General features: G+C 36.1%; 2 protein-coding genes across 6 annotated transcripts; both read left to right on the forward strand.

Moving 5' to 3' along the window:
• Positions 1-784: 784 nt before the first annotated feature.
• Dgkh (diacylglycerol kinase eta) lies at positions 785-184,707 on the forward strand. Its single transcript, XM_076872669.1, has 32 exons — positions 785-1,041; positions 9,035-9,238; positions 79,871-79,981; positions 82,038-82,118; positions 105,755-105,859; positions 106,107-106,239; positions 111,934-112,040; positions 112,681-112,806; positions 116,024-116,126; positions 117,248-117,407; positions 119,786-119,894; positions 120,026-120,165; positions 123,657-123,741; positions 128,124-128,209; positions 134,993-135,092; positions 136,115-136,388; positions 137,232-137,342; positions 140,548-140,679; positions 146,610-146,727; positions 147,897-148,007; positions 148,130-148,226; positions 155,724-155,831; positions 157,261-157,374; positions 157,628-157,762; positions 158,674-158,837; positions 160,827-160,932; positions 162,181-162,273; positions 165,171-165,290; positions 165,630-165,738; positions 167,160-167,290; positions 172,415-172,597; positions 176,630-184,707. Exons 1-31 carry the CDS (start codon positions 982-984, stop codon positions 172,502-172,504), a joined length of 3,723 nt encoding a protein of 1,240 aa, XP_076728784.1. The 5' UTR covers positions 785-981; the 3' UTR covers positions 172,505-172,597; positions 176,630-184,707.
• Positions 184,708-208,744: 24,037 nt separating this feature from the next.
• Akap11 (A-kinase anchoring protein 11) lies at positions 208,745-256,901 on the forward strand. Of its 5 annotated transcripts, XM_076872297.1 has the most exons (13): positions 209,049-209,136; positions 210,333-210,418; positions 222,164-222,273; positions 226,886-227,002; positions 228,083-228,130; positions 229,453-229,587; positions 230,731-230,995; positions 231,564-236,055; positions 239,713-239,868; positions 246,081-246,164; positions 246,944-246,990; positions 249,858-250,018; positions 252,963-256,901. In XM_076872297.1, exons 3-13 carry the CDS (start codon positions 222,214-222,216, stop codon positions 253,101-253,103), a joined length of 5,706 nt encoding a protein of 1,901 aa, XP_076728412.1. In that variant the 5' UTR covers positions 209,049-209,136; positions 210,333-210,418; positions 222,164-222,213; the 3' UTR covers positions 253,104-256,901. The 5 variants fall into 5 exon arrangements, with proteins under 5 accessions (XP_076728411.1, XP_076728414.1, XP_076728416.1 ...); XM_076872296.1 differs by lacking the exons at positions 209,049-209,136; positions 210,333-210,418 and adding an exon at positions 208,745-208,815; XM_076872298.1 differs by lacking the exon at positions 210,333-210,418 and having other exon boundaries at positions 209,051-209,136.
• The last annotated feature ends 31,457 nt before the right edge of the window (positions 256,902-288,358 follow it).

Below are 288,358 nucleotides of genomic sequence, written 5' to 3' on the forward strand. Positions count from 1 at the left end.
GTCTCAGCCCATCACGACTTTCTTTCCACGAAACCGGTAATCATTAAAAGAGAATAAAAGCAGCACTTCTCAAGCTTAACCTCTCTTGCAGATGGTAACCCATCTGTAGCTTTCTTAACATCACAAAGCAGAAACCATCCCCGGCTCCGTGTGTTCTGGAGCGGTTCGGGAGTGCGAAGGTCTCCCTCGCTCTGTTGAAGCCGGCTACTGTCCAATGTGATTTCCTTCAAGCCTCGGCACCCAGAGGCGGGGAGGCGCCTACAGCTCGGGCAGCCAGCTTTTGGACAGAGGCGGGCGCGAGCTGCAGACTCCCGGTAGACAGCGAGAGAGGGAGAGGGGCGCTGACAGGCGTCTCCTGTACTCGGGGCCACCGCTGCTATGATCGCCAACACGGCGGCCGCCGGGCCCGTGCTTTCCCGGCTGCTCCCTGAGCGCCCGCCCGCAGCTCCGCGCCGGGCCCCCGGGGAGGCCGCTCCTTTCAGCGCGGTCGCCCGGTGCCCGTGACCACCCGGCGGCCGCTTTCGGTTCCGTGCCTTATAAGGCCCGACAGGGGGTCACGTGCGTCCCGGGCCGCCCGCCGGGAGGAGGGGGCTGCGGGGGGAGGGGCGGGAAGCGGGGAGGAAAAGGGGAGGGAGCCGGGGGCGGAGGAAGGAGCGAGGGGTGGATTCTGCGGCCGTGGGAGGCGGCGGCGGCAGCAGCAGCCGGGAGCGGACCGCTCGGAGCCGCGCAAGGGAGCGGGACCCAAGAGGAGAAGGAGGAGGCGGCGGCGGCGGAGGAAGGGACCGGCGCGGGGGCGGGAGAGAGCGGCGCGGCGGAAGCCAGAGACGGCGGGAGGGCCGGTGGCTGCCCCCGGGCGGGAGCCGGGGCGGCGGCGGCGGCGGCGGCCGAGAGGGACCGCGACGAGGGAATCGCATCCAGCGGCCCCGGCGGCGGTGGGGGCCGGGGTCCGCGCGCCTGGGTGGCCAGCCGCGGGCCAGCGCGATGGAGCCGCAGCACGTGCGCCCCGCGAGTGGCGCCCGCAGCCCGACCTGGGAGGAACCGGTGGGTACCGCGCCCGCGCCCACCCCCCTCCCGCTTCTACTCTGTCCCCCCCGCCCGGGCCGGGTTCCGTTCAGGAAATGGCCAGGGATGAGGTCCCCAGCTGCTTCCCAGCCGGGGCAGCGCTTCCTCCGCCGCCCGCGCGCCGCCCGGATCGCCTTTGTCCGGCCGGCTGAGGCTTTCCCGGAGGGGCCATTGGCGACCCACTGGTGACGGTCCTTAGAGGACCGCTTCCGTGCTTCATCGACTTTCCAACTTTTCACTTGATTTTCGAGCGTGGAGTGTAGGCAGAGGGACCGGAGAAAGCCAGGCTGTGCGGTCAGCGTGTGGGGCTGGGACGAGGTGGGTCTTCCCTCCTGAGACTGCTCCCTCGCAATCACCTGGGCGCACAGGTTTTTAAGGACCGCCGCCTGGGGAGGCCGATCGCTGCTGGAAGCCCAGAACCACGCCTCCGACTCTTGTCGGCCGCTGCAGCCACAGGCTTTTCCAGGGGTCAAGGGGTTTTGCCGGGATGAAGCCAGAAGCTAACTTCGCTTTCGCCTGGGATTTCGCTGCACACGCAACACGGAGGTTGAGTAATTTTAGGCGCCGAGAGTAGTGTGTGCATGTGTCTTTTGTGTGCGAGGATAAGGAAGAGAAGACCAAGGGTCTTTGGATTTATTTCCCCAGACCCCTTCGACTTATTTTTTACAACTTAAAACAGAACCATCTCGCATCCCTCCGGGGATTCTACCTAGGAATCCCGGTGCCACTCAGACCTCAGTAATCCAGTGTGGGCTGCTTTTTTCCTTGGCATCCAATTTTGACTCTCCACGCCCTGCCTGGATGTTTGGTACTCCGTCTCGGTTGAAATTCTGAACTGGTCAGAAAAGCTTCTGTTCTCACCCGCGTTGCGGACTATAAGTTCGAATGCTATTTTCCCAGGGACTCCGCGAGTTTGGTCGGGCCGGCCTCAGCCTGTTGAGAGCTTCTAGGTCAGGTGCCAGGGTTGGTTCTCCTTTTTCTTTTCTAATATGTACACTCCAGCTCCCTTGCTCAGGGTACGTTTCTCTGCCTCCTGTTTCCTGACCTTTCAAAAGTGTCCTTGGACTCTGATCCATCTGCATCTGCAGCTGTTTTTGCTTTTGTGAATTTGAACATGTTGTTAGGTCGCCCATCTGCTCATATTTCTTCTATTGTGGTTATCACTGGGGAGTAAGTTGTACTTGAAATTAAAAATACAATTTAATTTTGACGTTTAAACTAAAGATCATTGAGAATTAAATCCCAGTGACCTGATTTACTCCTATACTTTTGTATTTGAAGTCTTTTCAGAACCTGGATACTTTAAGCCCATGCCACTCACAATGGGAAACACCTGGTCATATGTAGTGTTTCTTTAGGGTAGTGATGTCAACTACTTTGCGCCCACCAAATTAGAGAACCCCGATTCTTTTCCTCTTTTGAGGTGTTGGGGAGTGAACCCAGGAGTGCTCTACCACTGAGCAATATCCTTAACCCTTTTTATTTTGTATTCTGAGAGTGGGACTGGCTATATTGCTCAGCCTAGTCTTGAATTTAGGATCCTCCTGCCTCAGCTTCCCAAATTGCAGGGATTTACAGACATTTGCCACCTTGCCCAGCCTCTTTACTTCTCAGAAGTGACAAGAACAAAACCACTCATTTATTTTCTACAGAAAATATTCAGTACCAGTTTCACCACCAGAATCTTTAAAACTAGAGCCCTAACAAAAATGTGTGCGTGAACTGTGACACTATCCAGAATGTAGAACTTGGTTTAAAAAATTAGGTTCATTTTCTTTAAACATGAAAGGCCTTTGTATTTGCTCAGCAAATGTTTTGGTCCAGCACCTATCATGTTCTGGAACTGTTGGATAGCGTTTAACAACCCAGACACAAATCATTGTCCTCAGAAAGCTTGCATTCTTAATTCAACAGAATGTTTGGTTCCATGTATGTTAATGATTTCCATTCAGAGAGTCCAAAAAACATGTTCAGGAGAGCTTAGATATGTGATATAAATGTTATTTCTGATGAGTTTGAAATTTTGTGGTCATACATGTTATGACCACAAAGGTCTATTTTAGGACTAATAAAGGAAATTCTTATTTAAATTCTTAAAAAAAAAAACAAACCCTCAAGTTATCCAAATTACTTAAAAGGGGCATGTACATGGGGATGGAGTTGTAGCTCAGCGGTAGAGGGTTTGCTTAGCACATATGAGACCCTGAGTTCGATCCTCAGCACCACATAAAGATAAACAAATAAAATAAAGGTATCTTTCTACAATTACAAAAAAATTTGAAAAGGTGGGGAGGCATATACAATAAAAAGGAGGAATTTATTAGAAAAAAAAGTGTTTAAATGTTAAATATTTCAGGCTTGTGGAGCAAAAGAGGAAGAATCAGCTTAATCTAAATGTATTGAAGGAACACAAATCCATCAAAATTGGATTCTTGACCTTTGGGTCAGTGATCTCTTTAAGAATCTGATTAAAGCAATGGACTTTCTTCTTCAGAAATGCACCTAAATAATACACTGTCATGGTCTTTTGCAGTCATTTGCTTAACAATAGAACAAATTTTGAGAAATGCATTTGTCATTGTGCAAACATTGTTTAGTGTACTTATGCAAATTAAGATGGCTATAACATCACTAGTGGATATAATCTTATGGAACCACCCTCTTACATACATTTTAACACAATTTCAAGGGAATCAGATTTTATGAAAACCAACTTGTGGACCCTCAAAGAGCTCAATTAAGAACACCTATTTTCACTTGGACTCCATTTTTAAGTTATTTAAAAATCTACTTTTTAAATTTAAATATTGGCAGCTTTGCTTTACCATGAAAGTATGCTCATTTACATTTAAAAAAGGACTATCCAGTAGCAAATAAATGATATTAATATCACACTTATCCTGTTGCATTATCCCTTATGGCATATAACAAGCAATATTCCCATTCTTTTTTTGGGGGGAGGGGTGTACTGGGGATTCAACTCGGGCACTTGAATACTGAGCTACATCCCCAGCCCTATTTTGTATTTTATTTAGAGACAGGGTCTCACCGAGTTGCTTAGTGCCTTGCTTTTGCTGAGGTTGGCTTTGAACTTGTGATCCTCCTGCCTCAGCCTCCTGAATCATGAGGATTACAGGTGTGTGCCATGGCACCTGGCCTTATTCTTTTTTTTTTTTTGGTTATTATTATTTTTAGTTGTTGATAGGCCTTTATTCTATTTATTTATATGTGGTGCTGAGAATCGAACCCAGTGCCTCACACATGTCAGGCAAGTGCACTACCACTGAGCCATAGTCCTAGCCCTCATTCTTTTTTGATGTGATCTAAAATGTGATAATGAGTCTACTCTTCAGGCAGAAGAGTGAATGAACTATCAGGAATGGATGCTAGCTAACTGTAAAGGAAACATAATTTCTTTTCTTTTTTCTTGTTTTTTTTTTTTTTTTTTTTTTGTGTTGGGGATCAAAACTAGGCCTCGAACTTGCTTGACAAGGGCTCTACCACTGAGCTATATCCCAGCCTAGAGAATATACTTCTTGTCAAAAATTCACTCATGTCTGCAGCTGACAAGCAGTTGCTGGGACTTTATGACATTCTTTGTTATTTAAATGGGAACATTTAAATTAGCTAGTAGTCCCTCTACTCTGGCTGGGACATTGGGCCTAAAGATGATAGTGTTAGCATTTAAGTTTCTGTGTATTTTCATTAATGCTAGCTTTGGAATATAATCAAGTCTCAGTGGAAATATAGGTATTACCTAAATTTATAATCAATTAAAAGTATTTTGGTTGTGGGTATGGATTGTCAGGAAGATGTTTAGCCAAGCAATCCTTACTCAGTAATATCTTGGAGGAGGGGGTAAGTAGAATTCAAGCCAAAATTTACAAAATGTAGGACTATTTACAAAGTAATTAATTCATTCTTTCTTTTTTTTTCTTTCTTTCTTTCTTTTTTTTTTTTTGGTACTGGGGAGTGAATCCAGGGGCACTTAACCACTGAGCTAAATCCCCAGCCAGTTTTTGTATTTTATTTAGAGACAGGGTCTCACTGAGTTACTTAGAACCTCGCTAAGTTGCTGAGGCTGACTTTGAACTCCTGATCCTCCTGCCTTAGCCTGTGGAGCCACTGGGATTACAGGCATGTAGAAAGTAGTTCTTACTGGAAGGGTATTGGAGTACATTTCACCTACTACATTTTGTTTATATTTCCAAATGATATAATACCAGTTAGTGTCTGTAAAACAATCCAAATTTATAAAAAAAATTAGGAAGGAAAGAGTTTCAAAGGAATAGGATCAGACTAGAAATGAGAGATAACTAATGTAGTACTGCATTATATTTAGATAATGAAAGATTTTTGCCTTAGTTACAAGGGTGACCACATGTATGTGCAATTGATAATCACAATTGATCTCAAATCTTTTTCATTCAGATAATAACTAAGGAAATTTTAATAAGATAAAGTCTTGAATATTAAATTATGAATGTGTAAGAAAAGCGTGCCATGGAAATTGTTCTAAAGTTTTAGTGAAAACAGTCTTCTAGGCATGTACTTGGTCAACTGGCAAAGTTCCTTGAACATGTGTTCCTTACTGATCAGGAATAGGAGTCCTAGAATATGAATTTTTAAATGTGCACACTTGTCTTCAGGATATAAAATGTAGCATTCAGCCAGTTTATGCTATCATATTTAATATTAAACCACAGAATGTATGGGATTTAAAAGTTGTTAATGGTATTCTGTTTTGTTATGAGTAGTGATTGATAAGAATATAATTCAGATTACATCTATAGATAGTTGTATGTTAATATTCATAAAATTGGTATGAGCATGATATTTGGCTATGATTTATGCATCTTCATATATGTGTGTGTGTGTGTGTGTATATATATATATATATATATATATATATATATTTAAATGATGCAGGAAACCTCAGAGATCTCAAAGTAACAATAATAAAGGTATCTTAAATTAGGGATTCCGCAAAAGTCTCTCAGAAGAGATGGTTGAAAAGAATTTTGATGAGCTTCCTTTCTTGGGAAGTGAGGTGGCATTTATTTATTTGCCTACACCATATTTTCTGAGTTAAGATTTTTGGTTTTTTTTTTTTTTTTTTGGTACCAGGGATTGAATCCAGGGGTGCTTAACCACTGAGTCACATTCCCAGCCTTTTTAGAGATAGGGTCTCTCTGCAGTTGCTCAGGGCCTTGCTAAGTTGCTGAGGCTGGCTTTGAAATTGTGATCCTCCTGCCTCAGTCTGAGATTATAGGTGTGGACCACCACACTGGGCTCACCCTGAATTTTCTACAGGGTAGAGAAATTATAGAGCTGACTGTGAGGTTAAATCTTTAGAAGTAAGAAATACATTTACTTTGAGGTATTAATTTCCCAGTTCCTGGATGTAAAAGTGCTTTAAAGTATCTTTAAGCAATCAGTGTTTGAAACAAAGAATAAAAATGTAATCCAAGCAGGGTGTGGTGGTGCATGCCTGTAATCCCCGTGGTTTGGGAGACTGAGGCAGGAGGATCAAGAGTTCAAAGCCAGCCTCAGCAATTTAGCAAGGCCCTAAGCAACATGGTGAGACCCTGTCTTTAAATTAAACACAAACAAAGGCTGGGATGTCACTCTGTGGTTAAGTGCCCCTGAGTCCAATCCTTGGTCACTCCCCCCCAAATGTAATCCATACTATTCCTTTTGGATCACACAGTAGGCGTAGGCATTAAAAAAGACTTTCCATTTAACCACCCCTTCCCTGAATTCTGGAAAATATTGCTATATAAAACTTGAAAGCATAATGTGTGAATAGAAGTAAATGATAGAGGACAAATTTATTTTTGTTATTTAATATGATAAAGTGAATAGAACATTTGAATAGTAATCACAATTTTGATTTTGGTCCCAGTTTGTGCTTTTATACCTCAGTTTCTTTACATTAAAAGAGGGCAGAATTAAACTTATTCTTTCAAAAGACCCTTTACTGGGTATCTTTTACTACGTTGCTAAGTCATAGACTTGTCAGTGACTAAATGTCAGATGAGGATAAAGACCATTATTTTGCTTATTTTTCTCTTAAAGAATTTCCAGTGATATATGTGTTTCTAGATATAAAATTATGTGTTTATAGGGCCAGAAGAACTCTTCAAGTTCATTTTGCTGGCTCCTTCTTTTCCTAAACAGTAGCTGAAGCTAGAGAAGTCATCTCTGTAAGCATTACGTGGCAGCAGTCTCCTTGTCTTGGAGGATAGAAACTAGTCAGTGCATTTTACATTTTCATGAATTTAATCTACAGTGTTAGGATTTGCATACTCTTTCTTAAAACTTGTTAGAACTGTCAGCCCCTAACACATAAATCAGATTATTGTTGGAAGTTGTATTGCAACTAGGAGGGGAAAACCCAGAATCTTAGTTATAATTAAAAAGTTGCATGTGTTGTTTTTAATATTAAAAAAATGCATATATAAGTTACATATATACATATATGTTGTTATATGGAGGAATGTTAAAGATCAAGTCAACCAATAAATAAATAAATAAAATTAAAAAGGAATGTGTATAGAATGGTAAGGACATGTTACAGAGACTAAATGCTTTATCCAGGTGAAGAGACCCTATGGTCTGTCAAGGACTTTGTACCCTATTTAAAAATATAGCTAACAATAGTTTGAAGTTCTCTTTGGATGACAAGAAGAATCTGTCATTTTAGTATTTTCTCTTCAAGCTGTTCCAGACCTACAAGGGACCTTTGAATATTGAGTGTGCATGACCTGCAGCAAGGCTGCTGTTCTCAAGCACCCACACAACTAGCTTGCAAGGGGCGAGTTTTGAGCGGTGACTACAGCCTGTTGATCCCATTTCCTCCCGCTCCAGTCCTGGCTAGGGAGTGGCTCTCCCAGGACTTCCCAGTGTGTGTACGTGTGGGTTTTTTTCCCCCCTCTCCTTTTTAACACCCCGCCCCAACCGCCCTGTGTTCGGGTACTGGTGTTCACGTAGCTTGAATGCCTTGTTTTTTTTTCAGGCAGTCTCGGTTAGCGCTTCAATTAAGACATTTATTTCACACTCTGTCGTCTTGGGCTGCGTGTCCTCTCTGGTTTCTGCGCTCTCTCTACGCCCTTTCCAGTTTCCTGTTAGCCAAAGGGGATCCCTCTTTCTGAACGAAAAGTTCTCAGAGCAGAGCTAAACCTCCCGGAAAATGCCCTTCACTTCCTCGTGCGCCTGATGGGGGTGGGGGTGGGGGTGGGGGTGGACCAAAACCTAAACCCCACCACAGTGGAGACAGCTCTAAGGGCCGGCACTTCCAGGCGGAGGAGGGAGAGGTATGGTCCCCAGAGTGGGGCTGAGGGTCGTGAGACAAACACGGGGCAGAGGGGACTTTTATTCTGCTGGAACCATGCAACGAGGCCCAAGTGTCTGCAGAGATTCGGGGTCCAGTAGGTGGTGGGATGCCCTCTAGGGAGTCGGGAGGTAGATCCAAGTACCTTTCCTGAGAGGGGCCATTCTTACCCTTGCTGCCCATAACCAAGGGAGAGAGCACCGCCCCTGCCTGACCTGTGGCGGGATTGACTACTACCCAGGATTTCTGCCGTCCTGCCTTCTAGTCCATCCTGAGGACCCCAGACCCTAGAAGAAGTAGGAGGGTGTTTGGCCTATCCCTTTGTCATCCCGTCCTCTCAACCTGCGCTGGTCTTATTCTGAGGTTGGGTACACAGGGGTCTTAGTCGGGAAAGGGTTCTGTGTCTACAGTGCTTCATTACACAGAAATTCGGGCGGGAATGGAGCAGAAAAGCCTGTCCAGTCCCTGACTGCCGGGCATCTGGTCCCCAATGATCCTTTCCCCGTGGGGGTGGCTAGGGTAAGGGTAACCGAAGATGGCGGCATCAGCTGGGCGCGGGGTTCCGGGGCATTGCCAGGGTAGAGCCCACCCTCTGATCTCTGCCACCGCCCCGCGCCGGGCGGTGCTCTGTCCCTGCAGGAGTCGGAGAGGATGGCGGGGGCCAGTGGCCAGCACCACCCTCTGGGTGCCGCGGGAGGAGCTGCTGCCGGGACTGGCACTGTGGTCACCCCCTCCGCTGCTTCAGCGGGGCCCGGAGAGGATTCATCTGACAGCGAAGTAGAGCAAGAGGGACCCCAGAAACTGATCCGAAAAGTGTCCACCTCAGGGCAGATCCGGACCAAGGTGAGGCGGGTAGGAGGGCTGCGGGAGCCTGGAGATTGGGAGGCGGAGGAGTTGGGAGGTGGAGAGGGCGCCTGGGGCGCAGCAAACGCGCTGGGTGATTCCAGGAACTCGAGGGAAAAGGGTCGGGGGCGGGGCCTGGAGTGTGGGGCGGGGTCTGGGGGAGGGGAGGGGCCAAAGGTGCGGACTGACCACCCCGCAGCCTGGGATTCCAGGCCTGGGAGTTCCAAGGCTTTCCTGGTGGGATCCTGAGATTCTGTCAGGCCAGGCTGGAGGAACTGGGAACTAGCCGCTTGGCAGGAGCGTGAGAAAAGCTGAAAAGCCTTTTCGAGTGCCCAGTTAGGGAACTTAAAAGAAGTGTCTTAGTTTTTCCTCCTTGTGGTGGCATGGTTCGGTAGCATGTGCGCTGTGTGTGTAGGCCAACCAGCCAGACCAAGGTGCGCCCGCCACTTTCCTTCCAGTGGGCAGAAGGCTGCTCCTCTCTTGGCTCAATCTGGGAGGGTTGGTGGGAGGTGACACCTGGCATCCTGTCCTCCTCCTGTGGCTGTCTGGTAAGCAGAAGCTATGAGCCTACGCCAGTGGTAAATGGACGGTGCTCCTTGTTCGAGCACTCACCGTGTGTCCAACAGAAAGCTGGCCAGGTTTTCGTTTTGCGAGTTCCTGCAAAGTTAGAGTTGAGACCCTACATCCACGGGTTGTTTTTGATAATTAAAAAGTTGCATATATGTTGCATATATACATATATGTTATATGGAGGTTATGTTACTCGTTTATGGAGCTTCTGCTCTCCCAGCCTGTGAGGTTCAAAAGTTGTCTTAATTTGATCATAAACACAAAGCAAATGATTATGGATATTAAAAGATTATTCGTGTATTTTAATGTTCATCTTTAAAAATCCACAGTGAGAGTTTGTTGTCAATGGACAACTTTCATGAGGAATTCGAAAAGGGAACCAGTAAAATTATTGGGTTTGGCTGTCCTCTTAAAAAATAAATTTGCTACTAGGGGCAGTGGCACATGCCTGTAATCCCAGAGATTTGGGGGTGAGCAGGAGGATCACATGTTCAAGTTTAGCTTCAGCAACTTTGTGAGACCCTAAGCAACTTAGTGAACCTCTTTTCGAAATAAAAAATAAAAAGGGCTGGGAATGTAGCTCAGTGGCAAATGCCCTTGGGTTCAATCCCCAATACAAAAAGTGAACATTTAAAAAAAACTTGCAAAAGTCATTCTACAACTATTTTCATGAGAATTGGTTTCCTAAGGTCAGTGAACTTGTGGTAATAGCTAAGATTATACTCTTTAATTTTATTGTTATCTATGGTTTGGGGTAAAGCAAGTTTATGGAGACTAAAGTGAAAAAGCATATTTATTTTTGGTTTCTGTTTGACTTTCTAATAAAGATATTGAGCATATTTTGCTATGAATATAGATAATTATTATCATTGAATAGAATGTTTGAATTTCAAAAAATGTATTGAATATGAAAAATTCTTCATTTTACACTTGCTCATATATGTTAGGGTTCACATGAATTCATCAGCTATTCATAAGTGAACACCTTAGATCAGGACTTTAGATTGCTGAGACCAGTGAGCCTCAATCTCACATTCCACATCTCACAATCCGGAATGTTTATATATTCTACAAGCTTCATGAATTACAGTCCTTCTTTCCCTGCTTTGTGGGTGTATGTGTGTGTGTTACTGGGAATTGAACCTAGGAACACTGTACAAGGAACTGTATCTTTAGCCCTTTGTATTTTTTATTTTGAGGTAGGGTCTTGCTAAACTGTGGAGCCTGGCCTTGTGCAATCTTCCTGCTTTAATCTGACTTGCCTTAGTCTCCCAAGTCATTGAGATTACAGGCCTGTACCTCTGTGCCCAACCCAAGTATCTCTCGTCATAAATGTTGATTGTCAGGGAAGAAGATGAGGGTGGTGAGGGAATGTATAGATTGAGAATTGCTAAATTTAACTGTTGATTCTCAGACTTCAGTTATAATTCAGGTAAGAATTAAGGGAAGAATCTTTAGAAAAAGGTAGTCTCTTGATCCTTTCTGCTGGTGTGTAAGATGAAAAAGCTTGGTGGACATGAGGCTCCAGGACTAGCTCAAAGCCCAGTCACATGTAAGATAACACTAGTAGTTCCTGCTTATACATTTGGAAGATGCACCAAAAGACCACTTGGTCTGGCAGATTGGGTTTACTAGTGGTGGCTTCAATCCTGGGAACACATATGTAAACTATATACATACATATGCACATGCTTGTGTATATGTGCTTTCTTTATCAAGCATTTATCTGTAGATGAGCCCAGGGCTTAAAGAAGAGTATATTGTACATAGAGGGCAAAAATATTTCTTGAAGGACTATATATTACATACTTACATATAATGCTTCTGATATATGAATATTATTAACACAGGTGTAGTAATTTTAATTCCCTCTAAGATTAGGGTTGTAAAGCTATTTAGAATGGAGTTTAGATTTAGGGTGAAAAAAGGCTGCTAACTGAAGAAATTACCTTATTTAAAGTGTTCTTTGTAACATTTTAAATGATTTGGATATTAGTGAAGGTCATTAAATTACTGGTGACATTTGAAAAAAATGTTCAGACTTTTTCTTAACAGAAAAAGTAATACATGCATATGTTAAAATGTTCAGACAGTAGTAGAGGTAGATGTTACATGTTAATAGAAAGGTATTGAATAAAAAGTAATTTCCCTCTTACTCCAGACCTCTGGTCTCCTTTTCATAGGCAGACACTTTTCTTTTTCTTTTTCTTTTTTTTGGGTGGTGCTAAGAATTGAACCTGGGACCTTTGGAATGCTAGGCAAGTTCCTTGTCATTCACTATACGCTCTACCCCCAGCCCTAGTGGTGACATTTTCTTGGTGTGCTTCCAGAAAATTTCTATGTACATACGTGTGTGCGTGCGTGTGTGTGTGTGTGTGTGTGTGTGTGTGTACACATATATATCTTGAAAAATATATATTATACATACATATACATTTTTATACATATAAATATATATATTTTAGAAATACATACTGTATAAATGGACATCGTTATCTTAAAAATACCGATAGGAATGTTTTATAAACATGTTTTCTTTGAGATATAATATGGAGATTATTTTTGTAGTGGCTTTTATACATACCTCATATGTATATAACTGTTCTTAATGATGGAAATACATTCCATGATGGAGACATATTCCAATATATTAGATTGAGCTATGTGAAATTGTCTTATTAGCAGGTCAAAATTGGTGAAAAATATGGAATTTCATATGGTTCAACCTAACAAGACACATTATTTAATGAATCAGTTCTATATGGAAGGAAATAAGGGTTATTCTAGGACAACACATTAATCTCAGCTTTTGGGTGGTGAACATGTTGACTTTTTAAAGTAAAGAATAGGACTGATATGCTTTCAAAATCAGTGTGGCAGGGCTGGGGTTGTAGCTCAGTGGTTGAGCACTTGCCTTGCATATGTGAGGAACTGGGTTTGATCCTCAGCACCACATAAAATAAATAAATAAATAAAATAAAGATATTGTGTCCATCTACAACTAAAAACAATTCTAAAAAAAATCAGTGTGGCTTAATAAAATCCTCATGTAGGTCTTACTGCCCTCCTCCCATGCCTACCTACATTGTAGATTTTTGTTCCCCTTTTCATTTTCCATTCCCTCCTTGGTTTCTTTGTAGGTCTTACTGCCTCTTTACTATTTTTTCCCCCTTTTTCTCTTTTTATTGTTTTTCTTTTCTGTATCGGCTGAGTGGAATTTCACATGTTAAAAACTAGGTAATTTTAGGGCTGCCTTTATTTCCCCAAGGCAAAAAGTCATACAAAAATGAAAATGGTTCTGATATGGAAAGCCCAGTGGGAGCAGAATACTGATCTTTTTACTTCCTTTTCTTTGCCTTTCCCTAATATTCCTGAATTTGTGGATTTTGTGTTCTCTGCAACCTAGAGAATAACACAGGTATATACTGAGAATGAGATTTTGAAAGAACAGTAACACAAACTCCTACCAGTTGGGTTTTGAACAGGAGTGTGAAGGAGGCTTTACATGCTTTCTGTTGGCTCATGAATACTGTAATCTTTAATTTTTGCAGGAATGGCCAGAGGAATCTCAGACAGCTTGCAGGCTAGATTGTTCAACTGTCATAAACAAATGGGAACTATCTCAATGACTTTTTCGGCCATTGAGTCATCTTGGCTAAGGTCATGAAACTTGTGTGTCAAAAATACCTCCTGATTAGGTTCATTGTGTCCTCATTACTTTTGATATTTATATGTAGTTTTATGGTTAATTTTTTTTGAGGTGGTCACTGGGGATTGAACCCAAGAGCACTTTACCACTGAGCTACATCCCCAGGCCTTTTGAAAACTTTTTGTTTTGAGACAGGGTCTTGCTAAATTGCTGAGGCTGGCCTTGAACTTGTGGTCCTCCTGCCTTATCCTCCTGAGATGCTGGGATTATAGGCATGGGCCACCATGCCCAGCATTTTATGGTTAATTTTGGATGGCCATAATTGAGTCTTTAAATTTAGAGAAGACATAACTAAATACTGTAAAGATATTCAGAACTTTGGGACAGTGTTATGTGTGGATTAAGAAATCTCTTTACACCGAGTAGGAAAAGAATAATGGTCACATTCTTCAATTAGTATGTTGGCTTTAATTTAACATGAAAGATGTATAAATAAACTTCTGTGCTTTGATGATAAAGCAAAATATAAAAATGCTGTTTATAATTTTCTGTGCTTTATGAAATGTAATTTACGCAGGTAAGACATCATTTTTTTACCATTCACCCTGGGTAGAGTAGACTAGGGAAGACTTGCTCAGTGTTTTCCATAGTGTAGGTGGCAGCGTGTTAGTAGGTGACGATGGTTTACGTGCGGTGTTTAAAACCCAAACAGAATAAATTGGAAAATATTATTTAAAACTATTAGCTGCAGTTCTGGATGGAAACATTTTAATTAGGCAATGATCCAAATAGGATGAGAAACAGAAACATGGCCAGAAAGTGTTAAGAAATGAGAATAAGGGCTGAGGGTGTGGCTCAGTGGTAGAGCACTCACCTAGCATGTGTAAGGCACTGGGTTTGATCCTCAGCACCACATACAAATAAATAAACAAATTAAAGGTCTTGTGGCCATCTACAACGAAGAAACAACAAACAAACAAACAAAAAGAGAAAAGAGAATAATGTGATACTGACAGGTTTATTGTTCAGAAACTGAATATAAAATGAATGGCAAGTAGGAATTTCTACATGTTGATCAGTGATGAGCAGTAAGAGATCTCAAACAATAATCAATGTTCATCTATGGCAGAAGTTGGCCAGCTTTCTATAAGGGACCACGTAGTAAATATTTTAAATTTTGTAGGCCATGAAATCTCTGTCAAAATTACTCATTTCTGAGAATGATGGTTACCAGGCAGGGGCCCGAAGGAGGGGTGCAATGACGTTGGTCAAAAGGTATATTATTAGATAGACAGGACAAATGGGTTCTGGACCTTATTCTGGACAATAGGCTGAGTTCTGTTGTAACTACAGAGTGCTTACCATCCTTAATAATGTATTAAAAAAATGTATTGAAAATTGCCAAGAGAGATCTCAAATGTTCTCACCATAGAAAAGTATGAGAGGTGATAAATATACTAATTAGTCTGTTTTAAGTATTTTGTAATGTATACATGTATCAAAATATGATGTCACACACTAGAAATATAGACAACTATTATTTGTCAATTCTACCTTAATTAAAAAAGAAAGGAAGAAAGAAAAAAATATTTACCTAACTGCCATTGTAGTGTAAAGCAACTATGGACAATACTTACGTGTGACTGTGTTCCAATTAAACTTTATTTAAGGACAGTGGCATTCAAATTTTACATAATTTTCTCCTATTTAAATGAATCTGTTTAAACATAAAAATCACTTGTTGACTATATAAAAGCAGGTGATCAGCAGGTGTGGCCCATGAATAGGGTCTGAGGGCTGTAGTTGACTGACCTGTTCTAGAAGGTGGAAAATGGTATAGTTGGCTTTGCAAAGCACTGCAGAGTTAAGGTGCTGCTAAATACAACCGGCACTTAAGGAACCAAATAAAGCTAGATTTCAATCCATTTTAAAAATTCATCTTTGTAGAACATTTTATTTTTAGCTTGGTTTGCGTCTTTGCTTCCATTTTAATGTGAACTAAATATAGACTGGAAACTCTGACTCTCGGTTCAGTAATATATGGTATAACAGCTTTCTTTCCATTTTGATTACAAGTTAAACATGATATCCCATTATTAAAGATAAGAGACATGATAAATAATTTACCAAACCTTTACATATGACTTAAGATGCATTATTTGAGGCTATCTAAATTTAGAAAGCTGTCACGAAGTTTAAGGTTGCGTGTTTACTGCCTGGTGGGAATGGTGAAAGGTTATAGGAAACCACTGTTATAAAGGACCTGGGGTTTCTTTCTGTTTCCAGGGTGCAGGGTTGCACTTATTGGATTTGTTAGGCTTTACTTACTCAGGAAATGTGTTTATAAGCAAAGGTTTTAATTAAAGAGAGTTTGTTTTACATCTAAGAATAGACCTTTGGAAAAGACTGTAGCATGTTAGTACATTGCAGTTTCCCTGGGCAAATTTGTTTGGTTTTGTTGGGTATTGAGAATTAGACTCTGTGACTATTTAGTCACTTTAAATACATTCATATTTTTGATTTGGTCAAGTGGCTTAATGTGGTCAAAGGCTATTATTGATAACAGCTTTAATTTAGAATTCAGTGTGTTTCCATTTTTATATAGTTGCTTCCCCCTCCCCCCCCACCAATGAAAATGGATAGTAATAACTCCCTCCTTTCTGCTTTTCCTTATGCGGGTATTTGGAGAACTGTAAGGCTCTTGTTTTACATCAAGGAAATATGATTAATTTTATCATGTGTGGAACTGGAATCTCTAACCTTCTCAGGAGCCATTTGAGTACCAGGAATTTTTCAAACCACCAGAACGTAATTTGGTATCGTGAATTCTTTAAATGTTAGTTTGATGTGTTTATTTCAGATTTCCTGTTTCTTTTTTTTTTAAATTAAAAAAAATATTTTTTTAAAGAGGCGGGGTCTTGTTCTGTGGACCAGGTTGGCCGCACACTTCTGAGATCAAGCAGTCCTCCTACCTCAGCATCACCAGTAGCTGGGACCATTCGTACACCACTGTGGTCCACAGCATGCAGACACGTGTGCAGGCAGCCTCTCTTGCTTCTCCTGGCCTCTACTTCTCCTTCCTTTTCCTCTCTCTTCTCCCTGAAATTCCTCTCCTCTCCCTTCTGCTTCCTCTTTCTTCTTGCCCCTGTTTCTTAATTTGCTTAATCTGTGAGCATCTCTCTTATCCATGTTTTAGGTTTCAAAAATGCCTTTTGGCTCTTGAATTCTGTGTTTTGAGTGACAAGCCTAAGAGTAAACATTTGAAATGAGAGTTTTGGAATTAAAAGTTTTAGCTGAAATGTACATTAATTTTAACTAAAATGAACAAAAATATTGTTTTTAAAGACATCTTCAAAAGAACTAATATAGAAGAAAATGTTTCTTGGTACCTAACTCTTCAGATGGGTTTTCAGAAAAAACAGTTTCACTTTTATAAGGTAACATAGTATTTTTAAAAGGTCATGATCTACCTTTTAAAAAGGGGAAAGATTTATATGATCTGAAGGGAAACTAGAATATGATGATATAGCTTTAAAAGTAATTTTTTATTTGATTTATTGAGAGAGAGTTGAGGAACAAATGTGAGTAAATTTATTTTTAACTGGCGAAGAAATGAAAATGACAATTTCTTTTTTCTTTTTTGGTCCAGTTTTCTATATCTATCTATTTTTTTTTTTGGGGGGGGGAGGTCTTGAGGATTGAACCCAGGGAAGCTTTACCACTGAGCCATACCCCAACCCTTTTTATTTTATTTTTTTATTTTGAGACAGGGTCTCCCTAAGTTGTCCAGACTGACCTTGAAGTTGGCCACCTTCTTCCTTTAGCTTCACCAGTAGCTGGAATTATAAGCATGTGTCACCACACCCAGCTAGCCATCTATTTTATGTAGAAAAGAAAATGGCAGGAATGTATATGTGAGCAGATATACCATTTTGATTTGGATTATTCACCCAAGCTCTTGTATTACTTTGAAATTGTGTAATATCATAGTATTTGATACATACCTAAGTATGTAGGCTATCTCTGCAGTTTGTGAAGCACAGTGGGAAATGGACACCAAGGCATCCAGCTTCAGAGTGAGAACACTTTCAATAGTATACATCTATCTGTGTGGGCTTTCCTTTATTTTACTCCTTTGCCCCTCAATTCACACATTCGAAAAATATTTATAGTGTTTCCAGCACTGCTATGGGTGCCAGAGATAGAACAGTAAGCAAAATAAACAAAACCTCTGCTCTCCTGAAGCTCACATTTTAATGCAGGGAAAATTTATGAACTCATAAATATGTAAATTGTGTGGCATATGAGAAGGTGAGAAGTGCTATAAAAAGTGAGAAGTGCTATCCCAGAAAACAAAGCTTGGATGTCAGTGGGGGTGGAGTGGGAAGGGGTTGCAGAGGAGAAGCTGTCCCTGAGAAGGTGATATTTGAGCCACAATCTCAAGGGAATGAGCTAGGTGGCCCTCTGTGGGAAGAGCAGTCTAAGATGAAACAGCACTTGCAAAGATAAGAGACCAGAGCCACAAGGAGGAGAGCAGTGGAGCTGAAAGGACTATGAAGAAAGCAGGTAGAATGCTGGGATGCGTCAAAAGTAAGAGATTATAGAAAAGAGTTCTTAGTCGGAGTCCCATGCATCAGTAGTTAGTTTGGTTTTTTGTCTATGTGCCTGTATCTCAGGAGGCTAAAACTATTGATTTGTAAAAGGAAATTGTAGGGCAGAAAATAAAAGATAGAAAGCATACATTTATACACCTACAATACTAGTCTATGGTACTATTGATCGAACCCTTGGAATATAAACCATCTGTTGTCATTGTCATTTGGAGAAATGCTAAAATCGGGGATTTAGTGAAATCAAATGAGCAGCTACACAGAATATCAAGGTTCTTCAGGACAATTAGAAAGTGCTGTGTTCGCTCCTTAGCTCTGTCATGTATTGTTAGGTGACTTGAACATGCTACTGTGGCAAAGAATGCTGTGCCCCTCCATATCTGTGTTTCTCTTATTCTTTGAGACCCACCATTTGACTTTGTTTCTCACTTGCAGACTGGTGGATTATGTGACTGTGTTTCTGGCCAGTACAATACTTGTGAGAATGACGTCTCACTTGGCCTCTAAAGCTCTTTGGGGGATAATCTGCACTGTCTCTTCCTTCATCTGCCAGATAGATACAGATTATCTAGTGGAAGGTTCCTGAATTCCTGAATGACTTAATGGAGCAGAGGCCTGTGTATTACTACTCATTCCACTTCCACTAGCCACAGTAGATTGGGACAAAAGGGAGAAATATACCTTTATTGTGTTAAAGCTCTGAGATTTGGACTTTGTTTGCTCTAGCAGCTAGCATACTCTGACCTGGACTCTTCATTTCTCTGGATTGTGAATTTCTAATTTGTGATTTATATTATTTAGGGTAGTAATTATGACTAAAGAAACACAGGGCTTTTGTACCCATAATTATAATTGTTTTTAAAAATTGGTATAAAATCTAAATAACTCAATGACTCCTGATATATGTGTCTTTGAAGTAATTTGATCAATAAAATATATTGACTGCTGTATTTTTGACTATTTAAAGGGCTTGATGCACCTATCATATTTTTTACAGGTCATTATTTAATAATTATAAAATATTTTCTATGGTAAAAGACCCATGGGATATAAAAACAATCCGTACTGCAGGAGCAGTGAAGATAGCCTTGCTCCACTTGATGAGTTTAACTAGGGTCAACCTTGTTTCTGGAGTAATGTATATCACAAGAATCTTATGAAAAAATTCTTTTTGATTTTTTTTTTTTTTTAGGTTGAATTGGAATCCAGGCTTCATGCATGCTAGACAAGCACTCTCCACTGAGCTACATCCCCAACCCCTTTTATTTTATTTTGAGACACTAAGTTGCCTAGGATGGTCTCTAATTTGCCATCCTTCCTCAGCCCCCCAACCCCCATAGTAGCTGAGCTACTATGCCTGGTGAATGTTTAATAGGAGCAACCACCTGGATGTGATAGTGGAAGTTAGTGGCCTGGTCAGATTTTGGTGGTACCATGGCCCGATCCACTGTATCTTTATTGATCTTTGAATCTTGTCTCCCTTCTTCAACTCCTATTTACCCCTCAGCCCACTGCCATCTAGCATTGGACCACCAACTACTTCATGAAACTTCTTTTGCAAAGCCCCCTTAATTGAATTGCTCAAATCTAATGGTCTTGCCTTAGTTTTCACTCAGTTGTATTTGTTTCCAAATTTGGATGCCGTTGACCATTCTCTTCTCACATCTTCTCCTTTCATAATTTCAAGTTCTCTTCTCTATCTTATTACCATTTTTACTGCTTCTCAGTCTCTCTCTGTGATACCTTTTCCTAATGCTAAGTTTTTTCATTTCCTAGGGGAGCTATTTTAGCTCTATTTGCATCTTCCTTAGTTGACCTGTTCAACTAAGTTAGGATTTGACTTCAACTCCATTGTTCTTCCTCTAGCATATACTTCTTTTGACATCTGGTTCCTTTTTTCTTTTACCTAGTAGACATCCCCTGTAGTGGATCCCACCACCGGGTTCTCCTCAAGATTGTCCAACTGAGCAGATTTGGACACAGTCTCCCCACCTCTGATCAAATTTATCTTCACTACTTGTTTTATCCTATAGAAGAGATTTCCCTGTGGTTAACTTCTTTTCTGGTTAATCATCTTCATTAATTCCTTTGCTTTCAACAAATATGCATTCAGTGCCAGCTATGATTCAGCAGAGTATAGGTGTCAGTGATATAACAGTGTCTGAAACATAGTTCCTGACATCATAGAACTTACCACCTGTCACTGGTCACCGGATTTAATCTGTTCTCTATTTTAATGCATTATCTCATTTAATCTTCATGATAAAACTATGAGGGCGGTAAGTATAATTATTCTTCCCACTTTAGAAATGGGGAAACCAAGGATTAGAAAGTAACTTGCCCAAGGTTACACAGCTGTCAGGTGATCTGTTTGATTCCTGCTTTCATTATTATGATATAGTATCTCCTTCTTCACTGTATGTGTCTCTCGTGAATTCATTTTTCTTTTCTGCCTTCATTTAACTTTTACAATCCATCCCTTTTTTTCTTTGTGCATGGATTTCCTTTCTGGTGTATTTTCTACTCCACTGCCAGAGTTATCTTTATAAAAGAGAAGTATGATGCATAATACATTTGTAGAAGCTCTTAGACATTGCCTGTTATTAGTGGGATAAAGTCTTAAATTCCTTAGCGTGGTTTAATAGGTTTTTTCAATTTGATGCTAAACTACCTTACTATTCATTCAATTAATATTCTTTGGCTACTATTTATTCTAGGTGCTGGGCTGGTAAAATAACATAAAAAGTTCTGTTGTTGCAGAACTGGTATTCTATTGAGGGAGAAGTTAATAACCATAGGAGCAGACAAATTTATATAACACGTAGGGTAGGTGTTCATAAGCATAATGAAAGAAAATAAAACAAGGTAAAGAGAGAACAATGGAGTGGTGTGTATGTATGTGTGCACGGAGGGTATTTTGGTTGAATTCATCTAGGGTGGATTTTCTTAATAAGGTGATACTTGAACAGAAGTCCTAATGAAGTATCATGAACTGTACAGACCCTGGGCTCACAGCACCCCAGGCAGAATCAATGCCCTGACATTCCAGTTGTGTTTTCTGCCACTGTTACCCTCTGGCCAGTCATGCCAAGATCTCCTCTGCTCCCAATGTAAGGCAAGCATTTTCTCCATCTGTTTGCATATGTTATTTTGTCCACTTGAAATGTCCCTCTTTCCTGATTTCTCTCTGATTTGTCTTTATATACCATTACTTTCTCACATTCTATACTGTGTAGCAAGCTTTGGTAAAATGTGAATAGAGAGGACTAAGAGAGTAAGAAGAAGGTTAGTAGGTTAATACATAGAGCAGGAGTCATGTTCGGTTTAAAGATGAATTACAAATTTGGTCTCAAGCTTCCTGGCAGCTGAAGTAATAATAACACTTTCAGAAATTTCCTGTCAGTGGCAAAAATGCCCTCTAGATTTTAATGGGAAAGAGAACTTTCCAGCTCTTCTTGGCAGGACAAGAAATGTGTTCTATTGGACTTTCACTGATGGTGCGGAGGGACAAAGTAGCTGTTCCCATCACCTACATCAAAACACAAACTCAGAAGGCAACCTTCTGAGTTATACCATCCTCTCTCATAAGGTCCAGATGTCATCCAAACTTCAGTTTTGTGACAGCAATTCTTTGGGGGCATTTAAGTAAGGCATTTTTAGTTATGGCTAACTCCAGGCATAAAGTCCAAATTATTTTTGAAGATTGAATAAACGTCATGAACTTGAAACAGTCCTTCCATTAAAGTGGATGTTGGCTGGAATATTTTTAAAGTGTTGTAGATCTCAGGTTATCTGCGTTTTTTGTTTATTTTTTTCAAGTACAACTGTAAAGAGAGGTTGAGTGTCATGTTCTCAGCTAGTATGAAAAGGAAAATCTGGTGTTTCTTGATGATGCTCAAACAAAAAATGATGAAATTATTCTACAGCCACATTTTAGAAAATATGTTTGTAGAGTTTCACGAGCACATTGCAGATTATTAAGAGGGGTATACATTTTAGGATTGTTTTGAAAATAGTGTTGACTCCATGGACCCCACATAAATTCTTAGGGACACTTAGAGAACTGTGTTAGTGGAGTGTATTTGGACTTAACTGATTTGAAGAGAGTTCCATGAGTGTATCTGGATGAAGAGGTAGAGCAAGCAAAAAGAACAGCAAATGGAAAGGCCCTGAGGTAGACACACTTGACATATTCCCAGAATATTGGAGCATAGTGAGTGAAGGGAGACTGACTAGGAGGGAAAAAAATCAGAGAGGTCAGGGGGTGGGGCCGAGTGGTGCTGTAACAATTGCCTGACAATTTTGCATATTGGTGAGTACATAATTAGCACATAGATGCTATTTATCATATCAATATCGAAGGAGTATGGTTGCTGGCCCAGAGTAGATTTAATCTTAAAAATAAAACTAGTATCTAAAACAAAATTTTTTTTTAAAAGATGGATTGAAATGAAGCTGTAGCTGGAGAGGGATCCAGAGGTCCAGCGAGAGCTTTTAAAAAGTGAAATAATATTTTAAGAGGAAAGAATATGTTTTTGGCCTAAGAAAAGTCATACAGTTGAAAGGGAAGATTAGATACAGAAAAGAGAAAAAAAATTGCAAGAGCCATGTCCTTGTATGTGAGAGGTAGGATGGGGTAATATGAGAAGCCTGTCTTCCCTTGGAGCAGCTCAGTTCATCCACAGAATGTGATAGATGCATGGGTAGAAACTTCTGGAAGTTCTTTTCTGACTGTTTTGATTTTTGCAATGTACTAGGAAGCTAGGTCATCAGGTGAGAATTAAGATGAAGGAGAAAGTATTAGAGATCTGAGGAGAGAAGAAGAGTAAAAAACATTCTTGAGCAGGGGAATGAGAAAATGGGCCAGAGAAATGAGGTATAAATACCAAGTTGCATTTAAGGCACCGCTGAGGACAGTGACCATGAAATTAAAGTAAGTACTGTCAGCCTAGTTGTGGGACCGTGTTGATGGTGGAGTAATTGGAGAACTGGGTTCAACCATGGATGCAGTTTGTCTTAAGTATGGCCAGGCAAGAGGAGACAAGGAGATGGGAGGTGGATACAAAGGGGAGGTGACAGTGACAAGCTTTGGAATTTATGTTGGGCTTGAGTCAGAGTCTAGGGAATAACCGTGGGATCACGAAGCTAAGATGGATGGAGCAGAAGATGGTTAACAAAGATCAGCTCCAAGAAGGAAACTTTATTCAAATTTTAAAATGAAGGAAAAGAAAGGCTATGAAAACAAACTATATATTTTTAATTATTTTTAAATGTGCTTTAGAGAGGCATTAATAATGGGTTTTGCTGGGAAAATCTCTAGATCATATATGCACAGCTGCTCACCCCCCTTTAGTAAAATACAAATATTTTACTTAGAACATGAAAAGGAAGTTCCCCAAATGGATAAATAAATCTATTTTGGAATTTAAAAAGCACATATACAGAAAGCCCTGAAATGTGTTAACTAACACAAGTCCCAATTACAATTCTTATTGGGTAAGTTACAAAACCTCTGAAAGCCTCAGTTTCTTCTTAGGTAAACCCCGGAAAGCTGTTGTGAGGATTAAGAAGATAAAGACCATCTTGAGGTGAATGGCACTCTTTCCAATAGGGTAGCCTGTTCTTGAAAGGATGCAAGCCAGGAAGGTGCTAATGAAATCTTGCAGTCATAGGGAAAGAATTCCCATGTCTGTCTTGCCTCTGGCAAGCCAGAAACCAGAGCTTTTTGATTGTAAACTTTTTGTAGATTGGGTCTCATCTGAGAAGTAGACAGCAATTTTATCATAGATCTAGTTAAGATTCTGCAGTAGAATGGGAAGAATGTTGAAGGAGATCCAACTTTCTGTAATAAACACTTCTACCTTATCATCATCCATTTATGTGACAACAATTCTAAATTATTACCATAAGAGTATTCATGTTCTTGCTCCTCCTCCTCTTAAAGAAGAAGCACTCTGCTTGGTGGATCAACTCTTTCCTTCTCCTTTGTTATGGATAGGCAAAAGGATATAATGAAAGGAGGGGGAAGAAAACCATCCCGTGGCATTATTACCTTAAGGTCCCTGTGGGTATGGAGCAATTGAGAGGCTGGAATAACCAGGCAACTCAAGTTCTTGACTTTCCTGTACAATAAGAAGGCAGGCAAATCTGAGCATTATGTGAGCCATTCCCTGGGAAATATTTGGGCGAGGGAGGAGGACTGGGGTTCCATACTTAATAGGTCAGAGAAATAGCCAGTAAAGTATGGATTATGGTCACGATTATGACCCCATGTTTACATATAGGCTGATGAAGCCTGAGGAGCTTGGTGTACTTTTTCATTAACCATCTATATGGTACAACGTGAGCACATGATCTGCAAAACATTATGAAGCAGTTGTAAGTCATGCTCACAGCAGCATTATTTACAAGGGCCAAACAATGGAAGCAATTCAAGCACTCTTTGATGGATGAATACATAAGCAAGATGTGGTGGATACATATAATGAGAAATTATTCAGACTCATATAGGAAGAAAATTTTGACACATGTTACAATGTAGATGAATCTTGAGAACATTATGCTAAGTGAAATAATCCAACATCAAAGGACAACTACTCTATTACTTAACATGTGTGAGGTATCTAGAGTAGTCAAATTCATAGAGACAAAGAATGGTAGTTGCCACTAGTTGGGAGAAGGTAGAATGGGGAGTAATGTTGAATGGATTTGGAGTTTTCAGACTTAAGGAGTTCTGTGAGCTCACAACATGAAAATCAATGTACCACCACAATGCATTAGACATGCATGGATACTTACTGATTTTGCAAAGCTAAAGAAGCTCTTGGTCTCTCCAGTTAGTTGGATGAATCTGCAAATGAAAGGTTCCTAAAACAAGCTTTTGTTAATGAAAGTCAGCATCTCTTGTTATACATGGAAAAATCGCAATTGTTTGGTGCAGAACTGGCAAAAGCTTAAAAACAAGTTTAATTCAGACTTGGAAAAATGAAGGGAAATGGGAGTGGGCCACCAGGTTGACTATTTTAACGAGCTGCTGTTGGATCAAAGAGAAGTGGTAATTATTTAGTCACTTTGGAGAACTGACCATGTAGCAAAGAGGGATTTAAGCCAGCATTTAATAAAATAATGAGTTGCTGGGAATAAGAAAGTTCTCTGGATGAATCGTGGTGGTAGTAGCACAATAGTGTGGATGTACATAAAACCACTGAAATGGACATTTAAGAATGGTTAGGATGGTAAATTTTATGTGTACTTTATCACTTTTAAGACACTATAAAACAGACTTTCAAAAATAAACTCTAAGAACTCAAATAATATTACAAGAATTTCTTTGAGTATATAAGGTAAAAGTGAAAAACTTAGGAAGTGTGCAAAATATCACAAAAACTATGAAATTTTGCTAAGGGACAAAAAGAATTTGGTTGCTGTATATATATTGTGCAGTTCATCTGTAATTTTAATATAATTACAACTGTGATTGGAAATGATGTGAAAGATTAGAAAAAAATAGTTATATATTGAAAAAGAAGAATAATGAAGAAGTCCTTAGCCAGTCAGATGTAGTGAAATTTAGCTACAAAACTACAAAACCCCCCAAAAATTAATTTGGCCCAAATATGGAAATAAACAGAAAGATCAATACAACAGAATAAAATTTAGAACTGTGTCTACAAATATATGCAAGAATGCAATAAAGACATTATTTCAAACCTGAGGGGAAAAAGATGGATTACTCAATAATTCCTCTTGAGGCAAATGGCTTACCATTTAGTTAAAAATTTTGAAGCTCAATCCCTATCTCTCCATAAGTACTGCATAATTTCCAGGTGAGTTAAAGATCAAAATTATAAATAAATCATAAAAGTACTTGCCTAAATATAGATAAATATTTTTATTATAACAAAGGCTTAAATATTTGTGATAAAATCAATAGACTTTCAAAGATATTGTTAAAAATTTGCCCGATAGATATTTATAAATCATCTGACTTGTAAACTGAACTTACTTTAGATTGACCTAGGTTTTTAAATGTCTTTAATAATTCAATATGAACTCTTAAGATTGATAATAGACAGCTATGGCTATTGGTCACACTTAAAAAAACTGAACAAAAATGCTTTGCAAATGATAATGTATTGACAGAATATTAATAGTAACTCATTTGATAAAATGTACTTTTTGGTAAAAAATTCTTTTTTTCAGCAGAGTGTAAATGTAGAAAGAATGATTTACATACACAAACCAGAGAAATTTTTTGACTTTACAAAATACATGACCCAGATCAATATATTAGGGAAAGGGTGCCTTTTCATAACTGATTATTTTTAAACATTTAAAATTTGAAGATGGAACACAGAATTACTCATTGTCTCCACATAAAAAACATATTTTGTTTTGAGGTAATCTGTTCATGTTGTAGAAAAATGGCTGCTATCTCAGATAATAAAGGCTTGAAATGACAAGTATATATCATTGTGTGTGCTAACTAACTAACACTTTACATTATTTCTTAGCCATTGAGTTTAATTATTGCTACAAAATTGACCTTATGGTCAATAATACATTTCTAGCTTCTATGTTGGTTTAATTTTAAAGGAATGACTATAAGACTAGAGATATTCTTAGAGACAGAAGGATGTGGTTTACTTTTGTTTTTATTGGTACATTTTATTTTCTTTTTCCTATCTTAATGCCCCTCCTGGCATCACTACTTGTGGTGCTTATATAATAGATTCCTAAGATGATCTTTAAAAATAGGGGCTGTATTTTGCTTCTGTCAGTTCAGATTGCTTAATGTTTGTACTATAAGAAAAACTTTTGTTAAAACTTATGAGTTCTCCTTCTACATAAAGTTTGTATTTCAATGGTTAATAAGTGGGTATATTAAAATGCTGTATGACATTGCTGCTCTTAACCTTTGAGGCAATAGAAGGTTATGGTTCAATGGATGAGCTCTGCTATTTGAGAAAGGCCTGATCTTAAATCCCAGCAGTCTTACTTTCCATCTAACTGACTTTGGAAAAGTGTTTTAATCTCTCTAAGCCGGGCTTATCTCTAAAATTGGGATCATAACTGTACCTGCCTTGTAAGAGTTTTTGTGAGAATTTAAGTGAGATAGCATGCCTATTTAGAATAGTGTCTGGAACATACTTTGGTACTTAAAACAGGTCTGTTATTATGTTGCTATTAGAATATAGAAGATAAACTATAGTAAATTTGATGTTTAAAATTTACTTGGCATCTAAAGCAAACTTTAATTGTGACTATCAAGAAAACAAATGGTTACCTTGCAAAGAATATAGATCTGAGCAGGGTGTGGTGGCGCATCCCTGTAATCCCATTCACTCAGGGGCTAAAGCAGGAGGATCACAAGTTCAAAGCCAGCCTCAGCAATTTACCGAGGTCTTATACAACTTAGTGAGACCCTGTCTCAAAATAAAATGGAAAAAGTGCTGGGGGTGTGGCTCAGTGGTAAAGCACCCCTTAAATCCCCAATATATAAAAGACAAAAACACTCATAGAAAAAAAGAAAAAAGAAATATAGATCTGCCTATTGTCAACAGACAATAGATTCCATTAGTTCTGTTTTAGATAGTTTCTAAATTTATTAGTTTGTGAAATCTCATTATGAAGGCAGGCAGAGAAATGCAAGTGGAGTTTTGTTTATAATTAATGTCTTGTAGAACATGTTTTTACCCATGAGTTTTTAAACAAAGGAAAAATTATGTTCATCTAATAAAACTCCTTCCCTTGCCTCAGGAGAGACCTACCCAGGCAGTACAACCACAGTTTCAGCCCCAACCTGCAACTTGGTATGCTCCACCTTCTCTTCCTGCTTTACTTTTCCCCATAGCATTTGTCACCATTGTTATACTAGGTAGTGTATTTATTTTCTCTCATGTCCATCTTCCAATACTAGATAGAAACTCCATGGGGACAGGGTTCTCGTTCTCTTTTGTTCCCTGCCCTATCTCCAATGCTTACAACACTACCTGCCACTTAGTAGTTGCTTAAAAAAAAGTTAAATGAATGGAAAATAGTTCTAGTTTTGAGAAGTTCTTCTTATTTGTTTTAGCATTTGTGGTAACGTTCAACTTTCTCTTTGGTAATGTATGTGGAAAGAGTAACTAAATGTTAGTGTCTTGCTTGGTACATGTTCCATATATTATAACAGAGTATGCAGCATATTAAAAACTTTTTGTCTGGCATTTATTAAAGGTTTGTTCTATGCTGGAAATATATAAAATCATAATGCAGTCCCTTCTTGTAGTAGCTAAGGTATGTATACAAATATATATGGTAACGGATGCATGCTGTAACGGAGGCAGAAAAGGTCATACTGGACTGAGTCTTAAAGGATAACAGAAGTGAAGGCATCTAGTAAGACTAAACTGCACAATGGCTTTTTTTTTTTTTTCTGGTATTGTGCTGTGAGCACTTTGTTATCCTTACCTGCACACACTTAATTTAGTATCCACTGAATTCATGAACCCTTTTTTGAGAAGTTCTTATAGAAATTACCATGGTGATTTTGTGAGACTGTCTACAACAGGAAAGATGAACTAGAAAATTAACTGAGTTCTGTTTACATTCTTATTATGATTGAATATGTGTTTTGAATTAAATATTTTTTTTCATTGTAGTCCTCATGATCTTAAGATACATAGTAGAAAACTCAGTAACAGTTGAACGAAAGGGATTTTTGGCATTTTGGTGTTTTGGATGCATAGATTATTATCGGGTAATTTTGTGTGCATGTATGTGTGTGTGTGTGTATGTGTATGTGTGTGTGTTTGTAAAAAGTGACTTAGTATAGGTCTATTAAGTCATGCTTCAGAATATGTTTTTTTTTTTTTGCAACTTTAAACATGATTATTATTATAGTTTCATGTATCCTGTCAGGTTTCCACATCACTTATCAAAATCTCTATCCTGAGGTTGATGAAAGTTCAGGTCTTTCCCTCAAAATCAGATATGAAAAGCACCCAGAGTTCATCTTTCTATTTTCTTTTGAATAAATTAGGGAAATATCTGCAAAGTTTTTGTTTATCAGTGCCATACTAAAATAATCAAGTTATCACTTGAAACAATCCACATTATAAAAATGGAGTCCTTGCTCTATCTTGGCACATGGGCCAAAACACATCTATATATTTACTAATGCAGATGATGTTTCAGCACAGGCCACTGTCAGGTTTCTCTACCCTCCCCCACCCCATTCAGTCACTCACATCTTGAACATGTGTTTCACTTATGTGCTAAAATCACAAAGATTAATAAAACACATCTACATTTTAGTTGCTTACTCTCTGATATGGTATAAAAACAGGAGATGTGCTTCTAATAAATGTATAGTTTTATTTAACAAAACAATTTTTTAGAAGAATCAAATATTTGAAAGTATTACCCCTCTGGATAGAGTATTAGCTGGTGCTTTGCCTCACATTCGGCAGGAGAGCAGCAATCAGTGGTAACAGATAGTGTTTGAGTGTTTAAGGCAAATAGGCCTTTCTGCCTCTTGTACTTAGTAATTTATGGTAGGAGGTGAGTTATTTAACATCCTCAAGCTTCAGTTTCCTAATTTTAAAGTCAAGATGATTAGATTCATCTCGTTGGATAGTTTTTCAGATTAAAGAAGATAAGTACAAGGGAGCTTCAATCTTACTGTCTCTTTTCATACTTTTTCCTGCTTTAGGTTATGTTTCTGCAATTTGTTAAGTTCATGTGTAAATCGACTAGTGGTGTTGGAAGGTGTACTAATCCCTCCAACTTGACAGTATGTTTAGAATATTAATTTTGGGCAGGCAGATTTGTGGTGGTCATGCTGCTGCATAGTTTCTCACTGATCTAAAGTGAAAGAACTTTATAACTAAAATATTTACTTCATCGTCAAAGTGTGTCTTTTGGGACCAAGGACATGAACGGATATGAGAACTGAGTGTAAAAGTGTAATACATCTTTGGCTCAACTTCCACCATCATTATTTTTGCACCATTGTTAATCTGTAAAGGAAATACTGTCTTTCTCTTCCCCTAATTTGCAAATCTTTCAAAAGTCTCTCCAAAATTTAGCCCTTAACAGATTGGTGGAGTAGTCTCTGTTACTTGTTTAGTCTACTTAAATGTAATTTATTAGTGTTTATGGGTTGCTGGACCCACTAATTAAAATCTGAAGGTTCCGGTAGGGACTCTCCCGCCTCATGCTATGATGTTCGTCTGGTTATCCTGGTTACCATGGCAAGCGCTGGCTGCTACCTGTTTCAGCAGCTTCCTCCTACTCCTTCCTATTTTCAGACTGCTGTCTACATTTCACAAACTCAGCATCACCTCCATTCCACCAGTGTTCTCTAATACCATTCTTGATTTCTGTGCTCTTAGTTGATACTTCTTATTTTTATTTTGAAGGAACTATGTCTTAGGAACAATCTTAAACAACACTTTAAAATCTCACGCAGTCAACAGCCTTTTCCTCTTAATAAGAGCTCAGGCTCAGTGTGTTTTCAACTTCCATTCTGAATCATGGCATGCAAGCCTCTTAGAGCCTTTTTCTGATAATTTCCAATGGTGTTTGCAAATATAGCATAAGTGGCTCTTATAAATAAAATTTTCAAAACTTAATGTATGATTTTGAAAGAACTAAGTCTCTAGGCATCAAGAGTTAAAATAAGTTTTAAAAAATTACTTGACCAGTAGAATAGCAGGTATAACTGACTCCTGTGTTAGAAAACAGTTCAATTTCTTACTGGCCTAATTTATATATGTAAAAAATTTCATATGTGGTATATTTTAATGTGTGATCAACTTAAGGGAACCCACTGTGCTGGCCTTGAGGACAAAGACGAGTTGGAGAGAGAAAAGAAAGTCAACTTCCAACATAAAGCTGGAAAAGAATATATTTATATCAGTAAAGTGTCTTCTGAGAAAACATTATTAACCACCCCCTGCCGACACTTTTACTGTCCATTTTGCAGAAATCCTACAGCTATTCCAGTCTAGGTTAACCATTTTTTTCTTTATAGTTGTCTGTATTTTGTTTCTGTTTTCTGTGACCATAAAGTTTTCACATATAATATTGAGAACTTAAATTATTTTTTTCACAGGTAATTTGTGACTTTTTCAAGAATATGTTAGCAAGACAATATTGATTTTTTTTGAAAAAAAAAAAAACAAGCTGTTTAGATTTTTTTCCCTGCAGATTTGATCACACAGTTTATCCAAGGGAAGCTGCTAATTAAAGTGATTTGATATACTCCAATTTCTAAAATATTGAAAAAACAAGTTATAGGTTATTAATTTTTTAAATTTTAAGTTGTAGATGGACACCATACCTTTATTTTTTAAATTTTATTTTTTTGTGGTACTGAGGATTGAACCCCAGTGCCTCACATGTTCTAGGCAAGAACTTTACCACTGAGCTACAATCCCAGCCCCTTAAATATTTTTTAATGTGTTTTAAAATATGCCTTCCCTCTGTGTATATATTTTTCTTTTTGTAGCTTGTAACTAAGACTTCTATTCTTTTCAAACAAGAGTCCTCAAAGTTTTGCTTTATTAACTTTTATAGAACATAAAACCACACATTGCTTTTTCTTCATGTTTATTCATTCTCTTTTGGTTTAGACATTCTTTTTGGTGCCTTTGACTCGCTCATATTTGTAATAATCCCTCCACTCGATCATTTAATAAATTCTGTAGCATAGCCCCTGAGTGATGGATAGTATGTAGAAAGGCTAAAAGATGCTTTATTATTCTGTCCATTTTATGAATTTAACCACATTTCTGAAAATATCAGTCTTCCTTTTTTTTTTCTGATGTGGTTTAGATCTCCATCTTATTAATACTTTAAAGGATGATGTTGCAAACTTCAGAGCAGAAATATATCATTAGTGAAAGCCTGCTGTAAGAGTATTGGAAAGCTTCATGAGGCTTTGCTGGTGGCACTTGGCTTAGCTGCAAACCAAGAAATAAAGTCATTTACCCAAGAAATGTAAAAAAGGATTAATCATATGTTCATGCAAGGAATGACAAGTACAGTGTTCTGAATATCTTTCCTGTGAAACCAGAAAGTAGCTTTTACTGTCCTTGTCCCTGGCCTTGACCTTTTATCTGTTTAATGGAAACGTTAGGGTGATTTAAGTCAGCCTATTTAGAGATGTCTTAGACTAGTTTGGCTTTTGGTTCAAGGCACTCCTCTTCTTCTCCATCTAAAGTAGAGAGAAGGTAGTGCTGACCATATGGATTTAAATGTTGTCCACTTCCATTTCAGCCAAATAGAATTAGGATAAAAATATCCAGCTAAAACGTGGACTGCAAGGGGAGTTTGGGATTATAACATCAGCATTCTGAGTGTTTTTCCTGATTCCAGCCATGCTTCTTTCCAGTCCTGTCTCCACAGCTAAAGCGATCTTCTTATTTCTTTAGAAGAGAAATATTTTTGGAAAAAAGTGTAGGAAAGTAAAAAGAAGATAATAGCCTTTCATTTCCCCACCATCCAGAATTAAACACCACGAACATCTTGTCATATTTGCTTCCATTCTTTTTTTTTTATTTTCTTAAACAGAAATTACTGTTTTTGCAAATGTAAATATGACACATGCAATTGTGAAGAAGCGAAATAAATGCAGTAAAGTACTGTATCGGTGAGGCTTTCATTTCGGGAACCAAAATATTTTAGGTATTTTAAGCAGAAAGGGATTTAACTCAGGCAATTGGGTCCATACAAAATTCTGAGGGGTGGTGATGAGTACAGATCAGAGGTCACCATTGGGTCAGGTGCCATGCAGAGATCAGGAAGCTGCTGCTGTTGCTAGGGCACCACCTGCCACTGCCAAAGCTGTCTCATTTCATTTCTGTGGGGCTAGTGTTTAGACTGGAGACTGTGAATTCTTCTCACTGCAGATACATACTTCTGGACTGTGCTTATTGGCTGTCCCAACAGCTAAAAGGTGGTTTTGTTTTATATTCATCTTCCAAATCTAGTACATCAAACTGGCAGAACCTAAATCACCTGAACATAAAGGAGTCTGGGGATGTAGTTTTTAGCTTTCCAGCTCCTGTGCCCTGAGGAGTCAGGAGGACGCAGGGTGTGCACATGGATGCCATCTGCCAACAGAAAACACCTGACTCACACATAAAAACGGATATTCAAAAAAAATCTTGAAATCCACTCTATAGAAATAACCATAATTAACATTATGTACCTCACTCCAGACGTATGTTCTCTTCATATATAAACATGGACAAAAACAGTTTAATAAATGGTGTTACACAAGAGGTGGTATTTTAAATTAAGTGATTCATTTCACTTGAATTAACATTCTGGCAGAATGTTTGAACTTCACATTTTTTTTTTCCCTAAAAGAGGTACATTCTTAAAGAACCCTCTAAATTTACAAAAAAAAAAAAAAAAAAAAAGTAAGAAAAGCATTTCAGTTGCTTCGGTCAGTGATGTTGTCTCACCATTCCCTTGTAGGAATAGGTGTTTCTTTGACCTCCAGCTGTGAAAGGTGGACTCTTTGCTCTGTCCCAGTTCACCCTGTCCCCCCACCAACTGCATTAACTTCTACACTTGCATGTTGATCGTGTCCACCTTTTGTGTTGCAACCATAATGCATGCTTGCTTTTTAAAATTACTTGTTTGAATTCATTCAGTGTTCCCAAGTCATTTTTCCCACTGTTTGTACACTTCTCAGTTATTTTGACTCAGTTCTTAATTACTTGTCAAGTAGTACTTTTAAGAAGGGTTCATGGGTATTTTTAAAGCTCTTTGGGGTTTCAAAATGTCTGCCTAATGTCTTTATACATGAATAATAACTTGGCTGAATATAATCTTCTTGGGTCCTGTTTTTCTTCCTTTTGAATTTTGTTCCATTATCCGTTGACTTTTTTATTGTGGAAAAACCTGAGGTCAGCCTGATTTTCTCACATTGCTTTTTCTCTCTGGATACATGAATTCTTTCTTTTATCTTTGAAGTTCAGTAATTTAATGCCTTACTTTTTATTATACTCAAATAGGAAAATTAAATCCCTGTTTAACACCATGATTTAAATTTCTCCATCCTCATATATTGCTGCCTTTTTGCTTTATTATTTCTGTTATGGCATATAATAACTCATGGTTTTTAGACCAAATGTAAAAGCATCACAGAAGGCATGTAAGTTTTCAGTTCTAGGTTGTTCTCCCTATGTCTGCACCTTACAAAGTGCTAATTTCCTACCATATCAGTCAGTGAGTGCTTGTCTTTATGAGATGGGTTTTTGCCCTCTGGGATGGAGGGTTGAAATAGGAACCTCTTAGTTCCCCCAAAGCTCTGATCTCCAGAATGAGCATACTGTGACTTCCATTATAAGCCCACATTTAGGCAATATTCTAATGAAATCCTTTGAGTGACAATTACATGTGATGTAATGATATGGATGAACAGTTTCCACTTCATGATAATGATCTCTTGAAACTCATCTCTCAGAAGTCTTCCTCTAAGAGTTTTAGATTCTGTGAAGGTTTCTAAATTTGACTATTTGTAAATCAAGAAAAAGCAGCTCTACAATATTAAGTTATAACAATCTTTTACGACCATTTCTTTTCCCATCCTACTTTCTTCTTTTTTTTCCTTGAAATTCATAAGCTCCAGTTTTAATAATTTCTAGTAAGTATACCCATTTTAGTTAAAATTTTTTCCTCAGAAAATTTTATCCCAGGTTGTTTATCTGACTTTTAAATAGTGTAGCTTCGTGTAAGATTTTATTTGTTTAAATAAAAAGCTTTATTTTGTTCTCTTTTATTGCTAAGTAAAATTCCATTGTGTACATATATGCCACAATTTTTTTTATCCATGCACCAATGAAAGGCATCTAGATTGGCTCCACAGTTTAGCTATTGTGAATTGTGCTGCTATAAACATTGATGTGGCTGAGTCCTTGTAGTATGCTGTTTTTAAGTCTTTTGGGTATAGACCAAGGAGAGGGATAGCTGGGCGAAAAGGCATTGGAGAAGATAATGCTAAGTGAAGTAGCCAATCCTCAAAAAACAAATGCCGAAAGTTTTCTCAATATAGGAGGCTATCTCATATTGGGGTAGGGAGGGGGAGCATGGAAGGAATAGATGAATTCTAGATAAGGCAGAGGGGTGAGAGGGAAGAGAAGGGGCAGGGGATTAGCAAGGATGGTGGAATGTGATAGACATCATTATCCAAAGTATATATATGAAGACACGAATTGGTGTCAACATACTTTATATGCAACCAGAGATATGAAAAATTGTGCTGTATATGGGTAATAAGAATTGTAATGCATTCTGCTCGTTTATTTTTTTAAAAAAATCAATTTAAAAAAAGATTTAAAAAAAGCTTTATTGGATGTAACACATTGGAATCAAGAATCTAAGTTCATGTCAGTTTTTTTAGGTGAGAAAACTGAGAAGTAAGTGATCTGACCCAGCCCTGAGAGTAGGTCAGAGAGCTACTCTGATTCCTAATTTTTATGCTTTTTTTTTTTTTTTTTTTAACCACACAGTGCTAGGAAACAAAAGCTTGGAACATTTTACATTCAGAATTTACCATCTTATATAATATTTTCGAGGGGGGATTTTTATTTTTTTATAGTTTTTTTATTTGTGCATCGTAATTATACATGATAATGAGATCCACTGTGACATAGTCATACACATACATAACAATTAGGTCAATTTCATTCCTCAGTACCTTTCCACATTGGAATTTCACTATTTTGTAATCATAAATGAATAAATGGCTCTAGGCAGTGAATGACAGTGGACATTATCATCACAAATAGAGCAACAATCAAATATCATGAGGAATTTTTTGTGTGTGTGATGCCGGGGATTGAACCCAGGACCTCAAGTATGCTAGAGAATCACTCTACCACTGAGCTACCCCTCAGTCCTATAAAGAGTAAATACTATAGATAAATCTAACTTTGAAATAATTACTATCATGGGTGCCAAATGAATTTTCTAGTTTCATTATTCTATATTTTTGTTTATTTAGTTACTATCCTACTAAGGAAAGCTTTCTCTTCTATTTTAAAATTTATTTTTGTGCAGAGCATCATGGACTTATGGATTCCTGTTTTTATTCAGTGAGTTATAAGCCATTAATATAATTATTTCTTTGGATACCTGAATTGTCTCAGGCCATCAGTAGGAGACCTCTCAGACTAGTTTTTCATATCTTCTGATACATCCCTATCATTCTTAAATACCCGACTCTGGTAAAATGAGACATTCCCAAGTTCATTTTCTTTTTTCCTTCACTCTAGCTTTGTAATAAGCTCCTTTATCCAAGAAGCCCTGCTTCCTTTTCATGGGTAATAGTATTTAGAAACTAGAATATAAGCATTAGGTGTGCTCATTGCTATTGAGGTATCCCAGTTTCTGGGCTCTTTCTGGGCCCTCTCAGTAAACAGAGTTGTACAGATATTTACTTCTGTAGCATATCTATTTCTTCATCAATTCTTATTAAAAAACCAGGAGTCCACCCTGGGATCTTTGATTCCAACCCAGCTCCACAAGGTTCATTCACGTTTTCTCTTTTAGGACAGTGAGAAATATGGCTTCCTTTATCCTCCCTATATTTACTTACAGATCAATTACCCTCATGAGAAACCAGCCCCGCAGTTGCTATCCTTGCCCCACTCAGCTTCCACATTTCATGGTGGGCTTTACAATACCCTCCTCATTCCTCTCAGCTCTGGCATTCACACTGGGCCATATGGAAATCTTCATTACCTCTCTAGGCCTCTTATACCCCACACTTGCCTACATCGCTCAGCCCCATCTAATGGCTTTTGGACTAAGTGATTAAAGAATGAAAGAAAAATACATTGCATTTTTATTGGTAATAAAGCTACTTTTTGAAACATTTTTCTGGACATCCCAATTTATTTTTTTGACATTTTTTATGTTCTTAGGACTTCACATTCCTTAGTATTTATTCACATATCATTTGCTTTATTATTTCAAATTATGTTTAGCCATTGTTCCTGTTTTCATTGTACTTTTTTCCCCAGTGTTAATACATTTCTGAGGCAGAGGCCCAATTTTTAAACTTTATGGTTTAGTGACATTGTTTGAGGTCATGCATTATTGAATCTCATTGTCCTGTGGCAGAATTATTGTTTATAAAATGATGCTAGTTTGTAACAAGCAGTCATTAATATTTTCAAATAATGGTTTTTACCTGGTTCTAGAAAGCTTTCTGTTTAATTTATTGAGAGATGAGCACACTCCACGTTTAAGACTCTTAGGGTTAGATGCCCCTCCTTATGGACATCAATACCTAACTCTGTATTCTCCTTTTCTTTACATTTACAAACTGTATAGTCAATTTATATTTGTTTCTCCTCTAAAGCCTTCAAGCCTTGCTTGCTGGGTTTCAATATCCTTGTGGCCTAGCACAAGGCTTCTTAAATTTTTTTTGAAATAAAGTGCATAGACAGAGTAGCAAGTTCTAGATCTTTGGGACAATATAGAGCCAAGAGTGTTTATGCTAGAGGCTCTTACACAAAGAAATTCTCTCTCTTTTTTGGTACCAGTGATTGAACTCAGGGGCACTTGACCACTGAGCCATATCCCCAGCCCTTTTTGTATTTTATTTAGAGACAGTGTCTCACTGAGTTGCTTAGTGCCTCACTTTTGCTGAGGCTGGCTTTGAACTCAAGATCCTCCCACCTCAGCCTCCCAAGCTGCTGGGATTACAAGCATGCACCACTGTGCCTGGCTAAGATTCTCTATTTTTCATCTCTAGGAAAAGAGCTTAGGAAATTCTATGTTAGCTAGAGTTACACTTATCATTAACTTAATATGTAGTACTTCTGGACTCTGTAAAAACAAGAACTGTTAAGATCATATGGATTTTAGAGATTAATAAAATGTAAATAATAACATTATATTTTAATGATGGCACTATTAGTAAGTATCCTGATAGTTGTCAGCATTTAAAAATGTTTGAGAGGCAAAGAAACAAAACAAAACATCCCCCCAAGCCCCAAACCAAAATATTAACAGCAAAAACAACAACCAACCAATAAGGGAGAGATTTTCTTCTTACCCTAAAGAACCTGCAACTTACATGAAGTAGCTGAAAGACATGGAGAGGTCACTAACCTTTTTTTCCTTTAGTAAAATGCTAACATGCCATCCTTCTTTTCTGTTTTTTATTCAAATGTGATAATCAAACGGAGAAAACACAAAATGCTGTGCAAATGCAGTTTGAGTTACTTGACTGTTATAATTACAGGGAGATAAGGGTACACCCTGAATTCACAGTGACACCTCACTGGTGCTGCTGGCAGGGGGCGCGTTGGGCGGGGCGGGGGGGGGGGGAGGGGGGGGGAGAACTGGGAGCATGGCGCAGCCAGACCATGGGGCGCGGGTGGTTTAACTGGGAACTGTTTGACTGGCTCACTAACCCACCCCTCTTATTTCCTGACCCCATTTCCTTTCCTCATTAAATCCTTTTCCTCCTGTCGTTGCCTTGGGCTCTGTTTTCCAGGGAGTCTAAACTACTAAAGACATCTCTCTTTAAAAGATTAGAAGATATACTGAAAAAACGCCAGTCCTCCCTGCTCCCCAAGAAAAAGAAAGTACCCCAGAAACCAAGCGTGTGTGTGTGTGTGTGTGTGTGTGTGTGTGTGTGTGTGTATATATATATATATATATTTTTTTAAAGAATTATACGAAGTTACAAATGTAAGTGGAGTTGGTGATAAACCCAGTATTAAAAAGCTGGAGAGAGAAAAGGAGGGACCCCCTGGGCTTTCCAGATGGCGAGAGTAATCAAATATGATAACAGATTAAGGTGAAGCCATAAATAGAAACTGAACTTTATTTTAAATATTTTTAGATGTAGATGGACACAGTATTTTATTTTATTTATTTTTTTATGTGGTCCTGAGGATTGAATCCAGTGCCTCACACATGTGAGGCAAGCGCTCAACCACTGAGCTACAACCCCAGCCCAACTAAACTTTATTTACAATCTAGATGTAATTAAAAAGAGCTCCTAGTCATCCATATTCACATAAATATTAAATATACAGTATGAAGGACAATATAGATGTGTATACATATGTGTACCTTACATGTTTACTGATGTTTGCCCCATAAAGTGATTAAAAAAAAAATCCTTGCCATGTTTACTCACAGGTATCTCTTGGAAGTTCCTTGCTGTTCATGTTATGGCTGTCCAAACAGAAATAGTACAATCTGTTCTTTTTTTTTTCTTTGATACTACATCATAGGAAATGATCCCATCTGCTATTCAGTGTTGTGTATAAGTGTGCTTGTGTGTTTTTAGTTTAGGTGTAAATATTTAAAACTACCAGATTTTTTCAGGAAGTTATTCACAATAGCCTCATTCATCTTAAAGAGTTTTACAATTAAAATTGACACTAAGGTTAACTTTACATAAACATAAGAAGCAGTTACCTAAAAATGTATTTTAATGTATTTAAGCTTTAACATGACAGAGCATTGATTTTTTTCAGTCTCAACACATATTAAAATAGCCTCAGTGATTATATTTTACCCAGCCATTTTATTTTTAGAATATGATTTTATAGTTAACTATATCCTGTGTAGGTTGTAGGGGTTAGCTGAGAATTAGGATTTCTTTTCCCCAGACTAGTAGTGTAAACGTGCTAGATTTCTGTTTCCTGTAATATAACTATAATAGTTTGGGTTGGCAGTGTTCTGGCACAGTGACAAGGGCTTTGTAGTTGCCTAGGTTCTGAGTGTAACTGAGATATATAACAAATTTGGAAAACAGATGTTAGTGGTTAAATTAATCTTGCTTTATTAACTCAGTGAAAAATTTCATAATGATTATTTCTAGTTAAAAAGAATCCTTAATCCAATAAATGAATATTGTGTGTGCACCTCTAGATTACTGTTTACTGTTTTTGCTTATGGTAATTTATATTTCTATTTTTCTACTTTTTTTTTTTTTTTTTGCAGTGTGGTGGATTGAACCCAGGGCCTTGTGCATACTAGGCAAGTGCTTTACCACCAAGCACATCCCCATTCTTTTTAATTTTTTTTTAAAATATATTTTTTAGTTGTAGATGGACACAATATCTTTGTTTTATTTACTTATGTGGTGCTGAGGATCAAACCCAGGGCTTCATGCATGCCAGGCAAGCGCTCTACCACTGACGCTCAACCCCAGCCCCTAATTTTTTTTTTTTAATATTTTTTTAGTTGTAGATGGACACAATACCTTTATTTTGTTTATTTTTATGTGGTGCCAGGATCAAACCCAGTGCCCCACGCAAGTACTCTACTACTGAGCCACAACCCCAGCCCCCCTAAAATTTTTTTAATATTTATTTTTGGTTGTAACTGGACACAATATCTTCATTTTATTTATTTATTTTTATGTCGAGCTGAGGATCGAACCCAGGACCTCGCACATAGGTCTCTACCACTGAGCCACAATCCCAGGCCCTCACATCCCCATTCTTTATCCCCAATCTTAAACATCAAGCAATCATCTTTTTTTTTTTTTTTAAAGGACAATGAGTGTTTTTTTTTTTTTTTTTTTAAAGGACAATAAGTCTTTTACAAATATGGAATGGATTGTTCTGGGGGAAAGTGTGAAATAGAACCAAAATTTTCAAAGAGAACAAAACAAGGCCCAAGTGTGAATCTCAGCTTTTTGCTTGAGTCTAGTGTAGTTGGAATTTTAAAATTTAAATAATGGCTCTTCAAAAAATTATTTCAGCTCTTGGATAATCCAGGTCTATTTAAAGTTCATAGGCTGAGTGATCTCTTTCCTCTGTGAATTTGTCACACTTAAGAAATACCTTTCTAATGATATTTACTACCTGCTGATATGTATCTGTCATGTCTATATTTTTATATCACCTATTAGACTTTAAATTTCTTGTGAGAACAATATGAACAGATCTTTCATGCATCTTTAAAACAAAGTCAATCTTGGTGCCTAAAGCTTGCCTGAGATATAAAAAGTTTTTCAATAAGTGTTTATTAATGAATGAAGTAGTCAAGTCTCCCTTGCCATCTCTTACTTCACAGTCTCCACAATTTTTGGTATAACGACAGGCCTGAAAACTATAATACTTTTATTGTTCGACACAGTCATCCTGGAGATTGTTTACTTTCTTTTCTATCATTTTTTCCCCTGTGGCAAAAATTATTCTAACATACATACTTCCAACTACATTTTTTCCCTTCAACAGACAATAAGCATTTGTTACAGTGGGTTTTCCTTAAACTGATATAAAATAGATTTTTAGAGAAATGAAACAAATTTTAATTTATAATAAAAAAAAATTTACCACTGGCCATCATGGAGTAACAGTGACTTTCTGTTAAATAATGTTTTTTAGACAACAGGCAGAACATGATAGTAATTCTTTACAGAAAGAGAGAAAACCAACCAAAACAACCAACCAAATGTGAACCCTCTTACTACCCTAACTTAGTACCTGGAGAATTTCCTGACCACAATGCTGGATGAGAAACCCAATAAATGCCCTGTGGTCTTGCTGAGTTGAAGAAACAAAATTCAGATTTTGAGGAGGTGAGAGTTTGTGGGGGAGAATTCCAAACAGATGTTAGATGCCCACAGGGAAAGCTCTAGTGTGACCTGCTGTGTCCCTTCAGTCTTTGGCCAAGAACTGTTCTGCATATGCTTGGGTGTGTGGGGGAAAATTATCAGAGGAAAGAAGTATGGGGGACGGGGAAATGAAGCTACAGAAAGGAGTAGGCAAAACAATCCTCAGAGGTAGGAATAGTTTGTGTTACCACCAGACAGTGGAAAAACCCCATAATACACAGAGATCAGGTAGAATCCTGCTAAGGGCATTGCCTCAGTAATGGAGACAAATTACCCCTAGCCTAAAAGCTGTCTTGGTATGTCATAACATAGCCTAAAAGTAATCTTTAAACCAATTATGTGTATTAACAAGCTTCCCATTGCTACTATAAAGTACCTGAGATAATTAACTTGTAAAGAGAAGAGTTTAATTTTGACTTATAGTTTTGGAGATTCTAGTCAAATATTTGTTGACCACATTGTTCTGTCCCTATGATGAGGCAGCACATCATGGCAGGAGTATGTGGTGAAGAAAAAAAATAATCAATAGAAACCACTAAAAATTAAGGAGATAATAGAACTTGATGAAAACTGATTATAAATCTCATTTATTTGCTCAAAAAGAAGAAATCACGAATATGACAAGACTCAAAAAAGGACTCCCATTCAACTCTGGAGATAAAAGTACAATATCTGATATGAAAAAATACTCTGAATGGATATATAACAAAGTAGATTCTGTAGAAGGAAAGATAAGAATTTGAGGACATTTACTTTTAAAATATCCAATATAAAACAGAGTAAAAAGTTGATACTATGTTAATTTTCTTCAGAAAGTTGTGGTATAATATTAAGCTTCTTACATGTTTATATAATAGAGGACAAAGAAGAGGAAGAGATAGAAAAAGTATTTGAAGAACTAATGGCCACAAATTTTCCAAATTTAATGACAACTGTAAATGCAGCAACAACCCTAACTTGCTGAAAACCAATAGTAAGGAAAAATTCTAAATGAAGCTGGAGAAATGAAGATATATTCCGTATAAAACAAAGATAAGAATAACAGCAGACTTTGGGAAAGAAAGTATGCTTGACAGGAGACGATGAAGTGACCATTTAAAAATGCCATTAGCCTAGAAATATATGGTCAGCAAAAAATATCTTCCAAGAGTGAAGTAAAATGAGAACTTTCAGTTAAACAAAACCTGAGAGAATTCATCATCAGCAGATGTTCTCTGAAATAAATATTAAGGGAAATTCTTTAGGTTAAAAAAAAAAAATCATAGCCAGGCACTCTGGTGTGTGCCTGTAATCCCAGTGGCTTGGGAGGCTGAGGGAGGAGGATCGCAAGTTCAAAGCCAGCCTTAGCAAAAGTGAGGTGCTAAGCAATTCAGTGAGACCCTGTCTCTAGATAAAATACAAAATAGAGCTGGGGATGTGGCTCAGTAGCCAAGTGCCCCTGGGTTTAATCCCTGGTACCCGGTCTCCTCCCCCTCCCCACAAAAATCATAGTACCAGATGGAAATTTGGAAGTACAGAGAGGAATGCAGAGCATCAAAAATAATCAGAATGTAGTTACACAAGAGACTTTCTCTGATTATTTTCAAAATTAAAGGATAATAAACTTTTTATAGCAAAACTAATAATGTAGGGCTTATAAACAAGTAGAAATAAAATGAAGATAGCAGTAGAACAAAGGATGGGGGGAGTTGGAGAAATGGATGTTTATCATTGTAAGATTCTTACACAGTTTGTGATGAGAGAGTGTTTATTGTGTATACAATACAGTGGGGAAAACTAAAGATGGGTTTGGTTAACCATTGGGGAACCACTTTAAAATACAGAAACCAGTTAACCAGAAACATAACCAATAAGCCAGTAATGGAGAATAAAATTGAATTCCCCAACATATTGAGTTAGCTGGGAGAAGTGGTGCATGCCTGTAATACCAACAACATGGGAGGCTAAGGCAGGAGGATTGCAAATTTGACGACAGCATGGGCCACATAGTTAGACCCTATCTCAAAATGAAAATAAAAAAGAATTGGGGATGTAGCTCAGTGATAGAGCAGCCTTATTTTCAATTCTCAGTACTTCAAAAACAAACTAACAAAAAACCACAACCCTGAGTTGATTCAAAAGAAAGTAAGAAAAAAAAAAAAAAAAGGAACAAAGTACAGGTGAGAACAATATAAAACAAATAGCAAAATGGTAGATTTAAAGCTAATTATATTGATAGTCACATTAATTGTGTGTGGTCAGAATACTCCCTTTTGAATGAATTGTTAGGCTGGGGGAGTGAGTACACCTAATTATTTGCTGTATGTGGAAAACCAATTTTAAACAGAAAGATAAAGATGTGTTAAATGTAAAATGATAGGAAAAGATATACTATGCAAATATTAATCAAAAGAAAGCTAAGGTTGTTATGTTATTATCAGACAGAATAGAACAAGGACTGCTATCAGAGAAAATGAGGGATATTACACATGACAGAGGGCGCATTCATCAAGAAGACCCAAGAATCCTAAGTGTGCATGCCCCTTATAACACCTTTAAAATTCATGAAGAAAAACTGATAGATCTGAAAGGAGAAACAGACAAATTTCCAGTCATATTTTGAAATTTCAACAGCTTCTTTCCAATAATTTGATCAAGTTAGAAAATCAGTAAGGATAATAAGACTTGTATATCATTATTCACCAACTTGACCTAATTGATATTTGCATAGTACTCCACCCATTAATAGCAGAATCAACATTCACTTTAAGTGTATTACCCAATAGAGACTATATCCTGTGTAGTAAATGTCTCAATAAATTTAATGTCTTCGGGTTTTTTGTTTTTTTTTTTATGACTGTGGCAATGGATCACCACAAAGTTACTGACTTAACACAAATTTATTTATCTTACAGTTTTAGAGGTCTGAAGCCTAGAGTGGGTCTCATTGGGCTAAATTAAGGTATCAGCAAAACACTTCTTTCTGGAGGCTTAATGGAGGGAATCTGTGTCCTTGCCTTTTCCAGGGGGCCACTCACATTCCTGATTGGGAGTCCCACTCATCCATCTTCAATAGCAGCAATGTGTGGCTGAGCTTTTCTTACATAGCAGTTGGTTTTGTTTTCTCTCACCAGTCCCACTGGGGTAATCCAAGATACTTTCTCCCTCTCAGTTCTTTCTGGAATCCTGATTTCCCTTTTCCCTATAAGGAAACATACTCCTAGGTTATAAAAATTAAGACACGGACCCTTTGTGGGCCCATTATCCTGCTGTCTTGATTTAAAATGATTGAAATCACATGTGTATTCTCTGACCACAAAAAGATAATAAGAAAAAATCAGAATAGTATTTGGAAAACCCCAAATCAAACATACTTCTAAGGTCAAGGAGGAAATTATGAGCCTAATTTCAAGATACTTGGAATAGTGAGGTAGAATCCCAGAGGAACTGATTGGAAAAAAAAAGGCTTACAGTTTTGGCATCAGAGAACATGCAGGGTGAGGGCAATTAATTTTATTTCCCCTACTGCAACCTGGAAAAACAATCACCTTATCTACCTCTCAAGTAGCAGCTAACTACTGTTGGTTGGTCATTTCCATCTCCATGCTATGAAGTCTAGAGAAGGTCATGTGGACATGAAGAGTCCAGAGCTATTCTGTGCCTAATGCTGATAACAGGCGCTCCTACATTTAAACCTCATGGTCTAGCATAACTTTTTTTTAATCTAATAACAATTCATTTGCTTTTCCTGTAGCTCCAGGAGTCTGAGGTATTCCTCTGCCTATGAGGCTTAAGTGAGCCAATGCCACTGTGATACAAATCAAGTTGAACAGTAAATCTTAAACTGGAGTTTGTTGAGCTCCTTTATGTTTTGTGTTTATCTGTAGGGGACAGCGGACCATGTAATGTTTCTCCTTTGGGTACAGAGGTTGCTTTTAGACTCATCTATTGTCTTCTGTAATTGTTGATATTACAAAAATACAGATCATTTTGAATTCCATATATATAGGTTGTAATGGGTAGTAGACTGCCCTGTCCTGAGACTACATCCTGGTGTCCTAAATAAAACCTGCTTCTCATCCCTTCCCCCAAGACTTACCTACATTTGACTCAGTCTTGGAACCTGGAAGGTATAGTTCTGATTGATAGAGCAGTTGGCCTCATCCTGCTGCTTGGAGTCCCATTGATAGTAGCTTTCATTAAATGAGGCAAATTAAACAGATTTTGTACCAGCCTCTGTCCATCAGATTAATTAGAATGGCCAGCCAAGTGGCATGCTCATGTGAACATTTGCCAAAAATCAAGATGGTTAAAGGAAAAAAAAAGAAGGTAAATTGTTGAGAGAGACAGTCCATGTGTCTCCTGTGATCTTTTATATCCTGTTGGAATGCCAGGAATGCAGTACCCTGAACACTTCTTCTCTGGGCCATTTCTCAGTGCTTTTGCAGGGAACCACCATGAGGGATAAGATAATGTCTCTCTCTGGGATAGAACAGGCTTCTTTACTGTTTGCTATAAAGCAGTGGATTCTCAAAGCGCCTTGTTCTGTTGTAATGCAATCTTCTGCATGCACAGGCATCTATCTGTGCCAATCTGTGTCACCTGGGAGAGTTAGGGGCAAAAGAAACAGATGCAGTCATGCTTATTTTGCTGGCTGTGTCAAGAGTAATAAAGTTCTTTTTCTCTGACTCTGGAGTCTTATGTCTTCTGTCAGCATCTGTGCAATATTTAACAGGCTAACTTATTGGTGAGAGCCTAAATGATGAATCGCTGAGACAGAATTAAGACAAGGATGTCTATTCTTATTATTTTTATTCAACATCATACTGGAGGTTGTAGCCAGTGCAGTGTAAAGGAAATAAAAGGCATGCAGTATGCAAAGTAAGAAATAAAGCTACCTTTATTCAGAGACAATTATCTATATGGAAAATGTGAAAGATCTGCAAAATTGTTTACCAGAAGTAGTTAGTACATTGAATAAGGTCATAGAGTTCAACGTCAAGTATATGAAAATCCAAAGTATTCCTATTTGTCAGTGAGAAACAAGTGGAAGTTAAAACTAAAATATTACATAAAAATAGCACCAGAATTATGAAATACCTAGTGATACACTTAAAAACTATATGGAAAAACTGTGTACTGAATATTATAGAACACAAACAAATGGAAGGATATCTTGTGTTCATAGGTCGGGAAAGTTAATATTGTTGAGATGTTAATACTAAACTAAGTGATCTACACATTCAGTACAATCCCTGTCCAAAATTCCAGTGGCATCTTTAGTAGACATGGAACAATCTCTTCTAGAGGGGGGGAATACACACACACACACACACACACACACACACATACATATACACACATATATAAATGACTTGGAAGAGATAATAATCTTGAAAAAGAAGAACAAAGCTGCTAGAGATCTCATGTGTTCAGATATTAAAACTTATTATAAAGCCACAGTAATCAAAGCAGTGTAATACTGGCATAAAAGCAGGTATATAGACCTCAGGCATAGAATATAGAGAGCCCAGAAATGAACCTCTACATAGTCAAGTGATGATTACCAAGGTTGCCAGGGTCATTCAATAGCCAAGACCATCTCAACAAAACGTGCTGAGAAAGCTAAGATATGTACATACCGAAGCATGAAGTTGTAGCCTTGCCTTACACAGTATTTAAAAATTAACTAAAAATCTAAAGGACCTAAATGTAAGAGCTAAAACTATAAAACTCTTGGAAGAAAACAGGTAAAAAGCCCCGTGACATTGAATTTGGCATTTATTTCATGAATATAACACTAAAAGCACAGAAAATAAAAGTAAAAAGAGATAAACTACATCAAAATTAAAAACTTTGTCAAAAGATACAACCATCAGAGTGAAAAAACAACCATAGAATGGGAGAGACTATTTGTAAGTCATAGATTTGATGAGGGGTTAGCTCACAGAATATATAAGAAATTCATATGACTCAACAACAAAAATACAAACTGATTAAAAATTGGGCAAAGGACTTGAACAGAAAGATTTTTCTAAAGGAGATGTGCAAATTATCATCAAGCGTATGGAAAGATGCTCAACATCATTGATCATTAGGGAAATGCAAATTAAAACCACAGTAAGATATCCCCTCACAACCATTAGGATAGTTGTCTTCTGTAATTGTTGATATTACAAAAATACAGATCATTTTGAATTCCATATATATAGGTTGTAATGGGTAGTAGACTGCCCTGTCCTGAGACTACATCCTGGTGTCCTAAATAAAACCTGCTTCATAAGTGTTGATGAGGGTATGGGAAGATTCTAACCCTGGTGTACTGAAGGTGAGAATATAAAATAGTGCAGATACTATGGAAAATAGTGTGGTGGTTCCTCAAAAAAATTAAAAATAGAATTACCATATGATCCAGCATTCTACTTCTAGGTGTATGACCCAAAGAATTGAATTCAGGGTCTCAAAAGTAATATCTGTACATCCACATCACAGCATTATTATTCACAGTAGGCAGTGAGTGGAAAACAATGCAAAATGTTGTGAACAAATGGCTGAAGATATTAAAAAAAATATGGAGTGTAATAATATAGTGAAATATTATTGAGAAGCCTGAAGTAGGAAGTAGGTTCTGACATGTGCTACCACATGGAATCTTGAGGACATCGTGATAAGTGAAATAAGCCAGCACCAAAAGGATAGATAGTTAGACAGATAGATAGATAAATAAATAAATAAATCCATTTATATGAGCTACCTAGAATGATTAAATTCATAGAGACATAAAGTAGAACATGGTTGCCAAGAACTCAGGGAAGAGTTGTTCAACAGGTATAGAGTTCTGCAAGATGAAGAATTCTGGAGATTGTTGTCCAACATTGTAAATGGACTTAACAGTACTGAACTCTAAAATTGGTTAAGATGGCAAACTTTATGTTTCATGTATTTTACCATTAAAAAAAACTTGCAGAAACTCTACAAAGGTGATGTTAAAATAGTCCTTGGCAACTATTGATCAGATCTGTTTATACTTCTAGATTTTTAAACAACTTTAAAAAGCACACTTTGACTCAGAATTATTAGCATTATTTTCATCTTTAAATATACATTTTCCAATCATAAATTAGAATTGGGTTTGGGGGAAATATTAGAATTTAGCGTGGGTCTGTTAAAAAACATCTGAAAGTTCAAAGAGATTGGTCTTGTTATCTGTGCAGTCATGCTTTGTTTGATTTTTCATGCTTCACATGAATAATCCTATTTTTTAGCTTCCTATTTCTCACATAGATATGCATAATGAACTGAGCATTATCAGTTGGATAGAGTTAAGAGCAAAATGTACAACACTACACAATTTACAAATTTTATTTGAAAAGATGATTCAAATTTTTATATAGTCAAATTTTCTGCCAAGAGAGAGATTCAGAATTAGTTTTTGTTTATGCAAAGCCCATATGTTGTTTTGTACAGTCTCAGAAAGACATGCAAATTGACAGATTCCTACATCTGTATCTCACAGGGTACATATGTATCATAGTTACCACTCACTCATTTCTTGCAAGGGTTTTAATAATTGTGTTTTAAAAGAAAATACGTAGAAAGGGAGGAGAAAACAAATGGAGAATTTGATGCATATTATCTGGTTCCCTGACTACAGAAACCCTTGAAATAAGATAGAAAATCTGGTAACATGGGGAAGGGAATAGAGGATTGGGAACTAGACCGGAAGGGACCCTGGAAGGACAAATGGACTCTCCTGAGACACTTTATCTGCTTTACAACGTCTTCCTATTATACTTACGAAAGATATTGCTAAAATGCTATCTTAAGTATAGCAGCTACTCAATAAATGTTTGACCACTTTCAATGAGCATTTATTACCTCTTGGAAGAAGAAATTAAATTTTGGAGTTAGGAATTGTGTTCTTAGCATTGTTCATTAACTTCTAACTTGAAGATGACATGATCATTAGTAATGTTTTTGTTCCTCTCAATTTTCTTCTCGTATTCTTCCCTTCAGAGAAAAGATAAAGAAACCTATTGTGTTTTTAAAGTGATTAGAAATTTACCATCTCTATTTAAATATATGAATGTATATGGATATAAATATATATATATATACACACACACACACACATATTTACATTTATAAATCCCTCTTCTATAATACAGCATGTGATTTGGTATCTGTGGATAAATATTAACCTAATATTGCCATTGTTAACACAGTTTAATTAAGGCTATAACTTGACATTTCACTAACTGACTGGTTAGTGAGTGAACTGTGCATCTTTGGTATTCTGGTTTTAAAACATCATGTTTGATAGAAACAAATCTCTATCTAAATTTAGAGAAAAGACATACTTGCAAATGACTGTTTATTTTGAATTCATATGGTTTCTATGGTATTGCTTGTTGTTTCCTTGATAGAGTATTTTGACTTTTGTGATTATGTTTTTATTTTTGTCAATTATATTGAGTAGTTTGGGGTCACAAGTGATTTTTGAGGGGCTCTAAATTCAGTTCAGATCCTATTTGTGTGGCAGACTTGTCACAGTCACTCTAGACTTCCTGTTCCTTTCATTAATGAATTTCAGTAACTTTTACTCATGCACTGCACATTTCTGCAAGGCTGAGTGGGATGTGAAAACATGAATAAAACTGCTGCCCTATTTGGAGAGAATTTTCCTGTTACCTGGCTGAGGATTATTTTAAGGTGGAGGTGTCATCTGAGATTCCCTCAGCTTCCCCTCATATGCCACTTCCACCCTATGTGAGAAAGGAAAATGTGCAAAGATGACTTAGGGACCAATGATTTTTGTCATGGAGGAAGAGCGTGTCCTACATATATGGGCTTCAATGTCTGAAGATAATTCTATTTTTCTCTCTGATTGATTCTGATTGATGTCAATTGGGTTTAGAATTTTTTTCTTTTCTTTCTTTTTTTTTTTTTTTTTTTTTGCATACCGGGGATTAAACTCTGGGGCACTAAACCACTGAGCCACATCTCCAGCCCTATTTTGTATTTTATCTAGAGACAGTCTCAATGAATTCCTTAGTGCCTTGCTTTTGCTGAGGCTGATTTTGAATTTGCTATCCTCCTGCCTCAGCCTCCTCAGCTGCTGGGATTACAGGTGCGCCACTGCACCCGGTTTAGAATGTTTTTCTTTAAATAACATTTTCTTATTGGCTCTTATACTTGTGTATGACAGCAGAATCCATTTTGATATAATTATATAAGCATGGAATATCTCTAGTTAGAGTCTCATTCTTATGGATAGGCATGGTGGTGGGATTCACTGTGTTGTTTTCATATATGTACATGGGAAAACTATGTCAGATTCATTGCCCTGTCTTTCCTTTGCTTATTCCCCCTCCCTTCCCTCCATTCCCCATTGTCTAATCTACTGCACTTCTATGCTTCTATTTTTCCCTGGGTTTAGAATTTGAGGTAGACAACAATTTTCCTTCAGAACACTGAAGACGTTACTCCACTGTTTTCCTGCTTCCAGAACTGAGTATTTCTTTACAATCTGGATCTTTGATCCTTTGTATAATACGTTTCCCGCCCCCTTCTCTCTGGAAGCTTTCAGTATCTTCTCTTTTCCTCTGGGATATGAAACTTCACAGTGAAATGTGTGTGGGTTTATTTTCATCCATTGTGTGGGCTTTAAAGATTCCCATTCAGTCTTCAGTGCTGGGAAATTGTCTTGAATTATCTTTTCCTTCTGTTTTTCCATTCTTTCTTTTTAGCATCATTTGTATTTGGATGTTGGTCCTCTTCTAATTGCCTAATCTCAACTTCCCTTTTTCCATCTTTGCATTCAGGGTTCTGAGAGACTTCTCAAGTTTATTTTCTACCTCTTCTATTTAATTTTTCATTTTTTTATGCATAGATAATTACGTATATACTTGTGTATGTGTATGTGTGTGTATTTATGTATACAGTTGTCTTTCAGTATCACTGGGGGTTTGGTTCTGGCACTCCTTGAGGATACCAAAATCTGCAGAAGCTCAAGTCCTTTATATAGTGTATATATGTTTGCATGTAACAGATATACAGAATTCTGTGTACTTTTAAGCATTTCTATATTACTTATAATGTCTAATACAATGTAAATGCTGTGCAAATAGTCATTATACTGTGTTGTTTAGAGAAAAGGACAAAAAAAAAAAGTCTGTTTATGATCAGTGCAGATGCAATTTTTTTCCAGGTACTTTCTGTCCAAGGTTGGTTGAAACATACACACACACACACACACACACACACACACACACACGATAACAACAGCCCCCTGAAGCTGAGTGGAAGCTCTGTGTCTGTTTAGGACTTGTCAACCGTGTGCATTGCCCTAACCCAGCTAGCCATTTTGTTGCTATCAGTACTTTTAAGACTTCTCTTTGTTGGATCCCTAGGGAAGACCCTTCCACTATAAAGCTGTAGCCCTGGCTATCAGCAGCTGAGAGGCCCACTGGGCAGGAAATCTAGAAAGTTGTCAGTATTTGGCTTGTAAACTTTTGTGCAGCACTTCTCTTTTCAGTAATTCAGTTGTTCCTTGGTTTTCTATTCTAGACAATCTCTACTTGACCTTCTCCCAGCCTCATTCCAGGGCTGGGAGGGCAGTTGGAAGCCATCCAGGTTGAGCAAACTGAGAGTGGGGATGGTGGGAGTGGGTGGAGGGAAAGGGAGCTTAGTGATTTTAAAACAGATTTGCAACCAATTCTTTTTTGCTTCATCTTTACACTGGTATCCAGAGGAGCCTGGTATTGCCAGTTCTTGAGCCACTTGAGGACTGTTTGTTCAAGTGGCTTGATATGCAGCTACTCCCCACAACTGCCTTGTGGTTGCGCTAAGTCAGTCTTAATTCGTCCGTCTGCTTCATAGCATACAGAGTTTTGCAATGTTTGTCTTCTTCCATTATGTCTCCCCTCATCGTTTTTTGCCTTTTTAGAAATCTCCTTACTGTAATTTTGAAATAATGGGAATAAATAAGCTAAAAAGCATGTGTTCAGTCAGCTGTTTTTAATTGGGAATTTAGGAAATTAAAACTTTACCCATGATAAAAATTAATAGCATGATTTAAAAATTGATAGTTAAAAGCCTGTTAATGTATAGTGGCCCTTTATCTTAAGAGCTGATCCTTTTGATGACACTCCCAAAAAATATCACAAGACTCTGAAGTGTGATTCTTGCAGTTTTCATTTTCTTTACATTTTCAGTGTGATGCTGTTCTCTCTGTGATATAAATGTTGCAGTGAAGACTTCAACAGTGTAATTTATTCCTAATCCTTTTTAGTAGTTCCTAAAGTGAATTATGTAAAAAATCTGTTTATTTAACAAGTATTTGAGTGCATATATGTGCTGGTGCTTTAGATCATTGTAATCTTAAGGTAGAGAGTCAGAGCTGCTTACTGTTCCTTGAAAAATAATTTTTAACGTGAAAGGACACATCCCAGAAGTGTACTAAAGTGCATAGAGTTACACAAGAGGTTTTTGTTGTTGTTGAAAGAATTACAAACTTACAGGGAACGACTACATGGTAAATTTTATGTTAGTCTTAAGTGTTACTGATGCTGACTGTAGATAAAGATCATTGTGAGCTGGGATAGCTTTTTTTCTGCCGGGGTAGTCTTTAGTCACAAATGTATATTTAAAATTGAGCTCCTCTCCAAGCATGATGGTGCACACCTGTAATCCCAGCAACTCAGGAGGCTGAGGCAGGAAGATCAGAAGTTCAAAGCCAGCCTCAGCAACTTAGTGAGATCCTAAGCAACTTAGCAAGACCTTGTCTCAAAATAAAAAAATAAAAAGGTCTGGGGATGTGGCTCAGTGGTTCAGCTCCTCTGGGTTCAGTACTTGTTACCCAAACAAACAAATAACAACACACAAACAGAAACACCCCCCCGCGAAAAAAAGCAAATCAAAAATAAAATTGAGCTCCTTATCTTCAGTTCACAGAGTCACAAGCTTGCAAGTAACCATAAAGGTTTTTTCTTCTGGCTGATTTCATCCCATCCTGCCTATGTTTCTTTATGAGTCAAGAATTAGGGCTCATTGATTCTTCCTTTGTAATTTGTTTCCAATTTGTCCATTCAATTCTAGAATCTCAACATTTTATTCAAGTGCCTTCTATGTGCCAGGTATCACACAGAGTGTTGGGGCAAGTAAGGCCCCTGAAGGAGTTGACATTTCTTCATGGGCACATTAGACATGAACAAGGATAATTTCAGGGAGAAATGGGATATGTTAGGAAGGTGTTTGCAAAGGATCTTATGGCAGCTTAGAAAATTAGTGCTGAACCCACCAGGGAGAAGACCTGAAATAGCAGAGGGGATTGGCCATGGCTTAGTGTTGCTGACATGTTAAGTGGCAGGGCTGAAGGCAATTTCACTGCTTGTGAGGCAGTACTGGTTGGAAGGGTGGAGACTCAAGATACTTTATTCATTCAACAAATAAATACTTATTGAGTGCCAACTACATGCCAGGCAGGTGTTTAATAACTGAAGGCAGCAATGAACAAAACATGAAAATCCCTGCCTTTGTGGGCAGAGACCACAGTATGATAAATAAGTTGATTGTGTAGTATAATCAAAGATGGTCAGTGCTCAGGAAAATGATAAAGCAGGGTGATGGAATTGGGAATCTTGTATCCTAATCTGGGATTGAACGATTTTTACCCTACATTCTGCAGAACTCTGGGGGCTGCAGGTCTGCTGTAGGGGACCTATAAGCATTTGTTTTGAATCTTATGTTGTAGTATGCTTTAAAATAGTTCTAAAAAAGTAATGAAACACAGCATGGGCAAACATATACATCACATATAAAAACTCACAACACTGGGTACCACCAACGCAGAGAATTTGCTCATTCCCCAGCGGTAGCTCATGTTTGGGAAAAGGCCAAAATGCAACTTTGTTTGTATTGATTGACTTTAAAATACATAATTTTATCCCACTTAACTCTAAAGATGAATTTACTTTAATAAAACATCTCACATGTTTTATAGATTGAGAATCCACTGCTAAATGTACTTGAAAATCACTTTGTAGGAATTCAACCCACCCTGACTCTTGAATCACCATCATTGCTTTCAGCATCTTTTAACTTTCACCTTTCCAAACTCTCTTGCATAACATTGCCAGAGTTCTTTTCTTAAACCACCGAAGTCTGCCTAAATCCTTAAAGGCCTAACCCTATTATAGGGGAAAGTAGAACTGGATATTAGATATAGCTTTGCCACAAAGTTATCTGTGATATTAAACAAGCCTTTGTTTCTTCAGCTCTAAGTACCTTCTTTACTCTAAATTTCTATAACTATAAAAATTTCTATAACTATAAATTTCGGTAACTATAAATTGATTTAACTCCTATAATTCTCTTCCTATCTCTTGTGATCTGTCTCTAGCTTGTTCACCCAGTTTTCTTCTTCACTAATCCCTGCCCTTATCCTCTGCTCTGGTCTGATCATGGTCTTCACTTCCATCTCCTTTTCCATAAAACACAGCATTTGTGGGTTAATTTTGTGTTACATAGCCCATGTTGTTTTCTCAGCCCAGACTGGCCTCTTTACTCATTGATTTAATATTGCACATTCTTTAAATCTAGTCTTCTGAAACTGGCGGGTCAACAAAATTTCTTGGAGGAACAATAGCAGTAGCAAGTGATAGAGCATTAGGGTAGGCTGAGAACGGGGAACAAGCCATTTGATTTGTGGAGACCTTTGTTGTTAGAACAGTAGCCACTGGCCATGTGTGGCTATTTAAACGAAAATCAATTAAAATTACATACAAGGAAAATTCAGACTCTCAGTCACACTATTCACACGTAGCCGGTGGCTGCTTGGTCAGACAGTGCAGATATAGAACATTTCCATCACTGATCTGTTGGAAAGTGTTTATCACAGGTGAGTTGAGAGTTCTGTTTCAGGGATTCTGGAAGAGAAATATATGGGTAGATGGTTCAGAAGGAATTTCTGATGAAGAAACAGGTGATGACTGGAGACAATTGATTCTAGAGGTCTGACAGTGGCAAGAAGAAGAGACATGGAGAAAAAGATAATACCCAAGTGAAAAGAGCTGGGATGGGGATGGGTGGGGCAGAACCATTCAGAAAGAGAATGGAAAAAGAGCATTCTTGAAAGCAAAGAGAAAAGCTGTGGTGATGGAAAGACTGAAGCCATCCTAGCTATTGGAGGAGGGTATGTAGGAGGACGTAGACATAGTGGATGTTGGGAAAAACAAGTAAAACAGGATGTTGAAATAGGTTTCATTCTGTCTCAGTTTTGGCCAAGGTCCCAACACACTGCAAACACAACAATAAGTGGCAAAGACACCCACATTCCTTTGTGAAGGTTTGCAACACTTAGCTGGACATCTTGAAGGTATGATCAAGCCTGAAGAGGCCAAGACAGGACCCAAGAAGGCAGCAAGGAAAGAGATGATCCCATCTCACCTCAAACTGAGTGAAGGGGTTGGAATAAGGCCCCTTGGCTGTCTTGACTCGTCAGTTTATGTACTCTGGAGTCTTTGGAGACACTGAACTTGGACTTTAAACATTTTGAGGTCAAACACTTGTTGAAGCTATACCTGCCTGGCTGGCTTCAGAACAAGGAGAGGCAGCTGCACAGGGATCCCAGAGCTGTGCTTTCATTCATAAAAGGCAACTGGGTCTGACTTCCATGGACCAGGAGAGGACCAGATGGTCTTACAATTTGACTGTGCCCATGAGTCCTTCCTGCTAGGGATAGTGAGCCCTTCACAGCAGAGGCACAAGATATGTTACCAGAGGCAGATGTCCCAGGTAGGCAGTATTCTGATCATTGGGAGAGGAGATTGCCTGAGCTCTAATAACTGCAGAAGACTGTTTCCAGTAACACAATCTCTGAAGAACTGATGAAGAGTTCTCATTTGAGGAAACACTGGCTTATGAATGGAAGGATGCAGCTGGCAGATCCAAGAGAAACCGGCTGTGCTTGGAGAAGCCTGGAGGTGGGGGTTGGGGAGAATAAAGTTTGGAGTTTGGGGCTGGATGTTTTTGCTGAAATGAAAATTGTTTTTATGACTAAAGGTGACCAAAGGACTTCTGATTTTTTTTTTTTTTAATGAATGATGGGAAAGCCTTGGAACAGAAGATTTCCTGCAGGACTAGAAATGAATGGGCTTCTGAATGAGTTTAAAGCCTCTTAGAGAAAGAATAAAGGTTGTTGCCACTTGTTCTCTGTGGAGTCCTATGTTTTGGTGAAGTGGCTGTACAATATGATGAGAGTATGGAATGTCTAGAAAAGCTCTAAGTACTAAGTACTAAGAAGTCAAAGAATAACAACCCACGGCGTGGCCAGTTGCAGAGAAGCAGCAGAAGTGAAGTGGACCAAGTAAATGGGACTTTGGCCTCCTCTCCAGGAATAAACTTCAGCCTGACATAAGAAGTAGATTGTTACATATTTCTCTTGATTTTATAGTTTTGGAAATCTGAAGCCTCCTAGTCCTGTGGATTGCCATTATAAAGTAAGAATAAAGTAAATGGAGAATGTTATTTTCACATACCTGGGTTTCTTCAGTGTAGTGGTTCCAATGACCTTGGATATCATTAGGATGATAGTACTTACAGACGTTTCTTCCATTTTTTTAATGATTAATATGGGAGTAGTATATTCTGATTGAGATGGGGTAGTATATTATTTTCATTTCTAGAAACAGCTTATTTATTTATTTATTTAGTACCAGGAATTGAACTCAGGGGCACTCCACCACTGAACCATATCCCCAGCCCTGTTTTGTATTTTATTTAGAGACAGGCTCACTGAGTTGCTTAGCACCTTGCTTTTGTTGAGGCTGGCTTTGAACTCACAATCCTCCTGCTTTAGTATCCTGAACCGCTGGGATTACAGGTGTACCTGCCCTAGAATTGGCTTATTTGTTATGTACATTGTATGAGGCCTCTTATCATACTCCATTAGTTAGGGTGCTATCTGCTATGGGTGACCAAAACCCTAAATTGTATTGATGGGAACACTTGGAGTAGGGATGGACTCTTACTCATCTCTCCCTGTGAGTCTCAAGGCCTTGCTCTCCTCTCTGGCTTAACTATAGCCTCTATAAAGTACCTGAATCAATTCCAGGTGCCATGAAAGAGCCAGAAAATAGGCTCTTTCTGCTGGCATACCCGAAACAGTCTCTCTTGGAGCCCTCCATCTATATCTTCTTGACTGGAATTGGATAACATCTCACCTCTGAACTAATTGCTGATGGCAAGGGGAAAGAATCCTCCTGAGCAATTTATTAAATTAGTTAATGTGTAAGTGCTAGAGCTAGGAATAGAGTCAGCATGTCCCAAGCACCTGATTTATGGAGAAAGAGTAGATACCTATACTGTTTTTGGGTTCTGTTAGGAATGAGGAAAGAAGACATGGTTGTTGTGTGGTCTTGCACCTATTCCTAGAATTATATATAATGACTAATGTATTAAAAAATGACTAACTATAGATTAGATAGTAAGAACATAGTATATGTAGATTAACATGCTGTGACAAAACCCAAAGTATAGTGATTTAAATAATATAAGGGCTGCTTTCTTACCAGTGATAGATAGTTCAGAGGCAGGTGGTCTGGGGTGAGTGGGGGTGGCTTAAACATAGCTTGAATATTAGAGTTGCCAAATTCAAGATCAAGAGGCCAGCATCTGGGAGGAGGGCCTGTAGCAACATCATTCCAGGACAGAAGGCAGACAGAAGGAGGAAGGGAGACGGGAAGAAGACTAGGAAGGAGGGAGGTAGAGAGACAGATACAAGAGGGGGCCCGAAATGGTCTGTTTGTAGGAAACTCTCCCTTTAAACTCACACATCTTAACACTGCTACATTGGGGATTAAGTTTCTAGCACATGAACTTTGGGGGACACCTTCAAACCACAGTAATGACCTAAGGTTTGACTAAAAATCAACAACAGGGCTTGGGATATAGTTCAGTTGGTAGAGTGCTTGCCTTGTATGCACAAGGCCCTGGGTTCAAGCCCCAGCACCACACACACACACACACACACACACACACACACACAAAGACATCAACCAGAAACAAAAAACAGACATGTTTTTGGTAGTGAGTGATAATTTTCTTCTCAAAGCTTGTTTGGATTTTGATTCTGCTACTCTGATGTAGCTCCTTGTTTTCTCATCTGGAAAACCATTCTTGGAGTAGTCCTACAAAGTCCCAAACTACATGCCACTTTCAGATTTTTTATTTTTAAATTTTTTCTTAGTCATACCTACAAACTAGTAAGACCTGTACGTAGATGACATGTACTTTTATATGTAGGCAAAATGAAATCAGATGTTAAATCCTTTCGAGAATCTTAACTGTGGCCTCTGCTATATCATTAGCTCAATGTGGGAGACAGGCATTTGTATCTGTTTGCTTTACTGCTGTAGATCCAGTGCTCACTGCAGTTTCTGGCTTGTAGTAGATATCAATAAATGTGTATTTAATGAATGAGTAGAGCTGTAAAACACAATAATGTGAATAATCAAATCTGATTTTTTTTAACCTCAGCACTTATGGATCTATATATATATATTTTTAGGCATCTGTTGAAGTAATCTTTATTTGCCTCACCTTTCAGAGGAAAAGTGCAGCATTTCCCTTGATGTGTATAACCTCAGTAGACTCTATATAATCCCAGCGGATAAGTACTGTGTATGCAGAAAACTGCACAGACGGCAACCATGTGTGATATGGACAGCGCAGGCATCCAGGATGCAGGGATTTGTGAACTGGAGAGACAGAAAGGAAATATTTCATTCCTTCCCAAGAACAACAAAAACACCCACTTATTTCCAGGCAGCTGTTTTCAAGTGGAGTGGAGTCTGGGTAGGATGAGGAAGAAATAAAATAATCTGGATCCTGGGGGATTAGGGGAAAAAGGCTGGACCAGTTTCTAAAGACTGGGTGTGTAACACGACCTGTTTGTGATTTATATTCTCTTTATACCATAATATAGATATGGATTTCAGAATTCATGTACCACAGAAAATATTGGAGAGAAAAGGGGAGGACTTTTTAGAGTAAACATAATCTTAGCACATCACTGACCTGTGGGAATCTGTTACTTTTTACAAATTGGGCTCTGTGAGGACCAGGAGCATGGCATTGCAAATGAGCGAGCTCTGCTTGAGTGACATTTGGAAAAGTGGGCAGTTAAGGGCAAGTCAATGGGATGGAAGGTCTTGGGGAAGAGTATTCTGGATGTATGGAAAGACACTTCAAGTGCCCAAGATAGGAGTATGTATGTCTCACTTGGCCAGTGGCAGTTAGAGAGAAAGGTCAGGAGCATACACTGCAGGGAGAGTAGGGGTGGAAGCTCCCGCTGGAGGGACTCCAGGGAGGTAGAGACAAGGACCTTCAATGCAGAATGAAGGGGTTTGGGTTTATTGTGTGGCTTGTGTACAACCAACAAAGATTCTGAACATGGGAGTGACCAGATGAGATCTTTTTTTTTTTTTTTTTTTTTTAAATATTTTTTGTTGGAGATAGACCCAATACCTTTTTTTAAAAATTTGTTATGTGGTGCTGAGGATCAAATCCAGTGCCTCACATGTGCGAGGCAAGCTCTCTTGCCACTGAGCCACAACCCCAGCCCCAAGACCTGTGTCTTTAGGAAACAATTCTCGGGGGAGGGAATATGGAGGACTGACGGGGGCTAATGGGCTAGTGTGAAGAATTAAGGTTTCTTTCATGTTATGCCCACAGGCATAGTGGCTTTTGTGGGGTCCTGCTACTCCAGTGAGGCCTGCCTGAGTAAGGCAGCGTCCCCAGGGTAGAAGCAGGAATTGCTAGGACAAGTGTAAATGGCTTAGCATGGGGGTTCAGCTTCTTGGGTGTGCTGTGAAGACCTTGAGGGTGGTGTGCTCCTTAGCTGTAGGGAACGTGGTGCGACGTGGGGCTGAGAAAGGAAGGTCCTGGGGTCCTTCTTCGTGCTCACAGGTGCTGACAAGAGGGATTTTTTTTTTCTGTTGTCTAAAATGGTGCTCTCTGGTGACCTTCCTTTAGCTATGGCCCTCGAGTAAAATCTTGTTTTTATTCTGTCTTGTCTTTCCTTATGTACACAGTGGGAAACTAGTAAGCCACAAAAAGTATGAAATCCTGGCATTTTTAACAACATGGATGGAACTGCAGATCATTCCGTTACGTGAAATAAGCCAGGCACAGAAAGACTAGTACCTTGCTCTCACTCGTTGCGGAATTTTAAAAAGTTGATCTTGCAGAAGGTGACAGGAGGACAGTGTTGGCCAGAGGCTGAGGAGAGCAGGGGGAGGGAATAATGGGGAAAGATTGATCAGTGGATTCTAATTTGCAGTGGGAGAGGAGCAAGAAGCTCTTGGGTGCTATTGCACAGTGAGGGGACTCTAGATAATGACAGTGGGTGAATATTTCAGAAAGCTAGAAGAAAGGATTTTGAATGTTTTCACAATAATAAATGTGTGAGGGGATAGATATGTTTAACCTGATTTAAGCATTAGTATGTATATATGTATTGAAACATCACATGGTACCCCATAAATATATAAAATTTTTAATGTTATGTATCAGTTTAAAAACGCACTTAAAAAAAAAAGTAAAAGTTTTAGGTCAAAGTTTAAGGAGAAGCAGTATCCTCCCCATGAAAGGTTAGTGCTGATGGTGGGATGGGTAGTGGTTGTTCTCTGCTCCCCATAAGGAAGTTCTTCTTTGAGTGCTGGTTCTGGAAGCATCTCTGCAACGAGGCCATGGCCAGAGTCTAAGTAAGAAACAAGAAATCTACAAGAGTTGGTGCACTGGCAATAGAAGCAACATTTTGATAGCAGAGTAAGTAAAGTGACAAGCAAAGATAAAAGGTAGTTTGGAAGTTTTGGTATTGTGTGCTTTGGAAAATGCTACCACTGCTAACAGAAGAGTCACAGGAAGAGGAGTGGGAAAGTGCTGAAATTCATTTTAAGTTCCATTCAGGGTAAGAGAAAGCAAGTGACTTTTTCCTGGAGTCACTTACTAGAAGTTTACAGTTAGAATCTGTTTCCTGAAGCCAGGCCAGTGTTTTTTTTTTACTGCTGCACTGAGGGCATATTATATGAAATAAAGTGTCCTTGTTGAGTTTCAGGTGAACAATTAAGATATTTTGACAGCATCTCCAGGTAGAGATGTCAAGGACATAGTACTAAGTGGAGCTGGAATGAAAAATTGAGAATAAATGTAGAAATTTATTTTAGGATATATATATATATATATATATATATATATATATATATATATATATATATAGTGAAATATTGGAACTATGGAAAGGAGTTCACTCAGAGATTTGCATGCAGGCTATAACTAGAAATAGCTAAGGGGCAGTTTTCTTTAAAAGGAAAGAGGGAAAACTGTCTTGCAGCAGTAAGGCAGAAGCCAAGGAAGGAGGCAGCAGGAGTATGGTACGTTTTAAAAGAAGTTTGGAATCATGGGGAGGAAAGCATAGCTTGTAGCCTGGGATGTAGTCAAGAAGTGAAAAAAGTTTTTACCTCTCTTCATGCCAAGGCTGGGAGAATAGATGGAGAGAGAACAATTAGGTAAGATAGGAAAGTTCTGTTTAGTTTGACAAATAAGTTTTAAGTGCCACTGAGGTGCTAGGCATAGTGCTAGGACCGGGGATGCAAAAATGAAGGAAGCATGTGATTTAAGCATTAGTATGTTTACATGTATTGAAACATCACATGGTTTCAACATCCGGATCCTCACTCTGGAAGTTGCTTGTCCAGTAAAGGAGAGGAGCAAGAATAACACAGGAGCAACTAATAATCACAGAGCACTGTGTGTCCAGAACTGTTGCAAATACTTCATGTGCATTGACCCATTTAGCCCTCACAATACCCCAGTGAGCTAGTTGTTAGTTGTTGTTATCCATAAAGAAGAAGAAACTGAGGCACAGGAAGATGAAACAATTTGCTCAAGGTTTTCAACAGTTAACCAGCCACATGGCTAAGATTAGAACCCAGGCCATAGCTCTGTACCCATGTGCATTATGTAGACAAATTATTGCGCTGTGATACAGACACAGAAGTAAGGACAATGTGCAGGAGTAGCATGAGGGAGTGAGGGGTTACATTTTTCTGGCCAGGGATGGAGTTATATAGGGAAGATCTCAGAGAAGGAATAAATGGAAGACTAGAGATGGATCCAGATGAAGCAACACACTGTCAGGACCCGAGGCTAGAGCCCATGTTGGTGTGTGTGTGTGTGTGTGTGTGTGTGTGTGTGTGTGTGTGTGTTTTGCTGCTATCTAACCATTTGCACAGACTTTATCTCTGACTGCATTTCATCTGCTTCATCGTAATCACAGAAGACCATCAAATTTTATTCTGTTTTTTTTGGTGAACAATTAAGATATTTTTAAAACCTGGATTATCTTTTTAAGGGTATCAGCTTATCAAAACCATCACTGGAGTAGAATTTATGATTTTAAATAATAATGTATATGTGTGCCTCTTTGTAAGTCTGCTTATCAGGTGCCCAGCTGATTTCTAAGTGAGAATTGCCTATGTAATCAGGACCCAGGTGGTATCTGGGGGAAGAACTATAAAACTTGAAAGCAAAATATTGAAAATTTGATTAAAATTACAGAAAATAAGCTGATTCTTTTAATGGCCCTTTCTGAGATAAAATATACAAGGTAATGATGACTCTTGGATTTATGTGATTATGCTGTCAGTTCCCTGCCCATCCTTGACCACACAATTACCTCCTCTAATTCCTCCCTTATCCCTGGCCTGCATCCTGAAATTGAGAGCCCTGGGTGTGTGGTAGCATCATGAGTCTCAGGAATGGTGTGAGCTTATCTGTTTTGCACTTTAGTTACTGGATAAAAAAATAATAAATTTAATGGTTAATAGTTATTTTGGGCCACATCAAGATGCCCCTACATCAAAATAGTTGTATCATTCTGGCCATGTGGGAAAGTGGTTCCATCAAAATGTCATGTGTGGGCAAAGAGATTATTCTTGGGAGTTGGGGCGTTTGATAAAGGAAGAAGTTAATTCAGAATTGGAAGGATAGTTTTTTAAATTTTTTTTAAACCTCTTTACAACATAGTTACTTATATGCCACTCATGAATTACGGGCAAGGATTTATGTAACTCTAGGGAAAAAAAAAAAAAAAAAGGCCCAACTGTTCACAGCACTACAAGAAAATCCTGAGCATTAGTATAACGCCACTGCCACCTTGTGGAAAGATTGTAGTTTGTTGTACTTATAAAAAAAAGGCTGATATTACATTTATACACTGCTAATATTTTAAACCTTCTTAGTATAATAGCACTTTACGAAACCATGTATTTTTATCTCTCTAATATTAATTAGAAAATTATACTCAGAAACCTCTGTAAAGAAGGTACATATTAAGAATGGAGAGGGAGTTTATTTTTAGGAATTAAAAATATTCACAAAATGACTAGAGTCTCAAAAGGTAATTTTATCTTAATAGCTTTTCTCAAGAAAAACTATAAACCTCTACAATGGACAAAGCACTCTCCAATGAGAGAGTTTATTGGTATAAAGGATAACCAGAATATGTTGGATAATCTCCATTGTTTTGCTTTAGAATGCATTAATTTATACTTAAACATAAGTATCCTAGATATTGGATTTTATGGTATTTTAAACAAAATTATGAAGATATTGTGAATATATCCAGAGGTCTTTAGACTAGTTCTGTATGCATGGGGAAACCATTGCTTCCTCATTACATTTCATGTGTTTCCTCCGGTTTCTCAAGGGGTAGACCTAACCAGGGCTATGGAGCATGCAGCTTCACTGGCTTTTGTTTGGAAAATTGAATTTTTTTCTTCTTAAATAGGGAATTGTGGTATTGAGGCTTTTCTGCTATTGGGTTATGTATGAAAAATTGGATGAAAAACTGCAGAGCCACAGACCTATTCAGAGTTTCATAGCCTGACTTAACAGCCACTGGCATTTGCAGTGTGAGAGGGGACAAGCTGCCAGGGAACGGTGGGTGGTCAGAAGACAGCGTTCTGTCACCACATATATCTCAGACAATACGGCCAGAAAGTGTCCATCTGGGAGTGTGTGCTTTATGTGTAAAAGTGAGCAATTACTTCTAGGAAAACTATAAAATAAATAGTGGTTGCTTATTTTTCTGAGAAAGAGAACAAATGAAACTATTATACAAACTTCCAGAATATCACATATCTGCAATATTAAATGTCTCGTGGTTTTTGAACTAGATTTCACAGAGCTGTAAAATTCCCCCATTACCCCCTAGTAGGGAGGCTGAGTTGGTTAGGTTCTGGATTTTCCTCTGCAAAGTGCCTGCTGGAATATATTTGAGAAAACCTCCTCAGATTATTCCGAAACACAAAAGTGCTTGAGAACATGGCTCCAATGGCAGCTTTTATAAAGGGAACTGTTTGTGATGTTGTAAGTCACAAAGCACCATTATTGCATTTTCAATAAATATTGGTTCTAGAAACTTCTCCTATCTCCATTCTTCTATAAATAGGGATTCACTCACTTAAATTTGTCCTCATTTTTCCCCTGGACAGTTCCACTCCAGCCTTTGCTTTCCTGGCTGGGATAGACTGGTGCCAGTGCTGACTTTGGGTGGCAGTATGGATCTAGAGACATATTTGGAAAGGGGGATAAGGGACCAGAGCCACACCTCTCCACTCCCTGCTGGCAGGTCCCAGCACCTGATGGTGGCCAGCTAGCTCCCACTACAGCTCTTATTTCCTCAGTCACAGATCTTATTCTAGTCTTCATCTGCTATGAAATCTGGTTTAAATCTAAATTATAGTCTGTTGTAAGTTGGTTTCTTGTGAGCAGCTGACTCTCAAGAGGGAAGAGCTTGAATGAGCATGCTCAGTTATTAAACTCAAGTCATCTCCACACTCTGGGTGGGGGGCATAGGAATGGAGCTCCCACAAAAGGAAAGAAACATTTTTTGAGTGGAGAGATGCAATATTTTACTATATGTGTCTTTTAGGAAGTTTCTGACATCAAATTTTTTTTTTTTAAATTCTGAGAGTCCAGTAAGAGTAAATGGCTATATTGAATGATGTTAATTAAAGATGAATGAAAAGAAGGACTCAAAGTGCTACTGAAAGCAGAAATATCAGTAGAACCAGAGGGAAGGGAACACCGGGAGAGTGCCGGGCGAATGCTCTACCTCTGAGCCACAATCCCAGCCCGAGCAGGGTACGAGTTGGGAGAGGAAAGAGTGATAGAGAGAAGGCACAAAGGGTCTGGATTCAGAAGGAATGGGTGGGAAGTTTTGGAGGCTGAGAGAAAAGCCAGGCTTGAAGCAGTTTCACATGTGGCTGATGAAAGAGTTCGACAGCCTGAATCGGAATCAACGGCTCACCTTCCAGAGCATGAGCAGCATTGCCCATCCAGAATCGAGCTCTGGCATGTTGCAGGGGGAGATAGTTCTTATTTTATATTCATACAAAAAAAAAAAATCCATAAGGACTCAGAAAAGAAAAAGAGCCACATTATGACACAAGACATAGTACATTAAAGTGGGGCTTTGTGGTTTGCATTTGACTGCCTGCCAACCAAAATTATGTAAGTGTTAACTGTTGGATAAATACAGAAGGACAGAAAAATCTACTATCCCTTTAATTTCACTATCTACTGATATAAATACTTCATAAATGGGATCTCTTCTGTATTCCACCTGAACGAAGACAATATTAATGCTGACAAGATAGATGACCTCCCTTGATAATGACGGAATGACAGCGAATAAAAAGAAAATGACTTTTAATTTTGGGGTTAAAAAAAAAACAATCCCAGAATAGTCAACAGTCAAATGCTTATATTTGTCATAGGGGCATTTGCAGATAAGTAAGATGGCTGGCCACAAGGGCATCTCTGGATCTCGTTCTCAGAATGCTGCTGGGTTTCCTGCCTAGGCTGTCCCTTCAAGAGCTCTTAGAGTTGGTCTGCTGTTCCAGATTCCACCGAATGACTATTTCAGTGGCTTTGTCTGCATGCCAGTGTTCACTGATTCACTTGTTCAATGAATAACGATTGAGAGGTATTATCAGGGCCAAGAACCGGTGAAGAGTGCTGGTTCTACAGTGGTAAACAAGGTAGGCACGGTCCCTGCTCTTGCTGAGCTCCCAGGCAGGGCAAGGGACAGATATGTCAGTTTGGGGCTGCTTGACTTTTGAAGAACCAGCGGTGTGCAGTGGAGCAGTAGCAGCACTAGTCATTTCCTAATTCTTACTAAAAAAATTAAGATCAGTGCTCTAAGAAGTAAAAGAGTAATGTAGCATGTTGTAAACTCTTCTCCATTACTATGTCAAATACAATTTCATGATTGATTTCCATTTTCATACTTAAACCAGGAAGCCTTATACATTTGAGGATTGGATCCTTGGTGTGATTAAACACAGGTTTTGTGTGACACTTTCTCTGAATAGAAGCAATAGGCCCTGTTCAGAACGGTTATCTCTTTATTTAAAACACTCTTTCCCAGGGGCTGGGGATGTGGCTCAAGCAATAGCGTGCTCGCCTGGCATGCGTGTGTCCTGGGTTCGATCCTTAGCACCACATATAAACAAAGATGTTGTGTCTGCCGAAAACTAAAAAAAAAAATATTAAAATTCTCAAAAAACAAAAAACAAAAACAAAATAAACAAAAAAAACACCCTTTCCCAAAAGTATGGCATGCTAAAATAGTACCTCACTTAAGATACTTTGTATTTACATAGCATTTGAGAGTTTATGAGGCATTTGTATGTCATTTTGTTTGATCCTAAAACCTCTGAGGAATACAGAGCAGGTGATATGTATCCCCACTTTCCAGAAGGGGAGACTTAGGTTCAAAGTTGCTATTACTTATTTGAGGTCACAGAGCTAGGGCTATTTTCAGCAGTCAGATCTATTTCTTTTTTACTTTTTGCCAGTATGTTGACTTGGATGGAAAGAAAAATTTTAATATATTCCCCCATTTGGTTCCTTCAGTTCCTGTCAGTCAAAATAAAATCTGTGAATTACTTTTTTTCCTGAGTATTCGATGAATCAATTAACATGTAGTAATTATTTCCCAAATATCAGATAATTGCTGTATGTGGGATGGAAAAATAAATGAGATAAAGTTTCTGTCCTTTAAAAATCTCAGTCTTATAGGAGAGAAATACACATTTGAAAAGCTCCTGTGCAGCATGATTTATGCAGTAAATAGTACTCTGGGTGCACCAAGGACCTGATGGTAGCCTGAGCCAAGGAGAGATGATAGATGAGGTGGGGGTTTAGAAGAGAAGCAGAAGACAATGTGGAGTAGAAAGAAGAACTCATAAACATGCTTGGACATTGGGAAGTGTGGCTTATTGTTCACCTTCTATTAGGTGAACTTAGAGGGGGATTGCTGATGATGAGGCTGTTAAATAAGGTGAGTTATTGTGGAAATAAATCTTGTATACCCAGCTTAGAAATCTGGAATTATAGAGATGTTGAGAATATATTTTTGCTGAATGAAGAGGCCATTTTGAAAAGAAGAAGAAGAAGAAGAAGAAGAAGCCGCCGCCGCCGCCGCCGCCGCCGCCGCCTTGTATTATTCTGTGGGTGTTGGAAAACCATTGAACATACTAAACCAGAGTTTGGTGGAATCACATCTTTATTTGAGTAATTCTGTCTACAGTGGGAAAAATGGACTCATGGCGGGAAAAATCGACAGCATGGAGAACATTTAGGGGAGTGCTGAGTTCAAGGGCGTTAGAGGAGCTTTGTCTAGGGCAGTGGCAGGAAGAGTGGAAAAGGATGGATTTAAGAAATGAAAGCTTTTCAGTGATGCACACCTGTAATCACAGCAGCTGGGAGGCTGAGGCAGGAAGTTTGCAAGTTCAAGGCCAGCCTCATCAATTTATGAGGCCCTAAGCAACTTAGAGCCTATCTCAAAATTAAAAATAAAAAGGGCTGGGAATATGGATCAGTGGTTAGGTGCCCCTGGATTCAATCCCTGGTACCAAACAAACAAACAAACATGCTGTTCCACAAAGCAATGCTTATGGTGAGAACCAATGTGGATGATGATTTTGTAACATACTACCTTTTAAAAGAATTATCTCTTTTTTCTTATCCATTGCCTCACACATCATCATAACATGTAGTGATATGCAGTTATCAAGATACCATTCCCATTTCAGAGATTAAGAGGTTCACCATTAAAGATGGACAAACAGACCCATGATGTCAATAGGTTCTGTACAGCTTCCCAGGAAGGCATAACAGCCTCCCTGGAGCTTATATGATAAATGAATAAGGAAACATAGAGGGCAAAGAAAAATTCTCTGGGAGGATAGAATAGGCCATAGTCAGAAAAGATAGGGAGAAAGTGAGATATGTGTAAAATGTAGAGTATTGAAAATCCCCTGACCATTGCTCTCATCACACCAAATTCCATTCCCTAAAAAAGAAGTGAAAGGTCCTGCTGGGGCAAGACCAGTGGGAGCTAGAGATTTTTCTGGAATTTTTGAAGGCATCTGTAAAAATTATGAATCATACTGACCTTTGCACTTTACCACACCTATTTAATGTTCTCATCCAAAGCCAATAAATTGAAATTTACACTAATTAGATAAATCAGACAGTAACTGATTTTTCAAAGATTTTTAGCTACACAAAAGGCTTCAAATGACTCTTTTTAAAGTTCATTCTCCTCGGGTCTTCAGAGTAGTAGTAGTATTCCATTTAGGCAACTTCAACCTGTGACACGTAAGCATTTCTGAAAATTTAGATGAAGTCCCTGAGTGCTCACGTATGTGTGACTTAAAAGAGAAATTACTTTTATTTGCTCTAAACAAGGACCATAAAGTGAACAATTTCACAGCTTTAAGACATTGAACTACAGATGGTCTCAGAAAAGTAGCTGATGAGTTCTTTCAACTCTTAAAGCCATTTAAGTTTATTATTTAAACTAAGCACTTAAAGCTTAATTTTTGAGGGCAAAAAAAAAAAAGCCAAATTTATTTACTTTTTTGTTTTTAGCGTTTGGAAACTGAGTTATTGGATTGCAGTTAGTATCTCTATGGCTTTATTGATTTTTTTGAAAGGATCAGATAGTACTAAGCCAATATCTTCCAGGTTATATGACTAATTGTCCATTACATGTAAATGTTTCTAAGCCCATTTGTGGGGGGAGAGGTGAATTTATCCATCATCCTGGAAATTGTGAGGGAAGCAATATTAAAATATAAGACTTATTTTTTTTAACAGATTCTAAATAATAACTTCCTGATCATAACTATAATTTGTTAATAGCTCTAAGTTGTTATTCTAGTTGACCACTAATGTTGAATATAATGTTGTGATTTGAAACAATAATTCATTGTTTCTTCATTTGGTGTACTTATTTTGAAATTTGTGGAACCCCATTTTCCCCCATGTTTTTTACTTAACCACACTTTAATTACATGATTGCATGTGCTAGAGCTGTGACAAATTAATAATTTTTGTTATGCTTCTTTTATAAAAAGTATTTGTTTAGAGCTGGGGTTGTAGCTCAGTGGTAGAGCGCTTCCTAGCACGCGTGAGGCCCTGGGTTCAATCCTCAGCATCATAAATGAATAAAATAAAAGGCATGTGTCTATCTACAACTAAGAATATTTTTAAAAAACTATATTTTTTTAAAAAACTATTTGTTTAGCCATTTATAAACAGTAGTTTTATTTTAAGGATTAACTTTCATGTGAATCTTTTACATCACATTCCTTAGAGGAAAGCAAGAACATTCTTTCTCTTTTTCTTTTCTTTTTTTCAACATTTAAGATTAATGGTTCGTATGTTATAACACAGAGAAGTTTGTAAATCCACAAAGACAAGGACTCTGTCTTGCACATCTTCATATTCCCCATGCAATCTTCACACATTGCAGAAGATTGATCCATGCTTATACAAGATGAAAAAGGAACCTAAGAGTTGTGTAGAAAAAACAAATTATTTGCCCTGAAAGTGACGACTTAAGGGACATCTCTGAATGAGCCATGCTCTTAAAATCAGTGCAGACAGACATATTCTGTCCCTTTGTCTGTCTTTCCCTAGCTTTTCCCCCAGGACACACCCCTCAGGAGCACATGCAAAATTGTATACTGCTTCAGCTGCTGTTTTACACCTGGAAAGAAACAAGCTCCCTGCTCGAAACTGCTGAACCTAGAAACCTTAATATCACCTCTAGTCACCATTTCTTGTTTACTCACCGATAAAACTTCCCCTCAATCGGGTGCCCATGCTTTCTTGTTTTCTGATTTTTTTCCTTTTTTAAAAAATCAGTTTCTTTTTTTTTCTTTTTTACGAACACAGTGCCTTTATTATTTTTTTTTTAATGTGGTGCTGAGGATGGAACCCAGCGCCTTTCACAAGGCGAGCACTCTACCACTGGGCTATAATCACAGCCCCAAATTCAGTTTTTTTTTTTAAATTTTTTTAAATATATTTTTTTTAGTTGTCAATGGAGCTTTATTTATTTATTTTTATGTGGTGCTGATAATGGAACCCAGTGCCTCACACAGGCTAGGCAAGTGCTCTACCACTGAGCCACAACCCCAGCCCCCCAAAATTCAATTTCTTTACAGATCATCTTACACTATCACTCAAAGTTGTTAAGTTCAACTCCACAGCTTTATTCTGGGAGCCCCTGTGATGTGTCTCCTAATGTGTTAGATGGTGTTGGTTTAAAAATGGGTTGGACACAGTCCTTATGAAGGCCACAGCCTCCTGCAGTCATAAACATGTAAAAGGATGTAATTTGGTGTCTTAGGTGCTATTCCACAGATACAGAAGGGAGTGCTTTAGAGGGGTGAAGGTGGGAGGGGCTGCTTCTTCCTGGAGCTCAGCTGGGACCCTTTACAGGTCCTGGAAAAGAGTTGAGATGACTAGGAGATTTCAAGACAGAGAAACTGAGGAGAGAGAAAGGGGCAGAGAAAGCAGCATGGAGAGAGGCAGGCAGTGGAAAGCATCCTGTTCCTTCTTCTGTGATACCAGTGGGACTTGAGGCTGAAGGCAAAAGAGAACCAATGGCTTTGAGCAGTGCACAATATAATCAAGCTTTTATTTTAGAAAATTACCTTAATAACCACATGGAGAATGAAGTGGGTTATTTGTGCTTTCTCCTAACAATGCTTGTGATAACATACATAGACCAAACATTAACTTTTCTACTTCATTGCCTCAGACAGAACTTTACAAAAATTTCAATACACACACTTCTATCAGTTGAGTTTCCAAATGATTTATTCTTTGGGTAAGTAGGTTTTCACAACATTTCAACACTCTGCCTTTAAGGATCCTAGGTTCTCTACTCTGGGTAACCTCAGATGCTCTAGCACTTTGGCAATGTCACTCACTCACTGTGTGACTCTTCCAAGGCCGCCCTGGCAGTTACAAGAGGATTTTCCTGTATCTCTCCTCCAAGAGTCTTGAAGTGAAACTGTATTGAGCAGGCATGTCTGTTTGGATATCTTAAACATTATCAGGGGGAAAATAAAGAATTCACGTGTGAATGAATCTGAGCAAATATTTGACAGAAGTGAAACTGATTTATAGGAATAAAAGCTTAGTACTGTGTAACATGACGAAGTTCAAAGTTGCTCCTTGAGTCAAGGCCAAGGTGAGCCTTCATATGACCTTGGTGATCACCTACAGTTGGGTCCAAAAAGCAGCCCTGCTGTAGGTGCCAGGTGGAAGTTCACTTCTCAACCTAGCAAGACAATTCCTCTGGGATATTCAGTGTTGTTTTCTTTTCTCTCTTGTTACTAACTTCTCCAGATTAAATGATACTGATACTGCTCCCTTTTAAAAGAGTTTTTAGCCTCTATTCCAAGGACCTTCTGGACTATTTAGCTGTGTCTTAGAATCTTTTTATTGTGGTTTAAAACATAACATTCACCATCCTAAGCATTTATAAAGGAACATTTCAGTAGTGTAAACTATAGTTACCTTGCTGTTTGATGTGATCAATCTATCTGTCTAGGTACTAGGGATTTAACCCAGGGGCATTTAACCTCTGAACCACATTCCTAGCCCTTTTTATTTTTTATTGTGAGACAGTGTCTCACTAAGTTGCTTAGAGCCTCGATAAACTGCTGAGGCTGACCTTGAACTTATGATCCTTCTGTCTCAGCCTCATGAGCCTCTAGTAATTCAGAGGATGCCAAGGCATCCAGCTAATCTTTTTATTTTTAAATTAACATTTCATATTACTTTCTGATCAGGTGAATAATTATTTTTATTTAATGTATCAAGTCTCAATTTTCACCCTCTTATTTTCTTTCAACATTCTCTTTTTAATCATAAAAGTTTTTTTTAATCAAGATTTTTTCTTTTAAAAAAGAACAACACTCTGAAAGCACTCATTGGTACTTTAATAATACAATCTTTGATACTTCCTACTGCAGTTTCTTTGTATTTCTTCCCATGTTCTCTTTTAACCTCTCTATGTACTGCCCTTTTATGAGTCACAAGAGTACACTTTAGGAAGCAACAAACCATGAAACTAGATAGGACACGGAGACACTAAACTGCCATTTGGTTATTTGAGGGAGTCGAGGTGTAGGTGATAAGAGCTTCCTCAGTTACAGAGTGAAAATAACATGTCGCCCTGAGGTTTGCACATCTGTAGTCATGGAAGATAAACTAGGACAAAACAAAGTCACAGGATGAAAATATTATATTTTCAAATGTGTTGAAGGAATTAGTATTTTAATTCAAATTAATTTTTCTTGGGGCAAGGTTTTCATTGTCATAAAACAACATTTTTCTTTAATGCTACTGCAAAGAATAACAACTACATATGACTAGGTAGTATGTCTTTAAATATCACATTTCCAAAATGTACAAATAAGCATATTTAAATGTTCAAGTCAGGTAATACCTGTGTATTTTAGAATATGTTTGATTATGAGAAGTAATAATTAACTACTTCTAAGATCCCAACAGAAAATTGGAACCCAAAACATTTTAGTTGTTGCTCCCTAACGTCTTAAATAATATTAAATCATGCTGTTTCAAATGCTATTAAAAACTATTAAGCTAACTGGAGAGAAAGTTAAAGAAATTAGTGTTTTCTACTCATACCTATATTAAGGCCTGATTTATTAAAAAGAAAAAAACAAAAACAACTAATAATTCAGCCTGATGTGTGAAGGTCATCATTTTTAGTTATGGTGAATTCAGGAAATTCATGAAACCTTTAAAATTGTATGTAATTTGTAGTGTGTAAGTGTGTGAATTCTGGAGAGGTAATTTTCATAACTTTCATTAGATCCTGAGAAGACTTCTTGATCCAACTAAAGTTACAAGCCATTGTTTCAGAGGTTACTTTGCCTGTTTGCATGCAGACCCCAGCTCACAACTAGCTTTTGTTCCAGAAATAGTTTGTTTATGACCTGGTTATTTGGAACTTAGACCACATTTTTTTCCATGAAAGAAATATAGAAAGTACCTTGGGTTCAAATAGTGTCTCTAAATATTATAGAACCTTCATGATGGAAATGCAAATGAGGCAGATCCAGACTGCAAGTGGTTTACAATCCAGTCTGGGGTGAAGGCAATATATAACTGATCCTCAATTGAGATTAAATTCCTAATTTTCCCATTACCTTCTCATTCAATTTTTTTGTACCTATATTAGGATTAATTCCCTTTTGCCATTACAGCTTCAGTTTACAAGTAGGGGAGAAGGGAGCCCTTTGCTGTCAGAGTTTCAGTAAGAAAGAGGACAAGAGTGTATTCTCTCAGTAGGAAGGCATGACCAGGACATCCATGGAAAGGCTGGTATTCTTAGAATTTGAACAAATATTGATCATGTGGTTCCTTTCTTTCTTTTCTAGTTTTGGTATTGTGGATTGAATTCAGGGGTGCTGTACCAATGAACTACATCCCCAGACCTTTTTACTTTTTTTTTTTTTTTTTGAGACCTAATTTTACTGAGATGCTGAGGCCAGCCATGAACCTGCTTGTATCTTGCATCACCCTCTGGAGTTGTTGGGATTACAGGCATGTGCCACCATGCCTGGCATATGATGTGGTTTCCATGTAAAAATGTATTCCTAATTCTTTTTTTTTTTTTTTTTTTTTACTGGAGATTGAACCCAAGGGTGGTTAACCACTGAGCAACACCCCCAGTATTTTATTTAGAGGCAGGGTCTTGCTGAGTTGTGTAGGCCCTTGCTAAGTTGCTGAAGCTGTCTTTGAACTTACAGTTCTCCTGCCTTAGCCTTCTTACTTGGTACCCAGGTTCCTGGGACTCAGAACTTCAGTCCTTAGAGCTTCATTAATGGCCTCTGTGACTGGCAATGAATGGAGATTCCACAGCAGGGACACTACCTCTGAGAAGTCCTTTTCCTAAGTAGCCAGAATAGCCAGAATAAGGACCTTTCTATGGTGACAACCATGTGTGTTTGAAGTGTTTATGTATCAGACTTTTCTTTCTGAGGTATAGCATGAAAATTAGGTTCTTGATGAGAGCCATGATAATTCTTTCTGGCTAGGCTGTATGATTTCTAGCAGAAATTTCATGTCGTTTTGTTGACTGAAGGGAGAAGCTAAGTGGTGGAAGCAGAATGAGGAGGGTGAGTGCTGCAAGATGTCATCCTGTGAGATTCGGCATCTTATCATGCTACTTCAAAAATAACTGTCTTTTCCATAATTCTTTTTTTTTTTAAAGAGAGAGAGAGAGAGAAATTTTTAATATTTTTTTTTTTTTTTAGTTTTCAGTGGACACAACATCTTTATTTTATTTTTATGTGGTGCTGGGGATTGAACCCAGTGCCCCGAGCATGCCAGGCAAGCGCGCTACCGCTTGAGCCACATCCCCAGCCCTTTCCATAATTCTTAACATGTTATCCAGCTCCGGGGAGAGCTTTGGAGATTAGCCTACTAGCGTACACTGTAGCATACACTGTTATGTACAGTGTGGGAACATGGCTTAAGAATGCATCCACTTTTGTGCTTTTTTTTTTTAGGGGGGGGGGTATGTTGGACTCAGGGGCACTCAACCACTGAGCCACATCCCCACCCCTATTTTGTATTTTATTTAGAAACAAGGTCTCAGTTACTTAGTGCCTTGCTATTTGCTGAGGCTGGCTTTGAACTCGCAATCCTCCTGCTTCAGCCTCCTGAGCTGTTGGGATTGTAGGCATATGCCACTATGCCTGGCTGCATCCACTTTTATAAGGATAAATAGGGGTTACTTTGAATTCAGAGAATATAACAAAGACTAAGTATATTTTGGGAATAAATTTGAATTTACAGTAAGAATTATAATTACTTTAGCCAAGTAATTTTTAAAGATATCTTTTTTATAGCATCTTTATTTATTTTTGGGAAGATATCTTTTGATTGACTCAAATGTGTCTGACTCAAGACCATATAAAATAGCATAGTATTTGCATATAATGGATGTATATTCTCCCACATACTTTAAATCATTTCTAGATCATTTACACAATATAATGCAGTGCAAATGTTATGTAAATAGTTGTATTTTTAAGGAAATAATGGCAAAAGTTTATACATGTTCAGTATATGTGCAATTTTTTCCAAATGCTTTTCATCTGTGGTTGGTTGAATCCAAAGATAGGTAAGCCATAAATACAGGATTCCAACTGTAATTGATTGAGATGATGTGCAGTTAAACTCTACACTAGCTGTGGTTCTCCATAATGGCTAACATGAGAATTACCTGAAGCATTCCAAAATTCCTGATACCTGGTTTGCACCTCAGACTAATCAAATCAGAATCTCTGGGAGTGGCACCCAGCAATCAGTACTTTTAAAACTTCTGATAATTTGGATTTATATTCAAGGTGAGAATAAATTTGGGAATAAATTTGAATTTACAGTAAGTAAAATGTTCCCTGCCCCAGACTATTCTTACTCCTTGTGCCTTGATCTCTTTTATGGGTACAATGTGAAGATCCACGACGAGGTTCCTTTCCCCTGGGGAATTTCCTATTGTCTTTCCTTAAACTTTTCAAGAACCTAAGTCCCATTGTGTAATTTAACTCTAGACATCCCCACCGTCTTAAAAAGTATTCCTGAACTTTCTAGTCAAACATAGGGCAGGAAGGAGGGACATGCACAGCAACCTTTGACTTATGCCTCTCTTAAAACATTTTGCACTATGATTAGTTATTTGGAAACAAATAGCTCTGATGTGGCAGCATCTGAGATATGACTGCACAATTTCATCATAAAATGAAATTAGGAGCACTTGTGTGTTTCTCCCTGGGTTTTTAGAGGTGGAGTTTTGGGGGCCTAGATCTTCAGCCCCCCTCCCTGGTACACCACTGGGAAGATATTAACATGTGGCCTGGTAGCAGTTGAGTAGGTTAGTGCATGGTTCCCACTTGCCTGGGATTTCAGAATGAGGGCTTCTGTGATTGGGTTAAAAGTGTTCCCAGGAGGCTGTCACTGCAAATGGACTCATTTTTTCACCAGCTTGCTCTAGTTTATGTCAGTCTTCCTCTTCATTGTACTATTTAAAGAGCATGAATCTTGAACCAGGATTTTTATTGCTCAAACTGTTTACCTTCCCTAACAGTCCCTTTCTCAACCCAGTCTTTTGCATCTGGTTGTTCCAGCCAAGTGCATATGGATGTTTTTCTCTGTTTTTTTTTCCTCCTCTCTTTTGTCCTTCATGTATATTGGCATGCCAAGTGGATGCTGCCTCTATTTCTCTCCATCTCAATCCAACCCCACTACCACCCAACCCCAATGTGTGTCTGTTGTCTCTCCCCTGCCCTTCTATAGCAAACTCCTAATTGTTCTTCTACTTCTTTTCACACCCATTTCCCCATTGTTGCTCCTGCTTCAAATGTTTCACTAGCGTTTTGCACTTAGGATAAAAAGCAGATGCCTGTCGTGGCTAGCATACCCTGGCTCTTGTCTCCTATAACATCATCTCTTGATACTCTCCATCTACTGTAACTGTTATTTGCCTTGACAATGGCCTGTGAACACTTATTTACTTCTTCCAAGAAGCTCTTATAATTTGATGCCTGGGAAATACTCCCTGAACTTAATAGCCTAATGATATCACAATAATAACACTCTCTGCCACTTATTGAATGTTTTCTGTAACCCAGACAGTGTGCTAAGTGCTCCACAGACATTATCTTATCATGAAATTAGATGCAACAAGCTTGTGAAGTTGGTATCTGTCTTCCCAATTTTTGCAGAGGAAACTGGGGCAGAGAATTGGAGTGACTTGCCTAGGTTCATACTGTTAGCATGTGGGGGAGCCTGACTGGAAGCCTGACTATCTGATTCTAAATTAGCTTGTTGGTTCTAAAGTGTCAGAAGTATTTTATTACCATTAAACTTGCAATGATTTCACGATTCTTGGAGGACAGTCTTAGAGCAAACTCTAGAAGAAATCTCTCATTGAATTTGGGAGGAAACCTTAAAATATAAGTTAATTACTTTATTGGAGACAACAAACTTCTCAATATTTTATGTCTTACTGACAATAAGAGACAGGAGGGTGTGAAAGTTGCAAATAAACTCTGTAATCAAACAGATGGCATTTAATCTCAGCATCTGCCATTCATTCATCTAGATCTTGTCATATGTGCTAGCTAGACAATGTTCTTGGCACTTGAGGTACATCAGTGCTCGATCCATTGGGATGATTTGAAACTTTGTTTCTATCAGCTGTTTTGGTCTTGGAGGCTCACTATAGCATTATTATTCTTTTATTGAATTCACTATAAATCTGAGCCATCTTGGACCCCGACCAAATGGGGAATGTTTGAGCTAGTCTTGTGACACATCCCTTAAGGACACTCTTACAGGAAGGCTCTAGTGTAGTTTGCTTTCTTCCTTCTTCCCTTTCCCCTTTTCTTCCAATTAAAATGAAACATTAAATTTAACTTTATTAGATGTAATAAACTCAGGGACTTTATATTCTAATAGGGATAGTACAATAAACATAATAAATGAGTAAATTACATTATACTTCAGAAGATGGAAAGTACTTTGTGGGGGTGGATAATAAGATCAGGATGGGGAGATATAGAGCACAAGAGCAATTGCAGCATTAAACCGGCGGTCAGTGAGATGGGTCTCAATGAGAAGGTCCAGACTGGAAGGAGGTGAAGGAATTAGCCAGGTAGATATTGGAGGGAAGAGCAGAACAGGAGGAGAGAGGGCCTAGTGCCCAGGCCTAAGGAAGAGCATGCATGCCCATTTCAAAGTGGCCATTTTGGATGGAGAGGATTGAGAAAGTGTGGGACTAGATGAGGTCAGGGAAGTTCCAGGTATTTCATTGGTGACAATGAAGAGAACTGACATTTTAAAAAACACTTAGCAGGATCCTGCCTAGTCACAGAGCCCTGCCTACCTCTTTGAGCAGTATGTCCTGCTGTTCCCCCCTGTAGACAGTTGGCTGCATTTCTAATAGGGAGTTCCTTAAAGAATCGCCAATGTCCAGGCTGTTTTAAGCTTTTTACTTTTGCACACACCTAGAATGCCCTTCCCTTTCCCATTTTTATTGTGACACACTCTTTCAAGATGCAAGGTGGAGCCTTTCTCTGGGAGGATCTCTTTGACTCCTTCTGAGGTTAGCTGATGCTCCCCTCTCTGGGCCACCATGCCTAGTATTTGTATGCACATTTGTTGTGATAACTAATAGTTAATGAACACTTTCGATATGTCATGGACTAAGTCATTACATGTTAGTTAATTATTTCCTGCGCCAACCTTGTAAGGTATGTCCTGCTGACATCCCTATTTTATCGATGAGTAAATATAAACATGGAAAAGTTTAGTAAGTTGCCTAACAAGATCCAGCTACCTGTGATGATAGGAATTAAACACAAGTTTTCTGGCTCCAGAGCCCATGTACTTTCCTAATCATTATATATACTACACCTCTACCATACTTACTATATACTAGACAGCATGTGTATCACACTATATTACAAATGTTGGTTTGTGTGCCTGTGTCTTTTCATTACCATTTGTGAATTCTTTGAGGGAAGAGAACCATGTTGAATTCATTATTGCTCTTTGGGGCTTTGCTCATATGCTCCCTTGATTCAACTGTGATGAAAGAAACATTCTCCTGTAATTTGTAAGACATGAAAAATATTATTCAAAACATGAAAAATATTATTCAAAATGTTAATGATTTTGCATTATTGATTCAGAATTGCATTTGGTTTTAGTTTTCATTTTAATTGTGCCATTGTGCTTCTCTTTCCACCCAGACCAGTATCAAAGAAGGACAGCTATTGAAGCAAACCAGTTCTTTCCAAAGATGGAAAAAGCGTTACTTCAAACTTCGAGGCCGGACACTTTATTATGCAAAGGACTCAAAGGTAATTCAACTGAATACTAGTTTTAAGGAATTGAGATTGTGGATGGATTTAAAAATTTGATTGTATAAGCTGTTTTTGTCTTGTAGCCTCATGGTAGCATGAGCTTACTTTTGTATGGTGTTGGTAAAAATGTGATCCATCTTGAACCTCATCCCTAAGAGGTCAATTTCAGTCAGCCCTATACATATCCCTGAGAATCATCTTATAGGAAAGTTGTAGTATAGTTAATCTGTCCTTGCCCTTCCATTCCTTCCTTCCAATTAAAGTAAAATATTAAATATAATTTATTAGCTATAATAAACTCAAATTGTTGATTTATCTCCTTTTCTTTTACTTTTTACTTTTAAATCTTTTTCTGCCCATGAAGAGAGTTGTTAACAGTTGCTTCTCATTGTTGAGAACAGGCTTCATGGTGATAATGCAAATCAAGTGCATATATGATACTTGGCACAAAATAATTACTCTAGTATAGTAGCAAGAAGAATGAAAATCATATTGAAATAAAATCAAGACAACATAAATTTTATGTGATAGTTGAGTTAAATAATAATGCATTCTTGGAAGAAAAATTTGTAGTAAAATGTCCCCATTAAAACTGAAATTTTAGTATTATTTAAAAAATAAACATTAAGATTTTTTGCTACTGTGCCAGTTGGATAATCCCATTTAAAAAAACAAAAACAAAAACAAAAAAAAAACATGTTCCTGATAAAGTTATATACCAGGAGATAAAAACACACAAACCCAATACTTAGCTTATGCAACTATAATAGAATAAACAAATACTTATGTAGGACTAACCAAATAAAATAATCTTATTTTTAAAGTCAGGATATTCAAGGTCGTCCCTGACCTGGCTCTATCCTGACTTCCTGTTTGTCTCTAGAGGCACTCCTTGACAGCCTTCAACCTTTGGGCCTATGTTTTCTATCTACAGAATGATTCTCCCCTTTCTCCCCTTGATGAAACCCTCTGTTTTCTTTATTGTCTCCCTCAAATAGGCCTTATCCCATTATTCATTCAATTTTTTTTTCCCCTGGAGAACCCAATTTTATTGTATCTTTTCTCTTCCACTTTTAACAATATCTCTTACATTATAATTGGTTTTGTCTGTTTCGTCTCCTGTGCTAGATTGTAAATGTCTGCCAGTCAGTGAGCATTTTAGAGTTAGAATGATTGAATGGGAGCAGAGTAGTATAACCCTGTGGAAATTGGGGATGGGGAGTGGAAGCTATCAGAGAAGAGCGACCCTTAGGGCTGCATGTATGTGTAGCTCAGTGGTAGAGGGCTTTGCCTAGATGCATGAGGCCCTGGGTTTAGTCCCCAATACCACAAAAAGGATTGGGGGTTACTTTTTTCCCCCAATGAATAGATGTGCACTGTTATGCCATCCTTGCATCCTTCTTCATTCTGAAAAACAGAATGAGTTTGAACAGTGACTAACTCATTTTGAATCGGTTCATTGCTCTTTTCTATGGAGCTTTTGCCACTTAAAACTGGTTAAAATGGTGTTTAAGAGTGTAAAAGAAACACATCTTCTTGCAGAGCACATTCCCTATCTTATTTGGACACACATTATAAATGAGGAAAATAAGATTCAGAATGTTCAGTTAATCATCATGACCTCAAGCCAAGATTAGTTCTCAGTTCTCACTTAGCAGACCTGGGAGCAATGATTTGGCCTTTGCCTGCCTGGCAGTGTTGTTACAAGCTTGTGAATGTATGTCTTTATGTGAGTACACAGCAAACTCCATAGGTTCCCTATAAGTGGTAGCTATTGTGCTTTCAGGGAGTCCGGAGAATTTGCACTGGAAGATTGTCCTGGGGGTTCTCTAAAGTTCTTTCCAGTTTAGGATTTATGGCTCAGTTATACTTTATGGTTTCACTCATCCATCCTTAGAAGAAATTGCAAGATATCACTCACTTAATTTTTTCTTCATTTTCTGGTCCTAATTCTTGACGTAGCTTTCATAGTCATGACCTGATAGTAAAAATGTATGGAAGAGCACGGGGCTAAGTTTTACTTAATATGTTTGTCTTCTTTTTTCATTAACAGTCTCTGATATTTGACGAAGTTGACCTCTCAGATGCCAGTGTAGCTGAAGCAAGCACAAAAAATGCTAACAACAGCTTCACGGTATGGACATATTCTATTAACTCCCTATGCGAAGGGTGTAAAATGGTCTTTCCTGAGTTTATACAGATGCCCAGTTCAGTTATCAACAGTGTGTCAACTTATGTGTGTTGGGGTTCTTATTAAAACAAGAAAATCTGATAAGTACATTGTACATTCTAATACTAAGTTTCATTGTACATTCTAATACTCAGTATTATTCATGATCAATTAGCCCAATAAACTTGGGTTTAAATGTTTTTTTGTTGTTGTTTCAATTTGTACTTCTTAATTTTAGCGCTTTAAATTAATACTTTGTCATTTGAATATGTAAAAACTTTGTTACTCATCAACAATCTTAAAAATAATATTTTCTCCTTCTCTCCCATTTTTACTCCTGTTGCTGTTGTTCAGGAAATTGCCACAGTTCAGGCCTTCATTTCTTCTCACTTAGTTAATTCATTCAAGAGCTGTTTAAGAGGTGTCTTCTGTTCCCGTTTCTTCTTTTCCAATCACAAATGACTTCTTTTTAAAAAAACCTAACTTGCTCCCCATTGCATATATAGTACAACCCCAACTCAGAGGTAAAGCCCTGTAATATCCTGCCTCAGCCTCACAGAGTTCCTGACATTATTGGTCCTTATGCATCCCACCCCTGGGGCACTTCTGCCTGAGCTTTTCCTATTCCCCTGAGTTGAATGATTCCTCTTCCATCTGCAGCTGTTGAAATCCTATCAGTTCTTCAGACTTATTCCAGGTATCCCATTCTTCTTTTACTTCTTTAATTCACAAAATATAAACTGAGTGGCTACTGTGTGCCAGGCACTAATGCTAAACACAAGAAATTCGGAGATGTATGTATATGCATCTGTCTATAATTTCCCTTCAGATCTTCACAGTTCAGCAAAGCTCATGTGGGGTCCCATTTATAACTGCACATTCCTTAGCTCCCCTAAGATGCTTTACTTCTGTCACACTCCCAATCCCCGCTCTGAGAAGCCACTACCACTGCTGACACTAGTGGACTGTGTCCATCCTCTGGGCATACCAAGTCAGGGGGGGACAGCTAGATAAACAAATACAGGGAGTTCTGTAGAGGGAGAGGTGAGGAATGGAGGTGAGCGCTGGTAGAGGGAAGGGTGAGGGAGGAAGCAAACAAATTCAGATTTAGTCTTATTGATTTATGGGCATGAGGGATAATTCGTAGTGTAAATATTCCTCTCCCTCTCCCCCTTCCCCAGGGAGAGTTTAGTTTAAGAAGAGGAAAGCCCAGAATAGAATCCTGGGAAAATGTTAAAATGTAAGATCTGAGCAGTGGAGACTGAGAGCTTTCTTAAGTAAAGGAGAGCTGGGAAGGAGTGATGTTGTAAAAACCCAAAGCGGGGACCGTTTCAAGATGGAAGTTGTAGAGGGTCAAGTCAAAGAACTGAAAAGTGGTGGTTGAATTTGCGTTGTTGGTGAACTCATTTGCCTTGTTGACGTGAGTTGCTTTGGTGGAGGGGTAGCACCTACTTGGCTACTCTAGGAATGCAAAGTAAAAAGGCAGACAGAGCTAGCTTTTTTCTAAAGCTTGGCTGTTAAAAGGATGACAGGTACAGCTAGAAGAATGTCTAGGGTAGAAGAGAGTTGTGGTTTTGTTGTTCTTTTGCTTTGTTTTTAAAGTGGGTTTTGAAGAGAGGAAAAAACTGGTGGAACCAAGTGTCAAAGACTCAGGACAGAGAGAGACTAATTAATTGATAGAGCAAAGTCACCAAGTAAGGTGAAGGGTGCAGGCCTCAGAGCACAGGTTAAGAGCTAGCACTGAACAGGGCAGGAAGGCTTGTGGAGGCCGGAGGCTCTTGTACGTCAATCCCAAATACTACCCTGTTCTCAGTGAAATTGAAGACTAAGGGTATCTGCTGTGAGAGTTCAGGAAGGTCTGGAATGGCTTCTACAGAGCATTGAAAATGAACAGAGATTACTAAGTAGTCAATAGAGTCCTGCAAAGATTAAAGAACCCTTTTTGTAATGTTCCTAATCCCTATGCTTATTAAATATTCTTTAAATGACATTAGAGAACAATGGAATTGATCCAAGTTGGTGGTTTATAGGTCATTTTGGATAGAAAGAGAAAGGGATTGCTGGGTGTTTGGGGGAATGAATAATTCATTCATCTTTCCCCCCTCTGCATTCTCAGCTTTGGAGAATAAAATACAAGGTAGTCAGATACTACTTTGTTGTTTCTAGTTCCTATTGAATTCAGGGCTTCTCAAAAATTGTTGGAGGCCTAAGGTGGAAATGTGGCTCATTCCTCCTTCCTCCCCGGTGAAGGAATGGGAGGGTGGAGGAAAGAACCTCGAAGCCCTACCGTCTAGATCAGCCACTTGTTTCCCCTGGGGAGGAAACAGTAGTTCTGTCCTCTATAGAGACTTGTGGAGGTGGGGACAGGGTTCCCCCTAACAGGGAACCAGAGTTAATCTGAAAGAGGGTTTCAAATTTGAAGAATGGGATAATTTTAGGTGAAGACAAGGTCTAGGGCTTGGATTGAAGGCAAAGGGAACTGAAGAAGCTGGGTTTGGGGAGGTTTTCATATTTTTTCTACATACAGCTCTTTCTTGTCCTCTAACTATGTGTGGTCTCTCCTGTTATATGTTTCTTATAGAATCTACATATTATGCTTTATGCTTAGCTAAGCATAAAGCATAATATGTATATGCATCTGTCTATATTACAAGCTCTGCTAGACCTTATTCATAAACATTGTTGATTTTAATTAATAAGTTGAGAGTTCTTTTTTTAGGCTTGGGAAGACTTGTTTTGTTGAAATATTTTCAAGAAGTTTCTTCATTCAGCCAAATGTTATTTCTGAAGTTTGCCCTCCTAGAAATGTAGGAAATAATACTTTTTGCAGATTGCTTAGGGTTTTTACAGCAAATGGATCTGATAAAACATTCAGGGGTGTAAAATGGAGAAAAAGGCATGTTCTCAGCTGATAATTGGCTATATTCCCTGTCTTTAAATATTTAAATATCCTGCCTTTCTAGATTATGGTGCTGTTATTTTAGCTATTGTAGGTCAGAGGTTAATGTTGAGGCGTGATAGTGTCATGTCTGAAGAATCTAGGGATGGCCAAATCCTGCTTCTTTATAGCTGTCCCTCTTCTGCTCGAAGTCCCTCAGGATGAGATACTGATGAGGATAGTAGGATGTGGAAAATCTATAAATAGTAAGTAGAAAATAGACAACTTATGTTTTGCCTGAAAACCCATTGCTGAACTCTATAAAATGGGTTCCAGGGAGCAGGGTAGCAACTGGCCTAACCCGGTAGCTGCTTAGAATTATCTACTGCTTTTGATTGGTATGAGCAAATCACTGAGGCTGGTCCCACTGCGAGTGGAAGGGACTTAGACAACAAGACAGTAGTGTCACAGGATTTGTAGGCATGATTTAAAATGTATATACAGCATGACTTATTTTCCTTTCTTCCATAGTCTCCCTCTCCCAACTCGAGTTAATAATTGTCTTGTTTTTCAGTTGTCTAAATCATCTTGAGTATTGTATTAGTTTTCTATGACTATAATAAACTACTACAAACATAGTGGCTTATAACAAAGCTCATTTATTTCAAAATTTCTGTAGGTTACACAGCATAGTCAGGTTTCTCTTCTCCAGATCTTACAATATTGAAATAATTGCATATAATAAATTCAAACATATACACACACAAATACAAACCAGTTTTTAACTGTCTTCAATTAGGCTACTTTTGATCACAGTTTAATTTTGTGGTTTTGAGGATCTTCTGCAGTAGGTAACAACAAACTTGCTAACATTTAAGGCATTTGTGACATTAGCTGGCATTGATGGGAGTAGGGAATAGAAAGGGACAATCCCTACTCTCCTTATGGTCATTTTACGAGTATTTAGGTTTATGTTCATTAATTTACTTGTAGTTTAAGTTCTACCATGACATTTTCTATGATTGTGAGGGTCTTTATATATTATTCTTTTTTGTTACGCATTACAAATTATTTTCCTTTTAGTTGAATGATATCTATATGGTGTTTTGGAGTTTTCGTTTTCATTATAACATTTTCTCATTAACACCCCTATGCTGTATGTGAATGTTTTCTTTTATAATCACCTGGAAAGAATTGAGTTCCCCTTGGTGACACTGGTGCCACCTGGGAAAGGACTCCAGACTTCCCGATGGCCAATGTAGGGCCCTTACCTATCACGCAGCATTCCTTCCACCTTATACTATGATTTTTACATCTGCTTTTCTTTTTTCTCTCTTTTCTCCCTCTCTCTCTCTCTTTTTAATTTATTGGCTTTTATTTATTTTTATTTGTTCTTTTTAGATACAATTATAGTAGAATATATTTTAACATAGTATACATATATGGAGTATAACTTATTCTATTTAGGATCCCATCGTGTGGTTGTACATGATGTGGAGATTCACTGGTGGTGTATTCATATATGAACCAGGAAAGTTATGTCCAGTTCATTCCACTATCTTTCCTATTCTGTTCCCCATCTCTTCCTTTCATTACCCTTTATTTAAACCACTGAACTTCTTTCCTTCCACACCCTGAGCTCTCTTTGTCTTTTTCTTGCTAATCAGGAGTGTATATGCCCATTTTTTAAAATTTATTAAATTGCAGAGGATAGGAACTCAGATTATGAAGTCAAATAGCCTCGATTTGGATCTTGGCTCAGCCAGTTTTGTGGCCTTGTACATATTTATTAGCACTTTAAATTCAAGTTTCTCACTTGTATTGAGGATAACAATAGTATCTGCTCCTTAGGGTTATGAGGATCAAATCAGTTGTGAGAACACACTAAACTACTTAGTGTGGTGATCAGCACATGCAGTTTAACAAATGCTCGTGGCTATTACTATCCTGATTGTGTCATCCTATTTCCTTCACAAGTGGCACCATGTTACCAAATTCTAAAAGTTTGGGAATTTTGAAGGAATGTGTGGATGAACTTTCTTTTTCAAAAATTCTTTTATTCTAATTTGTTATATATGACAGCGAAATGCATTACAATTCATATTACACATATAGAGCACAATTTTTCATATCTCTGTTTATATACAAAGTATCTTCACACCATTCCTGTCTTCATACATGTACTTTGGATAATGATGTCCATCTCATTCCACCATCATTTCTAACCCATCCCGCCTCTCTTCCCCTCCCACCCCTCTGCCCTATCTAGAGTTTGTCTATTCCTCCCATGCTCCCCCTCCCTACCCCACTATGAGTGAGCCTCCTTATATCAGAGAAAATATTCAGCATTTGTTTTTTTGGGATTGGCTAACTTCACTTAGCATTATCTTCTCCAACTCTATCCATTTACCTGCAAATGCCCTGATTCTATTCTCTTTTATTGCTGAGTAATATTCCATTGTGTGTGTGTGTGTGTGTGTGTGTGTGTGTGTGTGTGTATATACACACACATATACATACATACCACATTTTTAAAAATCCATTCATCTCCTTGGTCTATACCCAAAGGACTTAAAAACAGCAGGGACACAGGCAATCAATGTTTATAGCAGCACGATTCACAATAGCTAAATTGTGGAACCAACCTAGGCAACCTGGATGAAGTTCCTTTTGAGAAAACATTTCATCTTGCCTGTCTTTCAGAGTCACAGTTAAGATCTATTTTCGTGTTCATCTCTTATTTAAAAAGTATTATTGGGAACAACAATCTTTCAGTAATGAGTGAAATAATTGTACCTTATTAGGTAAATGTTTTTTGTTAAAGAAGAGCTTTTCAGTGATTTGAATGGCACCACAGGCTATGTGTTCAACTTCGAAACCTGCTGTTCAAATAGCTGTTTTCCTTAATTTTTTTTCCCTTAACTTTTAGTGGAGATTAAACTAAACTTTAAACAAAAGAGTCATTTTAAAGGAAGTATTGTATTGGCATTGTTAAAACTTCTCATGGAAGTTTGCAGAGAAAGTAGCATGTGTATTTTGTGTGTTTGTTTAACTAAGAAAGAATCATAGGTCATTTATTTAACCATCCTTAGTACTTTCAGTGTGCAGGCTGCAGGGGTATATATGTGAAATTTCAGTTACTGCACATCTGCACTCTGAGGGATGTGCAGTAACATGCAGGCACTATGTGGGAGTTCTTATTTTTAAATCTAAATGAGCACTGGAACCAAGAGCCATTTCAGTTCAGGGGTCACCTGCCCCAACAGATATAATGAAAATTGATTAGCATTTGATTATGATTCTTCCTCAGAGGTTTTAAAAGAACTTAAAAGGAAGCCAATAAGCAAAGAGAACATACTCTTCCCACACATAACATGCCAGAAATTATGCATTCATAGTATCATTTAAGTGAAAAGGCTGGGTATTAATGGGACTGAAGAAAATGTTCTTAAGAATTTGTTTCTTTAATGGTTACTTCTGTTTATTCTATTTTTCCTTTTAGTTTCCTCTCAGTTGACATAGTTCAGTTCATCTCTCTGAAGAGGGACATCGAATCCTTTGAACCCAAGAAAGTGTCAGTTTGCTTTTATCCATTAATAGCTCAATATTTAGTTTCAAAGGAAGTAACTAAAAGTTATTTTCTTTTCATATTATTTGTCACTGCACATCACTCAAAAGGTATTTGTCACCCAAATAAATGATTACTTAGAATAACAAGTTGCCTATCTTATTTAGTAATATTTGTTGGAACTACCATGTTCCTGTTCTAACTGCTTTATACCTGATAATTAATCTAATGCTTTATTATCAGTCCTATAAAGTAAGAACTACTATAATTTCCATTTGATAGATGTTTTTGCTGCTGTGACCAAGAGACCTGACAAGAACAATTTTAGAGGAGGAAAGTTTCTTTGGGGGCTTGCAGTTTCAGGGGTCTCAATCAATAGACAGCTGTCTCCATTTGGGGCTCAAGGTCAGACAGAACATCATGGTGGAAGAGTGTGGCAGATGGTACCAGCTCAAGACATCACACCAGGAAGCATAGATTCCACTCAGATACAAAAAATATACCCCAAAGCCACGCCTCCAGTGCCCACCTGCTCCAGCCACACTCTACCTGCCTTCAGTTACTGCTCAGTTAATCCCATTAGGGGATTAGTTCACTGATTGGGTGAAGGCTTTTATAACCCAATCATTTCACCTCTGAATGTTCTTGCATTATCTCACACATGAGTTTTTGAGGGACACCTAATACCTAAACCATAACAATAGAAACAGAGAGGCTAACAGCTAATATGTGGAATAACTGAAATCTGACCCATCTAGGTCATGTGCCCTCAATCCTTACTCTTGACCACTCTGCTACCCTGCCTCTTTATTCTGAAGTTTGAAATAAATGTGGTTCTGATAATATTGCATTAATTGTTTTTTTCCTGGTTTCTTTGTCTTTTCTGCTTCAAAACAATGATAATCTTAGACTGCATTATCAGATTTATCAAAAGCACTTGCTGGTCTGACCACAAATCTATAATATTATATTATATTCTTGGCACTGTATCTTATAGAAAAATATTGGCTAAAGAGCTCACAGAGGAAGGTAACCAATATTATAAAAAGGTCTGGGAATTATGGAATCCATTGGCATTATAGGACACTTTTTATTTTAAAGGTTTGGGAAAATGTGACAAGTATCTTTTTAATATTCGGGGAATTGCCTTGTATGAGAAGCAGTAGATTGGTTTTGTGTTACTGCCACATGCAGTACAAAGACCTGAGGTTGAATCCACGAGAGGGACAATTTCAGCTCAACGTAAAGAACTTTCTAACTTACACCATCTGATAGAACAGGCCCCTTGTGAGGTAATGACCCTGCCTATTATTAGAAATCTCTGGTCATCTTCTTCTCTGTCAGCTGAAAGGGACTTCATGGGAGAGCTCTGAGAGCAGGCTCAAGTTCAAAAGTGCTGAGATGAATTCCTCAAGGTTGGATGGCTAATAGCTGTGCACAATTAATACCAAATTGAAGGCTCTTGGTGTTTGTTGGGGTAGGCAAGGAGGAGTAGGTTTAGAGATTGCTGGGCAGTATTCCAGACCCTTTACACAGGCTGCCCCACTAAACTACTTAGCAAGAGATAAATAACCATTCTTCCTGATCTGTCAGAGACATCTTGATATGGGGTTTGTATGAGGGAATGGTGAGAAGAGTTGGTGGAGACTGAAATTTCCTTGTAGATCCAAAGACTGTACCTTCACCGGATCCCCAAGGCTAACACACAGTGTTTAGAATACAGAAGAAAGCCAATTGTTATTTGATGAATAAATGAAAGAAGTTCTTGTTGAATGAATGAGTGATATTTGTAAACTCTAGTTTTTCTTTGGACCAAACAGTATCATTTCATGTTTTAGTCCAGAGCACAGTTTTCTAATCTTTTCCCTTGATATTGGTTTTACATAATATACTCCTGAAGTTTTTTTATAATGTCACAGACTATTTTTATGCCAACAAGACTTTAAAAAGCACAATTCTTGCCTCTAATTAATCATTGCTGTGGTATCACCTTTACTTATATATTTATTAGATGCCTGGTAGCAGTAAACCTCATATTTTTATCTCTATGTTGCTTATAATATTTTATAACACCCTAAAATGATACCATATGATGCATTTTAAGTGCTTGTTGTTTTGCCTTTCAAAATTGATTTATATACAATGCAGGTGGCTTTCTACTATGAAAGCTGATAATTTATGAGTTTAACTTGAAATTTGTATTCCTATTTCTGTATCTTAGACATTAGGGACTTTTAAAAATGACATGTCTTGTCATTTTCTTTGTAGGCTTCTCATATGTGTCTTTTCATTTAGTCCCAGGGCATTAAGAAATCATCGGTCCTTTTTTAGCTAGACTGAAGTTTTGGGGTGAAGATAAGTTGTAGGTGGAAGAACAGTGCCCTTGTCTCCATCTTCACTAGAAACCATCCATAAATCTTTGCAGTAATTTCCTGAATTCTCCACCTCTCTAGTCGTCTAACATAAATCTTCCAAATGGGCTTTCTGTAAAGTAAGGCAAGACCCAGTGAGCATGCCTTGAGAATTCTGCCAGCTTTGGGGCTCTTGGAATCTTGGGCTTGTTTGCAAAAGTCAGATCATGGAAATGAATCTCAGAATATAGATCAGCGTCATCAAAGGATCTGACAGATCTGAATATACACTATGAAAAGGTTGGCAGAGGGGGCTAAAGAGCTGTGTCACTGGAGGTCCGGGCAGGGTATCACTGCAAGTTGCTTTGCTTGGCATTATTTTTCCCCTGTGCTGTGCCTGGTCTTGCTAAAGGTCTATGACTAAGGAAGAACATGGTGCTCCTGATCAGGAACCTTCAACTTGCTGCCTCCAGCTCTTTTCCTATCTTCACAGGCTGGTGCATTTCCCACCCCATCCTCCACTACTTCCAGGACTTTTTAGAACTCGTTTGTTTAGAAAAGATGTAATGGGAATTTACTGTATATCTCAGACATTGTGTTAGATTCTGAATATTCAGTGGTGATTAAAAAGAACTAGCAATTGAGCAGCAAGTTCTAAAAAAAGATTTAACTTGAATGAAAATAAATCTAGAAGGAGATGGTGCCTGCCTTTGGGAACATGGCCCTGTCCATAAAGTATCCTCGGATACAAAAGCCAAGGAGTCACCTCCCAACTGGTACTGGAAACTGACATTACAGGGGCTCATGCCATAGGAAAGAGAGGCAATTATATAGTCTCCTAAACCTGAGGCCCAGCCTACTCAGGACTCCATCGTCAGACTCCTTGGGACCTCTTTGTCTGTTCTTCACAAACATGCTCCTTGCCAGTATTTCCGAGACCAAAATATGGCAACCAGACAAAACTTCTTATCCCTGGCCTGGATGAGATGAGTTGATTCCCTGTGAGACTTTTAGCCTTAAGCCCCTTGTGCACGGCCAATAGAGAACTGCTGTCCAGATGAAAAGTTGATCCAGTGTTAGCCTTGTATCTTGGAGGATTGACTTTTCTAGTGCGTCTGCATATTACAGCTCCCACATAAACAGCCACATGCCACACAGCCTACTGGTCTTGGAACAAGTTATAAATTGTATTTCCTGCATAGATTCAATGTATAAGGCTTTTCACAAGTGCCAAATGGACATTTCTGAGCTGGTGCTGTCACTGTCAACATGATCCTGCAGTACTTATAGCTATGTGGCATTGAACTTCCATTTTGTCCCTGAGAGATTCTATGTGAAAAACTGGCCAATATGTCTTAAATTTTGAACCAAGCAGCCCCAGTCCCACCAACCATCCTGCCAAGCACAGGCTTCTAAGTTGTGCAGAGTACAATGAAATTTTATTCACTTATTGCCAGACTGATTCATCCACTGATGCACCATGCACTGCTTGAAGAAGTCCTACTGGATTTACTTGAACTTCATTGTGGTCTTTATATGGTTGAAGTTTTAGTGAAGGCTTTTTAGTCCCACATTCATTTAGAGTGACCCTGATTTCTGATAACCATTTGTGGTATAGACTGAAGCTTCAGACTCTATAAAAGATAAAATCTTGTCTTACGTAAGTACCTGGAATAGGGACTTAATATGGGAAAGTGAACTACTGGCAATAATAAAAAAATTTTAAAATAAAACACTATATGAATATTAGCTAAAGAGTATCTGATCCCAACGACCATCTGAACAAGCTCAGAATGGGTTTATTATCTTGGAATTCTGCATTTAGCTATGATGGTGTTGTTTCGTAAGAATTTTGAAGTTTCAAATCTTCTAAGAAGCCAGAATCTTTGGTGCTCTGTTAAGAAATTAGAAATATTAGAAAACGACAGTGCTTAAATTCTCCAGAAAAATCCCAAAGATGTTTGCAACCTTCTGTTTTGTGAGCAATCTGAGCCTGGTAGAGTCTTAAATGACCTGATGAGGCCTAAGTTATGTGTTCCCAGGAAAGGGCCTCTGTGTCCCTCATACCGTGTTCTCATTGGTGACTCTCACATGGGCCTTGCCTCCCATATGAGATACTCTAAAAATGAGAATGCATTGTTATACCTCTCAGATTTTGGCTTTATTGGGCAATGTAAAAGCATCAACATCTTAAAAAAAGACATTAAAATAATTTTAGGTTAGCTTTGAGTATTAATAAATATTAAAATAGTACCAAGGAAAGCCTACTATTCTATAAGGTTTTTAAGAATTAAGATGTACTTGAAATTTAGATGAAAAAAAAATGAGTCTTCATTTGTTCCTAAATCCTTTGTTATAGCCTATAATGAGGAGTAATGAGTACATTTTATATCTTATTTCATTATCTTAATAAACCAATGAAGTATCTTTCCTTTCATTCAACAGATGAAGGAGGTGATGTTCAGAGAGCTTAATTTGTGTAAACTTATGTAAAGGAGCATAGTTAATATTTTAAGCTCTGTGCTCTTTCCATGAGAATGAGTGGCATATTAGAATTTTCAGGCTCCTGTGATTAAGAATATAATCACAGTAAACAGATAAGGGAGGGCCTACCATTTTTAATAGGTTGGGTTGTAGTCTGGCCAATCCTGGTGAATCCTCATTACCTACAAGCAAGAGGAAAGTTTTTGTTGAACAGTGTGACAGCTAGCAAGGATTAGGCTCCTCGCTTATTGTAGAGTATTGATTTTCATGGTCATTAGGCTAATCATCTTTATGGAGCAAGAAAGATGTAACAATTTTAGTTTTCCTCAGTGGTCTTCCTTGATGTCAGGTAAGAATTTAATTTCCTGATGAGAAAGTTATTAAGTTAATTGTTGGCAAAAAGAGGCTTTTATTTCAGTAGTTTCTGTCTTACACATTTTTATAGTCTCTGAACCCAGTTTAAACTTGGCCTAGACCAAATCTCAGTATATGAAGATAAATTTAGGTTTGTACTTATGGAGAACAAATTGTTGTGTAGTCTACAGCAAACTGGTGAAGTCAGAAGCATGATCTTTTTATTGACAGCAGGTAAGTTGAGTGTTATCCAGTTGGATATTTTTATTTGTATATATTTTCTTTTTAGTCTTGCTGTTTACACAGGTTGAGACCTGCTGGCAGCAGATCTGAAGGATTTTGGACAGTTATGGACCTCAGGTTATGTTAGCTCAGGGTTGGAGAGGAGGTCAACCAGCTATCTTTCTCAGAAGCATCTGGAAAGCTGCCCATACTGGTGTGGAACTCAATGCAGAGTTAAAGAGAGTAGCGAGTAGAAGTTATGGCACTGACCCTTGCCATCAGGACTTGATGACCCCTTCCAGCAAGACTGAGTGATGGCCTGCATTGCTCCAGACCCTAGGCACTGCCCAGTGACATAGTCTGGGTGGTAGGGATTCTTGCCTTTGCTGATGGGACCCTTTTACACATTCTATTGATGCTCTATGATAATCTAGCATAGTACTATTTGGTACAAAGGTCTGACGGTAGGTACTACTGGATGAGTAACCAAAAGTCACATAGGCCTGCCACTAATATTTAGCAGGAAGAGTCAAAGCACTCTATGTATTGTAGATCTCATGTTTATAGGAATAATGGGCTGAGGTTTTGGCCTCTGTGGTCTGGTTTCTGCACAAATGTTAGGCCTTTTTTATTCCCTTTTTTTTTTCTGGAATCTTACCAATAAATAAAAATTAATAATTTTTTTTTCCCAGTTGTTCAACAAAACTACTAGATCTTCTCTGTTTATTGGGCCTACGGTGTGAGAAAAGCTGTCAGGTCAAAGCAGCTTCTTCCTTTGGAGCCCTTGAAAGAATTGTGGTTTGGTTTTGTTTGTCCAGATGAAGTGTTCATATAAACAAATACGTTTTTTGAGAATAAGTGGCTTATGGGGATGGGTAGAAGCATCCCCATCAGCAAGGACTGATGTTACTATCTTCAAAACCATTATAGAAAAAAAATCTCTTAACACAATGTAAACAAATTACCCACTTCACAGAATAAGTTTTTAAAGAGAGATTTTCAAGTCTTCAGCAGAGCCTTCACTACACTCATGATCCGGAGTTGGGGTTGGGCGTATTGAAATGTCCTGTTTATATGTGCAAAGACATATGTAAAAGGGTATTGTGTATACATTACAATATCAAATGATTCAAAACAACCCAAATGTGAAAATTGCAGCTGAATTGGACTGAATTATGAAATATATCACTCAATGTAATACTATGCAAGCATGATAAAGGATGATTCAGTTCTAAGTGTGACAATATATACTTGACTTCAAGTTTTATTTAGTGGGAAACTCGTACGTGGAACAGTTGAATTTATAAAATGTTACTCTGTATGCACACACATTTCTGTGTCTTTAAACCTCAAGAATGCACATAGTTATTATACATAAGTAGACTATCTCTGGAGAGATAAAACAAAGAAGCTGATAATTTGCCTTCAGGAAGGGAAGTTGGTACCTGGGGCAGGTTTAAGAGGGAGACATACATTTAACTCTAAATACAATTTGAATTTCATAACACAAATATGTATTACCTATTCAGAGATTTTTGAAATGCTCCATGGGAACCCTTTCTGGCACCTTCCTATTAGATGCATTTGACAAGAGTGACAGATTTGGCTTGAAGACCATTTTGGATAGTGCCACAGTGTCCTAGGAAACCATAATAAGGAAGGAGTGAGATTGTGTGCAATGAGAGGGAAGGAAGGAATGGATATGGGGTTTTCTGCAGAAAGACCAGGGAACTGTGGCCAAAGGGAGGGGAGAAAGAGCAGAGGAAGCTAATGTAATGGGTTTGGGAGGGGGGTTATACAAACAGTGCCTTTAATTCAGGGTAGAAAATGGGAATAAAACATACTGCAGGGCAAGACTTCATTTCTGGACCTTGGGAATGCAAAGTGATGGTAAAATCTGAGGATAGCTAGCAGGCAATTGGGAGGGGTGCTTTCACTATTAAAAAATGGCTTAAAGTACTTTTGTGGTGTTTTCTTGGCTCTAAGTTTTTGGCATATTCAAGTATTTTCTCTGCTCCTGATGTTTGACTATGGAATAGTGGAAAATTTAGGTTTTGGCAATATTTTAGTTTTGTAGAGACCAATATAAAACAAGATATTTTATTTTGAAGTTTCTCATTACATATGTGTTCTGTACAAAGGCATTTGCGGTCATAAACCAACACACTTGTGCCAAGGGAATGAGACTAATGCATTGTTGCAATCTCGGATACAGCCTGGAAATATTAAATGAATGGTAGAACTTTTAATGTGCCCATTAACTAATACCTCTAATTTACAGTGGGAGTGTATGTGACAGCCTACATAAATAATTTCTGAACTCATTGTGATTTTTGCTATTATAATTAATTTTAAAAACTTCTCCATTTCTTGTATACAATGTAAAACTTCCAAATCTGATGCAATGTATGGTTATACAGCTTATAAATATTTTGTTCATTGAAGGTGCCTGATTTGCTGAGACCTATGCATGTTAGTAAATGAAATTATTGTTAGTATTATTATTTTTATTATTTATTAGTACCATTGCAGCCCCTCTCTCTCTTACCTTTAAAGAATACACAAGTTGGTATGGAATCGAGATATAACTGTGCAGTGGACCCAATTATTATTTTTAAGGAAAATTAAGTGAGCAGCACATGCAGTCTTTTCTGCCTGCCCTTCCAGGATGATATCAGAAATTCTTTGACATTATTTTCTATAGTTGATGGCTGGGAAGGCAGGAAAAATTTAATCTCAAATCCTACTGTGCTTTGTGACCTTGGACAAGTCACAAACATTTCTGAGCTTTAAGGTCCTCTGAGGAAAAATAAGATTACTACTTTTTAAAGTTGTATGGGTAAACTGAGATTATATACCCGGTCTGCTAATAATCCGTAAATGGTAGCTCATAGAATTTGAACTTCTAACATGACTATAATTCCAAAGGTGCATGCTGGTGTTATCTAAATTCCTCACAACCAGTTCCCATGAATCTGCCTCCTAAGAAGCTATTAATTCCTTTTCATCTCTGTCTTCTGCTCAGATCCTCATGGACTGAGTGCCCCCATGCACAGTGGCCTCTCCACACCTCATTTCATGTCCTTTCATGCATTCCCGTAGTTTAGTAAGAGTTTCCTACCAGGTCTTCCCTCAGGCTGTCTACACTGATGCTCTGCCAGATATCTGGTTCTTAACTCTTTCTCAAAGAGTCGTGTCAATCCATACCCCTTGGCATAGTTAAAAGGTTTTTCATGATTTCCCCTATAGCTTTATTTTCCATTTTCAGTCTGTGGTTGTCACATTGCACTTTCTGTGATACCCAGCTCTTGCCTCTAAATCTCTCTTTCATGCAATTGTGTGTCTCTCAGTTTGCAGTAACTATGATTCCTTCTCCTTCCCCTCAGTTTTGGTTTGAAATCATACTTGCCCTTTGTCCTTCCTTGAATCTCATCTTCCCCCACAAAGCACCCCCTGACCCTTTAGTCTGAGGTTAGTCGCACGTTCATTGTGTTCTCTGGGCACCCAGAGTACTGAGCGTATAGACAAAGTTCACATCTTGAAGGATGTCACAAACTGTAAGCTGTACCAAGTGGTTCAGAAGGTGATAGGAACTTACTGCCCAGAAATGAGGTTTACGTACCTATATTTCCTCTTGTACTCTGAGTTCCGTCAGTGAAAGGACTGGGTATTTCACCTCTCTGTACCATGGGCTGCAACACTGCTTAGCAGAAAGTAAGTATGTTTTTATATTCTAATGGATGAGAGGATAGATCCAAGTGGAGAGAGTAAGTTTTAATCTATCATAAATGGTCACCTTCAGTATGTTCTTTAGAATCTCGTATCTAACCCACCATCTTTGCCCATCACTGGAAACATTAATATACTTTTATTCCAGAACTGTGTTTGGCTTTTAGAATGGACTCATGAAACAGACACAAAGTGGACAGAGTCAGACAATAATCAGATGTTAATATGTAATTGGAGAAAAATGCTATAAAGTGAAGAATAATATTTTGTGATAGAGAATAAATGGACTCTCCTCTTCTTAGGTAAGGTTATTAGGGAAACCAGTAAATTCTGTTTTTCTACCACCTGGGTGTTTAACTCAAAGAAAGCTTGTAAGTTTGCAAACACTAAGCAAACTACATACAATTCATAGTTGATTTGTGTATCAGTTTGAATTCTTTTATTTTATTTTGATAGTTGTAGAATATGCTTACTATATATTAGCAATCTAAATATTAATTGATTTTACCTGTTCTAGAAGGTTAAGTAATTTTTAGTATCTTTTTTTTTTTTTACCAATTTTGGTGAACCAGGTATATTTTTTAAAATAAGACATATTTATGACTATTTTTTATATAGATATATTATAGCTTAAGTGTTCTGAAAATTTTCACAGGGAAAATAATGTTGTTATTGCAATTGGAAACTTTTTAATCTGTTCATTTCTACTGAAATGATTGTTTTGATAACATTCAATTTCTTACATATATCTACATATATCAGATTATAGCAAAATGTACTGTAGGCAGTGTTCTGTGGTCTATATGAAGGAACTTCAGGCATAGACCCTACTTGTGATGAAGCTATGATTCCTTCGTACAGAAGCAGATTTTATGAGTATGGAATTAAACTGACCTCATCTTAAGCTTGAGGCTCAAGAATGATGGAAGTAAGACCTGATAGCTCTTGAGCTCAGCCCATCCCACCCCATCTCAATCAGAAATCCATTAACTTCTGTGGATATTATGGGCCACTGGAGCGAGGAAATTGCATTATTTATCTAATTTGAGTTGGATGTGGGGGAGGGAGGTGGGAGGTCAGAGACTTGGGTCCTGGTGGATGTGTTCAACCACCTGAGTTCAGTGCCAAGAGCTGAACCCTTCACTGGTCCTTGTGCAGAAGGAAACTAGGACACCTAGGCCTCTCACCTGCTTGGTCCCTTAAAGAGCTTTGGGTAGGGTTCTCAAATGTGCAGGTCAAAGGTTGGGAATGTGGCTCAGTGGTAGAGTGTTTTCTGGCATGCATGAGGCCTTGGGTTTGATTCCCATCACCCCAGAAAGTTAAAAAGAAAAAAAAAATATGGGGTCAAATGTGTAGGTCCTTTTTTAAAAAATTAGGACAAATTTAAAACATATACAAACTCAGGATAATTCTGTAATGGACCCCACAGTTCCATTGCCCAAATCTCGGTATTATCTAAATTTTGTCACTCTTGCTTTACCTGTTGTCTCTTTTCCCTATTTTATCTGCAGTGTTTGATAGTAAATCTTTCACATCACTGCACTTCACCCCTTATTCTTTAGTAGACATTCCTAAAAAAATACAGTGGCTAGGCTTTGACTCATTCTCTTTTCACCTTTCTTCTCAAATACTGCTTAGGTACATGTGAGCTGGGAAAGAGAAAGGTTGACTGACTTGAGTGCAGTTTTGCAGCTCAGTGTACTACAGGGAAGGGATGATTTTTTTTTCTTTCCTGTAACAATGTTATTATGTTTTTGTTAACTTATCATATAAGAAATGTATTAACAAACTGTGGACAGGTCACTTAGTGTTTATGTTTTTTTTTTTTTTCTCATCAATATGTTGTAATGAAATTAACTCATTCTTAATTTATAGAGATAATGGAAGGATCAATGAGCGTTGCCTTTTTGCCCTAAGTTAGTGGTCAGGTATTCCTGCAGAAAAGGAGAAAGACATTCTCTTGGCAGAGATGTTCTCCTATTGTCCAGAGGTCCTTTTCCTTCTCTGTCATTCACTGATTTCACTGATTGGGATATGTACTTCCACAAATTTTCCATCAGAAAATATTTTTTAATATTTGCACTCTTTTTGTAGAACCTGTCACAAATGAGCGAGGAGTTCATATTCTCAATGATTTATGCCAACTTATATAGTAACACTTGATTTGTAATTTGATTTTTGAAGTAAATATTATGTTCAGCAAATACATAGCTTATCCTAGACAGATAGGCAAGAACATTGGTGCACTGTCCTTATATTCCTGACAACTGCCTCCCTCATTAGTTTGAGTCCATAGACAGGCATTTTGAAGTTTGAATCCTCCTAGTTGACATGCACAGTTGCCCGCTGAGGTCAATAAGTTGTCATTCAGCCAAAGTTGCTGAACAGTGAAAAGGATGGGCAGCCCAAAACCAAAGCATTGGGTGACTTTTAACAATCATCGTTGACTCTCGGTGGAGGGTGGGTATGTGTGTTTATGTACAAATCTAAACATTCTATGTAGACATTTCAGAAGATTTTTAGATCTTGTGAAAGGAATGGGAAAAATATTAGTCCAGCTACCAGACCATGCCATGTAGGATCCTGTTTGCCTGGCATTCTGTCTGCATAGTAGAATTTCTTTGTAAGTTTCAGCTCAGGTTAATAATGAAGTCCTTGCATGTATGTGAATTACTGGATGACTTCAGTTTTATCATTAGTCTATTACATGAGTTATTTTGTCTCATCTTGGTCATTGCAAAATTTGCATTCCAGGGCTTCATGGAACTATCACTTTCTTTCTTCTTGAGCACTCAGTGCAGATTCCACAGAGTTTGCATCTATAAAATGAACATGTATGGTATTACAACAGCATGATAAAGTCTCTTCTTAGTAAAAAAAAAAAATTGTTTTTCTATTCATTTAAATTATACTATTTGTTGAAAGTATCTGTGGTGCTTTCTTTGGTCATGGTGCCAGAAATGCATTGGTTGTGACATTATACTTCCGTTATATATACAATGTAGTTAAATACTTACATTATCCTTTATGGTTTGATAAACAGGAGTGTGCATCATAATCCCCTTAGGAACTTTGCCAAAATACATCCAACATTATCCTCACCTCCCCCAAAACCAAGATTTGGGTTTTGCAAGTCCAGTTTGGAGCTTCGTTGGGTGTGTTTTGGTTTGGGTGTGCTTGTGCAGTTGCAGATCTGTGCTCTTGGGTGGGAGAGGTTCCCGGCTAACTCTTTGAAGTATGGGAGTATCTCAGCTCCCCAAATAGTCACTTAAGATGCATGATTACATTGCAGCTTGGCACATTTAAGTTGTCAAAGTGAATTATTTCACTCCATAAAAAAAAAGAATGAGAAAAAAGCAACATACATAATTAAAGAGTTGGCTATAGATTTTATAAGAAAAGATGGGAGAGGTAGATTAAGACTGAGCAGTTGGCAACTTCAGGAATAGCAAAGTTAGTATGAAAAAGGCTCATACTTATACTTTTTATAATAAAAGTCAAATTAGAGCCCTAAATTTTAATAAACATAGGTAATACAAATTGCTAGAGCACAATTATATTTCCTGTGTATCCTACTTTTCCATAAGGGCTTCTTACTACATATGAATTTTTATTTCAGTGAGGGCAGTTCAGGACTTTTTACTAAAGACGCAGGGAGTCCTGCAGTAGGGCAGAAGTGATTGGTTTGTTAGAAAGAACTTTAGGTTAGAAATAAGAATCTCTTGATAGAGAGATTGTTTGGCATTTAAAATAACCAGAGAAAGTTATAGAATTTCCTTCATTGCGCAACCAAAAAAATCTGAGTTAAAACAAACAGCCACCTATCTTGAAGAGTTTAGGCACCGTGCTTACTAGAAATGGCACACTGAATTCTTTCATGAGCTGTATAGGGACTCTGAAACTTTCCAGTTAGGGAGAGTCATTTGTTTTTCCTAATTTGTTGGTTGATATTTTTTAATATCTTTTAAGAAGGAGGTCAGGAGGTCATTATCATTATCCCTCTGTTCACAGTTTACTGGTCAGTAACTGTTTTGTTGGCAGATTGTCTCCATTTTTTACTTCAGCTCATTATGCTTTCATCTTGGATCACAAATTACACAAGAAGTATATATATATGAAAGAAGAAATGTGTAAATGAATATGCAGTTTCTGTCACGGCTAAGAAAAATTGTGATGCTAATACTGGCTAAGCTTTGACCCAGCTTTCATACTGTGCTAACTGCTTTACCTGGCTTATAAATTAACACTCTTCACAGTGCTGTGAATTATTGCTCTGTCCCCCCTTAGCAGAGGAGAGACTGAGGCTCAGAGAGCCTAAGAAAGGTGTCCACAGTCGCGTAGGTACCCAAGGATGAGGGTGGGATTTGGTCTAGGTCAGTTTGACTCTAGAGTTAGGCACTGAATCACTCTGCTTTTGTTATTAGACTAATAATTCTCTCAAATTGACTTCTCTTTAGAAACATTTTATTTTTTGAATTCTAACATTGCTGTGAGTAGCAATAAATTATCATTTGACACTGGGTCTTGAACTTGGCTACACTTTGGAATCATCTGTAGTTTTTTTTTTAAAAAAAAAAAAAACAGTATTTGTGGCTGAGTTCTCAGATGTTCTGAGTCCATGGTATGTGGAGCCTGGACATTAGAATTAGGAAACTGAGTTGGATGTCCCTTCTTTGTACCTTAGTCTTATACGGCAGTTTTCCAGACAAGTAAATTCTTGGTCTGCTTCTTGTCTCCCTTATAGATTCTTTTTTTTTTTTTTAGAGAGAGAGAGAGAATTTTTTAAAATATTTATTTCTTAGTTTTCGGCGGACACAACATCTTTGTTTGTATGTGGTGCTGAGGATCGAACCCGGGCCGCACGCATGCCAGGCGAGTGCATTACTGCTTGAGCCATATCCCCAGCCCCCTTATAGATTCTTAAGGCAAAGCCAGTATGGTTTTCTTGTAGCTCTGGCATTCAGCAGATGCTTAGTAAATGCTGGGATGCATGAATAGATTTCAGGTGCAATTAATGAAGATCCAAAGCTGAATGGTTGGTGACCCTTATTTGTCTGAATAATGCTTATGCCAGGAAATGAGGGGTGTGTGTGTGCATGCACATGCACACACATAGTTTGAAAAAAAAATTAACTACTGAAGTAAGTTCAGAGGTGCCTGAAAAAAATTATTTGTTGGCATGATAGAAAAAGAAGGTAAGAGGAGGGTTTAGATATGGATAGGGACTAGGGAGTTTACCATAGGTAAGCTTCAGATCCTTCAAGAAAGGTAACAAATCCTCTGGTTTCAGAAACTTCCTGGACTTGGCCTCCAAAAGGTTCCATTTTCCCTGGGGAATCAGCCTCCCTTCCCCCAATATTGGTGTAGAAACTCATCTGAGCTTTTCATCTCTCCACCCCACTCATGTCATAATAAAGAGGCAGATTTTTTCGGATATATTTTCGGATATATTCTCAGAGTAAGGACCAAGGAATCTTCAGAATTTGCTCTTCCCCAAATTGTTTCCTAATAAGAATTTGAATGAGAGACTGCTGCAGTGTAATGGAGTTCAGTTGTTTATGGCCAGAGTTCAGTTGAGTATGGTCTGTCAGTCAGCAACTGTGAATGTCAGATTCTTTCCTACAAAGGTCATGAGGAGGGGACTCAGCACCAAAGTCCTACTCAGGGATGGCTTAGGAGGGAAAAGGCCAATTTGGGAAATACATAAGTTTCTCTAGATGAGCTAGACTTGTGTTCAGATAGCCAGAGTTGTTTTGGACACTGTACTTACAAAGCCAGGCATCTTTGCATTGACTTATGAAGGATTTTTTTCTTACAGACTTAACAATCAGTAAAATTTTAATCGTGACTAATCACAAGGTTCAAACATCAAAATGACTTCCATTTCTTTTAGCCTCTGATAAATTTAACTTTTGATTAAAAATATGCTAGTGATCTTTACTTTCTCACTATTGTTAATTTTAAAACAAGTTTTTATTAGGAGAAATTGCTAATGTATGCATTTAACTTCATTAGTGGATAAGGTACATGTGTAACTATGTTATATTGTTTTTCTGTAATTTAGAATTGAGGCATTTGTATGATTCCGAAAACCCCAAGAAATATTAGATGCTATTCTCTATCCTTCATTCTCCCATTTTTGTTGCATTCATGATGACTTTTAAGCACTTTTAATGTAAAGGCATTAAAGATAGATAAAATCGACCACCATCAGTCTCTTTACTGAGAATTCAACAAAGAACAAAATCAAAGTATGAAATAGCAAGCTTATTTTTATTTGTATGAATAATACTTGTCTCGGTAAAATCATAATGAAAGAGGAATCTTTATAGATAAATCAAATAGAAAAGAATAAATAAATGCTCAACATAATATTTATTTGGGTAACATCAGCAAGTCAGTGAAACTGAGATTTCTGGAATGTGCTGGCCTTTGGAGCCAAGAGTATATTATGATTTAATGGTACCTCTCTGCTGCATTTGATGAGCTGTCCTAGAAAAACATTTTGAAGCAATAACACATCCATTTGGCTCCTAAGTAATGAGGGAGGCATTGCTCTTTGCATTAACTATTTATTCAGGAAGAGAAGTGACCAACTGCTAATAAGTTTTATCCAAAGAGGGTCATTTAGAACAGAAGAAAATGCAAAAGTGAGGCTCTCTTCGATTTCATATGCAATTAACAAAAACCCAGAGCTGAGTGGTTGATGCCCTTGTGCCATGTGACTTGGATGGCTGTATTTAAATATGAGTGCCTGTCAGATCTAGTAAAGACTCTGTGGCTTATGGAAGCAGAGTGTAGCTTAAGCCAGTGACACAGGAGAAGGCAGTGACTGGTGAGTGGCTAAGATTGAGTTGATCTCTCTATTGTTTGGAATCACAGGCTTGTTTTCTAAAATCAGTAATAATGATTTAGGTTCACTAGTGTCCTCCTTGTGGGAAGTATTCCTCTTTTTTTTTCTCTTTTCAGATAATTTTTTTTTTATTACTTGTGGAGTCTGCTCTATAATACAGTATTGCTTTTAGATTTAATGCTCAATCAAAAGATTTACACCTGGAGAATTTTATATTTGTTATGCAAATAAATCTGTAATATTTTATTCAGAAATAGTTTCCAGTGTTTTGCTTCTTCTGCAAGTACATAAATGGTCCCTTCTTTGCAATAAATGCTTAGGATTTAGTAGCTTTAAGATTGTAACCATAATATTGCATTCATGTGCAAATAGGGTTTTCCCCCAATCATTTCAGAATCTTCCTTTGAAGCATTTTGATGGTGTAACAGCTTGAAGTTTTCATTCTACTTGAATCAGGTTCTCAGCCAATTAATATTGCCTTTTATTTTTAGTGACATAAAAGATGATGAAAGTCACACTTATTTTTTTTCCCTCAAGACAACTAACAGATTTTTATACCAATTCTTCCTTTCTGCTCTGACAAAAAAGTAATACAGTGGATTTCTACACAATGGGCAGGAAAAATACTTCATATAAATTATATCCAAACAGGCTGTAGAAATGATATATAAACTCTGTTAAATGTTAACAAAAATTTTTTGGATACCATAGTGAATCAATGATGAAATCATTTAATATTACGTTTTTTCAATTTTCAATTTAAAAAATATTTTCCATATTGAAAACCATCTATCTATTAGTTCTACACGTACTCTGAATTACTTTGGAGTATATTTAAAGTCAGTTTTTAAGATATAATCTGTGAAATAAGAAATAAGAATGCATTGTTTATTTTATAGCCTTTAGAAAAGTGCTAAAAAAGCCTGATAAGTATGTAACAGCAGGATCAAAGACAAGAAAAGACTGCTGAGAATTGTCCTGTCCTGGGGCACGTTGTATCATACCCAGGGAACAAAACTCATCTGTGTTACAGGGATTTATTTTCTTTATCATGGAAATAAAGACTGAGTTTAGAAATGGAATTGCCTCTTAAGATTTGGGTTTTGCAATAATCCCTCTTGTTGATTATTATCAATCATTAGATTGAATTATTCCTTTCAGATAATTACTCCATTCAGAAGGCTAATGCTATGTGCCGAGAACAGAAAAGAGATGGAGGATTGGATCAGTTCACTGAAGTCTGTACAAACCAGAGAGTCTTATGAGGTAAAATAGCGCATATCCCTGATATTTTGTGTTCTTAGAGCATGGATGTTAACTAAAGAGCTAAAGCTATGCTCTGCAACTTGTTTAAGCCAGATTTTTTTTTTTAACTTAAAGCAATGTGCTTTAGTGTTAAAAGTGACAGATTTGAAATTTTGATCAGAACTACAGTATGTACATTTCCAAGTAGTCCAGTGTCTGCGGTCTTGTTCTCTTATTTGGCAAATCTGTTCAAATGTCTCATTTCTAGGTGGCCCAGTTTAACGTGGAACATTTCTCAGGGATGCATAACTGGTACGCCTGCTCCCATGCCCGCCCCACCTTCTGTAACGTATGCAGAGAAAGTCTTTCTGGAGTTACCTCCCATGGCCTGTCCTGTGAAGGTACTGTAGCATTGAGCCCAGTCCTCTCCCAATTTTAAAGGTACAATAGACACACCACATTGGGAAAGCTGTAGCTGGGGAGATCTAAGCTGGAATACAGTGTTTAAGGTTGGTTGGAGTTTAATCTTGAGTGTTGTACACATAGTACTAATTTGGGAAATATTCTTACTCTGGAAAAGATAACATAATATTGTCTGAAAGGAAACATAAATCAAAATATAGCATTTCACTCTTAAGGACCTAGGAACTAGAATCTAAAAATTTAGCTTTGTATAACATTCTAGTGTTCTCAATTCTGATTATGAAACACAAAATGTTTTATCAGGACAATATATATTCTTTGACAGAATTCCTAATTGTTAGTAGTATTGCCTTACTTGAAACTTTTTAAAAAATTGTAGTAATAGGGATTGAAACCAGGGTTTCATGCATTGTTAAGCAAGTGCTGTACCATGAAACATTTTTAAAGTAATTTATTAGGAATTAATTTTTTATTAGTTAATTAATTTTTCAGTTAACTGATGATTAATGTTTGCAGTGCTGGGGATTGAACCCAGGGCCACATGCATGCTAGGTGAGCATTCTACCTCTGAGTTAAAGCCTCAGCCCTGATGTCATCTTTTTTTTTTTTTTAATTTAATTGATTTTATTTTTTAAATACACGACAGTGGAATGCATTACAAGTCTTATTACACATATAAAGCACAATTTTTCATATCTTTGTATGTAAAGTGTGTTCATGCCAATACATGTCTTTATACATGTAGTTTGTGTCATCTTTTTAAACTTCTTTAAAGTTTTCTAAAAATAAGGACTATGCTGCTGTTTTCATTACAGGATTAGTGAGGTTCTCTTTTTGGTATTGTTGTTTGCAGAGCCAGGGGATTGAACCAGGGCTTCGAACATGCTAGGCAAGTGCATTATGTGAAGTATTTTTTAATTTAAGTACAGCGATTACCAGAAACAAGTATTTTAGTGATTACCAAGAGAGAACTGATAAGATCTTTAGATTGATTTAATTTCATAATTCAGTGATGAGGTATGAAAAGTGTTATACTGCTTTTTGAAATATATCTAATGCCAATACCAGTGTTTTTCTCTGATAAGACACTATCACAGATAATTTTGAATATAGCTAATTATGATTAAATAATAAAATAATGACAGAGCCACAGTTTTAATTGATGTTAAATTTATGATTAACAATAAATAAATAAGATCAATAACTCTTGGGCTGGGTGATGGATCAGTGGTAGAGTGCTTGTCTAGCACGTGCGAGGTCCTGGGTTTGAGCCTCAGCCCCACATATAAAATAATTAAAATAAGATATTGTGTCCAACTACAACTAAAATAAATAAATATCTAAAAATATCAATAACTCTTGTTTCAGCTATTTACTACGATGCATAGCAATACATGCACAATGGTAAGGAATAGAGCTCAGCCATTAAACCCCTTCTCATAGCCACCATTACAAACTGTTACCGGAAGTAGTTTAACACAATTAGATTGTTCTCATCTGTCAAATGGGGATAATAGTCATTTATACCTCAGCACTATGAAGATTAAATGAGGGAATGCATGCAAACTGCTTTTCTTATTAAATACATCATAGGAAATTGTCACTGTGCTCTGTAAGGAATTGATCCAGTAAGTAGTTCCAAATTGGATCAGAGGCCTGACACATTCAAGTTCATGAAGGTGAAAATTTGGAGAAGCAATTAAACTTTATTCTTTAGATTTAAAGAATTTCAGACAAAGATATAATTGGCCTTTCTGTCTTTACTAATACAGAAGGGTTTATGTGGGTCTGAATAACTCATTCTAGATCTGTAACATTATGTGGTGCTGTTCTGAAGATCCTTTAACTGTTACCTGATAGATTCTATTTCCAAAATGGCTTAAAAATGATAACCAGGTTTAAGATACTCTGTGAAACCCCTGTGACTTGAAATTTATCTGCTAAGTATATTTGATTATTTAGTAATTGAGTCAATAGTGGAATGATTGAACATTTTTCTAAGCATTTTAAAAGAAAATGAAAATCACTTCAGTTGGTGAGACTAAGAAACTTAAAAGTCTTTAAATACATTCGTTATATCCTTCTATAAAAGACATACTCTTTCTACCCTTTTAAAAAAAGTCTTCCATGCTTATATAATTATGTCAAAATGGATTCTACTGTCATGTATAACTAAAGAGAACCAGAAAAAAAGTCTCAATTATTGGATTAAAAATTTCTTCAAAAGATTATGCATTAATATTTCTTTTCTCTGCTGGTAAAAATTTAAATCTGCAGTATTTTGTCTATTCATATTTTTAAAATGGTAGGAGAAGCTTTCAAAATCCCAAATGTTTTATTCTATGAGAATATGGCCATCCTGGATATCTTATCAACTCAAAATTAAACTTTTGAGACCCCCCCCTCCCATTAAATGTGAATATACTACTTACATATTAAACCTAAAAACATAGGGATAAACAGGCTTTACAAGTTATAATGGAGATGCAAATATAATAAAAATTCGTTTAATAGTGAAGATTAACAACTTTATATTAGAGTGAAATTCAGCTTTTGGTGTATAAGGCCATCAATAAATTCACTTGACCTTTAGGTTCTCGTTTTTCACCATAAAATGAGACTGTACTGATTTGTCTTCTAGACTTGTATTAAATTATAAGTAAACTTATTATTTTAAAGTATTGCACATGTAAAATACTATATGAATGAAAAATGGAAGACAGCAAATAATTTTCATTAAAAAATCTTAAGTTATTTGAGAGTGTAAATTATCATAATTAGAATATAATTGTCCTTCATAGTTACTTCAATAGTAACTTGGCCAAAAATGTTAAACAGTCATTTTCTTTTCAATCAACAGTATCAAATATGTCAACATGGCTATCTATGAAATTTCGTCTTAACTATTGTTTACCACAAAGATTCAGTCTGATAAAGATGAAATATTACAGTAAAAATAATTTTGCCACCTGACAGTATATTTATTAAGTTCTGTGGTTTTAAAGAATGGCTTTATAGGTCAGGGGAAAGTGCTTTATTCTAGAATAATTTGGAGAAATATAATTGTCACCTAACAAAGTTAAGGTGTCCATTTTTATTTCCATTTCTTAGTGACCATAACAACAGTCTGGCTTGTTTATTACTATTGTTTTATGTTATATTAAGCAGCTTTGTCATTCTCAAGGCTCAGTGTATGAAGCACTTAGTTATTATAAAAAGTGTGATTTTTATTGTTTTTAATTTTTTTAGTTGTAGATGGACACAGTTTAATTTTTATGTGGTGCTGAGGATTGAACCCAGTGCCTCACATGTGTAAGGCAGGCGTTGATTTTTATTTTTAATAAACTGCTTGATTTTTCATGGCAAAAATTTTAAAAAGCCATGAAATTGTACCATTGCTCTCTTTTATGTTCTTCTTTTCCCTGCTTGAAAAGCAAGCATTGAGGGCTAGGGATGTGGCTCAAGTGGTAATGCGCTCGCCTGGCATGCGCGGGGTGCTGGGTTCGATCCTCAGCACCACATAAAAATAAAATAAAAAATGTTGTGTCCACCGAAAACTGAAAAATAAATATTAAAAAAATTCCCTCTCTCTCTCTCTCTCTCTCTCTCTCTCTCTCTCTCTTCTCTCTCTTTAAAAGAAGAAAAGCAAGCACTGATTGTTTATATCAAGTGCTTTTTTTTGCTTATAAAGCACCCTGGGGACTCTGGTATAGACCATTTTAGGACCTCACTTTATTTTGTTTTGGTTTTTAATTTTATTTTTTTTAAATTTTGAGACAGGGTCTTACTAAGTTGCGTAGGCTGACCTAAAACTTCTGATCCTCTTGCAGCAGGCTCCCAAATAGCAGGGATTGATGACAGGAGGGTACTGCTGCATTTGGCTAGAACCCCATTTTGGGGAAATAGTTTTACAGAGGAAAAGACCTGGAGGTACTAAACAATTGTAGTTCAAAGTAGTTACTGCCTATGGTTCTGTGTCTTCACATTTACTATCAGCAACAAAATTTAATTGAAAGATTATTGCATTCTACATGAAGTCGCTTATAACAGTAATAGTATTATTGCTAAAAAGAATTTTTCAAGGTATACAAAAGAAAGGTAAGTGAAACATCTCCAATATGTGTAGACCAGTGTTTTTCAAGAACAGATCACTAAGTAGCCATTTATATATTGGCTTGTTGACACCTAAAGCACGTTGAACATTTTTTAAAAATATTTATTGTTTAGTTGTAGTTGAACACAATATGTTTATTTTATTTATTTATTTTTTAAATGTGGTGCTGAGGATTAAACCCAGGGCCTTGCCCGTGCTAGGTGAGCGCTCTACCGCTGAGCCACAACCCCAGCCCCATGTTGAACATCTGATAACAGACATCTTGGGTATTTTATCCAGACCTTTCATTTCAATGTACATCAAATTAGGACAGTTCAAAGATAATAAGTAGTATGTAACACATTTACAAATGTTTAACAATTGATAGTGAAAAAAATCATATGAGAAAAAGCCAACTTACATTTAAATTTAGCAGCAGCCACCTTATTAATTTCCACTGAAATGATCTCTACTTTTAACTAGTTATCTGAAAACTTAGGAACTGTTATACCTTTGGCATCCACACGTGCTTGGATAATTTGTATTACTGGGAGGATAAATGTATTTAGTAGTAGTCAAGTTCCAATTTTCATAAACGCGTTTAATTTTTCAAATAACCTGTGGTTTACTTGTTTTCCCAAATATGTGCTGCTTCTTTCCTAGTTGTTTTATCTTATTTTTCTTTTATAAACTTCTTTATGATAGTATAGCTGGGAAGAAATAATGAAGAGTAGTGGTGACATTATTTTATCATTCCTTTCTTCTACATTTATAATATAAGTCATCCCAACATAATATTTTTAAAAGATGGTACCATCTTATGACCCTCTCAGCCTATTTCCCATGATGACTTATTATTTTATCAGATAATTTTTGTGTGTGTGTGTGCTTAGGATTGAACTTAGGGATGTTTTACTACTGAGCCACATCCCCCTAGTTCTTTTTTTGTTTCTTTTTTAAATTTCAAGACAGGGTCTCACTGTGTTGTGGAGGCTGGCCTTGAACTTGGGGTCCTCCTGCTTCAGCCTCCTGAGTTGCTGGGATTCCAGGCATGTGCCACCACACCTGTCTTGTACTTGCATTTTAAAACTCCTTTGAATTTTCTTGATCTTATTGATGTTTTCAAACCTATTAATATAAGTAAATATATTAGGTACAGAGAACAATGCAAATATCAGAAATGTGTGCATCTCAATGAATTTTCTTAAATTCATTCATATAATTAGCACTTAGATTAAGAAATAGGATGTAATCAGTATCCTTGTTACTGAATTTTATTTGCTTGTGCATCTGTGTGTGTCAGTCTCCCTTCTCAAGAACGAATTATTTTCTATTTATTTCATTTTTGTTTATCCATGTAGTAATTGATCTGTAACTCTATATGTGATTCATAAATGCCAGTCTGTATTAGTTTTTTAGAATACAATTAGTATCACTGGAGATTAGTTTAAATTTTTAAAAATCTTTGTTTTCTTTTTCTCTCCTTTCTACCCCTTTTAAAAATTTCATGCTATGATGACTTTTAGTGCTGGTGCAAAAGTACTTTAAAATGGTTAACTTATTTTATTTTCCTTTTTAGTGTGTAAATTCAAGGCTCACAAAAGATGTGCAGTGAGGGCAACTAATAACTGTAAATGGACAACCCTGGCCTCCATTGGAAAGGACATCATAGAGGACGAAGACGGAGTAAGCGGCTGTCTGCCCTTGGTCTCTTCCTGGTGCCTCCTCTCTTATTTTCTGCTCTTAGGGGGAATACTAATAGTTTAAGTGGGAGTGTTTATCATCAGGATGAAATAGGTTTTAGTTGATTGTGATTTTTTATTTTTAATTCATTACTTTATAGCTTTCCCTCGCTCTTGGATTTTGAGGGAACTCTGTTAAGATTAGGGCTTAGGAATGACTGCTGGACCTGGCTGGTGTAACAGAAGGTCACACTCTGTGATCTGTAAGGTTTAGAGGAGGTTTATTCTGCAGACTCTGGGGTTTCCTCTCTGCAATACCCCTCCCTTAAAAAACGTCTCCTGCATTGCACCGCATAGGTGAATCTCTGACAGCCTTTAGTGGGCCATGTATCATGACCCTTTGTCTTTTCTCCTCAGCTAGACTTGCACCTGAATCCCAAAGTGGCAGGCCTTTCGTCTTATTTACTTTGTCTCCCTACAGGTTTAGGCATAATAGATGCTCAATAAATCTGGGATACATGAGTGCCATGCAGGATGCCTGTTATTAACTCCATAGAGTAAGAAATCATTCAGTACCTTCCCAAGGGTAAGAACAGTGTTCTCCACAGTCTTCACTTTGGCTGCCCTTTCTTCCTGCCCCACAGCTCGCTATGCCTCACCAATGGCTTGAGGGCAACTTGCCTGTGAGTGCCAAGTGTGCTGTCTGTGACAAAACGTGTGGCAGTGTTCTCCGTCTACAGGATTGGAAATGTCTTTGGTGTAAAACAATGGTGAGGATTTGCAAACATTTCATACCTTTTCACTATCTTATTTGCTTACCGTGGACATCTGTGTGGTTCAGAAGCAAAGCAAAGACCTTCATGGCAGAGCCTGACAGCATAGCCCATTGTGGCATTCATGGCTAGTTAAATGGTGTTTTCATTCCAGTTCCACATTTTCCACCCCCTAACCCCATTCCTGGTCATTTTTCAAATGCCCCGTTTGTAATATTTTCCCTTATTCATATATTTCCTGTGTCTCAGAATCTCTTTCCTACAGATCTATTGTTTTCCATTTTGCTTCCACTGCACAGTGATCTGCTGTTTTCTGTGTTTTAACCTTGTGCACATAGAAAGTCCTTTTCTGTGCTGCCAGATTTGGGTAACATACAAAGTGTGATTTTGCTGCAGTACCATGTGTGTCTTCTGACAGACAGAATGCCAAGTTCAATGGGCTATGCACTGATGTAATTTAAATGATATAAATTTAGGTCATATAATAAATAGCTTTAAACTTCTCTGCATGTGCAGGAAAGAAGTAAAAAGTTCACCCAGCATCATGTGAATCATCAGCAAAGAACAGTCTCATTTATGCCAGATTTCATACAGTCAGGGCTCCTGGACTGCATGAGGACATTCATAGAGAAGGGAAGTCATGCCGACAGTGGCATAGGGCTCAAAGACCACAGGCCCATGAAGCCACAGCCGGGCATGCTTCTCTCACCTCTGGGTGCTGCTGTCCCAGGATGATAGTCCCTTGTGTTGGGGCTGACTCATTTGTTGGTGATTTGCATCTTATGGTCTTTTAAAAAACTTGCTATCCAAATTTAGAAGTTGGACCCAAATTTTATAGCGTAGAAAATCCATTGCTTTTGGGAAGTCTGGTGTAGATCAGCATAAGATGTGATAATATGTGCTGGTTTCTTATGAGATTGACTCCATAGGCCCCAGAAGAAAAAAAGCCCTATGACTTTTTAGTCAGGCCCATAGGTAATCTGTGATTCCTGTTAATTTTTAAACCTACTAAGATTTCCTTTTTCATTTTTCATCAGTTGCCTCTTTAATTTGCCACAGGCTTGTGTGTGTGTGTATGTGTGTGTGTGTGTGTGTGTGTGTGTGTGTGTCTGTGTGTTTTGCTGAGGACCGAACCCAGGGTCTTGTACATGCAAGGCAAGCACTCTACCAACTGAGCTATATCCCCAGCCCAGAGGCTTATTTTTGTTTTTTTACTTCTCTTATTTCACTGTCATATAACGTACAGACTGTGATGGGTGCCTTTCTGTGGACTCCTGGTACAGCCCTGACCTCCTAAAGCCCTCTTATGCCATCCTTATTTTAAATGAGTGCTACCCATAAAAAAGATTTTAAATCGTCATTCCACATAAGATTTCTTTTGGAGGGAATGATCACTGATAGTATTTCCTGCCAACACATCTCATGTGTGATGGATCATTTTAGAAGGATTTTGTGTAAATTGTCTTTACCTGCAGAATATATGTCTTTACTTTTATTTGGTCCGTATTTTTTAAACACTAATAATCTTCAAGGTAGGAGTTAATTAGGTTTCATTCTTGTTCCTTTTACTCATCCCCAACTTTAAAAAGTTTCACAAATAGAAGAGCAACATTATCTTGGGAAAACAACTGAAATTTAATAGCGATTTTAAATGGGGTGCATGGGGACCATTCTGAAATGGAACCATTCTAGAGTGTCTTTTTTCTCTTTTTTCTTGCCCCACCCTGGGTAAGTTACACCTGTTGATTTCTGGCACCATCACCTCTGTAATGCCTCTCTTAGCCTCGAATTTCTTGTGCACTATTATTTATCTGTTTATATATTACTTTACCTGTAAAATGTGAATTTCTTTCTTTTTTAAAAAACTATTTTTTAGTTATAGATAGACACAATACCTTTATTTATTTTTATGTGATGCTGAGGATGGAACCCAGTGCCTCACATTTGCTAGGCAAGTGCTCTACCGCTGAGCTACAACCCAGCCCCTAGAATGTGAATTTCTAACAGCAGGCTATCTACGGCTGAAAACATAGTCATCTAGGGAAAACAAATGAACAAAACAAAGCAAAAAAAACCCTGCCAAATCCCAAAGCCCATAGTTCCATAACCCTGAAGGTTTAAGTCATAATTTTAAAATCAATGAATATATAATTTTATCTTCTGCTTTTCTCACTTAGATTATTATAAATATCTTCCCGTTTTGCTCCATGATTCTCATGTATTTTTATATTCCTTTTACAACTATCCATGTATAATGGTTTTTATAAAATGCATTTTGGTTGTTAATTATTATAAATCCTAATCAACTGCCCCAAAACAGTTGCTATTAAATTTGCTAAAAACTGCTATTAAATCTCACTTACTTCTGAAGAGTGTTGATAGAGGTTTAGTCAGTGTGCCAGTTTTCTTAAAGCACTAATGATATAAAGCCCTATTAAATAAATGGTTTATGAAGCATCTGCTTTTACTAGCCAAAACATTTTAAAGGGTCTCTAGGTAAATACACAAAGTATTCTAAGTGGCCTGGCTCCTACTTTTTAGGTTAGCCTGCTTTGTTCTCAGTAGTATCTTCACTGACCTTGAAACTATGTTTCTTCAGTGAGCATTTACCACAGGCTTGTGATGTGAATCCCTCTCCCTTTTCCTTACAGATCTAGCTAGCAGTCTAGCTGAGAAAGTAGGCATGGATGTGCTGATAGTGATGATAATTTTAACACATGATAAAAGAAATGCGAATAGAAAGTTATAGGAGCACGGCAGGAAGAGCAGGCACATGGCAGGTTTCATTTTCATTAAGTCTGTAAGAATTTTTATATGGTAGATGTCATCAATTTGTTTTATGGGCATAATATTGACATACTGGAACTCTTCCCTCCTTTCTCCCTCTCTTCCCTTTTTCTTTTTCTCCTTCCCTTTCTCCCTCTGCATTCCCTCCCTTTTCTTACTCTTTCCTTGCCTTCAGCATTCATTGACCATATCCCTTGTTTGAGACCATCACAGAAATAGGCCACGTGGACCAAAATTATATCCTCGTCACTAAAATGCTTGGTCTATTCCTTAGAAATATAGATACTGTGCCATTAAAGTAACTTGAGAATTACTGAATATTTTGTGATGATGTTGATCTTAAATGATCATTTCTGTAGATGTAATTTATGACATAGAAAAATGATTTGTTTTTATGATTTACAAAGCTTTATTTGTTTATCATTAGGTACATACTGCCTGCAAAGATTATTATTTTCCTGTATGTCCACTTGGCCAGTGCAAAGTATCTATCATACCTCCAATTGCACTAAATAGCACTGATTCTGATGGTATGTAATAGTAGTGTGAGTATGTGTATTTCTGGTATATTTAATATTGATATGTACATTTCTTTTCCTAAAATAAATAGAACTTAAATTGGTTATTTTGGTAAATTTTTATATAATAATTCCATTTAAATTTCTGAATGGCATATTTAATTTGTAAAAGAATCTTTTAAAATGAAAGTTGTAATATAGCTATTAGCTTATTGGTAAAATTACCATGTATGAGACTTTTAGATTTTACATTTAAGTAAATAAAATAAGATCATTATCCTGTACTGAAGCATAATCTGAACAGGCTAATTTTTATAAGTGTTTTTTTCCACCATAATTGAAATTGCTCATTAGCATGGCTGTTATTAAAATTTGTTTTCTTATAATTTCATTGCAGAAATTTATATCCTATAAATGCATTCACTTTTTCCAGAATCTTACAACTTAATTGTAAGTGCTGAGGAAACTTTTCACAACACTGGTTTCAGGATAGCATACTAATAACTTCCTTCTAAGCAAGTTGTATTACAAAAGGCTTTTACTATGTACTGTTGTTAATGTCTGGCATTTATAATGTGCTTTATGCCTTCTGAAATTTTAAGTAAATTAAGCCAGTAAATATTTTAGATATAAAGATATAAAGCTTAAATAATATGATTTTTAAAACTTGTGCTATTGATTGCCTCCCTATCTCTGACGTATCTAGGTTTTTTTATTTATTATAAATTTTAATATTTTCTCAGGCCTTATCAAAGAACAGTTAAATCATTTTAAAATAGTAAAAATGATCATATGAATTCTTTACAAATGTGAATCTATGGACTTTGCTTAGTTTTTCTTATAATTATATTGTTAAGACAGATGGTATATCTCAAATTATCTGTGGTTAATACTTTTCTTGTCTTTATTATCATTTTTTATTATAGAACATATTTTTAAATGAGAAGTCCTATGTTCTTAGTATTTAATAGTAAACCTCCACTTGTGAGTCTACATTATACCTGAATGTTCTAGTAATAAGCAAGATTTTTTATTTTTATGAATTTATCTTCCTTTCTGTGAATGTTCAGTATAATTTAAAAAGGAAAATAATACCTATTGATCTTATGCTGTATGTGTATTTTTTTTTACAGGTTTCTGTAGAGCAACATTTTCATTCTGTGTTAGTCCTTTATTGGTTTTTGTCAATTCTAAGAGTGGAGATAATCAGGGAGTCAAGTTTCTTCGTCGTTTTAAACAATTGCTAAATCCGGCTCAGGTGTTTGATTTAATGAACGGAGGTCCTCATTTGGGGTAATTCGTTATTGATAAATATTATTTGAATGAAATATAGTACTAGGCATGAAATGTGTCTGGCTTTTCATCTCATGAAAATTGATTCCACTTGATCTCCTATGTTGGTCTTCCCTCCTTCTCCCTTATTTAAAGCTTTCATTATTTAAAGTTTTAATATAAGCTTTTTGACAGTTATATAAATCTGTTGTATAAATTCCCTATTTTTACCAAAATTTCCAAATTTCAAATTTATTAAGAAAAATTTATATATATATATATATATATATATATATATATATATATATATATATATATAATATCAAACACTACTATCAATTTGTTTAGCTCCAAGAAGGATCAATTTCCATAAATATAAAATAAAAGCTAATATTAGAAAAATTATTTTCAAGGAAGGCTAGTATTAACTTATATATAATGTACATAATCAGTGATTTCACCAAGTTACAGATGTTATCATGGATCTCAAGGACAGTTCCTCAAGAATTTGACTTAGGGGCTAGGGTTGTGGCTCAGTGGTAGAGTGCTTGCCTAGCATGAATGAGATACTGGGTTCAATCCCTAGCATCACATAAAAAAACTAAATCAACAAAAATAAATATATTGTGTTCATCTACAACTAAAAATATTTAAAAAAAAAGAATTTGATTTTCACATAAATGACAACAAAATACTTTGGCTGACTCCCCCCCCCCCCACCTCCCAGTTTTCTAGTATGTTATGTAACTTAAAATCTGAAAAAAATTAAATAGTATTTTTACTGAGGGGCGATATGCCTTGAGACACATTTACAGTGTTTGCATATGATTTTTCTTAAAGAGGATGCTGTATCTTCTGATGGAGGGCTCTTTAATCTCTGTGTGATTTGCAAAGGTTACTTAGCTTTTCCTGAGGATTTCCCTATGACCTTCAAGTATGAACACAGAAGTAGCAATGGGAATTTTATTTTATTTTACTGCAGTCCTGGGTATTGAACCCAAGGCCTTGTACATACTAGGCAAGTACTCTACTATAAAGCTAGATCCCAAGGCCAGAAATTGGGATTTTTGATACCAGTGCCTGAGAAGCACTCATTTACAAACTGGCACTTTCCTCTGTCTTCTCTGTTTCTCTCCTGTTTCTCTTTGTGTCTCTTGTCACTTTTGTCCCTTCAAGGTCTTCTGTCCTTTTTGCACTGCCTTTCTCTTTCTGAGTCTCGGGTCCTCTGTTCTACACGGACACTAGTTGTCTTCATTTATACCCTACCCCTTCCCTAACTGTACGTCTCTCTCTTGCCCCTGATTGGATCCCAGCATTTTCTCAGATGTCCTCTCACCTTCTTTGTGTCTTCTGTTCTTTGATAATTTCATTCTCTTTTCTGACATGTCTATTTTTTATAACTCTCCATACTTCTGTTAATTAATTAATTTAGGAATTTGTATAGGTGTATATTTATTTTTGGTGCTAGGGATTGAGCCCAGGGCCTCATACATTTGAAGCATGTCCACTACCACCAAACTACTGCTTCATCTGCTCTCTTATACTCGTGATATTTATTTTTCCCATTTATTAAGCCCCCAAGGATCTATCTTTGTGAAGTTTCCTGGGGTTGTTCTTATGATATATTTTCCAGATTTCCCACTATACTTGAGTTTTACAAAGGTACATTTAGGAGGTAAAATGTGTGGAAAGTTGATATAAAGGCTGGGGTTGTGGCTCAGTGGCAGAGCGCTTGCCTAGCATGTGTGAGGCACTGGGTTTGATCCTCAGCACCACGTATAAATAAACAAATAAAATAAAGGTATTCTGTCCATCTACAGACAGACAGACACACACGCACGCACACACACACAAATTAAAAAAAAAGAAAAAAGGAAAAAAAAGTTGAGATGAAGGGAGATAGAAGTGAAAGAATTGGCCTGAGACTAAGAGGAGAGGAGAAAAGGTGGGCCGACTGTACTTACGGCCGCATGTTGGCAAGGTTTGGTAAGTGTCTTTTAAGAATTGCTTCGGTGCCACTTACTGGCATCCCATCCTCGATTCCCCCTGGTTTATAATTCTTAAGGATATAATATATCCTTCTTGTTAAAATAGAAAAGCCACCACTTTCACAATTTCATGTTTACCTGTAGTTCTTTCCTGGTTCTGCTTCGATTTTGTTTCCTTATTTCTTGCTCCCTTTTCCTCCATTTCTGCTTGTAGTTCCCTTTCATCCTTTTGATTCAGAGATTTTTTTGAATTAAAAATTGCAATCAATAATTTTTATAGTATAATTAGTAGATAAATGAGAGCTTTTATATTTTATCTGAACTTAATACCAATGCATGCAAGAATGACAAAGAATTAGAAAAAGTGATTTTTATTTATTTTTACTAAAATGAAATAATTTTTACTTTTAGTTTAAGATTATTTCAGAAGTTTGACAATTTCCGGATTCTTGTTTGTGGAGGAGATGGAAGTGTAGGTTGGGTTTTGTCAGAAATCGATAAGCTCAACTTGAATAAACAGGCAAGTGCTAATTCTTTTCCTTGCTAGTTGACGTGAATGTATACTAACATTATTTTCCAGAGAGGTGCAGAAATGTAATGGTCCTTATTTCTCAACTTTTCTGAAAGCCTCACTCTTGCACTCTCTCGTAGTGTCAACTGGGAGTATTACCTTTGGGAACAGGCAATGACCTGGCTCGAGTTCTTGGCTGGGGAGGTTCATATGACGATGACACGCAACTTCCTCAGATACTAGAGAAGCTGGAACGAGCCAGTACCAAAATGTTAGACAGGTAAGAGAAAATTCTCTACTAATCTTAGACTGAAAATGGCATACAGAAATCATTTTTTGATAAGTTAAATTTTACTGACTATACACCCATGAAGGCAGAGATTTCCTGGACTTGTCGACCATTTGCTCCCTGAGATTGAGAACCAGGCCTTGAACAGAGTTGATACTCAATTAAGATATTTTCTGAATGAATGAATTTTTTGTAAAACTGAGGGGAAACACATCGTATTCCAATGAATCCATTGTTCTAAAGTGTAGATTGATACATAGGATATAACTACTTTTAATCACTGTTCAAGTAGGATAAATAAAATAGTTAATTTGGTGTGTAGTGGGGGGTTGGTGAGTATGAAAAGTAGGACCCCCATCATCATGTGGCTTCAGAAAAGCAAAGACAAACTTTTTGTTTGTTAGAATATCTCTCCTTAATTATACACATTACAAACAAATTGTTCCAACAAGGAACTGAATTTTTAAAAAAGATAAAGCATCCTGTCCCCAGAACAGGGAAGTGTTAGGAAGACAGCTTTGAATGAAGGGCTTATCACTATATTTATGCTGTCCCTGCTCACATCCCATACCCACTTTCCCTCTGAGTAGCCCACATGTAAAACAGAAATCACAGTATATAGCTAAGTGGTGTGCAGGAGGTGTTTAGAATTTGGGTATAGGGAATAACAGGATTTAGTAAGCAGCAATTACCCCACCCCCATGAGTAGAAGACAAATGTCAAAATATCATTATAGACGTGAGGTAGCATGACTCAAAACAACGTTGATAGGATTAGCCATCTGTGGAAGTCGTCCCGAAAACAACAAATCTCATCAGGGAGCCACCAATCTAAAATGTAATTACTCTAAGATGAGCTGTAACCAAATTAATTGTAACCTTGTCTGTCATAAGGTAATACTGTAATGCATGATTTTTTTGCTGACAGACTATTTGAAAAGAGAGCTGCACAATAGAATATTTGTCTATATTTATCCAAAATTGTATGAGAAACACTCCTATAGTTTGACTGCATAGTCTAGGGTGAAGCTGGATTCAGTTTCTAATTCTTAAAAAAGCTTAGAGGTTTTCTTTAAAAAAAAAATAATAATAGGAACCATGTGAAGAGATGGAAAAGTTAATTGGCTTGATGTATAAATCAAAATATCAAATTATACACCTTAAATATATATACACATAGTTTTTATTTGTTGGTTATACCTGGGGGGAATTGGAAATAAATAAATAAATAAAATCACCATTATTTATAAAAGAGCTTGGAGGTGATTTACTGAACAACTGTCCGATTCTGTGCTTTCCAAATAACATGAAATATTTTAAATACTTTCTTCATTAAAGATTTGAAGAGCACTGCTTCCTGTTGCATCCTAGGAAGTGTTATTGGATGTTTCCTCTACCCTGGATATGTGTTTTTCCATGGTATTCTAGAAATTCACTTTTTAATTAGCTGAGAAATAGCATCTTTATAGTGAAACTCCTGCTTCATACCAACAAGCCTGGGGAAAACACAAGGAAAAAATAAAAATCAAAAGAGACTCAAAAACCTAGGAAATAAGAAAAATGGAATCCAATGTTATTGCTAGAAACAAAAGAATATTTTGTTCCCTTTTTCCCCTAATTTACTATTTGCAAAGATGTAAAGAAAAAAATCACTGTATTCCAAATCATATGTATCTATTCGCTCCAATTATAAATTTATAGGATGGATTAGGGAAGCATTATGATGACTATTTTATTAAAACATAAAATTGAAGCTTCTGCAGACAATGGGAATAAAAATAACTAGTATTTTCTGTCTGCCTGGCACTGCCAATCATTTTACTCCTCAATCATCAGTGCTCCTAAAGAGAACCAATATTGTCATCTCCATTTTCCTGGTAAAACGAAGGTTTTTACATGATCAAAATTGCGTAGCTAGAAAGTACTAGAACTTGCAGTTTAGAGTTCCATCAGTAGTTCCTAGGGTCTTTCTTCAACATTTCACTCTCCTGTCCTTAAACATATAGTCAGCAGAGAAGTTCTAGCTTTCTGGCCTCTGACTCTGCTAGCTGTTACTTCTGCCTTACTCTTTCCTCTCTTGCTGCCACTTTCTCCTGCTTCTTCAGCTCCAACCATTTTCTATGTAGGAGGGAGGTACGGCAAGGAAGGTATAGACATTGGATGGGTTTCTTTCCCTTTTTTTAAATCACTCTTTTGACCAGAGAAGTATTTCCAGCTATACAGAACTTGACTTTTATGTTTCCAATTGTGATTTTCTCTGTTAGATACTTGCAAATTTAATTGTTTTGTTTACTTATACTATCCCTGTTTTCTGAGGTAGAATATACATTAGGAAAGCATTCTTCACTCTTGTGTTTTTAGACTCTGTTACTTTGAGATGTTCAATATATATCTGTTGCACAAATGGATGGGTGGATGGTTATATGAATGAATGAATGGCTTTCAGCACTCAAATATATATTTCTTCATAATATTTTCATGTTAAGAGTAGAATAGTAGCTTCAAATAACTATTCAGTTTATATAACCTAACACATAATGTATGTTTATTGGAGGAATTCCTGGGAATTTGGGTTTTTATGCAAAGATTTATTCTCATTAGTCTGATACACCAAGCTCAGTTTAAATAACGACCTTGGGATTTGCCTCTAGGTTGTATCATTGGATTCCATTTTTCTTAAAAGTCATGTATTATACTACTATTTTTATAATGCTTTGTTTCTGTGTAAAATCTTCATCTTACATTTTGTAGTCTACAATAATGCCATGACCCAATATTTCTTTTCAGTTTTGGAAATTATTATTTTAGTTAGAAGGCTTGAATTATCCTAAGTTGATTGCTTTTCTCTAATACCAATGATTCAATGTTTGCTTTGAAATTAATATTAATAGTTAATTGAAATAAATTTGTTTGAATTAAGTATCATTTCTATTAACATTTCTCCCTCAATCCTATGCTTAAATTTATTCTTTCTTAAATTAGGAGTTCACCTATTTTGTTTCACGTATGTATGTGTAAGTTGCTTTGGCAAGAATGGTCGGTACATGGGAATATTGTGTTTTTCATAGGCGGTATACATTTATTTAATCTAGGACACTGTTTTGGAATTCTTGGTTGTGATGCATCAATAACTTGTAATATACTTAATAATTTACAGTAATCATAATTTTAAAAGAATTGAATAAAAAAGTCACAATGCATTACACCTAATGAAGAATGAGAAGTCTTGTTACATTTGAACATTTCTTACTATGGGCACGCTCTTAAAACGTTTAGAAGTCGTCACTTCGTGGAGAAATGGTAAAATGTTGAAATCATAAATATGAATCCAATATTTTATGAGATTACCAAAATTGTATCTCTTTCTCATTTTTTGATTAAGATACAATAGAGCCATAGTTCACAAATACAGATATATGATGAAATAAGAACAGTTTGTTAAATTTTAAAGGCGTTTTAGACCAAAGGATTTTCTCCCTTCAGGTGGAGTATAATGACATATGAACTCAAATTGCCACCAAAGGCTTCTCTACTTCCGGGACCTCCAGAAGCACCTGAAGAATTTTATGTAAGACTTTACCTTTTTCGTATTTATCATTTAAAAAGGGGGTTGACATCTTGGGGAAAAAAGAGAAAACGTACTCTAATGGTAGCTGTAGCATGCTTACTTCATCTTATGTTAATTTGGGGGACTATTGCCTCCTTGACTACTTCTAATTCTCTCCCCAGATTAAAGAATCCTAAAGATCCAGCTTACACTCCTTCCATGACCACCCCCACAGGGAGTGTGGCCTTACCCTAGTCACTTGCCCCTGTGGGCCTTATTAACATTATCTGTGACATGAGCCTGCAGTGTTGTGAGGATTCAGTGATGTGCAGCAGGAATATAAGGTCCTTTCTCAGCTCTCAGTAGTTCTCCTTGGTTATTCTACCTCCTGCTTCCTTTTTACCAGCAGAGCTCAAGGGGCCAGCTTCCAGCTTGCTTCCACTCATCTTCTCCCTTGTTCATGAGCACCCGTTGATTATCGGGTATTAGCCCAGCTCCCTTAAACAATCTCCAAACAGACCAGTACTTGTAGCCAGAATATTGTATACTGATCCTAAGCTTTGCCTGTTCTTTGAAGGGAGCAAAAGACAGGGTTAAGCCTGTTGATCTAGAGAAAACCAAGGAATTAAGATAGGTCACTTCATTCCAGAAAGACCGCAACTGCCTGAAGTTTTTAGACAACATTTTAAAAGACTCAGCATTCTGATTAAATCTTCAAGCAGTAGAGATTTAAAACAGAACCTGACTTTCAGAGGATTATTCTCTGACTCATTAAGACCATTTGATCTATGAGAGCTTATTTTTCCCTTTAGGAAAATTTATCTGTTTATTTTACAAATGGAACCTTTGTTTTGTCATTAAGAAAATTATGATCTTGTCAAAACTAGGGCAAGGGATGATAACTGGAAAATAGGGCTATTCCTTAGAGAAGCTAATTGTAATTTTAAAATATTTTCTGATATAAAAGTAGAAAACATTATATCTAAAAAAATTTTAAAATAGAAAATTATATGAAAAAGAATCTAAAAGTCACTCATTGTCCTACCACATTTCCAGGAACATTTTTAGTTATATTATTCCATCTGCTATAACCATCAAACACATTTTTTGTGGAAACTGTTCTTTTCTCAATAGTATTTTTGTAAATGTTATTAATTTTCTTTCCAAAAAAAGAAAAGGGGAAATTCTTTTGTTCTACCTACTTCAGAAATGTCTGTTTTCTAGTATATAAAATAAAGATAGATAATTGCCTTCTATCATTTTTATGTAATCATATCTTAAATATGAGGTGTTAAGTACATAAAGGAAATCTCTTACTTTTTTTTTTTTTTTTGGTGCAGGTGGGCTTGAATGAAACTTCATCTTTTTAAAAATTTTTTGCAGTACTAGGGTTTGAACTGAGGATACTCTACCCTTGAGCTACATCCTCAGCCCCTGTGGATTTTTTTTTTTTTTAAGCCCTTGTGATTTTTTATTTTGAGATAGGACCTCATTAAATTGCCCAGACTGACCTCTAGCTTGCGATCTTCCTGCTCTGGCCTCCCAAGTCACTCTATAGCCCTGTGCCACGAAGCTCAGCTAATTTTTTTTTTTAACTGATTTTCTTAACAAACAGATTGCAGCCTTTAATATTACAGATTAAGTGGACATTCTGTCTGGCTTGGACCAAGGCCTGAACACCCTCCAGCTAACATCAAGAAAACACTTTATTATCTGTGATTTTATTTTTTACCTTGAAAACTATAATAGAAGTAAGCTAAATACTTTGTTTTTGAATTCCTGAGTAATTCATTGACTATGGGTATTAGGCTGGTTACTCAGCTTACCTTTTTCTCAAGTTCCTTGACTGTAAAACAGAATAGTTAAAGGGCTAAAAGTATACAAAGTACTTAACATTAATGCCTGCTACACACACACACACACACATACACACACACACACAAAATGTTAACAGTTAATGCTAAGTGATTAATGAGTGACACATATAATTTTATCCTTGGACATAAAGCTTATTTTATTTTACTCTGAAAGGGTTGGCATTATTTTCTTTGAATATCTCTAATGGATAACAACTTGGATTTTTTAAAGATGTAAATTGCAAATGTCATTTGTCAAATGACAATAAATTAATCAACTGATATTAATTCATTAGTCAATGGCATTAATGGTCATTTAAAATATTTTTCACCCATTAGGGAAGAGAAAACTAATCTCTAAAAGGCACTTCCTTATTTTGTAGTTTTAAAAGATGTACTTCTGTTTTTCTGATCTCTAAAAATGCAGTTTCTGGCATTTAAATCAGGAGATTGGTAAAATGGATTTGTGGGTCCGTCAATACAATATGGGTGTAAATTTAAAGTTCCTGCCCTTCCTCCTTTTCATTGATGTAAAATAACTTTTCTCTATTTGGTCTGCTTTTGAAGTAGGTTAAGATAGAAATTTAAAAGAGTAACCAGTGCACTTGACTGTAAATTAGAACTGACATTGCTTTGGGAAGAGGCTAGTCAGAAAGTTTTTTTTCGGGGGAGCATTAACTTAATCTTCAGTTAAGTCTGAATAAACTGATGCTGGTTGGGGAAAAGCAATGAAAAGATATCTGAGTATGGCAGCATCAGGCCTGCTTGAATAGAACCTGTCGTTTATATTGAAAAAATTTGAGCTATGGAATATATTAAAGCAAACATTTAAAAGGAGGCTGTGAATGTGAGATTGTTTAAATACTATGCATATTTTTATGTATCAGGAAGATGATCTCTTTCAACATGATGTCAAAGTTTGAGTCAAATAGAAAAGGGGATATAGGGCACTTGGCATTTTGATTTTTTTGTGTGGGTGTTGTTATTTGAGAGAAAGCTTTGTTTACATGATTGATCACATACATGACTATACGACTGTATGATCGCATTTTTAAAAACTTTTTGTTGAATCATAACATGCATGTAGAAAAGTATGCATATCATAGATAAAGAGCTTGGTACATTTTTACAAACTAAACCAATTTATATAATCAGCACCCAGATCACAGGACAACATTCAAGTACCCCACAAATTCCCCTCACGGCTCTTTCAGTCACCATCCCACACCTCCCCCCTGTAACTACTCTCCCAGCTTCTAATAACATAGATTCATTTCATCTTTTTTTTGTATATTATAAAATAGAACCATGTTGCATATTCCCTTTTGTATCTGGATCCTTTCACTCAACATTATGTTTGTCAGATTCAGCCACATTGTGGGGTAATTGAGCATCATCCCCTCTCATTGTTCCACAGTGTCCCATTCCACAGATATGCTACAGTTTGTTATCCACTCTACTGTTGAGTGAATGCTGCATGAACATTCTAGTACATGTCTTTTGCTAAACACACACCTGTGTTTTTTGGCTGTTAGAAGTTGAATCTCTGATTCCTGTGGTATCATGCATTCATGCATACATTCAGCCATTCAGCACTCAGGAGCGCTCAACCACTGAGCCACATCCCCAGCCCTATTTTGTATTTTATTTAGAGACAGGGTCTCACTGAGTTGCTTAGTGCCTTAATTTTGCTGAGGCTGGCTTTGAACTCATGATCCTCCTGCCTCAGCCTCCTGAGCCACTGGGTTTGTAGGCATGCACCACTGTGCCCAGTGTACATTCAGCTTTCATGGATATTACCAAATAGTTTTCTGGAGTGTTGGTGTCAATGTGCACTCTCCTCAGAAGGCTATGAGAGTTCTGTAGCTCCACTGTCCTTCCAACATCTGGCAGTTTTCACTTGTTGCTGTCTTCATCTCCTTTCTAGTAGACATGTGGTGGTAGTGTGTTGTGGTCTTAGTCTACACTTGGTGAATGGCTGATGAGGTTGAACATCTTTCCATCTGTTTATGGATCATCAGTAGCTCTCCTATTTAAATTACTTTTGCCCATTTGAATTAGGTTATCTGGCTTTTAAGAATTCTTCTCATATTCAAAAAAATATTATTTTTAAATTTAAGGGCTTTTTGTGGGTTTTTCCCCTACCTGCTCCCCAGTAATGGGGATTGAACCCCAGGGGCACTTTACCCCTGAGTTACATCCCCAACCCTTTTTATTTTTTATTTCAAAACAGGGTCTCACTCAGTTTTTGCGACTGCATTGAACTTCTGATCCTCCTGCCTCAGCCTCCTAAGTCACTGGGAATATAGGCATGCCATCCCTGCTTTCTAGCCTTTAATGGACTCTTCTAAAAATATACGTTAAAGAATTCCAGAAAATGAAAGCCTGTAACAGAAAGGAAATTTTTATCTATTTTTCATGACTCCTTTTTCATTGTAGCAATTGCTGTTTCACTTGTGTCATGAGCAGCTCTTTTAGAAGCAGTAATGATGGAGCTGTATATATGCCAACAACAATAATATAGCATAGGGTATTTTCTTGTTTCAGATGACGATTTATGAAGACTCCGTTGCAGCTCATCTTACAAAAATCCTCAATTCCGATGAACAAACAGTGATTGTATCGTCTGCCAAGTGAGTTGTGGAGTTTGAGTCATGAAATAGTTACATGGTAAAAATTAAAGGAAAGCTGCTTCTTCCTGCTTATATTGTTTTTGAAAATTTTTCTTTTCAAAAAATATCTATGAAATTCACAAAATTAGTTGTACTGAATTTGATTTGATTTTTTTAAAAAAATCACTTTAGCATTTTATTTGGAGTGGAAAAAATATATATATATCTGCTTAATTTGACACATTTTTGTCAAAAACTTGTAATAAGTATTTAGAGGTTAATCAATCTGATGTCTATTTAAAAGTAGATTATGATTAATTATAACATGGAAAGCACATTTTGTTATAACTTCTTACTTCTAAAAACACTACTGCTTAGGAACTGTTTACCTCAGTAAAAGGAAAACAACGATGAGATTTTTCAAAATGACATTTCTCAGCATGTTTAAATTGTATAATTATGTTTTAATTCAAAGTTATCAGATTTTAGTTAAGTTGATTGCATACATGGAGCCAAAGCTACTTGATGTTATTATCCCAAATGCTGCCTGGCTGGAATTTAGAATTTAGTTTGGAAGCATCCTATAATGATGTCATGAGAACTGGAAGGCTGACCAGAGGAAGGGGATGAAACCACCCCAAATTTTCAAGTGATAAGTGAAAGAATGCTGAAAGAGTCTAGTTTAGCAGCAGATATTACTATTATGCAGAAAGAGAGGAGACAAAGAATGGGTTGAAGGAGAGAAAGGGAGCGGGAAAGAGGTAAAGGAAAAATACACTAATTTTAGTATCTCACATACTTCATTTGCAGTGAAGAAGAAAGAGAAGAGAAATCTAAAGGGAAAACTTACTTGTGACAGAAGTACAAATGTAGTCAGAATTGCTTTTGATGACATCTCATGCAGGAACAGGAAACAGCCCTGAACAATAGAAAAAAAGTTCAGTGGATTAAGGGAGTGGAAGCAAGTGGTTGTTGTAGGCAGAAAAGGACTGCAGACTGGTGGGCAGTACTGCTGGTTGATTTATGTTTATTATTTAATGAATTGTATTGCTTTATGGTGAAATATGTAAATTTCCAGTTTGTCCCAGGCCTCAGCACTCCTTAATGCCTTTCTCTTTCTGGCCACAATTCATACATGTGTTACTATCTGGATCCCTATAGATATTTGACTTTGCCACCTTTGTCTCATGAATAAATGCTTATTTATAGGACATTTAAGAGAACATTGCTAGAAAAGACAGCAAGTTGGAAAGGAAGGTTTGAAAAGGTGTAACAAATTATAAAAGAATGATTCCTTATTTAATCCACTGTAGTTAAATATTTTATCTGACTACCTTTTAGCAAAGCCTTTTATCGACCTTCGAGTTTTGATATGTTTGATCACTGTCTCCTATACATTTTATGTATTTTTAATTAAATGGAGTTCAGGTCATGAAATTTGGACAGATACAAAGATCATTATGTAGCCACTGCTTTCTCGTTCTTCTTCTTCTTTTTTTTTAATACCAGGGATTGAACCCAGAAGTGCTTAAACACTGAACCACATTCCCATCCCATTTTATTTTTCATTTTGAGACAAGGTCTCACTCCATTGTGTAGGGCCTAACTAAATTGCCGAGGTTGGCTTTGAATTTGTGATCCCCCTGCCTCAGCCTCAGCAGCTGGGATTATAGGCATGTGCCACCTCAACTTGGCTCTTTCTTATCATTCTTAATCTTAATACCTGTGTAGTACAACATTCTTATCAGTGAAAACCTTTTTTTGAATAAAATCTTACACAGCATTCCAGTATTGAAAAATTAACATTGTTTTGTTGATGTTAATTGGATGAGCTTAAATTATTAAAGACATTTTTGAAAGAGTAAGCAATAAGGTGATAGATGAGTTATAATCTCATATTTGATGCAGTTTTCAATTATTTCTGTACCTAATTTGATCATACAGTTATAAGGACATTGTCTTTCATAAAATAAAAATGGCAGAAAATTCTTTAGTCCAAGAGTAGCACAAAAACTAGTCGATTTCAAAGTAAATGTTAACATATTATTTGTCTGTCATGTTTCTAATAATCGTTTGGCTTTAAAAATATTATGTGCTATATTTCTAAATGAAATTTGAAACACTCATTTATGGAATTCTGAAAGCATTTAGAGAACAGTTTGAAAATCATGGGTCAAGTAAATTTGTGTCCTAGTTGACACTTATTCACTAGCCTTGGGATCTGTGTCTGGTTTTTACCAGCATAAGAAGGGAAAGGAATGCCTATTATTTTCCCTTCATGGAACTCTTAGGAGAATTAAGTTGAGTAATAAATATAGAGCATATAAACTACAGAGTGCTAAAAATATACTAAATTATAGTATCATAGTATACTAAATTATGGTATTATCACCTCATTTCCCTAATTACATTTCAAATGTTTTCTGACCTTGGTCTGGCTCTTTGTTTACGCCATGCTCCTAGCCTGAGTTTTGGGTTTCTCTCCAAGCTGCTCTCTTGCCTTTAAACAATTCCATTTTCACCCTGGTCTCCTTATTACTCTTCTGTGCTCAGCAGCCTGATACTGTCCTGATGTCACAACCCCAGATTAAAATTGGGTGGATTTGCTCTAAAGAGTTCAAGAGAGAAAAGAGAGGACATTATGCCAGTTAATACAATGTATTTTTTATTTTGTTTTTTTAATGGACATTTTCAAATACTACATAAAAGCATGATAATTTCCCACTAAGCCCATCACTCAGCTTCAGTGTTTATCAGCATTTTGCCATCTACTCCCTAGTTTTGCTATAGTATCTTTAAGCAAATATGAGAAATAATTTTATCCTATTTTTATTACATATACATATATATAATCTTTTTTTAAAAATCCAATAAATTTAATAATTCTCTAGTACCATCAATATTACATCTTCCATGTCCTCCAGTTACAGTTTATATGCTCTATATTTATTACTGAGTTGTAGATGGACATAATGCTTCTATTTGTTTATTTTTATGTGGTGTTAATGATCAAACCCAGTGCCTCATATGTGCTAGTAAGTGCTTTGCCACTGAGCTATAGTCCTAGCCCCTCAAAATGTTTTAAATAGTTAGTTTCTTCAAATTAAAATCCAAACAAGGTTCACAGATTTCATTTGGTTTATATGTTTCTTTAAGGCTTTAAAAACCCATAATTGGGACTGGAGATATAGCTGAGTGATAGAGTACTTGCTTAGCATGGATGAGGCCCTGGGTTTAATCCCCAGCTATAAAAAATAAAATAAAATAAATCTGCAGTAGTTCCTTCTGCTTATAAAAAACAACAACAAAAAAATCCTATTGACTCTTGATATATAAAGAGTACACAAACCACAAAGATACAACTCAATGATTACAAAGAAATTCCTCACATATGTGTACCTATGTAACCACCACCTAGACGAAAATAAAGAATTTTCTTCTTATGTTAACGCCATGTATGTGTTGAATAAGTGAAAAAGTGAATAAATATTAAGGAAAATAACTTCCTTGTGTGATTATAGTTATTTCATAAAATAGGTGTTTTTACTATTTAAAAATATTTAAATGTTAATGGAAAAACTATATTTCAAAAATATAGCTAAGGTGTAGTTTAACTAATATAGGTGAACCTCAAACGTTATTTCTTTGATTTTGTCTGGGGTTTTATCAATTCAGTAGAGTATAAGGAGTTATCTTACAACCAGAAACTCTAATTAGCAATTGATACCATTTATTAATTAAAAATAGAAAAGTTATTAAATAACAATCTTTACCTGAAATATAAATGTGTTTTATTTTATTCTCAGTAGATTTTAAACTTTACTAGCATTAACAGTAGGTAGGCATTACTTAGGGTTTTTTGTTGACTAACTCTACTTAACTCTAATTATTAAAATGAATGGCATTTGGTCTATATATGAAATTTTCAGAAAATGAGGTAACTGACAGGAAAAAAACAATAGAATTGGAGGTATTGTCATAAAATGGTAGAATTTAGATTTGGAATCTACTTTAAGGATAATTGAGGTAAACCTCCATGCATGAATAGATGGGTGCAGAGGTTATTAAACATCTTTCTTCAAGCAATACATTGCAAGGAGTCTTTAGATATTATTCATTAATGTTTCTAAATATCCTTTAATATCTGATTGTAGCATTTTATATTAGATGACAAACAAATTTTTTAGGTCCCTTTCTATGATCTGTGATTCTATATGGGTATCATGGGCATATTTATCTTAATATAGTATTTGAATATTTTATTGTCCATTGCCCCTATTTTTAAAAAGCAAATAGAAAACTGATAAATGAAAACACAGATACTAGTTAGGACAATACATCTCGTAAAACAGAATTGAGATAATGGTGGAAAGCATTAAGCATAGTCAATGTAGACTGTTGTTAGCCTCAAGTGACTATTTGGTGCATAGTTAACTGTGAAGGATGACAAAAAATCAAAGAAATAAAATGTGAGAGATATCTGAAGTTCTAACATTAAAGATAAAAGCAGGGATTTAAATTTTGTTGGTCTTTGCAAAAATCAATGTTCCATTTTCATTGATTTAATTTTTGCACTTTTTCTAGAGAACTTTAAGTATTAAAATAGAAAACTGTGGGTATAGTTAAAGAGTGTCTTTTGCATTACTATTGTAAACACATCTTATATCTCTTTTTCCTCAATTTGCAAATATCTACTTGATAGGACCTTGAAGTCACACTATTTTTAATTGTACATTTTATTTTAAAAACTCTATGATCCAAAATGTAAATATTCTATGTTTCTTCTGGAATATGGAACTTATGGGCCATAAGACCGAGTTTTTCTTCTGATTCTTCCCACAGTTTATGTGGCAAGCAGCCTCTGACCTTCACTCATATTCCCCTTCCTTACCTCTCTTGGCACAGGTTCACAGTTTCATACTGTGATGATTACAGGATCATCTTTTGCTTACTGTCTGCCTTGGGAATGTGGTGCAGTTGAGGAAGGAGAACTCTGCTGCCCCTTTCACTCCTAGATTAGTGGACTGATGGCTCTTGTCACTAGGGGTTAGTAAATAACAACAAAAGTAGCAATGATAATGTTCTGGCATATGAAGTTTCCTAAATCCATAAGAAATTATATATCAAAACAGTGTTAGAATAATGGCAAAACAAACCTCCATTTTGGAGGTATACAAAAGAGATGAGAATGCCAATATTTCCTCTCCCAAAAAGGGGTGTCCCTTAGAGACATTGAGAAAACTTAGAGACATTGAGACAACTTAGAGACATTGTCAGTAAAGCTCCCAAAAGAAAATCATGATAGTCTGACTTAATATTTTAAGAAATGTCATAAAAGTATAAAACATCAAGAAGAAAAATTTGATATGAAGGACATGAAACCATCTCTTGTAAATATTAAGCTAGATTCTTTATAGAATTTGAGCTCAAAAAGTCAAACAAGGGAGCTGGGGTGTAGCTCAGTAATTGAGTGCCTGTCTAATATGCACAAGGCCCTGGAATTGATCCCCAGCACTGGGAGGAAAAAAGCCAACCGAACAGATTGAAGGGATTAGGAGATATTATATTCTAGCAAAGTCAATATAGGAATGGTTGCCCCAAAACAACAAATGAAAGAAAATTTGTTAGGCGTACTGCATTTATTTCCTAGATGACAAATGTGAAGATTTGGTATGTTCGTCTGGGCATATATATGTGTGTCCTATATCCATTGAATGGGTCAATTTCATAATATCTAGAAGCTTGCCCTTAATGCCACTTACCTAACAGAGAAATTGTGAATTTAGTAGAAAAAATAACTTCTGGATTTTTTTTTTCATTTTCTCCAAATTCCTCAATATATAGCCATGATAGAAAGCAAACCATGCTTTAAAATAATGTTCCCAACAGCATAAATTCTTATTAAACAAAACAAAACAAAAAACCCTAATCATGTACCATTCTGTTGGTGGTTGTTTTTAATCCAATACCATATCCAAAGGCTTCTGAAAGACGGATTTTGTTTGTGTTTCAAGTTATTTTTCCTTATAGTTTATTTCTATTGCAAAGAAACCAAATGTAATTAAAATAAGCAAGTAAACCATATATCGGCAACACTAATGAGACCTGAATTAAATTAGTCTTGTATATTATTGCATTGGTTATCTTAAGGGGGAAAAATGAATAGATTTACAGAGAATATAACTCAATTCAGATAACAGATTGGTTTGCAACGTAATACACAACATCTTTTCTCTGCAGGAAAAATGTGGTATCAAGATACCCATGTGATGAATTGTAGATGGACAGGAACAACACAAGTGACAAACCATGCTAGTTTGACACCACAGTTTTCGTTATGAAAACATGAGCTGTGGGTGATAATGTGTTGTTTAAAAAAGATCTAAAAGTACTTTCTTTTGGGGGGGCAGGGAGGAAAAAGCAGTGCTATGGATTAAGCCCGAGGCCTCACACATGCTAAGCAAGCACTCTACCACTGAGCCATATCCCTCACCCTAAAAGTACTCTTCTTTAAGTATTTGAGAAAGGTGTGCTCTAACCTTAACAGTACTCTAAATTATGGAGAACAGGATTTGTTAATGTATCCATTTCCCATGTAGGAGGCTTTAGAGTTCTTTAAGACACTACACAGTAGGTAGAAGTATGGATTTATATACAAGTTATCTGGATATTTTGACAGTTCGCTTAATTGTGCTTCTTTTTAAATGTGTTTATCAATCAGAGCAAACTTACTGAATTGTACAGTTTCTATTACAAACCCTACTAAGAGTTCTGATTGTATTGTATAATTTCTCTTCCTCAAAGGATATTATGTGAAACCGTAAAGGACTTCGTTGCCAAAGTAGAGAAGGCATATGACAGATCATTGGAAAATGCAGTTGTAGCGGACGCCGTGGCCAGTAAAGTAAGAGGGACACATCAGGGCATGCAAGTTATTTACTGACAGTGTTTTTACATTGAATTGTATTTTAAAGCTAAATGGATTCCATGGTTTCTTTGCGAAAACATTTAAAGAAAAATTACTTTTATTAGGCCATGAGGATTTTAAAAATACTCTAATTTATGGTTACCTTGTAATGCTGCATCCTGGAAACAAACCATCGTCAAACCAAATTTTATAGTTCAAATCCCTCTCCCAGTGTTTGACATCTTGCCAGGTGATGTACAACAATCAGGCCACAGGGGAGAATGCTGCACAACCGGTGTAGAGGAACAGTTTTCTCTTTCCAAGCAAACTTTGGCTGGTCCATTTCTCTCCTAGCACAGGTCTTTGGATTCACTAGACCTTGTTCTCTTTACAGATTCCACCCTGCTTCATTAGCTTTCTGATGCTAAAATAACAATAGTTTAATTATCTTAAAAGCCACTGTTTCTACTTTTGTAAGTTCATCAGAGAACCTTCTTACAAAAGGCTATTTTCCATCTCCACATCTCCACTTGGGCTTGCAAAGGACTTCACTCTCCCAGATTCATGCTTTAGATGGTAGTTTAATTGGGTAGAAGGAAAAGAAGGGAACTAAACATGCATTTGAAATGTTCAGCCACTTTCTCTACTCTTTGGGGTTTCAGAAAATGGGAACCCTTTCTTAGCCATATTTTTGTCTCTAAACTCTTTCTACTCTGTCTCAGCATGTCACCAAAGATAAACAATGGAGAGGAAAAGGACTGGAAATTGTGTGGAGAGAAAAGCATTCACAGATACAACCCTAACTTTGATCTATTTTCCATCTCCACTAAAATTTAAATTAGGTGCTTCTTGAATCAAAACATCTACAAAATAAAAGATGATAGCCAATTGAATTTTAGAGTTTTTCTCTCTAGTGATTAAACATTCAAAACACCTTACATGAAAAATTCTTCCATCTTGTTTGCTGATGTTACTTCCATTTGAATTTCTCCCTCCTTTCCCTGTTTTTGTTTTCTCAGTGTTCAGTCCTAAATGAGAAGCTTGAACAACTGCTACAAGTTTTGCACACAGAGCCCCAGCCTGATCCTGTCCTCTCCGCTGTCAGCCCTGTCGTCCTAGAAGAAGATGCTGTGGAATCTTCAAGTGAAGAATCCCTGGGCGAATGCAAGGACCAGCTCTCAGATGACATTACAAAGCCTTCCTCACAAGGAGCCATCAAACCCAGGGAAATAATGTTGCGGGCAAACAGTTTAAAGAAAGCAGTGAGACAAGTCATTGAAGAAGCCGGAAAAGGTACATGATAACAAAATTAGCTTTAGAAGAAGTTGGCAGCATGGCTATTGCATGTGTGAGAGAGTTTTCACAACGGTCAGATTGGACGCACTTGAAAAAAGAATTGTATTTTTTTTTTTTTTAAATGTTTTTAAGACACCATAGAAGATTAATCTACTAAAAGGAAATTGTACTGGTCCTGTTTATTGTTTTAGTAATAAAGATCAGCACATTAATGATGTATAACATAAAATCTCAGAAATAAATTAAGCTGAAACATTACTATCTTAAATAGAAAAATAATTGAATTAACATTTCCAAAATTTTAAATATTTTTCACTTAGTTGGAATATATCAAATTCTTATAGAAAATCAAATCTGTAAACTACTTGAATATGTAGAATATGTCTTCTTAACATTAATTTCCTTAAGTGTTTGAATGTTTGTTGGTTTTTAAAGCATATATAAAAACTCTGCCTATACATCAATTTTTATATTCATATATACAATTCTTTTAGAATTTTAGTAGTAGACTGAAAATTAATTAAAATTAATTTGAATATGATTAATGTTCAAAAATCCATTTATATATTTACATGTTGTAACTTGTAATTGGACTTGTATTTTCCTAAAATTCTTACATATTTTTAATTCTGGTAAATATGTAATTTTAGCAACTTTATTTAGTTTCATAATCTCTGGTACTTACAGGCATCACTCTCAAGCTTATTTCTAAATGGTATTTAGTTTTGAGTACAAAGTATCTTTTGGTATGTTTCAGTTTTACTTTCCTATGCATATCTTTAATGTGGGATGGATTTTATTTTCATTATCCAAACATGTTTGTCTTCTTACTACTTAAAGTTATGGATGAGCAGATGGTTCATTCCTGTGAACCAGTTAATCAATTATCTGACTGCAACAATACAGAAATAAGTGAACCTACTGATGATGATACCAAAGAGTTGTTAACTGGTAAGAAAACAATAACATCATTTGGAATTAAATAATTTGTGAATTTTCTTTTAACTATTTGCATTTTTATTTCTGAAAGGCTTTTTGGCAGTTAAGCTTAGATATACATGAATGCTAAAATAATAAAGGTAATAGATTACTTAAATTGTTGCCAAATTCCTCTTTTATCATGTATTCTAGAGATAAGCAAAGGATTACAGAACTAGAGATGATTAAATATCTTGGTTTTCCTGAAGAAAAGGGAAGAAACACCTAAATCATTCAGCTTTAAGCTGTTTTAGCTCTCAGATTCCTTTGAGAATTGTAAGAAAGCCACAGACCTCACAAGCACAAAATTTAGCCTTTAAATTATTCAGCAGTCTCCTAATATCATTGATCAACAGTCTAGGTTGATAATCCTTATTACTAAATTAAGCTTTAAAGTCATAGCACATCTAGTTACAACCCTTTCTTTACCAAAATTCATTTTGCCAGGAAATTAAGACTATTACAATTTGTCTGCCTTTTAGCATTTAATTGAGGATGAATTTATACGTTTACATTGCCAAAGCAAAAAGTTTCTAATTTATTGAGATAATACAAAAGAGAAATTATAATAATAATAAAGATATTAAGATGATGCACATATTAATGTACTCATGAAAGGTCAACATAATTATATGAGAACTATTTACATTAAAAAATTTATTAACTTTTTGCTTTTAGTTTCTTTATATATAAATTTGGTCATATTAACCTCTCTGTGGCTTTTTCATCTGTAAGATGAAGATAATAACATGCCAGTTTCATTGGGCTGTTGTAAAGATTAAATAAGTTACTGTATATAAAGTGCCCAGCATTGTGTACACAGTATGGATGTTTGCTGTCATCATTATTATTTATTTTTTATTGATGCTTCTGCTAATTACTTTAACTTTGAAAGAGCATTCTTTAATTGTACTTAAACTACTTAGACTTTGAAATTTGACTTTCTGAATCACTGATGTTGAATATACAACTCAATCCATACTCTAGAAGTCTCTTGACAGAGGATCACTCTATCTTAAATAGAAAAATCATTTAATCATGTTAATTATTTAATTATGATTGATTATTTAATTATTTATTATGATTATGATTGGCTATAATTGTATTCTTTACTTGAAGTTTTGTGTTTTCTCTCTTAAACTTCAACCCATGATTATAGATGTTCTTAGGTTTTATGTATGATGATGTTGACCATGACAACCACTGGCATTTGTCTAATGCTTTGAAATTATTTTAAAAAGCAAATATCACACTTGATATATCACTGTATTGGAGATGAATCTGCCTTCCAGAGCCATGTCTTATTCGTCTTTCATGTGGCAGCCCTTAAATGATACTGAAAATAGCTTTTATGGCACCATGTCCCCTTGTCACATCTTATGTTTCTTCTTGCAAATGACCTGTGCTAAGTTTTTCTTCCAGATTTTAACCTAATAATTTCAATCCTCTTGTGGTTTTTTTGGCTATATCCATTAACATGGATGCATGTTAGATAATTTCTGTTAAGTAATAGCACATTGATACTCAAACACTACTAACTGTACACTTTAGGTGTTTGCAAAGATTATAGTAGTTTATACTCATTCCTATTTTGGATCTATAATTTCATCCTGTCAAAATGTTTTGAAGGTTGATTCTATCATTCTATCATCATTTTCTCATCTGTGAATTTGATAAGCAGACCGTAGATATTATCATCTATTAAAAAGTATCAACTAAAGCCAGGTTGGCAATGGCATATTGACAGTCAGACTTAATAATTTCCCCCAAGATTACATCTGTCTCGGAGGATTGGTTTGTTAACAGTCATGAATGGTCTTCCAGCCAGCCACCATCCCCCCTTTTCATATTATCATAAACTCAACACTTTCATTGTACTTAAAGCAAACTAAAATATTCAACTATAATGCTATAGATATTGATATTGAGATAAACATAAATTTAGAAAAGTCTTTAATGTTGCAGCATTTGATCTTAATTTTGGCTGGTGACCCAATTTACTGGAAACTAGCCCAGGAGGAGAAGTGTTTCTGTATTCAGTAATCATTATCTTCGTTGAAGCACTCTCATTTTATCATTATTAAATTATATAATAATTCATATGTCTGAGCTGTAAGAAATATATTAATATAATCAACGACATGCTTTATTTAAGAAGAACTATGAATCACTAATTTAATTACCTGCAGTGGAACATCAGTCTTAGTCATTAGTACACCGTCTGCTCTCTATCAGAAATGAACATCAAAAAGTTCTTTTATTGAAAATTAGCCTCAGGAGTTCTATCTGTTTAAAACAAAAAAGAGTGACTATTCTGTTACTTTTAGTACAGCTGGACTGTTTTGAATAGAATAGAGTGTAAGATTAATATAGTTAATTTGTAATTAGTCTGCGAGAGAGTGAAGATAATTAAGTTTTAGAGTACTTTTAAATTGAATTTGCAGAGTACTGTTTTTCCCCCTCTTAGGAAAAAATACCAGCCAAAAGCCCCTAAATTAGTTAAAGGTACCATTTGCTCTCTGTTAAATTGCCTCAGTTTAGATAGAATTAAATCTTCCCTTTTGTTGTTTTCTTTGAGAGTAATTGTGTTTTGGAATAATTTGGGGAATGTTTTGAGCTTTTACGAGAATATAATAGAGCCATTTGGGACAAATCCATCATTTTGAATAAATAATTGAGGCAGGAAAAGTATATTGATTTCATTTGAAACTACTATTTTTTCTTCCATTTTTAGAAGACAATGTTAACTTGTGTTTCACACGTTAGTTCTGAAAATTAATTAAATGTGATCAGATACTCAATATTTATGAGAAAAGTTTGTGTTGGTAGCTTATTTTATAACACATATGTTCCATTTTCAAAATCATCATCTTCAAATTCTCTACTTATCTTTAAGTGTATGTTACATTCAAGTTATGAGTATTACTGAATTTTAATTATAGTAGATATCTATTTTCTATTGATCTCCATGTATTTAAGATCAGAGATCAAGACATCTACCTTGACAGATATCCTCTTTGTTTCAAGAAAATTAAAATGGTAAAAGAATAGTTAAATACAATTAATATTCTCTGTTTCACTGATTGATTTAAAGAGAGATTCAATTATTTCATGTCTTGCTAAATTTTATGCCTTCGTCATTTTCTTTTTTTAATCTGGACTTCTTTCTTACCAACAGTTAAAACTTCACCTCAGTCTCCAGATGCCAGGGCATGTCGTGGCAATTCTCAACCTGATTCTGTCCCTGGTCCAGCTGTCACAGCCACCAAAGAAAACCTCCCTGTGCTCAATACCAGAATAATCTGCCCAGGTATTACAGATTCTGAAAGTGGTGCATTTTTAAGCTTTTCTGTGAAGCTGTGGTAAATACTTATTGCCATGAAGTATAGAAATGTGTTCTCAAAGGTAAATGTTCTTTTAGGAGAGTGTTTATAGTATGTGTGTGTATATATATGTATCAGTTTATAGTATATATTCTAGTGATAATTGCTTTGTTTTTGAACATCTGAAACATCTATTTCAGCCCTGATGAAATAAAGTTGCTTGGATTAGGCTAGTAGTAGAGAAACCAAATGATTATAGGTAAGAGATGGAGGAAAATATATGTGTTTCAGAGGCCTTCTTAAATGCCAGTTGTTTGACTTAATAAACATCCTTCAGCTTCATTCAGAGTAGATTGGAATCTAAGTTAGACCCTGAAAACCAGAGTCTCAAACATGTTCTTTTGAAAGATGAATCAAAATTCAATAATAAAGTTGAAGACTTTAGCACCTCACTTCCAATAGTGGATAGAATTAGATAGAAGATCAACAAGGAAATAGAATACTTGACACATAAAACAACCAGACCTGACAGATGTCTAAGAACACTCTACCTAACCACAGCAGAATACACATTCTTCTTAAGTGTTTGTAGAACATTCTCAAGGATAGACCACATACTAGGCTATAAAATATTTCTCAATAAAATTAAAAGGGTTAAAACACAAAATATTTTTTCCTGCCACAATGAAATGAAAGTGGAAATCGATGAGAAGATGGAATTTAGGAAATGTACTAATATGTGGAAATATGTAGGTCAAAGAAAAAAAATTACAAAGGAAATTTAGGCCAGATTTTTTTAGATGAGTGAAAACAAGAATGTATACCAGGGCTGGGGATGTGGCTCAAACGGTAGCGCGCTCGCCTGGCATGTGTGCGGCCCGAGTTCGAACCTCAGCACCACATACAAACAAAGATGTTGTGTCTGCCAAATACTAAAAAATAAATATTTAAAAAATTCTCTTTCTCTCCCTCTCTCACTCTCTCTTTAAAAAAAAAAAAAAGAATACATACCATACCAAAACTTGTTTGATATAGCTTAAACATACTTAGAGGTGAAATTTATAACTGTATATGCCTAGATTGAAAAAGTAGAACTATCTCAAATCAATAACCTTAATAACTTGGAAAAAGAAGAGGAAACTAAATCCAAAGCAAACAGGAGACAGCAAGTAATAAAGACTAGAATGGAAATAAACTGGAAAATAGAAAAATCAGTGCAGAAAATAAGCAAAACTAAAAGTTGGTTCTGTGACAAGTTAAACAAAATAGACATATCTTTAGCCAAGTGAAAGCAAAAATGAGACAAGATTGAAATTACTAAAATCAGGAATGAAAGAGGAAACATCATAGTAGACATTGTAGAAATAGAAAGGATTATAAATTAAGACAGCCTGGATAAAATAGATAAATGCATAGAAATACACAAATGCCTACCAAAACTGATTTAAGATGAAATAGAAAATCTGACTAAACTCATAACAAGATAATTAATTACTCAGTACTAATTTGGAAAAAAAAAATCCTACAAAGAAAAGCCAAGCTCAAATTGCATCACTGGTGAAGCCTACCAAATTTTTTCAAAAGAATAAACACCAGCCTTTTGCAAACTCTTCCATAAAATAGAAGAGAAAGGAATACCTCCCAACTCATTCTATGAGACCCATATTACCTTGATACCAAAAACAAAGACATCACAAGAAAATGCAGAACAATATCCCTTGTGAATATTGACACAAAAATCTGAAAAAAATACTAGCTAACTAAATCCAACAACATATCAAAAGATTTATACACCATAAACCAAGTGTGATTCCTTTGATGTGAGATCGAATCAATATATAAAAATATAAAATGTAATAAACCATATTAATGGAATAAAGGACAAAAACCACATAGTCATATCAATAGACTTGGAAAAAAAAATTTTTAAATCCAACATCCTCTCAAAGTAAAAATACTTGAAAAACCAGGAAAAGGAGGAAACTTCTTTATTTATGGTACAGGGCATCTGTTCTGCTTGTGTTGATGCAGGAAAGTTCAGGTGTAAAATGATTAGATTGTGAGAACTGTAACCTAATTGGTGCATCCTAGTTTAGGTGGATGACTGGGTGGTGACTCTAGGCAGGTAGGAAGTGCCTGGAGAAGGTGGATCACTGGGGGGTATACCCTGGAAGGGTTTGTCTTCTCTGCAGCCACTTCCTCCCTTTCTATCTCTGCTTCTACACACACACACACACACACACACACACACACACACCCTGCCATGATCCAGAGAAGCTTTCCACAGCTAAGCCCGTTTCCCATGATGTCCTGCCTTACTTTAGGCCAAGATCAATGGAGCTGGCAGTCTGTGGACTGAGACCTCTGAAACCATGAGCCCTGAATAAAACATTTCTTCCTTTACGTTGTTTTTGTCAGGTATTTTGGTCACAGCATGAAAGCTTACTAAAATAGCATCTATGAAAAACCCACAATGAACATTTACTTAATGGGGAAAATCTGAAAGCCTTCCCAAAGATCAGGAATAAGATAAGAATGTGCACTCTTGCCACTGCCATCAATATTGTACCAGGGATTCCAGCCTTGGCAGTTAGACAAAATAAAAAGAATTCAAGGCATCCAGATTAAAAGGAAGAAGGAAAACTGTATGTCTTCATCAATTGCTCTTTCATATAGAAAATCCTAAGGGATACACAACACACACAAAAAACAAACAAAAAAACCAGTGAAAGCTAATAAATAAATATAACAATAAAAGGATAAAAAGGTCAGTATGCAAAAGTTGTATTTCTATAATTATATTTTTATATACTATAAGTGAGCAACCTGAATATGAAATTAAGAAAAATTCATTTATAGTTGCATCAAAAATAAGAAAATGCTTAGGAATAAATTTAACCAAAAAAAGTAAAAGACTCAAACACTGAAAGCTAGAAAGCATGGCTGAAAGAATTTAAAGAAGACCTAACTAAATGGACTCACATCTAAGTTCATGTGTTAGAAGACTAAATATTATTGAGATGGCAGTATTTCTCAAATTGAACTACAGATTGAACACAACTGCTGTCAAAATCCCCACTGTTAATTTGAAGAAATTGACAAACCAATTTTTAAATTCATATGGAAATGTAAAAGACCCAGAATAGGCAAAATAATCTTAAAGAACAAAGTTGAAGGGGATACATTTCCTAATTTAAAAAAAAAGTTACATCGTACTAGAATAAGTACAGTTATATAAATCAATGAAGTAGATCTGAAAGTCCAAAAATAAATTCCTATATTTATGTTTAATTTCAACAAGTGTAGAAAGGCAATTCAATGGAGAAAGAATAGCCTTTTCCACCATTGGTATTGGGAATAACTAGATTTTACATGTAAAGATGAAGTTGGACCCAAGGGCTAAAAAGCTACCATAAAGACAGCAAAGGCATAATTGTTCATAACTTTGGATCAGGCAATGGTCTCTTAGATATGACAAGAGCACAAGTAGCAAAAGGAAAAGCTAGCCAGGTGCAGAGGTAATCTTTAAGTTGTTTTTGTCAGGTATTTTGGTCACCCACCTGTAATCCCAGTGACTCAGGAAGCTAAGGCATGAGGGTCACACATTCAAGGCCAGTCTGGGCAACTTAGTGAGACTCTGTCTTAAAATAAAAAAGGCTGAGGATGAAGTTAAGTGGTAGAGTGGTCCTGGATTCACTCTGCAGACCTGGGACAGAGCTGGGGGAGGAGAAAGGAAAAAAAAAATGTGATTCAAAGGACACTACCAAGAGAGTAAAATGAGAACTCAGGCATTTACAGATGATATATCAAAAGGGACTATTATCCACAATATATAAATAAATCTAAAAATTCAACAATGAAAGACAAATGTCCCAATTTTAAAATGAGACAGGTATCTGAATAGATAGTCTCCCAAAGAAGATATACAAATAACAAATAACCAATAAGCACATGAGAGGATGTTCAGTGTGATTAATCATCAGGGGATTGTAAGTAAATGCCACAATGAGGTATCCCTGTAGCCCCTTCGGGTGGCTGTGATCAAAAGAGACTGAAGGGCAGAGAGTGCAGTGGAACTCAGTAGTGGAGCACTTGCCTGGCTTGGCCCGGGTTCAGTCCCCCACTCCTGAAAATATCCTAAAAACAGAAAACAAACAAAGCAAAACCAGACAATAAAGAATATCGGCAAAGATATAAAGAAACTGAAATGTTTGTACATTGCTGGTAGATGCATAAGATAGTGCAGTCATTTCGAAAAGCAGTTTGATAGTTCCTCCTAAAACTAAACATTGAGTTAATATATAACCCAGATAACCCAACAATTCCACTACTGTACATATACCTAAGAAAACTGAAATGCATGTCTACACAAAAACTTGAACATGACTACTTCTGGCCACATTCACAATATCCCCAAATCGGAAACAACATATATATGCATCAGTTATTGGATAAGCAAAAAGTAGTAAAGTCATACACTGGATTTGGACTTTAAATTAAAAATGAACATGGCCAAATATTACATGATTTTATTTACATGAAATGTGCAGAATAGTCAAACTCGTAAGTATACAAAGTAGAGTAGTGGTGTCTAGGGGACTGGAAAGTGATGGCTAAGGTACAGGGTTTCTTTTGCATATAATGAAAAAAGTCACAGAATTAGATGGCAGTGTTGGTTGTACAATTTTTTTGCGTGTGCTACAAACAGCTAAATTATTTAAAAACTTCAAAGAGTGTATTTTATGGTGCATGAATTATATCACTGTAGTATATTGAAAGAAAGAAAGATAATTCCAGAACTTGCCTGGCTTTGGCATAGAAGTCATATTTTCATTCTCTCCAGGAACACAGGGATGGCCCTGCTGGGCTGGAGCTGCTCTAATGTTATCTTGAGACATTTTAGAGAATATTACGCCTGCCTGTGGGGTGTGAGAACTTCTCTAGATTGTTCTTTACTCTCACCAGATTTGTTGTTTTTTTATTTCCATGTTTAGATATAAAAGGAAAATGATATAGTAAAGCATCACATAGAATATTCAAGACTATGAAAATTAAAATTCATCCTGATAATTTGATACTCTGGAAAAAATTACTAATTAAAATAATGAATAATAATATCCTCTAAGAAGAGCTCACTGTTGAGGGAAGGAAGGCTTGCCAAAGAAAGGACTTGTTTTTCTAATTTTCTAGCATTTCTTGTTTTTGTTCACCTTTCTGTCCTTTCTTGTTTGTTCTCTTGGCCCGTATTACTTTGTCTTCTCTGTAGACTTTGGTGTTTCCAACCTTATATTAGGTTGAGTAGAGCATAAAATTCATTAGCTTTGAATGCCATGAGTTAGTGAAAAGAATGTTGAAATCAGTTGGGGCTTTTGCATATTCAGAGGTAAGACAGGTGCTGTATTTTTTTTATGTTCAATACTGTATTTTTATAAAATTCATAAATACCTGCATTTAGTATTTTACTACTTATTCTTGACAGTAACACTATTTACTTTAATTCACCTCCTAACATTTTAAGTTATTATTATCTACACTTTTGAGAGTATAAAGGTGGTAACTCCATGATATTTTGGGCAATTCAGGCTTTATTGTAAATTCCTCATAGACTTAATACATTATTTGCTATAATAAAGAGGTAATATGTATTTATTTGTTGAAGTTATAGAATTGCTAGGATGGTAAGAGAAAATGTCATGAAAAGACTTTTGTTAATATCCTCATCTCCTCAATTCTTTATGAGAACATATAGATACTTGGAAGCACCAAAAACTTTATAGTCATAAATTTCATAGTTCTTATTTTGGGTTAATAAGATGAATAGGCACTGAAACCCATACTGTTTGTGATTAGGCATGAATTGACTGGTTGTTTCTCTCTTTTTCCTTAACATGTGATGCTTTATGTATTTTCTGTTCAGGTTTAAGAGCAGGACTAGCTGCTTCAATTGCTGGGAGTTCCATCATCAACAAAATGTTACTAGCAAATATTGATCCCTTTGGTGCAACGCCGTTTATTGACCCAGATCTAGATTCAGTGTAAGAAAATGTTTTTGCAATTATTTTTCTTTTGGCCTTTCTTATTTCTTCATAATGTGAATTATAGCATATATGTATCGTGATTTATGGCTCCATATGCAAAAAGTGTGACCAGAAAATTTGGAAAGTTGATAATAAAAGGCACATTAAGCCCTTGGAAATTCAGTGGTGTCTCTGGTCTGTCCAGAGGCAGTCACTTTCCCACCTGTTCTCTTCGAGAGCACGTTCTGGCAGAGGAAGCACAGGTCTGCTCACTTCTCTCTGGAGGCTTTCACTTACAGGTGCCTTTACACCTGTATTTCTGCTGTTCCCTTCCTCTTCTTTCTTCTCAGTCTTCGCCAAATCTGCCATCTTTTCATACCCAGCTTCTAGATTTTCTTATTTTGGGAGCTTTTATCATATACTGACCTCTTCCCTTCTCAAAATTTCTATATTTTTAGCAACTCAAGTTAAACTTTTTTGGGCTGGGGTTATGGCTCAGTGGTAGCACACTCGTCTGGCATGTGTGAGGCACTGGGGCACATGTTTGATCCTCAGCACCACATATAAATAAATAAATAAATAATAAATAAATAAATGCATTGTGTCCATATAAAACTAAAAAACTATTTTTTTTACAAAAGATATATTTTTTTCTTTCCATTTGGCCTTTGTTATATCACACTCCACAATGACATTCCTCAAAGTACCGTATTTTGAACTTCCAACAGTACTTAGAAGAATGGATTGACTCTAGTAGCTTTTTATGCAAATATTTTCCCATTGTTAAGAGTCAAAGGGGAGAAGACTTTCTAATGGTTGAAAATGAGGAGTAAGGCCACCTAACTACCCGGCCTTTCCCATAACTGTCTTCATCTATCTGGGTAGCAAGAGACTTATAGAGAAAATAGAAGGATTGAGACTTTGTTAAATTTAATAGAAAACAATCCATTACTCTGTCTCTGCTTTGCCTTGCCCTTTATATCACATGTACCCAAAATTGTACACATGTACTATGGCTATGCACATGGCATATATATATATATATATAGGAAGTAATTCCTACCGAGCTTTACAATCTTCTGTAAGGAGTAGAAGCTTAACTGATTTTAAGTGCTGTTTTGTGAACAAATTTAATTGTTGTAATGAACTTGAAATTAACCTTTATGTACTTTTCCTTATTGTCGCAGAGATGGATATTCAGAAAAATGTGTCATGAACAATTACTTTGGGATTGGGTTGGATGCAAAAATTTCATTAGAATTTAATAATAAGAGAGAGGAGCACCCTGAAAAATACAGGTAATTTTGAAAATAATGTTATCACCTGAAGGCGGTTTTTCTTCAATTTCATTCATTTCTTTTGCTTGCTCTGCCTTCATGGAGTAAAATTTCCTGAGATGTCCACGGATATTTATTTTTAGGAGCCGAACTAAAAACTTGATGTGGTATGGAGTCCTTGGGACCCGGGAATTATTACAGAGATCATACAAGAATTTAGAACAAAGAGTTCAACTTGAGGTAAGTTCATGTTGAAGTAAAGACATTTCACATTATCTTATTTAGAAAAATAATTTCATCTGTCGGGATAATATGACCTAAATTCCCCTTGATTAGTGATTAAATGTTCAGGAGGAAAAAATATCAAGGGAGTGACTTTTTGCTAAAGTAGGTATAAACACTGGACATGAACCCATACTTCACCATTGTTGTCATTAGCTCCTGAAATGGAGTCGAAGTGCCCAGGAAAATGTGGAGTCATAGGAGTACATTTATAGGATAGGGTTTTTAGTGGAATTTCTCATTTCAGTTTCCCAGTTCTGACTCAGTTCTGTAATACCCAGAGTTTCACAAATCCCTTAAAATAACTTTTGTACTAAATACATTCTTTTAATTTAAAATATGTGTTTATTTTTGTTCCAATTATTTCTAATAGCAAGTCAGTAAAAGAAAAAGATTTTGAGCATTTAGGTTTTTTTTTTTCATTATTTTTTACTGATTTAAATAGGAAATTAAAAGATTTTAAGTCTTTTTTGATCACAGGGGGAAAAACAAAAAGGTTGGGGACATGACCCAGCAAAGTCATTTAAACTGTGAATTTCATTTTTTTCTACCCTTGGTTCAGTCTCACTGTTTATGATAACAGGTGTGTCTTTTGTATCTTGTATCCTTTTACAACCAGATATTTTTAAAATATATCATTTAGTTGATAGCAATTGAGCCAGGCACCTCTTTAGTTCACATTCTTGTTATGATAACACTTAAAATAACAATGCTTGGTTTGATTTACTGATCAGAATATTTCAGACCTAAGATTTCTATATTTTCCTGTATGTATGTTATACTTTTAAAAGCCTTGGGTTTTGTGGGGGAGGAGAGGTTTTTGTTGTTGTTGTTGTTGTTTATCTTAACACTGGGATGTGGACTAAAAAGGTGCCTCGCTCAGTTGTTATCAACTGAATGTTATAGTAAAGATGAAGTCTTCCACTCTAAAAGTATAACTATGCAATTAGCTGGTTCCATTATCAGTGCTTGTTAAATTAAGGTAGAGATTACCAAATGAAAAGGCACACTCATACATTGCTGGTAGGACTGCAAATTGGTGCAGCCAATATGGAAAGCAGTTTGGAGATTCCTTGGAAAACTGGGTATGGAATCACCATTTGACCCACCTATCCCACTCCTTGGTTTATACCCAAAGGACATAAAAACAGCATACTACAGGGACACAGCCATATCAATGTTTATAGTAGCACAATTCACAATAGCTAAACTGTGGAACCAACCTAGATGCCCTTCAGTAGACGAATGGATAAAAATAATGTGGTATGTATACATAATGAAATATTATTCACCATTAAAAGAATAAAATTATGGCATTTGCAGGTAAATGAATGAAGCTGGAGAATATAATGCTAAGTGAAATTAGCCAACCCCCCAAAACCAAATGCTGAATAATGTCTCTGATTTAAAGATGCTAATTTATAATATTCTATGAGTGTATGTGGGTGGGTGAGGATTAAATGAACTCTACATAGGGCAAAAGGGAAAGGGGGAGGGAGGTAATGGGGGGTGGAATAGGGATAGGAAAGATGGAGGAATGTGATGGTCATCATTACCCTAAGTACATGTAAGAAGACACAAAGGATGTGATTCTACTGTGTACAACCAGAGATATGAAAAATTGTGCTCTCTATATATATAATAAGAATTGTTATATATTTGGCTGTCATATATAACAAATCAAAATTTTTTAAAAAGATGCAAAAATCAGGAAGGATCACATTTTGTAAATTTTTCACAGCCTCATCACAAGATCAACTTAGGTGTCCTCCTGTGTCTTGTGTATTATAATCCTTCCTTTTCTAATTATGTCTCTAGTTGTTCACACTCCATAAGAACAGGTAGGGAGTTGTGTTTATCTTTGTTTTCTCCAGCACTTAGCACAGCACCTAGCCCTCTCTTGAGGTGTAAATGAACAGGTAAATGATGATTTAGTGTAATTTGGTAAGATGGGGTTATTAAACTCATTATAAATTGAAACTGTAATTCAAAAATTATATAATACCCCTAACTACTCTTATGATAGCTTAAGTTTGCCTACCTCAAATGTTACATTAACCTACAGTTGGACAAAATCACATAGCACAAAGCCTGCTTTATATAAAGTGTTGATTATCTGATGTAATGTATTCAATACTATACTGAAGGGGGAAAACAGAATGATTAGGTATACTTTTACAAGCTATTCTGTGATCAAACCCTATGACTGACCATCTTTAAAGTTTAAGGAATTATCTGGAATCAGAATGTCTGGTGGGTCTTAATTCCTGCAAGAAACTTGGCTCTACAAACATAGATTTGCCACTTCAACTTGATGCCCATGTTATTAACAGGATATCTTACTCTTATACAGCTGCTTTTGAACTCCATTTAAAAAGGTTCTGAAGCAGTAGACCCTTTGACATTCTGGTAAAACTCTGGACCCCTTCTACAAATGTTTTTGAAATGCATTGTATAAAATACATAGAAACCAATAATATTAAAATAAATTAACAAAAAGATTTGGAGGGAGGAGTAGTGGGGATTGAACTCTGGGGCGCTCCACCACTGAGTCACATTCCAGCCCTATTTTGTATTTTATTTAGAGATAGAGTCTCACTGAGTTGCTTAGCACCTCGACATTTGTGAGGCTGGCTTTGAACTCTTGATCCTCCTGTCTCAGCCTCCTGAGCCACTGGGATTACAGGCATGCACCACCACAATTTTTAAATTGTTTAAAAGTAATGTATGTTTCATTGCCACATCAAGTGAAAATCTAGTGGCATGTCTAATAAATACCATAATTTTAAAGAAATGATGAACATAAATGATATCTGAAACATTTATAATATACAAAAAAACTGTATTTCTATTGACAATGAAATTACAGGTATTGCTAATACCTGTTTGTTGTCTACATTTATAACTGAGGACAATGCTAAATTCCAGAGGTTAGTGAACGTAAAAGTTTTATTTTTATCATCAAGTTTAACAGTCCCCCTGAAACTATTCATGGACCCTGGGTTTCTGTACCTCAAGTTAAGATCCTTGATATAGAAGTGTATGTTAAATGATACATGAAGAAACAAATTAGTAAAACAAGACATATAAAAACAGAAAAATTAAAAGTAGAGAATTCTCTGGGCCCAGTGGTACACGCCTGTAATCCCAACAGCTCAGGAGGCTGCGACAGGAGGATCACAAGTTCAAAACCAGCCTCATAAATGGTGAGGCACTGAGCAATTCAGTCCCTGTCTCTAAATAAAATACAAAATAGGGCTGGGGATGTGGCTCAGTGATCAAATGCCCCTGAGTTCAATCCTCAGTACCCCCCCCAAAAAAAGTAGAGAATTCTTTGCCATTTAAAGTAAATGAAGGAACACCTTCTGTGCTCAAGAATAACAGACCATGGAAGGCCTGTTGTCTACAAATTAATTTCCCTGATATGATGGTTCACTTGAGATAAAGGTGAAGAGATAGCCCCATCTTTGGAAGCTCTTTCCAGAGAAATGTCTGCATCAGTGTCAGTTCAGAATATTGTGGTATGAAAGGAGACTGATTTCAAGTCTCAACTTTGAATTTGTGTGGAAGAAAGACTTTGGTTTCTCTGTCTACACAACAAATGAAATAATGCTTCTGTGCAAATTATAATTCAGTGAGCTAAGGTACAAGAAATAACAGTGTAAACTGAAAAGAATTCTACATGTATAAATTTTGTTTCCCAAGCCATCAATTTTGGTTCTGATATACACCCAACTTTCAGAATCATTGACTGAGATTTATAATCTTTTGGGAATGCCAAAAATATAAAATAAAATCAGAGTAACATCTTGCTACTCTTATGATAGAGAAATCCTTGATACTCCTATCTCAGCCTCCCAAGCTGTTGGGATTATAGCTATAAATAGGAAAATCTCATTAAAGTTTTAAACATTTTGATTAAGAATGGTTGACTTTTTGCCTATAATATACCTAACTTACGCGTGTCAAGGAGCTTTTCCTATTTATTAACTGAAATAATGGTTGCATACTATTTTGAATCCTTTAAATACTAAGCTAAAATGAAGAAAACAAGTCATTTTTAAAAAACAAGACCCATCTTTAAGCTATAATGAAATAGGTATTGGAGAACAAATATTTGTTTAATTCACATTTTTGGTTACTTAAACTATTTCTATAATCTGTTTATACTTTGTAAAACCTAAATAAGTTTTGGTTTATTAGATAGAAATAGTGATTTCTATCTTTGTTTAGTTTACTTCAATAATAATTAGTCATAACTACTGGTTAAATTATTTTATACTAGTTGAATTATACTGAATTCTGTCTATACCATCACGTTTAATTGTTAGAACTTTATGAGTTAGGGCCAAGTCTGCAACCCCTGTGACTTGGGAGGCTGAGGCAGGAGGATTAGAAGTTCAAAGCCAGCCCCAGCAACTTAGCAAGGCCCTGTCTCAAAATAAAAAACAATTTTAAAAAGGACTGGGGATGTGGCTCAATGGTTAAGTGCCCAGGGTTCAATCCTGATACTTTACATGGTAGGTATTGTTATTCAGTTCAGAGGAGGAACTTGCCTAAGATCAAACAGCTGATAACTGAATGAGCCAACATTTCAAATTCACTGCTTTGTTAGCATAAAACAATATGTAATCATGACTAAAGAAGGAAGTTCACTGACTTCTGATTATGTGTTCTAGGTGCTTTCCTATACCTCATTTCATTGGCCACACTAAGTGTTAGCAATTATTAACCCATTTAGCAGTTGAGCAAAACGAAGCTTTGAAAGTTTAAGGGACTTACTCAAAATACTCAGTGAGAGAATTCAAACCAAGCCCACGATCTTTCCACTATCCCACATTGCTTGGTCAGAGTAACAGAACAGGACAGATATATTTATAGACAAACACACACACACACACACACACACCTGTCCTATTCTATACATATACACATGCATAAATAAATAAATATACACACATGCATATACTCATATGAAGATACACACACACACACACACACACACACACACACACACACACGGAGACAGATATGTAGGTCCATGTGTATATCTGGAGTCTCATGGCATTTTGCAACATCATGAACCACAAATGGAATGTGGGATGAATGGGTCAATTATAAAAGGATATAATACTCCCGAAGTTCTTCCTGAATATAAGAAAGTTTTCGGTCATGGGATCCTAATTTGTCAAATCTGTGCTGATTGTGTTTTTCCTATGAGACTCCATGACACAGACATTAAGTACTTCACTTGTGTTTTGCTTAATACATAATGTATTACATTCAGCAGAATACATGGCACTTCCTTCTGAAAATGTTCATCTTATTCCATTCATGCTTGCAAATAAAGTGCATCCATTAAACAGTTTTAAAATTACTTCTTTTATATTTACAGAGACAGCATTTTTTCCATTTCCTTCAACTTAGTCATATGAATGAAAACAGCTCTTTCTAAAGCACAGAGATACCAGTTTAATGTATTGAATTTAGAAAAATGTCATTCTACTAAGAAATTAATATTCATTTAACAAGTCATATATTCAGTACTAGCTATGTGCCAGGCATGTCCCTGAGTGCTGGGTTACAGTGTAGACCTGTAAATATTGAATACTCAGCCTGTCTACTGGTTAACACTGTATCTTCGGGAAGGGAAAGGAAATTGTAAAAATCTCATGTAGAGGTAAATAAAACATATGAGGTCTCAATTACACCAGTGGTTGAAAATGGATTCAAACTAGATTCTCATTTATTCTAAATGTTAAAGACAATTTTGATTGGGCATTAAAATGCCATTTTTATGAAGTTAATAATTTTTAATATGAGACTTATTTAATGGAGGTATAGCATCTATTTTCAATATGACATTTGTAAGCTTTTCTCTTTTTTAAATAAAGCTTTAGCTGGCATGGTGGCACAGGCCTATAATCTTAGCAACTCGGGAGAGTGAAGCAGGAAAGTGGCAAGTTTAAAGACAATCTGGGAAAATAAGTGAGACTCTGTCTCAAAATAAAATGGACTGTGGGTGTACCTTGGTGGTAGAATGCCCCTGGGTTCAACTGCCAGAACTGAGCAAGCGCAGGCACACACATTCTCTTTCCCTTTCAATTTGTCTTATACACACACACACACACACACACACACCATTTTTTTTTAAGAGAGAGAATTTTTTTTAATATTTATTTTTTAGTTTTCGTTGGACACATCATATTTATTTTACTTTTATGTGGTGCTGAGGATCGACCCCAGCACCCCATGCATGCCAGGCAAGCGCGCTACTTCTTGAGCCACATCCCCAGCCTAACCATTTTGAAGTCTTAAAAGATAAAAAAAAAAAAAAAAAAAGGTTTAAATCTTTCCATTAAGTTAAATGTTCACTTAGTTTTATTAGGTGGCTCTGTTTAAATACTGATTAATTTTTTTTTAGTTGTAAATGGACACAATACCTTTATTTTATTTATTTATTTTTAGTACCGAGCAACAAACCCAGTGCCTCACATGTGCTAGACAGGTGCTCTACCACTGAGCTACAACCCCATCCCAAATACTGATTAAATTATTGTGATCATAAAATTTATGTAACATAATTTTACTCATTTTTGAGTAATTTAAAATATTTTTAATTTATATATCAAAATTATACATGTAATGGGGTACCATGTTATAGTTTGGTACATGTACATATTGCATAATGTTCAAATCAGGGTAAGCACATGGGTCTTCTCAATCATGTATCATTTCTTTGTGGTGAAAACATTTAGTCCCTTTACTGATTATCTCCTTAATAGCTGGGCTGTAAAGTAAAGCAAACAACATTAATTTCATAAATAACATTTGTGAAAAGGTAACAATTCTATTTCTACTCAGTAAAACTTATTCACATAATTACTTCACCAAAGGTATTACCTTTGTTGTTGTTGTTTTCATTTAAGTGGTACTTTTCATTTGAGTGAGTAATGAGAAGGCAAGGGGTGTCGGGTTTTTTCCAACAAGTGTGTTTTTTGTTTGGCTTTGATTCTGATTCCTTGAAAAACTCAGCTTTAGAGTTTAGCCAGTAACCAGTTCCTTTTAGAAAGGTGTTACCAACATGGGCTGGACCAGAACCTGCCCTTAAAGAGCTGCTTTCAAAAGGATGCCTAAACTCATACAGCAAGTGAGAATCTCTGAAGTGGCCGAAAAGGATTCAAGAAAATTACTGCCTGATTTGAGGGGAAAGAAGAGGGAAAGCATTTCTTTCTAAATGCAGTTTTCTGTAGCAGCTTTTATTTACACTTTCAATTTTTTTTCAATTAAGAAGAAATAAGATAAATGCCTTTGTAATGTGTAGGAATGTACTTACAAGAGAACAAACATAACCAATACATTTTGCTCCCTCACTCTTTGACTTTGGTGTTTTACTATCCTTCAAACTAGTGGTGTTGCTCTTGAAGTCTAACCTCTAGGCTTTGTACTTTGCAGTGCGATGGGCAGTATATTCCTCTCCCCAGTTTGCAAGGCATAGCAGTGTTAAACATCCCTAGCTATGCAGGAGGCACTAACTTCTGGGGTGGAACCAAAGAGGATGATGTAAGTAGCAAAATAGAAATAGAGTCTGTTACCTCAACAATGATTCAATTCATGTAATATCTTTTAAAGATGTACTTTTAATATTAATTTAATGTCAGAATGTTTTACACAGGAAAGATATGGGGATAGAATAGATTTGTTCAAGGTTTTATTTAGATAATTTTTCATGGATTTACTCTAAAATTCCTTATTCTGGGATTACAATTTGGGGGGGGGGGGGTAAATGCAAAGGCATCTACTTCAGGAAAGTAAATTTAGGATATAAAGAAAGGAAGCTCTTGCTTCTTAATTTTATACCTGTATTAGTTTTCTACTGCTGCTATAACAAATTAACACCAATTTAGTAAAAGCACAGGTTTACCATCTTACATTTCTCTATGGTATAAGTCTGACAAAGTCTCCCTGGGCTAATAAATTCAAGATGTCAGAGGGCTGTGTGACTTTGGAAGCAGTAAGGGAGAATCTGTTTCCTGTCCTTTCAGCTTTTAGAGGCTGCTCATGTTCCTCCCACAGGTTGGATTTTCATGGCTTCACTCTAGTCACCTTTTCTGCCTTCCTCTTCCACTTTTTAGTGAGCCTTGTGATTACTTTGCGTCTACCCAGAGCATCAGGGTAATTTTCCTATTTCAAGGTCCACAATTTAATTACATCACCAAAATTACTTTTACCAAGTAATTAATCATCAGTTAGAAAGTTTGTTTCCTGATATTTTCAATGAAAGTTTTCAATTTGGATACTACTTTATGTTGTTTTTTTAAGAATAATAATTATTTATGACAAAGAAAAAGAGGGGGCAAAGAGGGAATGTCATACAGTCTAAATTTAAATTTTTAAGTAATTAATTTTGTGAAAAAGGCATCTAACATAAAGAAAAAGAAAGTTTACGTGAATTTTACCACCTGAGATTTCTGTTTCCATAGTTCAATGCCCTAAAAAGTTGTTGTATTAAGATATAAGGCACACGTGCATGCTGCTTATAATACCTTGAAAGATCTCCCTTAGAATAACCAAGTGAACTGTATCATAATTTGCATGTTCATTAGCTTTAACCTGATGAAACTGTTTCACCTTTTGGGTTTCTTAGATTTCTAAAAATTATAGACATTAGCTTAGCAAAACATCTGAATTATATATGGCAGATGTTTGCTGCATTTATACCAAGATGAATCATTTAAAAATGCATTAGTCCAAACAGTGCTTTATGTAAATGAGTCTTCTATCCCTATGCAAAATCCTTTTAAAAATTACATTTATTTTAAGCCATCTTCAGTGATTTTTTTTTTCTTGGATTATCATTTTCTAATGTTTATTTGCTTTTTGCTCACTATTTTTATGTTTCTAAATATAGACAGATAGCAAGGTTTACATTATTTGATGTACCACTTTACCAAAATGTTCAGTGAAAATGAAGCATAGTTTCTCCTTTCAGATATTTACTGCACCATCATTTGATGACAAGATCTTGGAAGTTGTTGCAATATTTGATAGCATGCAAATGGCAGTTTCAAGGGTCATTAAGCTGCAGCATCATCGAATAGCCCAGGTTTGTTTCTCTGACTATGCTTCTTGGGCCATGGAGGGCTGGGGGCTGCTATTCCAAATGACAACTGTCCTGAATATGTTTCTATATGATATTGACTTTGCTGTCAGGTCAGTTCTTACTGTGTCATCATAAGTGGTTTAGCATAGCATTCCATTCCACAGAATGGCCTAAATATCAAGCCTGAACATATGCAGAGATTGATGGTCAATTTCTCAGGATGACTTATATTCTAAAACAATGTGTTTTATTTCAGTGCCGCACAGTAAAAATCACCATATTTGGTGATGAGGGAGTCCCAGTGCAGGTGGATGGTGAAGCATGGGTCCAGCCTCCAGGGATTATCAAAATTGTGCACAAAAACAGAGCTCAGATGCTAACAAGGGACAGAGTATGTAACAAAAAAAAAATTATTCTGGAATTTTATCAAAATTGTTTTTTTAAAATTCTAAATTGTCATTAAAAATAGGAAATGGAAAAGATTTAAATTCTATTAAATCTGACATTTAAATCATTGTGATTTTAAATATGAACAAATATTCAGTTTTGTTTTAAATTAAATATATTTTTTAAAAGCTTTAGGTTTATATTGAGCAAAAGTACACAGAGGACTCTAACTGTATTCCCACATACATCCTTCCTCCCCTTACACACATATTCCCCTATTATTGATATTTTGCATTAGCATGGTACTTTTGTTGCAACTGATAAGCCAATATTAATACATTATTAACTAAAATCCTAGTTCACAATACTCTGTGTTGTGTACCAAGGAGTTTTGACTTGTATCCACCATTATAGTGTCATCCAGATAATTTTACAGCCTAACCCCTTAGGATCCACCTATGCATCTGTCCTCCATTATTCCTGGAAACCACTGATCTTTTTACTGTCTCCATTAGTTTTGTCTTCCCTATAGTATATATTTTTAATTAAGGTAAACCCTTAACAAATAAGACTGACAATATTCATGCTGTCTAGTAAAATAGTTAAGATAAAATAGCAAAGTAAAATAAAATGGTAAAGATTGAAGCATAAATTGAAGAAATAAACATTGAAACTTAAAAGTCTTTTTATGTTCCGTGATATATTTATCCTTATCGATCACATTACTCTTTTTCTTGGTGTGATACATTGGAAAACTTTAAAATGTCTTGTTTCATGTTTGTGGTTTATTGAGTGAGGTGGTTACAGAAAAAGAAAGCATAGTTTCAAAGATTTTCATATAATATCTAAATACACATTTATCGGAGTCTCATGGCTGTTACACAAAACATTTACTGCAATACTACTTTTAAACAGGCCTTTGAAAGCACTCTAAAATCTTGGGAAGATAAACAGAAGTGCGACACTGGTAAAACAGTTCTTCGAACCCACTTGTTCATCCAACATGCCGTTGACCTGGCAACAGAAGAGGTGTCGCAGATGCAGCTGTGCTCCCAGGCTGCAGAAGAGCTTATTACTAGGTAGGAGGTTCTGCCGGCTTTCCAGACCATGAGAACTCTAGTCTTAGCAAGTTTTGTTTTTTAATTTGTAGTTTTAGTGGCTTGTAGAATCAAAAAGGGGTGCATTTACTGCCTCATGTTTGCCTCTATAATTGCCACTCTCCTTTATCAAGTCCTGAGACCAGATCTTATACTTCTGGAAACATGATTAATTTACCCTGCCACATAATACTCTCTCCGTTATCATTTCCTCTTTTACGTATGATCTTCACACTCTATTATTCACTTGCATATCGCCTTATAATTATTAATTAAATGTTCATGGAATGTAGAAAGAAGCCCAAACATTAACCCTATTCCCAAAGAGAGTCAGATTATTTAAAAAAAAAAAAAAAAAAAAAGAGTCCTAGAACCAGTTTCTAACAAGTATGCAACAGAATTTAGAGAACACACATAAATTAATTTTTGGTAGACAGAAAGGGAAGAGATAAGACATAGGTCTGAGTATAAAATACATGAAAATCACTAGAACCAGAAGTGAGCTTCAGAGAAGAAAGACCATGGACAACGTTCTTGACTTCTCTTCACCTAAGTCTTCTCTACCACATGGATATAAATAGAGCTACTTTACTGTGAAGATTATATAATACCTGAAAGGTAAAGCACATCATGGCCAGCTCTACTTTTGGGGGTATCATATGATATCTATAATAGGATATAATTAGGGGACGTGACAGGTTCCAAGTTGGACTAAAGATTTTAAATTACATTACAAATATTGAGGAGGAGATTTCATTTGCCAAGTAGAAATGGTCATCTGAACATTAATTCTTTCCCATTCTTTGAAAATGAGGAAAACATTTACCCATCTCTGTTCTTTTGATAAATTATCTATTCTCCATGGTTGCTCAACATTATTGATGCTATAATGCTGAGATTCATTTGTAGGTTCCTTTATAATTTGTATACCAATTGCATGATCCTTAAGAATTAAATTCTTCTCTTACTCCTGATTCAAGTGTGTAGGACTTGTGGTGTTTTTCTGTTCTTTCTAGATTAAAGATCTTTCTCCTTGAAGATGTCAAAAGCAAAAAGTATTTGCCTACTCTTGCCTTCTTGCTCATCTGCAAACTTTGCATTGTTTTCTGATAAACTTTTCCTCCTTCCTTTTCTTTGCCTTGGGTCCTTCTAGGATTTTTGCTTTCCAGAAACCATTCTTAGAGGTTTGACTACTCGAAGAGTGTGGCACAACAGGCTTTGGAATTGAATGGAAATAGATCCTGGCTCTATCACTTATTAGCTGTATACATACACTCAGTCTCTCTGAGCCTCAACATCTTCATCTATAAAGTAGAGAAAACTGATCATAGCGACCCCTTAAGGTTGTAAACATTAAATTAGGTAATGCTTGTAAAGCACTTAGTATACAGATGATATATATGTTCCCCTAATTTGTATACAGATGATATGTATGTTGTATTTGAAGTTTCAATAAGTAAAAGTTTCTACTCTATATTTGTGATTTCTCTCTTTCCAATGATACTGCCAAATGAAGTATCACTCTATTTTGTTAGTAGCACTTCAAAATGCTTATCTCTGATTATAAACCTAACATTTTACATAGTTTTTAATATTTTTTGTTGCAATGAGGTCTACATTTTATAAATATATCCTGTGCCCTCCATAATTAAGCAGCCATTTAAAACTTTTTTTCCTTGCTGATCTTTATAGGTTATTTTTTCCAACTACTTCTCTACTCCAGGAAAAAAAAAAAATCAGCAATGCCCCCAAAGTTTTTTTTTTTTTAAGAGAGAGAGAGAATTTTTTAATATTTATTTTTCAGTTTTCAGTGGACACAACATCTTTATTTTATTTTTATGTGGTTCTGAGGATCGAACCTAGCGCCGCGTGCATGCCAGGAAAGCACGTTACCGCTGGAGCCACCTCCCCAACCCACCCCCCCACCCCCCACCAAAGTTTTTTGTTCACTTGTTTTGTTTTCATTTTTAGGATTTGTGACGCAGCCACAATTCACTGTCTTCTGGAACAAGAACTGGCCCATGCAGTGAATGCATGCTCACATGCACTGAATAAAGCCAACCCAAGGTGCCCGGAGGTGAGGATCTCATGGTAAATTCTCATTCCATGGATTCTTTTGGTATTACACATATGATCTTAATGCTGTAAAATATGCCACATCCTGTGAAAGAAAATGATGTAGTCCATATGAGTTTCTGCCAGAAGCTTTTGGGAAATTTGTCACCAAATTTTTTTATTTTCCTTTTTCTCCCATGTTTTTCACTCCTGTCCTTCAGTTCTCCCCATTTTTTTTTCTATTTCACTTTCAATCATTTGCCACCTTCCTTCAAGTGTTTCTCCTTTTAACTGCTATCATCTTTCCTTAGTCTTTCATACCCTCTCTCCTGCACCTTAATCAAGGCCAGACTTAAAAATCAGTGTGCATTCTGTTAGAGATGTTTGCTCACTTTTGAAATTGTGCACTGAAATTACTCCTACTTCATTTTGTTTTGCTGAATTTTAAGTTGATACTTATGTAAAATTTTTAATGCAGAAGTTAAATAATAGAAGAGATAGAACATAACTCTCTTAAATTGTAAAACATAGTACAATGGTGTAGTATAGAGAAAACTGATAGTGTTATTCTTGTAAGTAAATTGAAGTTACTTATATTAGCATTTAAGTAAATGCTAGTTCTCAAGATTACGATCTAAAAAGCAATTTGATTGAAAGTGAAAGTCAGTAAATAGACCTAACTAGAGTTGACCCTGAACAACAAAGGGGTTAAGGGTACCAACTCCCATACACAGTCAAAATTCTGTGTTTAATTTTTGACTCCCTAAAAGCTTACCTCTTAATAGCCTGCTGTTGACTTACATCAAAAGCCAATTCACCCATAATTTGTATGTTATATGTATTGTGTACAGTTAGAAATATGCAAACCATGAGAGATCACTTGAGTGATGATTTGCTGGAGAGACATCTGCTCAGGTGGAGGTCATTAGTGTCACGTGACATTTTAAATGGCTATTATCAACACTTGAGCCTACTACAATTGCAATAGGAAGTGGCTATGAAATTATTATAGTAGGACAGTATTACTAAGATTAATTTTATACTGTTTACATTTCTCCTAACAGTGAATGGCATCATGTAAGGTTTATTTCCATTTTTGATGGATTTTAACTTTTTATTGGAGATTTGTGCCTATAACAGAATTTTGATAGATTTTCTAAAAACTGTGATGTGAATTTAAATCATGAATGAATGTAATTTAAAGTATTTACTTACAATGGAATCCTAGTTTAATACAGAATTATGTGTCTTTGATATTCTTCTTTTCTAGAATCTTACAAGAGATACTGCCACTGAAATAGCCATCAATGTGAAGGCGTTGTATAATGAAACAGAATCTTTGCTAGTTGGGAGGGTTCCTTTGGTAAGAAAAAGAAGTGATTGATAATATCACAGTGATGAAATAATTATTTGGGCCTCACCTTCACTAGGGAATGTGCATTCAGTAGATTCTAAGGCAATAGCAGCCCTCCAGCCTTCATTCCTTTTTTTTTTTTTTAAAGAGAGAGTGAGAGAGGAGAGAGAGAGAGAGAGAGAGAGAGAGAGAGAGAGAGAGAGAGAGAGAGAGAGAATTTTGTTTAATATTTATTTTTTAGTTATCGGCGGACACAACATCTTTGTTTATATGTGGTGCTGAGAACCCGGGCCGCACGCATGCCAGGCGAGCGCGCTACCACTTGAGCCACATCCCCAGCCCCGGCCTTCATTCTTGAACCTCCCTTTTTGCCAGGCTTTTGCCTTCCAGAAAATATAGGGCTAAATTTGGAAGTTATGATTCAGGCTAACAGAAGTAGACATTCCCCTCATAGATGTCATTATGTGTTTATATAGCATCCCACTCTCCCAGTCAGCTTTGAAAGACCCAAGTTTTATAAAATGTAGTAGTCATTCCTCAGCACTGATTTATGCATAAAAGTAGAGGGAATAATAGGTTTAATGCCCCAAATTAACATTTGAAAAATTATTGACATGGTTCTTCAGATTTATTTAAAGAAGTCACTGTGTAGATGCAGCATTTCAAGAACTAAATTTCAGGAAATATCCCTAGTTTAACTCAGTTTGATCCTGTAAGTCAAGTTTAGGTAAGTCTAAATCTGACACAGTCCACTGACCTAAAGCATAAATGCTAATCCAGAGTCAGTCTTTCTTTAAAAATACCTCACCATTGTCAAATGTTCTAGGATGTTGGATCTTGTCGCCACCTAGGGTTCACTTGAGGCATTTTCACGTATGCTGTGGTCCCTGTGTGGCATGCCTAGAGCCTTAGCTGTCTTTTCCTTCCTCATAACTATTCTAATTGATAAGTGGTGATCTCAGAACATTTTGTTTGATAGTAATTTCATCTCTGCTTAGTTAAATGTACACCTAAATAAAGTCATAGAAATCATTAAAGTCATAATACTTGTCCTAGGGGGTGTATGAATGGGAAGTCCTTCCCACAGCCAGCCCAAGTAATCATGCTCGAAATTTTCTGTTTAATTGTAGGCCAAAAAAAGTGCCAGTCTTGGAGCATCCTTTGCTCTGAGAAGTTTAAAGCCAGGATGAAGGCCAAAGCCTTTTTTGTATCCTCCTTGGGATACAGAAATACAGCTTCTATGGGACAAAAGGTAGCTGTCTCTACTATGGCCTTCCAGAAAAACTTAGGGAGAAACTTCAGTTATCTCTTGATAAAATCAATGGAAACATCCACTTGGCTGTTTTGGGCACTCCTACTATTAAACAGAATCTTCTCCTTTTCTAAAATAAGTCCTATAGGAAATCCTGTGAGTTGTGACTTGGGTTCCAATTTTTATTTCTAGGATATGTGTTTTTTCTGTTACTTGAATTATATTTAAGATAATTTCTGACAAGAACTAGAAGCATGACTTTGTCCTTAATACCAAAAGTACCCTCTTTGTGCTACTTTGTAATTATCTATCAATTGTATTATGTGAAAATGGAAACACCCCCCCCACACACACACACACATTTCATTTTCTGTCATTGTCAAATATAAATGTTTGATTTAAAATGTATTATAGTTAATTTTGCCAACACCCTTAACAATAGCGAAATCATGATAAATATTTGATCATATTTTAAATAACTAAGGTTTATTCTTTATTTTACTTTTAGAAAGAATATTTACTAGCCATTTAATCAATTTTATAAAACATATCCTTAAACTAAAATGAAAGTTCTAAATGTTATACATTAGGGTAGAGAATCTCCATATTTTTATGAATGACTAGAAAAGGTAGATATCTTTAAAAACCTAGGGGGAAAACAGCAAAAAAAAGAATGTTCACAATAAATAATAGCAATATTTTCTCTGAACTTTCAATTCTAGAAGTATATGAGCATGTATATAGGTTCTCTAAGTTTTAAAGTAATTTCTGAAAGTATTGGTTAGCTAGAAGAGACCTCAGAAATAATGTCCCTTTGCTCTATTTCTGAAAGAGAAAACTAAGGCTCCTGAAAGCAATTACCCCTCCCTTGGTTGCACTGTTCATTAGTCACAAGGCCAGGACTAGAATCCAATCAGCTGCCCTCCTGTTCTGTGCATAGCAGTGTTTACTTCATCTTTAGTCATTTACATACATGCATTTCACTAAATGCTATGAATGGGTTAAAAGTGAATAACAGGTGACCAGTTAAAGTCTCTAAATGTATCCAAACCCTTTTCTAGACTATTAACCACTTAGCTTTTTGGTTTTGCCCTGATTTTTACAACAGCTTTTCATCACACATTTTTCTTAAAATTTATTTTCTTCTCTTAAACTCATTCTTTTAGTTTTTGAGCAGATTTTTAATACCATTTCTTTTTATGATAAGTTTATGACCAGTTAAAAATATTATTTATTCATAGGACGATCTATATCTATGTTAGTCAGAAAGATTTGTGGCACAAATCAGTAGAATAATGAAACAGATCACTAGTATAAGCATTAAGAATGGGTAGATAGATGCTTGGAATGGAGGAAGGAAGGAGGAACAGAGGGAGGGAAAGGTTTACTTAGAAACACTAAAAGCAGTACTTTCTCTGTTATATTATTAAAGTCAGGTTAGCTACATATATCATCTGTGGGAATTAAGAATTAGCATAAATCTTTCCAGATATTTTTAAATGAAAATATAAATAATTGTTCTTTTTAAAAAATTCTCTCATTTAAAAATTAGCATAATAAATGAGGATGTTCACTTTCAAAATAAATTAGTTGTTCTTTTTAAGTTGGTTGCTGAGTATTGTTTTGTTTTGCTTTTTAATCTGCTGGTAAATAGCAGTTGGAATCTCCACATGAAGAACGGGTGGCTAGTGCCTTACATTCTGTGGAGGTGGAGTTACAGAAATTAACAGAGATCCCCTGGCTTTATTACATCTTACACCCCAATGAAGAGGAGGTATGTAAAATCCAGTCTGTTTCTTTATGATTATAGACCATATGACAATAGAATCTGAGCTTATCTTTGAAAAAGATACATAGGGGAAAATAGATTTCCAACACTATTCTCAAATGTACTGTTCTTAAGTAAGGAAGAAAAGGTATTTTTGTGAACACAAGTATTATATGGGAATTGGTAGATTTTCATAAATACATTATGCCATGAGCTTTTTTGAAAAAATCACTACTGTTCTACAATATGTAGTATTGATAACCTATTCCTATATTCTCTCTGTTAAAAGTGGACTTTTCTTCTCTTAATATCCTACAGCAATTCCTTTTTGCTCTATTTGAACAGGAGCCTCCAATGGATTGCACCAAAAGGAACAACAGAAGCACAGTATTTCGTATAGTGCCAAAGTTTAAAAAGGAAAAAGTTCAAAAGCAGAAGACAAGTACTCAGCCTGGTAGGTGGTCCGCATGATGGGAAAAAAATAACACATTAATGTCATTGAAGTGTTGAAAATGTTGAGAGCCAGATAGTGATGAGCATTGCCGTCATGAATGTACTAAACATCATTGAAATGTATACTTTAAAATTGTTGATATAGTGAATTTTACCATAAAAATCACATCATACCTAGAATATGTCTAAGTAGTTATGAAGCTTAGAAGGAAATGAATGGTTGCTAGCTTGCTTCTCTGTTTGGTGGATATCATTGTGTCTGTCCAGATGGGACTTTATCTTTCTCAACAGCAACTTAAGTTATCAGTGTGTAACTTGTTTTTCTTCTTCAGAGTCCAAAATTGAGATCACTGTGATAAATGAAACACAGAAACTTTCATTGACTTCTAAATAAAGTTGCTAAATGTATTTTTCCACCTAAAGTTATATCTTCTTTTCTCCTGTTTTAAGGACATCATGTTAACCCCTTGATAATGACCATCAGCTGTGCTATCTGCATTCTCAAGCAAAATTAAACCTCTCTATGCTGCTGTTTTTCTAGCTTCTTCTCCATCTTGTCTAAAGATGAAATTTACTGCTATTCTAGTCTGAAGCACCTTCAAGTTCTGTACACGAGAGCAAATCTTTTTCATAAGCCCTTAGCTTATAAGAATTTTATAAATTTTCTGAGTTAGCTATCTCATTTTTAAATAATGATTTAAAATCCTACTTAGGATATTCCTAGAGCAGCTACGGAAGGGCATTTAAAAACAAAATACAGCAAATAAGTAGGCTTTTATTAAGCTAATCCATGTTGAATAAAATGTACAAGAATGATTATACATACTGAAAAATAACATGATCAACTAATCTTAGAGAATAGTACTGACAGTTTTTAAACGACATGAAGTTGATTTAACAGCACATTTATTGCCATAATTATCAATAGCAGTAGAATCAATAAAGGCAACACTTGAAGTCAGCAAGACCTTAAACATGAAAGTGTAAAATTGAGTACCCCATAACAGATTTTAAATTCTAATTAGCATTTGTAGCTCATTTCTAACTAAAACCGTTTTCATCCACTGTCTTAAGGAAATTATCAGGGCTTATTCAGACTTGCACCACTAATCCTAATGATTCGAAATAAAATTTTCTGTATGTTGTGTGGCGTGGTTAGTTTTAATGAGGAAATTGAACAAAAGCTGAAGGCATGGTGCTGCACGATAGCCAGTGTCTGTATAGTCAGACCCTTGTGTTGATTGATAGTCCGTAACCTGCATGGGAAAAAAATGGAACTATAGTTCTGTAGAACAACACCTTTGACCTTTTCTTTGCTAGCACTGCTGCTGCACTCTGTTTTGCATCTCCTTTGGCCAACCTTTGCTTTGTAATGCATTGAGCATGTAGAAATTAAGGGGGTTTTGCTCTTAACTTTGGTAGTTCAGAAATGGGGCACTGAGGAAGTTGCTGCTTGGCTGGATCTGCTCAATTTGGGAGAGTACAAAGAAATCTTCATCCGTCATGACATCAGAGGGGCTGAACTTTTGCATCTGGAAAGGCGAGATCTTAAGGTATTTCCTTTGTGCTATTCTTCTGCTCTTGAAATTTTTTCTTGCAAAACAGAATTCTTTCTCCTGTGCTTCTTCTGTTATGTGCTTTCAGCTTGGCTTATGTTATGCAAATGTGCAGTAATCTAATATTCCCTGTCCTATGGTCTGAGGTCCTTGTGTGCTTTCTAAACAAGAACGTGTCAGCAATATTTTCTTGTCAAAATCATTCTGTATTATAGCTAACACACTGCATGAGCTTAGTGATTTTTCTCTGCATCCACTTTTGTGACTTTCTGTGCTAATATCTCCAAATGGGTCATGTTTCCATCAGCTCATTGGACTGGATCAGCATGGAAGGGGGTAATTGTTGCTGGAAAAAAACAGAAAAATCTAATATAAGCTTAACAACTAAAGACAAAGCCTTTCTATTATGTGGGATATTATGAGAGACTTATAGCAATTGCTACTTAGAGTTCTGTGATTTTGTTTGATTCTAAATTGGCCTTTCATAGGTTGCATCATCAACTAGACCAATTAATTCAAACTCCCTTGAAGCAAAAATTACATATAGCTATGCTAGAAAGCAGTTCATAGTGTATTTGTTATTTGGGACAGGGAAGGAAAATCATTTATCAACTGTCTGCAGCAATTCCCTTTTCTTCTTTGGGTTGAAACTCAACAGTAGAAACCTCCCAAGTAGCCTGTTTTGTCTGCTAAGAGTGAAATTTTAATCATGTTAAATTTTCTTGCCCCATACTGCCATTTAAAAACTATAATAAGTAATATTGTTGGAACAATCCCTTTATCATAGACCAAGTTTTACAATATCTAGAATTATGGCAGTAAATTCCTAACACATCCACAAGCTATTGTGCTTTGTCTGTTTAAGTCAGCAGAAATCTTTGAAGAGATAATGGTGGTATAAAATATAGGTCTTTATTGAGTAGTCAGACGGTTTAGCACATCAAAAGGTGAATAGCATTTATACCTAAAAATCTTTAGCTGGAATAGTAATAAAATAACAGGTAATTAACTTGATTGAAAGATCTAATTCTGGAACAGAACAAAGTATACAATGGTAGAGTTGAAGCCAAGATTGACTTCAAAACTTGAAATGAGTGCACAAAAATAATAAACGTAGGGGATCTTTTCAGTACATTCATATAGCTTCTGCTACCCTGGGCAGGCTACAGTACTTATAATATAGCTATTCAATGTATTACTGTATTGTGCAGTTTTCTCTAAGTGATATCTGTCCTCTAGAGGCCTGCATCTCATTGACCATAAGTAAGCATACATTCAAAGAAAACCCTCTGTGTATGTATAAAAAATACATATTTAAGTAGGTCTATGTGCGTGTGCTGTGTGCTATATAAATGCACAGATGTTATACAAATACAGGCACAGAAACACAGAGAAACATACATGCACACACTGAATGAAGCACATATTTACAGAATGACAAAACAAATCTCATATGTACACTGAGGAAAACTTGAGTGATAGGACCTGTTTGAGGAAAAAAATAAAATAAGAGTAGAAAAGAGATGGTTTAAGAATTATTTTAGTAAACTTTCTCTTTAGCTTTTCATGTTGTTTGTTTTTCATTTTTAATGCAAATTATATTTTCTCCCTGAAAACTTTTTAGAAATTTGTATTGACACTGGCCTTTTTAACTCTTTTGCTTGTGAAACAGGGTGTAGGGGGGTGGTGAAAGGACTTTTTTTTTTTTTTTTAACAGAAAGAGCCTTCTGTAGCACAAAACCATGAAGCTAGAGAAGTCTCCCCTGACATTCTATGGTTGTGGCTGTCAGAAAGAGCACAGAACAGCCTCTCAATGTTGGTGAAGGATTACCTGCCCCTTAGCTCATCTCATCCATCCCCGTTCCTTCAAATGCTACTTGTGATTTTATCAATGGTACACAAGTTATATCTGTCCCTCCCTGATGTCATTTATGAACTTCAAGATTATGTCACCAACTGTCCACTTGATACTTGAGTATCACACAGGGACATAATTTTGACACATCCAAACCAGGCTCTTGATTTCCTATCCCACTCCTATTGAGCCCCTTTGTCAGTGTTGAGCATTTTAGTAAATCAAGCCTCTGGCTCTCCAAGTGCTAAAGGCCAAGAAATTCAGAGTCTCAAGTTAACACCTTTCTCTTCCTTATCCACGCCCCACAACCTATCAAGCCTCTCACCATATCACATTGATCCTAGTCTGCATTCGTTACTCTAATCTGTCTATAATCCTGCTCCACACTACTGTCACATCTTGTTTGTGAAAACTCATTAGCTTCCCAACTTGCTTTTTTACTTCTACTTTGTCTCCCCAGTCCATTATCCACATTGCAACCAGAGTGATATTTTAATATCATCAATCTAGTATATCTAGTTTTCTGTTTAAAACCTTTCAGTGGCTTTCCATTGCTATGAGAATAAAGACTTACATGGTTATGGAGGCCTTTGAGATTCTTCCAACTTACATGACCTCCTGTAGAGTCTCTAACCCCTCACTGCCTTAAAAATGCAACATGCCTTCTTACCTTAGGGATATCCTCTTTTGCTGTGCTTCTCCCCTTTGCTCCACTTGGCTAACTCCTACTGAGAGGCTGGCTTATCAACAAAAACAACTAGAGATGGCAGTGTGACCATCTAAAGTTGGGAAAAGCGGGCAGGGATGTAACTCAGTGGAGCCTGCTTGCCTAGCATGTACAAGGCCCTAGGTGCTCTCCCTAGCACTGCAAAAAATAAATAAAAATAAATAAAAATAAAGAATAAATAAATAATTAAAAGAAAGCTAGGAAAGAGAATACATGTCTAAAATGCTTTAACAGATGAAGAAGCAAACTGACCGTAATATTTCCCCTGCTAGAACACAGTAGGAGAAACTGGGGGATGTCAGAGAAAATGGTAAAGTAATGGTAGAGGGAATTTTGTTTATTTTTTTTGCTTGGTAAATTGTGTATATGTAGGATAACTGAAAACATATGCTTTCCAAAACTAGGACTATTAATCCAAAGAATGAAAAAGCCAATGGTAAAGAATATGATAAAAATAAGTATAAAAAAATAAGGGCTGGGGTTGTGGCTCAGCGGTAGAGCATTCGCCTAGCTTGTATGATGCTCTGGGTTTGATCCTTAGGACCACATAAAAATGAATGAATAAAACAAAGGTATTGTGTCCAACTACAACTAAAAAAATATTTTTAAAAAAGTATACAATGATATGTGACAAACAATATATGATATATGATATTAAAAAATACAAGAAGTGTTACAGCATAACTTTATCACAGTTTAGCTTCTAGGAGACATGAAAGTACTGAATTCCAACTGAAATAAAATATAGCTAAGAAGGTTATGCCATTCTGTTACATTATGGAAAACACTGATCTCATTATACCAAAAGATTAACTCTGAGAGCGGTCTACCTCATTACAAAGAAGTTTTTATTCTGGAGAATACAGTGTGTATATGGCCTAAAATAAAATATTTAATTAATATTTAAATATATTTTGTAAGTAGATACCAGCATTATCACAAGAATAAAACATACTTAAATATTCTAATTCAAATAAAAAAAACCTAAATAAGACTGTAAATGTATTTACATTCTAAATCTAGATAACATACACTGGTATCTTCCTCTAGGATATGGCCATGCTTTTAAGTCTGATCTTTATCATATACTCAGAACATGTATAGTCACCTTATGACTAATTTTTGGATGTCCTAATATCATATGAGAAATTTTTTTCTGGGTCAATTAAATATGATAAAAATGTCACCTTTTAATTATCTCAAGCTCAAAAATAGCACTACCTTTAGAAAGAATGTTTTCCAGAAGCTTTGCTGCAGTGGAGCTCAAAAAGCTCATCAAGTGTAGGGAGAGAGCATGTGTACATGTGTAGACTTAAACACGTTTGATCTACTCCATTTAAACATTTTAAAATAATGCTCTTAAGTTAAGAACAGGGTGGGTATTTGAAATCACCTTTTCTGACAAGCAATGTGTGGTACCTTGTAATCCCGTTTTTTAGTTGCTTTGTAAGTCATCTTTTTACTAATTTTCAGACATCTCCCACTATTTTGTGAAGAGGTTGTTTGACCTCACACATTAGCAGACTGATTATTTGTTACACTTACAGAAACTGTAGGGTTTAGTGGCCTTAACTCTTGTAGTTTTGTGGATCCTAGATATTATGGGTCTCGTGGATGCTTCTCCTGCAATAAGCATTTGCCATGTGCCTACGATGCACCCACCAGTCATCTTCATTCTTGAAAGATGAATATTCAATTCTTGGCACTTATAGAAAGGCAGTACTTTAAGAAAGGAGAATAATAATTCCAAGATACAAAACTATTAGTATTTTGAGGGAAAGCATCAACCAACAGATACTGATATTTAAGTAATTTTTACACATATATACATTACAAAAAATAAAGAATATTTAAATCAGATATGCTATGCAAATCAAAGACTCTCCATGCAACTGCAAATGCATTCCAAATAGGTAGCAGGCACTACTGTCTTCCTCTAGGATTAGGCCTCACTGGAAAGAGCTGGGTGTGGTGGTGCACACCTATAGTACTTGGGAGGCTGAGGTGGGAGGGTGGCTTGAACTTGGGAGTTTAAGATCAGCCTGGGCAACATAGCAAGACCCCAGCTCAAAAAAAAAAAAAAAATTGCACAAGAAATGTTTAGTTGTCTTAGAACTAATTGTGGATGCTCTGGTGTCCTACCTCATTCGCCCCAGAGATCCCAAAAGGGCCTGTCTTAAAAACAGAGGTTTGGGAGGCAGGGGAGAAAGAGAAACTATGTTCATTTTGACACTTAAAGAACTGCCCCCTTGTATATAATTTGTATGCAATTCAGAGGAGTTTATATGGGATGTGATTTTTTTTTTTACTGATTGATCATTTTTCATTGTTATTTTTGTTTCATTAACTTATTTTTCTAACTATCACTTCCTATATCATTGAATATAAACTGACATAGATGAACTGAATGCTAATTATGTTACTTGCTGGTTAAAAATTTTATCCACAGTTTTATCAATAAACTCTGTCTTCTTTTCTTTCTTCCTTTCTTGGTTCTTTCTTTCTACCTTTTTCCTTTCTTTTCTTTTCTTTTTTTTAGGACCTGGGGATACCGAAAGTGGGCCATGTGAAGCGAATTCTGCAGGGAATTAAAGAGCTTGGAAGGAGCACTTCCCAGTCTGAGGTGTAATATTGGTGCTATTCCTTGGAAGAGAAGTAATTGCTACTCAATACAAAGTTCTTGGAAGCAATTGGCTGTTCTTGTAGTTTTCTGCATAGATAAGTAAGCACCACTGAAGCACCTCTATGGCTTGATATTTTATTATGGGTGAAATTTTTGATTTGAGGTTTTAGAAAATATTTTTGTGCCAAAAATACATTCCATAAAGCCATTTTCTTATTGTGCAAACCTGATATGTTCAAATATGCTCATAGTTGGAAAAAAAGTAGGAGGCATCCGAGATAACTGCATTGTCTAAAAGTGGAATTGCTATTCACTCACTTTCCTTAGATCTGGTCTGATAGAGGGTTCTTACTGTGCAATCACATAAAGGTGTGTGGCTAAAACTTCTTGGGTTTCATTGTTGGAGGAATTGGCTTCTTTCTTCAAATCATGGTTAGGAGACAAAGATATACATTAAGTTGTGTTTTGAATGTTAGATTGGTATTACCATAGGTTCAAAGCATTCACTGATCAAAGAATATGGTTAAACCAACCTATCAAATACTACAAATAATGCAGATCTTAATGCACGGAGTTCCTGCCTGGATTGTCTCTTTTTCTTGCATGTCATATTGTACACTTTGGTAGCCTTAATCTCAGTTTTAGTGGAATTTGATTTATGACTACCCAAGTACCTTTTTGTTGGTTAAGGGACTGAACTTTTCTGTTCTATAACGTGGAATTTTATATAAATATTCTATACCTAAGATTTTGTGAACATGTGTCTGTACCATAATCAACAAATGATATACATCTTATGCAAGCCAATTTTATTTCAACATCATACATAAACCATAGGTATGCACATTAAGAAAATTGTTTGGATATTTTTATAAACTTACATGCTGTTATCTGACAGAACTTATTACAACTTTCCAAAGCAAAATTTCCACATTTTGTTCCTATTTTTTCATTTCATTTCAATAATCATCTAATATTTTGTTTGAATTTATAGCAGACTGTTGACGTCTAGGAATTCTGCAAGGTCTCAACTGAAATTTTTATACTGATTGGTCACCCAGACTCACCCACTAGTTACAGTGACTTATGACATGAACTTCCCAACAGAAGAAACTTAAATTTTTTCTTAAGGGCTTTATTCTTCTTCTTAATAATAATTATTATTATTATTTCACAAAATTCATATAACCTATCAGGTTGATACTCTTTCCCTTTTTCTAAACCACTATACATTAGAGTTGTTCATTAGAAGTCAACATTACAGTTATCAAATATTTGAAAGCCAAAGGCATACATATCAAGAAGCCACAAAAATATTATTAAATAAGCTTTCTTTAGCCATTATAATGCCAAGAAATTAATTACACTTTTTTAATGTTCTATGTAAGAAAAATAAACAGGGTACTGACCCAGTGTGACAGTTTTCATAAAGTAACCTGGGAGGTGCTCAATAGCTATACATACACCCTAGTGTACATATACACATATTTGTGTATATACACCTACACACATATACATATTATCTTGAGACATAGTATCATTGATATTTTCTAGACAATATTGCCCAGTGTTTTAAGAGAAATAGTGATCGAGGAGTATTTAAAGTGAACTATTGACAGACATATAATTTACCTCAAAGGAACTTAATTATGTGATAGTTTGTTCTTATTTATAACGTGGGTATTTAACTGGTAGTAAAGTCACAAAATTTGGATATCTTAGAAATAAAAAAAAATGGGAGGATTGGGAACATAACTCAGTGGTAGAGCACTTACTTGCCTAGCATGTGTCAGGCTGCAGGCTCAACCCCCATCACTGCAAATAAATAAATAAACCCAATGGGTTCCATGTCTGACTTTTTACCTAAGTTGTGGACAAATGGAAATTTTCCAAAGGGAATTTGTGTCAAGTAGTTTAAAGGGGTGGTTAAATTTTAATTTTATCCACTCCTGTGAAGCCAGGGGTCTCCTTTTCCAGTCTTCTTTGTAGTCCCCACCCTATATGTTGTCCCTGCTCCTTGTGCTTCCTCCCTTTGAAACTAAAATACCAGGTGCCAGATCCCAGAACTCTCTTGAGACCCTGATCCTGGTCCAGGTCTCAAGAAAGGAGGGGTGAGAGGAACTCTAGTATTAAGACAGTGCTAATATAAAAATCTTTATTGATCCCCTCTCAAAAAAATGAATACCTCTTTGCCAGTAGAAAAGATTTATAAGCTATGACATGTTCTGAATTTGAGTATGATGTAAAGGATTGAAATTTTTCTTGTTGTTTGACCATTTCGCTTAGGTAACATCTTTTAATTTCTTTAAAATCTCAGTTACTAGAATCTTTAATTAACTAGAATTTTCCTGCAAATGGCTCTTGGATGAGGGAAATCCTTTAGAATGACAATTTGGATTTTTTATTTTTTGTTGTTGTTAAATGATAGCTATTTTCCCTGTAAGGTCGGTCTGCTTGTCTGCATATGTCTGTGCAGGACTCAGATGACTTCACTGACACCTGTCACCAGCATGGCACCGTCAGAGCCTCCTGTCAGCATCACAGAGAAACCATCTTCTTATCCTAGTTGGGGTTTAAAAACCATCAAGTGGGAATTGCTTCTCCCTGGCATGGGATCACAGCCTGGGAGCACAGCCTGAGGAGTGCAGATGGCTTCTCTGCTTAGATCCATGCACACGCTTACGTTGAGAAGCTCACCCGTGCACTGATTGCAGCTGTAGCTGTCACTGCTCCTCCTCATAGGTTCTCCCACGCCTGGATAATTAGGGCGTAGGTGGGAGAATCACAGCCCAAATCTACTTTCCCTGACTTTTACTTTCCCTGAGGAAAATTGCTTTTCAAAAAGGAAAGGGACAGGGGCAGTCCTAAGTAAAATTCCAGACTTCTCAGTATTCCCCATTCATTGTCTCTCCACCTCCCTTTCTCAGTTTCTTTCCTACTTTCTGGCTTTGCATTTTCCCATGCCTAACATAGTAATGGGTGCTCAAAGTCTCACTGCCTTCCCACCATCCTTTGCCAGTCAGTTGCCCTATGCAAAAATGACCTCTTTTCTCTCATCACCATAGCAGAGTTTTCTTCTCAATCCTTAATTCTTAACCCTGTTCTAGATGGGATCTCCCCGCCTAATGGGTTTATCTGGGTAACTAAGGTGGAGCATAGGAGATTGGCTAAGCAGCACAGCTGAACTTTCTTCAGCCCTTCACTATACTGTAAGCCAGTAGCAATCCATATCTGCTTAGTTTCTTGCCCCTGTGGCATGTTTGTTTATTCATGACAAGTCACAAGGGACATTTCAGAAGACTATGTACTGAGATAAGTAAAGATTACTGATCACTGTCCTTCAACTTGTACATTTTCATTTTCTCTTATCATTAGATTACCCTGTTGCCATAGTGCATGCTTGAAGACACATAGCAGCACACACATTAAATGAATCATTAGGCATGAAAAAAAAAAAGGATCAAAATGATTACAAGTAAAACAAATGTGTCATTTATTCCCTCAAAGTAGACGTGTCTTGCTAGATTTGGATCTGTTTTTCTTACACTAACTTATCTTGATTTTCACATGGCTAATAATTTCTTAAAATGGTGCCTGAAAATAATACATTCTCGGCCCCCAAATGCAAATTATTTAATTCTAAAATAAAATCTTTCCCAATGACTTATTGTCAGGAATCCTTCACTTAATAATTCACATAAAATTTAACAAAACATAACTGCCTAGAGATTCTTTTTGTGTGTGTGTCTTTGGTCATTCCTTTTTTAATTTTTAATTTTTTATTTTTTTAGATATACATGACAGAATGTATAATAATATGTCAAAATACATCTACTGCCTAGAGATTCTTAACTAATTTTTTATAAATAATGATGGCACTATTTTAGACTCTAGGGGTTATTTTTGACAGGAATACAAGTTATGACTTAGCAATTATAGAAGCTCCCTCCATACAATACTTCTAAAGTAAATAGTCTATTATATTCAGCTGGGCTAACAACATAGTGAACTTTCACATTGTTAGGATTTGAGTCTTTTAATTAAACCATGAGAATGATACATCTTTCACCTTGATGCCATGAATCCTTCCCACCATCCCCACCTCAATGAACTAATTTTACATTTTTTCAGATGGAAGTTGGATAGACAATGAATTTAGAGTTGGACAATACAAGTGGCAGTTTTAAAACATCAAGTTCTCCCCCAGGACAGAAAGAGGAAAGTGAGAAGTAGAAACTCCTCCAGTAGGAACCATTAGCTACTGGATTCACCCTCCCTGGTGGCTCCTACAACTTGGCTGCCATACTTCTCTCACTGCTCCACTCCAAGTGCCATGAGGCCTAGGTCTTGTCTGTTGCCAAGGAGACATCCCATGACTGACTTTGTATAACAAATGTCTCCATGTCATATCAGTAATAGGGTGCCTCCCTAAGGAAGCAACCAAAACTTTAAAAAGGTGATGATTATTGGCTTCTACAATAAGCAAAGCCTAAATTTTATTATCTTTATTACTGTTTTCTCATTTTTCCAAGTTTTGTTTAGAGATATTTATATCAGAAGAAAAGAAGTACAAATGTTTATCATTATAGAGAAGAGAGATTAAAGACAGCTGGACTGTACCTATTTGTATAATTCTGTCAATTTCAGGAAAAGAAGTTTAACAATAACTGGGACTGCATTAACTCAGTAACAATGTTTAAGATAAACTCTATATTACAGTATGTAAGTTAACAATTCCCTTTATGTAACTAAGTATTCTATTTACGTTATTTATATACTCTCTTGATTTCTTATGCACTTCCAAGTTTTAGTTGGAAAAATAAAAACAAAACCACTACTTAAAACTTTTTAAAGCTACACATAAAATATTTCATTTTAGCAACAAGTTATTCACCGTTTAGGAATTTATAGTCTGGGTATTTCATAGTAACTGCATTTCAAGAGTAAATTAACCAAATCTAACAGAACAGAGTTACTTTTAAAATTCATTAAAATAAAGGGGTTTCATACTCAGTTGATAATGCTATTAAAGTAGGATAATGCAGTTAGATATACAAGCTAACAAGGAAAAAGACTATATCTTGGGGCCCTTAATGTTTGATTGCACTATTGTTTTACACAACTTAGCCATATCTATTTCTATACTCTAAGTATTAAACTAATATGTAGCTAAAGATTGCTTGCAGTTCTGGTAACTGGTAACTAGTGCTGTGAATGGTTTTGGTATTGTAACATTCCCAGTTTTGTGAGTTATATATTGTATATTGAAGATGACTAGTTAATTGGAGTAATATATTTATCTAGAGCTGGGAAAATATGGTAATTATTTTCAAATCTTTAATAAGTTGTATTAAACTTTTTCTTTCTCTTATGCAAGGTTAAAGTCTTACTTTTTGTTAACACGTCTATTTATACAACAGGTTCCTCCTTTTACTGGTGTTATTAATTTTCATACTAAAATGTTTCTTACCCTTTTATATCAAAATAATTATCACTCTGGTAATTCAAATTGCCAGGGTGTATTTTAGTTTGCAGGACTTTTGGCAAACAAGATATTTAATAACAAACAAAAGCTCTGTATATTTTGTGGCTTTAAGGGCAAAAATTTTACCTTTGAATTGTTGTATGTGAGACAGTGCTGACAACAGCAACGCCAATCATAGGCAGTATTACTTATAACCATTGGAAGGTTTTCACAAGTTGTATAAATCAGTGCATTTATTTATTATGTTGTGAAATGTAATCTTTATACAAAATGCATATTCTAGCTCTTTTCCTTTTTACTGCTATTGCCTAGAGTGTAATAGCTCTGTTAATGATTTACTTATATACTTGAAGTACTCATTTCTGTCAAACAGATGCCCAATTTTTTTCTTGTAAAAACTGATATTCTTCACCATAATAGATAATTGAACAGTAGGGACTTTTAAAAAATGATTTTCATGTCTAAAATAAATATCAAAGGGCATAAAGCCAAAGGAAATGACCAATGTTAAGAATTTAATAGAGCCAAGGGATTTATTATGCTACAGTTTACCAATATATAACATGTCTTCATAACTTTTTTCCTGTGATGAATTTTCAGTATTTGTTATAAGAGATTATACTGCCAATACAACATTTAAATGAACATTGAGAATTTGAATTCCCCAAAGTATCACGTACCTCTAGCAGTCAGGTCTTGGTATATATTTTTTAACATTTTTGCATTGGACTATGAGCTATTTTACAAATAGTAACCATGGATAATGGTTATTTGTTTCTGTCAAATATATAAATGAAATTTTAATTGAGTTTTGAATCATTTCTATTTAAACGTGTTCTTAATTACATTGTTTAAAAATCCAACTTTTAAAACACAATAGCACAACTTAACCCCACAGAATAAAATCACCTGTTTTCAAGGAAGTAAAAACAAGGGATAAAGAAAAAGAAAACTCGGTGTGAAGCCATGTGGTATGCCAAAGAAATCACTTGAATAACCCCTAAATTCCACTGTTTCATTCTATTTTACAGTGGGCAAGGTAGATGAATTGTGATATATTTAAGAATTTATATTAGAAGATTAAGGAATTAGTTTATTATCATTTTTAAAGACAGGGTTTTATATTAATTTTACAGTTGCACAAGCAATTATCAAAAGTGGGAAAGTGAAAATATGTGAGAAACATTATATAAACATTTTAAGAGATAGGAAACTGCTGATAGTTTGACAAAGATTTGGGAATAGTTTGAATATAGTTATTTTTCAGCTTATAGGAACACAAAGCACATTCGAGATATATGGTATGGTGGGCATAATACCACAAAACAAAAAAAAATGGCACATTGACGATATTAGAGACTATATCTAGATTTTATCAAAATAGCTAGTGAATTCAGGGATCCCATTTTACTGGTGAAATTTAGAACTTTTAAGGAAGTAGTTAGGATGACTAATTGTTCAAGACATTTGATATAGTCCACACAAGTGTTTATTCCATGGGACAGATGTCTGTGCTTTTTCAACTTAGTGAGAGTCTCAGAGAAACTAGTCCAAAGGGCTTAGCTGTTTCCTAATAAAAGAACACTGGGTAAATGTGAATCAGACCTACACCATGCAGACCAAAGAGATTTTCATTCAGTGGTTAAGCCCTAAAATTTGTTAGCAATGAGTTTTCATTTAAAAGAGCAAAAAATCATTAAAAGTTATAATCTTTGTAAAGATCTACATTCTATAATTCTAGAGATGGGAATATTGTCAGTTTACCTGATTCCATAACTGACTTCAGCAGTGGCTCATCATGACCTTTTCTATAAGCTATATGTTTTGGTGCCTCTATTTTCCCAATTAGAAATGCCACATGATTTTGCCAATTATAAGTACTTGGTTAAATTTTCTGCTATAAAAAGAACTATGTTAAGTGTGAATCATACTTAAATTTGTCATTTCTTTTCCACTATCATTTATATCTAAAGAAAGACATATAACATGAAAATTAAAAGTCAAATTTATATCCCTTGGTGTGTCTTTTAAACGTGAAAGCAAAGGGCTGGCACATAGCTCAGTAGTAGAGCACTTACCTGGCATACCTGAGTCCTGGATTCTGTTCCCAGTACTGCAAAAAATTAAAGGGAAAATGAAGTTAAATTAGTATCATCTGTGGGTTGTAGGAATTTTCATCTGTATGCTACAGGGTCATATTCATTTTAGGATTGGCTAACAACTCACTTCTAAAATCTTTAAAAATTTTGAGTAATTTCATTTTTTCTATACTTTTCCCAAACAACTATTTATAGAGGTAAATATAATTTTTTTTTAAATTCAGGTCTTCCTATCTTTAATTCTCTAAGGAGAAAATTATCTTTAAACTAGTTGTTTTTAAAAAAATGAAATATGCCTCCTTACCTAGGTTTTTCCCTGTGATGTTACTTCCTCAAGGGTAAGCCCATTCTGAAGGGTGCCTTTGATCTATAGCACAGGTCACTAAGTGCATTCTCAGACTGTGGAATAGTATTCTCTCATGCAGCACACCTCCTAAACTTCCCATAGAAAAACTAAGCCAGAGGTTGTCTTAATTATTGCCATAATAGAAATCTGGGCACAATTTTAAAGTAAATAAATGAAAAATTCAAATAACTTGGTTAAAGTAATTATATAAGGATAAGTGAATGCTGACTTTATTTTTGCATGACATTTGAATTCAGTCACTATCTAATTCTTAACGTGAAGCTTTCTTTGCTAAATCTGGTATATTATTATATTTATTATAGCACAATATTTATTATAGCACAATATGGTAACTTGAAGCTCCTGTAGCAATCCCCTCCCCTAGAAATGTGGAATTATAAGAGGCTATAAGCTGTATGACATAAAAGAAAAGACCTAATTGGAATTTGTCAACATGGTATTTTGATCTGTCTTAATGATACAACTTAATTTTCATGAAAACAGATCTCTAAATGATTATTCCAGAATGATTTGTTGACTGGAAAAAATTATTTCCCTGGAATTTGCTTTACTTCAATGACCTGATATACAGATGACCTTAGTATAATTGAAATTAATTCTAATTAATTTTAATTAGAACCTGCCCTGTTTGCAGATTTCAGTTGTGTAGTAGTGTTTTAATAGAAATAATGATGAGAATGGAAGCTATGAACTTAAATAGTTCTTTTGTTTCCTTTCTTCCTTTTACTTGAAAAGCATTTGAAAGATGACACAATTTTTATGGCAACATTTTGTAGATATGTTCTTCTGCCAAGAAACTCATATACTAAAATATGGAACAAAACAAATGCATAATTCTAATCTTGGTTTTGGATTGTGCAAGTAAAAGCATTTTATATATCATATTTTTTCATTATTTTGGCAATTGCATATTTCATTTTGACCATCTCAAAAGCTGAATCGGCATTCTATTCTGTTGCTAATTAGTTGCAGTAAAGTGATAATTCTGTTGCCTTGGTTCAGGCCCTCATCAGTACAAGCCCTCATCATTTTTCTTTCCTGTGCTTTACAACAACCAGTTTTTCTATTTTACTCTCTCCCACCAGAGTAGAAGACTTGAATTTGCTTTTTCATTTCTTTGCTAAAAATTCTTTTTTTTTTTTTAAGAAAGAGTGAGAGAGAGAGAATTTTTCAATATTTATTTTTTTTTAGTTCTCGGCGGACACAACATCTTTGTTTGTGTGTGGTGCTGAGGATCGAACCCGGGCCGCACGCATGCTAGGCGAGCGCGCTACCGCTTGAGCCACATCCCCAGCCCGCTAAAAATTCTTAAGTACCCTTTTCTTTATAGGATATCCGCCTAACTCTTTAGCAGGACAGATAAGATACTCTGTGGCTGTTCTTCTCCCCGCATTTTTAGCACCCTCCACTACCATCCCTCTATTGACTTTTTGTATCCAGACATTTGGAAATATTCACAATTTAGTGCTTTGGAATAATCCCATGCCATAGATCAATTTATTCAAGACTCAGTTCATATCTTCTGTGAAACCCTACCTGATACCTGATGTCTCCAGGCATGTATTTATTTCATCCATGGCCAATAGTATTTTGAAAGTTTTTATGTTAAAAAACATTTATATTTCAATTAGAAATACACAACACACACACACACACACACACACACATGCCTGCCTCTCCCCCTGAATTTTTCTCTTTGTAGTTGCAATGTCTGCTAGCACATAATTGAACTCTGAGAAATGTTTTTAGATGAAGGAGATATAAAATCCAAATATCTCTATATGTTTGTACTTTTATAAATAAAACATTAGATCTCCCCGAAAAGCCACAAGGTGAGTACATTCATGAGTGTGCATGCACTCTGGACAAACCAAAAGGAGATGAACAGGCAAAAGGAGTTGTTTTATGAAGGGAAACTACTTGAAGACTGTACATCAGGAAGATCTCCCAAATTTGAATATTCATTTTTAAAATAAGGCTATAGTTTATCAGACAACTGCCAAATTCTTGTTTGTGATTCATAAATATGTCCTAAAGATTATCTCATATAGACATTAAGTATACATGATCTTCCTAAACACATACATTGATTACCTATACACAAAAGAGACTTGAGAAGAAATTTTTTTAAAAGCAATGAAGGTGAAATGTTTTAATATATTTAACCAGGAAGATTTGTGTGATTTCAGATAGTTAATGATGACTGTAATATCAATGTAATGTAGGTTTGTGTCTGTCATCACCCTTGGTAGAATCTAAAGACTAAAACCATTAAATATGGGCCCGTTTTTCTTTTGTGACTTTTATAAAGCTTTTCTATCACTTCCCCAAATAATTATGAGTTAATCTAAAATCAAATACTAGTCAAAATTTATTTAATTAAATGTAATGCTCTTTTCCTTCACTCACTTGATAGACGTTTTTCTGCCTGCTGTATCCTTGGCACTCATTTAGATGTTAAGGATACAACTAAAATGAGACATGGCTTCTGTCCAATAGATTAGTTCAAGTTTGTTTTCACAATTATTTTTCTTGAGTCTGTTTAAGATATTCAGAGGACATTCTTTTTTAAACCAAACATTTCCCAGTTTACTTCAGAGATGTATTCTTCAACTGACCAAATTGTTTGTCATAAAGAAGTAATCTCATTTTATGCCCATAATTAACAAAAATTTAGATATTGATGGACCTTTATTTTATTCATTTATTTATGTGCAGTGTTGAGAATCAAACCCAGTGCCTCATACATGCTAGGCAAGTGTTCTACCACTAAAACAAAACCCCAACCCTATGCCCATGATTTTTGTATTTTCATGTCAGCCACAAGTAATTTTGACCATCTGAATCAATTATGTGTTTCATCAGTTCTGTAGAATGGCAGGTGCTAAATGTGATCCAAGTGACTAAAATATTTGTAGAACATGAGTTGAACTTCAGGTTCATTTTTGGAAGGCATGTGTTAGTGACACACACACCAACATGTCTAAGAGGCATACATTATAAAACCCCAGGAGAAAAATAGTAAATGCTTTTCCATAGACATTAAAGGATTTATTTGAAGTTGTGGTTTAATGTTTTCACCTCAGTTGTTTTTAGTGGGGAGTAGAGAATAATAATATTTAACAGGTAACATATTTATCTAAGCATATAGTAAATGTGCTACTAGTATGTGTGTGCCACAAAGCTCTGATAGAAATGAAACAAAACAAAAATATTTAAGTTATAAAACAATATCTTTGAATATTTATTGAAGGTTAAGCTATCAGGTTCCTTTAGAGAAGAAAGAAACTGTATTTTTACTGTCAGGAAGTATGGAAAAAACCTTACTTGTATGTATATTCACATTTTGATAGGTGTATTTTAAGTCACTGTTTCTAATCAATATAAAATATCAGCTATTTTTTATGTTCCCTAGCAAAAGAAAATTCTTAATTCGATAAATTTACTCTTTGGTTTTCTAAAACATTCATAAAAGAAAGAGGCTCAGGAGGCTGGACACTTTGCACTTCTGTTCTGCACATTCATTTCACCTTTCAATAAATAGGATGAAATTATTTGCCTCCAATTTATCATCAGGTCGAAAACCTAACAGTAGAGTTCCTTCTGTTTCTTACATTGCAAAAGATAGTTTTAATTTAGCCTTACCATATTATTTCTTGGTAAACATTTACTACATTTTTGTAGTCTGTTTTAAAACTAAGTACTTATATCTGAAAGATTCAGGTAACGTCTATTTATTACACAGTGGGCTCTGTTTGCTGCAGAAAAGAGTGAAACTTTTAACTGCTTAGCACACTTGCCAGTGAAATATACCTGACAGAGCAGAGGTTATAACTTTGGCTCTTATTACTTTTCATAATGATAAGAAAACGTGAGTTTTGTTTGTTTACATGCTGTTTATAATGGCATAATTTTTAAAATATATTCAACAACTGAGATATTTATTGCATACTATTTTAAAGATGTTTTATGTGTTTTCACCTTTGGAATATATTGTTACATTTCCTTGTACAGATAATTTGGGTGGCTTTGTTAATGTAGCTAGTAATTTTTATGACTACTAAGTGACCAGTTTTTGGTGCCTTTTATTGTGGGATGCATGATTATGTATTTATTGTATGGAAGTCACTGATGTGTTTATTTTTGTACTTTGCTGAGAGTAATGGTTGATCCTGATGTACATGATGATGAGAAATGTCTTTCCCAAAGGGCACTACCTTGAGATTGTTCTTCTCAATAAAAGAATGCATTTGAAGAAGGTGTGAGTTTTATGTTATTCCTAGAGGCAAATATTTTTAATTTTTTTTATTTTATAGATCCATATGCAGTTGTAAGAAATAATATACAATGATCTTTTGCCCATTTTCCCCCAGTGGTGACATCTTGGAAAAGATCAGTATAGTGTACAATACCAAACACAGAATGGTATTGACATTGATAAGGTCAAGATGCTGAACAGTTGTATCACCATAAGGACTCACAACCCATGTTGCTTCTTTTTTTTTTTTTTAAACCCAGCAGGTACCTTACCACTGACCTATATTCTCAGCCCTTTTTATATTTTTATTTGAGAAGGGTCTTGCTGAGTTGCCAACGTTGCCTCCAACTTGGGATCCTCTTGTCTGCCCCTCCTGGCCTGCTTGGAGTACAGGCATGTGCCACCATGCCCAGCTTCATTTTGCTATTTTATGAGCACATTTACCACCCTCCTGTCCTAATCTACTTCTTAACCTTAAGCCACCACTTACTATCTCTATTTTTATTATTATATTATTTCAAATAGGTTATGTTAATGGAATTATATAGCATAATTTTTCACTCAGCATAATTCCTTAGAGATTCGTCTAAGTCTTTGGTATATATCAGTAGTTTTTTGTTTGGTTGATTGGTTAGGGTCTTTTCGTTGCTGAGTAGTATTCCATCTCTTGGAATTCTTAATGGCAAAGTTATAATCTAGCTTACCTTTGTAGTAATGCTTCCTTGAAGTTCACCAAAATATAGTTAAGAGCCTGACATGTACAAGTGTCTGCAGTGGTAATGATCTGTGAATGGCACACAAACTGTTATGTGTGGAACACAGAACAAGGAGGTTTAAGAGTTTCTTCCTGGATAGGTGACATTAAGTTGCATTTTAGACAAAGTGCATGTGTGGGAAAGGCAGAAAGGACATGGCAAGAAAAAGAAGCAAAGCAGCAGAGAGGGTGTGACTAACAGCAAGAGAGTAGGGAGAGACAGAAGATGGACCTGGATTAGTGAGGGCAAGAACTATGCTACAGATTTGAGTCTAAGCAAGAACAGTGAGGAACTTTTGAAGGGCATTTTAGTGGAAATGGAAAGAAAGGAACAGATCTGACATGTAGTTAGGTGGAAATGGCTTGAACCTGGAGATTGTGGATGAAACCCAGGTTTCTACTAACTGAAAAGGAAATCAAGGTCAGATTCATATCACAGGTTTAAGGTAAGTATAGGATGTCTATTGTATGCATAATATTGAAGAGAGGTATGGGAAGGAAATATAGATTCACAGGTCATCCTTATATGGGTTGAAGCCACTAGAGAAGATGAAGTTGTTCTGAAAGACCCTCAGGAACAAAGAAAAGTCGTCCCTCAGATCTGGAACTCAGGCCTCAGACAAAAGGGTGTTCTCCTGATGGTGCTTGGGGGAGTGCCAAAGGAAGGAGGTGGAGAACAGAACCAGCTGCCTCAGCCACAGTGAGAACTTATGTCACCAGGAGACTGGTAACTACAGCAAAACATGAAGAGCCGGGCATTCTTCCTACTGCCATCCAGTCTCCCTCTCACATCTCTGTTGGGCAGGAAACCAGCTGCCAAAGCCAGTGCCACTTACAGAGTCCCAACCCCAGCATCACAAAGCAGAGTATAAAAATGTTATTTGGAAATAAGAGAAAGGTTTAATTAAAGTGGCCACTAAGTGTTATAAGAATAGCAAGTCTTCATTAGTTATATCAGACACAACCTGTATCACATTCAGAGGACAATGGGGCGAGAAGCTGTCCCAGGAGGTATAGTTGAGGGAATGGCAGCGTCTTAGCTTGGAAAAGAACACTCAGGGTTGGGGAGTGAATGTCGACCAGAGGAAATGAGATTAGATATATGTAAGGACTGTCTTCAAATATTTAAGGGGCTGTTGTGACAAAGTGGGTTTGTATTAGTTCTAAATGAGATATGAAAGTGAAATCGACAGGAGAGACTGCGATGTCTAAAGATATGATGGCTCATGAGTTCCCTTGAGAGAGAGTTTGAACGGAAGCTGGCAATCTCCTGGTTCCCACAAGAATATTAATTCCATGAGGAAAGAGAATGTTTTCACCATTGTATCCCAATGCATGGAATAGTGCTTGGCTATTGGATGTACATGGTATGTATGTATATGCTGAACATATGTATATGGTATATGTATTTGTTGAATAAATCAGAAATAATCAAACATCAGATCAGAAGACCAGATAACCTTAAGTGCCTCTCAGTCCAGCAACTGATCATACATAAAGGCCAACTATGCAGTCCTAACTGTATTAGGAAATAAGTGAACCAAAATATAAGCTCTAGTTCCCTTTAAAAGTGCTATTAACCAATGTTTTTATATACTTACATCATGACTCAGTACTGCTTGATTCTGACAGACTTTCTGAATCATCATATTAAATTACTTTTAATTTTAAATGCAAATTATATTTTATTGTATACTAATTCTTCTTAAAGTAGCAATCTGTTTACCTAGCCATAGTCTTGATAAGGCCCAGTCCCTTAATTTTGACAGCAAATGGTTTATCACACAAGCAAATTGGAATTTTCACCAGGAAACCTAAATACATTAGAGCTTTCAGGTGGGAAAATGAGACTCCTTCAAATAGTACAAGGAACTTTCCTTTCCTAGCTCTGCTCCTGCTGTTTATTACTCCTTGTGCCACCACTGAGGCATTCACAAAATGTGACACTTGGTGCTATAGTGAGTAACATTCATCTCAAAGCAAAACTGAGATGGTTGTCCTAGCCACAAGAATGAGGCACTACAGTAAAAATAGCATCCAAGCATTATACCGTATTTCTTAGTTTAAGGCACCATACTCTGCAGTGAACCTTTATGACCCCATGAGTTCAGTATTAGACCCATTTGGAACATCCTCATACCCTTTGCATTGGTTCCACTTCGAGCAATGACATTTTTGATAAATGTGGGCATTGGAGCACTACTCTTCCTTTGAAGAGCAATACTGACTCACCAAGTAGCAAGCAGCCCTAAGAACCACAGCAGGTAGAAAATGTTCTCTGTGTATCTCTTCTTCCATACAGGCCTCCCTCTCACCCAAATTGCGGTCGGGTAGCTCCCAGCAACTGAGAAGTCACAAGTGAAAGAGGTCTTACATCAAATTTTTCAGGCTTTTTTGACTGCTACCTATAGTGAAAAATACATTTTTACCCAGTGTACATAAATATGGTTGTGTGTGTCTATACAGACACGTGTGTGTGTGTGTGTGTGTGTGTGTGTGTATATATATATATATATATAATATATTTATTCATGATTACATATTCATGTTTAATAACAGCACTTATTTACATGCAATATGCCTTAATAATTTCTGTTTTTAAAAAATATCAATTGCAATCTTTTAAAATGATTTTATAACCCACTAATGAAAGGATCAGCAAATGTTTCCTGTAAAGGGCCAGATAGTAAATACTTTTGGCTCTGTGGGCCATGTACTTTCTGTCAGGATCACTCAATGTCTGTCCTATGGCAGGAAAGCAGCCATAGACAATGTGTAAGCCAAAGGGCACTATTTTTAAAGCAAGATGTTGACACAACCTCTGCACTAATAGATTAGAGCCCATAGTAATAACTTAGTGTGTGAGAGTGTGTGTGGGGGGGGGGGTAGTAGGGGTGTTGGGTTTCATACCTAGGGCCTCAAACATGATAAGCATACATTATCACAAGGGTAAGTCCCATGGTACTATTAAAATCACAGTTCAATAGTTTTCCAATGCTCAGCTGACCATTTGAGAATCATTTTGAAAGGACATTAAAATTTTTTCAAGACTTACTATAAACCTATGGAATTAGAATCTCTGGGGAGGGGATCTGGGATGCCAATATGTGTATCACCCTCTCCCCCGACTCCACACACACACCCTGGTGATTCCCACATGTGACTACATTTGGAAATCTCTTATCTAACCTCCTCACTAACCCTGACCCCCATTTTATAGATAAACAGAGAACCTGAAAGGCTGCATTCTAGGTCATAAACAATTCTCCCAAAAGTTTAAGAGCCTAGGTCATACAAACTGGAGACTTTGACACAGTGCAGTTATACTAGAAATTAATAACAAGAAACAACATAAAACTCACCTCTTACCATTCAATTATGTGAATCCCTGTCGCAGTTCAGCAGAAAGTGATTAACCAATTAAAGAACAGATGCCAATCCCCTCTACACTGATAATAAGAATATTTAGCATCCTGCAGCTACTGTAAAAGGTTATTCAGCCAAAAAGTTAGAATGTTTGAAAGTTCATTACTCCAAGATGACAATTTTCAACTAACAAAAAAACACTAATATGTAACATTCCTATTAGCTTAATTATGATTCAATGAACTATGTAATTGCAACTAGAAACCAAATTATTAAAGCATACCAGCTGATTGGAAAGTGATTAATCCTAACAAATTGTTTCATGTTTTTTGGCATAAAGCACTCTTAAAAGTATAATTCCATCTCTGTTTTCATCAGAATAGAACTTATCTTTATACAAACTTTATATATAGATTTCAAAATGTGAACACAAAATGCGTACAAATTGACACAAAAATTAAAAGTTAAAAACTGAGGTTAGTGAAAATTCTTTGTAAATGTCTATGAATTTGTATATTTATATACACTTTATACCTGTATTCCTTTTTCTTTGAAGGTAAAATTCATTGTGGTATTTTCATATATGTAACCTAAGATAATTTGGTCAGTTTCATTCCACTGTTCCTCCCTTTTCACATCCCTCCTCTCTCCCTCAATTTCCTTCCTCAGCTCCACTTATTTCTCTTTTGTTTTGATGGAGAAAAAAATCCACACTTTGCATTCCTTTTATACCTATGCATTTATTCTGCAGTCTCCAATAATTTTGTATTTTAAGTATTAACTGCAGTCAGTTCTTCCTTCTGTGCATTGAGTCAAAAGAAAAGCAAACCTTCCAAATCCTCCTCTGAATAGCTGGGGTTTTCTTCATCCTTGTCTGCTTCTCCTTCTTCACTGTATTCACTACATATAGATGTGCACATTTGAACATCCCTAGTCTACTCTCCACCTCCATCCACTACCACCTACTCATCCATAGAGTCTCCGTTTAAGAGGTCCTCCAGCAGAACCTTTTAAAACTCACCAAGAACATTGAAAAGTTAGATATTCTCATCTCTATTACATTACACTTTGTTCCCATTTTACACCTCCACTAGAGCAATTATATTGCATCATAATTATTAGCATAGCTATCTTCCCACTGAATTTCATTTACTTGAGAGTAGAGAGCATATATTATTCATCCTGTCCCCATTATATTGCAGAACTTGTCTCCTAGCTGATCTTCAATAAATGCCTTTTGGACGGGTAAAGAGAATATTTTACTTGGAATATTTTGTTTGAAGCTCTATGCTTGTGAGTGACATTACACTGCCTTTGCCCAGTTTGGAAGTTAGGTACATTAGTTCATAAATTGAGAGAATAGTTACTCATTTTCTAATCTGTGAAAAAAAAAAGTTATGTAAGAATAGAATTATCTGATTTTTTTTTCTTTCTACTTTCTTGGGTTGGATGCTTAATATAAGTTTTATCTTTACCGATGTAAAATAGGGAAAATGATCATTTTTTCCTCCAAGAACTGCTTTAGCTTCATCCCACAAGGCTTTTTCTCTCTGTTTTTTGTTTTTGTTTTTTAGGAACTATGTATGACTTCAAGACAGTCATCTGCTTGTGTAGGAATCCAAAAGTCAAGTTCAGTCACTAAAGTGACTCTGCACACCTCTAATCCCAGCAAGAGAACTGGTCAGGTATCCTAGACTAGCATGATAGAATCAGGACAGAGCTAGTGTTCATGGATTTCTTGGGTGTTCAGGCTTGAAAGCACCCCCTGCCCTTCTAGATCTGAAAGTATACACCGATTACATGTGCTAACCTCCTAGATAGAGAGCCTTGTGCAGGGTGAGCCTCTCAGAAAAGTTCTCATGTACCCCACAACTTGTAATATGTAGTCTCATTATTATATCATTTTAAACATTTGGTAATATCCTTTATGATGTGTATTTAAAAATTTTTTATTTGTTCTAATTAGTTATACATGACAGTAGAATATATTTATGCACTTTGATATATCATACATAGATGGGATATAATTTCTCATTTTTCTGAGTGTACATGTTGCAGAATCATATTGGTCATGTAGTCACATATATACATACAGTAATAATGTCTGTTTCATTCTACTATCTTTTCTATCCCCACATCCCTTCCCCTCCCATCACTTCCCTCTACCTAATCTAAGGTAATGCTCTTCTTCCCTAGTGCCCCCCACCTTATTGTGAATTACCACCCGCATATTAGAGAAAACATTTGGCCTTTGGTTTTGTGGGATTGGCATATTTCACTTAGCATGATATTTTCCAACACCAGCCATTTACTGGCAAATGCCATAATTTCTGTCTTCTTTAAAGCTGAGCAATATTTCATTGAGTATATATACCACATTTTTCTTATCCATTCCTCTATTGAGGGATACCTAGGTTGATTCCATAGTCTAGCTGTTGTGAATTGAGCTGCTATAAACATTGATGTGGCTGCATCACTATAGTATGCTGATTTTAAGTCCTTTGGGTATAAACCAAGGAGTGGGATTAGCTGAGTCAAATGGTAGGATTCATCCCAGGAATGCAGGGTTGGTTCAACATATGGAAATCAATAAACATAACTCATCATATTAATAGACTTAAAAACAAGTATCATATGATCATCTCAATAGATTTAGAAAAAGCATTTGACAAAATATAGCACAACTTCATGTTCAAAACGTTAGAAAATCTAGGGATAGTAGGAACATACCTTAACATTGTAAAAGCTGTATGTGCTAAACTCAAGGCCAACATCATTTTAAATGGAGAAAAGTTGAAAGCATTCCTGCTAAAAACTGGAACAAGACAAGGATGTCTTCTTTCATCACTTCTATTCAACATCATCCTTGAAACTCCAGCCAGAGCAATTAGACAAAAGAAAAAAATTAAAGGGATACAAATAGATAAAGAAGAACTCAAACTAGCACTATTTGCTAATGACATAATTCTATATCTAGAAGACCCAAAGAATTCCACCAGAAAACTTCTAGAACTAATAAATGAATTCAGCAAAGTAGCAGGATATAAAATCAACACCCATAAATCAAACACATTCCTATACATCACAATGAATCCACTGAAAGAGAAATTAGAAAAACTACTCCATTCACAATAGTCTCAAAAAAAAAAAATACTTGGGAATCAATCTAGCAAAAGAGGTGAAAGACCTCTACAATGAAAACTACGGAACACTAAAGAAAGAAACTGAAGAAAACCTCAGAAGATGGAAAGATCTCCCAAGCTCCTGGATAGAATATTGTCAAAATGGCCATACTACCAAAAGCATTATGCAGATTTAATGCAATTCCTATTAAAATCCCAATGACGTTATCCATAGAAATAGAAAAAGCAATCATGAAATTTATTTAGAAAAATAAGAGACTCAGAATAGCTAAAGCAATCCTTAGCAAAAAAAAAAAAAAAAAGATGTGTATTTTTGATTTACAAAATTTTAAAAAATATATTAAAGGCAACTTCCTTCCCTGGAGGTGAAGGTGTGTGATGGGCTAATTTCTGGTTCATCTTTACACTGTGCGTTATACTCTAAATGATTTTGTAACACCAAATTCATTTATTGAAACCTAACACCCAAAATGATGTTATTTGGCAGCGGGGACTTTGGAATACGATTAGTGCATGAGAGTGAAGTCCTCATGAATGGGATTAGTACTTTTTAAAAAGAGGTTTCAGAGAGCTTCCTTTACCCTGCCACCATATTAGACACAGCAAGAAGAGACCTTTTATGAATCAGGAAGCAGACCCTCACCGGACAACAAATCCTCCAGGATCTTAATCTTGGACTTTGCAACCTCTAGAATTGTGGGAAATGTTTCTGTTTATTAGCTATGTAGTCTATGGCATCCAATATTTTGCTACAATAGCCCATGGAGTAAGACACTTAGGGAGCTGCCCGTTTGTGTGTTTTATTGGGAGAGAGGAGTGGTGGTAGATTCCTGTTATGTTCCCCACCTAGAGTGGATCTTGGCTTGACTCTTCCTCCTAAGAGCCTAGGTAGGAGTCATTAAAACATAACTCAACTGAGCCTGTTTTTGGGAAATGTCCTTTAGATAAAATCTAATTCAGTGATAAACTTAACTCCTTATCTTGCCTTCATGTAGATTTATCTGACATTTTTAGTTATTTACAAAGGAAGGTTGGTCCAAATCTATACTATTCAATATGGTAGCCATTAACTATATATGGCTACTGAACATTTGAAAAGTAACTAGTTTGAATTTTCTAAATATATCCATTTAATTTTGCAACTCAGTTTGAAAAAAGAATGTAAAAAGTCTCAATTTTTAAACTGACATATTGCTAAAATTAAAACAGTTTATATGTATTGGGTGAAATAAAATATATTATATTTGGATCCTGGTGTAGTGGTACATACCTGTAATCCCATCAGCTTGGGAGGGTGAGGCAAGAGATTCATGAGTTCAAAGCCAGCCTCAGCAACTTGGTGAGGTCCTGTCTCTAAATAAAATACAACAAGGGCTGGGGATGTGGCTCAGTGGTTAAGTGCCCCTGGGTTCATCACTAGTAGCAAAAAACATTATTTTTGCATTTTTCTCTTTTTTAATATAGCCATTAGAAAATTTAAAAGCATACACATGGGGGCTGTAGCTCAGTGGCAGAGCACTTGCCTAGCATTGTGAGGTACTAGGTTCTCGATCCTTAGCACCGCATAAAAATAAACAAATAAAATAAAGGCATTCTGTCCATACACAATTACAAATTTTAAAAAAAACAACATATGCATGGCTTGTATTACACAGTATTTCAGACTATGCTGGTCAAAATTACCCAGTGTGGAATATTATTTTGGAAATGTATCTTTTGAAAATCATGATAATAGTCTTTTGTACATTATGGATACTCATCATATATTACAGAATACTTACTAAATTGTTTATATTTTATGAGTATGAATGGAAGTTTTATTTTTCAAGTGAATAAGAACTTTTAAAAACTAACTTGCAGGGGGATTTAAATTCTAGTTGCTGTTTAGAATTTTTATTTCAAAAGAGAGCATATAATAAACAATTGATTTGCTATAAATGTTATTCCCCAGAAGGTAGCAGAAACAATGAATTAGAACATTGCACTTAATACGGTCAAGTGTTCTGTGATGTAAAGTAACAAGATTTTTGACTTGTACAATGTCATTATGTTAGTTTAGAGAACCAAATATGAAGGTAAAAAAATTTGGGTAGTATCATGTCAGGATGTTCCTTATACTTTAAGAAAACTGATGCTTAAAAATTAAGGAAGGAGGAAGGAAAAAAGCTGTAAACAACCAGAGATATGAAAAATTGTGCTCTATATGTTTAACAAGAATTGTAATGCATTCTGCTGTCATATATAAATTTTAAAAAAGAAAAAAGTTGGAATAATTAGATATTCAGAGAAAGAAAAAAAGTAAGTCCCTCCTCATAAAATACACCAAATGAATTCCTGATAAATAAAAAAAACATGTAAAAAGCAAAACTTCAAACCTTTCACAAGACAACACAAAACAATATGTTTGGGGCTGCTAGGGATTAAGCTCAGCCTTGACCTTATTTAGCATATACTCTACTACTAAGCTATACCCCCCAAACCAATAGAATATTTTTATGTCATTGGAGTAGGAAAGGATTATTTTAAGTAAGACACAGAAAGCACATCAATTTTAAGAGAAAACTGGCAAATTTGATTAAACAAAAATGTAAATTTTCTCTTTAATAAACAACATATGAAAGTTTACAGGTCACAAACTAGAAAAAAAATGTCAAATGTACAAGTTACCATAATTTGTATTCAATAAATACACATATCTCATACAAACCACTCACTTTATTTTTTTTAAAGGAGAGAGAGAGAGAGAGAGAGAAAGAGAATCTTTTTTGTAAATGGATACAAACACAATGCCTTTTTATTTTTTTCTTTATTTTTAAAGTCAGGTTTATTGAGGTACAATTTATAAACCAAAAACTAATTTTTTTAGTATATAAATTAATCCTGATGGATGCATTCAGTTGTACAAACACCACTACAATTAATATATAAAATATTTATTTCATTTAAAAATAATTTTGTGGGGCCTCATTATAATCAATTCCTCTCCTTGCCTCAGGCCCTGGCAATCACCAATCTATTGACTATCGGTATATTTTTGTCTTTTCTAAAATGTCATGGAATTATGTGTATGTAGCTTTTTGAGTCTGCCTTCTTTAGCTTAGCATAAAAAAATTGATAAAATCCATATCATTGCTTATATCTGTAGTTTTTCCTCTTTGTTGTTGCATAGTATTCAATTGTATAGATCTACTAGTTTTCTTATTCACTCATCAGTTGAAGGACATTGAGATGTTCCCAATTTGGGGTGATTGTGAAAAACTTCACAATAAAAATTTGTGTGCAGGTTTGTTTGTTTGTTTGTTTGTTCTATGTTTGTTTTAGCAGTACTGAGAACTGAGCCTAAAGTCTTACACATGCTAGACAAGCATTCTACCATGAGCTATATCTCCAGTCCTTTTAATTTTTATTGGGACAGGGTCTCACTAAATTGACCAGGCTGACCTTGAACTTAGGACCTTCTGGCTCAGCCTCCTGAGTAGCAGCCCTGTAGCCAGCTGTATGTAGGTTTTGTATGACCATTTATTTTCCATTCTCAAAAGTAAACACAATAGGATTGCTAGATTATATGGTAGGTATGTACTGTACAGTTTCTTATAAACTGTCAAACTATTTTCCAAAGTGACTGTGCAATTTGCATTACCAATAATGATGTATGAGTATTTGTTTCCATTCCTCCCATCCTTGCCAACAACACTTGGTACTTTCCGTTTTTTCTTTTTTTAAGGCTGTTCTAATAGGAGATTAATGATATCTTCCTCAGGTTTTACTTTGTTCTTCCTTAATGACAAATGATATTGAATATAATTTTTTGTGCTTCTTTACCATCTTTATATATTATTACAAATAAATATTTAAAAACAAAACAACCCACTAGAAAACTGGACAAATTATATGAATAAACAATTCCTGTAAAATGAATGGTCTTAGTCCATTTTGTGCTACTATAACAGGATATATGAGACTTGGTCATTTATAGTGAATAGAAATCTATTTTCTTGCTGTTCTGGAGGATGGGAAATTGAAAGTCAAGGTGTCATCCAGAGAGGGTCTTCCTGCTGCGTCATCACATGGTGGAAAGCAGAAGGGTACAAAGGAAAAAGGGAAAATTTTATCCTTATTTAATATCATTATTCCCACCAATGAGAACAAACTCCACATGGCCTAATCACCTCTCAAAGGTCCTGCCTCTTAACATTGTTAAAATGGCAATTAAATTTCAACATGAGTTTTGAAAGGCACAAACATAAACCATAGTGGCATTCTGAATAGTCAATAAATGTCTAAAATATGCTTAATAGTACTCATAGCAAGGGAAATAAAGAAAAATGATGTTTTTGTTCCTCACACTGTCAAAACTACATAGATTTTGTCAGGGATGAGAGGAAATGGGAATTCATATATGCTGAGGTGAGATTGTAAATCAGTACAACTATCTGGAGACATATTTTGTAATACCTCATAAGTTTAAGACACATCTAGTCAATGACCCAATAATCCCACTTGTATGTGGTATACATGTATGTGGGTGCAAAAAGATAATGTGCAAGGATACTTAAGATTGTGTTAATGAAATTGAAATATTTAATAGAAGGGAGAATAAATAAACTTATTTATTAATTCAATTGGATGAATTAAATCAATATAACAAATCAGTATAGCTAAATCTCAAGAACAATATTAAATAAAATATAAGCTTGTTCTACAAATACATACCACATGATACTGTTTATGTAAAACATTTGAACACTCAATAGCATATATTGTTCAAGGATTCATACACATAGAGTAAAACTAAAAATATTCATGGTAAGGATGTGTGTAAATTTCAAGATGGTGCTTTCTCATGGAAAGAAAGGAAAGGCAAAGGGATTGGAGAATGGGGCTTTAACAGTACCTGGAACATTTTGCTTCTTTTTAAAAAAAAAAACTTATTTTTTTAGTTATATATTTTATAACTTAAAATGATACCCTACCTAGTTTTCACTTTCTGCCTCTATCTCTCCCTGCAAAACAACCCTGAGACAGGCTCTAGGACCTATCTTTACTCATTAGGGTACACAAAATATTCTAGTGTCTCTAATTTTATGCCTCTAATTTGATAATACATTTCCCTGATTCATAAGACTTCATATAGCTCTTTTCATTGAACTTGAGTTTCTTGGAACTAAGGAGTTGATCAAGTACTGCAGGCCTCCCTTGCTTTGGTCATAACTTTTCCCAGTTGTGTCCTCCTGTATTCATATGGATACAGACTATTTTATTTTATTTTTGGGATTGAACCCAGGGGTGCCTAACCGTTGAGCTACATCCCAGCCCTTTTTTATTTTTTTGAGATAGAATCTCGCTAGGTTGCTTAGGGCCTTGATAAATTGCTAAGGATGGCTTTGAAATTGTGACCCTCCTACCTCATACTCCTGAGTTGTAGGGATTACAGATTTATGCCATCACACCAGAATCAAGGCCATTTTGTTTGTTGATATATTTTGTAAGTGCCTGCTGATTGTCAGCCTGAATTTCCGAGTATCTCTTTAGTCTAGATTCTCTGGTGCTATAGTTGATAAATATATATATATATTTCTTTTAGTTGTACACAATGCCTTTATTTTTATTTATTTATTTTTATGTGGTGCTGAGGATCGAACCCAGGACCTCGCATGCATTAGGCAAGCGCTCTACCACTGAGCCACACCCCCAGCCCAGTCTGTTTTTTTAAAAAAAAATATTTAAAAAATATTTATTAGTGCATTATAGTTATACATAATAGTGGGATTCATTTTGACATTCACAAATGCATATAACATAGTTTGCTCGAGTTCAATCTTCAGTACTTCCTCTTTCCCTCCCATCCTTTCTCCCCCTGACCCTCTTCTTCTACTCTTTTGGTCTTCTATTTATTTATTTATTTTGTAAATTGGTGCATTATAGTTATACATACAATTAGGATGAATTGTGATATATTCATGCATGCATGAACAATTTGGTAAACTACTTTTTGAACCACTTCCCATACTAGATGTTGAATCCTTTGACACTTGCTACATTTATGAACTATCTTTGGGATATGGAACTTTGAGCTCCAGACTGGGTTTCTACTTAGCTGTGTTGACTAAGATTTGTTCTAATCCAGTATGTGAGTGAAATTGAGAGCCTCAGTTAAGAGTGATTAAAATTTATAGCTCTCAGCACTTGTCTTAGTTTTCTGACTTCCTTCCTAACCTGTGTCAGACTGATCAAATGATTCACTCTTGAGAGCCAGTTCCTTAAAATAGAAAATTTATTAGGACACAGCTGTCTTTCACTACCTTCCCTTACTCTTCAGACTTAAAATACTTCTTGGAACTATAACCCTTTGTCTTGAAATGAAAGGGGCATGTATGTCCTTTAAGGGTTCCCCCAGCAAGGCACGCCCCCAATTTTGCCTCATGAAATGCAGCATCTTTTAGCATCACTTTTGCTTTCACCTAAAGAGCTCTTATTTGAACAACTTGGCTGTTTTGCTATCTGAAGATATCTCTCTGGTTCTATACTAGGCTAGTTTCCTGCTTCTCTCCAAAATGCCTCTGTTTATTGCCTTATAAGAGATAGTTCACACCCACATGACTTAACCTTTTTAGCAACTAGACCACATCCAACCTGTAGTACTCCTTATCTTCAAGGCTCCTCACTCTGAATCTCATACCACCACCCCAATTTGTCAACATTTTTCAGGCCAAGTCTCAAGCAAACATGAAAAGAGAGAGTTACAAGATATTGTAAAAAGATATGCTTGTTGCCCAATTCCCAATTTTGTGATGGACCATTGGGAATCTGCTAATTAAGGCACAATCCCTGCCTGCCTTTAACTGGCATAGAAATTGAATTGGTAGCATAAAAGCAAAGCTAATGGGTAAAGCAGGAGGCAGACCAGAGTCACAGGCTCAGAAAATTTATCTCATGTAGGCTTCCTGGCAAATATCTTTCCAGGCATTCTCAAGGAGAATTAGATCCTTGAGGATAGGAGGTGATGCTATTCTTCAAGTAGACTAGAGAGTTCTCTAGGGACCAGATGCAGTAGAAATCCCAGTATTATGGGTCTCTGCATCTTCCCTGGAGGGCAGTGGCCAAGGACCTAAATAGCAAGCAGAGGTGGGGAGGCAGGTCCCCAGCATTGTTCTTTGTATTTTATACCATTTGTTGAAGTACTTAATTTGTTTCCAGGGAGCCAATAATCTGGAATGACAGTAACTATATACTCCTAAATATCCTTTGTTAGTATGAAAAGTTGGAGTTGAATTGTCTGGAATAAAGGAGCAACTGATGAAGTACACTGTAGAATTTGAAAGTATTAGGAGCTATAGAAGTATATCACCAATATGAAGGTCATAATGAAAAGATGAGAACCCTACCATGTAGCCTTGTGAAGGGCTGAAGGGAGAGAAGTATCAAGATGTTATGGAGACTAGTAACATGTCTTTAAGGTTAGCTTTGGGTACCATGACATTTGAAGGTCTTAAATGCCTTTCAGTTATCCTCTGTGGCTTAGAATCCCTCACAGTATTCTATAGCTAAAAGCAGAAGAATTAGCCCATGAAGTTTCTTGGTTAGAAAATATATTTCATAGGTATTTGGTGATTGGAGATAAGGTTGGGTGATTTTTAAATAAGTGACTTAGATGGTAGAAAAGAGAAATAATCAATTAGTTATCTTGGTGGCAGGAAGGGTGGCCCTGAAGATACAGCTTTAGGGTTTGACTGGTTACTTCTGTCTGATTAGCAGACTGGGAGTGGTATCCAAGTACATTTTGACAGACAGGCAAAGAGGTTTTGACTAAGGCAGAGTATAAATAGGGTATCTGCAAACATCTTTTTCCATACTGAGATACTTTTGAGAAATAAAGGGGTGCTCACAATAGGAAAATATTCGGATCATACCAGACAAAACAAGATGTGAAGTCACCAAAAATATAAATATAGAGGGGTCCTCAAACCAGAGTAATCATGCTGATCTCTGTGGAGTTAAAAAGAGGACCAAGTGACTATACAAATGATTCTCTGGCATAAGTGAGAGTGAGCCACTTGCTATCGGAACAGCTGTGAAGGTGATGTTATGTCACTGGGAAGGGAGCTTAGTGAGGACTCTTATGAAGGTAGCCTAGTGAAGCTTGATGCTTGACAGAGGGCACAGAAAGCTGGGGCTTTTTCCAGCAGGTGTTTGTTCTTGTGTATATCTTGTACATCATCACACTCCATTACTTTCATTTTTCGACCTGGAGTTATCAAAGGAAAGTAGGAAAGTAGACTGTAGACTTTGGATTGGTAAAAGTGAGCAAATGAACAGAGAATAGGATTCATGACAATCTTTTATGATATGTAGATTATTTGAAAAAGACTTCTCTCCAAGGACAAGCAGAGGATTAGCTTTGTCTCTTAATATATTATTGCCATACCTGGGTGAGAGACAAGAGGTCCAGTATAGGCTGAATCATAGTATAAATGTTATGGTGTCACAAAACCTTGTGCCCAATGGAGGTGGTGAATTACATCATTGAAATCAGGAGAGGAAGCATTTGCATGTCCTGGCAGAAGGACCTGGCATATAGATTAAGTAGGGGATCTCAGAATCAAGTGTCATTTCTGCAGGAAGGACTCCCTGTCTGTAAGATGGAATCATTTAGTCATGTCTTAATGAGTGGATGCTGTAGCAGAAAGGAGCACTAACAGTCTAGCTATAGACAGGCAGAAATGTAGGCATTTCAGTGTATGACATATGGAAAGGTAACAATGGTATGAATAATGTGATTGAGGAGTTTATTTTTCCACTGGAATATAGTTGACAATTCTTAGAATCACATCAAAAGTAAAGTAAGCAAGAAATGTTTGTGAGCATTTTTTTTAATTATAAAAAATATAGACTAGCATTAAAGTTTGAAGGGCATGGAGTCTTGTAAATGTTGTAAATCTTGTGATTTCTCTTTCCTATAAAAGAATGCCATTTTCTCCAACCATACATAAAAATTAGTGTGATACTTTATCAGGCCTTATTTTACTGCAGATCTCACTTTCATCAGGTGTTTATATGGCAATTTCAGAATAGATACTGAACTATCTAAAAAGGAGGAAGAAAATTACAGGCTATTTTACCATTAAAGAAGAGCTCTGCAGGAATCATGTTATACCAATTATACGCTGCTACAGGCTTAATGTTTGGAGATAAGAGGAACTTTGTAAGAATCTTATACTAACTGATGAGGATAGCAACCTGTACAAAAGTGAGATAAAAGCATGCTTAAAAAGAAAAAAAATCAATTTAGAGATAAAAGCAGAATAAGAAATTAGGATCTTATGAATTTGGACTCCATAAGGCCAATCAATAAAGGGTATTTTTAAAATAAACTAATGGTATTTGTCTGCAATCCCAGCAACTGGATCATGGAGCTGTGGCAGGAGGATCCCAAATTCAAGGATAGCCTGAGCAATTTAGCAACATTCTATCTCAAAACTAAATAAATTAATTTAATTAAAAGGCTGGGGAGGTACCTCAGTGGTAGAGTACCCATGGGTTTAGTCTCCAGTATTGCAACAAAACTATTACATTTGAAGACAATCCTAATTATTAATTTTCCCCCTTATATTTGAACCAAAATGTGTCTCTTTCCTCTGAAATATAAAGGGAGAGTCCTAAAATATTTCAAATATGAAAGCCTTTGAATTTCAGTTTGGTGTTACTCTGAGTCTTCCATTCTTTAGATTAAATACCAATGGGTTGGGCCTGGGGTTGTGGCTCAGTGGCGCAGCACTTGTCTAGCATGTATGAGGCACTGTGTCTGATTCTTAGCAATGCATATAAGTAAATGCATAAAATAAAGGCCAATCAACATCTAAACAAATTTTAAAAAATAACAATGGGTTTAATTTCACATATGATATATTCCCAAGTCACCTCATCTCTGGTCATAGCTCACTTGGTTAATGCAGGTGTGGACTGACTAGCTCAGAGGAGGAGGTCCATTACCTCTTTTATTGTGAGTATCACACTAACATTCATATTGCCTAAAGTTGCATTTGCTTTTTTTTTTTTTTTTTGGTTTTGGCCAAAACCTTCAGATTGAAGCGATTAGACTAACCATGAAGTGGTACAAGACAGTGAACCAACAAATCAGAGATGTTGGGTTACTTTGGTGTTCATGAAGATTGGCTATGAAGAATCCTACTCTGTCCTTCAGAAAATTGGCTGATTTCATAATTCCATTGTGGGGAAGGGACCAAGGTTGTTCAACATGTCCCTACGGAATCCCAAAGAAGGATCAAAAACTAGTGTGGGGCTAGACTATGCATTTCTAGCACAATTTAATGGCTTAAAATTCCAAATAGAACAGAGATTTTTCTAAAGTCTAGGTCAGGAAGTATTCAAGGTATTTTAAAAGATCTCCTTTTCAGGCTAGATTTTTACCACAGTATTTAATGAGCCAGAACCAGAGGCAGACATGCAATACTCATGTTTCATCTGTATGATGTTATCTAAGGATCACATAACATTTCTGTTAGATTTTGTGTGAGCTAACTAATGAATAAAGATGCTCTTATTGGCATGTTAAAATTTGAAAAGCAAGTAACCAACCACCAGGAATGATACACCTAGGAAAGGATCTGTTTTATATTGTCATAAAGCTATGTTAATATTCAAAAGACTAACTTTGCCCTTCAAGTACATAATCCAGGAAAAATTATGTAATAACTTTCTAAAGTAGCGAGCATGCTTGCTATTGGCCTACAGGAAGAGGATGTCTATCCTAACTTATGCAAAAGACATTTTTGAGAAGATGAGTATAAGATTTTGTTTTGAAAATGAAATTACTTTTACATTTACTTATAGTAAGTGCTTTTAAAAGGTTTGATAACATTCATGCTTCATTGAGTTAGTAATGTTTGTTTAACTTTTATAAGACCTTGTGCTTCTATTTTATAATTAACTACAATATATGCCAACTATTTAAAGTTAGCAGGGTGGTGATGATATTTAAAGTAACTCTCTTATTAAATAATTATATTTGGGCATGATTTTGAATTTTGAACAACTCGACATTTTCTTAAAAGAGGGTACATATATATTTTGTATATTGGAAGTAATTAGCTATGACTATGATGATCTATATGGGAAGAATCATTGTATTTGCATATGATAACAGCACTCAGATTTATTTTGTTATTCAAGAATTCTGTAGTTTAGAATGTCACCTTTGAATTATTATCTGCATTATTTCCTAATTAGTCTAGTTATAATCTTAGAATTCATTGAACATTTAATGAGCACCTTATATAAATTAAAACATTACTAGGTATCCTGTTATAACACTGACTGAGATGTGTTTCCATTGTTCAAGAGACTCACTATAAAAGAATTAAGTAAGTGTGAGATTATAAACTTTATGTAATAGACTATGAGGTAATATATATGTTTTTAAAGCAAAGGCATGAATACTTAGGATAAAGCTCAGTGGTAGAATGTTTGCCTACTATGTGCAAGGTCGTGGGTTGGATCACCAGGACGTAAAAACAAAACACAATACATGAAGGACAGACTTCAGCTCTTAAATTAAAAAAAAAATTTTTACATATTTAGAAGGCTGATGTAATTTCCAGTTTTCTACTTTTAGAATTTTCGTTTATTATTAAATATAAAAATGCATGTAAAGTAAGCATCAAACATAAAACAACAACAATAAAAAAAAACTCCAGTGTGCTGCATTATCTTTCCCTGTACTTTCCAATGTTCTATATAATGAATGTGTATTCATTTATAATCATAAAATGCCAAAATCCCAAACTAAGGAATGTGGACACCATGAACACCGTATCTGTCTTGTAAAAGTAAATAGCCAGCTGAGGCTATCATTCATGCAGGAAACATCACTCAGGGAGGAATTTGCCATGTGGGCCAAAGTGAGACTCAAGTTTTCAGACAGGAAGCACCATGGAATCTGATTTGGCTGTCAGAGGTTGCTAGTGTAAAGCTCCAAAGCGCCTGGGGAAAGATGATTCCTGCCTTTGTAGTCAGAAGGTCACCAGGGGGATTAAGAGCCTGGCTTTGTGTAGTATGCTTGGTTTCACTAAAAAGTTGGACCAGACTGAACCAGCTAATTTTAGTCTGAACTATCGCATTTAGTGGCTGATGTGATCTAGAACAAATTATTCAACCTTGATGGATTGTAATTCTTTCCTGTGCCTGTAACCCAAATGTCTTGGGTCTACAAATGAAGGTAATATTTCCATTTTGTAATTACAAAAATTACAGTGGAGAAGACACCACTGATTTGATTGCTAGCCTACTAAAATGTCCCTAGGAGACATATGTGAGTTTTCTAGGTACTCTTTTAGGTGTCTTTAGATACAGCTTGTGTTCTCTGACTTAGCCCATTGTTGACTTGGTTCCTTTGTATACCATTAGTCTCCCCTCTTCCCACCTCTTTCTAGTAGGGAGCAGGAGACACTTGTGTCTTCCTCCGCTATAATAAATATCCCAAGCAAAGGACAGGGTTTGCCATTATTTTTCCTTAGCATAGCATAGATTTGGTTTGTAACATTTATCAAGACGTTGCTAAAGAATCCTAGGAAGATAAGGGAAATAGAACAAAGAGTAGTTGGGGAAGAACCACCTCCCCTCCAGCTTCTTCCCTCCCCTCTCTCTTTCCCTCCTTCCTATGAATGATTATTGAGTACCTATAGTGTGCCAAGCAGGGGTAACCAAAAACAGATGTGGTCCCTGCTCATGGGACGTCTAATAGAAGAGACAGATAATAAAGACAGGTACTAAAAATGATGGCACAAATAAAAATCATTATAAGTTGAGAAAATAAAGGGGCGCATACTGATCCTGGGAAGGTAGGACAAGGTTACTGAAGAAATGACAGAAGAACTCAAAGCTGAAGGATTGTGGACATTCAGATGTTAAGGGGGCTGGGTAGAGCAAAATATACAGTACTTAGGAAATAGTTTATGGAAGGCTCTGAGGCAGAGTCTTGTCCTATTTTGAAGAAATAAAAGTGGGGGAGAATGATATGAGAGCAGAAGAGAAAGTTAGGCAGTCCATGGGGAGAACCATAATAAGCCACTGAAAGGTTTTAAGCAAGTGACATGGTTGGATGCAAATTGCCTACATAGAATTATCTCTGTGGATAGAGTATACATGCTTTTTTAAAAATATTTTTTTTTAGTTGATGGACCTTTATTTATTTTTATGTGGTGTTGAGGATTGAACCCAGTGCCTCACACATGCTAGGCAAGCTTTCTGTCACTGAGCTATAATCCTAGCCCAGAGTGTACGTTCTTTAAACAGTAGGCAAAAAGACAAAGCCTAGAAACAAAGTGACTATGCTCAGAAAAGAAATGTAGACTTTGTAAACTGGATAAACTTTATGTCTCATACTTTTTTTTTTTTTGTACCAAGGATTGAACCTGAGGCACTTAACCACTGAACCACATCTCTAGACCTCAGGGTCTTTTTGAGTTGCTTAGGGCCTCACTAGGTTGCTGAGACTGGCTTTGGACTTGCAATTTTCCTGCCTCAGCCTCTCAAGCTGCTGGAATTACAGGCAAGCACCACTGCATTCAGGCATCTCATACTTTTAAAAGAATTGATAGGAATAAATAACATCCATACAAAATGTGAACATGAATGTTCAAAGCAGCACTTTTCATAATAACCTAAAAGTGAAAACAACCAAAATGTCTATCAGCAGAAAAACTGATCAATAATATATGCTATATATGTAGAATGGGATCATTATTTGGCAATAAAAAGAAATGCTGATAAATGTTACAACATGGATGACTTTTGAAAACACTACGCTAAGTGAATGAAGTGAGACACAAAAGACACATATTGTTTGACTCCATTTACATGAAATTTCCAGAATAGACACAATTACAAGGACAAAGGAGACTAGTGATTGCTTAGAATTGGGGATGGGGTAGATGATTGACTGCTAACAGAGTATGGATTTTTTTAAGGGGACAAAGCTGTTGTAAAAATTAGTTGGGTGATGGTTGTACAACTCTGAGTACACCAAAAAAACATTAAATAGCAGGGGATGTGACTTACATTTCAATGAAACTGTTAAAAAAGAGTAGTTTTTGTTTTTTTTTTTAAAGAATCCAAAAACTAGCGACATGGTACAACCGAATCTTTCTTTTTTTAATACCTTTGTTTTATTTATTTTTTTAATGCGGTGCTGAGGATCAAACCCAGTGCCTTCACACGTTCTAGGCAAATGCTCTACCACTGTGCTACAACTGCAGCCCCACACCTGGATTTTTTTTTTTTTATTGGTTATTCAAAACATTACAAAGATTGCAGAATCACATCGGTTACACATCCACATTTTGGATCTTAATATTAAATTTCTTCTCACTTTATATTATTCATGTACTTCAAATAATTAGAGCTAACTTGAGACCACAATGACTTTATCACTAGGGTGAGTTGAGAGGCTTTGACGGTTCTATTAATATACATTAGAATGGCAGAGGAGACCTTCTTTCATCTAAATCTGCAGTGCTAAGCAGCTGCATCAGTTAATCATTCTAAGAGCTGTAAACCTTAGAAAAAGTATGCAATTAACATTTTAACAAATAGTCCTACTTTGTCACTTTTTCCTTTAAAAAAGTAACACTATAGCGTTTCTTGAAATATTGTTTTCATTAAAATTAAGGTGTTAGCTTAACTATATAACCTCAAACCTAAAAAACTTATTTTCCATCTAGTTCTTAAACTTAGATTAGGAACATGTGAATCATTATTTATTAAATACTACATAGGTTCAAAATAGCTTCAGAGAAAGGGAATATAAGGTTAAGCAGGTGGCAATGCTTCCGTTTTCACACTCTGAGAAAGCCAGTGGTTCTTGGGAAAGCATTCCTGGTATCTGTATGAATCAGTTTCATAGTTCCTCAGCTGGTATGTGTGTCCAGTTTCATCTGGCTTGTGCTACTGACTCTGTTAGGTTTTCATAAAAGTTCATTTCCCTTTCCAGCTTCCATCCTACTGCTGTGTGCATGCCAAAGTGTAATTCAGGCTTAACCACTTTGCATGTAGGCTAGTTGAATTGCTTTTTTTTTTTTTTTTTTTAATGTTTGAGGAAGTGATGATAAGGAAACTTGATTTGGTTGCTAGTTAACCAGAGAGTTTCAAGTTGGTAGTTAAGTCTCCCGATTTGTTTTAATGGAACTTTCCATTTTCCAGCTTTCAATCTCTATTTTTTTCGAATTTTTCACTTAAGAAATAACTATCTACAAGGAACATCATTTTATGTTTCCTTTTTCTTAGAACTGACTTTTAGACAGGAGAGGTGGTTATCTGTAGTGTAGATGATGGGAATAAAATCAAAGGTGAGCTTTTCATTTGGGGACCATTCATTTTCTCAAGAAACCAAAAAACCCCCGTTAATTTCTTCTATTAAATAGGAGAAACCCAATTACTTTTAATGAAAGGCCATAGACAGCGCTAGGGCTCTGATTTTATGGATTTCAGAAGAATGTCAAAGTCATTGGTATTAATTCATTTCACAATTCTCTCACCTGGACTACAAGTGACTATATTTTCTTGCTTCTACTTTGGCCTCCTTAAAATCCATACTCTGCAAGGAAAAGTATTTAAAACCAAGCTTCTTATTGTTATTTATTTGTATATAGCATAATCCCTCCCATTTGTCTCCATCATTGCTCAACAGCCCACAGCAGTGCCTAAAACATGTAGGAGCTCAACCAAAATTCACTGAAGAAGTGAATATGTGAATAATCTTCCCCAACTCTTTTCCAACAAAAGGGTGCAACTTAATTCCTAATGAGGATACATTCAGTTCTTATCTATCAGAAATTTTCTACTTGAGGAACACATGCCTTTGAGGAACAGTGTAACCTGACTGTGGGACTAGCCCTTCCGATTTTAACTGGACGTAACACATTAGCGTTTCACCTTGGGCCTGGATTTTTGGTGACCAGTGCTTTATTTTCTGATTTCGAAACCACTTAAAGACTTCAGGGTGTGCACTAGGGCCCGGAGATTGTCTTGGGTCGATTCTTGAGGTTCGGTAGCACAGACCGCCTGGTGATCTGTGAATGGTCCTCCCACAGAAGCTCCGAGAAGGGGCGGGGCCACGCGAAAGGATGGGTCTGACGTGGGCTGCCAGAACTAGTGGGGCTGCGGCTTCAGCTGGGAAGGGTCAGGGGCTGTGGAAGAAAACAAAGCTAGCCTTGAGGCGATGGAGTCTTGCTGGCCCCAGGCGATAAGCCAAGGGGGTAGAAGGAAAGGAGACTGGGCCTGAAACCAAGCTTGCCGAGCTAGCCAAGGCCCGGGTATTTTGCCAGAGGAAAGGGTTAAACCATTTCCAAGGCAACAGACCAGGAAACGCGCAAGACGTTCGCCGCAGGTTCGTAGGTCAGACTCGAGTTTAAAGCTCCCACGGCTGAACGCGTTCTGACAAATGGCGAGGCCGCTCGGGCGTCAGGTGACCGGCAGACCGGTTATGCTTGCTGCTCCGGAGAAGCACGTGGGAAGGTTTTTCTCGCGTTCCTTTTTTCCTTTTTTAAAAGCCCACCCACTTTTGCGCGGGCTTGGCCACGGGGTGGCTCTCGCGAGAGTGCTCACTCTCGTGAGACTGAGTGGGAGGCGTGGGGAGTAGGCTGTGGTGCGGGCTGGAGCTGCGGCGGCGGAAGCCGAGGGGGTGGGCAGGTGGGGGCGGGCCGCGGGGCTGGGAGGGGGGAGGGCCGGGGGCTGGTGCGGGTGGGGGTGCCTGCTGCTCGCCCGGCTCGCGCCACTGGTCGTTGCCGGCTGGTGACATGCTTGTGAGCTGCAGACGCTGCTGCCTCCAAGGTGAGCCAGGCACCGACTCGCCAGCGGCGTGAGCAGAGCTCGGGGTGGCGGTGGAACTGGGGGCCTTGATGGATGGAGAGGCCTGACTTGGCCTCCTTAGCTTCTCCGCCTGCCGGTGGTCTTTCCTTTGCTTCGGGGCCGCCTGAAGGCTGCGCCTTCGCTTGGTGGTGGGAGGCGGGAGGGAGTAGTGGGGAAGGGAGGAAGCCAAAGGCCCTGGGCCCAGAGGGAAGGTGGTTCCTGAGTGTGAAGCAGGAGCTGCCGCCCCACCGTATGTCAGGCTCAGCTTCCGACCTCGGGGTGGTCTTCAGAGCCGGTCCCCAGGTACGTGGTGGGCGTACTTAGTTTGTGTTGGTGGTGTGCGCCTGAGAGCCTGTATAGGAAGAGTACGACGTTGCACATTGTCCCCAAATAGCATTCTTCACTGCCAGAATCCCTGAGCTCTGGACTCGAATTTTATATCAGAAACCGAAGCGTCAAGCGGCTCCTCCGAGAATTTATATTTGCGTTAGCTGTCAGGTTTTCTCCTAGGCCATTAGTGGCTTAAGTGATGGCCATTCAGTATTCTGAATGATAGGGATGACTTATTTTATTCCAGGCATCTAAGCTGCTGTATTTAAAAAAGGTGTAGATGTAATAAAAGCATTAAAAAAACCCCCAAACTTTTGGCAAAATGGCAATGACAAAATCAACCATCACGGTGGTAGGTCTTGGTAATGGTTTTTTTTTCTCTACTGGTGAGAAATAACTGCTGAGGCACGTAGTTAATGGCCTTCGTGTATACTGAAGTTAATAATTCCAAACCTCTTTGGCTTTGCAATTATTCATTTGCTTTTAAAAAGCTTAAATTTTCCTTAGCATCCTCCCACCTTGTTAGGAATTTGTTATGTTGGTTAATAAATGATTTTGTTATATGTGAAAATACTCAGAGAATATTCAGAAAAGATGGGAATACGTAGTTATGAAAAGTGATTTTGTTTTAACGTCTTGTTTATGACGTTAGAGTAAATGGTAGCCCAGTGCCCATGTGATTGGCAAAATAAAATAGTGGAATTTAACCAATCTTTTAAAATGCATTAACATCTTTCAAGTATTATTCTGGTTATTTATACTTCCTTCAGGCATAACTGACCCAAGAATTGACAGTGAATTTCACTGTTAGTTGTGGTGATGAGTAATTTATGAGAGATCAAAGATTGTAAGGGAATCAGGCAAGAAATTGATTCCCAAGCTGAGCTAGTGATTAGTGCCCACAAAACTGCGCTATTGCAAAGACTGATACTTTGCAGTATACTCCTGGACCGGTTATTATTTCTCTGTTGGTGAAGATGTAGGAGTTGCCTAGGATCCAGAACCAACAGTGAGAAATTTTCTAGTCTTCTCTAGCTCTGAACTCCAAGGGTAAGTCTAGAAGGTGAAGAAATTCTCCTTTGCCTTTGAGGATGGAAAAATAAACAGTACTTCAAGACAAAACAACAACACCTTTTTTTTTTTTTTTTAATTTTTTTTTTAAATTCTAGGAACTTACTGTCTGGAAAAGGAGCTGAGACCAATTCAGAAAAAAATGTTAAAAGTCATTTAAAGGGAAATTTCCACCTATAAATAGGTATGGAACTTCTGTCCATATATGAAGAAAATGTGAAAAAACTTAGAAAATGTCTTTTTGTCAAGGGTAAAGGAGACCAATCTAGATGAGGAAAGTTCCTTCCCATTCCATCTTGGCAAACTTGATTTTCAGAGATAGAAAAACGATTTGTTGCTGATACTTATACTCTTTTGGCAAGGGTTTCAAAGTTTGGGGGCATTTGTTGCTTTGTCTTGCCTTTGTAAAGTAGTTGAAGTAACTTTGGATAAAGCAATTAGTAGTTAGGCAAACTGATATTTTTGTCTTTTTGTCAAAGCAACCACTTAGAGGGAATGAGAGGTGGAACAGGTCAGGAAAAGAACTTAGCTTGGTTGTGAGTATAAACTGGTAATATGGTGAAAGGAAAGGAAAATGCTTCATTAGATCCAAATATTTTCATTTTTTTCCACTTATTCTTTTTCTTTTTAAATTGTTTTTGTAGTTATAGATGGATAGCATGCTTTTATTTTATTTGTTTATTTTTATGTGGGGCTGAGGATCGAATCCAGTGCCTCACAAGTGCAAGGCAAACGCTCTGCCACTGAGCTACAGCCCTAGCCCTTCCACTTATTCTTTTATAAAAAATATTCTGTTAGCTGTAAATTGACACAATATCTTTATTTTTATTTATTTTTATGTGGTGCTGAAGATCAAACCCAGTGCCTCATGCATGCAGCAAGCGCTCTACCACTGAGCTACAACCCATCCCTTTCCATTTATTCTTATACATAAAAGTTCATTAAAAGTACTTCCTGTTATAAAGGCATTTGAAATGTGTAGATAAGAACTTGGACATGATAAAAGGAGAAAAATTAACACTTTTTTCCTTTTTTTTTTTCTTGCTTTCTTTTTTTTTTTTTTAATTAGTTTGGTAGTGTTTCACAGGGGAAAGTAGTTGTGTGATATCCTGGAACAGAAAGATGTTACTGCAGTGAAAATGAGTTATAGTGTTAAGGGTTTGGATTTTGAAGTCACTTAGACCTGCTAATTAAATATCTCTGAGTTTCATTTCCCTCATTCTTGAGAGTTAAAATATCTACCTTAGAAAGTTACTTTGAGGCACATAGTCACTGCTTACTCAGTGTTTTTTCTTTGACCTCCCTTGTTGGCTTAATAATTATTTGGCTGCAAGAAACAAAAAGCCATTTGAATTAGCTTACTTAAAAAAGGCATTTGTCATACAGTTGGAGCACTGTCTCTGAAGTCCATTTTGTGATTCCAGGTTGGGGTCCTGGGAACCATAAAGTCTTCAGGCAGTTAGTTGCTCTTCCAGTTTTTCCCTGGGAACATACTGTCTCAGATCTCTGGTACTCACTGCATGCCCATTCCAGTGTTTTTCATATTGGCCTTCCCTTCAAGACTCTTGGTTTCTGCTTCCCCATTACTTTGGTGTGCTAGAGCATCTATATGAAAATCATTTTTGACTTTGAATCATGGTTCTTAACAAATATCTCCAAAACTCAATTCTAAATTTATATTGAGAGAACCTAATTGGTTAGATTTCTACTTCTTGTCATGTTTGTTGCGGTGGGGGAAGATGGGAATGGGAAATTAGTGGGGAGGAAACTTAGTTGTGTTTCACAGATTGCAGGGCTATATTTTTCATACTACTACAGCAAGTTCTTTAAGAAAAGTGTGGATGGGGAGGAAATGATAAGTACTTTGGGGTACTTTTAACATCCTGTAGTTTTTCTAATAGCAGTGAATTGAACTAGCTGTCAGTTTGGTAATGATCTAACCAGATCAGTGATCCCTTTTTAGGACAAATTCTGGGTGTGAGAACTGGACAAATTACTTAAATGCCTTACTTTCCCTGTGTGTAAAATGAGTGTAATAACAGCACCTTCTCCTGTGAGAATTATGAATTCACATGTGTAAAGCATGCAAGGTCTAGCTGGCACATGGCAGCCACAAGGTATATGTAGGGTGTTAGTATTTATCGGGTGCATAATGTGTGTCTGGTACTGATATCTGGGCATCAGGAATGTTCAGAGCTGAATATCATTTCTGCCCTCAAAAGAGTTTAGAAGTCTGTCTAGTGGTGACCACTCATTTAAAACTATTTCTTGACTTCAGTAACTCTAAGTTCTTCACACTGCCATTTATTTATTATTATTATTATTTTTAACCTGCCCTAGAACCCTTAGATTCTCTTAATTTATTTTCTGTCCTAGTCTTTGGGCTCAGCTTTCAAGCTTTGTGTTGTGTGCATGGACGATTCTTAGAGTAACATTTGTGGCTTTGTTTTAGTTGCCTTTGGGTATTATGTTGACATAAAACACCATCTTCCAGTTATTCTAAAAAATGGCAAAAGCTCTACCTTCTGTTTTCTTAGGCTTGAAATTTTAAAGTTGTCTTTCAAGCTTTTCTTGTCAGTTAATAGATTCTGTGTGGGCTTACAGGGTACCTCCTATGTGCCAAGCACTGGACCATCTGCAAAGGAGATCCATTAACATGTTCCTGCTACTGGCAGATTTGACTGATAATGAGAAATGTGTTACTGGGTTAAAATCTCTTTATGTCAGAAATAATCTTGTTATGGGTTAAGGAAATTATTTCAATTTATAGATAGCATATTTACATTGAAAGCATATGTGAAGCTTTAGTATTTTGAGAGAGAGAGAGAAAATATGTGTGTATGTGTGTTTGTGCCTGCGCGCACATTTTTGGCTGTATAGGGAGTTTTGAAGTCCATAGCAGTTCACACTTAGGATTTGTCAGCTAGGCCCATGCTGATAATTTAAAACTAGTGACAGACTGGGCTCAAACATGCTTAGAAGTGAGTTCTAACCTAGGAATGCAGTTGAGAGACCAATAACTTTTTTCCTATTGATGTTTCAGAAAACTCATGGAAGAACACATATCCTAGGATTAATTTTTCAAAAAGCCATTGAGTAGGTATTTTTTATCTACTGATGCCAGTTTTGCCTAAATGTTCCTTAGAATTTCATGTTCTTGAAAAATTTCTGTGCTTTATAGCTTATTCAGTTCAATCAATAATAGTTGTTTATTGTGGGTAAGGCATGGCCTTAGAATGTAAGCTCTTTAGAGCAGGGCTTTTCACAGTTGTATCCTAATCACTAAACTGCTACTAACTTCAAAATTCCCTGGTGAGTATATGTGTTGAGTGTCGTCAGTATTTGCAGATCAATGCAGGGTATAAACTTCTGTACATACAAGGCACTAGAATGTTAAAATGCTAAAATAAGGCAGTTTTTCTCTCCAAGGAATATTTGGCAATACTTGGAGAATTTTGGTTCTTACAACTGGGTGGGACCTGCTGGCATCTAGTAGGTAGAGACTAAGGATGCTGCACAGTGTCCTACTTAAAATGCACAGACAGCCCTCTACAACTAAGAATTAGCTAACCTAAAATGTCAATAATGCTGAGGTTAGAATAGAATGTATGTTTTACATTCAGGAATGAGGTGATTCAGGAGTAAAAAGAGGGCAGAAACTATGAAGAAGCAAGTATCTTAATACTTAATCTGCATAGGAGATCCATTAACATGTTCCTGCTACTGGGCAGCTACTATCAAGAATTAATATCAAGAATGCTCAGGTCTTTTTAATATAATTGAAGACAAAATAGTAGTAACTGATAGCTGTTGTAGTTTTAGATTTTATAACTCAACACGAGGTGTGTGCTCAAGGGAAGAGCTGAAATTCCTGCCTTTTAAGGCATTGTTTTTACATGTTATTGCATTGTGTTCTTATAGCAGCCCTGTGAAGGTGAGCCTTAGCTTTCTTCTCTACAGAGCGTAGGATAGCTTCACCTTTATTCTGCTGTTCATTATTTGATATTATTCTGTTTTATTTTTCTAGTGGCTGCTCTAGGGCTTACAAGACAACTTTAAACTTATCAGTCTTCCTTGAAATGATATCATTTAATGGATGGTGGTGTTGAAGTCTTATGCTTATTTTTTTACCTTTCTCCCATCACATCCTTTGTGTGCTATTTTGTCATAAATTTTACTTCTGTGTCTGTTGTAAATCTTATAATACATTGTTATTTAAATAGTTATTTTTAAGAGACTTATAAATGAGAAAATAACTTTTATATTACCATTATATTTACCATGTCAGGTATTCCTTACTCGTTCATATAGATCCAGATTTCCATCTGGTATTGTTTTTCTTTGCCTCAAGAATTATTTTTTAGTTATCGGCGGACACAACATCTTTGTACGTGGTGCTGAGAATCGAACCCGGCCGCGTGCTACCACTTGAGCCACATCCCCAGCCCCCCCTTTCTGCTTTAAAGATAGTGCTTCATCATCTTTGTTTTCTGACTTGGGTAGATAGGAAGTCTGTTGTGCTTTGTTCTCTGCTTTGTGTACTCCCCCTGCCCATTACTTTTAAGATTTTCTCTTTATCACTGGTTTCTAGTACTTGGGTTATGATATGCCTTGGGGTGATTTTCTTTATGTTTATTCGTCTTGGTGTTTATTGAGCTTTCTTGGATCCGTCACTTTTTATGGTTTTCTTGTGTCCTCTCCCTCACTTTTTGGGACTCGCCTTCCCCACCCCCACCCCTCACTTTTTGGGACTCTGTGTACCAACCATTTTTACAGTGCTTAATGACCCTGATGCTCAGGGTTTGTTTTTATGCCTTTCCCTCAGTTTTATTTTGGATAGGTGTTTTTCTTTTTCTTTTTCTTTATTTTTTTTTGGTCTACAAGTAAACATGGTCTACAAGTTCACTTAACTTTTCTTTTTCAGTGTTTAATCTGCTATTGGTTGCATCCACTGTATGTTTCATGTTGGCAATATTTTATTTTCTAAATTCAGTTTTGGTCTCTTATATTTTCAGATTCTTTCTTTAATCTTGAATCATGTTTTTCTCTCTCTTTTTGAGTGTATGGAACATACTTATACTATACTGTGACAGTTTTTTTTCTCTTCATGTCTGGATCTCTTGTCATTTTGGAGCCTCCATTTATTGCCTTTTTCCCCCTAGTTATATGTCATATTTTTCTCCTTCTTTGCATATCTCATACTTTTGATTATATGCCACTATTGAGTTTTATGCTGTTTCATGCTGTTTCCTGATTAACTTATAATTCCCAAGAGTATTAATTTTGTTGGGGTGAACATTTAGATTATTTGTTATTATCTGTTGAATTGTTTCAAGTCCTGCTTTTTAAACTTATTTGTGGATGTCTAGAAGAGCCTGTAGTAGTGATGTCTTTCCCCCCCTACAAAGACCTCTTCCTTCTCAAGAGTCTATCCATTGGTCGAATATCCTACAAGGTTTTTCACCTCTGGTTAGTGAAAGGGTAAACTATTCTGAGCTCTCTCTGGCTCCAGATATTGTTTGACTTACTACTCTCTGATTGTTATTTCCCCAACTTCAGGTACTTAGCACGGCGTAGTTTTTAGCCAACAATTCTAATATAACTCTTTTGTATATATTTTAGAGTTATTGTTCTCATAACATTCTCACTCTGGTACTGTGTCCTACTGTGTATAGCCACCCTGGTTTCTCCAAAATGTTCTCTTTGTCCAAAACTTACTGAGGCTGCTAGACTACTTGGTCTGTTCATGTGTTGTGCTCTGGAAAGGCCACAGGTGTTTCCCTTCCCTTAGGGGGGATGTCACAGTCCTGTATTACTTCTTGTTTAATGTTTGCAAACCAAAGTTTGTGTGTGTGTGAGTGTGAGTGTATATATATTTGTACCTTTTTTTGTATTCATATTCAACAGAACATTGATTTTTTTTAACACCTGACATTTTGCATTTAGTCAAAATGTGTATTTGGAGCATATTTAAAAATATAATCACAAATATTATAAAACAAATTGTTACAAACTTTTAAATGTGTTTTTACAAATAATTTCATTAAGTGTAGACCTCATTCAAACATTTAAAAGTGTATTTTGCTTTTTAAAATAATATTTTTATTCAGCAAGTGTTTGAATGCCTATTATAAAGTACAAATACATAAAGCACTTTTATTCTCAGGGAACTCACAACAGGAGAGAGGTATGCAAACACTGGCACCAAACCACTTTGGGAATATGAAGGAGGTAGTACTATTGGACAAGGAGGGAGAAATGATAAGCCAAACCTTCCTTAAGTGGGGAGGTCCTTGAACTAATGTGTGAAGAGTTAGTTTCACTTCAGCTTATGGAAGTGAGAGGGTAGATTTGAGACAAGTTTAGGAGCACGACAGGTTAGGGCTGGGAATTTACAAGGAACAATGCTCTGTAGGATTGGGGAGAAAGTTAGTTTCTTGGCTTATTGTCTGAGGTTGGTTTCTGGCTCTTACTGAAACAGAATATAGGAGGAAATTGTTTAGGGGGAAAGTTTTATTTAGATTTTGAGCAACTAATTTTAGAGTAATGGATTGTTTTAGTCTATTTTGTGTTGCTATACCAAAATACCTGAGGTTGGGTACTTTATACAGAAGAGATTTATTTATTTATGATAGTTTTAGAGGCACAAAGTCCAAGGTTGGGTAGCTCCATCTGTTCATTCTCTTGTGATGATCTTCAGAGTATATGACAACATGGCATATGACATCATGGTGGGATTGTGTAGAAGAAGAGATCACATAGTGAGACAGGAAGCCAGAGAGCAGAAGGGGCCAAGGTCTCTTTCTAAGACTCCCTTCTTTGAGTACTAATATAGTCCCATGAGAGCTAGTATCCCCACAGGGTAACATTAATCCATTTATGAGGTTGATGCTCTCAGGTCCTAATTACCTTCCATTAGGCCCCATCTCTTGAAATGTTCCACCACCTCCCAACACTGGTGAACAAATCTCCCAACACATGGACTGCTGGGGTACAATCGTAACCAAAGTGTAGCAAGAATATTTAGTTAGAAGTGTCTCATAGAAAATTGGATATAAGGAACTAAAACTGGAACACAGAACTGAAGATGTAAATTAAGGGAGTTAATTCGCACTGTTAAAACCAGAGGTAGAGGTAAAATATCTTTAGAAAACTAAATAGAATGAAAACCAAAGAGGATAACAATGAAAGGTAAGGAATTATTAGTATTGGAGTAACAAGTTTTGAAAGAATGTAGGGAAGGAAACCCATGTCTAGGTAGAAAGATGTGTTTCTCAGTAGAAATTATATAAAATATTCATTAAAAATATGGATTTCTGGGTTCTAGGTAGACCTGACTCTGTACTTCTGAGTATGTGCTTGTGTGTGTGTTAGTGTTAGAACTAAGCTGATTTTTATGTATTCTGAAGTTTGAGAATTGGTGCATTAGGAGGCAAGTATAGATAGAACAGTTTTGCCATGCATGGTGGTGCATGCCTATAATCCCAAGTGGTTTAGGGGACTGAGGCAGGAGGATCTCAATTTCAAAGCCAGCCTCAGCAACTTAGCTAGGACCTAAACAACTTCCAGAGACCCTGTCTCTAAATAAAATATAAAAAGGGCTGGAGATGTGACTCAGTGGTTAAGTGCCTGTGGGTTCAATCCTGGGTATGGGGGAATAAAAAACAATATTGTTGACTAAAAAGGTATTTTATACTCTTGGCATGGTTAATTTTCCTGATATAAAAAGGTCAAGTTACAGGTGATGTTGACTTGAACACTTCTTAGGCCAGAGGACAGAGAGAAAATTTGGGGAATATTTTTTATTGTAAAAGAATTTATGTGTATCCAGAAAAATACAGGACATACACACAGACCAAAAAGCAAACAAACAATAGACCACACCCATAATTGCATTTCCCCAGATAAAATCAGTCTTTATTCATCTATTGTGTGCCCTCTTTTGTATTACATATGTAAATATACACTTGTAGTGACATAGATTTTACACAAAAAAGAAAAATGGAAGCATGCTAGAATAGGCATATTTTACTTAATCATCTATCATCTTCCCATAATATAGGTAGGTGACATTTTATAACATTAAAAAAAGAAAAAGTCCTTTCTCATGTTGAACCTGTCATTATTTTAGTTTACCCGGTTTGGTAAATATTTTTTGACATATCTTGGTGAACTTTGTGCATGTATACATGAAGGGTAAGTTTTAGAAGTGATGTTGTGGGATAAAAGAACTGTGCTTATTCATAGTGCCCTATGTCTCTGTTCTCTATTGTTTATAATTGTTTCCCTAATTGCTTTGTTTCCTTTTACATTCAGCAATTTTTCTATTATATCTACTAAATATTTTCTATATTAAATGTATTAAGTTTTTTTCTTAATATTTTTTTATTGCTTCTAGGGGTATTTCAGCTGCTTAATGATAATATTTTTATTTTCTAGATCTTTCCTGAGCTCTGTCAGCTACATTTCAGCTGTTTTGTACTTTCTTGACTCTGATCTGCTTTTTTTTTCAATCTAGATTGGTTTTTATTTTTTATTTTGTTATAGCTAACACAGTTATTCCCCATATATAATTCTTATTTATTCACCCAGAATAGGGTATAAAATAAGCACTAAGCAAAAAGTTTATTGTAGTACAAGGGTATTTCAGGGGAAAATACTGTGTTTTTGTTCCTCTTATACAATGTTTAAAACTAGATTCTTAATTTATAAGATGTTGATGAAATCTTGCTCTGGCTGTTTTTCTCTTCTCCATTTATCTATGTATCATTTCCAAAGATTGTTTTTTTTTTTTCTTTGCTTTACTAGAAGTATGTTATGTCATTTCATATTGGATTCGCTTTTATGTTGTGCAGATACTTTCTAGTGGATTGTTCTTTGTGAGACATCATTTTACTTTAGGTTGAAGTAATGGAGTAGGGTAAATGGTGGAGTAAATTGTGTTTCTTCCATGAGTGAAGCATTAATGTGGAATTAAACTTAGCTTCATTTTTATTAATTTTAAACAGTGATATATCTTCTGAGGTATTATTGGATAATATGAATTTGGGGGGTGGCATGATTATATTTTTCTGGATTTTTATTAATGTGTTCGTTTGTTTTTAAATGTTTTTTTCATAGGTCTCATTATTGGATCATGGTTGCTTTATTTCTTGACCTTGAATAAGAGTATTCTATCTGGGCCTGCCATTCAGGAATATTATGGGTAAAGTGGACTGGGATTGCTAGCCTTGCCCAATCCAGGATGTTGTTTCAACACTCAAGACACCCCAACTGAGGACATTTACAAGTGTGTCTTCTGCCTCAGGGGCATGACACTACACTACTTAGGGTGGGCATTTCATCTAGATAGCAAGTCATTTTTATGGTAAAGTTTCCTGTGAGGTAGTGTTTATCTTTGTTCAGTTGACTTTAGTCAACAGCTGCAGAGGTAATAACTGTTTTTCATCTCTTTTCTGGACTCCTCTTTCAGGCAAGGTTAGGACTCAACTCAGAAAGTAAAGATGTTACCTGTGCTTTACCTCTATCCTTCAGTATTGTTTATTTATTTATTTTTATTATTATTACTTTTTTAGTGTTGTTTTTAATGGCTGCCATTACCTCACTGTGGGAATAAACCTAAGGTTATTTAACACCTCTTCTGTTTCTGGTGTCTAGATTGCTTTTTATTTCTGTTATAAAGTTTGATGAATAGCTTCTCAAACCTTTATGCACTATAGAGGATGGCTAAGAGCTAGATTTTGAAAATTTGAATGTTAGCTCTGCCATTTTTTGTGTGGACCTGGGTGGATTGTTTAATTTCCTTTTGTCTTAGTTTTTCTCCTTGTAAAATAGGAGTGTACAATGAGATGTTAACATAAACCTCTAAGCAAGCATTTAATTTGTTATGAACTCTAATTTAGAGCCTTACATGCTCCAGGATTATTATTTGCGTGGACCAATTCCCAGAACAATTGCTGGACCGAAGGGTAGGAATTTTTTCAGTTTGATGTTATTATAAAATCGCCTTCTAGAAAGTTGGTGACACTTTCTTCAGGAGCAGACTTTGAGTGTTTCTTCTTTTCTGGAATTTTTGTGTTGGCCTCTATAGTTTATTTTTTTTTAGTTGGTGGTACCGGGGATTGAACTCAGGGGTACTCAATCACTGAGCCACATCCCCAGCCCTATTTTGTATTCTAATTAGAGACAGGGTGTCACTGAGTTGGTTTGCCCCTCACTGTTGCTGAGACTGGCTTTGAACTTCAGATCTTCCTGCCTCAGCCTTCCTAGCTGCTGGGATTACAGGCGAGCAGCACCACGCCAGGCTTGTAGTTTATTTTTTTATATGAAATTCTGTGGCATTTCCATTGCCACTAGGGGTTTCTGGTAGTTGAAGAGAACATGTAGGAAGAAAGAATAATAAGTTGACCTGTGACAAATGAAAAGATTATCTTCTTGTTTTGTTCAGATAAACCTTTAAATTCAGTTTTGATAATTTTGGTCTTGATCATTCTGGTTCATAGGTAAATATTTTAATTTATCTTTTGCCTGTATTTTATATTTTGCAAGTGTTTCCTTTAAATTATTTTCCATTTGATTCTCATAGTAAACTTATCCAATAAGTATATAAGTATATATCTCTTCATAATATAAATCTGTATAAACCAAATGTCTTGAAAACCTCAGTTGGGCAATCCTTGATAAGACCAGTTTGGTACTTGAAACTAAGATTTTAAGGTTTATTAAATCTTTATTGATTTAGATTTTCTGGTTATTCAGAATTTGCATGCCTACTCTTTTTTTAAAAAATTTTTTTTAGCTGTAGGTGGACCCAGTCTTTATTTATTTTTATGTGGTGCTGAGGATCAAACCCAGTGCCTCACACATGTGAGGCAGGCACTCTATCACTGAGCTCCAGCTCCAGCTCCCTACTCTTACTCTTTACTATAATAAAACTTTTTCTCTGGAAGGCTTTGAACTCTCTCATCTCCATTATATCTTTTGTGTGTAACATGAGTAGATCTTAATGGATAGACAGGTCCTACAGTCAAATGTAGATACTGAATGATTAATGGCCAAAGTTGATTTAAATTTTCAAAGGTTTTTAATAAAGCATCTTAAAAGTTAAGAGTTAGGCTGGGTGTGCAGGTGCATGCCTATAGTCCCAGCGATTTGGATGGCTGAAACAGGAGGATCGAAAGTTCAAAGTCAGCCTCAGCAAAAGCAAGGCACTAAGCAACTCAGACCCTGTCTCTAAATAAATACAAAGAAAATAGGTCTGGGAATGTGGCTCAGTGGTCAAGTGCCCCTGAGTTCAATCCCAGGTACCCTCCTCCCCCCAAAATTTAAGATAGTTTCTCCTAGAGGGGTGAGTGTGTGTGGTGTGTGTGTGTGTGTGTGTGTGTGTGTGTGTGTGTGAGAGAGAGAGAGAAGTACTATTACTCATTTAACTTGGATGGTTCCTGCACTCTAGTCATTGGTATGGTCTTAAATTGTTTTTATCTTTTTGATTTTATATGAACAGATTTCATGTTCTTATTTTGTCTGAGATAAGAATGTCTGCAACATTCACTGTTGTTGTAGAGATGAGATTGACTTTTAGGACGCAGGAAAGCTGGGATTCTTTTTATGATGCTATTTAAGATTTGAAAGGTTTTAAAAATAATTCTTATTGTGACTTTTCAGTTAAAAAGGACAGTGATAATGGATCAGAAAAGGGTAAACTATACTATAATTTTACAGTTGAAAAATAGGAATTTTTTTGTAATGATTTCATATCTCACTTATTTGTCAAATATATATGTTGGATTGCTGAATATATTTTTAGGGCTCAATATTTTTGTTTTTATTTTTCTTTAAATGACTGAATTTAAAGAAATGATTTTAGCACAAAATGTTTGCCTGCATTACTAAGATCAATAAATAAGTTTTCTTTTGATGTTTTGTTTAGGTGTTCTATAGATTTACTCTTCAGTAATTACATATAATAGTCATATAGGTATGGCGACTTTCCAGTCTTTCAGAAACAGTCATATGAAGACAAGAGCATCTGTCAGAAAGGTAAGTTCATTATATTAGGTTCCTTTTCATGTTTTAATGAAAGTATTTTTTTTAATATTTATTTTTTAGTTTTAGGTGGACACAATTATCTTTATTTTATTTTTATGTAGTGCTGAGAATGGAAACCAGTGCCTCATGCATGCTAGGCGAGTGTGCTACCACTTGAGCCATATCCCCAGCCCTTAATGAAAGTATTGATCATTTTAAAGCTATGATTTGTTTTTAGTTGAATCTTATTTTAATTAGTAACATTAAAATAATATAAAAATTGTCATGTATGGAATTAATGCTATAAAATCATGATCATGATTATTAAATCACAAACCTCTTCTCCATTTCTTCTCAACAGATGTTTTCCAACTTTGGTATACTCTTCTGTATAGAGTATCAGATATAAACTTTCTTATGTACTTTTGACTTTTCTCTGATGATGATACAAAATATTACCATTCATTCATTCCTTCATTCATTCAGCAAATAAGAATTTGAGAACTTATTGTATGTCAGCCCCTTTGCTAGATGTAAGGTAATTAGTAGGGACCAAATGAAATGTGATCCTTGATCCTTTCTTCTTTGTAGTCTGAGGAAAAACTTATTTACTTCCTTTCGTAACTCTTTGGTTAATCTTCTATGTCTTTATATTTTATCTTTGCTAAAATGCTGGGGCATTAATTAAAGGAAGAGGAGAGAAATGGAGACTGGAGGATGGCACATGCTTGTTTGTTAGAACTGTTATGACATTGGTGACCAGTCCTTACCTGTTAGACCTGACATACTACTTTCTATACCCTTCTGTATTATATGACACTGTTGACCAGTCCATACCTGTGAGACAGTCTTTGACTTTCACTAGAATGTTTTTCTTGCTTTCCTTCTCTCTTTATGGTAACTCTGTTCTCTCTTTTGATAACACTCATAAGGGAGAAGATAGTTTATCTAAGGTGGGTAAGGGAAGGGTAAATGTCCTTTAGTTCCTACTAATAATGTTTAGATTAATGACTTGATGTAATTATCACCTCCAGTGGTGGCAAATGAATTTATTTCCCCTCACTCATTCATTTGTCTATTTATATTGCTTTGGAATTTTTGCTTTGGATTTTTTTCTTATTTATTTGTATTGCTCTGGAGGTATAAATTTTTATAATTCTGTATTTTACAATCTTTTGTTTCATTTATTTATTTGAAGTGCTCAAACTGTCCCCAAATTGGTTATCTGGGAGCTAACCAAACCTGGTGCCTGTGTCCTTCTTTCTCAGGTTCTTAATTTTTTGATAGCTTCCTTACTTTCTGGTTGTATCTTTTTGGTTGTGTGACACAGTTTCAACTTTCCTCAGACCTCAAATTGACTATTTTTCAAAGAACCCTGAAAAATCTTTAGAAATCAAGAACTAGGATTGCCCTTTGTTTTGCAGTCACACAAATTTATATTGATAGTTCAAGGTTAGATTACTTATTACATATTTTTTCCTTTCTTGATTTTATGATTGTAAATTAGTATGAAAACCTCCATTCTTTAATGAAAACAAAATTGTTTAAATATTGAATATTTTCAGGTTAGGGGAAAACACCTCAGTACAGTAAACACTTCATATATTCCTTATTTAGATCATCCTCTATTAACATTTTGCAGTATCAGTCTCTCTCTCAGTATACACACCTGTGCAGACACATGCCTATACACAACCTTTCTTCACTTTTGCAATTGTATGAGAGTATCTCTACAGACATTATTTTCATGTCAACATCATCACTACTATTAAGACAATTATTAATTTAGTAACGTCATCTAATGAATAGTCCCTACATAGATTTCTCCAGTTATCTCAGATGTTCTTCTGACTTTTTGCTTGTCTTTCATCTGGGGTCCAGTTAAAGTTCAAACACTGTATTTAATTGTTTTGTGTATTTGATCTCCCCCATTCTAGAACATTTCAGTGGTTTAGATTTTTTTACTCATGATAGAAAATCTTGAGTAAATTTGGATTCATTTGTTTTTCCCTGTACCTTAAAACTTATATTGCATTCATTCTATCAGATCAAGTTTGATAGAGTTTGTTTGATATTATTTGATGCTAGACCTGATTCCATAGTCAAGATATGTAGACACCAGATATCTCCAGTATGAATGCACATAGTATCTTTGTATTTATGGGATTAATAAATAACCTGTAGGGTGATAGTTTGAGATAGTGTGAGTATCTTGTTTCCCAATAGCTTTTTTTAGTACTGGGGCTTGAGCCCAGGAGTGCTTTGTCACTGAGCTAAGTCTCTAGCCCCCCTTTTATATATATATGTAATAAGCTTATTACACATATAGAGCACAATTTTTTCATATCTCTAGTTGTATACATAGTATATTCACACCAATTCATGTCTTCATACCTGTACTTTGGATAACAGTGATTATCACATTCCACCATCATTAATAACCCCATGCCCCCTCCTTTCCTGGAGTTAGAGAAGATAATGCTAAGTGAAGTTAGCCAATCCTAAAAAAACAAATGCCGAATGTTTTCTTTGATAAGGAGGCTAATTCACAGTTGGATAGGGAACGGGAGCATGGGAGGAATAGACGAACTCTAGCCCTTTTTTAAATTTTTTATTTTGAGACAGTGTCTTGCTAAGTTGCTTAGGGACTCACTCAGTTGCTGGGGTTGGCCTTGAACTGGAAATCCTCTTGCCTCAGCCTCTGGAGTTCTGGGATTACTGGCATGTGCTACCATGCCCAGCTCCCAATAGCTTTTAGCCTAGTAGATTTATGGTACTTTGATGATTCTTTTCCTAAAACAATAATTATGTTAGGATTACAAATGGAATTTTCTTTTCTTTTCTTTCTTTGTTTCTTTCTTTTTCTTTAAAAAAATTTTTTTGGTACTGGAGATTGAACCCAGGGGCACTTGACCACTGAGTCACATCTCCGACCCTTTTTAAAGATATTTTATCTAGAAATAGGATCTCAGTGAGTAGTTTAGGGCCTCTCTAAGTTTCTGAGACTGGCTTTGAACTCATGATCCTTCTACCCCAGCCTCCCAAGCTGTTGGGATTACAGGTGTGTGCCACAGTGCCTAGTATGGGATTTTCTAATTTAGTCATTCTGTCCATGTATGTCAGTTGGTTTTCGTAGGTGAAGAAGTTATTATTAGCAGTTATAATCCATTACCTTTTTGTTTTTGAGGGGTGTCCTGGGAATTGAACCCAGAGGTGCTCTATATATCCCAAGGCCTTTTTTAATTTTTTATTTTGAGGCAGGACCAAGTTGCTTAGAGCCTTGCTAACTTGATGAGGTTGGCCTCAAACTTGCCTCAATCTCCCAAGTTGCTGGGATTATAGGCTTGCACCACCAGGCCCAGCCATTTTTATTTTTTATGACTCTGCCCAAATTTGGATAGTAGGAATTCCTTCAAGCTGGTTTCTATGTGATTTTTTTTTTTTTTTTTGAAAGATCCAATTAAGTCTTGGAGTGCTTCCATGCATTTTCTGGCATAGTTGATGTTCCAGGCTCACATTGTGCTCTCTTTACCCCTGATCTAGAACCGGCCATTTTTCTGAGGAACTGTGGTCTTTTTGTTGGTGATTAAGAAACCAAAATCTGGGTACTGGGTATGCTCATTGCCATTGAGGGTCAGTGCTTCTAAGACTCTTTAGTGGAAAAAGGTGGTACATATATTTAAGGAGTTGTAGGTTCATATTGATATGTAAGGTTTTGAAATCTGGGTAAACAAAGTGAATGAAATACAGTCTGACCCCATAATTTGATTTAATACATAGGAAAGACAAATATATGTGAGTGTAGTAATTATAATATTATGTGATTTAGGATAAATGTTTAAAAAAATTTTTTTAGATTAAATGTTACAAACAATGTGTCAGGAACTTTGAGAGGATTTTGTTATAATTAAGGGATTAAGAAAAATCTTCAGGTCTTGGCATGAGTAGGATTTCTATAGGGGAAGACTGAGGAGTAAGGACATTTCTGGTTGAAGAACAGATCAAAATCAGAAGGGGAATAAGGTAGAAAAAAATTAATGTTTTCTTTATAGCCAATTATAATACACATTTTCTCTATGTAAGTATTTCCTCCCTTTGTACTTATGACAGTCCCCTCCCCAAAATCTGGAATCTGCTCCCTCATTTTCATCATACAGTTGTATGCTGATGCCTGAAAGACCTTATTTGGAATAATCTTTTTTCTTTGTCTCTATGTTAAGGGAATAGTCACTGTTGTTAGTGTTCTTTATTATAACTCCCACATTGTCTCGCTCATTATAGAAATTGTTGTATCTGTTCTGTCAGTGACTTGGAAATCAGATATGCAATCTGTTAGTTTTAGCATAAGGTAATAAAAGCTGGGGTGTGAGGGCCTTTGTAGTCTGCCAGTGATCTGAATGCAGAGGCTCTGGTGTGCTGAATGTGTTTTGGACACATGGAAGACTTATTAAGCCTTATCACCTGAATGGAACTTTTCTTCTCAGCTGAATTAAGTTTTGCAGACAATAAAGGTGCCAAGTGAATGTTAATTGGATCATGAAGTTTCTCCATTTAAAATTAAAATATCTGTAGAATATCTTGCCTTGTTGTAGAACTAAATGAGAATGTCTTTTTCTCTTCTTAGAGCTTCAGTGATGATGTGTTCCAGTCTGTAAAATCTTTATTACAGAGTGAGAAGGAACTATGCAGTATTTCAGGAGAGGACTGTTTAAAGCAGAATGAACATGCCAATTTAACTGAGGTTTGACCTACTACTTTCTAAACCTTTTCTTAATAAACTTTAGTGTATTTCCATCATCTTTGTAGAACTGCATGACCTATTTTTAAAATCTCTACATATTATTTCATGTATTAGAAGTTCCTGTTTTAAATACTGGCTAACGTAATTGTCTTAATGTATCATAGTGAGCACATATAAATAAATGTATAGATATTATTAACCACTCATTGGTCATACAATAGTGTGTTCAGTGATTCCTGCTATCTTTAATCATTGGTGTTGCCTTCTAGTATTATTTTTCATGAATATGTTTTTAAAAATTAGTTTGAAATTATGTACCAAATATATTTTTTTCTGTAACATAATGTGGCATTTCCTCATGCCATTAGATATTTCTTAGAAATTTAATTTGTTTAAACTTATGCAGAATAATCTCTGTATAAGGGCATTAAAAGAAATAATAAATGATGGTATCACGCATAGTATTAGAGGAAGCAATCTTGGGGGTCTACCCAGGGAAAGCCTCTCTGAGAAGATCACATTTAATTGAAACTTGAAGAATGAGGAGGAGCTAGGCATGTAAGTATCCAAGAGAGGGAGAGAGATCCAGATCAAGTGTACACAATTTTGAGAACTTTAGGGAAGGATGTACTGGGTAGTTCCTAACCCAGATAAGGGGACCATGTGTTTGAATAAAAATGAGGGAAAGCTAAAGGTATAAACTAACCCTGGTTAGGATTTTCCCCTTGAAAGCATGGAAGAGTTTTGACAGGATATGTTGTATGACAGCGGGATCAGATGGGAGAGAAATATAATAGTGCAGGTGAAGAGTGGCAGGAGGATTGGGAAGAAGTGAATGTATTTGAAATATGTTTGAGGGAAGTGTTTTATGAAGTTCACGAACTGCAGTATGGAGCCATATCTTTAGGGGAAAACCTTTTGGATCATCCTTGAAAAATTACTCTGTTCAAGGAAGTCAGCATTTTAATGCCTTACTGTGCTTTTTTTTCTTGTCTTTATTTCTGTCAACAATCTGAGACAAGACTTAAAAACTCAAATTAATGGATTTTTTTCCATTTTATTCCTTATTCTGTTGTAAAGGTCACATTTCTGGGATTTAATGAAGAAACAGATGCTGCACATATACAGGTACTGTCAACTTAAAGAATTGGAAAGGACTGTGAGAGATTGTTTGGAATAAATTTTGAGACCACGAAACATTGACCATAATGCCCAATATATACACTAAGTTCTGATATCATTCCTTTTTAAAGTTAAAAGGTGATATTTTGAGGTCAGTTTTTTAGTGTGCTTTGGGCATTTTTACTTTTAACATTTTTACTGAGAATTCTTGGTCTAGAAATCAACGTTAGGTTTGACTTCTGAAGGCATTTATCTTCAAAGAATGCAAACTATAGGATGACCTTTTCTTCATTCTTTGTGTTATATAGCATGTGACACTTCTTTCTTTGCTTTTCATAATTTGACTTCAGCAGTAAAGTTCTTGTATTTTTAGTTGAATTAGTTAAATGTAAAATATAAAACTTATAAAAAGTCACAGTTAACCAATGCAAAAATTTGAGCTTGTTTGATTTAGGCAAATATAAAAGGATTGGTAGGGGATATTAAAATCAACAAAGAAAGGCTTCATAGCTACATAAAACGTGGTTGAAGCTACTGCAGATATACTATTTTTTTCCTGCAGTTTGAAAATTTGTGCTTGCTTGTGATGGTAAAGTATCTCCTACTAGAGAAAGAAATAACATTATTCAATTCTTTTAGAATACTACATATCAGGTGATTATGAATAAAAACTCTGTTGTATGTCTTGTTGCCTTAGCTGGAAGAAAATTGCTTGGACAGAAGCAACAGAGAGGACATATTTCTGACAACATATGCCTGGAAAGAGAAAAGTTCCAAAGTATTTTTCTAATGCTTGTCTTTGAGAGTTACTGATAAAGCTATGTTTGCAAAGCAAAGTGCTCTTTTTAAAATCAAAGACTTTAATAATTCTTAGCTAGGTAAAATATTTATGTAAAAAAGTGAAGGAAAAAACAAAACTAATATAATACCTTCAAGAGGAGAGACAGAAAAATGAACTTGTGTTTTATAAAGTTGAGAAGTACATTTGATAGCCAAGAATGCTGTATGAAAAATGCTAGATTTAAATCTGAGGACAATAGATTAAAATTTGCTAAAAATAATTAAATGCTTAATTGTCATTGATGTGTGAGGTACCATGTTAAAATTTATTTTATAGCTCAATAGCTATATGTTTGGAAGGCTGCAGGAATAGCCATTATTAAATAATTTCATATTTTATTTTTTAGTTTAAAAATTATCTGTGGATATAAATTGTGTATGTTAATCTTATAACCAATAGATCTTACGATTTGGGGATGGAGATCACATTTTAGGAACTGTAAAAGCGTTATTCTTTCAGTTAATATATTGTTATTATTTTAAATTAGGATTTAGCTGCAGTTTCTTTGGAACTTCCAGATCTTCTGAATTCACTTCACTTCTGCAGTCTAAATGAAAATGAAATTATTTGTATGAAGGATATAAATAAATCAACAGATATAAGCAGTGGTCTTTTAAATCAGGTAACTTTTATAGATCATTTCTAATTATTTTTTTCAGGGCAAATTTTACTACATTTGATCCAGAGTATAAAACTTTTATTGGATGATTTTGTTGTTGTACAAATTTTTTAATGGAAACTCATTCCTTATGGATTTCTATAGTTTCTTCCTTTATATAAACCATAGCATGATTTTTTTTTATGGCCAATTCCAAATTTATATAAACATCGTGCTATATGTTATAGTGAATGTACTTCAGCTCATTTTTTAGTTCACAATTACCCTTGTAAAGTGTACACATGATCCTATATTTTTTTTATTATAAACAAAAAATTATACCACTAAGCCAGGTGGTTAATTTCATAATACTTAACCTTAATTCATTGCTAAATAATTGTTTTGTTGATAATGCATCAAAGAAAATTAATTTGTATTTTAGGAGGTAAAACATTTAAAATTGAACCCCAGTAGGTTTAAAATTTGGATTGCGTATTCTAGGTATAAAATACTGCTGTGTTCTTTATGAGATCTACTGATAAAGGATAGAACTGTTTGCCTCATTTCCTTAATTATATTCTTTATTTGCTAGAATATAAGGGTGATTAGCTATTCTATTTGGTTTCTACTTTTTATAATAAATCATTTGTCAGTATTTGCATTTTTAAAGATAATATAGGAAGGAAAGTTTGGTGACTTTTAATCTTGACTGTAAACATTGTCTTAAGTTTTAATACTAGAGAAATTTAAGTAAAAGGAGGGTACAGTTTTTTAACTGTGATAGGGAAAGTAGCATTATTCTGCCATCTATGAGAAAATGAGATAAAAAGTAAAATAGAAACTGGCTCCTGCCCTCAAGCAGTTTACAGTATAAACTGGTGAGACAGGTGAGTGGACAGATGGTAGGTCTTGTAACCTTTATGGAAATAGACTGGTTAGAATTTGAATACATAGCCAGAGGAAGATGGTAGAAAAAGAGATTAGTAAATGAGAATATAAAGAAGAGACAAAAGAAAACATTGCCAAACCAGGGAGTCAGTCAGACATTTCTTGGTTTTTTGTTGTTGTTTGTTTTCTGAGATTATTATTTCTAGGCTATACTTCCAGGTAATGTTTTGTGTTTAAAATTAAATTTTTTTTAAAAAATCATCTTTGATCTTTCCCAAGAGTCATCATTCTGGAATGCTTTGTGTCATGAGAGTGTCACCTACATTACCAAGACTCAGAATCGATTTTATCTTTAGTCTCCTAAGTAAATATGCTACTGGTATACGATACACCCTGGACACGTACTTGCATCAGAAGCACCAACTTGAGACCACTAATGAAGATGATGATGATACTAACCAGTCCGTGTCTTCTATAGAGGATGACTTTGTCACTGCTTTTGAGCAGTTAGAAGAAGAAGAGACTTCAAAGCTATATAATGATGGTTTGTTTTTTTACTGAACATTTTTTTCTAGAAGTAGATTGGAACCAAAAGTTCAGTTTTGGAAGTTTTAAGGCAGACTTGTTTGGTTGAAATTTATGTTGAAATCTGATCCAGTTTAAGCATACTAACTTCTTTTTAGGTTGCAGAAGAATTAATTTCCCTGAGATTTTTAGGTTCCTTTTTACCTGGTTTTTACTTTTACGATTTCTGTTCTTTTTAAGGTAATATTGTTCACACCCTATTTACCTCAATACCCAGTGTCAGGAACATAGCAATATTCAAATGGTAGAAGAGTTAGCTGGCAGAGTCACTGTAGTAATGTTTCTAACATGCATGATAGTATGCTAAGAATAGGTATCCCCTTAGGATAAAATGAGATTATTTTAGTAAAAGGCATATTTGCTTTCACGTGTTACTTGGGATGAATCGTTCTGTTTAACAACATAGTATACGGAACATTTACATTGCAAATAAGCATTTCATGTTTAATGCCAATTTATTCCATTGATTTAAATATTTAAAGAGTTCTGTTCTAGAATAACTTAATCATTTTATTCTTTACCTGTAGGAATAAACATTACTACGCTGAGGAGCCAGTGTGATGCTGCTTCTCAGACTATTTCTGGTCACCACTTAGAAACCCGTGATTTAAAGATTATGGTTAGCTCTGGACAGCAGAAGTCATTGGCTAAACCCTCATCTTCTTTAATAAATGTTCTGGGACAGAAAGAACCACCTTCTGTGAAAACTTCAGTCACAACATCAATTTCAGAGCCTTGGATCCAAAGAAGTTTCTATAGGTCATCTAATGCTTCAGACAAAGGTAGTGATACCCAGAAAACATTTTTTTCTTCTTCTTCTCCTGCCTATTCGTCTGAATCTGAATGCTCAAGTCCAAGTCCTGTTATTTTCTTGGATGAAGAGGGATATCAAAAAAGTTTAAAAGCAAAACTTGAGCTGCCTAAAATTCCTGTGATGAAAGATGATGTAGAGGATTCAGACTCAGAAGTAAGTGAATTTTTTGATAGTTTTGATCAGTTTGATGAACTAGAACAAACTTCAGAGACTTCTTGTGTATTTATAAAAGATCCTGTCATAGGGAAGTCATCTCAGAAGAAAGGACATAAACATGAAAAGTCTTGTATGAATCCTCAGAAATTCAAGTTTGATTGTCCAGCTCTTCCAGCTAATGTTAGAAAACCAACTCCTCGTAAACCAGAATCTCCATATGGTAACCTGTGTGATACTCCAGATTCTCCTCGCCCTGTCAAGGCATCAGGGGAAGATAGTGGTTTGTTTAGCCCTATTCGATCCTCTGCTTTTAGTCCTCTTGGAAGCTGTACTCCTGCTGAATGTTTTTGTCAAACAGATATTGGTGGAGATAGGAATCATGAAAATCATGATTCTATTTATTACACCTATGAAGATTATGCAGATAACATTTCATGTGAAGTACTAGGCTCAGTTCTTCATGCCCAACATTCTGATTCAATGTCAAACGTTAATAGTACTGAAAGGGGAGAAAGTAAAACTGTGCCTTTTAAGCATGGAAGCCTTGATCATGAAGGTAAACCTAAAAATAAATCTTCAATGATTAAAGATAGCATTCAGAGATTTGCATCAGATCTTGTGGAAAAAAGTTTTGGCAGTGCATTTAAAGACTTACAGAAAGGAGTCTCTTCATGTACCAATGTCTTGTGCCATTTAGCCATCAAATTGACATCATCTGTTTTTCAGATGGCATTTAATGAACTGAGAAGGCAGCGTGCATTTTCGTTGAAAGAACGTGCCATTAGTGGTCTGGCCAGTTTTTTGGTGAATGAAGCCTTATCAAATGCCTTAAAAGATTTACAGTATGTAAAGAAGCAGATATTTACAAACACAGTTGCTAAGTTTGCTGCAGATCTTGCTGAAGAGCTTGTTTTTGAAGGCATCATGGAAGTATGTCAGTTTTCATATTCTCCGACCCCTACATCTCCACAGTGTCAGTCATTTGACTTTGAAAACAAAATAGTGAAATCATATGCAAAAGACTTGTCTGAGTCTGTAATACAGGAAGCATTCATTGAGCTATCACAAGTTGATGTGCCTTTCACAACAAAGGCAGCAGTGAGTTTATCTACAGATAACATAAAGTATGTGAGTGCAGAAAGTGTAGTACCATCAACACAGACCTTCACATTTTCCCCATCTTTTAACAATCAAACAATTATGGTGACAAAACCAGTGCAGGAATATAAAAAGGAGTATACAGTTCAGCAGGCCTTGTTTTGTACTTCAGGAATTGTCACTTCCATACCAGTGCCCTTGGCAGGAAGTGCCCTTCTCCCATATCATATTTCCTCTACTTTATATCAGGCAAAGTCTCAACTGTCATCTGGTGAAAGTAATTTAAATGGTGATTCTATGCAAGCACATGTTGCTACAAAAAAAAAAGAAGAAGTAGCTTGCCTCAGAAATATTTGTTTACCTTCAGAACACAATCCGGGTGACCAAAATGATTGTAAACCAACTCATGATGATGTTGAAATGCAAAGTTCCTCAAAATTAACAACTGATCCTGTGATTATTAGCAACTTCTCTGCAGCAATGGTACATACAATAGTAAATGAAACTTTAGAGTCAATGACATCATTTGATGTTACAAAAGCAATTGATGAACACACAGATTATTTAACTGAAACAATAAAAGGAAAAATCTCTCCTTTTTCCCACTGTGATCAAGCAACCCAACAGAGTGAAGTTAACAATAAGGATGTATTTGCTGAACAATTGTCTAAATCTGTTATTAAACATTCCATAGATAAAAGCAGATCAATGATCCCAAATGTAGATAAAAATGTAGTACATAAGGAAGGCTTGATTGTTCAAGAAGAAGAATCAAAGTTAACCTTAGAAAAGTTCCCCAAATGTCTTGAGGCTCAAGATCACTTATCTCACTGTTCAGTTTCAGTTGGAAAGGATTGTGTTCCAGAATATAAAGATTCTGTGGCTCATGGATTTTCTACAGCAGCTCTACCACCTTGTACAATAATTTCAAGTCAGAAACCTGATATGAAGGAACCTGCCAGGGATAAACTAGTAAAAAAACATAATTCGAATAATACAGCACTTGAAGCCTTTTCTTTTGGACAGGAAAGCCCTTTTCACAACTCACAAAGTTTCTCTTCTACAGTCCTTACCTGTGCAGATGGTTTGCATGTTGAAGATAAACAGAAAATCAGAGACAGAAATGTAACACCTGATACTCCTCCATCAACTCCTCTGGTACCATCTCAGGCTAGTTCTGAGTGGGATATCAAGAAGTTAACCAAAAAGCTCAAGGGGGAATTAGCCAAAGAATTTGCACCGGCTACACCACCTTCTACACCTCACAACTCATCTGTTTGTAGTTTGTCTGAAAGTGAACAAAATACTATAGAAAAAGAAGAATTCATGTTGAAACTCATGCGATCTCTTTCAGAAGAAGTTGAAAGTAGTGAAGGTGAAGAGCAACCAGAAACGGATATGAAGTCAGAGCACTCAGGGAAGAAAGTCCAGTTTGCAGAAGCATTAGCTACCCACATCATTTCTCTTGCAACTGAAATGGCAGCCTCTCATTTGGATCATAAAATAACTCAAGAACATGAGGGTCAAAGTCCTTGCTTAAATTTACAGAGTCAACAAATTATATCACCTACTCTTCTAAGTCATTTAGATGCAGATTTACAGACCTGCAATTTTGCAGGTGATATGGCAGCAGAGGTCATTGCAGAAGCTGAGAAAATAGCAAAAGTTAGAAGTTGTGTATTTTTCAGGCAGAAGAAGAATAGTTGTCATATTGATGGAGACCAAGATTATAAATTGGAAGAGAAGTTGGAAACTGAGGTTTTAGCACACCCAAGAGAAGCAGATTCATTTATTCTTTCATTACCACCAACTTCTTGTATGCCAGGTCTGACATATAAGTATCCCAGCTGTGAAAGTGTGACAGATGAATATGCAGGTCATGTTATTCAAATACTGAAACAGGAAGGTGGGAATGGTGAGTTAATAATGGATCAGTATGCCAACAGGCTTGCTTATCGATCTGTTAAGTCAGGATTACATGAAGCAGCCAAGACAGCTAAAATGAAGTACAACTCAAAAATGTTCCCTCTGCAAAGCTCACAGTGGAAAACCAGCAACGAACTGTTAATATTCTCAAATAAAGAGTACCATGAAGAAGTAGATAAAAAACTACAAAGAAAAAAAAATGGAGGTCACCTTTGTAAAAATCAAAGTTGTAAAAGGACCCAGGATACATGTAGAAATGAGCACTCTGAACTCTGTAGTTTTTCGGCCTCTCTTGCTCACAGCATAACAAGAGATGTTAAAAAAGAGCTGATAGCACCTACAATTGACATGCCAAAATCCTTAACAGATTCTTGCCTTTTTGAAAAATCTGAATGTATTGAAGATACTGAATATCTTACTGAACCAGAGTTTCCTAAGTCTCTTCAGCCTTCCTCACAAAATCATGGATTTTACCATAGGACAGATATGGATGGATATGGATGTGGAGAGAATATTGTTCAAGCTATAGAACAGTATGCTAAAAAGGTAGTAGATGATACTTTAGAACTAAGTCTAGGATCCACAGTTTTCCAAGTGTCTGAGACAGCAAGGTCAGCAGATAGGATCACTTATGCAGAAAAGTTGTCACCCCTTATAAATCAAGCTTGCAGATATTGTGACCTTAAAGAACTCCATGATTGTACTGGAAATTCATCTCAGCAGTTTTCCAAACAGGGTTCATATGCTACAAATAAACCAGTTTCAAATACAAAATTTAGCAACGTTTATCGAAAATCTAGAATTTTTCATCTTGATGTCCCTCAAATTCATGTTAATCTTGATAAAAAGACAGTACTTGCTGAGAAGATAGTTGCTGAAGCTATTGAAAAAGCAGAGAGAGAGCTGAGCAATACCAGTTTGGCAGCTGATAGTGGCATTGGACAAGATGGCATTAGCTTTGCTGAAAGTCTTACCACAGAAATAATGACGTCAGCCATGACAAATGTTGGACATGCCGTCAGCAGGTAAGTCCTTTCTTAAGATGAAATAAAAAATTAAATTTGATCATGTGTGTCTTAGATCCTGTTCATGAAAGTATGATTATTTTAATCCTAAATTAGGAAACATTTTTCCCATTGCATTTGTGTATGGTTTTTATCCTACATACGACTTTCATGTATTTTGTTTCTTGATCCCTTTTGAGGAAAGGTATCGTCCATTTACAGGGCTGGAAGATGAGGGTTAGAGAAGATAATCACCTTGTCCAAGTTCAGGAATCTATGAAGTAGGTAAAGTTGAGTCAAAGAAATAGCTGGAAACTTTTATAGAGTAAATATAGACTATTGTCATATTAATTTACTACTCTTAGATTTTTGTGTAGTATTTTCTTTTTCTTGTTTATAAAGGTAAATTTTCTTATGAAGAACATGGTTTAATCAAACTGTTTTAAGGAATAAAACAATATCCTCTAAATACTTCCACCAGAGACACTGCCCCTCTTGATCAGTTCACAACCTTAAGGGTTCTGATGATCATACTGTGTCCTTTTCTTTAGTAGCTGTCTCTTTTGCTCTGTGATGATTCTAACAGATTGATGAACATTTTCACTTTTAGCCTTCTTCCTCAGAAAATGTAAGGAATAACCTATGGTATTAGTTTGCAGGATTATTATTTGCAAGTCCCAATGCAAAGAGAAAATGAATTGAGGTGGAACTTAGTTGAGTCACATGTTATACCAGATTTTTTGAATAACTTTTGTCAAACTCATGACCAAGACTGCCTGTTTCCTTGGCTGTCCTTAAATAGAGATGCTGTTTGACTAGGACTCTTGAATCCAGTTGTCCCGTGGCATCCTCTTGGGAGGAAAGATGCTGTAAGTTTCGGGCAATAAGGCTGGGTCTCTGTTTGCCTTAATTAGGCAGACTCCTAGATCAGAGGTTGGTAGACTACAATCTGTGGCTGTCTTATGGCCTACTGCTAAGTTTTATGTGGACCACAAGCTAAGAATAGTTTTTACATTTTAAAAAGTGGTTTGACAAAAATCAAAAGAATATTTTGTGACATGAAATTTGAATTTCAGTCTTCATTAATAAAGGTTATTTGAATATCTCCATACTCATTAATTTATATACTTTTGGTGACTACATTTTTGCTAAAATGGAAGTAGGGCAGTTGCACCAGAGACAATATAGGCAACAACATCTAAGTATTTACCATTTGACCCTTCAAAGCAAAAGTTTGTGAACCTCTGTCATAGACCCACATTTTCTTTGTTCATGACAACCTGTTAGTTAGGTCATAAATACATAATATGTGATTAATTAATATTAAAAATAAGTGGTAGTGACCTAAGCTTTTTTTTTTTTTCAACAAATGATTCAACTTTCCTCTTTCCCCAAACAAGTAGCCTCAGATCATTTTAACATCTTCTATCCCTCTTCCTAACCCTTCCCACCCACCATCCCAGTCTCATGGGAGGAACTCTGTAGATTAGCGTTTCTAAGACATTATTCTTAGGACCTAGCCAATGCCTCCAGTGTATGTGTGTGTATATTTTTAAAAATAAATTTGGGGGGGGGGGCTGGGGATGTGGCTCAAGTGGTAGGGCGCTTGCCTGGCATGCGTGCGGCCCGGGTTCGATTCTCAGCACCACATACAAACAAAGATGTTGTGTCCGCCGATAACTAAAAAATAAATATTAAAATTCTCTCTCTCTCTCTCTCTCTCTCTCTCTCTCTCTCTCTCTCTCTTAAAAAAAATGAATAAATAAAATAAATTTTTTTGGTTGTAGTTGGACACAGTACCTTTATTGTAATTATTTATTTTTATGTGGTGTTGAGGATTGAACCCAGTGCCTCGCACATGCTAGGTGAGCCACAATGCCAGCCCCGGTACCTCTAGTATATTTACTTTACCTCTTAGGACTTCAATAGTCAGGCCCCTGAAGTTCTTATTGTAAGTCAACTTTTTATCCAGGATGGTATTTACAAAGAATATTATTTTGTGTTTCTTTTCTGTTTCTTTTAATAACTGTGCTAGAGTTCTGTAAGTGCTTAGTATTAAAAATTGACTCTGGTGTATTCAGTTTGCATTTCACATCTACTTCTGAAGTTGCCTTTCAAGCTTGAAGTGGGATTTTTTTTTTTTCAGATGTCTTTAAGATATTATTTGGGTTATTTCACTAATGTTTCTTTTAAATATATATATATGGTAGTATATCACAAAGCTTTAATGTTCACATGGGTAACATGTAAATGTCAAATGGGAGACTAAATGATAGTACATTTTTGTAAGAACAAAACATCTAGATTATATTCTGAGCTATTATTTCTGGGCCAAAATCTCCTAACAGTCATTAAAAACTCCTCTTTGGACCTCAGCCTGGGGGTCATTTCCATAAAAATGTAGCATATATCAGGAAAAATATCAGAAAGAACAAAATACAGCCCTATTATTATTCAGAACTATAATGTACTTGAATTTGGAATGCCCAATATAAATCAAGTAGGTATATCTTAAATGCAAAGGAAGAATTTTTCCTATAAAAGGAAAGCACTTCAGGGCCTATTATATGCACTGGGGATATAGAAGAGAGTAAAACACACAAAATTAGTTTCTCTTAAAGTTTACTATAGTGGAATGAGGTAGACCCTAGATAAGTAAAATGTTGTATGTCCCATAGTGACCAGTGCTTCAGAGGAAAAATAAAGGAAGGCAAAGAGTTAGAAGAGTTTCAGTGGTGACAGTGGGCAGTGACAGTTGCTGTTGGCTTGCAGTTTTCAATAAATAGGTAGCAGGCCAAGAAATAACTGGCAAAGTAACATTTAAGCTAAGAGCCAAAAGTGAGGACAGCCTAAGTCATATGGGAATCAGAAATGTGTTCCTGTCAAAGAGGTGGTATTGTGCATGTTCAGAAACAACAGGCTTATGTTGCTGAAGTAGAGTAAACCAGGGATATGATATGGAAGGTGATAAGGTGGACATGAGAAAAGACTAGCTAGTATGCTGTAAAGGACTTTTGCTTTCAGTCTGGTGAGAAGCCATTGAATATTTTTTGATGAGAAGACTGACATTTTTTTCTGTATGTTTAGACAGCACTTTAAACTACCATAATGCGAATAATACATAGAAGGGGCAATTACAATAGTTGAGCAATGAATGAACTTTTTTTGTGTGTGTGATGATGTAATAAAAATACAAATGTCTGCTTATTGGGGGGGAAAAACACAAGCATGAAAAGAGTTAGTGATCCATGCTCAAAATTTCATGGCTAGTTTGAATGTGGGTTTGATTGACACTACTAGAATTCCTTAAGTTACTTATTTTGTTTTTAAAGCCAGAAAGAGGCTACTTTAGTACAGCTTAAATACTGTTTTTCAAAATAGATGATCAACTTAGGAACTTATACTCCTCGTGGTATCTCAGTTGAAAAATAGAAACTGCTTTAAACAGAATTTATATAAATGATGGACTAGGAATGGATTCATACTGAATTATTGGGTATCTCAGTTATGTTTGAAGTTAATATGCTGTCCTTCAAAGTCTCATTATTAGCACACTGGTCTGACTCTAAATATCATCTCTTGTTTTTGTCATCTCTATTATCAGTTTAATAATCTAAGAGTTGAGATCTGTGATGCTTTTAGTGTGATATTATTATTATTGTTGTTTTCTTTTCTTAGTTCAAAAGAAATAGATGACTTTCAATCAATTGAGTCATTTGGTAGCCAACAGATGAATCTCAGTATTGGTGATGACAGCACAGGTAGCTGGTCCAATTTAAGTTTTGAGGATGAACACCAGGATGAAAGCAGCAGTTTTCATCATCTGAGTGAAAGGTAACTAAAATTTTGTGTACATTGTGTAAAATTTTGTGTTATAAAAGCTGTAAATTTACACTAAGTATTATTTAAAAACTCTAAGTTTGGAAATATGCTATTACTTTCAAAATGTGTTTTATTATTTACAACATGTTTATAAAGGTTTCTGATACTTATTAAATATAGTACTTAGCTGAGCTATTGTTCTTTGGATGTGTCAATAATGTCAGTAGTTAATTTGAATATAGATATTTGATTTTCTTGCCTTTTAAACTTTTCCTAAACTTTTCAATAATATATTTTCTTTTTCACTTTAAAAAGGATAGGGTTTTTGTTTTCCCCCCATTAGAGGTTAGGAACTGTCCCTACAGTTATCTGTAAAAGGCATCAGTATGGCTGTAATTTTGTTTATTTTAGTTAATATATTTTTGCAGGGAAGGGTAAGCTGTTCTTGCTGTTAGGAATAAAGTCACAAAGCATATGCATACTTGAAAGACTGAAAATACATAAACCCATTATAAAAGTGTTTTTTATATCTGACATTTGCTTCATATATAACTTTTCTTAGTTAACATTGTTCTTAACAGTCTTTGAAATATTTTATTAATTATGATAATTGTTTCTTATATTCTTACCTCTGTCTAAAAGTATCCTGACCTATAAATTCCCATAAAATTTCTATCCACATTAGCTGATAATTAGCAATAATAAATATTGTGCAATGCTGAATCTGGGGAGTGGGAGGAGTTCTCAACATTCTTACACTATGTGGGAAGGACCCTGAAAGGCTTCTTTGGAATTGACTTACTAGGAAGGTGGAAGAAAGAACCAGAGAAGGATCAGAGAAGGGATCAGGTAGCATAAGAAGAGTCAATGGCCTTTCACCTGTTAAGACACTGCATCTCAAGAGTATTTTGTTAGCTACTTTCATTAGCCACTATAAAAATTTTTAAAAAGTATATAATTTGTCATAGTTTCTTAAAAGAAATAATTATATTTCTTAAAATCCAGATCCAAAAAGATAGTCTTTAAAACTGGCAGAAGCAGATGGAGCAATGTTATAAATCATAGTTTGACCTTTTCCATAACTTTTATCTAGAATAGAATATTAACATTTAATGTTTTTTCTCTTGTCTTTGAGAAACACAAGCTTCTAGGATTCCCATGTGGGTTGACTTGGTTGCTTAGGAAATTCTGGTGTTAAAATAGGAGAGCTATTATGAATTGTGCTACTGTAAACACTGATGTGGCTGTGTCACTATAGTATGTTGATTTAAACCCTTTGCATATATACTGAGGAATAGGATAGCTGGATCCAATTATGGTTTTATTTCTAGTTTTTTGAGGAATCTTCATACTGCTTTCCAGAGTGTGTGTACCAATTTTCAGTCCTACCAGCAATGTATGAGTTTACGCTTTTCTCTACATCCTTGCCAACATTTATTGTTACTTTTATTCTTAGTAGTTGCCATTTTGACTGGAGTGAGATGAAGTCTCAGTGTAGTTTTAATTTGCATTTTTCTTAATTGCTAGAGATGTTAAACATTTTTTCATATATTTGTTGACCATTTGTATTTCTTTTGAGAAATATCTGTTTAGTTCCTTAGCCCATTTATTGATTGGGTTATTTGTTTTTTGGTGTTAAGTTTTTTGAATCCTTTATATTCTGGATATTAATGCCTTATCTGAGGAGCAAGTAGCAAAGATTTTCTCCCATTTTGTAGGCTCTCTCTTCACACGCTTGATTGTTTTCCTTTGCTGTGAAGAAGCTCTTTAATTTGTTGCCTTCCCACTTATTGATTTTACTTCTTACACTTTAGGAGTCTTGTTAAGGAAGTCACTTCCTGAGCTGACATGTTGGAATATTGGACCTACATTTTCTTGTAGTAAGTGTGGGGTATCATTGGAATTCCTAGGTCTTTGATCCACATAGAGTTGAGTTTTGTGCAGGGTGAGAGATAGGGGTTAAATTTCATTCTGCTACATATGGATTTCCAGTTTTCCCAGTACCATTTGCTAAAAAGGCTATCTCTTTTCTAACATACATTTTTTTCACCTTTGTCTAGTATGAGATAATTTTATTTATGTGAGTTTGTCTCTGTATCTTCTTTTCTATTCCATTGATCTTCATGCCTGTTTTGGCGCCAGTACTGTGTTGTTTTTGTTCCTATACCTCTGTTGTATCATTTGACATCCCATAATATAATGTCTCCTGCTTCAGTATTCTTGCTAAGGATTGCTTTGGCTATTCTGGGTCTCTTATTTTTCCAAATGAATTTCAAGCGTTTTCTATTTCTGTGAAGAATGTTATGGGAATTTTGATGGGAATTACTTTGAGTCTATGTAGTGCTTTTGGTAGTATGGCAGTTTTGACAATATTACTTTGGCCTATCCAAGAACATGGGAATTATTTCCATCTTCTAAGGTCTTTTAAAATTTTTTTTAGAGTTCTGTAGTTTTCATTGGAGAGGTTCTTCACCTATTTTGTTAGATCAATTCCCAAGGGGTTTTTCCTTTTTTTTTTTTTTTTTTTTTTGAGGCTATTGTGAATAGGATAGTTTTCCTAATTTTTGAAAGCAGATTCATCATTGGAGTAGGCACATGATTGATTTTTGTGTGTTAATTTTGAATCCTACTACTTTGTTGAATTCATTTATGAGCTTGAGAACTCTTCTGGTAGAGAAGTTTGGGTCTTCTAAATATAGGATTATATCATTGGTAGATAGAGATAATTTTAGAAGCAGAGTTAGCTAAGTTATGGAGCCAACTTAGGGGCCCTTCAACAGATGAATGGATAAAGAAAATGTGTTATATATACATTATGGAGTATTACTTGGTCATAAAGAAGAATGACTTTATGGCATTTGCTGGTAAATGGATGAAACTGGGAGAGTATCCTGCTAAGTGAAATAAGATAGTCTCCCAAAGTCAAAGATAGATTGTTTTCTACTATATGTGGAAGCTAATCCACAAGGGTCAGGGGGATTTAAAAAAAATCAGTGAAGTAGACAAAGGGGAATGGGGGGAAGGGAGGAAGGAGAAGAGATGGAATAAGGAGAGATAGTTAAATGAATATGATCTAACATTCTTATGTACATATATGAATATTCCACAGTGAATCTCACTAGCATGTACATAAACAAAACACTAATTAAAAACAAAACAAAACAGCTATAAGTAAATAACAGAAAGATCAGTAGAGTACAGGTAAGGGAACAGGGAATGGGAGGAAGGAAGGGGAAGTACTAGGGACCGAATTAGAATAAATTATATTCCATGCTTTTATAATTATTTTGTATTTCATAATTATAATTCAGATGAGTTCGCTTGTCGTTGAACTACAAGAACCAATTTTTAAAAACTAAAAAAAAAAAAAAAAAAAATAGAACTATTGGTGGAGGCCAGTGGCCTTAAGAGGATTTATACCCAGTAGAACAACTCTGTGTAAAGAAGTTAACTATGTGATTTAATGAGAAGAGGGAGTAGTCTACCAGTTTTATCCTTTATTTTATCCTCTTCAGCATTAGTTCATCAATCCTGTAGAATATTCATTTGTGGATGGCTCATAAACAAGGATGAAAAGATAATCCCATTAATGAAATTAAGACTGAGTCAGGCTGATGTTAAAATAATTATACTTAACAAGAATAAATACATTTAGGTTCCAAAATTAATTATTTGAACTCATACAGGGAGTAAGTCTGGCTTTATGGTATTTTGTCAAAAAAAGGGCTGTGTTTCAATTGACCATATTATTAAAACTAATAATTATTATTATTAAAACTAATAATTATCAAAACTAATAATGATTTTATTTGGTATTAAGATGTGGGCAGAAAGAAAAAGACTGTGGGGCTCATCCTGGGTTGGTGGTGTGCTTGCTGGACATAATTTCCAGGGCCTCACCTTCAGAGATTGATTCATTAGGTCAGTAGAGAGTCCTGAAAATCTACTTGCTTGATAAGTCTCTTCGATGATTTCATTAGAATCTAAAGATAGATTGCTTTACATTTTGTATCTTTTGGTGACATTTGCTCTATGTGCTGTTCCTTTATATACAGAGATCAAGATGGGAGATAAACTCCTTGCACTTTCACTCTAGGTAGAAAATAAATGACAACAAATTAAAAAAACAGTAATTTCAGGTTTGCATATGTGTTTAGGAGGATTGTATTATTATTTAGTAAGAGAACTGGTCTGTAATCTCAAATATTTCAAGTGGTTTGTGATTGTTACAAGTTATGTGTTACACTAGTTAAGAGATGGGGCTGAACTTGCAGAATTCTTGAAATATTTTGTATGAGATGTGATAGAATTAATAGTAGTCTTCCTATGACTGAAAGCCACAATTAAGAGTTTTGTACTTGACTATGATTGGTTTGAGAGTGTAAGTATGCTGGTTCTAGACAAAGGAAATATGAAAAGGCAGAAAAGGAAATGATGGAAGTGATAAATTGTTTCAAGAATGAAATAGTCTATTATGTGAAGATTTTTTTTTTCCCAGTGTTGGGATGGAGGATGATCATATCTTCCAGCTTACTCAGGCCAGTTCTGGTTTATTTCTCCCGTTTTGGTATAAGTTTTAAAGGTATCTTCTTACATTTTCAAGTACCCTAGTTAGATGAAAAATTATATTGTCATCGTAGTTTGAAGTAGTCTTTTATAAATAACTGATCTTAAGTCAGACCCATTTTGAGTAGCAAAAGGGTGGAGGAGATGAGGTGATAGAGATTTTGAAGTTTAAGTCTTTACATTATTTAGTTGTTACTTGTTTTCATGTTCATCTAATGCTTATGGTGGTAGATTTTTATTTTAATTAAATGGAGAAAGCATTATTGTTATTAGGCAATGAATAAAATTTTAATTTAGTAACTTGTTTTTGTTTAATAATACTATTGATAGATGTAAGTTCAATTTTTGAGATCATTAATTTTCTGTTTCTCTGGCACACAGCTGTTCGTTCATTCTATATTTCTATATTTTCTCATTTTTAGTTTGTCTGACAACAGACTGCATGGATAAGACTCTTGGTTGTTTTAATGGTTTTATAATAGAGCTATATTTGTTTGAACGTATGTTAAAATACTGCTCAGTTTTAACTTTTGTTCTGTAATATATTATGGTTTGTGACAATTTGATGCTATTAGTGTGAATATAGATAGGTAAATTATTTGAGATTGATTGGAAACTGTTAGAACTTTAAGTAATCATCCTTTTTTGGTAACCTTGTCAATATTTACTGATGCACATATAATGATTGAATGTTAATTTCTTTAGAAGCAAAATTTCATTTTGGTTTTAATATTTATTTTTATAACTGCCTAGCCTAATATCAGGAGATATAGCCGCTTATCACTGCAAACTAATGTGCTTACTAATTATTTTAATAATTAGGAATGATTAGAATTTTTAAAAAATTGCATGTTGAAGGTTTTAATCTGAAAAATTGAATTTAATTTTGTTTCTGAACATTGTTGCTTTTTTAAAAAAATTGCTTTGCTGCAGTTATAGAATATAGTTGGTTTCTTCTTCTTTTGGTTAGGTAGCATAAGAATTTATCTGAATGTGGTATCAGTGACTGGTGGATCAGACAAGTGTGATTAAGCCTTGATTATTCTAGCTTTATTCTGAAGAAAATGTATGTTATTTGCCACCTACTGAATTACACATAATGTAAAAAGTAAAAGTAATTGACATAATAAGAATATTTTAAAACTAGAAAACAACATCTATTTGAGACTATGTTTTGGTTTATTCATTCTGTCTCCTCCATATTCCTCACCCAAACCTGTAGTAAGCCAGTAGTTTAACTCTATTTAAAAAGTTGAAAGAATCTTAATCTTGTTTTCTTTTTAAACTTTATGCAAACTGGAAAGTATTTCCTTTTTACAAATCATATCCTAAGATTAGCCATAAAAATTAATTTCATCATCCATTTGTTTCCTGTCTTGAAAATCATTCTATTGTCTTTGTTTGCAAAATAATTGTAAGCTTAGAATAATTTACATGATGAATGGAGGACAAAAAAAACCTTTTGAGTCTCTGATCCTGTCAGGTACTCGTTAGAGTAGCAGTGATGACCTCTCGTCTGCTCAGTGGATGGATGCTACTCTATTGTGGCAGCTTCAGGACATGCACAATTATCAAGGACAGAAGCTGTTCCAAGGAAAACCAAGGTGGTTTTAACTATTCACTACTAGTTCAGCTCTGTTCTTTTCTTCCTCCGGCAGTAATGGTAACAGCAGTAGCTGGAGCAGTCTTGGTTTAGAAGGAGATTTGTATGAGGACAATTTATCCTTTCCAACATCAGACAGGTTGGTCCAGTCTAGAAACTTAAAAACTGATGAGTCTTTCACCACTAATGCATGATGTCATATTTTTAAAGAGAATGTGGGTTACAGTACCAGTATTTATCAACCTGCTTTTCTCCTATATTTTGACATGATTCTGCTTGATAAATTTACATCTAATGAAACAATTCAACTATGCTAAGACGTGACTGACATCTAATTGCAAAATGTGTGACTGTATGCATGTGTTTCTCTGCTTGCTATTTTTCATTCTACCAATTATTATTTCATTAAAAAGAGCTTGCTTCCTACAGGATTTCTGTTGGCTTTTCTTTTTTCTTTTTTTTTTTTTTTGATATGTAGTTTTATTTTATACATAATGAAAGCATAGAAAAATGTTTTTATTGTGTTAAAAATATATGTAAGTGGCACCAATAGAAGTGCTAATTTTTTATTATTTATGACTTCTATAATATTCAAATGCCATATTATCTAAAATCAAATTAGAATAGTTTAGCTTTAAATTATTTTAAATTCAATTTTATTAAGAAATTACTTGGCTCTAAACATAATGGTAAGTTAGGACTTCTTGGTTATTGATAACTTTAGGCATCATTTGCAGTTCAAATTTTAACATGAAATGATGTGAGAAGCAATGCTTCCTTTTTTTGTCATTTCTCCCCTTTCCAAATTGTCATATGTCCTATTGTAACATTCATTTCTTACATTTCCAAGAAGTAGTTTATTAATTATTAATTAAGCCCCCCCCCTTTTTTTTAAATGCTGCTATTTTCTTCAAAAAGTGATGGAGAAGATGAGAAAGATGAAGATCATGAGGACAATGTAGAAGGTAACTGACAGTTTGTTTTTTCAAAGAGTTTGCTTGTTTTTTGTATAAGATTTCCTGGAGGAGTCTTTTACAGTTTGTATTTGTGCATCTTCATCAGATACTTTGTCCGGATTTAGGGTTTTTTTTTTTTTTTTTGTGGTGCTGGGGATTGAACCTGTGAGGCAAGCACTCTACCTACTGAGTTATGTCCCCAGCCCCTGGTATAGGTCCTTTTGAGCAGTTTGTATTGTTTGGTTGCCACTAGTAAAGTACTCATTGGTGTAAAGACTGGACTGTTTTTAAAGAATTATTCAATTATTTGAGAAGAAATATATGATAATCTCTCCACATTGTTGTCATTTTCAAAATATAAAGATCTAAAATCCTTACTCATGTTATAATTTGGTATAATTATGGCATATTACTCTCATAGTATTTTCCTTCCAAACTGGTAATTTTTAGAACTAATGTTTCATGCCAGACTGGCATGAATAAGTAAAAGTGAAAAGATACTTCTAAGTGCCCCTGTAATTATTTATTCCTTAATTCCAGTTCTATACTCATGCATATGTATATGGGAGGAAAATATTAAAGCCTTCCTTAATAAATATAGTTCCACATATCTCAATACTAGATGTCATTGACTTTTAATCCTTAATTCATATATTAGAATGCCTTGTGAATCTAGAATATTTTCACATTGAAATGGAGTTTATGTTGTATTCAGATAATTGTTTAATTTTGCCTCCAAATCTTATTTTTCCTGAAAAATGAAAATACTAATAACATCTTCTATAGAGTAGCACATATAAATAAAATATATTTATGCTGTTTTGAACCAGTGGATTTTTGTTCTTTCTTTAGAAGTAGGCAAACTGAGAAAATGCTGAAAAGAATTTCTTGAAATGTACTTTATAAAACTGTTGAGTTTCCAATCAGTTTTATCTTCAAATGTCTTTGGGAAAATTACATCCCATTTTTTAACCTAAAATCATCATATTTAAGATTATTATTAATTTTATTGTCTTTTGTGTATTAGACATTCTTCCTGTAGGAAGTCTAGAAAGTTTTTCTCATCAAATATAAAATCAGCATAGAACAGTATTTTTAGAATTAGCAATAGACTAGGTATGCTTGCTTTATTTTTGTTTACTAAAAATGTATTGTCTTTGTCTATAAAAGTTGTGTACTTTTTCCCAAGTAACACCTGTGAGCAGAATTATTCCAAAGGCTATATATACATGGTATAAATGCATGTGGTAAGTATTTCTCCATGAATTAGTATTGCATAACTAACTTTACTGAAGAATTATTAGGCAGAAAGAGATAGAAGTTTATATAAATATGAATTTCATTTTAAAAATTTTCTTTTGACACCACCCAGGCTATTCTGGATTTCTTTTGTGAGTAGGTATAAATAAGAAGGTTAATTATATGCAAGTTAGTCATTACTCAGATTTTAAGATCATCATAGGTATTTCTCATTACATAGAAAGTTATAGCTAACTTTTTCAAATTTGTTAAAGGACATATTTCTCTGGATTTACAGAAAGATTAAAAATTTTGGAAATCCTAAGGCAACAAACCTTTTTTATATAGTTGCATGGTATCATCAGCTCCTTTCCTTTTCACTAGTGGTAAGTGACCTCTCTAAAGAAAGAGCCATTGAGGTTTCCTGTCAGGTCAGGCAACCCTGAACTGGGAAACACTAACAGTACAGAGAATTTGGTGATCTAGCTTCCAACTCCTGACCTTTGCAGGATTTACAGATTGACTCAGAGACCATGTCTTGTACTGTGTACAACTACTTTTGAATGAGAATTGTTAAAGAGAAGGGAGGGAAGAGATGATAAATATATTTCTAGAGAATAATACGAACCAAAGTTTTAAAATTAGAGGCCATCATCAATCCTAAAAATGATTTAGTAGTGATCTAGAATGGCTTGCAGACTGTAACAGAAAACCAGGAATATCCACCAACAGCCTTTCCATTATTGGTAACATATTAACACAAAATCTACGAGTGTGCCTCAGGAGCTCACCTCTTGTGGAGTCAGGAGTCCAGGTCTCAGCAGTCCCTATTAATCATCCTTAAGCAGAAGTGATAAATACATGATCTTGGTCCACAAGTTATTATTTTTGTAGTCAGCAGGGAAACATCCTTCTTTGTGTTAAAAACCTAATTGTCATTAAACAAGAAAATAAACTTGAGAGCAGCACCTTTTTAATATTAGGCTGTACTAGAAAATTTCATGGTCTGGCTTTTGGGATTTAAGTGGTTACATATGACATCCCCCACCCACTTCACAAACACTATTTTGCCTAAAGAATGAAGTGATTGAGTGTGGAGCCACATTGCCAGTGTTCATATCCTTGCTTAGTCATTTTCCATTGTAAGAGTCTGGGTCTCTCTTGGCCTGAAAACTTACTTTTACCTGTAAAATAAAGGTGGTGATACTTCATAGGGTGTTTGTGAGGATTAAAGGATTTTATATATAAAAAAATTTAGAATAGTACTTAGGATATAATATGTTATACCACGCTTTGCTGCTTTTCTTTCAGATTGTTTCTGTTTCATGTTTATTTTGATTGCAATGATAGCTTTATTTTCTCTCCTTTTACCTGTGGGTCATAATTTGACATAAATTATGGCATATATAGTATTTGAATTCAGTACCTTACAATAGTATTTCACAATTGTGCTGTCACTAAAAGATCAAAGTTATTCCTTTGTTTTAGCATCATTTTTCCCTTTCAGAGAAATATTTTGTTAATAGTATGGTATGGTTAAGAAAAGCATTCATTGAAATATATTTGTATTTACTTGGAAACCAAAGTATTATGAGTTGAATTGATGAGTTTCGCTTCATATTGTTTAAATGTATTAGGTTTGGAGCAAGATGGAAAGATTCTGCTAATTACAAACATTGACATGGAACCATGCACAGTGGACCCCCACTTGAGGATTATTCTTCAGTGGCTAGTTGCTTCTGAGGCTGAAGTTGCGGAGCTCTATTTTCATGACTCTTCAAAGAAGGAGTTTGTATTAGTAAGTTCTTACCTTATGTAGTGGTTGTGAGGATACATTTGACAGTATGTAATGTTCTTGTCATCTTGTTAGTGTAGTAAGATGCCTGTTGGCAAAGTGATTATATGCTTAGTCTGTGGAGTTGGCAGTTTGGGTTCAGGTGTCAGTTCTGCTACTTTCCAGCAATATAACCGTGGGGAAATTAACTAGTTTAATTTTTAGTTTCCTTAGTTGCACTATGGAAATTTAAGTATAGAATCTACCTTACAGGATTTGCAAAGTTTTAATATAATACCTGTAAAAAAGCAAAACTCTTAGCTTCATGCTGGGCATGCACTAAGTTCTCTAACTAATATGCCATTCAATAGGCATTTTATGGTTCCTATGAAAGATTGAGTTATTCTCTGTATTTATTTGATTCGTAATTATTCTTAATAGTTAATAAGATTCTTTCTCTGATAATCTAGTTTCCCGAGTATTCGTTTTCAAAAGCCAATCAAAGTTTAAACAAGATATTTTTATTGAGTGCTTAGTATGTGCTAAACACTTGTTTAATCAAGATTTTCAGTTTACAGTCTTAAGGTCTTTTTTCCCTCCATAATTGTCTTTATTGAAAACTTTGGTTTAATTTTATAGGGTGTAAAATAGTCTAGTGAATAACCAAGTTTGGTGGATCAATAATAACAAAAACGGAATATTCCAGTTACTCTTATTTTCTGATTCAGAATTTAGGAAGATATTGTTGAGAAAGAAGTATGTGAGAAGACATTATATACATACTTTTTTATGTGTGTATTTTGTCTTACATTAGACAAATTACATTAGTCTTATCTTATTTTTACTTACATTAGACTTTTTCAGTGTAGGTTTCGGTTTGGAGCAGAAAGAGAAAACAGGATAGAAAGGAGTGCTCAGGAGATGAATTATCAAGGGGAAAGTATGGGTAGGAGAATTGTTAGAACTGAGCAGGTAGGCATACATTTTTTAAGAAGATGAAGCAGTTAAGAGGCAAGTACAGAATATCTTTGATGATAATAAGGATAATAGAAATACTTTATTTTGTGTCTTTATCCATCATATACTAATAATTCTGATATTTACACTGTTAAGTAGAACAAACATTGTTACCATAAGCATAAATAGAAAATGAGAGATAATCATATAGAAACAAAAAATATAAAAGTCTACTTACATAAGTGAAAAATATAAAATAGATTAATATTAAAAACTTTTTTGTGCTTAAAAGGACACTTATCAACAAAGTGAAAAGACAACTCACAGAATGGAAAAAAATTGCAAATTGTCTGATAACAGTCTTTACCTACATATATACAGAATTCTTATAACTTAATAAAAAAAGGCAGATAATCCAATTAAAAATGGGCAGAGAATCTGAATTATAATGGCCAAGTATGTGAAAAGATGGTCAGCTTCATTAGCTGTTAGGTAAACACAGATCAAAACCACTGTGAGCTTCCCACTCTGTAGGAGGAATATAATCAGAAAGGTAATAACAAGAATTGGCAAGGATGCAGAGAAATTAGATCCTTCATATATTGATGTGAGAATCTAAAATGATGTAATTGCTTTGGAAAACATCCTGACAGTTCCTCAGAAAATTGAATACAGTTATTATGTTACCCAGCAATTTCTACTACTAGGTGTATGTGCAAGAAAAATGAAAACATGCATCCACACAAAAACTTGTGCACAAATGTCCTTAGCAACATAAGTAAAAGGTAGGCATGTCCTAAGTATCCATCAACTGTAGAATTGATAAGTGTGGTATATTCACACATTGGAGCATTGTTTGTCAATAAAAAGTAATGAAATAGTGAAACATGCTGCACAGTGGTAAAACCTTAAAATAATTATGCTAAGTGAAAGAAGGTGGTCACAAAAGACCACACATAATTTATGATTCTGTTTATATGAAATACCCAAAGTAGATTAAATCTCCAGAGGCCAAAAATAGATTGGTGGTTGCCTTGGATAGGGGGTGTTGAGAAGAAATGGGGATTAAATTCTGACAGGTAGGACTTTCCATTTGATTTGATGAGGAAAAATGTTCTAATATTGATTGTGGTGATAGTTGCATTCCTCTTGGTGACTATACTAAACACAATTGTATGTGAATTCTATCTCAATAAAGCTGTTTTTTTTTTTTTTAAAGTAAATATGGGACTGGGTTTGTGGTTCAGTGGCAGAACACTTGCCTAGCATGTGTTAGGTGCTAGATTTGAGTCTCAGTACCACATATAGATAAATAAATTTAAAAAAGGTCCACCAACAACTTAAAAATAAAAAAGGATAAGCATATTTACTTACAGAAAATTAAAGTAGCTTTTCAAAATTTAAATTACTGATCTTTCAAAGCTTAAGAACTTATAGAGTAAATAGACAAAAAAGTTAATGAAGTCATGTTCTGATTAGTCTCAGTAGAGTTTATTTAAAACTGTATTTACTTATTTTTGTGTTGAGACATTAACATTTCTTAACTTAGAAAACCTTGTTTCCATTGAGGCTGGAGTGTGTCTTCCAGAATAAAACCACACTATATGTTGTGGAAGGAAAATCCACATCCTTTTATTAAGTTTGACATTATCTTTATTATTTTATGTTCCTAATTAAGGTTGTGGCAGATGTATTTAGTTAGGTGAAGAATTTCCTGTAGAGAGTAAGCCTCTGCACTCCCACACAGACTGTCCCTGGGGTGAGGTTTGTGGAGTTGTGTCTCCCAGCAGTCCCAAAGTCTCATTCTGTGGAAGAGATGTATTTATAAAGGGCAGGAAGTGATAATGTTTAATTTGGGTAAAGGGGTGATGCTTTAGAGGATAAGATCTTAGTATAACTGGGAAACAATATTTAGTTGGAAGCAGTAGAATTCTGTTTTATCTAATGATAAAATAAAAACTTTGTTATAAAATTATTTTCTCCTAACTTTTGACATATCTGTCTTTCTTAGCTTTCAAAACGATTACAAGAAAAAGGATGGAAAGTGGGAGACGTCCTGCAGGCTGTGTTTAAATACTACGAAGTGGTGGAAAAGGCTTCCACTGAGGAGAGATGCAAGTCTCTGTTTGATTGGCTCTTGGAAAATGCATAGAACAAACCCCCAAACAGTATATTTTATTATTTGTTTTGGGAGGGGAAGAAACAGATAAACATACTTAGGATAAAATTTGAGTAGTTAATATTAACGTTTTAAGTAAATTGGGAGGAAAGTAAATATAGCTTTTAAGTGCTTTCTGTCCTCACAGTGTATATAGTTCATACTTTTGTAATCTCTGTCAAAATATTATCTTCACCTATTCTGTATGGTTGTGTAGTGTGTTAGGACCCTAAGAACGCATATGTGGAGGAATGTCAACTGGGAGGTTTTGAGGGCATTGTCTAACAGCATTCTTTTTGCATACACATAGCTGCTTGAAACTACACTGAGGTGGCTGAGGAGGAGTTTCCATGATAAAGAGAGTTTTGCTCTTTTGCATACAAATGGTATCTGATTAATGACTATCTGACATCAAAAGTAAAATTGAGCCTTTTTTGATTTCAGTAGATTCATAGGCTTTGGTCCTGCTTTTTTAAAAATCAGTTTTATTAACATAGATTAGCTATTAGAAGTTTCTTGATTTCCCCAAATTTTAATTTCTTAGTAAAAAACTTTAGTGTTTTAGGTTTTTGTAAACATCAAAAACTATAGTTTTCCCAGCCTTCCATCAAAAGGACATTATCTGCCAGTGCTGCTGATAGTCCCGGCATGAAAGTGAGTATCTGTGTGTGTTCAAAGGAGAACTTGAATCTTGCCAGTGGTTTTTTTTTTCTTCTTCTTCTTTTTTTTTATTTTTTTTATTTTTTTTTTCTTAGTTAGAAACCCACTATTTAACATTAAAAAGGTGCTTCAAAATAAAATGCTTATGAAGATTGTGCAGTAAAAATTTTTGTCTTTTATCCTATAATTGAGGTTAAGGTTGCAAAACATTCAAATTTTTAAAATAAATATTAAACATGGAAATACATTCAGAGGATCCTAATAATGGTTTTCATTGTTGGATTTTTAAAAAAACTCCCTCCTTTATCAGGAATTATTTTTTTTCCTAGAAAAATGGGGATTTTCCATCTTCCAGTGAAATATATCTACTGTTTTATAAAGTTTTGACATGATTTTTCTGGGCTCTCCATTTCCTAATACTTTATCTTCAAAAACTGCAAGTTGACATGAATAAGAAGACTGAGATTATGTCTTGGTTTTGTATGTGTGTGTTAGTATGTGTAAGTTTTGGGTTCTTCTCCTAGTGGATTTTGTAATTGAGTGTGAGTCACTTTCTGTGGAGGCTTTAATTTTGTTCCATTGCATTTTCTTTTTTCCTGAGCACTGACAGTTCTGGAAGCTGTAGAAAACATAGCATCTGCCAGGGAGTAGGAAATCAGGGCACTTAGATTAATTCAAATTAAAAATTATGGTAGAGAAATGTGTTTTATATTGAAAGACTCAAATTTGCTTTTTAAGAAAAATGTCAAAAGCTATTTAAATATTTTGAGGTTGTATTGTAAGCTTTGGTTTTTCTCAGTTTAAAATACAGACACAGGGGTGGCTTTAAACATAATTTTCCTAAAGGTTTTTCAAGTATTTTTAAAGGTGAAGAAAAAGCAGGAAATGTATAACCAGAATTGTTTCTGTCTGAGGAAGCACTGGATTGGGTTTTAAATGTTAGGACCAGGAATGTTTGCTTTTGTTAACTATAAGGTAGATTAGTTGATTATCAAGTTTAGATTGCAGTTTTACAAGTAACTTTCAAATTGATTTAGTAATTTGGATGTATGTTTGGGTTTGATTAACAGCAAAACTGAGTTCTGAATTTCTTTTAAAGTAACATGATAATTTAGTGTCGTTTTGTAAAACTCTGTTTGAAAATGCTTATTTCTGTTAATAGAATAATCGCTTTGAAGTAAGGTTATTCCTCTTTTTTTTTTTTTTTTGCTGGAGCTGTGCTGGGTTCAGAGTTCCCCTATTTAACCATTACCTGAATACAGGCCAATCATTAGGTATTAGCATGTGTGGTAATAATAGTGGAACTCCATACTTAAATCAATTCAGTGCAGGGGGATAGAGAAAATATTAACTATTGATAGGTGTGAAAAGAGGTGTGGGTTCAGCATACTTATATATAGAGAAAATGTTTATGAATAGAGCAGTATCTCTTTATTAAGTACAGTCTAAACTTTCTTTAAAAGCACTTTGTGACTGGTTTCCAGAGACACTCTAGATCTGTTTGGTTGCTCAGTCTTCAGAACAACTGTGTTGAGGATAGCTCTGTCTTATTTTATTACAAATTGACTTTGACATATTTATATTGTAACATTGTAATATTGCCATTCTGTTCATTTTGGTCCTAATGAAATATGTCTTTAGAACTGTTAAAAATTGTGTTGTGCAATGAGCTGAATTCTTTTGCTTTTCCATTTCAAAATTGTCCTGCCAACTGTGGAAAGAAAGTGAATGATACCTTTGACAAGGAGTTTCCAGAATATTATTTCAGACCTTTATTATTTCAGAATAGTATTTTGCTTGGCAAAATATGCTTTAGGATGCACTAAAATTTTGTTAGCAATAGCTTAAAAAAAAAAAAAAAAAGAATACAAGTCTTTCATGTAGTTCTTTCCCTAAGCCAGGTTTAAATTACATTTACATTTTTGGTATTAGTAATGTTGATACTGAAAATATTTCCTGATTTTTTCAAAGGATGATTCATTTATAAATTACATATGAAGATAACTATCTATTGGATGGTTTGATATGATTTAATGGTGTTATAAAACATTTGAGAGTGTTCACTCAGTGATGATATGTGATATCTTTATACTTTGAAACATGTTCTACTTACCTTTCTAGATATTTGATGTAAATTAAACTCAATTCATAATACATTTATTCTGCTTACATATGGGTTTTATGTTGCTGTTAGGAGAATTTAATTCCCTATTAAGTGCACCATGTATAAAGTGAAAGATAGTTTACCCATTTGACATTAGGTGACTTTGATGTTAGGGCATATTTCTTAAATGCCAAGTTTAATCTTCATTCATCATCAGAGTCCAGATTCAAATGTCTGCTTAATTATTTAGATAATATTATTATTCCACTTAATATCATCAGTTTCCCAGCAGTATATCACTTTACATTTTATGTTTTTCAAAGAAAACTTTACACAGAATTTTTTTAAATGTGATGCATCCATACTCAGGGTAGGGAAAATACTTTCCTTTAAAAACCCTGTCCACCTGTCATCAGCACAAGAGAATTAGAGCAGCAGGAGAAATTAGAAAAATTGTACTGTAGAGTGAAATGTATTTTTTCTCATTTTCAGCAAAATCTCTGTGAGCATTCACTCATTTACTGTATTCCTGCTGTGAAGATGCAGATGCAGTGTTAGTCACTCTTGTCACTTTATTTATTTATTTGTTTACCATCCATGTACATTCCTTTCATATGAATAGAGTTGTGATTCTAGAAGTTCTCATTTTGTTTCTGTTGTAATGTTGAATACTATTTAATGCCCAGTTTTAATATTGCTGAATTTGCTAACTTTGGTTAACTGTGCAGTGTTAAAATAATCCACATTCTTGTTTAATTCCTAGATATATAGCAAAAGCAGCCTTGAATAATTATAGCTGTTTATTTGGCTGTGCTCAGTTACTACATTATAATCTTGTACTGTTTAATTGTAACTTTTTTTCCCTCTTCAGTAATTTAATGTTTGCTTATCAAAATATGAACTTTAAGATGCACTAAAATTTTGTTAGTAGTAGCTAAAAAAAATGTTTCAGAAATTACTTTTGTAATAATTTGCAATTATTTGTTCTTTTATCTTACAGTTGTTTAAGCCTGTGATTTTTTTTTCCTCTCCCAACTAAGAATTCAATAAATTTAAGAAATGTCTAAACTTGGTTTTCATCCTGTAATATCTTGTTAATATTCTCTACTGGACAAGAGCAAAGGCATATAAGACTGCCAAGATAGAAGACATTAAAGGATCTAAATGTTCATATCATGTTTTTTGAGAACAAGAGAAATTAGGAATATTTTTGATTGGACACTGAATTCTACCTATTAATATTTGCCTCCAAGTGCTGATGTATATAACTCCAAAGCCTGGCTGCCCTGTCTGTTTTGGATTTAACACAAAGTAGAGTGTTATGATTGCCTTGTACATGAGCATAGTTATGAAATTCTTCTGGCCTGGTTTGAGCACTCCTTCTAAGTGTGTAGAGATACCCTGTTGCATAAGTCACACGAGAAACTCAAAAGTTAGTTCCTGTTTTTTTACCATTGGGATTTAACTTGGTTTAAGTTTTTTTGTTTTCCTTTTCTTTTTCTTCCTTTTAAATGGACTGTTTTTTTCAGAGCAATTTTATATCCATAGAAAAATTGAGCAAAAAATAATTTTCCTTTGCCTTCATCTCATACCTCTAGCCTCCTTCACTACCAACACCCCACAATAGTTTGGGACATTTATTACAACCTGTGAGCTTGTGTTAACACACCATTATTACCCAGAGCCTGTGGTTTAGTATGAATTCAGTCTTAATATTGCACATTCTGTGGTTATGGACAAGTGTATAATGGCCATTATAGGAACATACAAGTATGGCTTGTCACTTTATTTTACTGTCCTAAGTATTTTAAACCCAGAGAATAGTTGTTACATTTTCATAACTGTTTCAAAATTCTAGGAAATAATGCCAAACAATGAGAAGGCATTGTGTAAGTATGTCGCTTTCTCAAAGAAAACAATGAACAAATACAAAAAAATAAGAAAGAGATTCCATTGATTATAATTCCAAAAAGGAAAAATGGCTCAAAAGAATGGGAAATGTGGCTAAAGTTTATTTAACAAAGTGATCATTTATGATTTGTTTCGTGTGTATGGTACTGGGGGTTAACCCAGGGGCTTGTTATCTGTGAGCTACATTGCCAGCCTTTATTATTTTGCTTTTGAGACAGGTCTCACTAAATAGCCTAGACTGGCCTGGAACCGTGGCATCATCCTGCCTCACCTCTGGAATTACCAAGGAATTATAGGTCTGTGCCATCATGCCTGGCTTCATTTGTAATTTGTGTCTTAGCTAAGATAGAGAGAAGAGGGAGTGTCAGGGCTTGAAAATTTTTTTAGATTTTTAAGTGAAGCTGTCTTATATCTAGAGATGAATACTGCATACTATTATGTTGTGTGGATATTGTATACTCGGAAAAGGATAAGAGGAAAAATCTTGTGTTTTTTGCAACGTTATTTATATAGCAGGAACAATAAAGAGTATCTTAACATTTTTTTTCTGTCTTGCAATTTTTTTTATTTTTTATTTTTAATTGTAGTTGGGCACAATACCTTTATTTTATTTATTTTTATTTGGTGTTGAGGGTCGAATCCAGGGCCTCGAATGTTTTAGGTGAGTGCTCTATGGCTAAGCTACAACCCCAGCCCCATCTGTCTTGTAATTTTGTAATCACTCTGGTCTTATTTAACTTTTGTTCTCTGAATCAAGGAAGACAATATTTAGACTGGAAAGAATAAAAATAAATATTGCAAGAGGGGATTGGAACCCCCCCCTTCTGACTTAACTTTTGTCTTTGCACTACCTCCCCATTAACAAACTCCTGAATGGATTATTAACCTTAGAACAAGGAATTATGGACTGGACTCAAGAGAATTCTGCCCATTGATATGTTTTGGCCCAGTGTGATATCTTCTAAAAGTAATTACTGACACTTAAAAACAAGGAGATTTCCCATTGAAATATGTTTCATATTTTTATTTTCTTGAAGAATTGAAAAGCTCTGTAACACTGATTGGAGTCCAACATGGTAACAACTTGGCTGGATCCAAATGATCACTGCCCCTTCAGTCCTGGTATAAGTTCTCTTCTTCCTTCTTAAATAACTTGCCACATTCCCTTATTTCTGTTGTCTGCTGGGGCCCATGAATATTTGACTGCAGCCTCTGACTTAAAACAGATGAGTTATGTGCTTTGAAAATCTGAACAACATTCTACTAACTCCTTAGGAATGCTCAGGGGAGGGATTTCTAGAAATTACGGACTTCTGAGTTTATTGCTTCTGAGCAGAAAATAAATTGAGAGAGAGAGAGAGAGAGAGAGAGAGAGAGAGAGTGTGTGTGTGTGTGTGTGTGTGTGTGTGTGTATGGAGAAGAGGAGAAGCCAGTATAGGTTTACCAAGAATAGATTCTGTCAGATTTACATTTCATTTTTTTAAGTAGAATTATTCTCTTGGCATATTAGAATACCAGATAGTGTTCAGATTTTAATGAGGCATTTTATATGAAGAGAAAAAAGTAATTATGACTTCATAACATTTAGAAAATGTGCTCCCAAAGAACTTGTGGTTAATACAGTAGATCATTGTCTACCTGAAAGTCATAGGTCATTTCAACCTTGAGGGTATAACTTTGTTGTAATATGCTGATTGGGAGCATTGGAGGATAATAGCCAAACATTAGAAACAAGAGGAGCAGTAAAGAAGTTTTGATTTCCTTCTGTCCTTTTACTAAACCACATATTTGACATTTTTCTCCAAAAGTACACACACCTGCTTTTTTACAACTATGGGTTTAAATATTTTCCTACCAATATTATATTTTCATGGCCTTCTTGATATAAAATTAGTTCTTCCCCTGTTCCTTACACACATTCTATGAACCCAGGACTTCTAAATATATAAACTAATACTAAGAGCTTAAAAAGCTGTAGGCTTATCTTTTCAGAAGAAGGAAAAGCTACCTGAATAACTCCAATTAGCCTCTTACCTCTATTCTTTTTATAATGGATATGAATGTTTGTGGGACAGGTGAGCATGGACTAGGGTATGACTGAAATGTTATGATTGTTTTCCTACCTGTGAGTTCCTTTCTTTGAGTCAACCTTAGATAGTTTGTGGCAAATGCTGGGAGGTCAGTTAAGCTACTTAAGCTAGTGCAGCCAAGTGGACTTCTTCACTGCCCTTGAACCCTAAGAAACCATGGCTACTGGAAGGAGGGGCTTTTGGTTTCATGACGAAGTCTGCAATTGATATAGAGCTGGTGAGAAAAGAGGGTGTTGAATTGACAATCAGATCCAGTGAGGCCTAAATAGGTTCAAGTGGCTAAGTGCTCTGAGAAGGTAGGGGAAAATGCCAGTTCTTATGTAAGTGTGGAGTGATGGGAATGAGAAACACTGAGAGCGGCGCTCAGGGTGTAAGGATCCAGCGAAACGTCGGAGGGAGAGACCACAAGAGACCGGCTCCATGCAATTGGCAGAAGGGGTTTTATTGATTCAGCATGCTGAGGCTCCAGGCTCACTCAGGAAGATAGAGCAGCCCAGAGCCCTGAGCAGAGGTCAGGCAGAGCTTAAGTACACTTTTTTGGAGAGGGCAGGGGGGGGGGGGGGGGGGGGGGCTTTGCATACATCAGAACAAATCATCATGAGGCGCGGGAAAATTGAACAACAACTCTGAGACCTGGTTAGCACATTTGTTGGCAGGAACAGATTGGACAGGGGTGATTGGTTACTTCTAAGTGGGGTGCACATTCAAACTGATTGGTTTTGGGACTTGTAATGTCTACGTGCCATTTTACAGAGTCCCAGGTTATTAGACAACCAGAGGAGCCAGTGAGAATGTTTACTGGGCAGCTCGGGTATTGTCCTAACAGCTACAGGGATTGCAGGTTTCCGTGATAGCAGAGGAATTGTAACAATAATCTTTTACTTTTTAACCCAAGCCTTGCAGTTAGAGACTTCACAATGTCCGGTCCTTTACACTTTAACTCTGGCTCTGCTGCTTAGAATCAGCTTAGAAATTTTACCTTTACAAGGGTTCTAACAAGAAAAAGGCCAGGTCAGGTGCGGTGACACATGCCTGTAATCTCATTGGCTCGGGAGGCTGAGTCAGGAGGATCACAAGTTTAAAGCCAGCCTCAGCAAAAGCAGGGCACTAAGCAGCTCAGTGAGACCCTATCTCTAAATAAAATACAAAATAGAACTGGGGATGTTGTTCAGTGGTTGAGTGCCCCCGAGTTCAATCCCTGGTAGCCCCCTGCCCCTGCCGGAAAAAAAAAAAAAAAGAAAAAGGCCAGTGCCAGTCACCTTTACAGTCCCACTCATAATTGTTAATATGCATGGATAGGCCACACATACAATTGACTACAATACAGAGCCCTGGTGAAAGGGCAGAATGAGAGTGGGATCAGAGATCAAGAATTTGGTTTTGAATATGTTTAGGTTGATACTTTGTGTGATATCTGAGTGCCAAGGAGTCCGTGACACTTCTAAAATTAAGATGTGGTATGTGCTATACAAGTACTTGTTGCTGTTTTGTTTTTTTTTTTTTAATTTGAAGGTTTTGTTTTTATTTTGATTGCAATGATAGCTTTATAGTTTTATTTTCTCTCCTTTTACCTAGGATCATTTGCAACTGTGAGTGGAAGTATGTTTGAATGACAAAGGCTACAGTATTAATTTATTAATACTTTTAGTTCCTACCTTTATGGAGTTTAGTGAGGCAGAGAGTCATTAAATGAATAATTATTTAAATACTAATGGTTGCTGTCATGGGGGCTTGGGTGCTAGAAACAGTAATCAAACGAGGGCTGAGGCTTCTACTAGGTTTGAGCTCAATAAAAACCACTGAAAAATGCACTGGGCAGGGGAAGGAGTTTTCTTCCCCAGTAAAGCAAAAGGCACACACTAACAACCTGAGGAGAGAAGTTTTGGGGCTTTTCCATTCCATCTAGAGCATGATGTGATGTGGCACATCTTAAAAAACTCTTAAAAATCTTAGATGGCTCTCACTCAGACAAACCCAGGAAGTATAGTTTGTTATGCTACAGTTGATTTGAAGTGTAGGGCGTGGCAGGTGAGTCAGATCATGCCTGCATTCAGTCTCCACTACCATTTTACAAAGCACAGAGATGAGCTGAACCATCTATGTCCACAACTTTTCAGTGTGTTGAAGGAGCTCAAATTCTGTCAACTTGTTTTCACTGAAAGACAAAAAGGCCATTTTGTCTGAAGAAAAATGTGGGGTGACCTTGAAAGTGCTTTAAATGTCTAGAGAGCTTGTAGTAGAGACAGATTGAAACTTGTGATCTTACGGGAGTGATCTTACCGGAGAAGGATCAGTGAGTGGAATTTAGTGGTGGATTTCAGCTTATAAACTCAGCTGTGTGTAAATGGGTGAGACCCCCTGAAGGAAAGGAGTATGCTCATCTTTGGAACAGTTTCTGTGGTGCTGGCTAATCACTACTGCAAGTTTGATAAGAAATCCAAACAGCTCATGACCTTTGTGTTCCAATACATACTTTCCCACACACTATTTTTTCCCCCATAGTAGTTATTAAAATCATGGGGTCAAGGGAAAAAAAAAAAAGATTCAAAGAATTCCATATCCCTGAATGATGGAGTATCTCCTCTAGAGAGGTTTTCCTTTTGCTTCTCACAGGTGCCTGAGGGCAACTTCGAGCATCTTAATTTAAATTCCAAGCATTGAGGCTTTCTAGATCACCAAGATGACTTGACATTGTATTGCAAGTCTAGGCCAGGGCCTATGTAGGAAGGGTTTGGCCCTTTGAAGTTACAGCTACCCTTTGTTGGGGAGAGTAGACAGAATTGACTTTTGCTTTCCTAGTTCTATAGTTTGCCACAACACTATCAAATTTTTTTGTTTTTGTTTTTTAGGATTGAGAAATATTCTTAGGATGAAAAGTGGCTTCATGTACTTGGATTACGTATTGGAGTTCTTCAGTATCTTACTAGCTGTTTCATGCTTTCATGTTTTAATATTTAACTCACCTTTGCCTCCCAGATAATCACTTTTAATACTTCCCCCCCACTTCAGTACTAAGGATTTAACTTAGGTTCACTCTACCACTGAATTATCTCTCCAGCCCTTTTTTGGTTTCATTTTGAAACCAGCTCTTGCTAAATTGTCCAGACTGTCCTGAAATCTTTGATCCTCCTGCCTCAGCTTCCTGAGTCACTGGGATTGTGGGTATGTACCACCATGCTCTAGCCACTTTAAATAGTTAAACTTATATGTAGAACTGATCTTTCTCCCTCCCTTTCTTCCTTTGTCTCCATGTGATTTACCATTGTTATCCTTTTTATTTTATATTACAGTTGTTACTTCCCTTTATGAAAGAGTCATATACACATAAGATTAAATTCTAAAAGGTATAAGAATGTCCAGTGACAAGTGGTCATCTCATCCCTCTCCAGCCACAAAGTGTTCCCCCAGAAAGACCACCATTACCAGTTTCTGGTATTATAGCATTGTTTTGTATAGGACATTTCTAAGCTTGGATTTTCTGTTGTAACTTATAATCAAATGTGAATTTGAAAGTGCCCCTCCCCACTAAAAAACAACAACAACAACAAAAAAACAAAAAACAAAAAAAACCAGGAAATGATTGATGAGCATAGTCTTTGAGTCAGGTTAGTGATTCCTTCTAGGAAGAGGGACACTGGTGGTGCCAACAATATTCTTTTTAAAAAAAATTAAATTATTTATTCTAATTTGAATGCAATTCATTTTATATTACACATATAGAGCACAATTTTTCAAGTCATTGATTAAACACAAAGTATTTTCACACCATTCATGTCTTCATATATGTACTTTAGGGTAATGATGTCTAACTCATTCCACCATCATTCCTACCCCTGCCTCCTCCTATCCCCTTCCTCCCCTTTGCCCTATCTAAAGTTCCTCCATTTCTTCCATTCTCTGCCCCCATCACCATTATGAGTCAGCATCCTCATATCAAAGAAAACATTAGGCCTTTGGCTTTTTGGGATTGGCTAACTTTACTTAGCATTATATTCTCCAACTCCATCCATTTACCTGCAAATGCCATGATTTTATTCTCTTTTAATGCTGAGTCTAATGTTCCATTGTGTATATATACCAAAGTTTCCCTATCAGTTCATCTACTGAAAGGCATCTGGGTTGGTTCCACAATTTAGCTATTGTGAATGGTGCTGCTATAAACATTGATGTGGCTGGGTCCTGTTTTTAAGTCCTTTGGGTATAAACCAGAGTAGGATAGCTGGGTCAAATGGTGGTTCCATTCCAAGTTTTCCAGGGATTCTCCATACTGTTTTCCAGATTGGCTGCACCAATTTGCAGTCCCACCAGCAATGTATTAGTGTGCCTTTTCCCCCCACATCCTCACCAACATGTATTGTTTGTATTTTTGATAGCTGCCATTCTGATTGGGGTGAGATGGTATTTTAGAGTAGTTTTGATTTGCATTTCTCTTAATTGCTATAGATGATGAACATTTTTTATATGTTTTTTTGATTGATTGTATATCCTCTTCTGAAAAGTTTCTGTTCAGTTCCTTGGCCCATTTATTTATTGGGTTATTTGTTTTTTGATGTTAAGGTTTTTGAGTACTTTATATATCCTAGAGATAACTGTTCTATCTGATGTGCTTGTGGTAAAAATTTGCTCCCATTCTGTAGGCTCTCTATTCACCTCACTGATTGTTTCTTTTGCTGAGAAGAAGCTTTTTAGTTTGAATCCATTACATTTGGTGATTCATGGTTTTATTGTATTTCTTGATTTGAATGGTGGTATTTTGGTTTAGATGTGAGGTATCCCCAAAAAGCTCATGTGTGAGACAATGCAAGAAGGTTCAGAGAAGAAATGATTATAGGGTTACAAGAGCCTTAACAAACAGTTAGTGAATTAATCATCTGATGGAATTCATTGCTAACTGAAGGCAGGTGGGTGGCTGGAGAAGGTGGGGCATTAGGGCTTTGGGGTATATATTTTGTGTCTGGCTAGTAGAGTCTTTCTCTCCCTGCTTTCTGATCATGATGTGAGCTATTTCCCTCTGTCACACTCTTCTTTCATGACTCATCTCAAGCCGTGAGGAATAAGCCAGTTGTCTATAGACTGAGCCCTCAAATAAACTTCTCCTCCCCTAAAGTTGTTCTGGTCAGGTCCTTTAGTCACAGCAATGAAAAAACTAAACAGGTGGTTAAACTGTTCATATAGATTTTGTGAAATTCTGTGTGTACATTTCATATAATAACGCACACACACACGGTATTTAAAAAACAACTGCAAAACTTATCATCTTAAAAACCAGCAGACAGAACAGTTGAATTACCTGTAAAACAGATTTGATTTACAGGAGTGTGCTTATTAGTTATGATAGAAGCTAAAAGAGTGGTTTCTAATGTCTGCAAAGTGCTGCTGAAAAGGTCAAATCTAGAATTTCTTATTTTTTAAGAGTACACATAAATTTAAGGTTAAAAGAGTTTATAGTGAATTGTGCTGAAAAAAATACTGAAGGATACATTATTTTTACAAAAAGGAAATTGAGCTCATAAGGAAATAGTGAAGAAGCAGTGCTTAAAAGAATTAAAATAGAAAATGGGAAAGAATGAACACCTAAATGCAAATGTGTTCATAGAATAATTTCTGTGTACTCTCTAAGGCAAGCAATTCATAACTGTTGACTCCAACATCAGCTGTGTTTCCAGTATCCCTGATTTTCACAAGAGAAACTCAGGCTCAAAGAGGTTTATATTTCTTACCTGTTGGACCTAGTAGTAATTAATGTCTGGGGCTGTAGGGCTCCTAAGCCCATGCCCTGCCCATTATAATATACTGTATCACCATATTAGAAAACAAAAAGATAAAAAGATGACAGTGAAAATCACCTGCAATAACAGAACATTATTTACATGGTGGTGTGCTTCTAGCCCCCACCCCCACCATGTTTCTATCTTATACAATTGAGATTTTCCTTATAAATATTTATCAAAAACTTTTAAAATATTTATTTATTTATTTATTGGTTTTTAGGTAGACACAATATCTTTATTTTATTCTTATGCCGTGCAGAGGATCAAACTCAGTGCCTCAGCATTGCTAGGCAAGCACTCTACCACCAAGCCCCAGCCCCAGCCCCAGCCCTATCAAAACACTTTTAAAAACCTCATGCTGGGGCCTGGGGATATGGCTCAATCGGTAGCGCGCTCTCCTGCGGCCGGGTTCGATCCTCAGCACCACATACAAACAAAGATGTTGTGTCTGCCGAAAACTAAAAAGTAATATAAAAATTCTCTTCCCTCTCACTCTCTCTTTAAAAAAAAAAAAAAAAAAAAAATCCTATTAAAAACCTCATGCTGACCTTTGGGCTCTTTAAGTTTGGTAATCAATGAATCTTGTCATTATCTTGGCTGGAAATATATTAGAGCTCTCTGTTCTGAAAGATATATAATTATATTTTGTTTGCTTTGAGCTTCAAGTTGGTACAGCCAACAATCTTTATAATGTTAAGAATTTTAAGTAGATATTTGAGAAGGAAAATAATGTAAAAAAAGATTTTTAGTTGGCTTCCAGAAACTGAGCAAAGTATTTATTACCTTGACTTAACTATAGTCTTCCTCTTTCCTTGTCTCCAATCATAATTGCCTACCAGAGCTGACACCAATAGAGGCTACTTTGTGCATGGTTTCCTTGACCCTCAGAATCTAGTGTGAAGAAAAAGTCACAAAAAGAACAGATGTCCTTTCCAAGCTCTCGGTGCCTTTTGCACTTACCAGGTGGCTTTTCCTTTGCCTTCTTGTCATTGCTGATCCAGTCTTACCTTGCTCTGGCAAACATGCACCTCCTCCTCTGTACTCTGTTATACAATGTGCAGCCTTTTGCGTTTCATATCTTTGGGTAATCACTGAAATATCTTTGATGTCTTTCTCTTCCCCTGACTCCTGTCTCCAAAAATGATGAGGGAGGAGGTGATGTGGAGAGGAGGGAAAGATGGCAGGTGTCAGGGGAAACAGTCTTCCACCTGGGGGAATGGGTAGAGAAAGTTTGACATGTGATACAGCGTAACCCCACACTCCACACACTCCGTAGTCATCAGAGACACTCAGTAAAGCTCTACCTTGCCTCATTGATTCTGAATTAGATGTGTAGTTATAATCGTTAACTTTATTATTTATTTGATGAAGTATGCGGAGTCCAGAAAAAGGAAGATGGCTCAGTAATATCAGATGATGGGAGTCACCAAGAGATGTGTCACATTTTATAACTAAATAGTCTAGAAGGTAAGTAAGGGAAAGGCACAATAAATTGGTTTGCTTGCTGACTTCTATTTTTACATATATAACAGACAATACATTCTAATGCACTGACCCGCCTGCTGGAAATAATTGACCATTCTGTATAAAATATCAATCATCTTCCTAAATGCATTGATGGGCTAGCATGAAGACAAGGAATATGCAGGCCAAAAATCTAATAAAGGTAGAAATGTAGAGCTGTGTGTTGCCGGTAAAACTGACTTTGGCTTTCAAGGATTATCCTGAACCTCAGTGAACTTTGACAGACTAATGGAGCATGGGAAAGGAAAACCAAGTGTATTAGTCAGGGTTCTCCAGGATAACAGAATCAGTAGGGCTGTGTGTGTGTGTGTGTGTGTGTATCTATAGATAGATTGATTTTAAGGAATTAGCTCACGCAGTTATGAATGCTGACAAGGTCTAATCTGCAGGGCAGTTGGGAGGAAGAATTCCCTCTATTACAGAACCTCGGTCTGTTTACTCATGAGGCCCTGGACTGATTGGATGAGGCCCACCCACATTATAAAGAGTAATCTGCTTTAATGAAAGTCTACTGATTTATATATTCATCTTATTTAAAAATGTTCTCTCATAGTAGCATCTGTACATATTTGAGCAAATATCTGACATAGCCAAATTGACACTTAAAATTAATCATTGAACCAAGCTTCAGGCCTGGCCAAAGTATAGACTCCAAAAGGTCAATCAGTGGGTACTAAGTTATAGTTAGGTAGCAGAAGTTTTTTTGTGTGTTGCATATCAGGGCAACTATAGACTACGCACTGTGTATCTCAAAAAGCTGGAAGAAAGGATTTTGAATGTTTTCACCATAATTAAAAATGGCAAATGTTTAAGGAGACAAATGTTTACTAGATTTAAATGTTACACAATGTATTCATCTATTGAAACATTTTATAGTACTCCATAAATATGCACATTTTTAATATATTAGTTAAAGTAATTTAATCTAAAAACAAAAAACTATACAGTAAAGGATGAAGTTGGGAGTGGGGGAAATATCTCCCATCCTAGGGATTGGAAGAACACTTCTCTGTCCAAACTTCAGTAGTGAATCAGTGGAGTAACGGGGTCTAAAACCCCAGAGTTTAATTTATTTTAACATTTTCCTGTTAATTTAATTTTCTGTGAATGCAACTATGAGAGGCAAAGAGAAATCACCATAAGGAGCTGCCTTCACTGTGGACTTCAATTACTCCCAAAGATAAAGTTGAAAAAATTTTTTATTAAAAAATTTAAAAACCTGGGCTGGGGTAGTGGCTCGGTGGTAGAGCACTCACCTAGCAAGTGTGGGGCGCTGGGTTCTATCCTTAGCACCACATAAAAATAAATAAAGGTATTGTCTTCAACTACAACTAAAAATAATATTTTAAAAAGTTATAAGATCATGAGTGGAAGTGATGGAGTGGAACCAGCCCAAAGACTTCAGATGTTGATGTTTTTAGACACAATAAAAAGTAGCTATGTTTGATTTTTTTTCAGGACTGAAAAGAAAACCTAAATATGAGCAGAGAACCATTTCACATCTACTAGGTTGGTAAAATAGAAAAGTTGCACAGTATCAAGTGTTGCAAAGGATGCAAAGAAGTTGGGACCCATCTCCATTGCTGGTGTAAATTTAAAATGATGTGGCCACTTTGAAAATTGAAAAGTTTCTCAAAACGTTACATATAGAGTTGCCATAGGACCCAATAATTCTACTCCTAGTACTATACCCCTGAGAGTTGCAAACAACTCCACAAAAACTTGTGCATGGATATTCATAGCTTTATCCATGGTAGCCCAAAGTGTAAACAATCCAGATGTCAGTTAACTGATGAATGGATAGAATGTTTATACATGCAATGAAATTTTATTCAGCCTTTTAAAAGAGTGAAGTACAGGTAAATATTACAACATAGACGGACCTTTAAATGAAGTCTCAAACACAAAGAGATCCAATATTGTATGATTCCATTTGTGTATCATGTCTAGAACAAACAAAGGGCAACAGTAAACAGATTCATGTTTGATAGGGGCTGAGAGGAGAGGGAAATTGGGAGTGACTATTGGTTGTATGCTTTCCTTGGAGTGATGGAAAGGTTCTAGAATTAGAATTGGTGATGTTAATGTAACTTTCTGAATACACTAAAAATCACTGAATTATATATTCTAAAATGAATTTTGTAGTGGGTAAATTATACCTAAAATATTATATGACAGAGAATATTTTTTTAAAACATAAGACTTTAAAATTGAAATGACTCAGCAATTGGGTTTGGCAGCAGATTAGACATAGCTGAGAGAATTGGTGAACCGAAAAAGAATGATCCAGAATGCAAGACAGAAAGACAACAATCAGATATATGAAAGAATGTTGAAATGACATTGAGGGGAAGAGGATCTAACACACATCTAGTTAGTATAGTGGTAGAGAATGAGGCCTAATATTTGAAAAGATAATTGCTGGAAAACTTCCAGACCTAACAATTCTCAAGCAAAAAACAGAATACACATTAAATTTTCTGGGGAGAGTAATATATGTATCTGTCTACTTTTCTGGACTATTCAATAGACAAGCTAAAATTTATAGAATAATCAGTAAAATAAAATAAGTTGTATCTATTTTAAATTAGTAGAGGAAAAAAACGAGAAGAAAAGATGGGGAAAAAACTGAAGAAAAAAATAGCACCCATTCCACTGTCATATATAAATTAAAAAAAAATAGCACCCAAATAAGATGGTAGATGTAAATCCTGCCTCCCTCATTCCCCTCAGTTGTTCCTGAGAGAATTCCTCAGTAAATTCCTGCACAGATATATCTGAATCTATTTTCAGGGCATCCCAATTATGAAAGAGTGGAAATTAGGACAATTGTTTGGGAAATGAATGGGCATTAGTTAAGTTGGTCTTGTGTGTGCCCTGTGATACCACAATTTGCTATGAGATACAGAATGATCCCCAAAGGCTCCTGTCTTGAAGGCATGGTCCCCAACTGGTGGCACTATTGGGAGGTGGTGGATACCTATTAGGAAAAAGTTAGGTCATTGGGGGTATGACCATGAAGGGTACATTGGGACTCTGGCTTCTTTCTCCTTGTTTCCTGGTCATCATGAGGTAAGCATTTTTGCTCCACTCTGCCCTATCTGCCATGATGTTCTGTCTCACCACAGTACCAGAACACAAGCCGCTCAACTGTGGGCTGAAACCTCTGAATCCATAAGTCAAATCTTTTTTCCTTTTAGATGATTGTTGTAAGGTATTTTGTCATAGCAACAGACATCTGACTTACACAGATATAAACTCCAGAGAAAATCTTGCATACATACCAGGAGATATATACAAAACTGCTTATAGTGGAATTGATCCCAATAGGAAAACATTAGAACCAACCAAAATGTCTATCAACACTAGACTGGATAAGTGATATACAGTTGGCCCACCATGTCTGTGGGTTCTTCATCTGAGGAATCTACCCAACATGAATCAAAAACGTTAATTACACCTGTACTTAACATATAGAGACTTTTTCTTCTCATTATTTCCTACACAATATAGTTAAACAATTATTTACATAGCACCTACATAGTATTAGGCACTATAATGAAGAGATAGTATATAGGAGGTTGTATATAGGTTATATGCAAATACTATGCTATTTTATATAAAAAGGACTTAGGTATCCTCAGATTTGGGGATCCACTACGAGAACTGTTTATCTAATGGAATTTTATACAACAGTAAAAAGACTACAGCTACTTGCATCAGCATAGATACATTGTAAAAATGAGAGCAAAAGCAAACAAATTATAGAATGATACAAGAAAAGGAGTGATACAAGAAAAATGATACAAGAAAAGGAGAGCAGATGGAAAGTTCAAAAACAGATAAAACTAAGCATGTTGTTAAGGAGATACTTATGTGTTTATTTACACATAACCCTTTATAGTCAGATGTAGGTACATATATATGTGTATATTACTGTAAAAATGTAAGCGAATGACTGTTAGAAAATTCAGGCTACTCAATTACCTATATAGATGGAGAAAGGGAGGAGGATGCAACACAGGCTTCTAAGGTACCAATAATATACACTGTCCCTGGTTGTTTCATTTTTTTTTCAAATTATGCACAACCTTTATATAATATTTTAAATATATGTTGTATTTTAAAAGAGAAAATTCATTACATGATATTTAAATGTGGTTCAAAGGGATTGTGGGTGTATTAATTAGGTGTTTTCTGAAATTTTTGCAAAAAATAAAAACATTGAAGCAAAATAGAGTTTAAAAACAACTAAAGATAGTTTATTAAAAATATTTTTTTCTGCTTCCTGAATTGCCCATGGGAAAATCACACAACCTTGAATTTTCTCAGCAGCCTCTTAAAATTGTGGTGAGTGGGGTGAGGAGACTGCCTTCCATGGAAGCAGTGAGAGAAGAGGCTGCAGCTGCCTGTCTTACCTCTGCTTCTGTCTCGCAGCCCCTGAGGTGCTTGGGCTCTTGGTAGGTTGAGGTCGTCTTGGCAGCCTGCTCTCTGCAGTGGTTCCCAGGCACACTGGTACCAGCCAGGCTAGACTGGGCTGGCTGGCTGCTGTGGGGACCCTCTGCCCTTCCCCAGGAACTCCTACAGCCTGTCCCACATGGTTCACTACCAGGGAGTGCTTGAGACCAGCCCTGGGCCATACCTGACTTCACTACAGGGAGAGGGAGTTTGGGGAAGCTCAGACTGCAGAAGCTCAGATTCCCTGTCCAAAAGCATTCATGGTTGCTCTGCTCTTCTACAGCTGCAGTGTCACTTTTGAGCCTCAAGGTGGTACAGCTGCACAGCCTACCACTTAAGCAAGCCTGTTACACCTCCCAAAGCTTGCTTCAGCACAGTGAGTCTGAATGACCCATGTCTCAATCTCCTGCATTTCTTGTTTCAAGTAGGCTGACTCTGAATCCAGCCTGACCTCTGCAGTCTTTTCTTGCTGGTTCATCTACTTCGTTCCCCAGTCAGAATTGGAATGGCTTTCTCAGTTCTTCCGGTCACTGAAAAGGGACCTCTCTCCTGTCTAGGTTCAATTTGCAGTTTCAGGTGAGAGCTGACCCCTGTGTGGTGGAACCTGTCCTCATAGGCACCACCTAAAGCTGTGGCAGGCACGCAGCAGAGGGAAGTCAAGGGAGCTCCTCAGTCACATCATGCTCATGGGAGCAGACTACACCACCAGCATCCTTCTTCTCAGTTCCTTCCTCATTTTACCCATTCCCTACCTCTTCCCTTACAAGTGTCCTCAGTCACCTCTTATTAGCATTTTTGGAATTTTCCATTAACTTTTACTATATCCACACCATTTGTAACTAGTTTTTATTCTAAGTATACACTTAACTTTAATCTAAATTCAGTCTGCTCAAGTGTCGCTTTATCCATAGACCTTCTTCAACCACCATGTGAATAGCAAAAATATCACTCTTTGGATTCATCAGCATTTTGTTACTGTGCCCAAAATATCTGACATAAACAGATTAAAGGAGGAAAGATTGGTTTTGGCTTACGGTTTCAGTGGTTCAGTCCATGGTCAGCTGGTTCCATTGCTATGGTGAAGCAGAGCATCATGGCAGAGAGGGCATGATGAAGTAGAGTCGCTCAACTCATGGTGACCAGGTAGTGGGGGAAGGGGCCAGGAAAAAGATAGAGTCCCAATGGCCCACTCCAAGGTCCCACTCCTTTAAGTAGATCCCACCTCATATAGTTTTAACCACCTGCCAATAATGCCATCTCAATGAGGTCAGAGCCCTCTTGATCCAATCACTTTTCCAAAGCTCCTATTTCCGAACGATGCTGCACTGGGGACCAATCCTTCAACATCTGAGCCTTTGGGGGACATTCCAGATATAAATCATAACACTCTTTAATCCTTTTGTTGTTTTCTTAGCCCTTAGTCCACCTGACCTAAGTGTATATTTTTTGTCTATTAACCCACAAAAGCTTAAGGTCCCCAAGAGCCAAGGCTCTGCCAGTTTTGTTCCCTGTTGTGCTCTCAATCCTGAAGCTCTTTGGTATGTATGGACACTTAGCAAATTTTTGTTGGAGAGGTGAGTAGATGGATGGAAGGGGGAAAGGAGGAAAGGTTTTACTCCTCCCCAACAGCTAGTGGGAAAAGAAGCATACTGGGAGTTAGCCACTAGTTACCTACTAGACTTTGAGCAGGTCACTTGACCTCACAGCATGGCCTTTTTCCTAATCTGTGAAGTACATGGGATGGACTTCATAGCCTAAAGTTCCTTCTTTCCCTTGATGGTTTTTAGTTTTATGATGGATGCCTCTGAAAGGGGGCCAAGGCCATCAGCCATGTAGCAGACTATATATATAAATATATATATGCCAGGGATTGAACCTAGGGGAGTTTAACCACTGAGCCACATCCCCAATCTTTTTTATTTTTTATTCTGAGACAGGGTCTCAATAATTTGCTGAGGCTGGCTTTGAACTTGGGATCCTCCTGCCTTATCACCCAAACCATTGGAATTTCAGGTGTGCACCACTGTTCCTGGTGACAATATGCATTCTTTTTTTTTCTTTTCAGTTGTAGTTGGACACAATATTTTATTTATTTTTATGTGGTGCTAAGGATCAAACCAAGGGCCTTGCACTTGCTAGGTGAGTACTCTACCCCTGAGCCACAACCCCAGCCCAACAGTATGCAGTCTTGACAGTAAACAGTTGCAAGTAATAACCTAGTACTGAAAGATGCATTTGTATATGTGAACAAACACAGAAATTCCTTGGTAATCTTTAAGTCTTTAAAAATGTTCTCCTTAAGAAAATCTCCAATGTATCCATCTATGTTTATATTTCCATCTTAAGTACTGGTCTATATGCTAAATGGTTTTATTTTTTTCTGATAAAGGATTTTTTTTTAAAATATGTTTCATTTGGGCTCTTCCTAGGCTTTCTCTATTCATTAATGACATTATGTTGGGAAAGATGCCTTGCTCCTCTTTTTCTTCCAATGTGATAAAAACATTTCAGAATAAAGTTGTGGTAAAAGGAATCATCTGGTTGTGCCATAATTTTCTTCTATTTGGTTGTAATTGTTTTATAGGATTGATATATATATCTGGTGTCTAGAAGACATTAAAATATTTTTGATGGATGGTCAGTAGCATGAAGGGGAAAACTTTCATATCCTGGGATGTGGGTAGAACTTTATGGAAGTAATTCTGACTTGTCCAGGGGAGGAAATCTTTGCTCCTTCTAAATGAGCTGGAGGAGAGAAGGCAGTGCCATTTTATTGTATCCTGATGGATTCTCCAAGTCCGCAATTTCAAATGTTTACTCTCTTCTCTTTATAATGAAAGCAAAACAAGATAAAATTTAACACTATTGTGGTAGGACCTACACTCCAGATGTCCAGGTCCTTATCCCTAGAATCTGTGACTATGTTACCTTACATGGCAAAAGGGTCTTTACAGATGTGATGAAGTTGGGGACCTTGAGTTGGGGATATTAATACGGATTATTTAGGTGGGCCAAATCTAATCTTTTTTAATTGGGAGAATCTTTCCCAGTCATGGCCAGAGAGTGACGTGATTACAGAAGAAGGGTCAGAGAAATGTGAGATTCCTGGCTTTGAAGACGGAAGAAGTGGCCAAAAGTCAGCAAAGGCAAGCAGTCTATAGAAATTGAGAAAGACAAAGAAATAGACTCTTCCAGAAAGGAAGGCAATCATAGTAGCACAATGTGACCTGTAACAGACTTCTGACCTCCAGAACTGTAAAATAATATAAACTGTAAATGTTAGGATAATAAGTTTATGGTAATTTATTATAGCATCTTATCCAATATGGTAGCCACTGGGGCTGCTGAGCACTTGAAATGTGGCTAATCGAAATTGGGATGTGCTGCAAGTACAGAATGTACATAGACTTCAAAGGTTTATTGTGGAAAAGTAAAACACATCATTAATTCAAAATTTATTCATATTACATGTTAATGACACTATTTCTAACTTGCTGGTTTAAACAAAATATATAATAACATTTTATTTTACTTTTTAAAACTTTCTTAAAAATGTAACTGTTAGACAACCTAAATCACACACATGGCTTGCATATGTGGCCCAGAAATGCTAGGAGTGTCCTGGAAGGACAGAAGGTAGATGCTTCAACAGCATGCAGTTCTCTTGATAAAGGTTTCAGAAGGTGTCTCATGCTTTCTTGTGTCTTCCTGTACTGGACTGTAGGTGAAGCTGCTGTATTCGTCTTTATATCCTCAGTACATGATAGAATGAATGGCACATGCTCCAAAAAGTAATTATTTGCAGAGCATGCATTTGATGTTGCTGACCCTAGAAAGTGTTTGACAACACAGTGGTAAATTTGTCCTGAGCACCACTGCCCTGAGGGAACTAGAAACTGTGGTCCTAAAACAAACAAACAAAAACTCCAGGATGCAACAGTTGGGTCTTTTTCCTTTTGGCCAGTATTTCTTGCCCTACCTTACCCCTCGTAGACAGGGTCATTTGCTATCATTAGGAAAGTAAATGTCAAAAGGAGTTAGAAGGGCTGAGGTTGTAGCTCAGTGGTAGAGTGATTGCCTAGCAAATATAAGGCACTGGATTTGATCCTTAGCACCACATAAAAACAAACAAATAAATAAAGGTATTGTGTCCATCTATAATTTAAAAAAATATATACATATTTTTAAAAAGAATTAGAAACCAAAAGGCAGACTCAGGTGTCTGAGACCAAACACCAAAAGCATCCATGTAGTGGTTTCTGTTTGGCCCATCTCTTATCTTTGTGACAGTTTCTCAGCAATACAGAGAAAAATGGCTAGAGCTCAGAATTAGGAGACTAACTTTCCATTTGAAATTTTGGTTCTCTGATTGAACCAAGCAGGATCCCTGTAATTTCTTTTATTATACACTGATAAAATGGGCAAATGTTAATATTTATTAGTACTGAAAACTGTGAAGATTAATTAGTGACTTGGAAGTAATTTTTAAATATCATGAATTATTTGCCTCAGTAAAAAAATTATCATGCACAGAATTTGGAAATCTTATCAGTTGTTTCAAGACAGCTTGACAATGACATTTGTGGAATCTACTGTGGTTCAACAGTTATTATAGGTCCAAAGGATCACATTTGAAAGTGTCTACCATGATAATATACAACCTAATGTTGTTGGTTTTTTATCCTCCCCTGTATGAGATCATTGTTTAACTCAAATGAACTTTGTGCCATTAAAAATGGGGAAATACAATTTATTTCAATGCCATTTGAGTCTGTTTTGAGGTATTGTGGACGGAAATATCCTGGTTACTTGGTTGAGATGATTCATGTAGTAGGGCAGTCTGGGGAATAAACTTTATCTTGTCCTCATCTTTATTTTTGTTTTCTATATGGAAACTAATCATTTGAGGTTGGCAACATGGATTTGGACTACATTTCTTCAATAAATTTTTTTCTATGTTTCTTTACTCTCAAGTCCCTAAATCTCCAAATCTAGGCTGTTTTTCAAAAGCAAACCTGCTCATGAGCCCTCCAAAAGACTGCCAGCCCATTGGAAATTACAGTAAGTCCTCTCTGGGGTTGTTAAAACTTAAGAATTTTATTGCATTTTGGTCAAAAACAAAAAGTGTTAATCCCAGGAGAAAGAATGAAAACATTATCAGTGGAAATGGTTGCCTGGCTGAACACATTTGTCTGGTCCTCATGCTGGGGTATACCAAGGGTCATCAAGGAGAAAAGGCTGATGGCCTGGTTATGGAGGATACCACGTGTTCCTGCCTTCAACAGACAGTATGGCTAGTTTGGTTAAATACCAGTGCATGTGCAGACCTATTCCTCACCAGTTATTTTTTTCCCTGATGCTTCTAGAAAGTCTATAAAAAGACAAATGATATAGCCTGGAGATAATTGACCATCCTGTCACTATGAAAATATCAAATTCACAGAAAATGAATATCATGCCTGCCAAAAAAACAGACTATAAGTGAAAGGATCAAGGCATTCAATGCCTGCAGAGAAAATAATAGAAACACAGTCTGACTGTTCCATTACGAGTTTATAGCAATCTATTCTAATAATATTTGTAAGATTTGTAAGAGCTATATATGTTTATATTATTCAATTACACCATTTTAATAATCCCACAAGGTTCCTATTCAATATTGAAGACCATTTTATTAGGTAAAATTGTATTTTCATTGACAAAATATATTTTGATTTTTTTTTTTTACAGCGTCGAGGGTTGAACCCAGGACCTTGTATATGCTAGATAAGATATTCACTGTAAAGTGAATATCTTAAGGTTTTGCAGACTACTGTTATACCATGTACAATTAAGCACAGCAGGATCCAGCTTTAAAGACATGCATGTTGCCTCCCCCTCCCTTCTCCCTTCTGGTTAATGAATAGTCTTTGTCCATGTAATGTGACATTCAGTTTGAAGGCTGTTGGAAGCAATGTCATTTGTTCTCCATTTATTTTCTTCACTTTGCAAGTTTTCAGATTGAGAAGCCGCAGGACAGTCTGTAACCATCATCACAGCTTATCTTTGTGAGGGTGATTCTACTTGCAGTTTGGCAAAGCATGGAGGAAATGTGACCTTTGGTGAATAGTCACTTTCAGAGTGGTCCAGCACTGAGAATGGTACTTATGGGCAGGCAAGTGAAAGAAAATTATTCTTGCTCTTGGAGCTCCTGGCACTTGTAAGGGAGGTTGATGGACATTTCATTGGCCAACTGTTTTGTAGTTAAATATATCTTGGATTGTAGCCTTTGAAAAGACTTGAGATGCAATTTGCAGTGGAATCACCTGATTGGCTTATTCCACCTACAGGTCTGATGATTCTTACACTAGACGTACAAAATTGCAGCTCCTGGGGATGGAACACCCAGGAATCCAAATTCCCTTAGATAGTGTTAAGGTTAGAATAGTTTTAGATTTACAGAAAAGCTGCAAAAAGAATACAGAGAGTTCCCATATGCCCTATACAGTTTTCTTTTTTAATATCTTACATTAGCATGGCACATTTGTCACAAATAATGAACCAATACTGATAGATTATTATTAGTAGTAGTAATAATAATAATAATACAATTGTTACATATACACTTGTATTGTAATTGTAGTAACAATAGCAGTAAACAAAGTTCCTACATTATTTAACTAAAGTCCTTTTCCCATGACAAGAGCATATCCAGAATATAACATTACATTTAATGGTCATGTCACAGGTTCCTCTCAACTGTGACAGTTTCTCTGACTTTTCTTGTTATTGTTGACTTTTGACAGTTTTGAGGGGTGCTGGAGAGTACTTTGTAGAATGTACCTCAATTGGGGTTTGTTTGATGTTTTACTTATGGTTGGGGCTTATGGGTATTAGGGAGGTAGATCACGGAGGTAAAGTGCCCTTCCTCTTATATCCCATCAAGGGTACACATTATCAATGTGCGTCACTGTTGGAGTTAACCTCCATCAACTGGCTGTAATAGTTTTCCATGATAGAATGGTTCTTTTCATTTTATCTTTTTATACTTTACTCTTTGGAGGGAAGACATTGTGGGTAGCCCCCAGTTATGAAGTGGGGAGTCATACTCTGAATCCTTCAGAGGAGTGTAAGCTAAATAAATTATGGAATTCTTCTGCATGGGAAATTTGTCTGTTCCCCCAATGTATGTATGCATGTATTTATTTATTTATTCATTTATTTATATTGGTATGGACTCATAGATGTTGGGTTATAATCTAGAACTATTTTATTAATCACATCATTTGTTTTGTCCGCTGGCAACTTTTACAAGTGGTCCTTGTGTATCTTGTTTTAATTTACAATTTATTTTATTTATTTGTGAGGTGTTATCTTGCTGTGCTGCTCAAGCTGGCTAGCTTTGAACTCCTGGTTGACAAGTGATCCTCCTGCCTCAGTCTTCCAAGTGGCTAAGATTACAGGGGTGGGCTGCCATGCCTGGCTCTTAAATTTATTTTTTTATCCAGGTGTGGTGGCTCATGCCTGTAATCTCAGTGAGTCAGGAAGCTGAGACAGGAGGATCATGAGTTCAAAGCCAGCCTTAGCAAAAGCGAGGCACTAAGTAACTGAGTGAGACCCTGTCTCTAAATAAAAAACACAAAATATGGCTGGGAATGTGTTCAGTGGTTCAGGGCCCCAGAGTTCAATCCCTGGTTCAAAAAAAAATTAACTGATACATAAAACATAAACATTATGTATATTAATGGTTACCATGAGATGTTTCAATACTTGTATACACTGGGTAATGTTTGAATCAGGGTAAACATATCTGTCCCCTCAAACACCTATTGTTTCTTTATAGTGAAAACAATCAAAATTCTTTCTTCTGTTTTTTTTTTGAGATATATAGTACATAGTTGTTATCTAGTTATCCTACTATATAATAACACATCAGAACTTGCTCCTGACTGTAACTTAGTACCCATAATCAACCTTTCCCCAACTCTCTCCCCCACTTTCTCTCCTAGCCTCTTGATAACTGCCATTCTACTTTCAATTCCTATGAGATCAACCTTTTTAGATTCCACATATGAGTGAGATCATGTGGTGTTCATCTTTCTGTGCCTGGCTTATTTCACTTAACATAATGATATGTAGTTACATCATGTTGCTTCAAATGACAGGGTTTCATCCTTTTTTGACTGTAAATTATTTCTTTGTGCATATACCACACACTTATCCATTTATCAGTTGATGGACACTGAGGTTGTTTCCATTTCTTGGTTATTGTAAATAGCGCTGCAATAAACAAGGGAGTGCAGGTATATTTTCAATATACTCATTTCATTTCCTTTGGCTATTTATCCAGTAGTGGAATTGCTGGACCATATGGTAGTTCTCTTTTTAGTTTTTAGAGGACTCTCCATACTGTTGTCTTCAATGGCCATACTAATTTACATTCCCACCAACAGAGTTCAAGTATTCTTTTTTTCTCCAAATCCTCTCCAGCACTTGTAATCTTTTGTCTTTTTAATAATAGCCATTCTTAAATGGTTTGATATCTTGTGTTTGATTAGCATTTCTCTGATAATTAGTGATACTGAACATTTTTTCCATATATCTTCTGGCCATTTCATATGTCTTTTTCAGAGAAATGTCTATGAGTATCTATTGCCCATTTTCATATTGGGTTGTTTGTTTTTTGTTTTCTTTTTGCTATTGAACATTTTTTTTCAGTTTCTTACATATTCTGGATATTAACCCCAGCACTATTTATTGAAAAGACTATCCTTTGTCTAATCATGTTCTTAGCACCTTTATTGAAATCAGTTGGCTGTAGATGTGTGTGTTTGTGTGTATGGGGGGAGGTGTGGGGGTGTTACATCTAGGATCTCTATTCTGTTATTCCTGTGTCTCTCTGATGTAACCTAATTCTTGTGGTCTTGGGAAACACTTCTGGCACATTCTGCCACTACAAGATGCTCCAGGAATCCACATTTTAACAAGCTCTATCATACTCTAAAATTCAAAGTTTATCATTTTAAATTATCAAAGCCCCAAATTTCCAAATACTCTCTTATTGGTTAGATGTGGAACTGAGTAGGAAAAAAAAATCTCATAGAATTTGTATGTATCTTCAAAATCTCTCTCGGTTTATTTGATAACATCTGAAACCAACTGCCTAGGAAGTTGAGGTCCCTCTGAAACTGAGAGCAACTTCCTCATACTGATAGTGGAGGCTAGGGCTTCCTCCCACCCTGACCTGGGAGATGCCAAGGAAGCTGAGGATGGAGACTGGTTCCCATCCTTGGCCTGTCTAGCACAGACTAACTAAATCTATCTATGTGTATTTCCTGCCACTTTGCCACCTCTTCTCTTTTGAAAAGCTTTCTTCACCCTCAGAGCCACCAAAGATGGAAATTTGAAACAAACAAACAAACAAAAAACTTTCTTCTATCTTCTTTCAAGGTGGCTTTCTTACCAGTTTGAATATTGTGGAGCAGTGAGTAGTGTAGCCTACTCTCTTCCCTGTGGCAGCAACAGTATCATTTGGTCACACATCTATAGCCAAGGCATGTACAGAGAGGCAGTTATTCAAATCTATCAAGAGACTATGAATTCAAGAGATCTATTGTCTGGCATGCTGACTCGTTAACAATGCGTTGTATACTTGAAAATTGCCAAGAGTTGATTTTAAGTGTTCTCACCAAAAAGTATTTTAGGTAATACATATGTTAATTAGCTAAGTTAGCCATCCCACAATGTATATATATATTTCAAAACATCATCTTGTACACTATAGATATGTGCAAATTTTACTTACTAATAAAAATTTTTTTAAAGAGACTAAGCCAAGGAAAATCAGCAATGAATTGCTTTACCTTGTGTCCCAGGCCTTCTGGGCCATAGACACATCACTAAAGAGGATGGTAGTTGTTTTGAGTCAACCCAGCTCCTTTCAAAGATGATATTAAGCTATAGCAGCTGTTTCCTTCCTTAGGACTTTTTACTGACTTCTCTCTCAGTTTTGCACGGGGAAAGACTTGGGCATAGCAAAGCTAAGGGTTAGATGTCATTCAGTGAGAGGTAGGCCAGGTTGTGGGTGAACCTGGGTGAAGGAATGGGACTATTTATTTAGGATATTGAGTGTGTGTCTATGTCCATGCAGGCTTGTACATGGGCAAATATTTCTTCAATTTACCTTGAAAACCACCATCTGTTTTTATAACTGGGTTAGACTGCTAGTCAGCAGCAGCAGAATGTGCATGTTATGTCGGTGCAATGAATCATGGTGGTGCACTTAGTACCCTTGTTAATTTCCTACTGATCACTTTGCAATGATGAAGAAAATGCTCCCACAGCACCACACCACTCCAGTGTGAAGGGAACCGATGCTTACTTTTTCCTGGGCTCTTCCTTAGCTTCCATATCTGCCTTGGCTCCTCTGCCATAGCTGAACATCTGTCTACCTTCCAGAATGCATGTGGCATTGTTTCTGTTAAGTGATAACAACAAAGTATGTATACTCCTTGGCCTTAGGACATTTTAAGAGTATTGAATGTACAGTCTCTCATGGCTAAGAGTCATATGTCAGTTCTTATGTGTATCTTCACGTTATCCATTTTGATTATTCTTCCTCCTCTATCCTGTGCTATTTCTCCAATCCTCAAATCCTCATCCTGGGTTCTGCAGAGGAAAAATGTAAGGACTTTTCCCAGGTAACCTCCCCTTAGCAGGCTACACTGTCAACAGCAGCTGTCCTCCAGGTATAAGTCTTGGCACCCCCTGTACCATTCTGGAAGCATTTGTGCTGTTGAGCACAGTAGCTGGTATTGATTACTTTTATTGGGGGCTGGGGGTGTTGTATTTGATCTCAGAGGGCTTTTCTACATCTGTTGCTGTGCTTGAGTTTATGGCAGAGATTCATTTGAAATGGGATTTATGTCTTTTTTTTTTTCCATCTGAGGCAAGAGTGCAGATGGGTTGTACTTTTAATTTTCTTCTTGCCACCTGGGGAGAATTTGTCATTTCATTCCTAAAGGAAAAGGAAAAAGAACTACATCTGACATAATCTAATGCAAGTCTGCTCTAAACAAGTCCTACAACTCCAGTACAGCAATTCTAGCAATTTGTGTGTCTTTCTGCACAGGATCTTTCAGTGAGAAGGCAGGAGTTTCCATTCAAGTTTTGGGTTTTTTTTTTTTCTCCTTCATATTCATAAAACTCGTAAAGGTATAGAGTGATAATTTGACTGGAAAAACTAGGTAAATACAATTCAGCAACCGAATTGTAAGGGAGCATGTATAAAATGGATGGAGATACACCTAAGGAAGAAAGATTTTCATGATTCTGGATTTGAAGAAAGCGCTAGGCGGAGCTGGCGGTCTTGCCAGTAAGATGGTGACCCCAGGCTCTGGCCTAGCATCTGCCTCCTTCCCGGTTTCTCAGGGTGCTCTTCTGTAGCCTTGGGCTGCTCTGCCTGAGTTTTTCTTGCCAGTTCCTCTCTAGGCCTGGCCCCCCACTGAGGAGGTACTTTCCTGTCCCTTCCCTAAGGAGGCCCCTCTGGGCTTCCAGCCCAGCTTGGGCTCTGACCTTGGGCTCTGTCCTGGCCTTCACCCTCTTCCTCTGGTGGTCTCAGTAGGATTCTGCCCTAACCCCTCACCCATTTCTTCTCAAATTGTCAGAAGGCAACTGCCAGCATGTAGAAGCTACCCAGGGCTTAAGGTGGGTTCTAGTCTTCAGGGAAGCCTGGGCTCTTTCAACATGATCGGGTTGCAATCTGGCTCTGGAGGCCTACAGTGCAATGGTTGCAAAAGCCCAAGGTCTGGCCTGATCCATCATTAGGGGGCCCCCTTCTCCCTCATGGCCAATCAGAACACACCCAGAGGCCCATTTCGCAGGGTTAACTTTGAATGAGGGCTCCCAGAGTCCCCTTCCCTCTTTGTTTCCTTGCTCCATCTAGCAAAGACAGCTTTCTTCTTGTTTGGGTATAGACAAGCTCTGTTAACTCTGGATCCTTGATACTCTTTAGAGTCATAATCGGCAACATCATCTCCTCCCCACCAAAAAAAAAAAAGTCACAACACACACACACACACACACACACACACACACAGGATCTGTCCAAAACCCTCTTGCTAATATGAAACTTGGATGATGATTATGTCAAGGCCGTCCCACCCTAAACACACAACACACAGAGCAAGGGTGAGGTTGAGGGTGAGGGTGAAGAAAAGCTCATCTACCATACCAATTCTCCAGTAGCCATGAGGATTCTACATATATCTAATTTGGGGGGCTTCCTGCATTATACATTTCCCAGCACAGCAGGCAGATGCTCCAATCACCTCTGTTTTTTTTTTTTTTTTTTCAAAACACTTTTCCTTTGGCAGCAAGTTGCCACTTCTTGTGCAAAGAGCACATCCATCTCACACCCTGGAGTGAGCAAAGATGACTAACATCCCCAAGCCCAGCCACCGTGGCTCATCCTTACCGTATTTCCATCTGCTTTAGGTTTTCTTGATGACTCATAACACTCCCTATACAATATTCTGTTTCTTGCAATCCTTCATTGAACAGTTATTGAAATACTGTGCCAGTTAGTGTGATGGTGGTGGTGCAAATAACAATACATTATTTGCCTCCTAAAACCCACGTCACAGGGGACAGTTCCATAATCTTCATTCCCTTTGCATTCTTTGTGTTTGTATTTCTATTGAATGGATTGCTAAGAAACCTCTGGAGGAGGATGAGATGTGCTTTGACGTAGATGATCAGGAGAGTTTTTTCATGGGAAGTGGAATTTGGTCATGACTTTGAAGGATGTCTAGGACTATGACTGGAAGGAATGGGCAGTTGAAAGTGCAGTTTAGGCATAACAAAATCCAGATGGGACACATCATGGTTTGTCCTTGAGACCTTGAGAAGACCCAATGGGGCTGCTGTGGCACTTGCAGAAAGGTGTGGGAAATAGCAATTGGAAGGGACATGAGACTGATGGTATTGAAGCCTCTCTCAGCCGAGAAGCATTTTTTTCCAGTTATTGCAGTATTAATTATATAAAAGTGTATTATATACATTAAAAATATCCAGCGTAATTCCTTATCTAGCATAACTGTCACTTACCACTATAATGTTGCTTTCAGTTTTGAGTTTCAGAGATGTGAAAAAATATGCACCAGTATCCTAGTACTCGTGTGGATTTTTTTTTCTTCCCACTCCTCAGTTTATACCCAAATAATTTGTGAAGACTATTTTAACTTTGTAAATAGCTTTATTTTTATTTTGTGCCTGTAGGTTTTAGGACTGAAGAATGCAGATTCTGGGGCCAATCTGCATATGTTTAAATCTCAGCCCTGTTGCCTCCTCTCTTGGGCAAATGATGTAACCTCCTTGCTTCTAGGTTTTTTTTTTTTTTTTTTTTTTTTTTTTTTTTATCTGTACAGCAGTAGTAAAAGCTGTATGTACCATTCAGGGTGATTGTGAGGGTTAAATGGAATTTTATATGTATAAGCTCTTATAGCCTGGTAAACAGTAAGTATCCATTATTGCTATTATGCTTTTGAAAGCTAAGTGAAGCAAATGAATTCATAGTGGTGTTGAGAGTAAATCCATGCACATGGTGAAGCAATGATAATGACCACAACCCTCTAGTAGTACCGAAGGAGGAATGGTGAGTGAAAGTCCTACCCTTGGCCTCTGGATGCCTCCTCCTCCTACAGCGGTCACTGTTATTTCTTGTTTTATCCTTTATTTATCCTTCCAGAATTGAGTTTCTAAAGCATATATATGTATATGTCTCCCCATCTCTGAATCTGAAATGTATGTTTCTATCAACACATGTATACATGTATATAGTTTTGCAACATATATTTTCATATTATAACATATTTAGTGACCATTCCATGTCTGCAACACTGATCTATATAATCCCTTTAAGTGGCTACATAGTGATTAATTTCATAAATAATTTCATAAATATATAAACTAGTTCTTTATAAATGGACTGTTAAGATTGCTTCCAGTCTTTGTTATGTAAACAACATTGTAATGATCATTTTAAAACTTTTTCATTTTGATGGATATTATTACACGACTGATGTAAATTCAAATCATGTACAACCAGAAGACAGAGAAGTTAGACTTCATTTATGTATGATGTGTCAAAATGCATTCTACTTTCATGTATAATTAATTAGAACAACAACAAAAAAAAAGATGGTATAGAAAAACCAGAGCTTACCATATGGGAGTTACAGGGAGCCTCTTTTAGTGAAGAAAATCTCTTTGATGGAATATTATATAATGTTTGCTTAAATGTTTGCTTTGAAGAAAAAAGCTATATTGAATACAAAAAGCAGAATGCATGTTTTTTTATTTGTTACTACTGCAGCTATTGTTTTCTCAATATACTTTAAAACAAATTAATGAGTTAGAAAAAAGACAAAGAAGGTTCTATGTATAAGTGAGAGAATATTTAACAATTTTCCATATTTTTCAAGTGTTATGAAATAAGTATGTGTTGTGTTCATAATTGAAAATAAAAAATAATACAATTATTAAAGTATCAAATTAAAAGAGGGAAAGGACCACTGGAGGAGAACATATGGACAGTTTCAAGAAAAGGGAAGAAAGTAGAGAGGGACACTTAAGGATTAAGAAACCAAAGCAGCTAGGTCTACAATGAAGACCCGGGGAACTGTGGTCAGCCCTGTGGATAAAGTTATGCTAGAGCTGTTACAATAGGTATTAATATTTGGGGGTCCTGAGTCATTGAAAGAAAGGCTTAGCAAGGACATAATAGATTAGCTCAAGTAAACCAGCAGGAAAGTGTACATTACATATTAAAATAATCTCCATCAAGATCATTTTTGAAGTGTTATTGAAAGAGGAAATTAGGTATTGCCTGGAAAATGTTCTTATATAGACAACCTCATTGCTTAATAAAACTGGATAAAGGAGGCCTCTGCTGTCATTAACTTTCTTAAAAGCATACTGTTATTTTTTTAAATGCTATCTTCAAACATATCTGTTTGCTTAGCACTTGGTTAACTCTCTGTAAGTACACCATCCCCTCTTTGTTCAAGTTGTTTAAGAAAATGTCACCATAAAATATTGATAGTGGCCATGGCAAGACTTGGAAAAATGACCCATAGGTCTAATTCCACTCCAAAGAATTTAAGGGACTTTCCAAATTAATTCATCTGGAGTCCACTTGGAATTTGTAGTTCAGGAAGGGGCTAATAGAGCTTATGTTTTTACTGTCTATAAAGATAGAAGTTTACAAAGCATACAGCAACTTCTGTTTTGCTTTCAGGAAATGGACTTCTTAAGTATCATCAGGTTTTGGTACAGGTGTCTGTTCCCAAACAATTGGTGTGTGGTATTTGACATTACTAATTTCAAAATGTAAGTTGAAAGGACTTTACTTGATAACAATCTGTCAGTCCTCTTGAAATGAATGATTTTATTTTGTGTTGAGTCAGGTTTTTTCCTCCTCCTAACCCTCTGTCAATCCTCAAGTAGGTCTGAGTTATTGAAGTAAATATTTTGTCTTAATAGCTCATTTTGTGAATTTATCATATTGAATATTCTTAAAATTATGGGCATTGATTTTCAATCCTCTTTTATGTGGAGATTTTGTTTCAAGGGTTCCTTCTCTGCTGTATGCAGAGGGAGTAACCCTTTTCTGCTTATTCCCAACCTGTCTTTGTCCGCAAGGTTAATGAAGGTTCTGCTAGATCTTGTCCTACTATCATTTCCCCAAAATCAGATACACAAATGACTCAAGCAGAGAAACCAGTGTCGTCTTTCATAAAGATGTGATGACATATTTCTAGCAGTCTTCCAGGGAAGGCCCATCAGTGCCTCCAGGCTCTGTTCCTTGTGATTCAAGTGTCCTTATCTGGGTCTTGATGCCCTTCAGATTGGGTAGTTTGATTCTTGCCTGAATTGATGGGCCAGATGGTTGAAGCATCCTGCAGAATTCAGCTAGAAGACAATGTTTCTGACTTACACAGGCTGAGATCTTCAAGCTTGGGAACGATGGATTTTGTTCTGTCAACTCTTGACCTGAGGAAATTATCTCACCTCTCTGCTCTATACCTTCTTATACCTTCTTTGGTATAAGGAGGTGATCATTTTACTTTTTTGGGGGGGATGGGGCCTCATTATTTGCACAGGCTGATCTTAACTCCTGGGATCAAGTGATTCTCCTGACGCACCCTGCTGAGTAGCTGGGATTATAAGTGTGTGGCACCACATCTGAGAGGGAAATAATTTTAAAAGATCTTTTCTGGTTTTGAAATTCTGTAATTTTTAAAAAAAATATTTATTTAAATTTGTTATACATGACAGCAGAATACATTTCAATCCATACTTAGTACACATATAGAGCACATTTTTTTGTCTCTGGTTTTTCACAAAGTAGAGTTAAAATTCTCTGATTTTAACAAGAGAAAAAGAAAAGGGTGTTTCTATCTATGATTTATGTATTGTTTCACTTTCCAAAATGTTCTAGATCTCTCTTTTTCCTCCTCCAGGCCTTCCTCTGGGTTTCACAGTTCCTCACCCTTAAAGGTTCCCCACTGGAGAGTTTGTCGTGTAATGGTCTGTTCAAATTAGTCTCCTCTATGGAAACATAGTCCCCTACAGGGCAAGCACCGTGTTTCACACGTTTGTCTCTCCAATTCTACATCCAGAATCCTAGATATGACTGTTGAACAGCCATCCATCCACAGAGGTAAAAAATAACAACTCTGAGATCCTGAG

Source organism: Callospermophilus lateralis, chromosome 12 (assembly GCF_048772815.1).
Source record: "Callospermophilus lateralis isolate mCalLat2 chromosome 12, mCalLat2.hap1, whole genome shotgun sequence".
Lineage (NCBI taxonomy): Eukaryota > Metazoa > Chordata > Mammalia > Rodentia > Sciuridae > Callospermophilus > Callospermophilus lateralis.

What these genes read in the sequence shown, in the direction of transcription:
- Dgkh (XM_076872669.1), top strand. Translation starts at nt 982, where the DNA reads ATGGAGCCGCAGCACGTGCGCCCCGCGAGTGGCGCCCGCAGCCCGACC. An exon ending in AGTACCAAAATGTTAGACAG is followed by an intron (nt 120,166 to 123,656) that starts GTAAGAGAAAAT and finishes TTCTCCCTTCAG; the next exon opens with GTGGAGTATAATGACATATG. An exon ending in CCAACCCAAGGTGCCCGGAG is followed by an intron (nt 160,933 to 162,180) that starts GTGAGGATCTCA and finishes CTTCTTTTCTAG; the next exon opens with AATCTTACAAGAGATACTGC.
- Akap11 (XM_076872296.1), top strand. Translation starts at nt 222,214, where the DNA reads ATGGCGACTTTCCAGTCTTTCAGAAACAGTCATATGAAGACAAGAGCA. An exon ending in AACATGCCAATTTAACTGAG is followed by an intron (nt 227,003 to 228,082) that starts GTTTGACCTACT and finishes TCTGTTGTAAAG; the next exon opens with GTCACATTTCTGGGATTTAA. An exon ending in GCAGTGGTCTTTTAAATCAG is followed by an intron (nt 229,588 to 230,730) that starts GTAACTTTTATA and finishes ATCTTTCCCAAG; the next exon opens with AGTCATCATTCTGGAATGCT.